This window comes from Ornithorhynchus anatinus, chromosome 8, assembly GCF_004115215.2.
Source record: "Ornithorhynchus anatinus isolate Pmale09 chromosome 8, mOrnAna1.pri.v4, whole genome shotgun sequence".
In the NCBI taxonomy this organism is placed as follows: Eukaryota; Metazoa; Chordata; class Mammalia; order Monotremata; family Ornithorhynchidae; genus Ornithorhynchus; species Ornithorhynchus anatinus.
The window spans coordinates 1093915-1331350 of NC_041735.1; the positions used below are offsets into that span (position 1 = coordinate 1093915).

The 237436-nt window shown below is 55.2% G+C and overlaps 11 protein-coding genes across 19 annotated transcripts; 5 read left to right on the plus strand and 6 right to left on the minus strand.

Moving 5' to 3' along the window:
* The first annotated feature begins 9443 nt into the window (after positions 1-9443).
* Positions 9444-14932, plus strand: LOC100085972 (creatine kinase U-type, mitochondrial). Its single transcript, XM_007660230.3, has 9 exons — positions 9444-9726; positions 11014-11212; positions 11414-11509; positions 12816-13037; positions 13286-13371; positions 13528-13651; positions 14025-14159; positions 14423-14548; positions 14691-14932. The coding sequence occupies exons 1-9, from the start codon at positions 9578-9580 to the stop codon at positions 14808-14810; spliced, it is 1257 nt and encodes a 418-aa protein (XP_007658420.2). The 5' UTR covers positions 9444-9577; the 3' UTR covers positions 14811-14932.
* A 144-nt stretch (positions 14933-15076) lies between these two features.
* STRC (stereocilin) lies at positions 15077-31553 on the minus strand. The gene is given in 29 exon segments (XM_029070609.1): positions 15077-15232; positions 15392-15539; positions 15624-15721; positions 15885-16033; positions 16397-16539; positions 17696-17851; positions 17946-18115; positions 18372-18528; positions 18643-18733; positions 19403-19599; positions 19920-20055; positions 20792-20883; positions 21467-21590; positions 21969-22027; positions 22419-22568; positions 22946-23113; positions 23725-23763; positions 23973-24155; positions 24599-24731; positions 25143-25258; positions 25668-25854; positions 26489-26655; positions 27390-27500; positions 27601-27663; positions 27980-28699; positions 28701-29047; positions 30046-30385; positions 30498-30730; positions 31475-31553. Coding segments are annotated over 29 exon segments (4902 nt in total). The 3' UTR covers positions 15077-15086.
* Positions 31554-34165: 2612 nt separating this feature from the next.
* Positions 34166-53770, minus strand: CATSPER2 (cation channel sperm associated 2). 3 transcript variants are annotated; one of them, XM_029071311.2, is made up of 13 exons: positions 53735-53770; positions 50137-50293; positions 48398-48571; positions 47546-47614; positions 45959-46131; positions 40729-40884; positions 39224-39348; positions 38561-38739; positions 37603-37702; positions 37001-37051; positions 35766-35845; positions 34977-35162; positions 34166-34293 (listed from the first exon to the last, which is right to left on the minus strand). In XM_029071311.2, exons 2-13 carry the CDS (start codon positions 50288-50290, stop codon positions 34262-34264), a joined length of 1479 nt encoding a protein of 492 aa, XP_028927144.1. In that variant the 5' UTR covers positions 50291-50293; positions 53735-53770; the 3' UTR covers positions 34166-34261. The 3 variants fall into 3 exon arrangements, with proteins under 3 accessions (XP_028927144.1, XP_039768872.1, XP_028927142.2); XM_029071309.2 differs by having other exon boundaries at positions 34169-34293; positions 40768-40884; XM_039912938.1 differs by lacking the exons at positions 34977-35162; positions 35766-35845.
* Positions 53771-54007: 237 nt separating this feature from the next.
* PDIA3 (protein disulfide isomerase family A member 3) lies at positions 54008-71044 on the plus strand. The gene is made up of 13 exons (XM_007664310.4): positions 54008-54186; positions 60236-60314; positions 61666-61783; positions 62458-62565; positions 63774-63903; positions 64654-64770; positions 65274-65399; positions 67758-67940; positions 68412-68520; positions 69221-69349; positions 69729-69808; positions 70382-70439; positions 70613-71044. Exons 1-13 carry the CDS (start codon positions 54023-54025, stop codon positions 70727-70729), a joined length of 1518 nt encoding a protein of 505 aa, XP_007662500.3. The 5' UTR covers positions 54008-54022; the 3' UTR covers positions 70730-71044.
* A 355-nt stretch (positions 71045-71399) lies between these two features.
* Positions 71400-75090, minus strand: ELL3 (elongation factor for RNA polymerase II 3). Of its 2 annotated transcripts, none has more exons than XM_029070835.1 (11): positions 74889-75090; positions 74673-74708; positions 73938-74050; positions 73632-73839; positions 73468-73523; positions 73290-73365; positions 73002-73188; positions 72872-72914; positions 72584-72755; positions 72014-72058; positions 71400-71922 (listed from the first exon to the last, which is right to left on the minus strand). In XM_029070835.1, exons 1-11 carry the CDS (start codon positions 75018-75020, stop codon positions 71812-71814), a joined length of 1179 nt encoding a protein of 392 aa, XP_028926668.1. In that variant the 5' UTR covers positions 75021-75090; the 3' UTR covers positions 71400-71811. The 2 variants fall into 2 exon arrangements, with proteins under 2 accessions (XP_028926668.1, XP_028926667.1); XM_029070834.1 differs by having other exon boundaries at positions 73002-73191.
* Positions 75091-79597: 4507 nt separating this feature from the next.
* On the plus strand, positions 79598-82694 carry SERF2 (small EDRK-rich factor 2). The gene is made up of 3 exons (XM_029071428.1): positions 79598-79673; positions 81629-81737; positions 82139-82694. Exons 1-3 carry the CDS (start codon positions 79667-79669, stop codon positions 82200-82202), a joined length of 180 nt encoding a protein of 59 aa, XP_028927261.1. The 5' UTR covers positions 79598-79666; the 3' UTR covers positions 82203-82694.
* A 135-nt stretch (positions 82695-82829) lies between these two features.
* On the minus strand, positions 82830-87583 carry SERINC4 (serine incorporator 4). 2 transcript variants are annotated; one of them, XM_039912961.1, is made up of 12 exons: positions 86938-87583; positions 86098-86262; positions 85818-85996; positions 85599-85678; positions 85376-85469; positions 84804-85015; positions 84536-84631; positions 84318-84444; positions 84137-84209; positions 83928-83979; positions 83689-83842; positions 82830-83487 (listed from the first exon to the last, which is right to left on the minus strand). In XM_039912961.1, the coding sequence occupies exons 1-12, from the start codon at positions 87031-87033 to the stop codon at positions 83283-83285; spliced, it is 1533 nt and encodes a 510-aa protein (XP_039768895.1). In that variant the 5' UTR covers positions 87034-87583; the 3' UTR covers positions 82830-83282. The 2 variants fall into 2 exon arrangements, with proteins under 2 accessions (XP_039768895.1, XP_039768894.1); XM_039912960.1 differs by having other exon boundaries at positions 86098-86301.
* A 1782-nt stretch (positions 87584-89365) lies between these two features.
* HYPK (huntingtin interacting protein K) lies at positions 89366-92007 on the plus strand. 2 transcript variants are annotated; one of them, XM_029071000.1, is made up of 4 exons: positions 89366-89564; positions 89666-89721; positions 91700-91751; positions 91855-92007. In XM_029071000.1, exons 1-4 carry the CDS (start codon positions 89403-89405, stop codon positions 91948-91950), a joined length of 366 nt encoding a protein of 121 aa, XP_028926833.1. In that variant the 5' UTR covers positions 89366-89402; the 3' UTR covers positions 91951-92007. The 2 variants fall into 2 exon arrangements, with proteins under 2 accessions (XP_028926833.1, XP_039768837.1); XM_039912903.1 differs by lacking the exons at positions 89666-89721; positions 91855-92007 and having other exon boundaries at positions 89376-89564; positions 91700-91759.
* A 282-nt stretch (positions 92008-92289) lies between these two features.
* MFAP1 (microfibril associated protein 1) lies at positions 92290-98695 on the minus strand. The gene is made up of 9 exons (XM_029070999.2): positions 98539-98695; positions 95588-95807; positions 95177-95306; positions 94761-94948; positions 94229-94337; positions 93955-94115; positions 93706-93865; positions 93034-93123; positions 92290-92912 (listed from the first exon to the last, which is right to left on the minus strand). Exons 1-9 carry the CDS (start codon positions 98615-98617, stop codon positions 92730-92732), a joined length of 1320 nt encoding a protein of 439 aa, XP_028926832.1. The 5' UTR covers positions 98618-98695; the 3' UTR covers positions 92290-92729.
* Positions 98696-105741: 7046 nt separating this feature from the next.
* On the plus strand, positions 105742-122000 carry WDR76 (WD repeat domain 76). 2 transcript variants are annotated; one of them, XM_029070485.2, is made up of 13 exons: positions 105744-105898; positions 109703-110053; positions 111519-111611; positions 112586-112641; positions 114457-114583; positions 116577-116678; positions 117041-117081; positions 117162-117315; positions 118824-118982; positions 119122-119333; positions 120047-120199; positions 120683-120736; positions 121237-122000. In XM_029070485.2, exons 1-13 carry the CDS (start codon positions 105797-105799, stop codon positions 121490-121492), a joined length of 1860 nt encoding a protein of 619 aa, XP_028926318.1. In that variant the 5' UTR covers positions 105744-105796; the 3' UTR covers positions 121493-122000. The 2 variants fall into 2 exon arrangements, with proteins under 2 accessions (XP_028926319.1, XP_028926318.1); XM_029070486.1 differs by lacking the exon at positions 111519-111611 and having other exon boundaries at positions 105742-105898.
* A 405-nt stretch (positions 122001-122405) lies between these two features.
* Positions 122406-224154, minus strand: FRMD5 (FERM domain containing 5). 3 transcript variants are annotated; one of them, XM_029070490.2, is made up of 15 exons: positions 223968-224154; positions 140071-140175; positions 138575-138617; positions 137990-138068; positions 135549-135646; positions 134835-134958; positions 133580-133667; positions 132379-132467; positions 132010-132073; positions 131369-131460; positions 128991-129065; positions 127723-127791; positions 127042-127148; positions 124437-124765; positions 122406-124257 (listed from the first exon to the last, which is right to left on the minus strand). In XM_029070490.2, the coding sequence occupies exons 1-15, from the start codon at positions 224067-224069 to the stop codon at positions 124210-124212; spliced, it is 1512 nt and encodes a 503-aa protein (XP_028926323.1). In that variant the 5' UTR covers positions 224070-224154; the 3' UTR covers positions 122406-124209. The 3 variants fall into 3 exon arrangements, with proteins under 3 accessions (XP_028926323.1, XP_028926322.1, XP_028926321.1); XM_029070489.2 differs by having other exon boundaries at positions 122406-124765; positions 132025-132073; XM_029070488.2 differs by having other exon boundaries at positions 122406-124765.
* Between the last annotated feature and the right edge of the window lie 13282 nt (positions 224155-237436).

A 237436-nucleotide genomic window follows, 5' to 3' on the forward strand; every position in this document is an offset into this window, starting at 1 on the left:
TGCCTAGGTGCAGAGCACTGTACTAAGCGCTTGGAATGGACAAATCGGTAACAGAGAGAGGCGGTCCCTACCCTAATAATAATGGTGGTATTTGTTCATTCAATAAATACGATACAATACAAGAGTATTTATTGAGCGCTGCCTAGGTGCAGAGCACTGTACTAAGCGCTTGGAATGGACAAATCGGTAACATATAGAGACAGTCCCTACCCTAATAATAATGTTGGTATTTGTTCATTCAATAAATACGATACAATACAAGAGTATTTATTGAGCGCTGCCTAGGTGCAGAGCACTGTACTAAGCGCTTGGAATGGACAAATCGGTAAGAGAGACAGCCCCTACCCTAATAATAACGTTGGTATTTTTTCATTCAATAAATACGATACAATACAAGAGTATTTATTGAGCGCTGCCTAGGTGCAGAGCACTGTACTAAGCGCTTGGAATGGACAAATCGGTAAGAGAGACAGCCCCTACCCTAATAATAACGTTGGTATTTTTTCATTCAATAAATACAATAAATACAATACAAGAGTATTTATTGAGTGCTTCCTCTGTGCAGTGCACTGTACTAAGCGCTTGGAATGGACAAGTCGGTAACAGATGGAGACGGTACCTGCCCTCTGACAGGCTTACAGGCGCTTACTATGTGCCGAGCACTGGTCTAAGCGCTGGGGTAGATACAGGGTCATCAGGTTGTCCCACGTGAGGCTCACCATCTTCATCCCCATTTTACAGATGAGGGGACTGAGGCACAGAGAAGTGAAGTGACTTGCCCACAGTCGCACAGCTGACGAGTGGTGGAGCCGGGATTCAAACCCATGACCTCTGACTCCCAAGCCCGGGATCTTTCCACTGAGCCACGCTGCTTCCCCTAGAGAAGAGGCGGGGGCTTGGGAGGCAGAGGTCATCGGTTTGAATTCATTCATTCATTCAATAGTATTTATTGAGCGCTTACTACAGCACCGGATTGAGCGCTTGGAGTCTACAGTTGGGCACCGGATAGAGACAATCCCTGCCCACTGACGGGCTCACGGTCCAGTCGGGGAAGACAGAAGGACAAAAATAAGACAACTTAAGAGCAATAAATCCCGGCTCAGCCGCTTGCCAGCTGGGTGACTTTGGGCAAGTCGCTTCACTTCTCTGGGCCTCGGTTACCCCATCTGTAAAATGGGGATGAAGACTGTGAGCCCACGTGGGACAACCTGATCACCTTGTCTTCTCCCCAGCGCTTTGCACATAGTAAGTGCTTAACAGATGCCATCATTATTATTCGCTCATTCGGTCATATTAATAATAATAATAATGTTAAGCGCTTACTATGTGCAGAGCACTGTTCTAAGCACTGCGGTAGATTCAGGGTCATCAGGTTGTCCCACGTGAGTCTCACAGTCTTCATCCCCATTTTACAGATGAGGGAACTGAGGCACAGAGAAGTGAAGTAACTTGCCCACAGTCACCCAGCTGACAAGTGGTAGAGCTGGGATTCAAACCCATGACCTTTGACTCCCAAGGCCGGGTTCTTTCCACTGAGCCACGCTGCTTCTATTGATTGAACCAATGTGCCAACTGATTGATTCCTGTGTAAGGAGCCCTGTACTAAGCCCTCGGGAAAGTACAGGGCAGCAGTAAAGAGAGACAGTCCCTCCCCACAATGACCTCACTAGAGTCTAGAGACAGAAATACAGGCATCAAGACGTCGTTACAAGCAAACAGGCTTCAGTATAAATAAATAAAATTACAAACATATAAAATAAGTGCTGTGGGGTGAGGAGATGGAGGAGAAGAGAAGCAGCGTGGCTCAGGGGAAAGAGCTCGGGCTTGGGAGTCAGAGGTCGCGGGGTCTAATCCCGGCTCCGCCACTTGTCAGCTGGGTGACTTTGGGCCGGCCACTTAACTTCTCTGGGTCTCAGTTACCTCAGCTGGAAAATGGGGGTTGAGACTGCGAGCCTCACGCGGGACAGGGACTGTGTCCATCCCGATCTGCTTGTATCCACCCCAGCGCTTAGTACAGTGCCTGGCACATAGTTAAGCACTTAACAAATAACATAATTATTATTATTAAGAGCAAAGGATGTGACCATGACCTGTTCTTCGCTTCCCTGGCACTCCCAGGCTCCCGTTTCAGGATCTAATAATAATAATAATGTTGGTATTTGTTAAGCGCTTACTATGTGCAGAGCACTGTTCTAAGCGCTGGGGGAGATACAGGGTAATCAGGTTGTCCCACATGAGGCTCACAGTTAATCCCCATTTTACAGATGAGGTCACTGAGGCACAGAGAAGTGTAGTGACTTGCCCACAGTCACAGAGCTGACAAGTGGCAGAGCCGGGAGTCGAACTCATGACCTCTGACTCCGAAGCCCAGGCTCTTTCCACTGAGCCACGCATCTCTTCTTTCAAAAGGATCTCTTCCTTCTGAGAAGCAGCGTGGCCTAGGGGGTAGAGGACACACGTGGAGTCAGAGGACTTGGGTTCTAATTCAGATCCACCACTTGCCGGCTGTGTGACCTTGGGCAAGTCACTTCACTTCTCTGCGCCTCCATTCCCTCAGACGTAAGACCATGAGTCCCGTGTGGGTCATGGACTGTGTCCAACCTGATTAGCTAATATTAATAATGGTAACCGAGGCACAGAGAAGTGAAGCGACTTGCCCGAGATCACACAGCAGACAAGTGGCTGAGCTGGTATTAGAACCCGTGACCTTCTGACTCCCAGTCCCGTACTCTATCCATTATACCATCCTGCTTTTCTAGAATCTGCCCCAGTGCTTTGTGTAGTCCCTGTCACGTAGTAAGTTCTTAACAAATACCACAAAAAAAGTTGGCTAGTGTCTCCCAGAAATAAAGGACTCCTCTGTTCTACAGCGCTTCCTTATACCAATGCTGATCGGAGACCTCGGGGCCCGGGAAATCAATCAATCATTGGTATTTGCTGAGAGCTTACTATGTGCAGGGCACTGTACTAAGTGCTTGGGAGAGTACAGTATAACAAACAGACACATTCCCTGCCCACAACAGTATAATATAACAGAGTCGATAGCCACGTTCCCTGTTCGCAATCGAGCTTACGGTCTAGAGGTGGATACGGACGTTAATATGAATAGATAAATTACAGATATGTAAGTAAGTGCGGTGAGGCTGAGGGAGGGGTGAATAAAAGGTGAACATCGAAGTGCGAAGCTGACACAGGACTGACCCGGGGTCAGGCTCTGGGTTTGGCCCTTAGGTAGACCAAGCTTCCATGAGGGTCCTGAGTCAGTGTCTTCAGTCCTGACCAGTCTATAAAATTTATTCCCTCCACCCGTCCCCTCCCCTAATCCTGAGAAACTTCTGCTCTCCCCCAGGAAGCAAGGAGCCTGGGAATGAACCAGGGGCCCCCCAGTCTGGATCCGGGGAAGCTGCAGAGGGGATTAGCAGACTGACGAGAGAAGTCTCAGTAATGTGACTTAAGCAGCGTGGCCGGGTGGAAGGGAGGGCCTGAGAGTCAGGGCACCTGGGTTATAATCCAGGTTCTGCTACTTGCTTGCTTTGTGACCTCGTGAAAGGGTGGCCTAGTGGATAGAGCATGCATTTGGGAGTCAGAAGGATTTGGCTTCTAATCCCGGCTCCACCACTTGTCTGCTGTATGATCTTGGGCAAGTCACTTCTCTGTGCCACAGCTTCCTCATCTGTAAAATGGGGATTAAATACCTCTTTTCCCTTAATAATAATAATGTTGGTATTTGTTAAGCGCTTACTATGTGCAGAGCACTGTTCTAAGCGCTGGGGTAGACACGGGGGAATCAGGTTGTCCCACGTGGGACTCACAGTCTTAATCCCCATTTTACAGATGAGGTAACTGAGGCACAGAGAAGTTAAGTGACTTGCCCACAGTCACACAGCTGACAAGTGGCCGAGCCGGGATTCGAACCCATGACCTCTGAGTCCAAAGCCTGTGCTCTTTCCACTGAGCCACGCTGCTTCCCTTCTCCTTAGACATGGGCTGGTGAAAGATGAATCTACTCCAGTGCTTAGTATTTGGTCTCTAGTGAACACTTGACACCTTCTAATCAGGCTTCAATCCCTTTCGCTCCACACAGACCACCCTCTCAACGGTCACAGACGATTTCCTTCTTGCCGAATCCAATGACCTCTACTCCAATCTAATCCTCCTCGACGCTTCAGTTGCCTTTGACACTGTCGACCAGCCCCTTCTGCTGGAAACATCATCCAATCTCGGCTTCATTGACATTGTCCTATCCTGGTTCTCCTCCTGTCTCTCGGGATGCTCATTTTCAGTCTCTATCTTCGGGCTCCTTCTCTGCCTCCCACCCCCTAACCTTGGTTCAGTTCTGGGCCCCCTTCTATTCTTCACATACACCCACTCCCTTGGAGAATTCATTCACTCCCATGGCTTCTATCTTTGGGCTCCTTCTTTGCCTCCACCCCCTAACCTTGGTTCAGTTCTGAGCCCCCTTCTATTCTTCATATACACCCACTCCCTTGGAGAATTCATTCACTCCCATGGTTTCTATCTTTGGACTCCTTCTTTGCCTCCACCCCCTAACCTTGGTTCAGTTCTGAGCCCCCTTCTTGGAGAACTTATTTGCTCCCATGGCTTCAACAACCACCTCTATGCAGATGATACCCAATCTCCAGCCCCGATCTCGCTCCCTCTCTGCAGTCTCACATTTCCTTCTGTCTTCAAGACATCTGTACTTGGATGTCCTCCTGTCGACTCAAAATTAACATGTCTAAAACGGGACAGCTTCCCACCCAAACCCTGTCCCCCTCCCCCCCGACTCTCCGTCGAGGTAGATGACACCACCATCCTTCCTGTCTCCCAAGCCCGTAACCTTGGTGGTATCCTCAACTCCTCTCTTTCATTCAACCCACTTATTCCGTCCATCACTAAATCCTGTCGATTCGACCTTCACGTGGCTAAAATCTGCCCTTTCCTCTCCTTCCAAACTGCTATCACGTTAATACGATCACTTATCTTATCCCGTCTTGATTACCGTACCGGCCTCCTCACTGACCCCCCAGCCTCCTGTCTCTCCCCGCTCCGGTCCATACTCCACTCTGCTGCCTGGATCATTTTTCTACAGAAGCATTCGGCACATATTTCCCCATTCCTCAAAATCTCCAGCGGTTGGCCATTTATCTCTGCTTCAAACAGAAACGCCTCATCATTGGCTTTAAATCATTCAATCACTTTGCCCCCTCCTACCTCAACTCACTCTTCTCCCACTACAATCCAGCCCACAGACTTCACTCCTCCAGTGCTAACCTTCTCACCGTCCCTCAATTTTGCCTATCTCAGCGCCGACCTCTCGCCCACGTCCTGCCTCTGGCCTGGAATGCCTTCCCTCCTCATATCTTACAGACAGTTATTCTCCTCACTTCGAAGCCTTATTGAAGGCACACGTCGTCCACGAGGCCTTCCCTCCCTAAGACCTCCTCTCCTCTTCTCCCACTCCCTTCCGTATCTCCCTGTCTTGCTTCCTTTATTTATCCTCCTTCCCGGCCCCACCGGACTCATGTACATAGGTGTAATTCATTTATTTGTAGCAATGTCTGTCTCCCCCTCTAATAATAATAATAATTGTGGTATTTGTTAAGCGCTTACTATGTGCAAAGCACTGTTCCAAGCGCTGAGGGTGATACAAGGTGATCAGGTTGTCCCGCGTGGGGCTCACAGTTTTTAATCCCCATTTTACAGATGAGGTCACTGAAGCACGGAGAAGTTAAGTGACTTGCCCAAAGTCACACAGCCGGCAAGCGGCGGATCCGGGATTCGAACCCATGACCTCCGACTCCGAAGCCCGGGCTCTTTCCACTGAGCCACGCTGCAAGCTCACTGTGGGCAGGAAATGTGTCTGTTTATTGTTATATTCTACTCTCTCCAAGCGCTTAGTACACGGTTCTAAACTCAGTAAGTGCTCAGTAAATACGATAGCAAAATTTCATTGTTATTATTATTACTAACACTAATAATAAGGGGAAAAGATTCAGTGCTACCTAGGAAAGGAGGGAAGCTGGGCTTTTTTTAACGGTATTTTTAAAGCGCTTACTATATGCCGGGCACTGAACTGAGCACTGACGTAGATACAAGCTAATCAACTTGGACCCAGTTCATGTACCGCATGGAGTGCACAGTCTTAATCCCCATTTTTCATATGACTCAACTGAGGCACAGAGAAGCGAAGTGACTTGCCCAAGGTCACACCAACAGACAAGTGGTGGAGCGGCAATTAAAACCAAGTTCCTTCTGACTGCCAGGCCAGTGCTCTACCCATTGGGCAACTCGGCTTCTCTCTTTCCTGGGCCAGTAGCCCCCACCCCAGAGATGGGGCAAACACCACAATCGCAGTTCCTTGGCCACAGCTCCCTATAGAGCCCAAGCCTGGAAGTCAGAAGGATCTGGGTGCTAATCCTGATCTGCCACTTGCCGGCTGCGTGACCTTGAGCAGGTCACTTCACTTTTCTGGGCCTCAGTTACCTCATCTGCAAAACGGGGATTAAGACTGTGAGCCCTCTCTAGCTCGTGTCTACCCCAGCACTTAGTACAGTGCCTGGCACATAGTAAGTGCTTAATGAATACCGCAGTTATTATTACTAGCTTGCCCTTCTCCAAGCCCAAGCTCCCTTATCTCAACTCCGAGATTGTTCCAAACGCTCCCAGTGCTATCAATCACCCAACCCTGGCATCCAACTGCCAGTCAGCCCCTGCCCCCATCTGCAGCACCTGCACCACCCGCCCAGAGGGACAAAGGTTGAAACACACCTCGGGCCACACCTCAGCTAGATAAACTCTGGAGCTGCTGATTTCGGACCCAAACAGCCCCTGATTTTTAACTTGGGGGTTGGAGAAAGGGGAGGAGGGGGGCAAAGTTGGGGGGAGATATCAGATTCCCCTGGTGATCACGTCCTTGAGCCGGAGTCACCTTAGAGCCCAGCTTAATCAGATTGAATTCAGGGCAAAAGGAAAGGTTTACCCCTGGGGAAGCGGGAGTGGGGGGGGGGGAGGGGACAGGAGTGGAAGGGGGGTTGAGCTGGGGGTGGCGTCTGGCGCCCGGAGCTCTGAGCCCGCCTGCTCCCCACCTCCCAGCCCTGGGCTCCGTGCCACGAGTGGGATCGGAGAAGCGAAAGCTGCCCACGGGCAGAGGTGCCGAAGCCCCTGACACCAGCAGTGACCAGGTGCGGGGCAGGGAAAGAAGGGGACCGGGCCCCTGGGAAGGAGTGGAAGGGCTGCGGGGAGGAGGGAGACGGCTGGCAGAGGGTGCCAGGGAGGGTGCTGGAGGAGGATATTTGGGAACCTGGAGGCAGAGGGGATGCCCTCCGCGGGGTGCGGCAGACCCAGGCTCTCAGGTGGTGGAAGGTGGGTAGGTGGACCCAACCCAGGCCCCTGGGGAGGAGTGGAAGGGCTGCAGGGAGGAGGGAGACGGCTGGCAGAGGGTGCCAAGGTGGGTGCTGGAGGAGGATATTTGGGAACCTGGAGGAAGAGGGGACGCCCTCCGTGGGCTGCGGCAGACCCAGGCTCTCAGGAGGTGGTGGTGGGTGGATAGGTGGACCCAAACCAGGCCCCTGGGGCAGAGAGGCGGCCTGGGGAGGGAGGAACTTTTAACAGGGAGCTGGATGCCTGGGTCCTTTTCCTGCATCCAAGGAAAAAGATGACCTTGAGTTGCCTGCCTACCTGTTTCCTTTCCTGCCTGTCTCCCTGCCTGGCCGTCTCCCCCACTGCCTGCCTGCTTCTAAACGTCTTCCTGTCTGTGGGTGCATCACAGGAGCTCCCACAATCTTTCTGCGTCTAGTCTCTATCAATCCGCTCAGGTTTCCACGTCTCTTTCCATGTCGCCTTCCCCCCGCCCCTGAGTCCTTGAGTCTCTCCCAAGTCTCCTTCGTCACCTTCCTGTCGCCTCTTAGAGTCTCCTCAAGTTTCATTCCAAATCTCTTCCGTGTCCGTCCCTCGCACCAAGCCCCCACCCCAGATCTCCTCCTTGTCCTCTTCATGCCTTCCCCATGCCTCACCCGGAACCCTCTAGGCTGTAAGCTCGATGTGGACGGGGAATATGTCTGTTTATTGTTATACTGTACTCTCTCAAGCGCTTAGTACAGTGCTTTGCCCACAGTAAGAGCTCAATAAATGCAAGTGAATGAAAAAATAAATGATCCCATCCCTCCCCCTTACCTTTAATAGATTCTCCTTTCTCTCCCCCAGATCCTTGGATTGAGTCTCTGAGCCTTATGTGGGACAGGGACTGGGTCCAACCCAATTTGCTTGTATCCACCCCAGCGCTTAGTACAGTGCCTGACACATAGTAAGCACTTAACAAATACCATCATCATTATTTTTATCTTTTTTTCACCTGTCCCTTCAGTCATTCATTCAATGGTATTTATTGAGCGCTTACTATGTGCAGACCACTGTACTAAGCGCTTGGAATGAACAATTCGGCAACAGATGGAGACGATCCCTGTCCTTCTCGCCCCCTGGGGTTTCTCCCTCTCTCTCTCTCTCCTCCATTCTCCGTCCCTCTCTGGGTCCGGGACCCCCCCCCCCCCTTCTCTTTCTCGTCCCCTCGCTCCTCTACCTGCCACCTCCAGTTTCTTTCCCGGCCTCCGGGTTTAGCCCCCGGAGGCCCGTGGGGGTGGGCGAGGGAGAGGACATGGGGGTCACATAGAGGGAGGGAGGGGTGGCCCGGCTGGACGGAGAAGGCAGGGAGGAGAAGAGAGGACGCCCTCCGCTTGCGCCCCCGGCCCTGAGCCCCTCCGCCGGGCCAAGGGGACCCTAGAGAAGCAGCGTGGCTTAGTGGCAAGAGCCCGGGCTTGGGAGTCAGGGGACGTGGGTTCTAATCCCGACTCCGCCGCTTGTCTGCTGCGTGTGACTTCGGGCGGGCCACTTCACTTCTCTGGGCCTCAGTTCCCTCATCTGTAAGATGGGGGTGAAGACTGGGAGCCCCACGTGGGCCAACCTGCTGATGGCCTTGTATCTCCCCCAGCGCTTAAACAGTGCTTGGCACGTAGTGAGCGCTTAACAAATACCAACATTATTATTATTATTATTATTATTATGGGGATGAAGACTGTGAACGCCACGTGGGACGACCCGATTACCTTGTATCTACCCCAGCGCTTAGAATACTGCTTGGCACAGAGTAAGCGCTTAACAAATACCATCAGGATAATAATAATAATAAGCCCAATAGGCGCTTAACAAGTACCATAATAATAATAATAATAATAAATTAACCCTGGATCCGGGGTCCGGAGTCCGGAGTCCGGGCTGGAGGGCGCTGTCCGCGGGGCTGGTGCTGAACATGGGGGGGGGGAAGCTGGGAAGAGGGGGTCGCCCCCCCAACATCGGCTGCGGGGGGAGGAGGGGGAGGGGAGGCGGGGCCTCCACGATCCCCTCCCCCGCTCCCCCCCCCCCCCGGGACTGCGGCGCCCGCCCCCGCCCCCCCACCCGCTCCTGACTGCACCGCTCCCCGCATCTCCGGCTCCAGCCTCGGATCCTGCTCCGGTCCCGCCCGGTTCCTGTCCTGCCCGGTTCCAGCTCCCCCGGGCTCCCCCAGGTGCAGCCCTCTCCCGCCATGGCCGGTCCCTTCTCTCGCCTGCTCTCCGCCCGCCCGGGGCTCCGGTTCCTCGCCGTGGCCGGCGCCGGCTCCCTGGCCGCGGGCTTCCTGCTCCGCCCCGACCCGCTGCGGGCCGCCGGGGACCGGAGAAGGCTCTACCCGCCCAGGTACGGGGCCCGGGGAGGCCCGGGGTGGCCCGGGGTGGCCCGGGGAGGCCCCGAGGGAGGCCAGGGGGCTGATGACAGAGAGGGGAGATGGCGGGAGGCTGGGCCCGAGAAGCCCCGGACTTGGGAGGCGGAGGGTAATAATAATCATAATGATCATGATGATGGAATTGCTTCACTTTTTTAAGCGCTGAGGTAGATATAAGCTAATCAGGTTAGACGCCGAGACCGTACGAGAGAGATGGAGGGGCAGGGGGCTTCTCGGGGCCGGAGGGATCAAGGAGGAGAGCCCGTCACTGCTCCCCGCGGGCCTCCACAAAGGGCGGGGACATGGGGACCAGACATTCCTGAAGTCCTTTTCGCAGCCTCTCCCTCTCCCTCCCTCTGGGATCCGGACTGGTAGAACCCCGACCTACCGGTCTCCTTCCCCCACCCTCTGACCCATCCTCCGCTCCCTCCAGAAGCCTCTGCCCAGACCTAGGGAGCCCGGGGAACTCCGCCTCCTCCCCCCAGCCCCAGCCTCCCACCTGTTCCCCACCTCCCTCCATTTCCTTGTCTGCTTGTCCTGAACCGAGGGGACCGAAGGAGAAGTTGGGGCGGGGGTGGGGAGGGGGGTCGGCGTCTCTGAGCCAGATGACGGAGGTTGGAGGGCTGAGACGGGATGGCAGACTTGGAGGGAGGGGGCTCTGTCTAAGGCGATTAGTCTGTCACCCATTAATCCCCGGGCAGGGGTGGGGTTAGGGGGAGGAGACCCAGTCCCCGCCCCCAGGAACCCTGCATTCCTTGTGCTCCCTGTTCGGCGCCCCCGTCAGGCCCGGAGCCGCCCCACCCCCCACCCCTCGAGGTTCAGATTGAAACTGGTCCAGCCCACTTCCTGGGATGGGGCAACTGGGTAGTGAAGCCCGCGGGTCTGGAGGAACCTCAGGTGATGCCCAAAAGACAAGTCAGATCTGGACTCCCCTCCCCTCTCCTCCTGGACTGTACTTCCCAGGCTGAGGTGGGAGGGAGAGGTCCCTCTTCAGAGCCACAGTTTAGTTGGCCCTAGACTGGGATGGCCCACCCGCCCAGGGCCACTGCTGATGGGAGCCAGCCCCTCTCCGGAGAACTGGTCTAACCAGACCCAAGCTGAACCCCTGGGGTTAGCCTATGGAGAGCTGAACATATTAGCTCCCTAGGATTCCTGGTAGACTTCCCAAGCTGCCCTGGATCCCTCACAACGTGCCCCCCCCCCACCACATACACACACACTAACACCCACTGCGATCCCCGGCACCTATCCTTCTTCCCCAGTGCCGAGTACCCTGACCTCCGCAAGCACAACAACTGCATGGCCAGCCATCTGACCCCGACCCTTTACGCCCGGCTCTGCGACAAGACCACACCTACTGGCTGGACACTGGACCAGTGTATCCAGACCGGCGTGGACAACCCCGGCCACCCCTTCATCAAGACCGTTGGCATGGTGGCTGGAGATGAAGAGACCTATGAGGTCAGTGTCCTATGAGGCCCTCACCGGGTCCTTCTCCCACACTGACCGCTGCTCCCCTTCCACCCCCGACCTGATTCCCCAAACCAACCTGTCGGCCCCCAGGTCCGGGGCTTGAATGGGCCTGGACTCTGTGGGGCCACGGTTGGGGAACAGAGGAGGGGTCTCCAACTCGGCCCTGCTGACGGTCCCTCATTCCTCCAGGTGTTCGCGGAGCTGTTTGATCCGGTGATCCAGGAGCGCCATAATGGCTACAACCCCCGCTCCATGAGACACATAACCGACCTGGATGCCAGCAAGGTGGATGCCCGGGGCTGCCCTCCCAATCCCTCCCGAGCCTCAACCTAACCACCCCATTAGGAGATCCAGGCAGTTAGGGGCTCGGTAGGAGGGGGAGGGGTTCCCAAATGGGTTCCTTCCCTGGGTTGACTGTGAGCTGAGATGGTGGAGAAAGGGCGAGAAAGAGGAGGTTCGTAGAAAGCCTCCCCCCACCCCGATGATTGGAGGTCAGACTGGGAGACAGAGAAGTTCCCAGATTACGTGGGGAAGGTCAGCAGGATCCTTCAGCCTGGACAGGGGAGGGCTGAGCAAGGAAGTGAGCAAAGTGTATAAGATCATGAAGGGAGCGAGAAGAGGAAACATTCAACTGTTGCTCACCGAAACCCCAACAGGAGGACTACGAGGCCCCACTGCAGTTCGAAGCACACCTGCTCAAAACCGACGAGAATTGGGAAGCACATGGAATTCTTTTTCCCGGGAAGCTGTATAGAGTGAAGCGATCAATAGCTTCAAGAAGGGCTTAGTTCATTTAGTGGATGAGGCCCCTAGAGGGAGATTCAACGTGCAAAGTTGGAGGTGTTGGGAAGTTCATCGGGAGATTAATTGGTTTAATGGCCCAAAGGTCCACGATGAGTTAGTAATTGAAAAAGATGAACCTGGTGATGGACGGCCCCAGGCCGACAGTCGTCCCTCCCACGCAGCTGATGGTTGCCTTCACACAGAACACGGGGCCGACTGGACCCCTGGTCTGACCCAGGGTAATGCTGCTCTTATGTCCTATGGGAAGGCAAGCCTCTGGGGAGAGGGGTCTTCCCGTCAACTCTCAGACCCTTGCACAAACTCAGAATGGGAAGTCTCCGAATGTCTTCCTTGATCAGCCATCTCTTTCTCCCTCTGATCCCTCATGGTCTGCCTGACCTTTCCACGGCCTCACTGATGCCGTGTTCCCTCCGGATCTCAACTGAACCCTCGCGTCCTTTCACTGAGGAGGGCGACCTTCCGACGGGCCTCCTCGCTCTCTGTGTCCCTCCCTCCTGTCCTCCCTAGGTCCCCAAGATCAATCCGTCAGTTGTATTTATTGAGCGCTTACTGTGTGTAGAAATCTGCACTACGTGCTCGGGAAAGAACAACGTAACGGAGTTGGTAGACATGATCCCTGGAAAACACGTTGCCCGGGTCTCTCCTCATTCCTCTCTGTCTCCTCCCTGTCCCCAGCATACCCCACCCACCGGCCCTGGACTCCCTAGGCCTTTCTGAGCCCCAGCGTGACTTCCCGGACTCCCCAGCTACTCCTCGAACCCCACAACCTCTCTGTCCCCCCGCACAGATCCGGTCCGGCCACTTCGACGAGCGGTACGTGTTGTCCTCACGGGTGCGGACAGGCCGCAGCATCCGGGGGCTCAGCCTGCCCCCCGCTTGCACGAGGGCCGAGCGGCGCGAGGTGGAGAGGGTGGTGGTGGACGCGCTGAGTGGCTTGAAAGGAGACCTGGAGGGACGCTACTACCGGCTCAGTGACATGACGGAGGCGGAGCAGCAGCGGCTCATTGATGTGAGGGCTTCAGCGGGGTGGAGAGGGAGGGAGGGACGGAGTTTGGGAGGGGGAAGACGGGCTATGTGAGGACTGGATGTGAAGGGGGAATGGAGTGAGGGAAGACCAAGAGAACCATGCCACAGCCTGGAAAAGATCCAGACGGCACCCCCAGTTGGAGGAAAAAAGCCCAGTGAAGGGTAGGGTGCCAGGGGAGGTGGGGGGAGTGGCAGGGTACCTCTCGCTTATGCTCCCCCTTCACCCCTCAGGATCACTTCCTGTTTGACAAACCCGTGTCCCCCTTGCTGACTGCAGCGGGCATGGCCCGAGACTGGCCCGATGCCCGTGGAATCTGGTATGGAATCCTCCCTCGCCCCCACCCCGGGGACCTTTCCCCGACCTTCCAGTGCCCAGATGCCACCCTGATCTCTCTCCGCTTAGCCCTGTCCCCCGCCCCTAACCTGGCTTTGCCCCCCAGGTCCTCCCATTCTTACTCCTGCCCCCTCCCCAGGCACAATAACGAGAAGAGCTTCCTGATCTGGGTGAATGAAGAGGATCACACTCGGGTCATCTCCATGGAGAAGGGCGGAAACATGAAGAGGGTGTTCGAGAGGTTCTGCAGGGGACTCAAAGAGGTCAGGGGAGACCTGACGAGCCCGGGGAGGTGGGCTTCGGGACCGTGTCGGGGGATCCTGCCCGAAGAATGAGTCTGGGCTGTAGGGGAAGACAACTCAGGGAGAGGAGAGGTCCCTGGGACTAGGGGACGTCTCGTGGGCCCCCCCCCCCATTCCCCATCATTCAAGCTGGGGGGTGATGTTCTATCGTGGAGGCGGGGAGGTGGGGGAGGAGGGAGCCTGACCGTGCCGTGTGTCCCCGGATGTCCCCGGATGAACCCAGCAGGGGTTGGGCTCGGGCCCCTGACTGGCTTAGGCCGGGCAGGCCTGCGTGTCCATGGGCGGGAGCGGGGAAGTGCCGACAATGGGCCTGGGGTTCTGGGGGTGACCTCAGGTGGAGCGGCTGATCCAGGAGCGCGGCTGGGAGTTCATGTGGAACGAGCGACTGGGCTACATCCTGACCTGCCCTTCCAACCTGGGCACCGGACTGCGGGCCGGCGTCCACGTCAAACTGCCCCTGCTGAGCAAGGTGGGGAAGCCTGCAGGAGAGCGATCGAGTCCCCCAGCAAGACTGGAGGCTCCCGGAGGGTTGGGGGCTAGGGCTCCTGCGTGCTCAGTACAGTGGCTCCGTACACGGTGGCGGCTGATGACGATTAGGGCACGGCAGTGCCAGAGGGCTAACAAGGCGATGGCTTTGGGGAAGGCGCCCTGACTGGCAGGACCCGATGTCTGGCTTGGGTCAGGGGTCGGGGGGGATGATCTGCTCTGACCTTGAACCCACGGCCCCCACAGGACAGCCGCTTCCCTAAGATCCTGGAGAACCTGCGCCTGCAGAAACGTGGCACCGGGGGTGTGGATACAGCGGCCACGGGCAGCACGTTTGACATCTCGAACTTGGACCGGCTGGGGAAGTCAGAGGTGAGAACCGGGTGGGCAGGGCCCCTGGGACCCTCAGAGCTGGGCACTGGAGGAGAGCCGGGGCTGGGGAGGGGCTCGGGGCGGGTGTGGAGGGAGGTGGCGGCGGCGGGGCGGGCGGAAGTGAGCCGTGAATGCCTCATAGGTGGAGCTGGTGCAGCTGGTCATCGACGGTGTCAATTACCTGGTAGACTGTGAGCGGCGTCTGGAGAAGGGCCAGGATATCCGCGTGCCGGCTCCCCTCTCCACCACATCCAAGCACTGACCCCCTGACCGACTGACCCCGCCTCCAGCCCCCCACAGGTCCCCCAGCCCCGACCCAGCCCCTCCCAGACCTTGCCCCCGGGACTTGGGCCATGACCCATCCAGTAAAACCCGGTAATGTGACAGGCTCTGCGTGCTGGGTCTGTGCCAGTCTACCCGCTGGAGCGGGGTGGGGTGGGAAGGACTGGTCTAGTGGTTTCAACCGCAGGATACAGGAGAGGGGCTTTCCCCTCAGAGAGCCCAACCCCCAACAACTGGGTGCTTGGCTATTTGACCTTTATTCCCCGTTCCCAGAGCTCCCTCCCCCAGGGCCCCCCAGGACCCCTTCCCCAGTCTCGGCCCCGAAACCAAGCAGACCGATGGTCAGGGCGAGGACCCACGGGGACGGCGACCACGCGGGAGGCATACTGGCTGCACTTCGACCTGTGAAGGGGCGGAAGGGTCAGGGGGCTGCTGCTTCTGAGGGGTGGGGACTCAGCCTCCAAGACTTGAGAGCGGGGTCCCCACCCCCTCAGGCCTACAGGGTATCTGGGGGCAGCGGGAACCAGAGCAGTCCAAGTTCCCCGAGATCAGACATCTCACCCTGTTGCTCAGGCGCTTCCTGGCCTTCCTGCTGGGCTTGAGTAATTGCTCGCCGTTGCTCAGGGGTCAGAGAGGTGGCTTGCTCTGGGGTGACCGCCGCGGCCTGGGCGCTGGTGAGGCCAAACAGCTGGGCTGGGCTGAACACCACCTGGGCGGGCGGGACACAGTCACCGCCCGCTCCCCCGGGGGATGGGAGAGGGGGGTGCCCTTCCCCGGCCCGCCCCGTACTCACAGTTAATTTGGGGGGCGGGATGAGGGCGATGGCCTGGGGGGTGAGGCCCCGGAGTTGCCTTCGCAGCAGCGCTGACAGTGCCAGGTCTGGGAGCCCCGCTGTGGGCAGGGGGGCAGGGGGCAGTGGAGGGATGGAGAGAGAGAAGGAGGGAGGAGAGGAAGAGGGAGGCACAGGTGCAAGTGAAGTCCTGGATCCCTCCCTGGCCCCACCCACAGCCTCCCTCCCCATCCACCCACTCCCCGCACCCAGCCCGGTACCCACCTGCCAGGGTGCCAATCTCAGTGAAGATCTCAGGCTGCCAAGCGCTCACCGGCCCAAACCCCCCAGGCAAGACGAGGAGCTGAGCCAGGGCCTCCAGTTGCTCCTCCGAGCACCGGAGAGGCAGGGAGCCCAGGAAGAACACTGCCTGGCTGTGGGGGAGACGAGCAAGGGGAGTGTGGTCACTGGGAAGTGAGGGGAGACTCAGCTTTTGGCAGCAAATCTGCTCCAGGTATCCTGACCCTGTGCCCCCGCAGGCCCTGCCCCAAGGGGACCCTACTGCAGGAAAATCCACCCCCGAGGCTCTGCCCCAGGGACCCTGCTCCAGGAGACCCCCATCCCCAGTGCCCTCTTCTAAGGGATCCTTCCTCAGGAGACCCCATCCCCAGAGCTCCAGGAGACCCCCGCCCCCCAAAAGCCATACCCCAAGGGATTCTTCCACAGGAAATTCCCACCCCTCGAGGCTCTGTCTCAGGGACCCTGCTCCAAGAGACCCAGCCCGGCTCCTTTGGAACCTGAATTCACGGCTGCGTATGTGCTTTATCTGCTCTGGCTTCAGCCCACAGAGGGCATGACCCAAGGCTGTCAGGTGAGTGAGGTCCAGGCTGCCCAGGGGCCGACCACTCTGTCGCAGGAAGCTGGAAGCCACGGTCCGGAGCTGGAAAGACGGAAGAGGGGTTGGAGTGGGCCGGAGGCCACGAGGGTCACCCCGTGCCCTGGCGGAGGAGGGTTTGAGACAGAGAGACGGAGAGAGAGAGAAAAGAGATAGAGAAAGAGAGAGGGACTGTAAGCTTATTGTAGGAAGGGAATGTGATAATAATAATGTTGGTATTTGTTAAGCGCTTACTATGTGCCAAGCACTGTTCTGAGCAATGGGGTAGATACAGGGTAATCAGGTTGCCCCACGTGAGGCTCACAGTCTTCATCCCCAAGTCTTCATCCCCATTTTACAGGTGAGTTCAATGAGGCACCGAGAAGTTAAAGTCACACAGCTGACAGGTGGCAGAGCTGGGAGTAGAACCCATGACCTCTGATTCTTAAGCCCGTGCTCTTTCCACTGAGCCACGCTGCTTCTCATGTGTCTGTTATATTGTTATACTGTACTCTCCCAAGCACTTAGTATAGTGCTTGGCACACAGTAAGCGCTCAATAAATACAACTGACAGAGAGAGAGAGAGAATGAGCAAGCACAGAGATCCTGAAACTGCTCTTGCAAAGGAGTCATCATTGATGACTCTTTTAATCAATCAGTGGTATTTATTGAGTGCTTATTATGCACAGAGCACTGTCCTAAGCACTTGGGAGACCACAATACAAGAGATGCGGTAAATACAGTCCCTGCCCACATGGAGCTCACGGTATACAAGGGGATGCGGACTTCAAAATGGATAACCGCTTGGGGAAAGTATGGAGTCTAAGGATCTGGATGACTTCTTGCAATACTCGGGTCACCCCCAGCACTGCCATCTCGGGCAAGGGATCACTGCGGGGCCGACGGCTGTTGGTTTTGGACTGTGCATTTACGTGTTCCTACCGCTGGGCACTCAGAGGACAAGCGGTCCCAGCTCTCTCCTGGCCATATCTCCTCCAGACTTTGTCTTCCACCTGGCTCTCTAGGCCAGTGGACTGGAAGCTCCTCAAAAGCTGGTGCGGGGGAGTCATCTTGCCATTCTCAGAACCTTGTATAGTACTCAGCCCCCTGGGGGGGTGCAAAACCTACTGCTGAGGGTTGGGAGGATAGGCATGGGAGAGTGAGCCCGCCTAGGAGACCCCGCGGGCAAGGGGAGGTAGGTGGGGTGGAAAGGGGTGATCACCTGCTTTGGGGTCCAGCCATCCAGCTGCCCCAGGCTGCCCAGGACCCCCCAGTCAGTCAGCACCAGGTCCTGAAGCTCCCGCTCCCCCAGTCCCAGCAGGAGTCGGCCCAGCTGCAGGGTCTGCTCTCGGCGGAGTCCCCGGGGGGGACCCCACACCTGGGAGTGGAGGGAGGGGACCATGAGAAGACACTCCCCCTCCACTAATCTCCCCACAATCCCATCACCCCCCCGGCCCCTCTCCCCAGCCCACCTGCTTGGCCTTGTCCATGGCCACTCGCAGCTGCTCAGGCCGGAGCCCGGGATCCCCGGCAAACAGCGCCAGGCAGTCCTCAAAGTCGGGGGACTCCATCCCCGCAATCTGGGCTGCTGACCAAGCAGCTGGAAAGGTCCCCCGCACATCGGCACAGCTGGGCACGGGCCCTGCCAGGGTGGGCCGGGGATCAACACACACCTGCCATCCCGGCCCCGAGTCCCGGTGACCCCGATTTTTCCAGCTGGGGTTAGAAGAAGGGGTGGGATCTGGAGGCTGGGCAGGAGGGCGGCAGGGTGGCTAGGGCAGCAGAGCAGCAGGGTGGGAGCTCTCTTTCCCAGGTGGGTCACAGACACTTTGGCCTTGGGCTGCGGAAGAGGGGCCGCTGGGGAGTTGGCATCTGGGTGAAACCATGGGGCTTCTTACCTGGAAGGCCCCCAGATCCAGCTTGCACAGTCCCCGCCATCAGGGCGACTTTTCCAGGAGTGACCTCTACCCCCTGGCATAGCTGCCCGGCCCGGCTCTGCTCCCAGGACCGCTGCTGCTCCAAGATCTGTTCCAGAGTCTCAGGGATCAGGGCTTCCTAGGAGAAGCAGGGCAGCTGGGGCTCCTGACCTGAGTCCCCAGATCCACTCCACATCCCCCCAGTCTCACTCCCATTGGCCACATTGGCCAGGCTCCGCAGCCTGCCCTTCACCTTTGGCAGCTGGTGGATGGCTTCAGGGGGCAGCAACAGCACCAGGCGCCCGGCTCGTTCCACCTCCTCTTGGCCCCACAGCTCGGGTCTCCTGGAAGGTGGGAGGGAGGGAGGGAAGGGAGAGAAGAAGGGAGAAAAGAAGGAAGGAAGGGAGGAAGGGAAAGAGGGAGGAAGTGAAGGAGAGAGGAAGGAAGGGAGGAAGGAAAGGAAAGGAAAGGGAAGGGAAGGGAAGGGAAGGGAAGGGAAGGGAAGGGAAGGGAAGGGAAGGGAAGGGAAGGGAAGGGAAGGGAAGGGAAGGGAAGGGAAGGGAAGGGAAGGGAAGGGAAGGGAAGGGAAGGGAAGGGAAGGGAAGGGAAGGGAAGGAAAGGAAAGGGAGATGGTCAGGGAGGAGGAGGGAAGGGGAACAAGAAAGGAGGAGTGAGAAGGGAAGAAAGAGGAGTGTTGGAATCAGTCCCTGGAAGGTGGGTCCTGGACAAACCTGAGATGGGGGAGCTGGGAAAGAAGGAAGTAAGGCAGGAAGATGACATGTCAGAGCTGAAGGTGGCCTGGGGGGTTGGCAGGGCAGCCAGGAGTGGGAGATGGAGCCTAGAGGGGCCTAGGGAGGGAAGAGTTGGGATCCAAGGGTGGGATCATCAGAGGAAGCAGTTGTAGTCCCGGAGAGGAAGGGAAGATCAGGGTCGGGGCCTGGCAGGGGAGCATGGGCACTGGGGCGGGGGTGGGGGGAGGGTCCTGGAAGGCACTGAGGTCCTGGGGTTCTTACCCCAGTGCAGGCTCCTGGAGCAGCAGCTGACCCAGCTTCGTGGTAAAAGCCCCTCCCAGGCAGGAGCGCCGCAGCTGGCCGAGCAGGGGCAGGAGGGCCTGAGGAGGGATGCGGCCAGCACTCTCTGTCCCTAGGAAGCCAGCCAGGGGCCCCAGAGCCCCCAGCACTTCCTCCGAGAGCGGGCCATCCGGCGGGACCTGTAGGAGGTACTGTGGACTAGACGCCATTGGGAAAACCAGACACCCCGGCCCCTCTGGCTCCACGGCGGCCTCTGGTTCCTCTACCTCCGGCTCTCAGAACTTCATTCCGGGGGAAGTGGCAGCAGAGGGAGGAAGGGGTCAGAGGGATGGGGCCCAGCCTAGGGGACAGAGTCAGAGAAGGGACTGGGGGGAGAGAAGGAGAACTGGAACGTGGCAAACAAGAAAGGAGACCGACGGGAGCCCGACCGGCCCAGGACGCTCCCTCCGCCAGTGGCATCCATCGAGGGCAAGGGGGAGCTGGCTAACGGAGTCCTTACCAGGCCGCGCAGTGCCCGCTCTGCCAAAGCCGCCCGGCGGTGGGGAGGCAGGGTCAACGGCCGCTCGGGCTCACGCCGCACCAGCTCCAACACCCGCAGGATGGACTCGTTGGACAGGCTGTCCATCATCCGGGCTCTGTGGAGGCAGAACAACTGGGCCCAGATGGGAAGAGACAGCAGACAGTCCCTTGCCCCCAGACAGAATGTGAAATCACTCAGGACCCTGGGTCTCTGGGCATAAAGTGACATCAGGCAGACCCATATTTCCCTACACCGAAATCAATCAGATCCCCAGTTGGGAAGTGACATCCGTGAGCTGCCCCTTCCTTTGCTAACCAGAGTGATGTCGAGGTGACATCATATCCTGGGTTGATGCAGATGGCTGAGTGACCGAAGCCTTGGGGATGGTGACTGGAGAGGCCTCGGGGTGGGATGGGAACCCTGGGATCTACCACTGGACTGCATCCCCAGCATCCTCAGGTGCGTGGACCAAGGGGGATTGGTCCAGGGGAGGGGCTAAGGGAGGGCAGGGAATGCTAGAAGGGAGAGGCCACAGAGGACACCCTCCCTCCCCCAATTCTCCTCTCCTTCTCTTCCTCCCCGGTCCCTTGAACTAGGACACAGGATTGGGTCTTCCGTCAGTACGATGACTTAAAACTAAACCCTGCTGTGCTGGGCCTGAGGGGTCACCTGCAGAGGGACAGGAAATGACAGCAGATACCCCAAGTCCCCTTCCACAGCGTAGACAGGCAATGATTGACTGCTGCTGGGCCTTGGATCTTCCCCAGGACCCTCCCCTCAGGGCTTCCACCAACCAGAGGGGACCACCCATCTCCCTACTCCGACCTCTGACCCTCGACTCCAGAACCCACGGTAAGTCAAGCAGCATCTCCGGGCTCAGGCTCCCCAGTTCCGGCCCGGGCACATCCAGCCTCCGCTGCAGCTCTTCCCAGACACAGGCCCTCTGCAGGGGGTGGGGGAGGGAGGGGAAGAGAAGGGAAAGAAGGGTGGTTTGGGGCCAACCCCGTGGGGAGATGGGCAAGGAAGGGAAGTTGAAGTCCTACCAACCCTACCTATTGCTGCCAGGATATTTGAAATACCTGGCTGGGGGCGCTCTCTCTGTCCCCAGTCTAAAGTGGAGGAGTTGGAAGGAGCCGGAGAGAGGGACAGGTCTAGGGAGAACATGGAGGACAGATCAGAGAGTAGTGTGGGCCAAGGAACAGCAAACCCCAGGACACTCGTGGCCTGGGACATAGTCCTCGGAACCAATCCGCAGGGTTTAGCGCACAGACCGACGGGCTCCATCGGACCCAATGCTCACTCCCTGCAGTCGTTACTTAATTCTATCCCTAGGACCACCTTATCTGAATTGGGCATTTAATACATCTGCCAGGTGACGCTATCGGGATCTGGAGCCCAGCGGCAGGCCTGGCGGACACACGTCGGCCAAATCCCAAAGAGGCTGTGGATCTGGATACCGTTCTCGCGCGCCGAGAGACAGCCTCCCCCAGGTTCCTTTCCCTCCTGGTGCCCCCGGGCCCCCTCACCAGGCTTCCTCGCACTCGGGTGGGCAGCTGGTAAATGATGCCCATTGCCTCCAGGAAGTCCGTCGTCCAACCCAGCTGCTGCAGGGACTCACAGGACACTCCTCCCGCCAGCGTGCCCAGAGCCCTGCGGACAGGAAGCTGTCAGACTCGATAATGGCTGAGTACCTCCTCTCTGCAGCGCGGCTCTCTGGGACCGAGGGCAAGGCTATGTGGAGCCCCGACGGGTTCGGACAGACTCGGAGCCAGGGGTACTGAACGGTTATATTGTTATACTGCACTCTCCCAATCGCTTAGTACAGTTCTCTGCACGGAGTGAGCACTCGGTATTGTGACTGAATGATTGACTGACTAAATGGTGAGGAGCTTGCTGGGGCTGCAGAAGGCAATGAGGGGATGGAGAAAGGGGTGGTCCCGGGGCTAGGTCATAGGATCAAGGTGCTCGAGGGGGACCTGGGGGGAAGAGGGGTGCCCCAAGAGAGGGGCGGAATGGCCCTTCGCTCACCGCAGGCTCCTGAGGGTCAGATTGGTGGAGGCTGGGATCTTTCTCCAGAGAAACTGGGCCTGTGGGGGCAGGGAGATGGCAGTGTTCAGGACAACATCCCCAAGGCCTGCCCAGTGCTTCTGCTGCTACTGTTGCGGTTGCCCTCTGCTTCCCCTGGGGCAGACCCCTCCCCTCTCCAAGACCCTTCCTCCCTAGGCCGGGGGTGAGGAGAGCTCATGGACGATGAGGGCCTGGGGCCACTCGAGAGCCCCGGGAAAAAGGGTTGGACCTCGGGAGGGCCCCTGCTGGGGTTTGTGACAGACGAGGGGTCTGGGGGAGAGGTTGGGGATGGGGCTGGAGAGAAGGAGAAGCTGGGGTTGGAGGTGGGGAGGAGAAGAGGCAGGGCGGAGGCAGCAGGGAGGGGTTGAATAGAAGCACTGGGGCGGGCGGAGCGGGGAGGGTGAGAATTACCTGCTGCTCGGACCAGAGCAGCCTGCGGGAGCGGCTGCGGTCGGCCAGCAGGGCCGGAGCCTCTCGCTGCAGCAGCTTCAGAGGCAGCAAGGGCATGAGGCAGTCGGGCCAGACGGCGGGACGCGGCCTCTGGAGAGGCGGCAGGGAGGCCTGGCCCGGGCCCACGGGGAGCAGTCGAGGAGAGGAAGGGCCCGGGAGCAGCGTGGGTGGGTGGGCAGCGGGGGGCGGGGGCTGGCACCCGATCCGATGGGCTCAGGCCCTCTTGGACCTCACCTCCCCCTGCCAACCCCGGGAGCCCCAGAACCAGCATCCTTGGGCCTCCCGGACCCTGGTGGGGGGAGCCCCAGGGGTGAGCACCCTTGGCCCTGGAGCACGAGATCCCAGGCACCTCCACTGATCGCTAAGTTGCCCACCCCACACCAGAGGAGAAGACCTAGAGGCAGGGTGGAGCGGGGGCGGGGACAGAGGGTCAGGCTCATCCCAGCCGGTCCCTCGGCCCCCGCCCTCAGCCTCCACCCCGTCCATACCCGGAGGGCCTGCAGCAGCGCCGCCATCTGTGGGGGCGAGAGCTGGGCCAGCGCGGGCATCAGACAGTGACAGGCCCTGGCAAGGAGGGATCCAGGGATGACCCGGAGGGTCTGGGGGCCGAGGCCGTGCAGCAGCGGCCGCAGGGAGCAGAGGTCCTCCTCGGTCACCTGAGCCCACGGGGAAAGACGTGTAGGCAGGGGAGGCGGTGGGGAGAGGGAGGGACGGGTGGGTGGTCAAAGGTCAGAGGCTGCTGCTGTAGCAGAGCCTGCCCAACCCCATCGAGTGTCCCGGAGAGGGTTCCAGAGGAGGTCCCTGGGGGAGATCAGTCATATGACAGAGAAGCACCGTCCAACCCGGCTGATATATAGGTCCTTCTTGGCAGGGGAAATCAATCGGTCAGTCGAACAGCCAATCTGACAGGGCTTCCATAGGATGGACTGAATGCCCGATGGGGGCCGAGCCCGATATTGAGCGCTCTGAGCACTCCGGAAAGAAGGCGGGAGCCCTGCCCTCCAGGGGCTGACCATCGCCCTAGAGCTGGTGTCCAGGGTCCTAGCCTTGGGGGACCGTGAGGGATTCTCCTGGAGTCGGCAGGGGGCTGGGCCAGTGAGCAGGTGGTTTGGGGGCAGGGCCAGGGGCATCAGCTGGCTGGGGCTGGGCCCCAGGGTTTTGGCCCCTCGGACGGAGAAAGGAGCAGGAAGTCTCGGGGAGGTGGTGTGGGTGGCATTCGGGGTGATGTGGGTCTGGGGAGTAAGGGGGAGTGAGGAAGAGCACTCACATTTTCCTCCCGGAGGAGCCGTTCCAACAACAGGGTGGCCTGAGGGAGACAGGGGAGAGACAGCCCAGGCCCCCTGAGCCCCCAGCCCAGCTCCTGGCAACCACCTCCCTCCAAGCCTAGCCCCCAAGCTGGGCCCAGCGTCCCCTCAGCTCTCCGACATCGAGGACGGAGTGAGATGGGATGGAGGAGTTGGGGCCAAGCGTGGAGGGCGGGAGACGAATTTCGTAGGCTGGATGGGGAGGACTCACCTGGGCAGGGGTGAGGCTGGCGTCTCGCAGGGCAGGGAGAATGGCTCGGAGCTGGGGCTCGGCTAGGGCCTGCCAGAAGCTGAGGCGGAGCTGGGGGAGGAGCGGGGCCCAGGCCTGCAACTCTCGGGGGCTCAGGGCCGCCCCGCTGGCGCCGGGCAGCACCCTCAGCAGCTCGTACGCCACCTGAAACCCACCTGGTTACAGTGTGCCCAGGGATCCCGCCCCCCACTTGGGGAGGACCAGATGCTTGGACGGGGCCAAGGAGGCTAAGACGCAGGGCCCTGGGGCCAGGCCGGGAGGAGGGTCCTTGACTTAACCCCCTCAGCACACCCATGCAGCGGGGAGAATCAGTGTGGCCTAGTGGATAGGGCACGGGCCAGGGAGTCAGAAGGACTTGGGATCTATTCCCGGATCCCCCACTTGTCTGCCGTGTGACCCTGGGCAAGTCACTTCACTTCTCTGTGTCTCAGTTACCTCATCTGTAAAATGGGGATTAAGATGGTGGCCCCATGTGGGACATGGCCTGTGTTCAACCTGATCAGTTTGTATCTATCCCGGAGCTTAGAACGGTGTTTATTTTAAGGCAAGTTGTGGGGGGGGGGGGGCGGAGGGAGCAGAATCCTCACACGGCCCTGGGGGCTGAGGGTTCCGTTGGCAGCACACTGGAGGAGGCCCCGCTCCACTGGCCCTGCCGGGTCCCTCAGGGGTGCCAAGCTCTGCAGATCCTCGGGGCTCAGGAAGCAGGCGAGGGGCCCCAGCCTGGGGAAGGCAACGTGTGAGTCCGAGCCGGTCACCAGCAGTATGATCTGGCACCAAGCCCGCCCTCTTCGGAATCTCCACCCACCACCCACCCACCCGTCCACCCACCAATGCCAGCTCAGACCCAAGGTCTGCCATGGGTGCCCTCTTTTCATTTCCAGATCGGGGACAGGTTAGAACAGAGTTTTCAGGGTGGAGGCATAGAATGGAAAATGGTGGTCCAAGAGTGACCATATCAGAAAGATGCCATCTGGGCTCCCTTGCTTCATCTGTAGGTTCCTCAGCGCCTAGTAAGGGGAGCTCAGTCTGTGCTCATGATGCCCCCTCGCTGGCTGCTGCTCCTCCTGACCTCCCCCAGCCCCGTAAGTCCTCCTTCCCCCCCTGTTTCCCTCAGGCCCCACCCCCACTCACCTGCGTACCTGTTCCTCACCATCCGGGCCGCTCTGGTTTACGAGGCTGCGCAGCACATGACGGGCTTGGCCTGGCCCCAGCCCCACCGCGGGCCAACTGTCCCCCAGAGCCTGGATCTGAAGGAGGAGGGTACCAGGGTCCCTGGGGATCCCAGCCAGGCCCAGTCCCTCCTAGTTGGACACTGGGGCACCATCACTGGACCCCAAAGATCATTACGGAGGAGGGGCGGTGGGGAAGCAAAGAACGGTCCCCAATCCAAGGCGGCAGGAGCCAGAGATCTAGTCTGTAAGCTTCTCCTTTAGGTTGTAAGCTCATTGTGGACAGGGAATGTGTCTGTTTATGGTTACGCTGTGCTCTCTCAAACACTCAGTACAGTGCTCTGCACGCAGTAAGTGCTCAATACATACGATTGACTGATTGACAAAGCCAGCTGGGACCCATCGGGGTCCAAGGAAGGGGAGAGGGGCCGGGCCCACCTGCCCTCCCAGCCCCCCCCCGCCTAGAAAACTCCCCGGCCTGTTGTACCTGGGTGGGGCTGAGCTGCAGGAAGTGTTCCAGGGGCAGGTGGGGCAGCAGGGGCAGCACGGACCACAGCAGTTCCCGGGGCCAGGCGGGCACCGCCCCAAACACCTCGGGGTCCAGCAGTCGCCGGGCCAGGGCCTCCTTCTGCTCGGGGCTCAGGCCGGGGCTGTGGGCACGGATGGCAGCCAGGCTGGCCAGGCAGGGGGCGAGACAGAGAGGATCGCACTGATCCGGCCCGGCCTGACCCGGCCCGGCCCGACCCCTGTGAGGCGAGGAGCAGGGAAGGAGAGGAGCCAGCTTGGGTAGCCTAGAGCTTGGTGGGTGGGGATCGACGACTAGGGGAGGAGGGGCCGGGAAGTGGGGAGGGGGTCCAGGACCGCAACAAGACTGGCATGGAATCGGGAAGCTTGGGCTGTGCCGGCCTTGAGGAGGGTGAAGGGGGCCAGGCTTGCCCCGAGAGAGGGGATGTAGAGGGAGCCGGGAGGACGAGGTGGGAGCGGCAAAGGCCTGGCCACCTTTGACCAAGGGCTGGAGCAAGAACAGTAGGACTTGGACCTTGGACTTGGTGGGCCCAGGAGGGGCCTCAGACACAGGGGAGTGGGTGGGAGCCTCGGACATTGGGGAGTAGGGTGGGAACATAGGGGGCAGATGGGGGCCTCGGGCACAGCGGGCTGGCTGTAAGCTCGCTATGGGCAGGGAACGTTTCTGTTATATTGCATTCACCCAATTGCTTAGTACAGTGCTCTGCACACACTGAGCACTCGATAAATGCGACTGACTGACTGACTGATGGGGGGACCGGGACAGAAGCAGAGGGGCCTCACACGCTGCCGTTCACCAGCAGGGCAGGGGGCAAGCGCAGCAGGTCGGTGACAGCCATGAAAGGGACGAAGGGCGACAGGTCGACGAACAGCTGGGGCGTGAGACGGGGCACCCGCTGCAGCAGCAAGGCCGTGAGTCGGCCCAGCGCCCTCTCCTCCTCCGGGGGCACCTGGGACAGACACAGACTCGGGGCCGCCCCCAACGCCCCCTCGATCATTCCCAGAATTGCCCGCAAGCTCCTTGTGGGTTGCTGCACTGTCCTTTCCCAAGGGCTCAGTACAACGCTCTGCACACAGTAAGCGCTCAGTTCATATCACTGATCGATTGCCCTGGGCTCCCACTCCTATCACCTACCCGTCTGTGGGGCTCCACCCCAAACCTCCAGGCGCACCCCGCCCCGAAATCACACCCCAGAGGGTGTGCCGGGATCAGGCTGAGCAGGGTCTAAACCTGCAAAACCTCTTCGGACAGATCCCCGCACAGTGGCACCACCGCTAGCCACCCTCCCCCCCCCCCCCAAACCCACCCCATCATCCCAGCTCAGTTCAGACGGACCCAGGCCCAAGTCTTTGCCAGCCACTCCCTTGATGTCCCTGCGGGCCACTGACCCTTGCGGGAAAGGAGGGAAGGAAGGGAAGGAAGGGGAGGGAGGAGGAGCCCTCCTCCCCCTGCACCCAACAGGTCCATCTCCAGAGAGCAGCTGAGGGTCCGGAGCTGGGAAATGGAAGCAAGGCCCAGCGAGGCCCAGCGGTGCCGCGTGTCTGGAATCCTGCTCCTTAGGACGGGCCGCAGCCGGGACAGTCTCCCCCACTCCAGCGTCCCCCTGCCCTCCCGGGCACTGCCCCCTGTGTGCTCTCCCTGCCGCCCCGCTGGGCCCGGTCACGCGGATCCCCGGGTGCCCACCTGCAGCTGAGGCCAGGCACGGCGCAGGCTGTCCAGAAATCCCCGCACGGCCTCGCTCTCGGCCGAAAGGACCAACCGTTGCAGGCTCTCCGGAGGCATCTGCAGGTACTCCTGGAGGCAGGGGGATGACGCCGTCCAGGCCAGTGGGAATTTGGTCATTCCTCCTCCCCCCGGTCCCCACACCCCACTCCCCGCTCGCTCCGGCTGTTACCTCCACCAGTATCTGTAGGGCCGGGTCGTTCTCGGCTCCCCGGATCAGGTCCCACAGCACCGGCTGCCCGGGGGGAAGGGCACGTAGGGTATCAGGGAAAGCCCCCCCCCTCCCCACCCCCACTGCCGTCCCCCAAACCACCCCCCAAGACTCCACGGCCCACCTGACCGACCTACCCACCTGGCCCCATCACCCTGCCCCAGCCCCTCTGAGTCCCTGGCTGCCCCCAACTGCAGTTCTGCAGTGTCCCCACCTCGGGCCAGGCCTTAGCAGCCCCCTGCCCAGCCTGGAGCGGGTTTGAACGGGAGCAAGCCTACCAACCGGACCCTCCCCGCTGCCCCTTTCAGCCCTCTCCCCTCCGGCCTTCCCAAGCACTGACACTGTAGCAGGCCAGCAGCTCCCTCTTGCCGGGGCCAGGGTGGGAGGTGGGGTCAGAGTTGGGGCCGGGTGGCCTCTTCTCCCGAGTCAAGTATTCCCCGACAGTCCGCAGCACGCTGAGCCCCGCCCCCGGGGGGAAGGAGCCCCAGTAGGAGCGGTTGTCCGGCAGGCCGGACAGCAGCAGGGCCTGGCCCAGGGGCCCCCGGGCCTCCCCGCTCCCCGCCTCGGGGCCCAGGAGAAAGGACAGCAGGCGCAGCAGGTAGTGCAGGCGGGCAGGGCGGGCGGGAGCTGCGGCCTGGCAGCGGGGCAGCCGGGTCAGCAGGCCCAGCAGGAAGGGGACCGGTGCCAGGCAGAGAGGGGAGGGCTCCAGTGGGTGGGAAGGTGGCGGCGGCAGAGGGGGCAGCAGCGGGCCCAGCAGCTCGTGCAGGGGGCATCCCCGGCCGCGGACACGGGCGCTGCCCGCACACTGCCCCTCCAGCCAGGGCCGGCTGGGCAGCAGAGCCTCGTACAGGGTGGCGTTGGCGCAGGCCAGCTCCCGGAAGCCACCCCCGTCCAGGCAGGGCTCCTCAGGGTGCCCGCAGGGCTCGGCCGGAGGCCGGGAGGAGCCTCCGGGGCCCAGAGGGAACCCGGGGCACACGCGGCGCACCCAGGCCCGGCGGTCGGGGGGCACGGCCCGGAGCCCGCCCTCGCCGCAGAGCCGCTCGGCCCACAGGGTGCGGTTCTACCAGGAAGCAACCCCAGAAGGCCCCTGGGGTGAGGGGGGCCGGGGGGAGGCCCGAGGGGCAGCGGGCAGGGGCCGAGCCGCCACAGAGCCAGCCGACCAGGCCGCGGTTGGGCCGGGCAGCGCAGCAGGGAGCGGGTTCCTGCAGACTGTCCGCTCGAAGAGAGCGGATGGTGGTCGTGGCAAGCCACAGCCAGCCTGGGCCCCTCCTCCAAGGAGGCCAGGTAGCTGGCGGCGGCCCGCAGGCGGCCGCCAGGCCGGGGCGGACGGGTGGAACGGTTGGTGGGTTGGCAGTACAGGAGGAAAGTGAAGTGGAGAATCCCGGCGGGGCCGGGAGCGGAGGTTTCGCTGCAGGAGATCTCAGGAGGCGAGGCCGGGGGCCGGGGCCGGGGCCGGGGCCGGGGCCGGGGCCGGGGCCGGGGCCGGGGCCGGGCCGGGCCGGGCCGGGCCGGCCGGTCGCGGGGGTCGTGGCAGAGCGGCGAGCCGCCCTGGGCAGCGGCGGCCCCCCCGTGGTTAGGCAGTTTAGAAAGGCCGGGGGTGGCGGGGGCGCCCCAGAAAGGAAGCCCAGGGCCCGGGCGTCCCAAGAGATGTTGTTCCAGATGCCCCTGGGAGGGAGATCGGAAGGAAGGAGGGAGAGAGAACAGAGGGATGGAAGGAGGGAGAAGCGAGCACAGGGATGGAGAGACGGAAGGAGGGTGGGAGAAAAGAGGGTTGGAGGAAGAGGATAATAATAACGATAGCGATGATGGTATCTGTTAAGCCCTTACTATTTGCCAGGCACCGCACTAAGCGCCGGGGTGGATACAAGCAAATCGGGTTGGGCACAGTCCCTGTCCCGCACGGGGCTCGTCCCCATTTTACAGATGAAGCAACTGAGGCACAGAGAAGTGAAGTGACTTGTCCAAGGCCACCTAGCAGACAAGTGGTGGAGCCGGGATTAGAACCCATGACCTTCTGACTGCCAGGCTCATGCCCTATCCACTAGGCCATGCTGCTTCCCAAGGAACCATGCTGGTTCAGAGAAATCAGTGGGATCGAGGGGCAGAGGGAGGGACGCACGGAGGCGGGGAGTGAGAGGGTTAGCTGGTTTGGAACCTCACGCTCCTCTGCCCCCTCCCACTCACCTTCAGGCCTCCTTCAGATCCCCGGCCTTCCGGCCCCCGGCCGTCCCCTCCCTCACGGCCTGGTCCCGACCCGACGCCGCCCTCCGCTCCCTCGCCCGAGCCCCCTCCCACTCACCACAGGAGCAGCTGCTGCGGGGTACCTGGGTTGGAGGGAAGCATCCTCAGTGTCCCCCCGGCCCGGCTCCCCGCCCCGACCCCGGCCCCGGCTCCAGCCCGACTCACCTCCCGGGCACCGGCCGTCGGCGTTGGGCCGCGGCCTTCCCAGGAGGGCGGACACCTCGTCCCGCAGGGAGGCCGAGAGGCGCAGCAGCCCCCCGCGGACGGCTGACTGGAAGGGGGAGCGCATGGAGCTCAGCAGCCCGGCTAGCAGCCTCCCGTCGGGGCCCGGCCCCCCGAGGACGGGGAGCAGGCGGAGAGACCCGCAGGAGGGCGGGGGGGCGGCTCCTCCCAAGACGGGAGGGAGCCGGCGGGGGGGCCCCCGCAGCAGCTGCAACACCGGGGGAAGCCAGTCGGCCGCTAGGCCGCAGTCGGGGGGTCCGGCTCGGGCGCAAGGGGGTCGGGGCTGGGGGGGGGCCGGGGGCCGCCCCGGGGAGCCAGGTGGTCAGCAGAAACTTCGGCCAGCCCCCCCAGGGTGCCCGCCTGGCGCTCCAGGAAGGCTCGGGGCGTCTGCTCGCCGGCCCCCAGGGCCAGGATATCCGCAGCAGGCCCAGCAGCGGTTCCCAGTCCCGGCTGCCCCCGCAGGACCAGTCAGGAAGTCGTGGGAGCCTCAGCGTGGCGGCCGCCGTGGGGTCGGGGGACCCCGGCGTCCCCTCCGGGGCCCGGGCCTCCGGGTTCTCCAGGATGGAGGAGATGTTGGCCAAGAAGGAAGAGAACTGCCGGCGGGAGAGGAGGCCGGAGGGAGTCGGGCCTAGGGAGGAGAGTAAAGGGTTCCGAGGCCGAGGTTCCTTGGGGCCCGGCGATGACGCCGGGAGGAGCGGAGAGAGCTCTGCCGTTACCCGGCGGCTCTGATGCTAGCCGGGGTGGGGGCTCACCAATTCTCAGTCCCTCTGACCCTCTCCCCCCTCTTTTTTTATGGTATTTGTTACGGGCTTTCTGTGTGCCAGGAAGCTGTAGATACAGGCTAATCAGGTTGAGCACAGTCCATGTCCCACATGGGGCTCTGAGTCCTGAAGCCTTGATAATAATAATAACAATAATGGTGCACGTTAATCACTTACTATGTGCCGAGCGCTGTTCTAACCACTGGGGTGGATACAAGGTAACGATGTTCCCCCATGGTGGGCTCACAGTTTTAAACTCTATTTTACAGATGAGGTAACTGAGGCACAGAGAAGTTAAGCAGCTTGCCCGAGGTCACGCAGCAGACGAGGGGCCGCGCCGGGATTAGAACCCACGTCCTCTGACCCCCGAGCCGTGCTCTTTCCGATAAGCCACGTGGCTTAATCCCCATTTTACAGATGAGGGAACTGAAGTGGCGGGTGCACGGCGAGGATTTAGAACCCAGATCCTTTCGACTCCAGCCTCTTGGTCTATCGACTGAGCCATTTGCTGCCCCCTCCCCTCAGCCCTCCTCCATCCCTCTGCTGTTCCCATCTCTCCTCCTGCGGCCCCTTCACCCGCCAGTCCCTAGTTCAGTCCCTCTTCCCCCAACCTGAACAGGGCAGGAGCGACAGCAGCAGCAGCAGCAGCAGGGGCAGTGGGGGACAGCGAGGCCTGGGTTTCTGAGCCATCCTTTGGAGCGGGTGCCGGGTGCCGGGGCCTGGCTTCCTCCCTCCGGGGCTGGCGAGTCACAGCCGCGGCAGGCGCGCCCGCCCTGGGTCCTGGGCATCCGCACGGGCCGCGGGCCAGCTGGAAATGGGATCCGTCACCTGATAGCAGGACTGTCACTGGAGCCCCGGAGCCGAGAAACACCTGATCCCTCTCCGAGGGGGAGCCGGCCTCGAGGCAGGCAGGTGGGGAGAGGTTGCCCAGGTGGAAGGCCTCTGGAGAGATGGGGAGGCCCCCAGAGCGGGGAGGCAGGGACTGGCGGGTTGGGTTATGACCCTGGGCAAGCCACTCAACTTCTCTGTACCTCAGTGACCTCATCTGTAAAATGGGGGTTAAGACCGAACCCCACCTGGGACCACCTGGTTACCTAGCTTTAGACTGGGAGCCCGTCACTGGGCAGGGATTGTCTCTATCTGTTGCCGAATTGTCCATTCCAAGCGCTTAGTACAGCGCTCTGCCCATAGTAAGTGTTCAATAAATACTATTGAATGAATCTTGCATCTACCTCAGTGCTCAGAACAGTGCTTGGCACAGAATAAGCACTTAACAAATACCGTCATGATTATTTATTATTATGGGGAAGCTGCCAGAGCGGGGAGGCAGGAGGCTGGGGCCTTGGGGAGACTGGGCAGAGAGCCGGGAAGGAAGCTGGAGCAGGGAGGTAGGGGGCTTGGGAGGCGGGGAGGCTGACGGAGAGGGGAGGCAGGGAGTTGGGGGGATGGGAAGACCGCCGAAGTGGGAAGGCAGAAGGCTGGAGAAGTGGGGAAGTAGCTGGAGCAGGGAGGCAGGGGAATAGAGAGATGGGGAGTCAGGAGGCCAGGGACCACCAAGAAAAGGGGAAGGACAGGACAGGGCTGCCAGACATGGCAGGCGCAACAACCTCCCTGGCTTTCCACCGAGCTGGGGACGGGCCTCCGTGGGTACCTCACGCCCCAGAGACCCTCAGGCCCTCCCCTTTGGGGTACTAGGGTCCTCTCCAAACGACGCTCCTCAATTGCAGCTCCAAGCAAAGGGCTGAATGGGGAGGGGCAGATGGGTGGACGGTGGGCCGGGCACAGGGGACGGGATGAAGGTTGGCATCTGTGGCTGGCAGATAGTAGGACCTGTGCCTACCCGCTTTGCACGAATCCACCCCAGAGCTTAGTACACACGCCTGGCACAAAGTAAGCACCTAACAAATACTACTATTATTATTATCATCTGTCTCCATCTCTAGACTATAAGCTCTTCGTGGGCAGGGTACCAACTCCGTGGTATTGTACGCTCCTGAGAGAGTAGTAAAGTGCTCTGCACACAGTAAGCGCTCAATAAATACCGTTGACTGATGGGTCGATTGCTGGAACGGTGCTCGGAGAATTCCCCAATACATGGCAGGGGCTTGGTCTGCCCAGCCCACACCGGTCATTCATCGGCATTTGAGGTGGGGTGCCTGATTAATACTCGCCCAGAATATTCCAGTCAAACATGTACCGTGTTGGGAAGGAGGAAGTCTGGGGAGTCGGTTACGTATTCTGATTTACTCGTATCTACCCCCAGCTCTTAGAACGGTGTTCGGCGCACAGTAAGCGCTTAACAAATACCATTATTATGACCTGGGAGCTGCCCCAACGGGGCACAAGTGCTCTCTCTGTCGTGGTGTCTTCGTTTCGGTGGTGCTGGTCCATGTGAATTAGAAGCTTCCCTCCACACCAACCTCCCCCCAGCCAATGCCTGAAGCTTCACTGGACTCCTGCTCTTGCCCAGTAATTCAACACTGTGGCCCCTGCTCGCCCCCCCCCCCCCGCACCCCATCACTGCATTATTGAAGGGGGGAGGGGGAGATCGCTGCTCCCTGGGGACAAGATGCAAACCAGGAACAGAATCCGGGACTCAGGAGGGGACTTGTGGCCCCTCTCAAAGAGAAGGGGGTGAAACCAGGACAGGTCAGCTCTGGGGGAGAAGTCACGCATTGCTCTGCCTGTCCCTGCCCTCTTCATGCCTCAGGATGGCATAGTGGATGGAGCAAGAGTCCGGGAGTCAGGAGGACCTGCGTTCTTATCCCGGCCCCGCCACGTGTGTGCTGCGTGACCTTGGGCAACTCACTTAACTTCTCTGTGCTTCAGTTACCTCCTCTGTAAAATGGGGATTAAGACTGCGAGCCCCATGTGGGACAGGGACTGTGTCCAACCGGATTATCTTGTACCTACCCCAGTGCTTAGTACAGTGCCTGGCACAGAGAAAGCATTTAAGAAATGCCATATTTTAAAAAAATGAGGGATGGACACGGAAAATGGGGCAGGAATCAGGGAAGAGGATGCCCACGTCCCTCCCGCTGGCTGGTGGCAGCTGCCACTGAGTTCAGTGGGTACTATATTCACTTGAGCGTTTGCCCCTCCGGGAGCTGGGCTCTGGCAAAGGGACTCGGGAGCCGGAGTGGGTGCTGGGACCCTGCTCTCAGGTGGGTTTTGACTCCCATCTCAAACCAGGTTCAAGAGTGGAGCCGTTAGAGGTTAAACCTGGGAGGAGACCTGCTTACCTCCCACCCCCACCGAGTGCCCCTGCTGCGCCCCCGCCGCCATCAGAGAACGGCCACGGGTGGCTTCTGGACACTTTTATTCACCAACTCCCGCCTGCGCCTCTGGCTCCACATCCCCCAGGCCCCGGAAGCCGCCGCCGTCGTCACCGGCGACTTCTACTTGTCATCCAGGTTCATCAGGGCCAGCACTGCAAGGGAATGACCGCCACACTGGAGAGTCCCGGCCTGGAGATGGGGCGGCCGGGGACCGCGCCAGCCGGAAGACCACTGGGCCCCAACATTTTAAGAATTTTTTCAATTGATTTCGGTTGATCACGGGGCCCAACTCTGTGAGGCGATGGAGCCTGGTACCCCAAGCTGGGGTAAGGGAAGTGGGGAAACCATAGCCTTCGGGACGGGACCCCCGGCCTCGCTCGGCCCAGGTCTCCGGTGAAAACTAGGAAATGTCAGGTAGGGTGGGGGCGACTGGAAATGTATTTATTTACTTATTCATATTAATGTCTGTCTCCCCCACTAGACTGTGAGCTCGTTGTGGGTGGGAATGTGTCTGTTGTTATATTGTACTCTCCCGAGCGCTTAGTACATTGTTTTGCACACGGTAAGCGCTCGATAAATGCGAATGAATGAATGAATGAATGAATGGAAAGATTCTCATCTGGTCTGGCTGACTGCCTGACCCTCCCAAATACCCCTCAACCCACCTAAAACCCTGCCCTCCTGGCTCCCTCAGACACCACGCCCCTTTTCCACGCCTGCACTGAGGAGCCGGCCCCTCTGCCTCCCCCTCTGAGAGATTTGGAGGCAGCGAAGGACCGGGTCTCAGTGAGGTGGGAGACCGACCCCCCACCGTGGCCCTCCCCCGGCCCCCCACCTGCATAATCCTGAAGCTTCTTCCGCTCATCTAGGTTGAACTGTAACTTTTCTAGCAGCTCAAAGTAGCGGAAGAGCGAGTCTCGGGGCCAGACAACCCGCTCGTCCTGGTCCATCTCCATCAACCCCGGGAGGTTCTGGTGCACGTGGTTCTCCCAGTCAGCGGGCTCGGAGGACTCCATGCTCCCTGGGGAAGGGATGGCCTCTGATGGGGAGGGGAAGTCCAGAGGACGCCTCGGTCTGGGGGTCGCCGGTGACCATGTGGGGTTTTTTTGCGGGGAGGGAAGACGTTTGGTATTTGTTAAGCACTTTGTGCCAGGCCCCACCGTACTAACCTCTGGCATAGATACACCACGTTGGACACGGTCCGTGTTCCACATGGGGCTCAAAGTCTTAATCTCCCTTTAACAGATGAGGTAACTGAGGCACAGGGAAGTGAAGTAACTTGCCCGAGGTCACTCAGCAGACAAGTGGTAGATCCGGATTAGAACCCAGGTCTTTCTGACTCCCAGGCCCAGGCTCTATCCTCTAGGTCATGCTGCTTCTCAGAATGGATCTGAGTGGGGCTGGGGGAGGGCGGGGTCTGCAGGGCTAAAGGTGAGGAGTGGGGCACTAAATCTTTAAGGTGGGAAGCCGAGGATTACGATTTCCAGGGCCAGGGGGATGGGCGCCCCACCCGCCGACCCCAGAGAGCTTTGGGAAAGAGAGGAGGGCGGAGGTGAAGTGCTCAGGATCTTCTGGGAGGCCTCAGTGGGGCTGTGGGCCCAAGAGGGACTGCCTTGCTCCTTACTGGACAGGTTGAGCGGATTTTCTTGAGAGTCTGAGCTCTCGGAGGTCCCCTGGAGCCAGATTTTCGACTGCAGGTTGGACCTGGGGGAGGCAGGAGGAGAGAGTGAAGGGAGGAGGGAGGGTCGCTGATTAGAGGGCACTGCTGTTTCCGTACCCGCAGGGGTGGATGCGGTCAGCTCAACCTGGCCTCTTCAAAACTCTCCACTGCACCTGCTGACCTGACTCCCGTTTGCCTCTCCCGGCTGCCCCAGCCTGAATCTGTCAGTACCTCCTGGTGGGAGGTTGGCATAGCTACTGCTTGGTGGAATCTGAGTGGCACCCGGGGGCCTGACACCCGGGGTCTAACGGACACAGTGTTCCGGAGCTGCTTCGACAACGACTGAGGACCAGACTCTCTGGGGTGTAACCTGTAATTTACTTATTTCTATTAATGTCCGTCTCCCCTCTAAGACGTAAGCTCGACGTGGGGGACGAATGTATCCGTTTTTTTGTGGTACCGTACCGTCTGGAGCGCTTAATACGGCGCTTTGCACACAGTAAGCGCTCAAGAAATACGACTGAATGAAGGAATGAGAGGTTTTCCGTTGTGTCACCTTTCCTTTCGGGTCTGTTCCCCAGCTGTCCCCACCCCATCCTTAGATTAGGAGCCCCCGAGCCCGGAGACCGTGGCTAAGTTCCCTTGTGTGGACTTCTTTCCAGGACTTTTCCCTCAGTGGGTGTTTATGGGTGAAAGTACTGGTATTTAATAATAATAATAATGAATAATTATATTTAAGTGCTTATTATGTGCCAGGCATAGTAAGCACCATCTAGGCTGTAAACTCATTGTGGGCAGGTAATATGTCTGTTTATTGCTACAGTGAACTCTCCCAAGTTCTTATTACAGTGCTCTGCACACAGTAAGCACTCAGTAAATACGATTGACCGATCCACTGAGTGCAGTACACCATCCTCAGCGCTTAGGAAGCACAACAGAAGCTTAAGACACACTCTCTACCCACAGTGAGCTTAAGCTCAAGATATTATTACTGCTAGTAATTACTGGGGATGAGGCACGGGCCCGGTCCTGCTCTCAAGCCAGGCCCAGCCTCAACGTTTCACCCCCATCTCACCCCGCCGATCCCATTTCCACACTCCCAACCTTGCCCATCCAGGCTCCTTCCCCTGCTCCCACCCCATCCGCCCTGTCCTCCCCTCCCCAGCCTCACTCCCGGTGCACACAACCGCTCTCCTTACCTGCTGGAGAACTTCCTCTCCCTTACCGACTTTGGCCTCTGTGCCTGCCTCCTGCCCAGCGGAGATGGAAAAAGGTCAGCTTCTGGCCACTGCCACCCAAACCCAAGGGAGAGGAGCAAAGAAAGAAGGGACCAACGGAAGAGAAAGGTGCGGGGTGGGACGCTGAGCCGAGAGAGGGGAGAGAGAATGGGGATTGGCAGGATCTCAGGACTGGTCTGGGTCCCTCCTACCCCCAAAGGTGATGGGAGAAGTGGCCCACGGTGCCTCGAGTGGCTCTCTGATGACCAGGAGGGGCCCCAGGACTAATGGTCTCCGTTGAGGCCACGGACCCAGACGTTCACGTGCCGGACTGGACCCCAGGGGTCTGTCCACCCCTCCCGAGGAGCCCGAGTTGAGCCAATCCCAAGATAAAGCTGAAACAGCCCAGAACTCCAGCGGCAGGAGCGGCCAGAGCGTCACCCCGAGGCCCACGTGGTTCCTGCTGCCACCAACCCAGGTGGAAGAACGGAGGGAAAGCGGAGGCCGGGGCCGGGGCCGAGGCCCAGAGAGGGGGAGTGTCTGGACGAGGGTCCTGCGGGGAGTGGAGAGGGCACCCAGCTGACCTCCTAATGATCTGTCGCTTGAACTGATCCGCTTTCTGCTGTACTTCCAGGTGGGTGACCTCCTCATTGAGCTCATTCCTGATGGCCTGGAAGTTAGTGACTGCCCCCACGGGCCCATGGAGAAGCTGGGGAGCCCTGGGGGGGACGGACCGCCTCCCTCTCTGCCCCCTTTCTGACCTCTCCCCATCCTTCGTTTCTTCTTCTCCCACTCCCTTCTGCGTCACCCTTGCCCTTGAATTGCACCCTCTATTCACCCCTCCCTCAGCCCCACAGCACATATGTCCATACACCTAATCTGCGCTGTGAGAAGCAGCGACGGCTAGCAGAAAGAGCCCAGACTCGGAAGTCTGTCACATTCTGCTGTGTGACCTCGGGCAAGTCACTTTACTTTTCAGTGCCTCAGTTACTTCATCTGTAAAATAATGTTGAAATCCTTCTCCCTCCTGACTGTGAACCCCAGGCAGGACAGGGACCGTGTTCAACCTGATTAACTTGTAGAACAGTGCTTGGCACATAGTAAGCGCTTAACAAGTACCACTATTATTATTATTGTTGTCATTAACTATATTTATGTCTGTCTCCCCCTCTAGACCATAAGCTTGTTGTTGTGAGCAGACAACGTGACCACAGACTGTTACATTGTACTCTCCCCATCCCAGCTCCACCACTTGTCTGCTGTGTGACCTTGGGCAAGTCACTTCACTTCTACATGCCTCAGTTGCCTCATCTGTAAAAGGGGGATTAAGACTCCAAGCCCCATGTGGGACATGGACTGTGTCCAACCTGACTAGCTTGTGCTTAATCCAGCCTTGCACAGAGTAAGCACTTAATAAATACTATTATCATTATTATGTGCTTAGTACAGTGCTCTGCACACAGTAAGTGCTTAAAAAATACCACTGATGGACTGATTGCCCCACATCTGCCCCACCCCTTGACTCTGCCCCTTCCTACTCACCCATCATGGCCACGATGATGTTGCGGAAGATGATGGAGCCAAGCAGGAGCCAGAGGATGACATAGAGGCTGCTAAAGGTCCTGTTGATTTCAGGCACTTTCCAGGCATCCAGGAGTATCGCATACCAATGATCCATAGTGAACAGGATAAACACCGTCACAAAGGAGTTGGGCAGGTCCCTGGTTCGAGGAGGAGGAAAGAGAGGAGGACAGGGGAGATGGAGGAGAAAGAAACAACAAGCCAGAGGCGACCAGACCTTCGCATTAAACTTACTTTGTGACAATGGCATTACTTTTCTGAAGGTTGCTGAGATTGAGGCTCACTCTGACCCCCAGTTCTTTTTTTTTTTACCTGTTAAACCTAACATCTTGCATTTACATTTGATTTTCCAAAGTGGGGAACCTCCTACCCTCTGGAATGTGCCTGAGGAAGGTCATCCATTTTTATGGGCCTTTGCACCTTGCCAGACTCTTCCCCGCTGGGCCCCCTCCACCACCCAAACGTGCAGAATTGCAAATGTAATTAAGGAGTTCTCCATTGGCCCCTTCTCCAGTTCAGTAATGATCTGGGACCCTTCCCCAATCTCCATCCCTAGCCTCCCCTTCTCCCTTCCTCCTCCTCCTCCCCACCACCCGTCCTGGGGCCCCTCCCAGCCCCTCCTACATGAAGAACATGTTGTATTCCAGGTCCTTTTGGGAAGAGCGGCTGTAGGCCTCGAAGAAGTAGACCCCAGCCACCGAGAACACATAGAAGAAGAGAAGCACCAGCACCAGGAGGTAGGTCATCGACTAGAAAGCCAGAGGAGATGAGACTGGGCTAGGTCAGTTGTCCAACAGCCACCCAGTCTGGCCCCTAACCTTAACCAATCAATGGTTATTTATTGGGGACTCACTGTGTGCAGAGCACTGTACTAACCACCTGGGAGAGTACGTTAGAGTACAGTAGAGGCAGTAAACGTGATCCCTGATCTCAAGGAACTTAGATTCTGAGCCGCATGTGGGATAGGGACTGCGTCCTATCCGATTATCTTGTATCATCATCATCATAATTGTGGTATTTGTTAAGTGTTTATTATGTGCCAAGCACTGTACTAAAAGCTGGGACAGAGAGAGAAGCAGCGTGGTTTAGTGGATAGAGCACGGGCCCGGGAGTCAGAAGGACCTGGGTTCTAGTCCCGACTCTGCCACTTGTCTGCTCGGTGAATTGGGGCAAGTCACTTCACTTCTCTGTGCATCAGTAAAATGGGGACTGAGACCGTGTTCAACCTGATTTGTCTATATCTACCCCAGCGCTTAGAACGGTGCCTAGCTTAACAAATCCCACAATTAATATTATTATTATTATACAAGATAATTAGGGCCCAAATGGGGCTCACATTTGAGGGCTTAGTATTAGCACTTAATATAGTGTTTGGCACATAGTAATTGTTATTGCTGTTAATATTATTATTATTAAGCTGCAGTCTACTGAATCAGAACACTGTACTGAGTGCTTCATTCATTCAATCGTATTTACCGAGCTGACTATGTGCAGAGCACTGTGCTTGGGAGGGTACAGTAGAGCTAGGAGACAAGACTCCCGCTCTTAAGCAACTCTGTCGACCGTGTGCAAAGCACTGTATTAAATGCTTGGGAGAGGGCGATAGGATAGAGTAAGCAGCGTGGCTTAGTGGAGACAGAGCAGGCCCGGGAGTCAAAAGGACCTGGGTTCTAATCCCAGGTCCGCACATGCCTGTTGTGTGACCTTGGGCAAGTCACATCACTTCTCTGGGTCTCAGGTCCCTCATCTGTAAAATGGGGATTAAGGGTGTGAGACCCGTGTGGGGACAGGGGCTGTGTCCATCCCAATTTGCTTGTAACCATCCTAGTGCTTAGTACAGAGCCCGGCACATAGTAAGTGCTTAATAAGTACCATTATTATTATTATTATTAACAGTAACCCTATCTGCGACCCCCAAGGACAGCCCTCGCCCACCCCCACCACCCAGCCCTCCCTCCGTCTGCCGCTCAGTCACAAGCTCCCTTCCCCCCCCGCCTCTCCGACGCCCCTCTCCCCGGCCCGATCGGCCCACCCGTGCCCCCTCCTGCCCGGCTCCCCGTCCCCCCTCCCAGCCCCTTCTCGGGCCCCCCAACCCCCAGTGTCCCCCCGAGCCGGGTCCCCACGGTCACCTTGAGGGCGCGGACCAGGGCCAGGATGATGACGCGCACCTGGCGGAAGCGAGCGAAGAGCTTGAGGGAACGCAGCACGCGGCTGATCCGCAGGGCCTGCAGCCACATCATGTCGCCCTTTAATCCCATCAACAGCCCGATCTCCGGCACCAGGGACTATGGAAGGCAACGTCGAGGCCCGTGAGCAGGGACCGGCCCCGGCCACCGGCAAGTCGGCAGGCAGTCAGTCAGGCACTCCTATTTACGGAGCGCCTACTGTGTGCAGAGCACTGGACTAAGTGCTTGAGGGAGGATGATATAAGAACAGTGGTCTAGTGGATACAGCGTGAGCCTGGGGGGCAGAAGGATCTGGGTTCTAATTCCAGCTCCGCTACTTGTCAGCTGTGTGACTGTGGGCGAGTCACTTAACTTCTCTGTGCCTCAGTGACCTCATCTGTAAAATGGGGATTAAAACTGTGAGCCTCATGTGGGACAACCTGATGACCCTGTATCTACCCCAGTGCTTAGAACAGTGCTCTGCACATAGTAAGCGCTTAACCAATACCAACATTATTATTATTATCCAGCCTGATTAGCTTGTGTCTACAGCAGTGTTTAGAACAGTGCCTGGCATATAGTAATACCATTTAAAAAACCCCAATAAAAAGACATATTCCCTGCCCACAAGGAGTTTACAGTCTAGAGGGGGAACCGCTCTCTGGGGGAGGGTATCTTCTTCACCAGGACTGGAAGGAGGGACCCCTGCTGGGGCAGATGGCGAGACTAGACACTTGGGAACCATCAGAAGAAGGGCTCTAATTCATTCTAATTCATTCGTTCACTCATTCAGTAGTATTTATTGAGCGCTTACTATGTGCAGAGCACTGTACTAAGCGCTTGGAATGGACAATTCGGCAACGGATAGAGACGATCCCTGCCCGGTGACGGGCTCACAGTCTAAACGGGGGAGAGAGATGGAAAAAACAAGACAACATAATCACGATAATGGGGAAGACAAGCCAAAATAAGCTGATAAATATCCGCGGATTAATAGAACGTGAGGACCGAGAGAAATAGCCCATGGAAGCGCATCAATAACTCAAAAACAAACGGGTGAGGGTTCGGCCAGGTCAGGCAGCGTGGCCTAGTGGATGCGGCACGGGCCCAGGAGTCAGAAGGACCTGGTTTCTAATCCCGGCCTTGCCGCGTATCTCCCGTGTGACCTTGGGCCAAGTCACTTCACTTCTCCGGGCCTCAGTTACCTCATCCGTCAAATGGGGATGAAGACTGTGAGCCCCCTGTGGGAGAGGGACTGTGTCCAGCCTGATTACCTTGTATAATAACAATTATGGTATTCGTTAAGCACTTACTATGTGCCAGGCACTGTACTAAACGCTGGAGTGGATACAGAGTAATCAGGTTGGCCACGGTCCCTGTCTCAAGTGAGGCTCACAGTCTCAATGCCCATTTTACAGATGAGGGAACTGAGGCACCGAGCAGTTAAGTGCCTTGTATCTACTCCGGCGCTCAGAACAGTACATGGCACAGAGTGAGCGCTTAACCAATACCATTCACCGCCCCCCCCGCAAAAACAACATGTTTTCTCCGCTAGGCTGTGCCAGCAGAGGGAGGGAGCGTTCTTCTGACAAGAGGAGCCCGTCTGGAGGAAAAGGATCTGCGTTGCGCTGTGCGGCATCGGACGCCGGGTGAATCCTGCAGTGGGAGGGAGCCTGAGCCGGGGCTCGGCAGCAAGGTCAACGCCGCGCTCCGGGTTGGCTGGGGTTTAAGGTGATTCGTGATTTTGTTAATGAGGTGTCCATCCCCTTGATTCTATTTATCGTGATTACGTTGTCTTGTTTTTGTCCATCTGACTCCCCCGATTAGACTGTGAGCCCGTCACTGGGCAGGGATGGTCTCTATCTGTCGCCAAATTGTCCATTCCAAGCGCTTAGTACAGTGGTCTGCACATAGTAAGCGCTCAATAAATACTATTGAATGAATGAATGAGCGTCCAGCCATCCGCACGACGAGAAGCAGCGTGGCTCAGTGGAAAGAGCCCGGGCTTGGGAGTCGGAGGTCATGGGTTTGAATCCTGGCTCCGCCTCTTGTCTGCTGTGTGACTGTGGACAAGTCACGTAACTTCTCAGTGCCTCAGTTACCTCATCTGTAAAATGGGGATGAAGACTGTGAGCCTCACATGGGACAACCTGATTATTCTGTGTCTACCCCAGCACTTGGAACAGTGCTCTACACATAGTAAGCGCTATTATTATTAGTCTGAGACTATGGGGGTGCGGGGGTGTGAGCACGCATGCAGGTGTGCACGTGTGTGATCGTGTTTTGGGGAGGCAGACCGCCCTCTGTCTCCAAGGCCATAAAGAGATGGATGGCGTCATCCTACTGCCAGCTAAAGGGGGGCCGTGGCCCCCTCTTCGAGCGCCACAGACGATTCATCTTTAAATAGGGCTGCGCTGGAAGCCCGCGTCTCGGCACACACGGGCACCCAGCACAGCCCTGTTTAAAGGGGAATAGTCTGTGACGCTCAAAGCGCGGGCCCTGGCTCCCCGCCTCCTGCCTCCAAATAATACAATCATGAGTACGGTACTACGTTAAAGACCTACTATGGGCTAAGCGCTGTTCTAAGTGCAGGGGCAATGGCGATAATAATAATAATAATAATAATCAGAACAATGATCTCTGTTAAGCACTTATTATGTGCCGACTACCGCTCTAAGCACTGGGGTAGATACAAGTTAATCAGGTTGGCTACAGTCCCTGTCCCACATGGGGCTCACATTCTTGTCCCCATTTTACAGATGACGTAACTGAGGCACAGAGAAGTGAAGTGACTCCATTCAATCGTATTTATTGAGCGCTTACTACAGGGCACAGCCCTGTACTAAGCGCTTGGAATGGACAATTCGGCAACAGATAGAGACCATCCCTGCCCAACGACGGGCTCACGGTCTAAACGGGGGAGACAGACAACAAGCCCAAGGTTGCATGGCAGACATGCAGTGGACCGGGATTAGAACCCAGGTCCTTCTGACTCTCGGGTCTGTGACCAACCCACTAAATCACTGTGCTCTCCCAAGCGCTTAGTACTGTGTTCTGCAAACAGCAAACGTTCAATCAATATGGTTGGTTGATAGATTGGCAGCATGGCTTAGTGGATAGAGCATGGGCCTGGGAGTCAGAAGGACCTGCATTCTAATCCCGGCTTTGCCACTTGTCTGCTGTGTGACCTCGGGCAAGTCACTTCACATCTCTGTGCCTCAGTTGCCTCTTCTGTAAAATGGGGATTGAGACTGGGAGCCCTATGTGGGTCAGGGGTTGGGTACAACCCAATTATCTTGTATCCACCCCAGCGCGTAGTGCAGTGCCTGGCACATAGGAAGTGCTGAATAAATACTACGATTATTATTATTATATAATAAAACCGGTAGGCACATTCCCTGCCCACAATGAGCTTACGGTCTAGAGGGGGAGACAGACATAAATATAAATAAATCACGGATCTGTATTTAAGTGCTGTGGGGCTGAGGGAGGGGCGAATAAAGCGTGCAAAACCAAGAGCGGGGAGCCGCGGAAGGGAGCGGGAGAAGATCCAGCCAGGATCCGGCCCTGGAGTGAGAGCCCTGCGGAGAGAGATCCATTAACTGATGTGGGGGTGTCCAGCAGACCACAGCCCCGGGACCTTCTGCCCAGGGCACAGACTGGTACTGGTTGCCCTGGGGCTAGTGGGGTGCCCCTGGGGAGCCTCCCCCAGGACAGAGGGAGCCCATCTGGAGCCCGACAGAGGCCGGGCCTGAGGCCCAGCCCTAGTGGGAGCAGCTTTTGGGGGTCCCCTCCCCTCCGCCGATTCCTTTCGGTAAGACCAATGAACTTTGTCCATCTAGATCGCGAGCTTGCTTTGGGCAGGGAATGTTCTATGGTACTCTCCCAAGCGCTTAGTACAGTGCTCTGCACACAGTTGACGCTCAAGAAATACCACCAGTTGATCGATTGGCCACGCCTCATCTACGAATTTGAGAGTCGGGGATCGCAGCCCCTGCTCTGAGAGACCTTCGGATGCCGAGGCCGCCCCGGGGTGGGGATTTCTTTAGTCGCGGGAGGCCTCGTGGAGGAAATGCCTTTTTCGAAAGCTTTGTAGTGGGGAGAGTCGCAGACCGCTGGTGAATCGAGGCCGGCGGGGACTTTCCAAAGGAGCAGAGGAGGTGAGGGACAAGTAGGATGAGATCTGCTCACCTGCAGCTTTGGCTTATGCAAAATAATGATGAAAATAATAGTAATAATACTGACATTTGTCCACAGTCCCTCTAGACTGTAAGCCTGTGTGGGTAGGGAATGTGCCTACCAACTCTGTTGTACTATTAATGTTCTGCTTTCCCAAGCACTTAGTACAGTACATTTCTCCAACGTGTTATTGCGTACTCTCCTAAGCCCTTAGTACAGTGATCTGCACACAGTACAGTGCTCGATAAATTCAATTGATTGAATGATTGGGAGTGAGGAGCCTCAAGAGATGGCACAGTTGCAAACCTGTACTACTATTACTAATAATAATAATAACAATCGTGGTCCTTGTTAAAGTATTTACTGTGTACCGAGCACTGTTCTAAGCAGTGGAGGAGATACAAATTAATCAGATTGGACAGAGTTCCTGTCCCTCGGGGGCTCACACTCGAAATCCCCATTTTACAGATGAGGTAACTGAGGCCCAGAGAAGTGAAGTGACTTGCCCAAGGTCACACAGCAGACACGCGGCAGAGCCGGGATTAGAACACGGGTCCTTCTGGCTCCCAGGCTCTAACCACTCATTCATCCAATAGTATTTATTGAGCACTTACTATCCATTCAATAGTATTTATTGAGCGCTTACTATGTGCAGAGCCCTGTACTAAGCACTGGGAATATACAATTCGGCAACAGATAGAGACAATCCCTGCCCAATGACGGGTTTACAGTCTAATCGGGGGAGACAGACGGACAAAAACAAAACATTAGCCCAGACGATAAATAGCATCAAGGGGACGTACACCTCGTTAACAAAATAAATAGGGTAATAAATGTGCAGAGCACTGTACTAGGCGCTTGGGATGTGCTTCTCAGGCTATACTGACCCTATTCACTGACCATTTATCTCCCCGCTCCAGCCTCGGGAGCCTGAGTGCAGGAAGAGAGGGGCAAGCAGCTGAACACCACCCCACACAGTTCCCGGTTCCCTCCCCAGGTTCCTCTCAGTTCTCACCAGCATGGTGACTACAAAATCGAAGATGTTCCAGGCGTTCATCCAGAAGGCGTAGAAGTTGGACATCCACATGAAAGCAAACTCCAGGAGAAAAATAAGCAGGCTGTACCAGGCCAACACCTCCAAAGTCAGCATTACGGTCTCCAGGTTAGGGTCATCCATGTCCGTCAACTCTACACGGGGGGCGAGATGGAGGGAGGGTGAAAGGGAAGCGGCAAAGCGGGAGGAAACGAGGAGGGGAGCTGAGGGGAAGCTGAGGGTCTAGAGAAGAGCGGTGGGTTTGGACTGAACTGAAAGTCTGGGAAGCGGATGGCACCCTTGGGAAGCTGGGAAGAATCGCAGCTCCGAGGAGTCCAACCAGAACTCATGGGAGAGGAGCGCTGTGAGCTCGCTTCCGTCCCGCGCCTTTCTCGACTCCATCTCCAGTCCTCCAAGTTCAATCCTCTGCCGATCCGGGATCTCGGTCTTCCCACCTGCCAGGGGGCCGCTTTGGAGCCAGCCCCTGCTCTCCCACCCTCCCACAGACCTGCCCCACCTCCTCGCCACAGCCCCTGTCGACGGTCTCATTTCCATCATCATCTTTCCCACTTCAACCCATCGCGCAGAAGCACTGAGCTCCGCACCGTGCAAGGCATTTGGGAAAGTGCAGGAAAGTCAGGAGACGTGATCCCCACCCTGAAGGCGCTTATGGTCTAAAATGGGAGACAGACGCTGAAATAAGTTACAGGTAGGAGGAAGGCTCCAAGCCTTGTCCCCAGATCTTCTTTCCCAACTGAAAAAAGGCCAGCTGTTAGCCTGGGGGCTCTAACATTATTATTATTATTATTATTATGGTCTCAGAATTGTTTCCGATTCATAGCGACTCCATGGATATACTTTCTTCAAAACATCCTGTCCTCTGCCATAATCCTCATCCTAATGGTTCTTCCGTTCTCGTTGTTATGGTCTCTATCCATCTAGGGGCTGGTCTGCCTCTTCCACGTTTTCCCTGGACTCTTCCTAGCATTAGTGTCTTCTCCAGAGAATGAGTCCTCCTGATTTGTCCTCCCTCTAACTACTCCACCTTAATCCTCCCCTTCTCAGCTGCTTTTGACACTGTGGACCCCTCCCTTCTCCTGGAGACATTATCCGCAATGCTCTGCACACAATAAGCAGTTAATGAATACTGTTACTGCTGCTCCTACAGAGATTTATAATAATAATAATAATGCTGGTATTTGTTAAGTGCTTACTATGTGCAGAGCACTGTTGTAAGCGCTGGGGTAGATATAGGGTAATCAGTTGTCCCACGTGAGGCTCACAGTCTTAATCCCCATTTTACAGATGAGGTAACTGAGGCCCAGAGAAGTGAAGTGATTGGCCCACAGTCACCCAGCTGATAAGTGGCAGAGCCGGGATTTGAACTCATGACCTCTGACTCCCAAGCCTGGGCTCTTTCCACTGAGCCACGCTGTTTTTATCTTTACCAGTCTCCGAGCCCTGCCCCTGCCCACCACCCCCAGCCCCTTTACCCTTCCCTTTTGAATTACTTGAACGCTTAGTACAGTGCTCTGCACAAGGCAAATACTCCAATACCACTGATCTTACCTGTCTCCGCCATGAGCACGATGGTGTTGAGAATGATGAAGAAGATGATGAAGTTTTGGAAAAGGGAAACAGTTTCCTGGTTGAGGAGAAATGACCAGAGGAGACCTGACCCCAAGCAGTGACGAAGGCATGACGATGAACCGAGAAACGGGGAGGACCAGGCAGGAGGGAGAATGAGGAGGAGGAGTCTGAGGAAGAGAGCACCAGAAGCGTGGCCTAGCGGAAAGACCACGGGCCTGGGAGTTAGAGGACCTGGGTTCTAAACCCGGCTCCCATCATTTGTTTGTCGTGTGATTTTGGGCAAGTCACTTAACTTCTCTCTGCCTCAGTTACCTTCGCTGTAAAATGAGGCTAAAGACCCATGTAGGACGTGGACTGCGTCCAACCTGGTTATCCTCCCCAGTGCATAGTCCAGTGCTTGGCACATAGTAAGCACTTAAATACCGTTTAAAAAAAAATCGATAGAAGCGAGACAACCTGTAGGGCTTGGGACAGGGACGGCCGGAGACCTGGGAGGGTTTGGGAGCTGCGAGAGGTTGGAGCCCGGGCAGGTCGGAAGCAGCGCGGCTTAGTCAGGAGTCGGAAGGACCTAGGTTCTAATCCCCGCTCCGCCTCTTGCCTGCTACCTGACCTCGGGCGAGTCATTTCACTCCTCTGGGCCTCAGTTACCTCATCTGTAAAATGGGGATTAAGACCGTGAGCCCTAAGTGGGACAGGGACTGTGTCCAACCCATTTGGCTCGGATCTACCCCAGGGCTCAGTACAGGGCGTGGCGCAAAGTAAGCGCTTAAGAAGTATCCCCATTATGAATTATTATTATGCTGGGGGCCGGGGCGGAAGCAGAAAGGATACGATTGAGGATCCAGTCGGCCCACAGGGAAAGCGGGGGCCACTTGCTGCATCGCAACTTCAGGCGGCACTGTTGCCGCTTGGCGTTGGTAATGAAGGTGCTGTGCACAGGCTTGATGGTGAAGCGTACCAGCTGGTGATGATCCCCCTGCAGCAGCCTCCTCTGGAGCTGGGGATCTGTCGGGGGTACAGCGTGGGCGTGGGGCGTAGGCTCCCCCACCCTCCCAAGCAGATCCCCTGCGTCCAAGTCCCGGGCCCCGGAGTTCCGGAGAGGGCAGGAGGAAGCGGAGCTTTCACTTGGCGGGACGCGGGCCCGGTGCAGAACGTCAGAGAGCAAAGGGGCAGAGGGAGCTCCTAGCGTTCCTGGGATAGGCGATCCTAGCAACCCTGGTCGGTAGAGAACCAGCATCCCTCGGCCTTCCCGACCCTGAAGCTCAGGGCCTTCGTCACGCTTTCCCGCTGCACGGCGATCCGGCCGCTGCACTCGGCCACCGCCACCGTGGAGAAACTCATGGCGAGGGCCAAAGGGCACTCGCACAGGCAAGGCCCGGGGTCAAACCAACGGTCGGCTCAGCCCCGAGATGGCCGGGGAGTGTGCCGGGCTATCTCAGTCGGCGTTGGCTCCTCCAGAACCTTAGTCAGGCTCTGCATTCCAGGCTTGGGGATTGAGAGGCAGGAGAGGAGGCCGGAGAGGGGGACGCTGGCCAGACAAGTAAATAGTTCCTGCAGCCCTTCCTATGCTGTCCCCTCCCGCCCAGGCACAGTGTTCTGTGTGCTGCCTGCCCGGCCTGAGGCCCCACCCCTCCAGGATGGCCAGTACCAATCACTCTCCCCCTCTTTAAAGTCTTATTGAAGGCACATCTCCTCCAAGAGGCCTTCCCTGATTAAGCCCTCCTTTCCTCTTCCCCCACTCCCTTCTGTGTCACCCTGCCTTGCTCCCTTTATTTAACCCCGCTCCCAGCCCCACAGCACTTATGTACAGATCTGTCATTTATTGCTTACTGTCTGTCTCCCCCCTCTAGACTGTATGCTCACTATGGGCAGGGAATATATCTGCTTACTGTTGTACTGTACTCTCCCAAGTGCTTAGTACTGTGCTCCGCACACAGTAAGCGCTCAATAAATACGATCGAATGAATGAACAAGGCCCAGGCTATTCCCATGACTGGCTTCTCTCCCCATTGTCCAACGCTCAGGGCTTTACTCCAAAGGCCCAGGCTTTCTTGATCCAGTTCCCTAACACAGTCCCTTGGCGTCCTCCTGGCTTCCTCCCTCATCCCACCCCGTTGGCCGTTACTTTAAGACTTCACGCTTCGGCCCTGGTATCCCTGGTTGAGGAAATGGTGGTGAGCTCTCCGCTCCTCCCTTCTCAGAGCCCTGCACTCGGCCTACTCTGGGCCAACTTCTCCCCGCCGCCGCAGCTAGATGCCAGGGTGCCGGTCCGTCCCTGTTTTTCCCTCCCCGTAAGGAGGCTGTAGGCTCCTGCTCTCCAGCTGACTTAATTGCCTCTTCAAACTGGCTAACCCCTGCAGTGGGTTCCTGGACTGAGTGACCTCCAGCTCCTCTCTGTCCCCCAACCCGAAGTCTGTCCTCCCAGAGAGGTCCTCTTCCACCTGGGCAATCGGTCCCCAAAACCTTCGACTCTATCTTTTGCCCTTTTGAGGCGGGGCTTCCGCTGTAGGCTGGGGGCGGCGGGTGGGACCAAGCCCGGTTGAGAAGCAGGTGGGAGGGCGGCTACTGACCGAAAAACTCGTGGAGGTTGTGGCGGGGCACAGCCTGGCTTAGGCCCTGAAGATGCTCGATGAGGGAGAAGGTGTCGATGAGGCAGGAGCGCACGGCGTCTGCCCGCCGCTGCACCTGCGACATGGAGATCAAGGGCTCCTGGAATTTGGCCATATTCTGGAAGACAAATGGGAGGGGGCTGAGGAGGAGAAGCACTGCCTCTGCGCTCTCCCCTCTCCCTGGCAGAACTGCCCAAGGTATGGGAGAGGTCAGGGGGGCTTCGAAGAGGGAGGAATCCATATGGCTATTCCCACTTGCCCTCAGGGTATTGTCCTTAGCCTCTAGCAGCCCCCGTCAATTAATTACTGCAGGAGCACTTACTGTGTCCAGAGCACTGAACTAAGTACTTGGGAGTGTATCGATCAATCAGTCGAGGTATTTATTGAGCACTCATTGTATATACAGCACTATACTCGGTGCTCAGTGAATACCATTACTGAGCACTTGGAAAAATACAGTAGAGCTTGTAGGTATAATTCCTGCCCTCAAGGAGCTGATGATCTAGTGGAGGAGACAGACATTTACATGGATTAGATGAGGGCAGAAACAGAGTGTGAGGATATGTACAGAAGTGCTGTGGAGCTGGGGTGAGCATCAGATGCTTAAGGGCTAAAGACCCAAGTGCACGGCAATGCGGAAGGGTGGGGGAATAGGGTGGGCAATGTCTATCTGTAATCTGTCTGTCTGTCCCCTACTAGATTACAAACTCTTCGTGGGCAGAGATCATAAATAGTGATAATAATAACGGTATTTGTTAAGCACTTTTTAACTGCTAACCCGCTGGGGTTGATGCAAGATAATCAGGTCCCATATGGGGCTCACAGTCTAAATAGGAGGGGGAACAGGTATTGAATCCCCATTTTGAAGATGTGGGAACTGAGACAGAGAGAGGTTGACCAACTTCCCCAAGGTCACAGCAGACAAGTAGCAGAGCCAGGATGAGAACCCAAGTCAGGATGAGAACCCAAGTCCTCTGACTCCCAGACCTGTATTCTTTCCACTAGGATATGCTGCTTCCCTGTTTGCTGCTTTCCTGTCTACCAACTCTGTTGTACTCTCCCAAGCATTTGATACAGTGATCTACACCCAGTAAATGCTCAGTAAACACCTCTGATGGATTGGAAGGCTTCTTGGAGGAGAAGGGAATTAAAGTGTATTTACTGAGTGTTTATTGTGCACAGAGCACTCTACTAAGCACTTGGAAGAGCATAAACAGAGTTGGTTGACAAGATCCTGGCCATAAGGCCCATACAGTAGAGCAGGGGAGACAGACAATCATATAAACAAATAAATAAATAACTGCAGGGTCATATTCCTGCACTTTTCACGGGGTGCCAGATCTGGGCTTCTGTTCCAAGACTGTAGACTATCATCTCATCCCTCTAGACTGTAAACTCGTTGTGGGCAGGGAATGTGTCTGTTATATTTTTATACCGTACGCTTCCCAGCACTTAGTACAGTGCTCTGCACATGGCAAACGCTCGATAAATACGGCTGCCTGACGAATAACAGATGTGCACGTAAGTGCTGTGGGGCTGAGGGAGGGGTGAATATAAAGTGTGTTTAAAGGGTGTGGATCCAATCCAGCCCCTCCCCACCCTTCCCTCACCCCTGCAGCGTGGCTCAGTGGAAAGAGCACGAGTTAAGGAGTCAGAGATCATGGGTTCTAATCCCGGCTCAGCTGTCGGCTCTGTGACTTTGGGCATGCCACTTAACTTCTCTGGGCCTCAGTTACCTCTTCTGTAAAATGGGGATTAAGTCTGTGAGCCTCACGTGGGACCAACTGATTACCCTGTAAATCTACCCCAGTGCTTAGAACAGTGCTCGGCACATAGTAAGCGGTTGATAAATACCAACATTATTATTACTGTTAATAACAGCTCCCTCCCCGCCCTTCCCTCACCCCCTCACTGAAGAACACTGTTGCTGTATTGTACTCTCCCAAGCGCTTAGTACAGTGCTCTGCACACAGTAAGCGTTCAATAAATAGGATGGAATGAACAGCCCCATCCCCCTTCAGCCCTCAGCCCGCCCTTCCCTCACCCCCTCATCGAAGAACATTGTTGCTGTATTGTACTCTCCCAAGCGCTTAGTACAGTGCTCTGCCCACAGTAAGCGTTCAATAAATAGGATGGAATGAACAGCCCCATCCCCCTTCAGCCCTCAGCCCGCCCTTCCCTCACCCCCTCATCGAAGAACATTGTTGCTGTATTGTACTCTCCCAAGCGCTTAGTACAGTGCTCTGCCCACAGTAAGCGTTCAATAAATAGGATGGAATGAACAGCCCCATCCCCCTTCAGCCCTCAGCCCGCCCTTCCCTCACCCCCTCATCGAAGAACATTGTTGCTGAACCGTACTCTCCCAAGCGCTTAGTACAGTGCTCTGCAGACAGCAAGCGCTCACTAAATAGGATGGAATGAACAGCCCCGTCCCCTTTGGGCCTTCAGCCCGCCCTTCCCTCACCGAAGCACAGCCCCCTTCCCGCCCTCCCTTGCCCGAAGGACGGCTCCCTCCGCCTTCAGCCCTCAGCCGCCTCCTGGAAGAACAGCCCCGACCCTCTTCAGCCCTCAGTCAACCCTCACAGTCAGCCCTCACAGTCAGCCCTCACAGTCAGCCCTCAATCAGCCCTCAGCTTCAGCTCTTAGTTGGCTGGCCCTCACAGTCATGCCTCAGCTTCAGCCCTCACAGTCAGCCCTCACAGTCGGCCCTCACAGTCGGCCCTCACAGTCGACCCTCACAGACAGCCGTCAGTCAGCCCTTCAATAGTATTTATTGAGCGCTTACTAGGTGCAGAGCACTGGACTAAGCGCTTGGAATGAACAAGTCGGCAACAGATAGAGACGGTCCCTGCCGTTATGACGGGCGCACGGTCCAATCGGGGGAGACGGACAGACAAGAACAATGGCGATAAATAGAGTCAAGGGGAAGAACATCTCGTAAAAACAATGGCAACTAAATAGAATCGAGGCGACGTACATTTCATTAACAAAATAAATAGGGTAATGAAAATATATACAGTTGAGCCCTCGCAGTCGGCCCTCAGCTTCAGCCCTTAGCCCTCAGTCAGCCCTCAGCTTCAGCCCTTAGTCAGCCCTCACAGTCGGCCCTCAGCTTCAGCCCTTAGTCAGCCCTCACAGTCCTTAGCCCTCACAGTCATTCCTCAGCTACAGCCCTCACAGTCAGCCCTCTCAGTCAGCCCTCCTAGTCAGCCCTCAGCCAGTCCTCACAGGCAGCCCTCAGCTTCAGCCCTCAGTCAGCCCTCACAGTCAGCCCTCACAGTTATTCCTCAGCTTCAGCCCTCACAGTCAGCCCTCACAGTCGGCCCTCACCAGTCAGCCCTCAGCTTCAGCCCTTAGTCGGCCCTCACAGTCAGCCCTCACAGTCGGCCCTCAGCTTCAGTCCTTAGTCAGCCCTCACAGTCAGCCCTCACAAGTCAGCCCTCAGCCAGTCCTCACAGGCAGCCCTCAGCTTCAGCCCTCCCAGTCAGCCCTCCCAGCCAGCCGTCAGTCAGCCCCCTCAGGGCGCCGTCAGTCAGGCGTCGGGTCCCGCCCCCCCCACCTCCAGCGTGGGCGGGTCCGGGCCCCGGACGGTTAGGGGCTGGCTCCGCCCCCTCCGTGACGTGCGCCGCGGCGCAGCCAATGGGGAGCTGCCACACTCCGGCCGGACCCGGGGTGGGGAGAGCCGGGCGCTTCCGGGCCGGGGGGAGAGGGGGCGCTCGCCATCGACGGCGCCACTGCGCGTGCGCGCGGCCTCCCGCTCCGCCCGCTCGGCCTCCCCGCAGCCCCGCCGCCCGGTCCCGCCGGTCCTCCCGCATCCTCCCCCGGTTCCCCTGCCGCCGCCGCCGCCATGCCCCGCCACCTGGCGCTGCTCCCGGGCCTGGCGCTGCTCCTGGCGGCCGCCCGCCCCGCCGCCGCCTCGGACGTGCTGGAGCTGACGGACGACAACTTCGAGAGCCGCGTGGCCGACACGGGCTCCGCCGGCCTCATGCTCGTCGAGTTCTTCGCGCCCTGGTGGGTCGCCGGGGGCGGGCGGAGGGCGGGGAGGGGGCATCGGGGCCGGGGCGGCAGATGGAGGCCACCGTCGGGCCCGGGGGCCGAGGGGGGGTGATCGTTTGGGAGACCGTTACGGAGCCCTCGGGGGTGCGTGAGCCCACCGCCCCAAAGGCCACAGGCCCTGGACCGTTGGCAGCCCACCTCCCCGAAGACCAGAGGCCTTGGGCCCTTGGCAGCCCACCGCCCCAGAGGCTAGAGACCCTGGACCGTTGGCAGCCCACCGCCCCAAAGACCAGAGGCCTTGGGCCCTTGGCAGCCCACCGGTCCGAAGACCAGAGGCCCTGGGTCTTTAGCAGCCCACCGCCCCGAAGGCCAGAGGCCCTGGACCGTTGGCAGCCCACCGCCCTAAAAACCAGAGGCCCTGGGACGTTAGCAGCCCACCGCCCCAAAGGCTGGAGGCCCTGGGACGTTAGCAGCCCACTGCCCCAAAGGCTGGAGGCCCTGGGACGTTAGCAGCCCACCGCCCCAAAGGCTGGAGACCCTGGACCGTTGGCAGCCCACCCCCCCAAAGACCAGAGGCCTTGGGCCATTGGCAGCCCATCGGTCCAAAGACCAGAGGCCCTGGGCCTTTAGCAGCCCACCGCCCCAAAGGCCAGCAGCCCTGGACCTTAGCAGCCCAACGCCCCAAAGACCCGAGGCCCCGGGTCGTTGGCAGCCCACCGCCCCAAAGACCAGAGACCCAGGGCCTTTTGCAGCTCACCGCCCCAAAGACCAGAGGCCCTGGGCCGTTAACAGCTCGCCACCTCCCACGGTGCACCCCGCATGGCCACGCATCTACTGCCTGGCCCGAAAGGGGCTCCCGCCCAAGGTCACTCCCGGCTTCGGGGTGGTCCAGTAGCGCCCGGGCCTGCCGGACCTCGGCCCTGGCTCGCGCCGGGACTTGGCCCGACGGTGCTGGTCACTGCAAAACAAGGCGCTGCCTACGCTTCAGTCAGGGACTGCGCTTCAGACGACTCACTGCCGGGGCCCCCGGCCCCGGTTTGACCCACCCGTGGCCCGTAAGCTGAATGAGGTGTGGGGTTAGCCCAGGATGAGAAAGCGTCGGGAGGAAAAGCACAGAATTGCTTGGCCCCGAGACCAAAGTCATCTTAGTACCGGCCTGGCGAGACGGTCCCCCTAAATGGGATCGCTCTGGTGGGTTGGAATAACTTCCCCCTGGCGAGACTGAAGGCTTCTCTTAAATTCCTAAGGTGGGCCGGCCTGGCTCCAGAAAGGGGCCCCTCCAGTGTCATCAGAAAATCTGCTCAGTTGTTTTGGCTCCTTTTCTCAGCACTTAATAATAGCACCTTTTTTTCCTGAAGAACTTAGCACTTACCATGTGCCAGCCATTGTAACTTAGCACTGGGGTAGGTACATAATCATCAGTGATAGCCCCATGTCCCATGTAGGGCTAATAGTCTTAAACCCCATTTTACAGGTGGGTCAGTTGAGGCACAGAGAAGTAAATTGAACTGGCCCAGAGTCACGCAGCAGACAAGTGGTGGAATCAGGATTGGAACGCCAGGTCCTCTGACTCCCAAGCCTGTGCCCCTTTCCATTATGCTCCTGACAGGGATGACTGAGGCCGCGGAGATATTAAGCGACTTTGGTGAGAACACTCAGGTCCATGGCAGAACTGGGACTAGAACCCAGATCCTCAAGATGCCCAACCTATATACTCCCATTAGGGCTCGCTGCCTGTAACTCCTAAGTGGAACTCGGACGGGGTCTCTCGCTGAGTATTTGGGCCCTTCTCCAGCATTCACCGTGGCCGTTACTTCAGAAACGAGTTAACGTTCTAGGTCTACTTCACTGCTGAGGTTATTCACGCCCTGCTGGGGATTCGTTAGTTAGTTCGCCCTGCTGCGAATATTTCGTTAGTTGGGTTTGGGATGCTTAGTTGTGGCTATTCGGGACACCGACCGACGAGCTGCATTGCTGGTGTATGCAGGTCACAAAAAAGCTGAAAGTTTTTTTATTTTAACAACTGGCAATGATGGTTGCTCAGTCCAGCGCCTGCCTGACCTCCAGGTCCTACCTGCTTTTCAGAAACAACTTTCCCAACTTACCTGGTGTCTATAGCCTTGATTGTTTCTACTTGAAGAACGAAAAGGCAGTTTGCTGTACTGAGCGCTTGGGAGAGTACAGTACAGCAGAATTAGCAGGCACGTTCCCTGCTTGTGACAACCTTGCAGTCTAGAGGAGTTTGGGGAACAGCAGGAAGTGAAATTCGTTGTAGTTTCTGTAATCAATCAATTGTATTTATTGAGTGCTTACCATCCGCACAGCACTGTACTAAGCACTCGGGTGAGTACGATATAACAGTAGCTAGACACGCGTTCCTTGCCTGCAGCAAACTCACGGTGTAGAGGGAGGAAATAGGAAGGACTATAAAGTAAAGATCAGTCCAGGCTCCTGTCCTACCTCTCCCCCTTCTAATTGTCTTTCCACACCTTAATAAATTCCCCAGGTTGAAAAGTCAGCTTTTTAAGAGAAGCCGACCGGTTTTTCCCCAACCCTGGTTTCTGTACAGTTAGCTCTGTGGCTGCTGGTGGGAGTTGTAGTTTTGGCCGGCTGGTATTCTTTCCTAATCAAGCTCAGTGCCGTGACTTCCAAAGGACTACTTATCCCATCATGCATTAAGCCACCAGAAAAACTGGGCGGATTCGTGCTGTGGTGTCTGCTTTTAATTGGCTTAGAAAGTAGCCCTCCTTTAACAAGCCCATCTGAAAAGATCCCGTTTCCTGCATGACGTGGAGTTGCCGAAACGGAGTATGTTATTTAATGCCCAACTGGAACCGAGCTAGGATTCAACCACTGGCCGTTGGTTCGCGTGGGATTTTGGTCCTCGGGTTTCCTGACGGGGCTCATAGTCCAGCCCCTCGTAACAGTCCGCTCTGTTTGATGTGGGCATGGCTTCCCTTCAGGAAGAAGGCCACCAAAAGCAGACCGGTTGTGAGCAAGTGATCAAAACCCGCTGGGTTATTTTGTGGTGAATGCCATATCTCTATTATCAGAAAAACAACAGTTCTTTAGCGTATGCTTGGATGGGTGCCTCTCTGTTCTCCCCCTTGCGGTTTATTTTTATAAGCGAAAAATATCCCGTGCGTGAGCCTTGCCCAGTGCCCCAGGGCCCCAGACCAGGTGTTGCTAAAGAGTGCTCTCTTCAATATTTTCCAGCCTGGGAGATGATGGGAGGGGTAAGAAATAGGTGTAGGAAGATAACTGCCTCTCATGGACGGTAACCTGTTTCTCAGCAGAATAGAGAGGTTCCATTTTGGTAGTCTCTCCTTAAAAAATAATTTTTAGTAACTTAGCCACTCCTCCTCAAATGCTGTTTATAAAATCAATCAATCAATGATATCTTGGGCTCCTGCCTTCCAGGAACATAAAATCAAAACATGACAGAGCGTACACCGAGAGACTGGATAAATCGGCCGATGGATTTAAGATCGCAGAATAGTTGGAATACGGGCTGTGAGTGGGATACGTTGCAGAGCACTCTGAAAGCAAGAGACGGTGCCCAGAGGTGGCCTGACACTGGAGCCAGCTGACCCAAAGAGGTGCCCAGCTGGGCTCGCAAGTCTGGGTCATGCGAGATCCGAGAACAGCAGAAATTGCCCAGACCTCACCCCAACGGACTTTTGGAGGGGCGGTGGTGGCCTTACGGGCCAAGGGGTCCTTGAGGCAACTACCCACTTCGGCAGCACCCCCGGCACCACTGCCGGTGCTGGGTCCCAAATTTCCGGCTTGGGCAAGGTTTGACCTTGGGCTCTGAGTCCATTTAGATTCGGGGCAAGCTTTTTTGAAGGAGTGGGAGGTCAGCGAGGCTGGGAGACCTAGGTGACTAAATGCCCCAGCACCAAGTGGAGGGGCCATTGAGAGTAGGTGGCGACCTCCCAGCTCTGCCGGCTGCTCTGTGGGGGTTATGCTGCCGATTGGGCAGTGGAATCGACCCTGGCTTGGAGCAGGGGAACGTAGAGACTGCATCTTTAGAGGTAACACGGCCTTCCCTCCGCTGGTACTTTCGGGTTAGTTACTGGTGTGGAAACGGTGGACTGTGAAAGAAGCAAACACCCAGTCAGCTCCATAAGACTCCAATGCCACCTTGGATCTGGCCAGTCTCTTCCAGTTCAGGTGGTTCTGCCAGAACACCTCAGTTCCTTCTGCATGGTCGGGAAGTTAGGGAACCTTCCTCCGACGGCGTGGGTCTGTCGAGTGCGGCGCGAGAGAAGAAACGGCGGTGCCGCGTTTGGGAATGTGTCGTTGAGCAGGGTGACCGCTTCTTAATGTGAGGTTCTGGAGTTCTGACCGGTATCCCCGATGCACGCCCTGACCAGTTCTTGAGCTACTTATCCTGCCAAGCATTCCCATACCACCCCTCCCTTAAATGGTTTTGATGGCAATCTTTGGGTTGAGTTTTTGATATCCTCAACCCATCCTCTTAATTGGAGAGTGAACAACCCCCTCCTCCCTACCCTCGCCCCCAATTTAGGCCTGGTTTGCCCTTGTATTGTTTTGAGGATCCAGGACCAGGTGAGGGCTAGATCTCAGTGAGCTCTCTTAAGGCTGTTTGGATTGTTACTGTCTTATGCTGTCGAGTCACGTCCGACCCATAGCGACGCTGTAGACACATCTCTCCCAGGACGCTCCACTTCTATCTGCAATCCTTCTGGTAGTGTATCCGTAGAGTTTTCTTGGTAAAAGTGCATATTCCACGCAGTAAACGAGTCTCTGCCCTCGACTCTCTCCCGTGCTGCTGCTGCCCGGCACAGGTGAGTTTTAAGACAAGTTTTATCGATTTGGGTAGAAGGGGCGCACCCCTTCCCCCAAGCTCTGCAGTCTGCTTGGCACTCAGTAAAATAATCTGCAGCCCAGACCTCTGTATTAATGACACTTCTCCTTACCTCCTCTCCCCGCCTGTCCCCCAGGATGCTTTAAGTGCTCCTGCCGGGCTCTTGGGAAGGAGGAGCAGGTGGTGGCCACAGCCCCTGGGACTATTGAAAGGAGGCTTCTTCTCCAGCAGGCTCCCCCAACCTCCACCAGTAGTACAACATAGATCCAGACGAAACCAGATCTGAAAATCTGAGCAGGGAGCAGTCAGGATTTGAAAGCCAGCCGGAGTAGGGCCTTTTCACAATAAAGTCCCATCATTTGTAGGCGTGACAATCCCCGGGCCTTCATTTTAATGTTGGTATTTGTTAAGCGCTTACTATGTGCCGAGCACTGTTCTAAGCACTGGGGTAAACACAGGGGAATCAGGTTGTCCCACGCGGGGCTCACAGTCTTAATCCCCATTTTACAGATGAGGGAACTGAGGCACAGAGAAGTTAAGTGACTTGCCCACAGTCACACAGCTGACAAGTGGCAGATCCGGATTTCTGTCCTCCCCATTTCTCCTCCTTCACCACCCTCTCCCCTGTTGTCCAGTACCCTCCCAGCTGCCTGTAGAGGGAAAAGCAGAGTAGGGGCAGGGTGACTGACATTCCAAGAGCCTTCGGCCAGTGGGGGGTGGTCCGTTCCCTGTAGTCTCAATCTCCTGTCGGGAGGGCAGGAGGCAGCCGGAGTTCAGTCCTCATCTCCACGGACGCCTTTGTTCTGGGGAAAGATACACTACCCTGACTGGGTGGGAAGGATGGGGTCCTCCATTCCCCCCAGTAAAGAGCAGTTTAGCCCGGACTACCTTCCCAGTTTTCGGGTACGCCGGATTTCCGATTCTCTCGGTCCTATTCCTGTTGCCCTGCAAAAATAGGCTTTTCCCGTGAACTGGCTGCTCCCTTTTCCAAAAACCATGTCACCCATGAACCAGTCCTTCAGAAATCATCCTCGAACTGGTGATGTCCTCACCCTACAGTTGACAGGCTTGGCCTGGGATCAGCGTGTTCCTCTCTAAGCACAATCTAGAACTCCCAAGTGGGAGCAAACAGCGGTCTATCAGTCCGGGGTGATTGGGCACGGTTCCCATGGAGACAGGAATGCCGTAGGTCTGGCCAATTGGACTGAGCCGGTGGCTCTTCTGTTGCTGCAGGTGCGGACACTGCAAGAGGCTTGCCCCTGAATATGAAGCTGCTGCGACCAGACTCAAAGGAATAGTCCCGTTAGCAAAGGTGAGTGCCGGGGGACCCAGTTCGGATTTCTCCCTGAGGAGCGGTGTCATCGGTGGGCAGAATTGTGAACCAGGGTCTAGGCTGGAAGGTTCAGAGCCTCAAGGCCTCCTCGGCTCGTTCCCATAGCTGCCGTTGGGATAAACCATGAGCTAGTCTGTTAATGATGTCCCATGCGAAGCCACAGGATCTAGTAGTTGCTCATTCCAGAACTCCCCTCTGGTTTAAGATGGCACGTGAGGGAAATTGACAAAGCGAAGGCCGAGGGACATCTCCCAAAGAAAATCTCTCTCTTTTTCCCTCTTCATCTCTCTCCATCTCCTCTGTATTGCCCCATCCCCAAAAAGCCCTGGGCTCCAAACTTCAGAGCTAGCAGTGGTGAGCCTTCCTGGAGGCACTCACTTCCACACACGGAGACTTGGTGCGGGCAAATGCCCCTGTAGCCTCTCCCCTCGACTCTATGCTCTCCACTGGAAAGCCCGGGGTGGCTTCTGGCCACTCCTAGTCTGTGACACTGTGCCCTCCTGCCCCCAGCTCCGAGCAGAAGTGCCCAGCTCTGTGGAACAGTCCAGCCCTAGGGCTGTGCCCTGAGTGGAAGTGCTGGAGTGCCATCGTGAGCCTCCAGCAAGTTTTCCCATGCACTCTTGTCCTCCTTTGAATATGGCAGCGGACCACAGAAGCGAAGGCCGGCTTTGCTTCCAGGATAGCTAAAGTCCGGACCCCTTCCGAGGCCAAGCCAACTAGCTTGAGTCCAACTGAAGCTTTCGGTCTGTGCAGGGAATTACTCGGCTCATCCCAGCCCTCCGCTGCAGCAGGCCGAGAGGGTCATTACCCCCGCCAGTGCCCTTCCCATTTCCCACCCTGCAGCTCCCAGAGCGCCGACAGGTGGATGGTGATTAAAGAACCCCTTGGAAGGGTGGCGGTCCCTCCACCTCCCCACCAGCCAAAGGCTCTTCCAGCCAGGTCCAGAGGCTCAAGGCCAGAGACCTCTCTTGGGTTAGCAGCAAGAATACTCTTCAACTCCTAGGAAGGCGGTCATTTGGCTTGTTTAAGCCTTGATCTGGGCCCCCGGCACCCCCGGGAGACAGAGGACACGGCTCCTTCCATCCCCGGTTCTCTAGTTGCCTAGAGCCAAGTGTTCGGGAATAGACTGGCTTCCGTGGGAGGGACTGGACCGTTTTGGCTGCCTCTTTACGGTAGCGGCATTTTCGGAGTGGGTCACGCTACACAACTTTGGTCGAGCAGCCTCCACCGGGTCAACCGGGGCAGATCGGTCACCTCAGACTTCTCAGGAAAGCCGATCTCTGCTGGACGGGACTGCTGACCTGTTGGATTGTTTTGTGGTTGTCCCCAGGTTGATTGCACCGCCAACTCCAACACCTGTAATAAATACGGAGTCAGTGGCTATCCCACTCTGAAGATCTTCAGGAACGGCGAAGAATCGGGTGCCTATGATGGGCCCAGGACAGCAGGTAAATATTCTTCATCTCTGTCTGGGTCTTCCTAGATTAGAAACCAATCAGTCGATCTGTTGGAACCCTTTGCTTTTTAGCGGGGATGCGTATATCTGCCGTCTTCGCCTGGGTTTTGAAATGTCCGGGTAGCCAAGAAACTTTGGATTCTCTTCCCGTGATTGTTTTCTGTTTCTAAAATGCCAACGGGGGGGGGGAGGCTGGCAGTTGTGAGGCCCAGGCACTTAGCCACTTCCCAATCTGGGAAATCCCTCTGCACATCCCCCCAACCCTCCCCAAAATGACGGGCAACTCCTGAGGCCGAGTTCTGGGAACGACTCGTTTCTGAGAACCGCCTGTTGACTATCTCCTGACACTCATGCCTCCTTGAGGACCAGGGACAAATGGAGCTTAGAATCTGAGTGGTCGAAGGGCTCTGGGTTTTTGTGCGTATGAACCACCTGCTGAGGAACTTCCTCAAAGTCAGACCTTAGGCACTGAGAAACTTCCCCAAAGTGGTCCTTACGTGTCTTGGGCCGATCGCCGCCGTGGCAGGATGAGACTGAGGGAGCAGGGGGTTTTTCAGGTGGCCCACTATTGGTTGAACTCCTGGGTTAGTGCCTGGCTCTAGGCTGGGCTGGGTTTGCATTAAAGTAGAGGCACTTACTTGGGGACCGTCTTTCTTCTTCCTCAAGATGGGATTGTCAGCCACTTAAAGAAGCAGGCGGGACCCGCCTCCATTCCCCTCCATTCTGACGATGAGTTTGAGAAGTTCATCAGTGACAAAGATGCTTCTGTGGTAGGTGAGTAACCGACGAACCCTCAGCTTTATTTGCCAGCCCAAGGACGGCCAAAGTGGCCGCCAGTGCCGGGTGCCTGGCTTGCGGCTGGTAGGTACAAAAACAGTTAATCCTTTTAAGGCAAAAATTGCTCTTCACTCAGATTCATATGACTGCTGCAGTAAAACTGCTGTAGAGAAGCAGCGTGGCTCAGTGGAAAGAGCACGGGCTTTGGAGTCAGAGGTCATGAGTTCGAATCCCAGCTCTGCCACTTGTCAGCTGTGTGACTGTGGGCAAGTCACTTAACTTCTCTGTGCCTCAGTTACCTCATCTGTAAAATGGGGATTAAGACTGTGAGCCCCACGTGGGACATCCTGATTCCCCTGTGTCTACCCCAGCGCTTAGAACAGTGCTTGGCACATAGTAAGCGCTTAACAAATACCAACATTATTAAAACCATGTGATCACCAGGTGGGTGGGCTTGAACTTCCCTTTCTGGCGGCAGGGGAAGACTTGGCATTTCGATCCGGCTAAGAACCACTTGCTTGCGGCCAGCTAGATGACTTAGACCGGTCTGCATCAGTGTTTGTTTACGTGTATCACCCCACGGGGCGATTGACCGTAGACTAGCTGAAGGGAAAGCCGCTCTGATGCCTGGGATTTGGGGGTTTCTGACATCAGGCTCCTTGGAAGGTTCCATTCATTCATTTATTCGATAGTATTTATTGAGCGCTTACTATGGGCAGAATATTCTCTTCTGTCCCGCATTTTTCTACTTCCACTGGCCCTTCCCCAACTTACACCCATTCCCTTGCCTGCTGTTCCCACCGTCTCTGGATTCCCCTATGGTCCGGCCCTGCTCTCCCACAGTCTTTCATCCCAGCCCAGCTGAGCCGATCCTAAAGCCTCCATCTCTCCGGAGAAGCTCTCCCGCTGCTGCCCCCACCCCCCGCCCTCACTTCTCCGGTTTCTGTTCGTCAGGGTGCAGTGCCTGCCAGGGCAGAACTCATGCCCATCATTGTGATCCAGTTCGAGGCTACATGGGGTTACCCTCCCAGGCTTTGAGCAAACCATCCGGCTTCCAGCCCATCTCTTTCACTGGGGAGGAACTCGAGTCCGCCGAACACAGAGATCCGTGACTGGGAAGAGGGGAGGGCCTTGAAGGGTGCCTCCACCCCGCCTTGCTCGTTTTTGTCGTTTTCACTGATCTCCTGCCTCTGGATGCACTACAGGCTTCTTCAAAGATCTCTTCAGTGAGGCTCATTCAGAGTTCTTGAAAGCCGCCAGCAATCTGAGGGACAACTATCGTTTTGCACACACTGGTCAGGAGAAGCTTGTGAAGAAGTATGAGCCCGATGGAGAGTAAGTGATTTCCATTTGGAGGTTTGGATGGTCGGCGAGCGGGGGCGGGGGGGGGTCCTGTGGAGGGACTTTGGCAAAATGCCAGCGGCCTGGCGGATTGCGGTTTGAGGAGGCCGTTGTCTTTGGGGACGGATCTGAGGTCCTGCTGCATCACCAAGACCCCTCGATCCCCAGAAGTCCCAGATCTTTTGCCTCCTGAGCGCCAGCCACCCCACACTCCTGGGTGAACTGTTCCATCAGAAGGGGTTCCTGTCGCGCTGCCCAGGCTGAGCTATACTAACCTGCTTTTCCTAACTCTGCCTGCCATCGGGGCTCCTGGACCCTGGGGGAGCCTTCAAGTGTTGGGAGCTGGAGTGCTTTCAGGTGAACCCGGAGAACTCCAAGTTAGCCTTTCCCAGCATGCCGAGAGCCTGTGCGTGCGCTCATATCCGTATGATATGTCGTATTTTTCTTTGGAGAAATGAGTGGTGTCAACTTCCTCCCCCACCACACCCAAAATTCTCCTTTCTCCAGTCCTCTGCCCTCTTTCTGCCCACTGGACCCATTTTTCAAGTGTAGAAATCCGGATGCCCTGCAGGCCATTTTACCTGTGTCCCGCCCTTTCTTCCAACGCACACTGTGTAGAGCGCAGGGGACCGACGGGGCAGCTTGTTCCAGGTGCGTGGCAGGAGGGTGCTAACAGTGCAGCATCCTCCCTCGGGGCAAAGGCTGCTCCCCGCCTCCCGTGACAGGCATCTGCTCTCCTTTTAGAGGGATCACCCTGTTCCGACCCTCACGCCTGGCCAACAAGTTTGAGGACAACACTGTGAGGTACACGGAGGATAAGATAACCAGCGGAAAAATTAAGAAATTCATCCAGGAGAACATGTAAGTGCCTCCAGGTCATTGGTTGATTTGGGCCACCTTTGCTTCCTGCAGCTCTTGTGCCCTGCTCAGTCCGCAGTACGAGCTGCTTTGTTGCATCTGGGCTTCGTGGGATTGGCCTGCCCTGGGCCCGGGCCAGACTGTTGCTTCTTTGGGGTCATGAGCCGTAGCTGTTCTCCCTCCTTCTTTGACTGTGAGCCCCATTTGGGACGGGGATTGGGTCCAACCCAATTAACTTTGCATCTACCCGGTGCTTAGAGCAGTGCCTGGCACATAATAAGCCTTTGGCACATATCATCGTCACTGTAACTAATGGCAGGAGCTCCCCAAAGCCAGAATCTGGGGATCTTTTGGGGACCCCTCATTTGATGCCCACTGAGTTGTTCTTTAACCAGTCCAAGACGTCCAAAAGCACCATGGGGCCGAAAGTTCAGGGGTCCAGCGGATTCCTTAGGGTGGATGGGCCTGTCCACACCACTCATGGTTTGTTCTTTGTTCTGTTTCAGTTTTGGAATCTGCCCTCACATGACAGAAGACAACAAAGATCTGATCCAAGGCAAAGACCTGCTTATAGCCTACTATGATGTGGACTACGAGAAAAATGCTAAGGGTTCCAACTACTGGCGCAACAGGTAACCAGCAGTGGGAGCGCCTTGCCCGGAGAGGGAGGGGACTGGGGCTTCCCTAACGGTACATCGGATTCCAGTCCAGTCAGCATTAGTTGTTCTTTTTGTTGAGGCCGGGATCCTTGGGAGTCCAGCTTCCTTGGCTGGAGTGAGCGCACCCACTGCCTCCCTGCGTGGCTTTAGTCACCTTCCGTCTGTCCGAAAGCGAGTGCGAATACAGAGCTTGGGCCCACGTCCGCTCATGAACTGCCAGCAGGGATTTTGAGGGGATCCCACTGGGAACCCCCATTCCCTTCCAAAAACCCACCCGACTCAAAAGGTACAGCCAGAAGCCCTCAGAAGGTAGGCTGGCATCATGGAGCTGCCTGGATCAGTGGCTGCCTGGATCAGTGGCTCTCCCCGAAGTAAATGACAGTTCTCTTCCTCATCTCCATCTGATATGTAGACAGACCCCTTCGTCTTCCCTCCTCCTAACTTTCCCCTTATGACTGACGAAACCATCACTAGAAACTGTGCTGTCATCTTGGATTCCTCTGGCTCTCACCTCCCAAAGTCAGACTTTTCTCTAAATCCTGCCTGTTTTTCCTCTGCTGTTGCCCAGATATGCCTCTTCCTCTGCTCCCCTACAGCCACGACCCTGATCCAAGCCTCTGCCAGTCCCCGGCTGGGTTACCTCCAGCCTCTCTCCCTTCAGCTTCTCCCATGCTCGACTCCCCACTTGATTTCCAAAAGCATCATTCAAAAAGCATCATTCCCCTCTCCTCCAAGGCACCCTATCTCTCTTCCTCAAACTTTTGACTGTTGGCTCCAAAGCTGTCTTCCTCACGCCTCTTTACCCCTCTTCTCTTGCTCCTTTCCAGCTTGCACTCTTGGCCCTCCCAAGCTCACTCACCTCTTAACTGCCCTTTGCTCTCAATTCTCTTGCTTCTGACCCGTTGTGCACCCACACCCCCCCACTCCTCCCTTCTCATATCTGCTGACTCACATCTCCCCCTACCCCTTCCAAAGCTTCGTCAAAAGCCACCTCCTCTGGGAGGCCTTCCCCGACTAATCCTCCCCTCCCTGGTCATCTCCCCTCCTTGCTTTGGTGCTCAGGTACATCCGTGTCTTCCGTCACCTCTATTTGGGACTGGTTTTGCCATCCTGAGTGAGGTTTTCCACTTGGTGAGATGAATGCGTTCACTGTGTATTTGCCCGTTAGCGTATAAGGTCCTCAAGGGTGGGGAGCAGGTCTTCTGTTTTAATCATGTCCCCCAAAGTATCCAGCGTGGTTCTCGAACCACTTTGGACCCTTCGTTCTAATATGAATGGGGTTGATGGTGGGTGAAGGCAAGTCAGGCTTTACCTGAGGTTATTCCTCTCCGGATTAATCTGTGATTAAAGCCGGGAAAAGACGCTCTGCGCTTTCCAGTGATTTCCTGGCTCCTTGGGTGCTGCTTCTCTGTACAGCCTCCGGTTTCTGCGTCCTCTTCCCCTGCCGTCAAACTGGAACATCTCCTTCCTCCAGCTGGGAGGAGCCCTCATCTTCTCAGCATCAGCTGGAGCTCCGTGACCTCTCAGGGTCTCTTTAACCCGAGGGTTGTGTGGGAGAGATGGCTTGCCTGGGGTCAGGGCCCGCTCCTGTGGCCTGACATTCGGGGCCACGGGAGATGAGGGATGGGCCCTCCTGTCACCTCCTCTTCCACCTGCTGGCAACAGGGGCAAACAAACCAAGTTGGGCTCAGGGCGGGTGAGCTGTACCATAGTCGAACCAAATCTCTTATTTTGAAATGTAGCCAATGTCCTTTCGATTTAGAGAGTGGGGGAACCCCCGAAAGCTGGTCTGAGACAGATGAGTAAGGCCCCTGGGCCTAACACTTTCATGGTAAGAGGGAGGAATGGGGAATTCTCTGTGAAATCTTCTGGTTTCTGATACCGGACCTCAGTCCCTGCCAGCCACTGAAACTTCATTTGTTTTTCATTTCCTTTGCTCCCAGCGGAGCAGTGGGGAACACATGGCCCGGGGTGCCCCAGGTTATTCCCCTATACTCCCCTGGTCTTGCCCAAACAAGTGGGCAGCCACTCAGGAGGACAGGCTCTTCTGCTGAACCCAGGCCCACTGCCACAAGTTAATGGAGCAGCAGGGGCATGTTGGGGGTCTGGGTCCTCCGGCCCAGCCAGCCAGCTTGGCCGGGGAGCGGGTCAGGCACCTCCCAAGGCCAGCGGGCTGGTGTGGATGTGCTCAGTGCCCCTGGCCGGGGCCCCAAAGCTGCTGGACACTTGGTAGTTGACCCGGGGACTAGATTCGTGGCTTTTCCGTCACTGCGCCCATTGATTTCCCCATCAGAGTGGGCACTCAGCCCAAGAATCTCCCGTTCCCCACAGGGTGATGATGGTGGCTCGGAAATTCCTGGACGCCGGGCAGAAACTCAACTTCGCCGTGGCTAGCCGCAAGACATTCGGCCATGAGCTTTCCGAATTTGGCTTGGACAGCACCACTGGAGAGGTTCCCGTTGTGGCTATCAGGACTGCCAAAGGAGAGAAGTTCGTCATGCAGGAGGAGTTCTCGTGAGTCAAGAGTGGTGGTCCCGCCCTAAAAAGCCCTCCTTTCCGGGCTCGTTGTGGCCAGGGGTCCTGGCTCACTGGGCAGCAGGAGTCCAAGGCCCAAAAGAGTGCTGTCTCTGCTCTCTGACTGCTGGGGAGACGGAGAGGTGCCGCTCCTTGTGTTCGGGAGGCGGATGGCCTAGCCCGTTCAGGAAAGGGCGCTTCATTGTGAAGTCGTGGAAGGAAACCCCACTTTAACAGAAACCCCGTACCCAAACTTCCCCTTAATTATAGAAAAGCTGCATGCCCGGCCTCTTGGGGCCACATGGGCTAGAAAGGCCATAAAGACTGATCGGCTGAAGTTTTTCCCGGCTCCCGGCACTGCCAGTTTCCCCCCAACCTCCTGCCGCTGTTTGCCGGCTTGGAGCAGGCTGGGCCTCCCGTGGGCCTCAGCGCTACTTAAAGGATGCTCACACTTGTCTCCCCCACCTCCAGGCGCGACGGAAAAGCTCTGGAGAGGTTCCTGCAGGATTACTTCGATGGCAACCTGAAGAAGTACCTCAAGTCGGAGCCCGTCCCAGAGAACAACGACGGGCCCGTGAAGGTAAGGGTCCACGTCCACCCTGTCTCCTAGCCATTCTCTGTTCTCAGGGGAAGCCCATCCTCTCTGGGACCCTGAGATGGAAGCTGGGATTGTACTGACCAAACCAGAACTCAGCCCATTAGGAGTGATGGCAGCACGGCCCCAGGATCCGAGGGGTGGGGTAGGCTTAAGAGCCTACAAGCTCAAACTCTCAACCGGGCTTGCTCATTCGCCCCTGGATGAGCCCCAGCATCCTAGCTGGCTTGAGCCTCCCTGGGGCAGAAACGGGCAGTTTCAAGGATCAGGGGTGCATCTCTGGGTGCTGCTCGGTGGCTGTCCTGGCCAAACCGAGGAACTGCGGAGTGGGAGCGATGACAGATTGGAGGGACACGGAGGAAAGCAAAGGAGGAGCATCTCCGGAGCTCTCCACTCCACCACTTTTTGCTTTGATTCCAGTAGCGGTGAAGGGTGCAGCTCACAGGTCTCCCCCTTTCGGGAACCGTCCGGGCTCACCAGAGGGACAGCTGCCCGTCTACTTATTTTGTTTTGTTGTCTGTCTTCCCCTTCTACACTGTGAGCCCGTCGTTGGGTAGGGATTGCCTCTCTCTCTTGCCGAATTGTACTTTCCAAGCGCTCAGTACAGTGCTCTGCACACAGTAAGCGCTCAATAAATACGATCGCATGAGCGAACACCGCCCATTTCGTCCTAACCCTTTCCCAGGTGGTGGTAGCTGAGAACTTCGATGAAATCGTGAACGATGAAGACAAGGATGTCCTGATTGAATTTTACGCCCCTTGGTGTGGCCACTGCAAGAACCTGGAGCCCAAGTACAAAGAGCTGGGAGAGAAGGTAAATCCAGGCCGTGCTTCTGCAGTCGTCTGCTGCTCGCTGAGTGGTTTGGATTTTCTCTCGCTCAATGAGTCCCGCTCTTCCTGCCCCTCGGTCTAACCCGAGTCCTCGCAGGAGCGATTGGGCGGAGGCGTGCAGGCATTTCGGTCTGCCCTGGTGCGGGCCGGCAGGCGGCATTCTCCGACGAGGGAGGCGCACGTGCTGGAGAAGCAAATCCCTAACAGGCCGGCCCTGTCAATGAAGGGGAAACCCCTTCCGCTCTGTCACCCCCCAACCTCTCTAGCGGGCTGCAGATTTGCCCCGGAACATCTCGGGGGCCCCACGGAGTCACTCGGGTGGCTCATTACCCCCCTGATCATCTGCCGCTTTTTCCTCACAGCTCAGTAAAGACCCTAACATTGTCATAGCCAAGATGGACGCCACCGCCAATGACGTGCCTTCTCCGTATGAAGTCAGAGGGTGAGTGGAGTCTGCCAGTCAGCCCAGAACTGGGTCTGACAGAGACAGCAGGGCCCCGGGAGGAGCTGTGGGACGGTTGCTCTTTGGGCTGAGGCTCTTCCTGATTGGGGATCAGCTCCCCCAAACCTCCTTACTGTCACCTGTGGCACCCCAGTCCGGTGGAACTCACGTCTGTGAGGTCTGTGAACTCAAACTCTCCCTGTGACCACCTCGCTTTGCAGGCTTTCCTGGAACAAATTCTAGGTGATCATCGCCCACTAATGAAGTGATTTCTTGTGATGCTTCGGACTGCCGTGGGCTCTCCCCTGGCTGGAGCTGTGGGGTTTGGGGAACAACACCATCTGCCCCGCTCACACCCTCCCGGGGTTGTAGGCTTGAGCCCCATTCCCTCTAAAGGGCCCGGCAGACGCCTGTATCAACCCCACCCCGGGCCGGGCCGATCCGCTGCCTGACCACGGATTGGTTGTGCTTCTTCCCATCTTGTCCGAAGGTGTAGGACCTGGTCTGGGAAGGGGCGCCTAGCTGAACAGAGTTAGCGAACCTTCTCTCTGTCTCCCTCCCGCTTTTCTCTAGCTTCCCTACCATCTACTTCTCTCCAGCCAACAAGAAGCAAAGTCCAAAGAAATACGAGGTGCGTACCCCGTTCCCAAGCTCGGCCAGTGTTATGTCAGCTTCCCGGGACGGTGGAAGCGGGTCGGGGCCCCCTCCCTCTGTCGGCGAAGCGTTCCCCCGCCCCGTTCCCGGTTGTGGGGCGTGCCGGGAAATGCTAAGGTTTCAGGATCCGATTGGCCCATCTGCTTCCAGGGGGGCCGTGAGGTGAGCGACTTCCTGAGCTACCTGCAGCGAGAAGCGACAAACCCGCCCGTGATACAAGAGGAAGAGAAGCCCAAGAAGAAGAAGAAGGCACAGGAAGATCTCTAAAGCAGCAGCCAAACACCCTTTTTACAAGGAGCCGAACTTTTCCAGCAGGGACAGACGGCAGCGGGGAGGGCCGGGGCCCCGCTCGGGGGAGTGACCTTGGGCACGCCGTGGATGTAATTAGAATCTGTTTAATTTTCTCTAAGCTGTTTCTTAGCCCGCACTGTCAATGGAAACACCAGGACCAGTTGATGTTTGTGGTTTTGGGGGAGGGGGAGCATTTGTGTTGGGAGAATGTTGGGATGGGGGGAGGCTGGGGGTTATTTTCTAATTTTTTTTGTACATTTGGAGCAGTGAAAATAAATGAGCCCCCTTTAACCTGAGCGGCTTCATGGCGGGGTTCCCTCAGACAGCTGGGCTCTTGCAAAGTCAAGGCCCACGGCTCCCCTCCTCCCCCCGACCCCGTGTCCACTGGGGCTCTGATCCCAGCCAACCCTGCCCAGGCTCCGCTGGGGCCTCAGCCAGGGTATCCAATCCAGCAGTCACTCCACCAGCTCGTGCTGGTGGGGGTACAGAGAACAAGGAGCCCTGAGGATCGGCCTAGGGGGTGGGGTTGTTCCCCCAGAGGGGTGCAGCGGGGCAGCCTCTTGGGGGAGAGAGCTGCTTGGAAGCAGCAGTGGCCCCCCCGGAGCGGGCACCTGCGCCCAGCTCATCAGCGGGCTTCGAGAGGGTGGAGGAAAGAGACGAGCCAAAGAAGCACACGGGACCAGACCTCTGTTTCCCAGCCTTGTTGTAGAGATTCACAATCGTCGTCTGGATGGGGGCAAGCACCTCCCTTGACCCTAGCCCCTTTCCCACTATGGCCTCCAAGTGAGTCTCACCCACTGCCTCTCTGGCCCCGGCCTGGAGGAGGCCCTACTCCCTGCTCCTGAGCTCTGCCTGTGACTGCTGTCAGCAGGAGGGGGGTTTGAGGAGCTAGTAACATCCACCTCCTAGCCCCTGGGGCAGAATGGCAGCCTCCAGCAGGGTGCTAAGTCAACCCCAGGAGCCCGTCCCCACTTTTTCTGAAGGCGAGTATGGCTGCCATCAGCCCGCCCCGGGAGCACCTCCCCTCCCCTCGTCTCTCCGGGCCAGGGCCGGGACCCTCAGCTGGTCCTGTTCTTTTCTTCAAATGCCACGATGAGGCCCTTGATGTGTGACAGCTTCTGGTGCAGATACTCACAGCGCCTCTTCTCCTCCCGGTAGTCCGGGTAGCGCTGCAGAGAGAGCTGGGTCTCAGGAGAGCAGGGCTCCTCCCTCGCCCCCCCCGCCCCACCTCTGCACCACTGTGCCCCTACCTTCCCTTACCTTCTGGAACTTCCTGTACTCGTGGACGATCTTGTCGGCCAGCACCTCAAAGGATTAGGGAAAGGTCAGGATCTGTGGGTTACCCAGCAGCGGCCCCGGCGCTGAGCGGGCCTGGCCGGTCAATGAGAGCTAGTCTGCCCGGCCCCGCGACGATCCACTTGACGTGGTTACACCGTGTTCTCCCTACTTAGGTGAAGCACGGTGGTACCCACCCAGCCACCTGTGTTCCTGGCGCAGGTAACCCCGCTCCGCCAGTTACCGAGATTACGCATCCCCGAAATCTCTGGGGCAAGTTGCCCTGCTCGGGCAGCTCCCTGGACTACATATCCCAGAAAGCCTTCGGGTAGGGAGTCTTTCCAACCACGAGACCCATAAAGCATCGGGGCGCAGGTATCTCCTGCCCCACCTCCATCTCCATTAACCTGCTGGGTGTGACTGGCATCTAGCCAGCCACGGCAGCTGGGTAGTCCTTTAGGTCAAAAGAGGGCCTGCAGTGCCCCACAAATGTTGGGGGTGGAGGGGCCTGTGTGGGTCCAGGCCCAGCTGGGGCTCCCCGCCCACGCTCCTCACCTTGTGTTGTGGGCTCCCACGCTGCACCCGCTTCATCTCAGCCCCGAGCTGGGTGAACCTGCGGCTGACGGCCCCGACCCGGGCATGCAGGGCCCTGTACTCGGCATAGTCAGCCCCGAAGGCCTGTGCGTAGGCCTGGCGCTGCTCGGCGTCGCGGATGGTCCCGAACTGCCTGTGTGGCCAGACGAGCGGCGTCACGCCCGACCCTCCCCCGAGCTTTCCCGTTGGGGGCCCAAAGGGACGGGAGCGGAGGTCTGGGCCTGGGGTGGGGGGAGATACAGGACTCACAGGAAGTAGTCAGGCGTTTCCTCTGGCTGGGGTGGCTCAGGGCCTTGGAGAGGAAGCAAAACGGTGAACGAGGGCCGGTGGTTTATATGCCATTAATCCCCCGGCCACAGTTCCCCAACCCAACTCTCACCTGTCTGTGCCGGAGGGCTGTGATCTAAGTGCAGAGCCATTTCCTCCTCTTCCTCTTCCTTTTCCTCTTCCCCCTCCTCCTCTTCTTTCCTTTCCTCACCTTGTCCCGGATCGCGGCTGGGCAGCCCCTCTGTGGAATATCCCTCCTGCGGGACCGGGCCGTCCGGAGAGGCCTGCGGCTGCCGCAGCTGCTGAGGAAGGGGGAAGCCAGGCCACGGGTTTTCAGCAGGGCGGGAATAACTCCTCCTTGATCCCCTCGGCCGGCTCTCTCCCTCCCCTCAGCACTCACCAAGGCCTGGGACCTCTGGCCGGAGGGGCCCGGCTGCCTCGGTTCTGGCTCCCTCGCAGGACACGGAGTCTGGTCCCTGGAGGGGAGGAAGGAAGGAGGGTGAGGAGGCAGGCCTGTAGGGGAAGGAGAAGGGAAAAGCAACATCTCTTCCCCGCTTATCCCCTCCAGTCCTCATTACCTCAATAGCCGCTGAGCCAGCTGGTCCCTCGAGATTCCTCCCGGGGCCTCTCGTGCCTATAGGGAGAGGTGGCGCAAGATACAGTGGCGGAGACTATGTGAGGGAGGGTCCCCTTCCGTCCCTCCCCCGCCCTCCATTCCGTCCCCATCTCCCCCCTGCCTCACTTGGTCCAGGCCTGTCCGCGACCGTCTCCCTGGGTCCACCCCAGGCCGGTCTCCGCCGGCCGGCCGGCTCGATGACTCTCTGGCGGGCTGGGCAGAGCAGTGGGCAGGGGCCCGGGCCGGGGCCCGAGCAGGAGCCGGAGCCTCGGCCGCCCAGACGGTGATGCGTTCCCGGAGAGGCCCCAGGCAGCGGAGCGGGCCGGGCCCGGACCTGGAAGAAAGATGAGGGAGGCGGGCGGCTCGGGTCCGGCCCCGTCCCTCCCCGCCCGCCGCACCCCGTGCCCGGCACCCCCTCACCTCCGCCCTCACCTGCCCTGGCGGCGGCGCACGAGGTCCAGGCCTCCCCGGGACCCGTCCTGGACGCAGGCGGACACAGAGAAGGAGAAGAGGCGGGAGCCGCTGGGGCCCGGGAGCCGCAGGTACTGGGGGCGGAGGGACGAGGTGAGGGGTGAGGTGAAAGACGAGGTGAGGGGCGAGGTGAGGGGCGAAGTGAGAGGCGAGGAGAGGGGCGAGGAGAGGGACGAGGAGAGGGACGAGGAGAGGGACGAGGAGAGGGACGAAGTGAGGGGTGAGGGACAAGGTGAGGGGTTGAGATGAGGGGTGAAGAGAGGGATGAGGATAGGGGTGAAGAGAGGGGTGAAGAAGGGGCGAGGTGAGGGGGGAGGTGAAGGGCGAAGAGAGAGGCGAGGTTTAGGGTTAGGTGAGGGGTGAGGGACAAGGAGAGGGGCGAAGAGAGGGACGAGATGAGGGGTGAAGAGAGGGACGAGGTGAGGGGCGAGGAAAAGGGCTTAGTGAGGGGTGAGGGGCGAGGGGAGGCGGCGTGTCCGGGCCGCCTTCCTCCCCGCCCACAGGCTCCCGGGAGCGGGGAAGGCCCCCGCCGGGGCTCGTTAGCGTCGAGGCGCAGCTGGGCCCGAGGCTCGGCCTCCGCCATCTCCCCGCCGCCCTCCCGCCCGTCCCCAGGGTGGCCCTTCGGGCGCCCTCCCCATCGGGGACCTTCCCCTTCACCTCTGCCCCCCGGGCCCCCGACCCCCGGTCCGCACTCACCCCTCCGCCGTCCTGGAAGGCGATCCCGGGCCGCCCCTGCGGGGACAGACAACCGGAGACGGGGCTGAGGGGGCCCCGGACCGGCCGAGGGATCCCCTTCCCCCGGGTCCCCGGAGTTACGGAGCGGACGGGGGAGCGGGGACCCGGAGGGTCCCGGGGCTGGGAGCGGGGCGTCGGGAGTGGGGGAGTTGGGGTCCCGGGCCGGGCGAGCCGCACCTGTAGCCGGTGGCAGTCCCGGAGCGCCCGCAGCGCCGCGTCGCTGAGCCGGAGGAGCAGGAGGCTGGTCCGGGGCCCCGACGGGGACGACAGCCGGAGCCGCCCGCTCAGCTCCTCCCGGGGCCCCGACATGGCGACGGGACGAGCCTGGAAGTCGGGGACCTCGGAGGGAAGAGCCGCCGCCGACACCCAAAGCTTCCCCCGCTCGGCAGCTGCTCCCACGCCCGCTCCCGGGCCCGCCCCCCGCCTCCGGGACCCGCCCCCCGTCCTTCCAGGTCACGCCCCCGGACCCCTCCAGGAAACGCCCCCCTGGCTCCGATTCCCGCCCCCAGACCCTCCGGCTCCCGGGCCCGGGCCCCCGGAGCCCCCCGCTGCCCCCTCCGTGGGCCGGAAAGCCCCACCGGCCTGGGGGCGGTGGAAACTCAGCCCCGCCCAACCGATCGAGGTCGACGCCGGGGGATGGAGGCCGGGGAGGGGCCCTAAACGGCTCAGGACGTTAATGCCATTAGCACGGGCCTGGGATCCGAGCACCCGCTGGCCTGGCACCGGGGATCCCCGGCTCGGGGGGCACGAGCTGGAGTGGCTCCTGGACCCGGGAATGCCCAAACTGGGGTGGTCGTTCAGGCCTTCTCATCCGCCACGGTTTGAGTCAACTTCACCCGTGTGGAGGAGCTGCGGAGATCTGGGATGAAAATCCGGGGCAGCGGTTGGGGGAAAACCCAGAGGGCCGAGGGGAAGGGGCGCCAGGGTCCAGCCGAGGTCTTGCCGCTGACCGGGCTTCTCCGGGTGCCCCGGGGCCAGGGGGTGTCAGGCCCAGCTCGTCCCCACAGGCGATGAGCTGATGCAGGAGGGGGAGGCCCCTCATGGTGACCTGACCCACAGGTGATGAAACTCCTGGGACTCCTGGAAAACACAAGCCCGGCATCAAGGGGCCTGGTGTCTAGGGATGGGGCTGGACCAGGTGGAAGTCATGGTGGGGGAGAGCGGGGGGCCGGAGGGGAAAGAGCGCAGGATCAGAGAGGTCTGCTGGAGTCCACGTGTGGAGTAGTGGGGGTGAATCATCTCAGTACTTCCTGATGCCAGCTCTAAGGCTCCATAGCCGAGGACTAGGGGTGCTTGGCCTGGAAGACCTGGGACAGGGAGAGGAGGATCCTTGTTCCCGACTGGGATGACTAGAAGTCAAACCTGACTTCCTCAAACAGCTGCAGGTGAGGGTGGGAGAGAGCTCTGGAACGGAGACCTGCTTCCTTCATGCCTCCATTCCCGGGGCCTAGTCTCCTGCAGGCCATCCTGAGGATCCTCTGTGTCGTCATCCCCTTCCCTTCCGCTGTTCTGCGGGCCCAAGCCCCCAGGACCGTGGGCCCAGCGCCTGAGCCCGAGGCAGTGGCAGCGGGAGCAGATCAACAGTAGGGAGTGCCCACCCTCCCGGCCCCCATCCAGCCCCTCCCTGCTCTCAGCGCCGCAGCTCCCGCCCGCCGAACCCCGGGAAGGGGACTCGGGTGGAGGCGGGAACTGACACGGCTGAAGCTATGGGGGGGCAGGTAGAGTTGGCTGAGCTCCCGACCACCTGCCCACTTCCAGCACCAGGGGGAGGAGGGTGACCATGGCAGCGACAGGGGAATGGCTAGTGGAGAGCCCAAAGGCTGGGGCGGTGGCACCGCCCAAGCCCAAGCTGGAGGATGAGGATCAAGGAGACCTGAGAGGAAGCACATAGCTGGGACGTCTGCAACTTATGGGCATTGTGCAGGAAGAGCAAGGTACACAGGGGTGGGGACCTGGCACTGTGGACAGAGAGCAGCGGGGGAACCCTGACACTAGCCCCACAGTTCCTGCTAATCCGGCCCCCTTTTCCTCAGAACCCTCTCCACGCCCCATTCAATTCTCCTGCTCTTCACTACCTGGCGTGGACATTGCTGCTGCTGGTGGGCCCGTGGTGGGGGCCGGTGTCCGACTCCCAGGCTGTGAAGCCGCCATCTGGCCCATCCCTGAACCTTAGGGCCCAGGGGGTCAGGGGTCGATTCCCCCGAAAGACAAATTCCAACTCCACTTGGAGCCTGTGCTTGTCTGGGGAGACGACGGGGTGGGGAGGGGGCACAGCTGTGGGCTCTCACTGGGCTGACTCTGTGGTCCAGGGAGCAGGGGGTTGGGTTAGTGTAGGGGTCTGGAGGGAATTCAGGGCTTGGGAGGGAGCAACGGACGAGTGAAGATACAGGGGGATCGTCTCTCCTACCTCACCTCACCCAACTCCTACAGCCCAGCCCACACATTTTGCTCCTCTTATGCCAGTTTTATTCACTGTGGCCCCATTTCATCTCTCTCGCTGCTGACCCCTTTCCCATATCCTCCCCATAGCCTGGAACTCCTTCCCTGTCCATAAATGCCAGACCGCCACACTCTCCACCTTCTAAGAATTATTAAAGTCACATCTCCTCCAAGAGGCCTTCCCCACTTAAGCCCTCTTTTCCCCGGCTCCCTTTCTCTTCTGCGTCATCTCTGCACTTGGACCTGTGACCTTTGAGCATTTGATGCTTGCCCCACCTTCAACCCCACAGCCCTTATGTACATATCTTTAAATTATATACTATAAATGACTTATTTATGTTAATATTTGTCTCCCCCTCTAGGCTGTAAGCACGTTCATTCGTTCATTCAATTTTACTTATTGGACGCTTACTGTGTTCAGAGCACTGTACTAAGCGCTTGGAAAGTACAGTGCAGCAATAAAGAGAGACATTCCCTGCCCACAACAAGCTTACGGTCTGGGGGCTGGGGGTGACAGTCATCGAAACAAGTAAACGAGCATCAGTGGGAATGTGTCTGCCGATTCTACCGTATCCTACTCCCCCAAAGTGCTTAGTAAAAGTGTTCTGCACAAAGTAAGTGCTCAATAAATACCACTGATCGACCTATTGTCAACTCTGTTGTATTGTACTCTCCCAAGGTCTTGTTACCTCATCTGTAAAATGGGGATGAAGCCTGTGAGCCCCATGAGGGATAACCTGATCTCCTTGTATCTCCCCAGCGCTTAGAACAGTGCTTTGCACATAGTAAGCGCTTAACAAATACCAACGTTCTTATTATTAAGCTCCCTGTGGGCAGGGAATGTGCCTGCTATATTGTTATACTGTACCCTTCCAATTGCTCTGCACACATTCAAAAGCAGCGTGGCCCAGTAGAAAGAGCACGGGCTGAGGAGTCAGAGGTCATGGGTTCTAATCCCGGCTCCGCCACATGTCAGCTGGGTGACTTTGGGCCAGTCGCTTCCTTTCTCCATGCCTCAGTCACCTCATCTGTAAAATGGAGAATAAGACTATGAGCCTCACGTGGGACAACGTGATTACCCTGTATCTCCCCCAGCGCTTAGAATGGTGCTCGTCACATAGGAAGCGCTTAACAAATACCAACATTATTACTTCACTTCTCGGTGCTTCAGTTACCTCATCTGTCAAATGGGGATGAAGACCGTGAGCCCCACAGGGGACAACCTGATGAGCTTCTCTCTCCCCAAGTGCTTAGAACGGTGCTCGGCACATAGAAAGTGCTTAACAAATACCAACGTGATCATTATTATTATTGAAAGCAGGGTGGCTCAGTGGAAAGAGCCCGGACTTGGGAGTTAGAGGTAATGGGTTCAAATCCCCGCTCAGCCGCTTGTCAGCTGGGTGACTTTGGGCAAATCACTTCACTTCTTGGGGCCTCAGTGACCTCATCTGTCAAATGGGGATGAAGACCGTGAGCCCCATGGGGAACAACCTGATGACCCTGTCTCTCCCCCAGCGCTCAGAACGGTGCTCAGCACATAGTGAGCGCTTAACGCAGCGTGGCTCAGTGGAAAGAGCCTGGGCTTTGGAGTCAGAAGTCATGGGTTTGGATCCCTGCTCTGCCTCTTGTCAGCTGTGTGACTGTGGGCAAGTCACTTAACTTCTCTGTGCCTCAGTTACCTCACCTGTAAAATGGGGATTAACTGTGAACCTCATGTGGGGCAACCTGATTACTCTGTATCTACCCCAGCGCTTAGAACAGTGCTCTGCACATAGTAAGCGCTTAACAAATACTAGAGAAGCAGCGTGGCTTAGTGGAAAGAGCCCGGGCTTTGGAGTCAGAGGTCTTGGGTTCGAATCCCAGCTCTGCCACTTGTCAGCTGTGTGACTGTGGGCAAGTCACTTCACTTCTTGGTGCCACAGTTACCTCCTCTGTAAAATGGGGCTTAACCGTGAGCCTCAGGCGGGACAACCAGATGACCCTGTATCTACCCCAGTGCTTAGAACAGTGCTCTTCACATAGTAAGCGCTTAACAAATACCAACGGCATTATTATTATTATTAACAAATACCAACATTATCACTTCAGTGCGCCTCAGTGACCTCCTCCCATATGGGATCGTGAGCCCTACGGGGCAGCGCCTGATGGCCTCGCCTCTCTCCCAGTGCTTAGAACGGTGCTGGGGCCCTGGTGGGTGCTTAACAGATACCGACATGATGCTGATTATTGTCATTCTGCTAAGGATGATGATTATTGATAGGAGTGAGGGAGTGAGTGGGCACGGGGTAAAGGAGGCTTGGTGGTGAGGGCGGTGGGCCGGTCCCTCAGGCCTCCCCTCAGCCTGCCCTGAGTGTGGCCTCCCCTCGGCCCTCCCTCCCTTCATCCCCCGCGGCCCGGAGGCCCCACGTGGCGCCAACGGACCAATGAGAGGGCGCGGCCGGGGGGGAGGTGGGGGCCGCACGGCGCGAGGAAGGGGCGGGGCCCAGCGACGACCAGAGGAAGGAGCCGACGCCGCCATGACCCGTGAGCCCCATCCCCACCCCCCCATCCATCACCCTCCGGGGATTAACCCTCAGGACCCCCCCCCTTTCCATCCCCCCCACCCATCATCCTCCGGGGATTAACCCTCAGGACCCCCCTCCTCTTATTGCATGGAGACCCCCCCCCATAAACCCACACCCCATAACCTCCCTTTACCCGTAAATAGCCCCCCTCCCCACTAATAATAATAATGCTGATATTGGTTAAGCGCTTCCTAGGTGCCGAGCATTGGGGGAGAGAGAAGGTCAGCGGGTTGTCCCCCCCGTAGGGCCCACGGGCTTCATCCTCCTTTGGCAGATGAAGGGACTGGGGCTCGGGGAAGGGAAGTGACTCGCCCAAGGTCACTCAGCTGACAGGCGGCGGAGCCGGGATTCGAACGCGTGACCTCTGACTCCCAAGCCCGGGCTCTTGCCACTGAGCCGCGCTGCTTCGCTAATGCAAAGATGCCCCCCCGTGCCCTCCATATATGTTGGGTCCCTCCATGCACCCCAAGATCCCATCCTCTTGTGCCCCGGGCCCCTCCGATGTCCTCCGTTGCATGCCAAGACGCCCCCCCAACCCTGCATGATAATAATAATGTTGTTGGTATTTGTTCAGCGCTTTCTGTGTGCCAAGCACTGTTCTAAACGCTGGGGGAGATGTAAGATCCCACGTAGGGCTCACAGGCTTCATCTCCATTTGACAGCTGAGGAAAGTGAAGTGACTTGCCCAAGGTCACTCAGCTGACAGGCGGTAGAGCCGGGATTAGAACCCATGACCTCTGACTCCCAAGCCCGGGCTCTATCCACTAAGCCACGCTGCTTCACTAATGCAAAGATGCCCCCCTCCCCCACTGCCCAGGTGCATTGAGAACCCCCTCCAAAGCTTTCAATACATGCTGAGACCCCCCCCTACACCATGTTTGCACCAAGAAATGCCCCCCCCCCCGTGCCCTCCATATATGCCGGGACCCCCCCCCCCATGCACCCCAAAATCCCGGTGTCTTGTGCATCGGCACCCTTTGATGTCCCCTGGTGCATGCCAAGACACTCCCCCCTCCCATGCATTATTATAATAATGACGGTGGTATTTGTTCAGCACTTACTCTGTGCCAAGCACTGTTCTAAATGCCGGGGTAAATATGAGGTAATCAAATGGTCCCCCGTGGGGCTCACGGTCTCAATCCCCATTTTACAGATGAGGGTACTGAGGCACAGAGAAGTTAAAGTGACTTGCTCAAGGTCACACAGCGGATGAGCGGCGGATCCGGGATTAGAACCCATGACCTTCCGACTACCAGGGCCCGGGCCGTAGTCCCTACGCCGTGCTGTTGCACCGCATGCCGAGACCCCCTCCAATGGCCCCCTCTGCATGTCGAGGCCCACCTCCCCGTGCATGTCGAAACCGTTCCAATACCCCTCAGTGCCCACTGAGACCCCCAACCGGAGTTCCAAATACACACTGACAACCTCCCCCCCCCGCCCAGTATGCCGATATCCCCCCCATCCAGTCCCCTCAGTACACACTGAGGCTCGCCCACAGTGCTCCCAGTACGGACCGAGACCCCATCCGATGCCTCCGGTACACCCTCCGCTCACATAGGGACCCCAAGACCCCCCTGACCTCACATAATGCTTAAACTTCCTGAACATCAAAACCCCAAGCCCCGGCTTCTGCCTCACACCAGGCTTCCCTCGGTAAATCCAGACTCCTCCGCTCCCTGGTGTTTAAGGGTCCGAGGTCTCTTCTCCAAATGACCCCTCAAAACAGACCACCCCCAGGACCCCGCCCTCCTGAGAACCACAGCCCCTCCCCGTCTGCAATCCCCGTTCTGGGCCCGGCTGGCCCGGGCATGGTCCCTGGTGGTCCGGGTCAGAGTGGGGCTCCCAGTGGGAGCACGTGGTCCCCGGGGCTCCGGCGGAGGGGTCACCCCCGCTCACCCCTTCTCCGACCCTCAGGCGGTAACCAACGCGAGCTCGCCCGCCAGAAGAACATGAAGAAGCAGAGCGACTCGGGCAAGGGCAAACGCCGGGACGACGGGCTCTCGGCCGCCGCCCGCAAGCAGAGGTCCGTCTGGAGGCGGGGAACGGGGTCGGGGGGCAGACCGAGGGTGTGGAGGGGACGGGCTCATTGTCCGCCCGTCGGGCTTGTGGTCACTGGACCCTTTGGGACTCTTCCCTCTTAGGCGGGGTGGGGCCGGGCGCGATTCTGGGGGGTTCTCTGGAGTGAGGAGATGGGAGCTGCCCGTCTGCCCCTTGGGAGTGCCTGCTTCCAGGGTGAAGGGCAGACCCCCGAGCATGTGATGACATCCCTAGGGAGCAGCCAGTGAGGGCCTAAGGTACCCTCTGCCTCCCCCCCCCAACCCCCTGCCTCCCCAACCAGTGCTCTGACTCCTCTGCCCTAGCGCCCTCCCGAACTCCACCCTCCCAGCCCTGCCCCTACCCATGTGCTGTCTTCTCTGCCCTCAGGGACTCGGAGATCATGCAGCAGAAGCAGAAAAAAGCCAACGAGAAGAAGGAGGAGCCCAAATAGTGGCTTGGCCTGGCGCCTAGCCTTCCCCTAACCCCCCGCTCGCCTACCTGCCGCCCGAGTGCCCGGAGCTGGTCGGCCTTGCCCTGCTCACGCCTCCTCCTGTAGTGCTCACAGGCCCCAGCACTGATGGCAGCGCCCCCACCCTCCACGTGCCCACCACGGACCCACCACGGACCCCCCCTCCCCTTGGTCCTCCCAAGCCTGGGCCACCATTCTCCCTTCTCCCCCGTGCTCACCACAGGCCCCTGCCCCCTGCCCCTCCTTTGCCCGGGCAACCACTTCCCCCTCATCCCACCTGTGCCCACCCCGGGCCCCCCAACCCTCCCCAGGCTGAGCAGCAGGACCGCCTACCCTTGTGCCCACAGCACCCCCGAACCCACTGTAGGCTCCCCAGTCTGGACAACTACCCTTCTGCCCCATCGGGGCCCCCCTGCCCTGTGTTTTTTATTGCTAGGGGCCCCCCCAGAGTATTAAAAGTAGCTTTTTAATTCCTCTGCTGCCTGACTGGCTGGGGAGCTGGGGGGGATTCTGCCTGGGGGACCTCCACCTAGTACCCTGGAGCTCATTCCTGGGGGTTCTGCCCTTCACACTGGGGTTGGGACCACAGGTCAGGGAGCTGAGAGGGAGAAGGGGGTCAGAAGCTGCTTTTATTTAGAGTGGGACATGATCCGGGGACCCGCCTCCGGCCAGATCACAGAGCCGGTCTGGTTTCTCGCTGCCCCAGATGCCAGGCCTCTCTCTGAGTGGTCACAGGGCTACCCCGGCTCCCTTCTGCCATAAGCAGCCAGGGAAAGCTGAGCCCCTGCCCCACTCCCCCATCCCTTCTCTTCCCCTCCTCCACGCGCTAGACCGGGGAGGGGAGTCGGGGTAGACAGGCAGCCCTGAACAGGGGCAGTAAGGGCACAGAGCCTCTGCCGGTGCTCTGATCTTTCGGGAAGCCGGGGGAGGGGTTGGAGCTGGGGGGGTCAGAGTGACAGAGGGGCTGAGATAGGAGACCCTGCAAGGGGGCTGGGCCTCCCAGACCCCCTTCCCTGACCCCTGGCACCACCTCTCCCTGGGGCGGAAGGCGGCGGTTAGAGGTTAGGCAGAAACCGGGTGAAGGCGACGGTGGCGGAGACGGCGGAGACGGCGGCGGGGACGCGGGGGTCGGGCCAGTGGCCTGCAGAGCGGAACCAGCAGCAGGCCCAGGTAGAGCAGGATGCAGGCCCAGCATGAGGCCACCTTGACCCAGAACGTGGCCCAGCTGCCCTTCACAAAGGTGGAGCCCATTTCTGCCCCCTCGTAACTGTGGGGAGGAGGGGGGCAGTTTTGCAGGGGTGTGTGCCCCGGTACGGGGAGTGGAGGGGGCTCGTTTGGGTCCCCCAGCCGGCTCCCCACTGAAAGTCAAACCAGAAGCCCGGGCAAGCGATTCACGGCCGACGAATCTGCGGGCTTGGGTCGGGGGCTCGACTCTGGGACCCGTCCGCCGCCCCCTCCGCTGACTGACCTGAACCAGTCGGTGAGAGAGACCATGACGTAGAGAGAGGCCAGGAAGAAGACGAAGTGGAAGGCCGAGTAGCTGTAAGGAAGTCGCTGGGCCTTGTCGGGAGGCCCCTGTGGAGCTGCGGGAGGCACCGGTCCCTCCTCTCCCCCAGGCGGCCCTGTGGACAGGAGACGGAGGAGCTACCGACCTGCCTCCCGTGCCAAGGCCCCGTCTGCCCCTCGCCGCCCCCTGGGCCGCCTCACCTCCCTCCTTCAGGTTCACCCGGTCAGGGCAGCAGAAGCATAGCGATGGTTTCTGTGGAGCAAGAGGTGGCAGGAGCGGGGAGCACGGGAGGGAGGGTGCCTCGGGGGTTGTGGGAGTAAAGATGGAGAGGGAAGAGGATGCCCTCCCCTCAACCCCTGCCCAACAGGGCCGGGGAGCCCAGGAACCAGGCTGTGAGTGGGGTTCCCACCTGGAGTTCGTAGCTGTAAACTTTGACCATCCACAGGGGCCCGAACACCTCTGCCAGGTAGGAGGCCTCGTTACTGGAGGAGAGGAGGGAGGGGAGAGTCAGTTCTGCAAAGCTGCCCTGAATGTCCGAGTCTCCCGCTTCCTTCCTTCCGTCTCCCGACCCCCCGCCATTCCGCACCCACCAGGCGATGAGCACGCAGGTGTACATGATGCCAGCGCTCAGCACGGCCAGAGAGGTGCCTGGCGCTTGTTGTCCCGGGGAGTCCAGGCTGGGCAGGCACATGGTCCGGTTCTGCCCCCCGAGCAGGACTGTGGGGAGAAGGATGTCACGGCGTTGGGGAGGGGCTAGGGGGCCGAGGAGAGGGTGGTGGACCTCCCAGGACTCCGCTTGCCCCCTCACCCTGCTCCGGGGGTCGGCTGGACAGGGCCGAGAAGGTCAGGTACATGATGTAGCAGCTGATGATGGAGGTCTGCAGAGGGCTAGAGCGAGGCTGCCCTGGGAAGAGACCACAGACGTCACCGCGAAGGTCATTGCTTTGTAGGCCAAAGTTCTCGCCCCTTTTCCCCGGGGGGATCCAGATGAGGGATTGAAGGGAAGGGGGTCCCCGCTCCGCCCCTCCCCACCCGGAGGGCCCGTGGGGGGGGGGGGGGAGGGCTGGAGCACGCACTGCGCCGGACGAAGGGGGCCAGTGAGAGGCAGGAGAGCAGGCCGCAGAGGCCGAGGTGCAGGCCCAGCAGGGCTTTGTTGAGCAGGCAGCCGGCCGGGCGGGTGTAGTGCCGGAAAAGCAGCCCGGCACCCACCACCGCCACGCAGTAGAATGCCAGTGTGGCCAGCAGCACCGCCAGCAGCCAGCGTCCGTCCTGGGCCGCCCCTGTCATCCTGCAGGGACCCAGAAGACCCGTCAACAGAGGGCTGGGGCCCTCCACCTCCAACCCCGGATTGTTGCCCAGGCCAAGAGAACTAGCCCTGCCCCCGGATGCCAGGCCAGGAGGACTAGCCCCACCTCCAGCTGCCGGGCCAGGAGGACTAGTCCCACCCCCAGCTGCCGGGCCTGGAGGGCTAGCCCTGCCCCTCACTGCCAGGCCTGGAGGACTAGTTGCCCCACCTCCAGCTGCCGGGCCTGGAGGGCTAGCCCTGCCCCTCACTGCCAGGCCAGGAGGACTACCCCACCTCCGGCCGCCAGGCCAGGAGGGCTTGCCGGCCCCGTGCTGCCCCTTCCTCACGGACTGGGGCTCTTACCAATTACGGTCCCAGCTGTGGGCGAAAGCGGTGATGAGCACCAGTTGCAGCAGAATAAAGGCGAAGCCACCTCCGATGCCCACATAGTGCCAGGCTATGGAGACAGCCCCTGGGATCAGTCACCTCACTGCCCCTTCTGTGGTTTGCCGGATCAAGCCCTTTCCCTCAACAGCCCCCTCCCCACCTCTCGCCAGGCTACGTCCCCCCAGTCCACGTCCATCACCTGGGAAAAGGTGTTCATCCGGGATCCAGAAAGCTGCCACGCAGAGGCCCAGCAGGAGCAGGAACTTCAGGAACCAGAACCTGGCGGGCAGGGGAGGGAGCAGCAGAGGGGCAGAAGGGGGATGGGGGGCAGCAGATGCGGTGATGCAGCCAGACCCGCCCCTGCCTCCACCTCCCTGGCTCTTCCCGGTGCCCACCTGCCCGCCTCCCCGGCCCATACCCGTGGTGCAGGCGGGCGCGGGTGCTGTACGGGGAGCGCACGTGGAGGAGCAGGGTGGCCTGCAGCAGGTAGAAGGTGGCGGTCCCCGCACACACGCGGTACACGGCCCCCGGGCCGCGCAGGGCCGCACAGTCCCGGTGGCTGGACAGGCGCGCACACAGGCCCCAGGGCAGGGGCACCTGGAGGGGCACAGGCAGACAGCCACACTCTGCCGGGGCTCGGGCTCCCACGGCCCCTCGCCACCCACCGGCCGACCTCCAGTGCCCTCCGGCGCCCTCACCTTCTCGGCCAGAGCGTCCAGCGAGGGGCTGGACAGCAGGAGGCAACAGGCGGCCGAAGCTCCGACGTGCAGCAGGGTGTAGAGCAGGCGGCTGCTGGCAGGCTCCCCGAGCTGCGGCCAGTGAGGCGGGCAGGAGCCAGGCCAGGAGCCACAGCAGCTGGACGCCTGGGCCAGGGAGCGGGGGCAGAGCCTGGACTGGGGGTCCTCGGGAAAGTGGAGAAGCTACCCTGTCTTGCAGCCCTCTCCAATTCGTCGTCTGGATTGACCTCCAAACCTACGGCCCAGACCCCACCCAGCCTGAGACCACAGTGGTGGGTAGGGTGGGGTCTGGGTCCTTCGTGGGGAGGGAAGGGGTTGGGTACATTCATTCATTCAATTGTATTTATTGAGCACTTACTGTGTGCAGATCCCTGTACTAAGTGCTTGGGAGAGTACAGTATAGAGAGTACAGTATAAGAACAAATACACATTCCCTGCCCATCACGAGCTTACCGTCTGGCAGGGGAGGCAGACACCAATATAAATAAGTAAATGACAGAGATGGGCATGAGTGCTGTGGGGCTGGGAGGACGGGGGCGCAAGTCAGGGAGACGCAGAAAGAAGTGGGAGACGAGGAAAGGGGGGATTAGTCAGGGAAGGCCTCCATCCTTGTCCTCATTGCCCGCCCCAATCAATCGATCATATTTACTGAGTGCTCACTGTGTTCGGGGCACTGTACTAAACCCTGAGAGAGTACAACGCAACCATCTAACAGACACATTCCCTGCCCCCAAAGAGCTTAAAGTCTAGAGGGAACCTACGGTCTCAAGGGACTCCACCCTCCCATCCTGTTCCCCTCACCTGATGGGCCTCGGCGTCGGCCAGGACTTGGTTGGGCCAGTTGTGCCGTGGGGCCGAGTCCAGGGGTCCTCTGTCCTTCTCCTCACCTCCCACCATTCCAGGACACTGCAGGGAGGTCGGATTCAGGGGCCAGGGGTCGCAGTTGTGGCACTAAAGGAATCGAACATGACCTGACTAGGGCTGACACTGGTCAGATGGGCCAGCTGGGCGGGGCCCGGCTCCCTTTCCTGTCTGACCAGCTGAACTTATGGCCCAGGCATGGTCAAGCCAACCTCCTTCACCCCCAGCCCCCAACTTCTCCATCTTCTCCTGCCAGGGCTGTTAAGGGGATTGGCAGCTCAGCCTCCCGCCATCTGGCCCTGTGCAGGGAGGGGGATGGGGAAACTTCTGAGATTGTGTGTGTGTTAGGGAATTCCTGTGCACACGAGTATGAAGGGACTCAGTGTGTGTGTGTGTGTATTGGGGTGATCTTTTTTTATGCCATTCATTAAGCACTTACTCTGTGCCGGGCACTGTGCTAAGGGCTGGGGTAGATACAAGAAACAGGGTTAGACGTCGTCCATGACCCTCGTGAGTTTCACAGTCTTAATCCCCATTTTACAGATGAGGTACCCGAGACCCAGAGAACTCAAACGACTTGCCCAAGGTCTCATAGCAGGCAAGTAGAGTAGCCGCATTAGAACCCAGGTCCTTCTGACTCGCAGGACGCTGCTCTTTTCACTAGGTCACACTGCTTGATCATGGAGAACTCACTGGCTCCCGTGGCTTCAACTTCCACCTCTATGTGAATGATACCCAAATCTGCATCTCCAGCCCTGATCTCTCTCCCTCTGTGCAGCCTCGCATTTCCTTTTGTCTTCAAGACATCTCTACTTGGATGTCTGCCGGTCACCTCAAGCTTAACACGTCCAAAACAGAACTCCTTATCTTCCCACCCAAACCCTGTCCTCCCTCTGACTTTTCCATCCCTGTAGACGGCACTGCCATCTTTCCCATCGCACGAGCCCGTAACCTTGGCATTATCCTTGACTCCTCTCTCTTATTCAACTCACATATTCAATCCATCACTAAATCCTGTGGGTCCCACCTTCACAACATAGCTAAAATTCGCCCTTTTCTCTCCATTCAAACTGCCAACACGTTAATACAATCGCTCACCCTCTCCCACCTGGATTACTGCCTCAGCCTCTTTGCTGAGCCCCCGGCCTCCTGCCTCTCCTCACTCCCGTCCATTCTTTGCTCCGCTGCCCAGATCATTTTTCGACAAAAATGTTCAGGACCCCACTCCTCAAAAAACTCCAGTGGTTGCCCATCCACCTCCACATCAAACAAAAGCTCCTCACCTTTGGCTTTAAAGCCCTCCATCCTGCTTTAAAGCCCTCCATTCCCTTGCCTCCTCCTACCTCACCTCACTACTCTCCTACTACAAGCAGCCGGCACACTTTGCTCCTCTAACGCCAAACATCTCACTGTGCCTCGATCTCCTTTATCTCGCCGCCGACCCCTGGCCCACATCCTGCCTCTGGCCTGGAACGCCCTCCCTCCTCATATCCGACAATCAGCGTGGCTCAGTGGAAAGAGCCCGGGCTGGGGAGTCAGAGGTCATGAGTTCTAATCCCGGCTCTGCTCCTTGTCAGCTGTGTGACTTTGGGCGAGTCACTTCACTTCTCTGTGCCTCAGTTCCCTCCTCTGTAAAATGGGGATGAAGATTGTGAACCCCACGTGGGACAACCTGATCACCTTGCATCCTCCCCAGCGCTTACAACAGTGCTTTACACCTAGTAAGCGTTTAATATATAATAATGATAATAATAATAATGTTGGTATTGGTTAAGCGCTTACTAGGTGCAGAGCACTGTTCTAAGCGCTGGGGGAGATACAGGGTCATCAGGTTGTCCCACGTGAGGCTCCCAGTCTGCATCCCCATTTTACAGATGAGGTCACTGAGGCCCAGAGGAGTGAAGCGACTTGCCCACCGTCACCCAGCTGACACGTGGCCGAGCCGGGATTCGAACCCATGACCTCTGACTCCCCAGCCCGGGCTCTTTCCACCGAGACACGCTGCTTCTAGTCTAACAAAAGCCATTATTACGAGGATTACTATTATTATTATCACTTCTTCCTCTCCGGATTAGGCTCCCCCCCCCCCAGCCCCCCGCTCAGGCTCTGAGCCCGCTCGGGAAACGGTCGGCCGGCGCGGCGGGGCTCGGTGGGGTTCGGCGGGACTCGGCGGGACTCGGCGGGACTCGGCAGGGCTCGGCTGGGTTCATCAGGGCTCGGCAAGGTTCGGCCCGGCTCGGCTGAGCTCGTCCGGGCTCGGCGGCGGGGCGAGCGGAGAAGCCCAACGGCCGGGGGAGGCCTCCGTCCAGCAGGGGCGCTGGCGGGCAGCGGCGGGGGGCGCGCGTGCGCGGGGAGGGAGGGGGGGGGGGGGGAAGGGCGGCGGGCCGGGCGGTGGAGGAGCCGCCATGGCCGCCGAGGGGGACGTGGAGCTGGAGCTGGAGACGGAGCCCAGCGGCCCCGAGCGGCCGCCCGAGAAGCCGCGGAAGCACGACAGCGGCGCGGCCGACCTGGAGCGCGTCACCGACTATGCGGAGGAGAAGGAGATCCAGAGCTCCAACCTGGAGACGGTGCGGGGCCGGGGGGCGGAGGCAGGACCGGCCGGGGGGGGGCGGCGGGTCCCCTCGCGTCCCCTCGGGCCCCGGCCTCAGCCCGCTCTGTGTCCCCGCAGGCCATGTCGGTCATCGGAGACCGCCGCTCCCGGGAGCAGAAGGCCAAGCAGGAGCGGTAAGGAGCCGCTCCCCCGGCCCGGGGGGAACCCACCCTCTTCATCCCCGTTTTCCAGATGAGGTCGCTGAGGCCCGGAGAAGCGCAGGGACTTGCCCACGGTCACCCCCGCTGAGCCGGGCTGGTGATGAGGGCATTTCTTAAGCGCTTACTATGTGCCGGGCGCTGGGGCGGGGGGGGAGGATACAGGGTCATCGGGTTGTCCCACGTGGGGCCCGCGGCCTTCATCCCCCTTTTACAGATGAAGGAACTGAGGCACTGAGAAGAAGAAGAAGAATGATGGTATTTGTTAAGCGCTTATTATGTGCCGAGCGCTGTTCTAAGCGCTGGGGGGGGGAGGATAATAATAATAATGTTGGTATTTGTTAAGCGCTTACTATGTGCCAAGCACTGTTCTAAGCGCTGGGGTAGACACAGGGGAATCAGGATGTCCCACGTGGGGCTCACAATCTTCATCCCCATTTTACAGATGAGGGAACTGAGGCCCAGAGAAGTGAAGTGACTTGCCCACAGTCACACAGCTGACAAGTGGCAGAGCTGGGATTCGAACTCATGAGCCCTGACTCCAAAGCCCGTGCTCTTTCCACTGAGCCACGCTGCTTCTCCAAGGCGATCAGGTTGTCCCACGTGGGGCCCACAGCCTTCATCCCCCTTTTACAGATGAGGGAACTGAGGCACTGAGAAGAAGAAGAATGATGGTATTTGTTAAGCGCTTATTATGTGCCAAGCGCTGTTCTAAGCGCTGGGGGGATACACAGGGTCATCGGGTTGTCCCACGTGGGGCCCACAGCCTTCATCCCCCTTTTACAGATGAAGGAACTGAGGCACTGAGAAGAATGATGGTATTTGTTAAGCACTTATTATGTGCCGAGGACTGTTCTAAGCGCTGGGGTGGGGGGGGATACAAGGCCATCAGGTTGTCCCACGTGGGGCCCACAGCCTTCACCCCCCTTTTACAGATGAGGGAACTGCGGCACTGAGAATAATACTACTATAAATACTAATACTATAATAACACAATACTATTGAATGAATGAATAATAATAATGATGGTATATGTTAAGCGCTTATTATGTGCCAAACACTGTTCTAAGCACTGGGGGGTGATACAAGGCCATCAGGTTGACCCAGTCTTCATCGCCGTTTTAGGGATGAGAGAACTGAGGCCCAGTGAAGTGACTTGCTCAGAGCTGACAAGCGGCGGAGCCGGGATTAGAACCCACGACCTCCGATTCCCAAGCCCGGGCTCTTGATACTGAGCCCCTCTTCCCATCCGTGAGGTTGAGGGCTCGGAACCCCCCCGACCAGACCCTGATCTCCCCCCTCGCCCGGGTGCCCTTGTCGGGGGCGGACTGGGATCGATGCGCCACAGGGATCACCGACCTTGGGACGTGTTGCTTACAAATGTCCCCCACAAAGTCCCCCCCCAACCCCACTCCCTTGCAATTGGTCTGTGGGAGGCTGTCGGCGTGGTTTGGGGGGAAGCAGCACGGCCTAGTGAAAAGAGCGTGGGCCTAGGAGTCAGAGGACCGAGGACCTAATCGCGGCGCCCCCGCTTACCTGTTGCGTGATTCTGGCAGATGGTTCAACTTCTCCGTGCTTCAGGTACCTCACCTGCAAAATGCGGATTCAATGCCCCTTCTCCAGCCTACTTAGACCTCGTCCCGTGAAGAACCTGATTATCTTGTATCGACCCCAGTGCTTGATACATAGCAAACGCTTGAGGAATATCGCAATTATTATGGTCTCCTCTGTTAGACTGAGGCCTCTGAGGTCAGGACCCATCGTCTGTGCCTGGAGGAGCAGTTTTCTCCCATGTTCTGGCATCTGATGCCCCTCTCCCGGCCTCGGGGCCAGCTGGGAGCCGGGGACTCCTGGCTTATCCCTCCTTCCCGTGGCCCCGGGTGGATTCTGCTGGGGGCCTTGAAGGCCTCGGGGAGGGGGGCAGAGGGAACTGGGAAGACTTGTCTGTCTGCAGGGAGAAGGAGCTGGCGAAAGTCACCATCAAGAAGGAGGATCTGGAGCTGATAGTGAGTGAAGCCCTTGCTTCGGCCTCCGGAGGGGTAGGGGGGAGTGCGGGGTTGGGGAGAGGAGGCGGGGGGCGGGCCGTGCCACAGAGGTTTCTCCTCACAGATGACAGAGATGGAGATCTCGCGTGCGGCCGCCGAGAGGAGCCTGCGGGAACACATGGGCAACGTGGTGGAGGCCCTCATCACCCTCACCAACTGATTCCCCGTGGCCCCTTGCTGGGACTTGTTGAAGTAAAGGCGTGCCCTTCGCCACCTCCGCAGTGTTGTGTCTCTATCATCTCCGCGTCGGGGGCGGGCAGGAGGGGCAGAAGCTGCTGCCTGTCCAGGTGAGGATGGGGAATTGAGTCCTGCTCTGGGGCCTGCTCCTCTCTCCACCCTCAGCTGCTGAACTGTTGGGGCCCCCTTTTTCTCCTTAGGGAGCAGCATGGTGTTTTAGACCTTGTTCCCCCCAGGCACCCGAGGGGTCAATCTAAGTCCACAAAGACCATACTCTTCTCAGTGAACTGGTGGTGCCCCGGCTCATAGACTGCAGCCAAGGAGTTGTACAAACGCCGTTTAATAGGATAGGGGTTCCTGGGGGCCATCGGCCCCGGGGCACTGTACAAACAAAGCTTAATAAGTTTAGGTTTCCTGGCCGGGGTGGGGTCTGGGCCCCAAAAGCCGTGGCTCTCCCGCGGCTCCGGCCCCAAGCGGGGGGAGCAGGAACCAGGAAGAGGCCGCAACGGCCCCAGAGCCCCGGAAGGCCCTGACCTGGCATCCCCTCCGGGAAGAGTGGCGGGGCGTGGGGGTGCCAGGGTCCGCTGACCCACGTAATCACCGGGGGACCCCAGCTGGGCCCAGTCCACGCCAGGTGCCTGCCTGTACCACGCAGCGGGGCTGGAGACAGGGCAGACCGGCTGCAGCGGTGTGGGGGTGGTGATGGGTCGGCGCGGGCCGGGGCCCGCCTGTGTGTCCAGAATCGGGGCGGGGGGCCGGGCTCTAGGTGGCTTTCCTCTTCTTGGCCGACGGCCGCTCGAAGACGTCCCGCACCCCGGCTGCCTTCTGCTTGAAGAACTTGGTGTTCTGGGCGCTCTCCTGGCCCCAGGCCGAGTCGAAGGAGGTGGTGTCCTGGTCCACCAGATGGGTGTACTTGGTGCGGCCCGAACGCCCGAAGTTCTTGACCTGGGCCGGGGGGGCAGAACAGCATGAGTCTCGGCGCCTGCCACCGAGGGCCCGGTCCCGCTTCCAGCCCAGACCCACCCCCGCTCCCTGCCCCCTACCCCCGTTTCCAGCCCGCCCGGACCTGCATGACTTTTGGCAGGATGGTCTTGTTGAAGTGGTCCTCCAGGGTGGGCGCGCTGAAGTCCCTCTTGTAGACCTCCTCGTCCTCATCCTGCAAGGGAGCAGAGAGCCGTCGGCCCAGCCTCGCATAAGCGATCGCGCCGGGCACTGGCCCTCGGCGAGCCCGGTGACCCCACCGGGCAGCCTGACAGAGCCTGAAGTCCGTCCTCATTCAACGCCCCCGCCATCCCACACGAAGGAGCCCGGCCCCTGGGAAGCAGGAGTGGCCACCCTGCGCCCGGCAGCTGTCGGTCACTGCCGCTTGCTGAGCTTGCACCGGGGACGGGGCACTGGGCCGAAGCTGCCCCAGGGTCGTGGGGGAAGTGGGTCTGGGGGCCCCGGGGCTGCCTCAGGGGCGACTAGCCACGGGAATGTCCCATCAGGGCATCTGCTGAGACAAGGCGCTGTACGCTCTGCAATAGGGAAAGGACGACAGCAAGACACACATCCTCTGCCTACCGGGGAGACGGCCGGCCGGGCGGGCGGAGGGATGCGAAAAGCAGGGAGCGGTGAAAACGGCAGGGTCCGACAGGCCCCACGCTTGCGGTGGCGGGGCAAGTCGGAGCGGCCGCGGCGCCACCGGGCCGGCCGGGACAAAGCCCGAGGGGGCGCGGGGGAGGAGCGGGGCCCTTACCATGAAGAACGCCCCGCGGTGGTAGTACTTCTGCAGGAACTTGTATTTGCCCTTGACGGCCTTGTTGGTGATGACTTTGCCGTTGGCCCGCAGTTCGGCCCGCCGCTCCTCCTCCGTCAGGTTGCGCATGCGCTCGATCTCAGCCTTCTCCTTCTCGTTCCTGCCCAGGGCCAGAGAGGCATCAGTGGGGGGTGGGCATCCCGCCCTCCGGAGCCCCTCACCCGCCCTCCGCGTTCCCCCGAAACTCACGCCTCCCGGTCCTCTCGGTCCCGCTTGATGCGTTTCAGCTCCCGCACTTTCCAGGCCTCGTACTCCTCCTCGTCGTTCTCGTCGTCAGTGTTGAGGGCGTCCAGTGCCGCCAAAGACCGCTTGTTCTCCTCCAGCTCCTTCTTGGTCTCCTCCTCCACGATCTGGCCGGGACGGGGCTGCCTCAGGCCCGGCTCCGGCCCCCCGGTTCCTCTCTCCGCGCCCTCCCAACCCCTCCCGAGAGAACCCTGGGCCCGTGTCCCCCTCCCACCCCCACCTTCAGCGTGTACTTGCGCCGCTCCTCCGCCAGCCGCTTGGCCTCCTGCTCCAGCTCCTTCTGCTTCAGCGCCTCGGCCTCCCGCTCTTGTACGGTCACCCGGTCTTTCCTGTAGCCACAGCGTCCGTCTGACCCCTTACCAGCCTTGCTCGAGTGCCCCACTCCCTCAGCACCCCCTGCCCTCCAGAAGTTCTGCCCAAAGGAAGCCCGGGCTCGGCAGGCCTCAGCCAGCGCGACCTGAGCAGCCCCGACAGGGCGTCGAGAATCGGCTCGTCGATTCCCATTCGATCTCAGACCTGTGAGCGTAAATTCCTCTAAGGCGGAGATCGGTACTCTCCCACGTGCTTGGTTAGCACAGGACTCGGCACACAGTGGGCGCTGAATAAAGGCCACGGATTGAAAACGGCAGGGGCCCGACCCCCGGGGGAGCTGCACCCCTCCGCGATAGCCCCGGGCTCAGGACAGGTGTGGGGGTCCCTGAGTGCGAGGCCCCGCGGGAGCAGGGCCCAGCTGGGCACGGGCTTGCACTCACTTGCGGATGAAGACGGGCTTGAGGCGGGGCTCCATCTCGTCCTCGCTGTCCGTGTACTCTTCGTACTCAGACTCGGACTCAGACTCCTCACCGGACCGCCCCTCGTCCTCCACCTCCATCACCTCCAGCTCCTCGTTCTTCCTCTCCTGGGCTCGCTGGCGCATCATCCCCCGCCGCCGCTCGATCTCCTGCCGGGGTGACCCCAACGCCGGGTCAGCGGGGCCGGGCCGGGGGGCCCCTGCTCTGGCCTGCCCGGTGGCCTCTGGCCACGGCACGAGAAAGGATCTCCCAGTCCCTGCGCCCCCCGTGGGAGAAAAGCTGGCTTTCGGCTGGGGTAGAGGCTCTGTGGGTGCGCCCAGCCCCCTCCCTATCGCCGATCCCAGCTCGAAACCGCCGGCCCCTCCTCCTTCACGTACCTCGTCGTCAATCTCCTCTTCTTCCTCCTCACTGCTGTCTTCCCGCTCCATGCGCCAGGCGTCTCCCTCCACTTCGGAGTCGCTCTCTCCAACCACCTCCGGCTCCACGATCTTCCGGTGCCGGGCCAACCTGTGCCGGGGCAGATCCCGCCCGTCACTCCGAGGCACCCCTCCACCCCCGGGGGGAACCCCACTCCCTCAGAGTTGGCGATGTGGGGCCGGGGGAATCCTAAGAGATTGATGGGATGAGACCCCCGAGGGTGGCCCCATGGAGAGGAGAGTCCCAGGAAACGCTGAGGCTCCGATGCCGGGGAGCGGGAGGAGGGCGGACCCGCGGACGGACACTACGCCAACCTGGGTGGAGTTGGCTCCCTAAGTCCTACCGCCCCGCCTGGCCTCGTCCCTCGTCACCTCTCTTCCACATCCTCGCTGATCCGGTTCTGCAGGCGCCGCAGACGGGGGTCGCTGGACGAATCCTCCTCCTGTTCCTCGGGTTCGATCTCCTGCTCTTTGGCCTTCTTGATGAACTGGAACTCCTCATCCTCCTCGTCCGAGGACTCCATGGGCGCGTAGTCCGGCCTCTTACCCGACACATACCTCTTCACCTTCACCTTCTCCATGGAAATTTCACCTGGGGGCGGGGGGACAACCCTTCAGGCCCCTGCCCCCTCTTCCCCACCTCCTCCCCGCCCCCCAGCCCCCTGGCAAACAGATGGGGCAGCAGGGGACGGGTGAGGGAGGTGGAGGGAATGGGGATGTGAGAGGTGGGAGAGGGCTGTATGTGGAAAGAACACGGGACGGGGAAGCAGCAGACCCGGGTTCTAATCCCAGCCCTGTCCCCGGGTTGCTCTGGTGACTTCAGGCAAGTCCCTTTGCCCTCTCTGTGCCTCGGTACCCTCATCTGTAAAATGGGGACAAAACACCTACTCTTTCACCTCTTGGGCCGAGCGGCCCAGGTGGAGCGAGGAGGGGACTATGTCGTAGCTGTCCCTGGGCTGGTTGGCCCGGGGTGGGCGCTTAGGAAATAACGAGGGGGATCCCCCAGCCCTCGCGCAGTGTGGCTCAGTGGAAAGAGCCTAGGCTTGGGAGTCACAGGTCATGGGTTCTAATCCCAGCTCCGTCACTTGTCAGCTGTGTGACCTTGGGCAAGCCACTTAATAATAACAAATGATGGCATTTGTTAAGCACTTACTATGTGCCAAGCACTCTTCTAAGCAATAGGGGGATACAAGATCATCAGGTTGTCCCATGTGGGGCTCACAGTCTTCATCCCCATTTTACAGATGAGCTCACAGTCTTCATCCCCATTTTACAGATGAAGTCACCGAGGCACCGAGAAGTTAAGTGTCTTGCCCAAAGTCACACAGCTGATAGGCGGTGGAGCCAGGTTTGGAACTCATGGCTTCTGGCTCCCAGGCCCGGGCTCTTCCCACTAAGCCATGCTGCTTCTCATGACTTGACAAATACCATCATTATTATTATTTGCCCAACTCTCTTCCCCTCTTCAAATCCATACTGAAAGCTCCCCTCCTCCAGGAGGCCTTCCCAGACTGAGCCCCCCCCCCTTCCCTCTGCTCCTCCTCCCCTCCCCATTCCCCCTACTCCTGCCTTCTGCCCTTCCCCTCCCCACAGCACTGTGTGTACTTGCACATATTATTGATTACCCTATTTATTTTGTCAATGAGGTGTCTACCTCTATGATATCTATGCCAGACTACTTGTTTCCTTTTATTCTGTCCTGCTTTTCGTCTCCCCCGTTTAGACTGTGAGCCCGTCCCTGGGCAGGGATTGTCTCTATCTGTTGCCGAATTGTGCATTCCAAGCGCTTAGTACAGTGCTCTGCACACAGTAAGCGCTCAATGAATATGATTTCCCCTCTGCTCCTCCCCCTTCCCCTCCCCTCAGCTGAGCCCCCTTTCCCTCTGCTCCTCCTTCCCCTCCCCTCAGCACTGTGTTCATTTGTATATATTGTTTATTACCCTATTTATTTTGTTCCTGAGGTGTACATCCCCTTCATTCTATTTATCGTGATAATGTGATCTTGTTTTTGTTTTGTTCTGTTTTGCTCTGCTGTCTGTCTCCCCCGATTAGACTGTGACCCCATCATTGGGCAGAGATTGTCTCTATCTGTTGCCCAATTGTCCATTCCAAGAGCTTAGTACAGTGCTCTGCACATAGTAAGCGCTCAGTACTAATGAATGAATGAATTCAATAGTATTTATTGAGCACTTACTATGTGCAGAGCACTGTACTAAGCGCTTGAATAATGCTGGTATTTGTTGAGTGCTTACTATGGGCCAAACACTGTTCTAAGCGCTGGGATAGATACAAGGTTAGGAGGTTGTCCCACTTGGGGCTCACAGTCTTCATCCCCGTTTTACAGATGAGGTCACTGAGGCTCAGAGAAGGGAAGTGACTGGCCCAAAATCACCCAGCTGACAGGTGGCGGAGGCGGGATTAATAATAATGATAATAATGTTGGTATTTATTAAGCGCTTACTATGTGCCACACACTGTTCTAAGCACTGGGGAAGATACAAGGTTATTAGACTGTCCCGCTTGGGGCTCACGGTCTTCATCCCCATTTTACAGATGAGGTCACTGAGGCCCAGAGAAGGGAAGTGACTGGCCCAAAATCACCCAGCTGACAGGTGGCCCCAAAATCACCCAGCTGACAGGTGGCAGAGGCGGGATTAATAATAATAATAATAATGTTGGTATTTATTAAGCGCTTACTATGTGCCAAGCACTGTTCTAAGCACTGGGGGAGATACAAGGTTATGAGGTTGTCCCACTTGGGGCTCACAGTCTTCATCCCCGTTTTACAGATGAGGTCACTGAGGCCCAGAGAAGGGAAGTGACTGGCCCAAAATCACCCAGCTGACAGGTGGTGGAGGCGGGATTAATAATAATAATAATAATGTTGGTATTTATTAAGCGCTTACTATGTGCCAAGCACTGTTCTAAGCGCTGGGGGGGGACACAGGGTCATCAAGTTGTCCCACGTGAGGCTCACAATCTTCATCCCCATTTGCCAGATGAGGTGACTGAGGCCCAGAGTAGTGACTTGCCCACAGTCACCCAGCTGGCGGGGGGGGGGGGGGGCGGGATTCGAACCCACGACCTCTGACTCCCCAGCCCGGGCTCTTCCCCGAGCCACGAATGCCTCAGTGAGCCCATCTGTCCAATGGGGATGAAGACCGTGAGCCCCACCTGGGACGGGCTGAGGTCCTCGCCTCTCCCCCAGCGCTTAGAGCAGGGCTTGACATAGAGGAAGCGCTTAAGCAATCCCACCATGCTGCTGCTGCTGCTGCTGCTGCTGCTGCAGCTGCTGCTGCTGCAGCTGCATTATTCTTAATTACCTTTCTCATTGCGGACCGGGACGGCTCCGGCCGTGGACTGGATGGGCGGCTGCTTCATCAGGGCGCTGGGGACCGACATCTTGGCGAGCTCCGACTCCGGCCGGGACCCCGCAGCCAGTCCCAACCGTCCACTCCGGCACCGGAAGCCGGCCGACGTCACTTCCGCCCCATCCGGGGGCCACAGTTCCGCCCTACTTCCGGCCGGGGCTTCTGGGAAGGTGGCGGATCGGCCCGGCCTCGCACTGCGCATGGGCCTGGGAGGGGGGACTTCCGGTTTTCCCCTCGGCTCCGCTGATTGGCTGAGAGCGGGCGGGAGCCGTCGGCGGGAGGATCTGGGTTCCAATCCCGCCCCCGCCCTTTGTCTCCTGGGCGGCCCCGGATAAGTCTTTTCGCTTCCTCTGTTGCCTCAGTTATACCTAATCTCTAAATTCCAGAGAAGCAGCGTGGCTCAGTGGCGGGAGCCCGGGCTTGGGAGTCACAGGTCATGGGTTCGAATCCCGCTCTGCCCCCTGTCAGCTGGGTGACTGTGGGCGCGTCACTTCACTTCTCTGGGCCTCAGTTCCCTCATCTGGAAAATGGGGATTAAGACTGTGAGCCCCACGTGGGACAACCTGCTTCCCTTGTGTCTACCCCAGCGCTTAGAACAGTGCTCTACACAGAGGAAGCGCTTAACAAATACCATCATTATTATTCTCTGGGCCTCAGTGACCTCATCTGTAAAATGGGGATGAAGACTGGGAGCCTCACGTGTGATGACCCTGTATCTCCCCCAGCGCTTAGAACAGTGCTCTGCACAGAGTAAGCACTTGACAAATACCAACATTATTATTAATAAATAATAATAGTAATAATAATATTTGGGAAGCAGCATGGCTCAGTGGAAAGAGCCTGGGCTTGGGAGTCAGAGGTCATGGGTTCGAATGCTGATCTGCTACTTGTCAGCGGACTGTGGGCCAGCCACTTCTCTGGGCCTCAGTTCCCTCATCTGTAAAATGGGGATGAAGACTGGGAGCCTAACGTGTGATGACCCTTTATCTCCCCCAGCGTTTAGAACAGTGCTCTGCACATAATAAGCACTTAACAAATACCAACATTATTATTAACAAATAATAATGAATAATTATATTTGGGAAGGAGCGTGGCTCAGTGGAAAGAGCCTGGGCTTCAAAGTTCAATTCCCAGCTCTGCCACTTATAATAATAATAATGTTGGTATTTGTTAAGCGCTTACTATGTGCCGAGCACTGTTCTAAGCGCTGGGGTAGACACGGGGGAATCAGGTTGTCCCACGTGGGGCTCACAGTCTTCATCCCCATTTTACAGATGAGGTAACAGGCACAGAGAAGTTAAGTGACTCGCCCACAGCCACACAGCTGACAAGTGGCCGAGCCGGGATTCGAACCCATGATCTCTGACTCCAAAGCCCGTGCTCTTTCCACTGAGCCACGCCTACTTGTTAGCTGTGTGACTGTGGGCGAGTCACTTCACTTCTCTGGGCCTCAGTTACCTTTCTGTAAAATGGGGATTAACTGTGAGCCTCACGTGGGACGATCTGATTACCCTGTATCTCCCTCAGTGCTTAGAACAGTGCTCTGCACATAGTAAGCGCTTAACAAATACCAACATTATTATTATTATTAAAAGGGGGGGTAAGGCCTGTGAGCCCCGTGGGAAACGTGGACGGTGCCCAACCTGATTAGCTTGCATCAGCCCCAGCGTTTAGTGCAGTGCCTGGCACAGAGGAAATGCTGAACTCATGCCACAAAAAAGCAGGAGGGGGTGCTTCAAGAGTCCTAGTAATAGTGGTATTTGTACAGTGTTTACTAGGTGCCGAGGACTGTAAAAAGAAACAAAAATAAATAAATGTTGGTATTTGTTAAGCGCTTACTATGTGCCAAGCACCATTCTAACCACTGGGGGAGAGACAAGGTCATCAGGTTGTCCCACGTGGGGCTCCCAGTCTTCATCCCCATTTTCCCGATGAGGTCACTGAGTCCCAGAGAAGTGAAGTGACTTGCCCACAGTCACGCAGCTGACAAGTGGCGGAGCCGGGATTAGAACCCACAACCTCTGACTCCTATGCCTCTGCTCTTTCCACTGAGCCACGCTGCTTCTCTTTACTAAGCTTCTCTGCTTCTTTGTACTAAGTCAGAGGTCGTGGGTTCTAATCCCGGCTCCGCCATCTGTCAGCTGTGTGACCTTGGGCAAGTCACTTTGCTTCTCTGCACCTCAGTTACCTCATCTGTAAAATGGGGGTGAAGACTGTGAGCCCCACTTGGGACAACCTGATTGCTTTGTATCCACCAGTGCTTAGAACAGTGCTTGGCACATAGTAAGCGCTTACAAATACCAACATTACTATTATTATTATTATTATTATTCCCAGCATTTAGAAGAGAGCTTGGCACAAGAGAAGCAGCGTGGCTCAGTGGAAAGAGCCTGGGCTTGGGAGTCAGAGGACATGGGTTCGAATCCCGGCTCTGTCACTTGTCAGCTGTGTGACTGTGGGCCAGTCACTTAACTTCTCTGTGCCTCAATTACCTCATCTGTAAAATGGGGATTAACTGTGAGCCTCCCGTGGGACAACCTTATTACCCTGTATCTACCCCAGTGCTTAGAACAGTGCTCTGCACATAGTAAGCGCTTAACAAACACCAACATTATTATTATAATAAGCACTAAACAAATTCCATTGTTATTACAATATTATTATTATTATATTACATTATCAATATTATTATTATCCCACATGGGGCTGACAATCCAAGTAGGAGGGTGAACAAGTTTTGAATTCCCAGTTTGCAGGTGAGGGACCTGAGACACAGAGAAGTTAAGTGACGTTTCCAAGGTCCTGGCAGACAAGTGGCAGAGTCAGGATTGGAATCCAGGCCCTCTGACGTCTGGACCCATGCTCTTTCATCTGGGCCGAAGTACATTTTTGCAACAATTTCTGTATTGTATTTTCCAAGCATTTAGTGCAGTGCTCTGCACACAGTAAGCGCTCATAAATACGATTGAAAGAATGAATAAATGAACATTTCTTTTTCCCCCTCTTTCCCTAGCTTCTTCCTCCCATCCCCACATGATGATGATGGTATTATTAAGACTGTGAGCCCCATGTGGGACAACCCGATTACCTTGTATCTGCCCCAGTGCTTAGTGTTTGGCACATAGTAAGCGCTTAGCAAATATCATCATTATTAAGTGCTTACTATATGCCAAGCACTGTTCTAAGCGCTGGGGGAGATACAAGGTAATCAGGTTGTCCGACGTGAGGCTCCCTGTCAGCGTGGCTCAGTGGAAAGAGCCCGGGCTTGGGAGTCAGAGGTCATGGGTTCTAATTCCGGCTCCGCCGCTTGCCAGCTGTGTGACTTTGGGCAAGTCACTTCACTTCTCTGGGCCTCAGTGACCTCATCTGTAAAATGGGGATGAAAACTAGTGAGCCCCACGTGGGACAACCTGATCAGCTTTATCCCCCCAGCGCTTAGAACAGTGCTTTGCACATAGTAAGTGCTTAACAAATACCACCATTATTATTATTATTTAATCCCCATTTTACAGGTGAGGTAATTGAGGCACAGAGAAGTTAAGTGGCTTGCTCAAGGTCACACAGCAGAGAAGTGGCAGAGGTGGGATTCATCCCAACCCCCAAAGCCTACTCAATTATTTATAGTTCCACCTCTCCAGCAGCACAAGAGTCCTTAATCCCGGAGATGGTTTGCGTTTTAATTCCCTGATTAATTCACTGATTATCTTCGCCGTCACAATCCGGCCTTCCTGTGCCTGTGGGAAGCAGCCTGGCCTGGGCCTGGGAGTCAGAAGGACCTAGGTTCTAATCCTGACTCTGCCAGAAGTCTGCTAGGTGACCCAAGTCACTTACCTTCTCTGAGCCTCAGTTTCCTCATCTGTAAAATGGGGATTAAGGCTGTGAATGCCAAATGCGATAAACGATATGATAAAAACTCTCGAAATGCAAGGAATCATTCCTCTTCGCCCTGACGCCCAACGAAATAAGAAGCAGGTAACCAATACGCTTCCCTGCCTCTCCCAACTCCAATCCTCAGATCACTCTGCTGCCCAGATCATTTCGCTAAACTCGTTGTGGGCAGGGAATGTGTATGATGCTATATCGGACTCGTCCAAACGCTTAGTACAGGGCTTTGCACATAGTAAGCGCTCAAGAAATACGATTAATAAATAAGGCGAATGGATGCCACGTCTCTCCACTCCTCCAGAACCTCCAGTGGTTGTCCATCCTCATTCATTCATTCAATAATAATGTTGGCATTTGTTGGTATTTGTTAAGCGCTTACTCTGTGCAGAGCACTGTTCTAAGCGCTGGGGGAGACACAGGGTCATCGGGTCGTCCCACGTGAGGCTCACAGTTAATCCCCATTTTACAGATGAGGGAACTGAGGCACAGAGAAGTTAAGTGACTTGCCCACAGTCACACAGATGACAAGTGGCAGAGCTGGGATTCAAACTCATGACCTCTGACTCCCAAGCCCAGGCTCTTTCCACTAAGCCACGCTGCTTCTCTGTAAATAGTATTTATATATATATATATATATAATATATAGTATTTATAGAGTGCTTACTATGTGCAGAGGACTGTACTAAGCGCTTGGAATGGACAATTCGGCAACAGATAGAGATAACCCCTGCCCATCCTCCTCCGCATCAGAGGGGAGCGCCTCACCATCTGGGCCGAAGCACAATCTCGTAACAATTGTTATATTTTCCAAGCATTTAGTGCAGTGCTCTGCACACAGTAAGCGCTCATAAATACGGTTGAAAGAATGAATAAATGAACATTTCTTTTTTCCCCTCTTTCCCTAGCTTCTCCCTCCCATCTCCACATGATGATGATGGTATTTGTTAAGACTGTGAGCCCTACGTGGGACAACCTGATATCTTGTATCTCCCCCAGCGCTTAGTGCTTGGCATATAGTAAGCGCTTAAAAATGATGATATTTGTTAAGGGCCTTAAAGCCCTCAATCAGCTCAACGGCCCCAAGACTGTGAGCTCTTGGGGGCAAGGAAGGTGTCTTTTTGTTCTACCGTCCTTTCCCAAGCGCTCAGTACAGTGCTCAATAAATACGACCGTACGAAGTGTGCTCATCTCAGCGTGGCTCAGTGGAAAGAGCCCAGGCTTCGGAGTCAGAAGTCAAGGGTTCGACTCCCGGCTCTGCCACTTGTCAGCTGTGTGACTCTGGGCAGGTCACTTAACTTCTCTGTGCCTCAGTCACTTCATCTGTAAAATGGGGATTAACTGTGAGCCTCATGTGGGACGACCTGATGACCCTGTATCTCCCCCAGCGCTTAGAACAGTGCTCTGCACAGAGTTAGCGCTTAACAAAATACGAATATTATTATTTCTTAGAATCAGTGGAAAGAGCCCCGGCTGGGGAGTCAGAGGTCATGGGTTCTAATCCCCCATTCCTGGGCAGGGATGGTCTCTGTTGCTGAATTGTACATTCCAAGCGCTTAGTACAGTGTTCTGCACCTAGTAAGCGCCCAATAAATACTAGTGAATGAATGAATCCCGACTCCGCCGCTTGTCTGCTGCGTGACCTTGGGCAAGTCGCTTAATATCTCTGGGCCTCAGTTCCCTCCTCTGTCAAATGGGGATGAAGATTGTGAGCCTCACGTGGGACAACCTGATGACCTCGTATCCCCCCCTCCCAGTGCTTAGAACAGTGTTTGGCACGTAGTAAGTGCTTAATAAATACCCTATTATTATTATTATTATTTTTATGACAACCCAGGAACCAGGCTTCATGGCCGCCACCCCCTTGCCCACACTGCCCCTTTGGGTTGGCACCCCCTGCCCCGTTTCGCTTCGGCCCTGCCCTCTAAGCTGTGGCCAATAATAATGTTAGTATTTGTTACATTATTACATTCCATTACACCAACATTATTATTATTATTATTATTATTAAGCGCTGACTATGTGCCAAGCCCTGTTCTAAGCGCTGGGGGAGATACAAGGTCATCAGGTTGTCCCACGTGGGGCTCACAGTCTTCATCCCCCTTTTACAGATAATAATAATAATGTTGTTATTTGTTGAGCGCTTACTATGTGTCGAGCACTGTTCTAAGCGCTGGGGTGGTAATGAGGTTGTCCCAGGTGGGTTTGCTCAGTGCTTACTCTGTGCAGGGCACTGTTCTAAGCGCTGGGGGGGGGGGATACAAGGTGATCAGGTTGTCCCCCGTGGGGCTCCCAGTCTTCATCCCCATTTGACAGATGAGGTCACTGAGGCCCGGAGAAGTGAAGTGACTTACTCCAGGTCACCCAGCTGACAGGTGGCGGCATTCGAACCCATGACCTCGGCCTCCCCAGCTCGGGCTCTTGCCACTGAGCCCCGCTGCTTCTCTGCCCCGCCCCTCAATCATGGCCCCGCCCCCGCCCCTCGCTCCGCCAATCAGCCGTGGCCCCTCGCCTCGCGTCCCGCCCAGCAGCCTTGGCCCCGCCCCTCGCTCCGCCAATCAGCCGTGGCCCCTCGCCTCGCGCGCCGACAATCAGCCGAGGCCCCGCCCCTCGCCTCGTGCCCCGCCCAGCAGCCTTGGCCCCGCCCCTCGCCTCGCGCCCCGCCCAGCAGCCTTGGCCCCGCCCCTCGCTCCGCCAATCAGCCGTGGCCCCTCGCCTCGCGCGCCGACAATCAGCCGAGGCCCCGCCCCTCGCCTCGTGCCCCGCCCAGCAGCCTTGGCCCCGCCCCTCCGCTCGTGCCCCGCCAATCAGCCTTGGCCTCGCCAATCAGCCGTGACCCCGCCCCTCGCGCCCGGCCCACTCAGTCTTGGCCCCGCCCCTTTCCTCGTGCCCCGCCGAGCACCCTCGCCCCCGCCCCTTTCCTCGTGCCCCGCCGAGCACCCTTGGCCCCGCCCCTCGCGTCCCGCCAATCCGCCTCGCCCCCTTTCCTCGTGCCCCGCCGAGCAGCCTGGCCCCCGCCCCTCGTGCCCCGCCAATCACCCTCGGCCCCGCCCCCCCCCCCCACTCCTGCCCCGCCAATCAGACGTGACCCCCGCCCCTCGCGCCCGGCCCGCTCCGCCTTGGCCCCGCCCCTCGCCTCGTGCCCCGCCGAGCGGCCTCGGCCCCGCCCCTCCCGCACGCCCCGCCAATCAGACCCGGCCCCGCCCCTCGGGTCCGCCAATCAGCCTTGACCCCTCGCCTGGTGCCCCTCCCCTGTCCCCGTGGCCCCGCCCCCCGGGCCCGTCCGGTCCCGGCTCCCCGGTTTGGGTCTGGGCGGGAAGGCGCCAAGATGTCGTCGGTGCCGGCCGAGGCGCGGGCCGGGCCGGAGGGGGCCGAGGGCGCGGCGGGAGGCGGCGGCGGCGGCGGCGGCGTCGGGGGGCCGCAGCTACTGGTGAGAGCGGGGCTCGTCCTTGCGTGCGGCGGCGGGAGCGGGCCGGGGAGGGCGGGGGTTTTTCCCCTCAGCGCCCCGCGCCACACACCACACGCTCCTCCTCATCCTGTCGGTGTCGGTTCGGCGCTCACTCTGTGCCCGGCGCTCCGCCGAGCGCGGGGGGGACAGACGGGATCGTCGGGCGACCCCATTTTCCAGAGGCGATCACTGAGGCCCCGACGAGTGGAGTGACCCGCCCCAGCCCACCCAAAGCTGACAGGCGGCGATAATAATAATAATAATAATTAATAATAATGTTGGTATCTGTTAAGCGCTTACTCTGTGCCGAGCACTGTTCTCAGCGCTGGGGGAGACCCAGGGGAATCAGGTGGCCCCCCCCGTGGGGGCTCCCAGTCTTCACCCCCATTTTACAGATGAGGCCACTGAGGCCCAGAGAAGTGACTTGCCCCACGGTCACCCAGCTGACAAGTGGCAGAGGCGGGATTCGAACCCATGACCTCTGACTCTGCAGCCCGGGCTCTTTCCACTGAGACATTCGAACCCACGACCTCCGCCTCTCCAGCCCGGGCTTAATAATAATACTAATGTTGGCATTTGTTAAGCGCTTCCTAGGTGCCGAGCACTGTTCTAAGCGCTGGGGGAGATCCAGGGTCATCAGGTGGTCCCACGGGAGGCTCACAGTTAATCCCCATTTTACAGATGAGGTCACTGAGGCCCAGAGAAGTGACCTGTCCACAGTCACACAGCTGACTAGTGGCAGAGCGGGGATTCGAACTCATGACCTCTGACTCCCAAGACTGTGCTCTTTCCACTGAGCCACGCTGCTTCTCCAGGACACTCACACTCAGGGGGAGAACAACCACTCACCCTCACCTTCCCCCACAATAATAATGTTGGCATTTCTTAAGCCCTTACTCTGTGCTAAGCGCTCTTCTAAGGGCTGGGGGAGACGCAGGGTGATGAGGTTGTATGAGGGGCTCCCACTCTCCCTCCCCCTTTCCCGGGGGAGGGCGACGAGAGAAGTGCAGTGACCTGCCCAAGGTCACCCAGCAGACACGAGGGGCGGAGCGGGATTTGAACCCACGACCCCAGCCCGGGTTGCTGCAGAGGTCGGGGCCGGGCCAAGGCTTTCTGGCCAGCAGGACTTCACAGTTGTCTCTGTCCCCGAATTGTCTATTTTAAGCGCTTAGCACAGTGCTCTGCACAGAGTGAGCGCTCAATAAATACTATGAAATAAATTCCGTCTCTCTTCCTCCCCGCTCTCTCTTCTTCTTCCTCTCTCTCCCTCCCCCCTCTTCCTCCCTCTCGCTCTCTTGCTTTCTTCCGGATTGTGGTATTTGTTAACCGCTCACCATAATAATGGTATTGGTGAAGCGCTTACTCTGTGCAGAGCACTGTCCTAAGCGCAGGGGGGATACAAGATGATCAGGTTGTCCCACGCGGGGCTCCCAGTCTTCATCCCCATTTTCCAGAGGAGGGAACTGAGGCCCAGAGGAGTGAAGTGACTGGCCCAAAGTCCCACAGCTGGCCAGCGGCAGAGCTGGGATTCGAACCCATGACCTCTGACTCTTTCCACTGAGCCACGCTGCTTCCCTATGTGGCTGCTGAAGACGAGAAGCAGCGAGGCTCAGTGGACAGAGCCCGGGCTTGGGAGTCAGAGGTCATGGGTTCGAATCCCCGCCCCGCCACTTGTCAGCTGGGTGACCTTGGGCAAGTCACTTCACTTCTCTGGGCCTCAGTTCCCTCATCTGCAAAATGGGGATGAAGTCTGTGAGCCCTACATGGGACAACCTGATGACCTTGTATCTACCCCAGCGCTTAGAACAGTGCTCGGCACATAGTGAGCGCTTAACAAATACCAACATTATTATGCTGCTTACTATGTGCCAGGCACTGTACTAAGCGCTGGGGTAGATGCAACCGCTGTCCTGCAATGCCCGCCCTCCTCCCATCCACCAAACCCACTCTCTTCCCCTCTTCAAAGCCCTCCTGAGAGCTCACCTCCTCCAGGAGGCCTTCCCAGACTCAGCCCCCCTTTCCCTGCGCTCCCCCTCCCCCCCCCACCCTCTGCTCTTCCCCTTTCCCCTCCCCTCAGCACTGTGCTCATGTGTATATATTATTTATTACCCTATTTATTTTGTTCATGAGATATATAAAAGCAGCGTGGCTCAGTGGAAAGAGCACGGGCTTGGGAGTCAGAGGTCATGGGTTCGAATCCCGGCTCTGCCACTTGTCCGCTGTGTGACTGGGGGCAAGTCACTTCACTTCTCTGTGCCTCAGTTCCCTCATCTGTAAAATGGGCATCAACTGTGAGCCTCACGTGGGACAACCTGATGACCCTGTATCTACCCCAGCGCTTAGAACAGTGCTCGGCACATAGTAAGCGCTTAACAAATACCAACGTTATTATTATCTCCATCATTCTATTTATCTTGATGTTATCTTGTTTTGTTCTGTTTTGCTCTGCCGTCTGTCTCCCCCGATTAGACTGTGAGCCCGTCACTGGGCAGGGATGGTCTCTATCTGGTGCCGAATTGTCCATTCCAAGCGCTTAGTCCAGTGCTCTGCACATAGTAAGCGCTCATTAAATACTAATGAATGAATGAAAACAAGCAGATCAGGTTGGACGCAGTCCCTGTCCCACCTGGGGCTCACGGTCATACCCCCCATTTGAGGTAACGGAGGCCCAGAGAAGTGAAGTGACTTGCCCAGGGTCACACAGCCGAGAAGCAGCATGGCATAGGGGATAGAGCGTGGACCTGGGAGTCGGGAGGTCATGGGTTCAATTCCTGGCTCTGCCACTTGTCTGCTGTGTGACCTTGGGCTAGTCACTTCACTTCTCTGGGCCTCAGTGTAAAATAATGGTGGTATTTGTTAAGCGTTTACTATGTGCAAAGCACTGTTCTAAACACTGGGGTAGATACAAGGTGATCAGGTTGTCCCATGTGGGGCTCACAGTCTTAATCCCCATTTTACAGAGGAGGTAACTGAGGCACAGAGAAGTTAAATGACTTGCCCAAAGTAACATAGCTGGCAAGCAGCGGAGCTGGGATTCGAACCCATGACCTCTGACTCCCGAGCCCGGGCTCTTTCCACTGAGCCACGATGGGGATTGAGACCGTGAGCCCCTCGTGGGACAGGGACTGCGTTCGCTCTGATCTGCTTGTATCCATCCCGGCGCTTAGTACGATGCCTGGCACATAGTTAAGCGCATAATAGATACCAAGATTGTTAGATAAGTGGTGGAGGCAGGATTAGAACCCAGGTCGCTGTGACTGACAGCCCTATTGTGCTCTATCCCCTAGGCCACGCTGCTTCTCTTCCTCTCCCTCTCTTTTTCCTCATTTCTTCTCACTCCGTCAGTCCTTCCTTTGTCTGCTTCCCTGGCTCCTTTTCCTTGAGAAGCAGCGTGGCTGAGTGGAAAGAACCCGGGCTTGGGAGTCAGAGGTCATGGGTTCGAATCCTGGCTCTGCCACTTGTCAGCTGTGTGACTGTGGGGGAGTCACTTCACTTCTCTGTGCCTCAGTTACCTCATCTGTAAAATGGGGATTAACTGTGAGCCTCACGTGGGACAACCTGATTACCCTGTATCTACCCCAGCGCTTAGAACAGTGCACTGCATATAGCACTTAACAAATACCAACGTTATTATTATTATTTCCCCCCAACTCCTTCCTTATCTCCCTCTTCCTCTCCCTACCTCCCGCCCTCCCTGCCTCCCTCCGGAGCTCCTCGGGAAGGACAGGGATGGTACCGAGTGTGAAACACAGCCTGCCCGTCCCTTCCCTTCATGAATTTCCCCAGGAGAACACGCCTAAAGAAAACCCAAGCAAACCCAACTTTTCCCCGAGCCCGGCCTGGACTGCAGTACTGACGAAGCAAGCTCGGATCCTCCTCACCCCCCTCTCCTTCAAAAAGGGCTCAGGACGTCAAGGGTTCCTCCCCAGGCGGATCCTGGAGCCGAAGCAGTGCGGCCCCGGAGAGAATTCAGCCGAGGACCCTGGACCCCGGACAGGCCCCGCGGGGTCCCAAGCCCTCAGTGTCTACTCCAAGAGAAGCAGAGAGGCCCCCCGGCTCTCCCCCGAGACGGCCGCTGCGGCCGCTGACAGCCCTCAGGATGAAGAAGACAGTGACGGTGATGAGAGAGAGTGCCAGGTGAGCTCCTTGTGGATGCAGAACATCTCTACCAAATCCGTTTTTTTTTTAAAAACGGTATTCCTCCGTGCCAGGGTACCAGGCCCTGTACCGAACGCCGGGGTAGATACAAGTTAATCAGCTCGGACCTAATCCCTGTCCCAAATAGGGCTCCCCGTCTTAATCCCCGCCTTACAGATGAGGTAACTGAGGCCCAGAGAAGCCAAGTGACTTGCCCAAGGTCAAACAGCAGATGGGTGGCGGAAGCGGGATTATAACCCAGGTCCTCTGACTCCCAGGCCTGAGCTGCATCCACTTGACCACAACGCTTCTCTCTGTTATATTGTGCTTTCTCGGTGCTCTGCATTCGGTTAGTGCTTAAAAAATTCCTTTGATTGATACAGCGACAGTCCCTCGTGCGTAAGACTAACATTAACTAGTTTCTTGGGGTTAGCATTTTCCTGTTGTGGTGTTTTCAGTAAGAATAGTAATTGTGATGTTTATTAAGTGCTTACTAGGTGCCAAACACTGTACTGAGCGCTGGGGTTGATCAAGTAAACAGTTGGGAAGTGGGCAGGGGAGGCGGCTGCCAGAGGGTGGACGGGGGTCTGCCTGGAAAGGGGGCACGGGTCAGTTGGGCTTGCACTTATCTTTTTGGGGGCCGGGGTGGGGAATGGACATAAGGCCCGGGGGTGGGAGTTTGAGAGAGAAATGAGAGGGAAAGGTCTTCCGCAGCATTCTGGGCTATTGATGTTGATATCATTCTTCTTATTTTAAGTACCTACTCTGGGTGAATCACGGTTCTTAGCCCTGGGGTAGATACAAGTCCATCAGATTGGAGACCGTCCCTGTCCCCGTGTCACAGTCTAAGTAGGAGGGAAACAGCAGTGTTGCTTAGTGGATAGAGTCAGAAGAACCCAGGTTCTCATCCCGGCTCCGCCACGTCTCTGCTGTATGACCTTGCACAAGTCACTTAACTGTGCCTCAGTTACCTCACCTGTAAAATGGCGATTGAGAATGTTATCCCTATGTGGGACAGGGACTATGTCCAACCTGTTTAGCTTATATGTATACAGTGCCTGGCACATAATAAGTGCTTAAATACCTTATTTTTTTTAAAAAAAAAAAAGAAGTCCTCATCTTACAGATGAGGAAATTGAGGTCCAGGGAAGTTAAGTGGCTTACCCAAGATCATGCAGCAAGCAGCTGGTGAGCTGGGATGTCTTCTGACTACTTCCAGGCCCGTGCTTTTTCCACCAGGCCACACTGCGCCTCTGTGTCTTTACTTTTGGGCCATTTTAGCTGAAAAGGCTCAGCTAGGGGCTGGTTGTAGGGATCTGGAGTTTGGACAATCGAGACTCCTGTTTCCCGCCTCCGGGCCATCCCCGGTGGAATGCTGCCGGCTGCTCCGGGGAATGGATGTGGCTGAAAAGCGCCTGCCGGGAACCTAAAGGCCCCTGGGCTGGGCATCACCGTCTTCTTTCAGGGTAGTTCTTCTGGCTTGTCTGCCTATGAAAGGAAGAGGCTAAAGAACATAAAGGAAAATGCCAAATTCTTCGCTTCTCTTCAGCTGCTGGAGGTGAGTGGGGCTTTCTCCCGGTTGAAGGGAAATGTTGCACATGCCTTCCTTGCTGAGGGGACTGCAGGGTGATGGCTGGAAGTGGCGGAGGATTTCTCAGGAGACGGGCTCTCACCTAGTAATAACAATAGTAATAATAATAATAATTGTGGAATTTGTTAAACACTATGTGCCAAGGATTGTCCTACACGCTGGGGGAGATACACAGTAATCATGTCTCACATAGGGCTCACAGTCTAATGAGGAGGGAGAAGAGGTTTTGAATCCCCATTCTGCAGATGAGGCAACCGAGGCACAGAGAAGTGAAGTGATTTGCCCAAGGTCATCACGTAGCTGGCCAATGGACAGGGCTGGGATTAGGATCCAGGTCCTCCTACTCCCAGGTCCGTACTCTTTCCGTTAGGTCGTGCTGCTTCCTGCGGGGGAAGGGGGAGGCTCTGGGCCTTGGTCTGGGGTTTAAGCGGCCCAGAGCCCCCAGTACTTCTCACCCCCTTTCCATTCAGGAGCCTGTGGCTTCTGATGCGAAAATAGAGTGTCCCCTTTGGTCCATGAGAGAGATCATTCTGGCAGAACAACTCCCAGTCACTGAGAGTTCATCGCTGCCAGAAATCTAAATTGATCTTGCCCAATTTGCAGCACTTTTTACCGCTTGGTAAGTGTTCTAATTAAAGCACAAAACATTAGTGTAGGAAAGGTGCGAAAACAAATTCTCCAATCTCACACCCCGCCGTTTGAGGGTAGAAAACCATCACCCTGGTTTTCTAGCTCCTGGTGAAGTGAGGAATCCTGGACGTAGAAACCTTGGAACGCCTCCCAGGGCGACCTACGAGTGGCCCTGGAGCCCCCGGGGCCACTCAGGTGTCCCGTACCCCAATGTTGCTGCATCTTGACGAGCGTATCTTTAGTGGTGAACCCCCCCCCCCAAGCGGAAGGCTTGACTGCTGCTGGAAAGTTTTTCTGTGTTTTTTTCCCAGGCGGCAGCCACGCTGAAAAAAATGACATCCCGGAAGCCACCCTGTGGAGTCAAGAGGTAAAGTGACTGTGGGGTGAGCAGCCTCCACGCGTGCTCTGCTGTTCTCATGCAGGCTCTGGGAGGGGTGGGGCCGGAACTGTGAGTCTCCGGGTCTGCCCGGCCCTGGCCAGGAAAAGGGCTCAATCTGGCTAGCCGCTGAGCCTTCCTCACAAGCCAAGGGGAAAGGCCCGTCTGGAGTCCGGATGACAACTGGACCCTGGAAACCGAGTGTCCAACTTCTTGACTCTCAGCCTGCCCCCTCTGCTTGTCTCCGAGCACCGCCCCCCACCTTGGCCCCGACTGCCCCCATCTCCCCATTCCTTCCTTGAGGGGTCCCATATTAACGTCTGTCTCCCTCTAGTCTGTAAGCTCGTTGAGGGCCGGGAATGTGTCAGTTATATGTTATAGTGTACTCTCCCAAGTGCTTAGTACAGTGCTCTGCACACAGTAAATGCTCAATAAATGACTGACTCAGACATCCCCCTTTCCCCTCTGAAGGGCTCCCTTCTCCTCTTCCACTTGCAATGCCCATTGGCATTGGACGTTGAGGAAAGGCCCAGGAATGCCAAAAACAAGAGGGTAGCTCAGAGAGTGGGGGTGGAGCGGGGGCCATCCCGTAGCCCAACAGCAAGCAGAGTGGAGGATGGGAAGCAAGAGTCACCGATTGAGACAGATGGAAGCCTGCAGCCCAGCCCAGTGCCCCTTCAAGGACCGGTCACAAGTCAAGGGCGGGTGGGGTTGGCAGTAGGGCAGGCCGCTCTGTCCTCCCACCCCCCTACCCTGCCACGCAAAGCCTGGTCCCCCTCCCTGCCTGCCTGTTCCACCTTTGGGCATTTGGGCTACTCACTAAGCCTCTTCTTGCTGCCCAAGGGAGATGTTTACACCAGGCCTCTAACTTCTCTGTGCTCTCCTGAGCGCTTAGTACAGTATTCTGCTTACAGGCAGCACTCAGGACTGATTGATGGACTGCTGGGAGTGAGGCATGGTTATTTTGCAGGCAATGATTTGTCCCGCGTTTGTCCATTTCGGACAGAGCAGCGCCGGCTCACTCTTAGAGTAGTCTTCCCTCTAATGCTTGGATCGAAGGGTCAGTGATGATTTTTTTCCGAGCAGAACTCCCTTGTAATGACAAGCACCTTTTTTCATCCTTTCTAACGTAAAACCGTTGGGCAGAATGTCAGTCCGTCAGTCAGGCGTGTTCATTGAACGCTTACTGTGTGCAGACCACTGTAGTAAGCTTTTGGGAGAGTAAAATATAAAAGTAAAATAAGCAGACACATTTCCTGCCCACAGTGAGCTGTCTGAAAGGTGGTGGGTGTGTGAAGGGCAGGAATCTCTTCAGTCACAGCTGCAAACCAGCAGTGCTCTGCTCCCACTGGGGGAAGGAGGAGGAGGCTAGAGAGAGGCATATTCCCCCAGGGTAGGAGTCCTAAAATAGGTGGGTCTTTGGTCAATGTTCAAGAGCCCTGGGAGGGGTGGGAGAAGAAAAGAGGGGAGAGGGAGGGAGGGAGAGAGTCAATTGATAAGGAAAAGCAGTGGGAGAATAGTTCGGCGAGAATGGACAAAAGAACTTGATGGGCCAGTTAGCAAGAGCCCAGGAAGAAGGATGTACAAACCAGGCAGCCTGAGCTGTGTTGGAGATGAGCGCCTGGAGATTTGGCTGTGAGATTGGGGCAGTTGGGGGGGAGGAGACCAGGACAGCTCCTTCCCCCAGCCGGCCCTCCCCCCCACCCTCCCTCCCCTGTCCGATGAGTTCCGCTCCAGGAATGGGGGTGGCGGGGAGGGTCCCTCCCCACTAGCAGGCCTCACCCCCATCCCGTGCGGTTCCTGCAGAAAGAAGCTCAAGGAGGCGGCGGACGAGACGACACCTCGAAGATCGATGCGATTGCTGAAAGCAGATCCGTCAGAAGTGCCGGTACCCCAGGTGCCCGCCCAGCCAGAAGTAGCAGCGGATGAAAGAGTAAGTGGGAATCCCACTAGAAACCCTTGGGAAAATGAGCGCCATGGGAGATGCCGGGGCTGGGGAGCTGCTGCCATTTGGCTTGGATGTAGCTCCCGCAGTCCCAAAGCGGGACGGAGAGCTGGGCAGAGCGTGGCGATGTCTTTCGGAGGGCGGCTTCTGGCTGGCCTCGTTTTGCTCTTCCGACGCTCCCTGCTCAGCCGGAGTCCTGCTGCACCTGGTGGTCCTGTCGGACGAAACCAAGTCAGAATTTTATTAGGGTTCCCGGGGCTGATTCTGGGTGCTCCTGGGGGCCGGGTCGCTCCCCGCCAGCTTTGGCTCAGCCCCCGGAGAGCGAGTGTCCCTGCATAGGACCAGGTCGGAGAGGAATTTTCACGAGGAAAAACTACTTCCGAAGCACTTCTCCTTGGCAGAAAGAATTCCTCATGGAAGCCGTATGGCCTAGTGGATGGAACCCAGGACTGCAGGATTTAGTTCCCGTACCCCCTCCCTGCTCCTCTTGGGCACTTCTCTAGACCTCACTTTTCTCATCTGTAAAATGGGGATTCAATCCCCATGCTCCTTCCCTCTAGCTTGTGAGCCCTGGTTGGAATGGGGGATGGTGGATAGTAAACGTTTAACAAATAGCACAGTGATTATTATTGTTACTAACAGGAGAGGGAGAACATCGACAAAGCGGGGGGTGGGAGTGAGGGGGCGAGAAAGCAGGGGAAAGAGGAGGGAGGAGGAAAAGGAGGAGCCGGGCAGGAGCGCGGTGCCTGAGAACCAGCAGGCTTCCAGTGTGGCTCTGCTGTCACGACGGGGAGTAAAGATGAGCCAGTCACTCAAACGCCACGGGTCCCACGGTGTCCTGGGGCCCCTTTTGACACCCATATTTCTCTCTCCTACCCCTCACCACCCCATTCTTCTTTCTGCCTTTTCCTTTTTGGACAAGTTCCTTTCCTAAACGAATGGGCCGTTACCTCCCAAAAGCGGTCCTTTTGGGCTGTGGGGTCAGTGGCTGACTGAGGGTCACCTGGGCCTTACGCAGAGGGATTCTGGAAGACGCATGGTACTCAGGCGGCTTCATCTTGTGGGCGGGTCTGCCTCCCTAGAATGAGTTTTCATTAATTGATTATGATTGTGGTATTTGTTAAGCCCTTACTACTTACTAAGTGCTGTACTAAGCGCTGGGGTGGATACAAGCAAATCGGGTTGGACACAGTCCCAGTCCCACGTCGGGGGCACGGTCTCAATCCCCATTTAACCGAGGTAACTGAGGCACAGAGGAATGAAGCTACTTCCCCAAGGTCATACAGCAGACAAGTGGTGGGGGCAGGATTAGAACCCCTGACCTTCCAACTCCCAGGCCTGTGCTCTGTCCACTATGACGTGTTTTCAATATTCTTTCTGCTGCTGGCTCTCTGTATCTTCCCTCCCAACTCTTTGTGGTGCTGGGGTGAAAGCAATGAGCCGGAGTGGGGTTGGGGGACGTATTGGTGTGAGTCAAACCCTGGGAATGAAGTACTTGCTCCCTCCCTACCTCCTGGAGGGCCAGTGAAGGACTTCGGGGGTCCTGGGCTCTCCACAGCCCCGCCCTGACTAGCGTAAGGCCTGTGGGGATTGGTTCTGCCCCTCCCGGGGGTGAGAGCCATCCCCATAGCCCACCAGAGGTCAGACCCATCGCCTCCATAAATCTCTGCCAACTGGGGATTCCAAGTGGGCAGAGAACAAGAGGAAGGGTGAAAGACTGCATGAGCCTGGTGGAAGGAAAGAGCCCATGGCTGGGAGTCCAGACCCGGCTCGGCCCCGTGACCTCAGACAAGTCACTTCACCTCTCTGGGCCTCCGTCCCCACACCAGTAAAACGGGGAACACAATCCCCGCCTCTCCCTACCTCATGAGGCTGTGGTGAGGATGAAATGAGGTAACTGATGGGAAAGTACTTTGGGAAAATAAAAACCAAAGTAGTATCATGATCATCATCATCATTCAGACGTCTGTTTCGCTGACAGCCGGCACCACCGCCTGGGCCCTTGGAAATGGTGCCTTCAAACCAGACGGCGAAGGATGAGGTCTTTGGGGAGTTTCTGCAGACGTGGACGGAGATGAGCCAGGTACCTTGCAACAGAGCGACGGGCTTTGCTGGGGGTGGGAGGTTGGTTTTAGCGAGAGCTAAGCGCACCTGGGCGTGAGGGCCTTCAGGCCCCAGAGCCGCACCCCCCGACCTCTGGAGTCTGAGCCGCCGCTGGGCCGTGGCTGACGCCGGAGGCTCGGTGGGACTGGCCCCATCCCAGAGGGTTTGGGCTGGGGCGGGGGACCCACTCCTCGCCCTCCCTCTTCTCCAACGCATCTGGCTTGGGAGGCGGTTGGTCCGGGCCCCGGACCCGCAGCGCGCCAGTGGTCTTTGCCGAGATTGAGGAAAGCTCATCTCTCATTGGGCCATGACACGCTGCTCTGTCGTCTCTCCCATACGCAGCTGAGCGGGAACATCATCCAGCAGCCCTCTAGTCTGGAAAGGTAATTTCTGAAAACTCCCTTGCCCCTCGGCTTTGGCTCTCAGAAGGCATTTCTTCTGACCGTCTCCAATGTCCCCCCAGTTACCAAGCCAGCCTGAGCGGAATGGCCATCAGCAAAGAGACGGTCTGCAAGGTGACCAAAGATCGAATCTTCTCCCTGGCCGTCCACCCCTCGGAGAGTCGACTCCTGGTGGCCGCCGGGGACAGGCAGGGCCAGGTCGGGCTGTGGGATCTGGTAAGCTGCTCGTCTTCGGGGTTGGGAGAGGGTGAAGCCCACCTTCACTCCATCCGCTGAATCTGGGGGAGAGTGATGCCCAGGAACCTGGGCGGAGAAAGCCTTCGTGGTGAAGCTCAGGCTTAGGATTTGGGCAACGGCTCGAAGCCTCCCTGAGCCCACCACGGCCTCGGCCTTATTGAGGGGGAATCTGTTCTGGTGCTTGTTGACATCGTGCCGGCTCTAACTTGAACTTCAGGAGCTCCGGCAGGAGTCTCAGGGCCCCTTCCCCTCCTGGGGTGGGGGAAGCGGGGGACTGGCCCATGGTGGGATCAGAGCCCAGTGCGGGTCCGCCTCTTAGCCCCAACCCTGGCCACGCTTCCTGACCCCCCCCACCCCAGGCCGGGGGCCGATGAGTTAGGGGCACTTCCAGATCTAGTCCAAACCGCTGCCGCTGGCTGGATTTGGCCGGGGCCCCGAGATATAGCGGTGTCTTGTTTTGGGGGAAGTTTGGGATGGTTGGATGTGAGTGGGGAAAGGGAAGGAGACACAGCCAACCCAGAACAACCCCCATGGACTAATTGACATTTATAGGGAGACGCAGGAATTGTGCTTTCATTACACAAGTGTTTTGGGACCAACTAATTGGGTAATTTCTCCTGAAAACCATGCTAATGGCCAGGCCCCAAAATCGACTTGGAAAGTCCCAGGAGCGAACGAGCGATGCAGCACAAAAAAGCTCGGGTTGCCTGTGGCTTTCCGCTGTCTGCTCCGAAGCCAGTGGTTCACGGCTAGATAAATCAATCAGTCAGAGGGAGGATCTGGGTTCCAATCTCAGCTCCACCACTTGTCTGTTGTGTGACCTTGGGCAAGTCACTTCACTCCTCCCTGCCTCGGTGACCTCATCTGTAAAATGGAGGTTAAGATTGTGAGCCCCATGTGGGACGGGGACTGAGTCCAAGCTGATTAACTCGTGTCTACCCAGTGCTTCGTACAGCGCCTGGCACGTAGAAAGAGTTTAACAAATACCATTAAAAAGAAAATCAGTCAGTTGGATATCCTAAGCACCTACTGCCTGCACAGAACCGAACTGGGCTCTTGGGAGGGGCAGTAGATCATCAGTAGACACAATTCCGAATCCCAGCTTTCAGTCTAATGGGGAAATCCATTAGTCAATCATCAATATTTACTAGGTGCCTACTGTGGGCAGCGCTAAGCACTTGGGAGAGTACGCTAGAAGACGACGACTTGATCTTACGGGAGCTTCTAGTCTTGAGAAAGTGGGAGGGAGATTAGAGGGTTCTCTGTGGCTGGCTGTGATGGGTTTGACTGCTGCTGCCCGTGGTGGTGCCCGTTGGCAGAGGCCCAGAGGCTGTACTGAATTGCCTGGTCTGTGGGGCAGCTGGGAAAATGGCACTTGGACCTGCCTGGTTGTGGGGGCCTGGGAATGGCGATGGGCAGTGGTAACTGTTTCTCTCTGTGTCTCTACCGCTTTCCTTGGTCTCCCCCGCCCTCCCAATCTCCTCCAGGATCAGGGTCCAGCAGGGGCGGGGGTGTACACTTTCGCCCCCCACATCCAGGCCGTTAGCTGCCTGTACTTCTCTCCCGCGAACCCCGCCCACCTGCTGTCGCTGAGCTACGATGGGACCGTGCGGTGCGCAGACTTCTCCAGGGCCGTGTTCGAAGAGGTCAGTGTGGCGGCCACAGGTGTAGTGGGCCCTCGGTCAGATGGGAAAGAGCCCCTCCCCGCCCGCACTCGGTCGGTCCCGGGCCACCCCCCCGTCGGGGGCTGGTCTCTCTAACAGGCCCCCGCCTCTGCCTCCCTAGGTGTACAGGAACGAAGATCTGTCCCTTTCCTCCTTCACCTTCCTGTCGGACGATGCCTCGTCCCTGCTCGTGGGGCACTGGAACGGCGGTGTGGCTGTGGTGGACAGGCGGGCCCCGGCCCCCGTGCAGTGGGCAGACCTAGGGCCCAGCTTGGTGAGGACCATCCACGGCCACCCGCTGCACAGGCAATATTTTGTGGCCGCGGGCGCGAGGTGAGTCCAGCTGGGGGCCGGGGGAGAGGCCGAGCGGGTGGGACTCCGGGAGAGGCCGGTGTTGGTTCGGCGGGGGCGGGAACGGGCAAGGTAACCGGCCACGCTGGCTTTCTTGGGCAGCATTTTTTTCACACGTGGCTTAATTGGTCAGAAAAACTACTTGGTGATACTGGGACAAGCGCCAACTAGGCCAGGGAAATCATGGGGGCATACAGACTTCTCAGCCTGGCCAGTAAGCTTGTAGACAAGGAGCCTTGTCTTTGGGATGAGATTGAAAATTCCAGAACAGTGTCACTGGGAGTACCTGGCTTTGTATTGTCTGTGGGCATTGCTGGAAGACTGCAGAAACTTTGTCGAGCCCTTTGGGCTCTGTACTAAGCACTAAGTACAACAGAGTGGGTAGTCACCTTCCTCCCCTCGGGGGGACCCCTGCTGGCCCCCCTGCTAGGAACTCCCTGAATCCACCCGTCGGCCCTCGCCCTGCCCTCCCTCACAGCCCTCCTGAAGAGCTGGCTCCGCCAGCCCAAAGCCACCTGCTTCCCTGGTACGAAAGGGTTGGCACTGCCTTGTGCCGATGACATTTTCTGGCCCGTCCGGATCACCGTTTGCCCTTTAAACGGTGAAGGCTAGGACGTTCTGTGCCCATCGCAGCGACGGGAAGGGGATGCTTCTCGTGGGAGCTCCCCCGAAACCTGCAAAACCCATTGTCGCAGGAACGTTGCGATCTTTGACGTGCGCTGCCTCAAGCCCCGACGCAACCAGCCCCTGCTCTCTCTCCCGGGGCACACCAAGAGCCTCGCTTCGGCCTATTTCTCCCCCGCCACCGGCTGCAGGGTCGTGACCACGTGTGCCGACGACACTTTGCGGTGAGTCCACGTGTGTGCGGGGGGCGGGGCGGCGCTGGGCTCCCGCCGGGGCCCTCTGGCCCGCTCCAATGCAGCCTGGCGGCCATTGTGCCGGATCGGTGTGAGCTCGGGCTCACCTGTTGCCCTTGCAGGAGTTGGGGGAGGTTAGGATCCTGCCCTGCCAGCCTCTGAGCATAGTGGGCAGAGTTTTTGGTGGCTGCTCGGGAGCGGTGAGGCCAGAGGAGGCTTTGGGTACTTCTGAGTTGACTCAGCCAAGGCTCGGGCCCTGGACAGATGCCCTCCACCTCCTCTGGAGGAACGGGATGACTGGTAGGGTTGACCCTGTCTGCGGGGGTTTACCTGGACAGAGGCATCGCCCCTGCCTCCTTGCCCCAGCAGAAGGGAGTCGGAGCAACGCCTTCCCGGGCTGGGCTTTGCCAAGTGCCACGATGGACTCTCCGGGGAGGAGCTTCTGGTTGATGTGGGTTTGGGTTTTCTCCCCAGGGTCTTTGACACGAGCTGCGTGGGATCCAAGGCCCCTCTACTCACCACGGTCAGGTACGCTGGGGGCGGCGGGGGAAGGGGATCGGCACCCACGTCCCTCATGGCTGGGGTCCCTCGGCCTCCCCCGACAGGGTGGGGTGCAAAACATCAGGTCCCTGGCAGGGCTGTATCCCCTCACCGTTTTCCCCCGGGTCGTTTCATCAGTACCCTGCCCTGGCCAGGTCAGGCCCTGGGGGCTGCCGAGAGCTCCTGGCCCTGAGGGCAGGAGCATGGTCTAGGCCAGAAGGGCAGGAGGGATGTGGCGTTCCCTTTTTTCTGTGTTCAAACCTTCCTGCCGGGATCCGGTCGAAGGGTCGCTGGAAGCTCCTGGCTGGGGATGTCAGGGAGGCGGAGCAGCAGGGTCAGCCGGGGGCTGGGGGGTCAGATGGGTGGCACCGGGGAGGTGTCGGTTAGGACCTCGGGCGGTCAGCGAGGTGGGTCCCGGGCACGACCGGTCCCCCCTACTCCACCCCCCGCCCTCTGCCCCGAGGTGTGACCGAGGCACCTCCCCACAGGCACAATAACAACACGGGGCGCTGGCTGAGCCGCTTCCAGGCCATCTGGGACCCCAAGCAGGAAGACTGCTTCGTGGTGGGCAGCATGAGCCGGCCGAGGCGCATCGAGGTGTTCCACGCGACCGGCCGGCTGCTGCACTCCTTTGCCCACGAGGACTGGCTGGGCTCCGTCTGCTCCATCAACGCGCTGCACCCCTCGTGCCCGGTCCTGGCCGGGGGCAACTCGAGCGGGAAGGTCCACGTCTTCAAAGCCTGAGGCGCCGAGACCTAAATTCCAGCTCCTTTATTGGGCCCGTCGACTGTCCCCTTCCCCCCGTCCCCTTCCTCCCCTTCTCCCCTCCACTGTTCTGGGGGCCGGAGTCTGCGCGAGGGAGAAGGCTGCTATAGATTGGGGGTCGTGGCTGTGGGAGGGAAGTGGCTTTTCCCCGGGAAGGGCGGGCCTAAAGCCTATCGCTCTGGGCCCAGGCAACGGAGAGGGCACGGGGGTGGGGGGGAGCGTGGGGACGGGACCGAGGTCAGAGTGTGCAGTGATCAATATTAAAGCCTATCTTCCTATCTTGATTTAAGGTGATGACTACTTGTTGAAAAGCAGGCCCAGAGCCCGGCCAGGGCCGAACCCCACGATGTCGGATGGGGTCCGCCAATTGGGGAAATGGACTTGTTTCTCCACCACCCCCTGCCGTCTCGCCCTGCATTGGCATGACCACAGAACTGGGCGGGCACAGGGACGTGGCCGGCGGGCGGCTTGTCGGGGACCTGGCCAAGGTCCCGGGGTCGCTGTCGGCCCACCGGGGGCTGAGCTTTTCCGAGAAGCCCGAGTGTCCCCACCCGGTGCTCAACCACTCTTGTCCACCCCCGGCGCCCTCTCCCCAGCAGAGAGGGATGCCAGCGGCTGCAGGCCCGAGGAAGCCACGGCTCTAAAAATCCCTTCAGTTTGGAGTCCCGCCCTCATCCCTGACCCACGCCTTCGGCAGCACCGGAGGACAGGGCAGGGCAGCAGCCAGTCAGCGTGGCCACCGGAGGCCTGGCCTGTCCCTCCCCACTCCCTCCCCTTGCTCCGGTGCCACCTCTCATCCCTCACTGGTCGGGGGAGGCCCGGCCAGGGCTCCCCGGGGCCGGTCCCCTCGGCCAAGTCGCCCGGGGGACAGGCTCTAAAGAAGGCTCGCTGCTCCGGGTATCGTTCAGATGTATTTCAGTTTAAAAATAGTCTTCATGGCACCAATGATTTTATGTTAACTACATACTGCATATGTAGAAAAAGGTACATTGCTTTGAAGGGAAATGTAACTTACGGTATTTGGCACATGAAAGGTTAAGTTCTATTTTTATGAAACTAAGAAATTCACATTTGCAGGTAGTTTAACCTCTACTGCTTAAAGACGCGGCCGGCGGGGGCGGCGCTCGAGCGGTTTCCGCGGCTAGGCGGAGGAAGGGCGGAAACCGCCGCTTCTCTTCTAATGACACGGACGGACGAGGGAGGCGGGAGACGCCGAGGAACAGACAGCGACACGGACACCGTCACAAGCGTCAGCCCCGCGGCCCCCGAGAGGCCGGGTTGGTGGGGGAGCGGGGGGAGAGAGAGAGGGTGGCGGGGGCCGGGGAGGGCGCCTGTACCCACCACGGACCGGCTCCTCCCGAAGCGAGCCCAGGGAGCGCCACCCTGGGCCGGGGTTTCAGGGCTGAATGAGGCCGGGCGATCCGTCCCCCTCTTTCCCCGCCTGCTTCTGGCTCGGAAGGGAGAGGGATGGGACGGCGGGCGCTCGCTGCGCGGGACACGGGGACTCCAGACTGAGGTAGGAACACGACATCAAGTGAACCGTTGGTTGCATATGACCGAGATCGGCCCGTGTGGACAGCGGCCCCGCGGCTCCTGGCCGAGGGCCCGGGTCCGGGGCCTCCCTCCCGGCGGGGGATGCACGCTGACGCGGGGTGGGGAAAGGTGGCCCCCGGCGCGGTTGGAGACGGCTGCCGCTGACTCGGGGAAGCCTCCTCTCCCCCTCCTCGCCGTATCGGCCGGCAGAGGTCTGGGGTATCCCTTGGTGGTTTCTGGGGGCTGTCAAAGACCACCCCCCCCGGAAGCCGGGCTACCCTGGCTGCGACCCCCCTCGCTTCTGGGGTGGGGGTGGGTGAACGGTGGGAGCGGGTTTCAAGGGCAAGTGGCTGCCTGTGCCTCTGCTCTCCTCCGTCCTCCCCCTAGTAGTGACCTGGCCTCAGGGGCAGCCTGGGGAGGGTCGCTCACAGGTGGGGAGTTGGGGCCGGGAAGGGGAGGCGGCTGGTGTGCTGGGACAGGGGTGCTCTTGTGGTGGTCACCCCGGTGACAGCTTGGGGCCCTGCGTTTCATTCTGAAATGTGAAGCAGTAGGGCCGGGGGCTTCCGCTCCAGGACCTTTCGATCCCAGAACCTTTGGAGCGTCTGGACTTGGCTGCTCACTGCAAAAGGTTTAAAACCCCGAGTCGCCGAACCCCGTTCTGTAGCCAGCCGCTCGCCCTCGTGGGGGCGGCCGGACCATCGCGCAGGTAGGGGAGAGGTTAAAAAGAACGAGAACCGGGTCCAGGTAGAAGGTCCGGGGTGGGAGTGTGCCATCGTCCCCCGCCCCCAACTCCCACTGTGACCTCAAACGTGACCCTTGCGTGGGCAGCCAAGGGAGCGGGTCCAGCCGACTAGACTCGCCACCCCCGGCACAAGAGCTCGTAGCCCGAGGCCGGGGCGCCCGGACGCAGCCTCCCGGTGGGCCCGGGAGCGGCACGCCCCACGGTGGGCCCCGCGCCGCCCGCCGCGAACCAACCGGAGGTCCGGCGGCGGGCCCGCGGCGACGGGAGAAGGGCGGGGACGGACCGGCGGCGGGGAACGAGGTGCCGGGGAGCGGCCCCCGCGGCGACCCGAGTCCCGCCCGGGCGCCGCGGGACCGGCGGCGGCACCGGGGCCGGCTCCTCGGCCCGGCCGGTCAGCGGGAGCCGCCCGTCGTCTCAGGTGTCAATGAGCGGGCCGACCACCGAGCGGATTTTGCAGGCCAACCATCGCCTGAGGGGACAAAAGTATTGGTGATGGAACTGCTCGAACTCGGGGGTCTGGCGGATGTCCCGGAAAAAGGCCACGTCGAGGTCGGACTCGGTAAGGACGATCAGGAGGAGCAGCAGCACGACCAGGAGCCCCACGGTCCCGAGGACTAACCGGAGGACGCTTAAAACCAGCTCATTCACCTGGTCCGCCGCCGCGGCCGGCCCGCCGGGCCCCGGGCACAGAGCCCTGGGGCCCCCCGTCGGGGTCCCGGCCTCCGACTCCTTCTCCTCCTCGATGCTGCAGGGGGTGCCGTTGACCTGCCGGGCGAGCAGCATGAGCTCCAGGCTGTGCTCGGCCGTCACGGGGGTGGGCAGCACGCTGTCCGCGGGGCTGTAGGCCTCGTCGGCGATGACCGCCACCCGCTCGCTGCTGTCGGCGCGCCCGCTGCGCCCGGGGGCCGGGAAGGCGTCGCCGTGCGAGGTGGAGCGCACGGGAGTCGAGTGGGCGCTGTCCCGCAGGGACTCCAGTCCTGTGGACGAGAGGCGCCCGGCTCAGTCGGGGGGAGGGGGCGCCCGCGGCCGTTCGAGCGTGGGCGCCGGGTGATGCCGCCCCCGCCCACCCTACAGGTTTTCGACGGGGGAGGTGGGGATGGCCAGAGGAGCGTGGACCTTTGGACCGACAGGAACGCCCCCGCCCCCGCCGGGCCTGGACCCCACTAGGGCTGCAGGAGCTGATGCTCAGGAGTCGTCGAGTTGGGTGGTGTCGGGCTCCACCCCCACGAGCTACCCAGGCACTTCACTGCCGCTGGGCCCCAACACGGAGGCCGGGGCCACTCCTTGCCCCCCGGGGCCTGCTGTGGACAGCGGGTGCCCAAAAAGGTATGAGGAGGGGGCTGCTGCCCCTCCCCGAGCTCAGCAGCCGCCCACCTCAGAAACAAAGCCTGAGACGTGAGGCCTTGTTTCCTGATGGTCAGCGATAAGACGTGCTGATCCGCGGGGGGCAGGATGCTGCCTAAAGCGCTTCCTCCCCCAGGGGCCCTGGGTCTCCAAGCGGGGAAAGAGACCCCCTCCCTTCTCCCTCACCGGCTGAGGCCGTGGCAGAGCTCGGCCCGATCGAGCCCCCCACGGGCCGCCGCCCAGCGGGATGGGGCAGTCGCGGGATCTGGGGAGCGGCCCCTTCGGCCCCTCCCCGAGCCTGGCGTGGGCTCGACCCCGGAGGCAAGCTGGGAGGGAGTCAGGAGTCCTGGTGCCTGGCCTGGCACGGCAGCTGGGCCGTCTCCACACCCCGCAGCGTCAGCCCCTGCGGCTCCTGGTTTCTGGGGGCTACCCCGGGTGGGAGGATCACGCCTACCTCGCGTCCTGATGTACCCTGCCTCCAGGCCACAGCACTCCGGCCCGGGCAAGGCGGGTTCTGTTGCCTCTTTCCGTTGTCCTTGAGCCCCCGTCCTTCTAACTCCCCCCTCCCTCAGCCAGTCTGAACGTCCCTTGACCTCCCCTCTGCCCCTTCTGGTGGCGACCCAAGAGCAGAAGGGGCTAAGGGTAGGGGCTATTGGGGCTACCCTTCCTGACCTCGAGAGGTCACCGCGGCCCCAGTGCCCTCTCCTCTCTCAGGAATACGCCCCAGCCGCGCCCTCGGGGAGGAGCTGGGTTCGGTCCACCGGCTCCCTTCATCCCCGGTGACCCCTCCAAGTCCCTCAGTCCAGCCCTCTGCGCCCTCCGCCCTCGGCCGGCTGCCGCCGGCACCAGCCGTCCGGAGCCCGGTGGTGCCGCCCTCCTCCCGGCGGCCCAGGGAGATGTGGCGGCGGGGAGGCCCCGGGCCCAGCAGACTCTTCCAGAGAGACGGTGGCGCCCGTTACCTGGCTGCAGCTGGCGGCCGGGCTCCCCGGGCCGGCGGCGGCGGGTCTCTGGCGGTGGCGGTGGGGGAGGGGCGGCGCCCGGGACCCGGCCCCGCACCCGGGGCCCCAGGCGCAGCACCCGCACGCGCACGGCCCGCCGGCAGTGGTTGACCAGCCGGAGCTGCACGTGCACTCTGGTGTGGATCCTGACCAGGCTTTTCTCCATGGTGCGGCCCGGAGGGCCCGCAGGCGGCCACCACGGCTACTCCTGCGACTGGCCCGGCGGGACCCGGGGTCTGTGGCGACCCCCTCCGCCACGGCCCGGTCGGGGCTCTGCGGCATTCCCGCCGGCTCCCATTGGTCGAGCAGTGGCGCGGGGGACGGGCTGAGCTGTCAGCACCGGGCGGAGGGGCGGGGGGGGGCCCGTCAGTAGCACGGAGCCGTCCCGGGCTCCGCTCGCCCAGCTCGGCCCGGGCTCAGCCCCAGCGGGAGGGACAGGAGGGGAGGGAGGTGCATTTGCTCCTGCTCAGGGGCCTGGCAGCGCGTGACGACCCCGAAGCCGCGCCCCGACCCCACGGGAGTCCGGGCCCCAAACGAGTCCCCGTGGGGACTCGGGCTCGGCCCCAGCTCCGGGGTCCCCGGGAGCCGCCAATCCCTCTCCCGCACCTCCGGCTTTCCAACCCCCTTTCCGTCCTCTGCAAGGTCGTGTCCCCGCCTTCCCGGGAGATGAGGGAGAGGATCATCCTTGCGGTTTACAGCTTGGGAAACTGAAGCCCAAAAAGGGGAACCAGTGGAGGAGAGGCCTGAACTCTGCTGAGGGAGCGGTGGTCGTGTGCCACCCGAGTCTCCCGGCTCCCACAAGAAGACCGCGTCACCCAGCTGCCGCCCATCCCGCCCCTGCCTCCTGCTGGAGAGCCGGAGGTGCCTCCCCGGGAGCACGGCCTCCCCACCGCCGACGGCCCGGGCCCTACCTTCCATGATGGAGATGTGGACGGCTCTCCGGCGGGTCCTGGGGACGCTGCTGAGCCGTGGACCGTGGGTGATGGACGGGCAGCTCCTGCTGGGCACCAGCCCGGCCCTGCCATCCGGGAGAGGCGCCGGCCGGTCAGGGCCACAGAGGCCGGAGGGCCGGCCCGGAGCCGCCCTGGCTGAGGCGGTGGGGACGGGGGAGCCGGGCCGGGGTGACTCTGGAGGGCGGCCTCTCCCCTCAGCCTCAACCCCAGCTCCCCCGGGGTGAGGATACCCCGCTCTCATTCCTCCCCGCGGGGGTTGGGGGGCGGGCCACGTGGACACTGCTGATTCCCCACCCTCACTCCGGGCTGGGAACCTCTGGCCGCCAGAGGCTGCCCAGGGGGCCAGAGGGTCCCCCGGCGCACACGGTCTGGACCAGACAGCAGAATGGCAGCTGGGGGAGAGCTCTGCCCTGCTCGGCCTGACTCTTTTAGGCCTTTCTGGGACCAGAGGGACATGGAGAATGTGACGGGGCCCAGTCCAGGGCAGGCCCAGAGCCCCTCCCTTCCCTGACCTGACCGGGCCAGGCCCAGGACAACGGGCTCTCTCCCCTCCCCTCCCTGGGACAACGGGCTCCACCCCCTCAGAAGGAGGCGTGCACAGCCCGCTCCCTGCGCAGGGTGGGCGGTGGACCTCCGTACCTGTGGATTTCCGGGGGCTCTCTCTTGATCTTGGCGCTGGACTCCATCACTTCCTTGGCCACTCGGCCGCTGGCCGCACGTCGAGAAGAAATAAAAGGCACAAGAACTGAGAAAACCTTTCAGGGAGCTATGGGAGGAGGGGAAGGGTCAGGGGTTGGGGTCTCTGAGAGCCAGCAGCCCAGAGGGGCAGTTAAACAGGAACTAAGGGTGGGAAGGTGAGTGCAGAGGGCCGGGGTGGGGGGCAGAGAGGGGTAGCATCTCTCTCCCCGGAGACTCAGCCTGCACCCATCTCCCACTTCTGTCTTAGAGGGCTCAGGCCCACAGAGACATAGACCGAGAGCCCCTTGTGGGACGGGGACCGTGTCTGACTTGAAGATCTCATATCGCCCCCAGCTCTTAGTACAGTGCTTGACACATTGGAGACACTTAACCAAAACCATAAAAAATACATAGGACAGGGAAGTCTGAAGCTCAGATTCTCCAGGCTCTCCTATCAAGGCAGAAAAGGAGAGTCGGGGGCCTTTCGGGGGCCTTTCGGGGGCTCCAGGTGGTTATATCCTTGAGTCAGTCAGGATTGAGAGCTATGTGCAGAGCACTGTACTAAGCGCTGGGGAGAATACAGTAAAAACAATAGAACGGCCACATTCCCGGCCCACAACAATAGGGGGAGACCAGTCCACAGGGAGGGAGTTGCCTGAAGCCCGCAAAGGGCCTATCAGTGGTCACTCCCCTGCTGCCTTCTATCCCTGCTTCCCGACTCTACGACGGCCTCGCTGGACGGCTCTGAGAAATTCAAGTCCTCTGCCTGATACGGGGTAGACTTCAAACCCCTCCCTACGGCACACGAGTAGAAAACTGTCCGTAAAAAGGCTACGAGCCAAACCCCCAAAGCCAGGGAGGGGAGGGGAAAGAGATTGGTGTTTTGTCGTGCGACCGGGATTTCTGACAGCAAATGGGTTGTGAGCCCTATCCAATTAGAGGAGGAGGAGATATAATAATAACGATGGTATTTGGTAAGTGCTTACTACGTGCGAGGCATTGTTCTAACCTAATCAGGTTGGACCCAGCCCCGGGTCCCACATGGGGCTCACGGTCTTAATCCCCATTGTACAGATGAGGTAACTGAGGTACAGCATGCCTTGCCCAAGGTCACGCTGTAGACAGTTGGTGGAGCCGGGATTAGAACCCGAGTCCTTCTGACTCCCAGGCTCGCGTGCTGTGCATGAGGCCACGCTGCGTCCCATCCCGGGGTTACTGAGGCTCTTTACCTGTACCGGAAGCGACTGCCCTTGAAGAACAGATTGCTGCTGGACACCGTGCGCACCTGACTGGACTTCTCCAACCTGCGGTGAGAGACACGGCCTGGTGGGAGGGGCTCCACACTGGTGGCTCCAGGGGTCCCAGTGTATTTATTTATTAGTATATTGCACTCTCCCAAGTACTTAGCCCAGTGCACGGTATGCAGTAGGCGCTCAATAAATACAACTGAATGAATGAACGAGTGATTGAATTTATTCGGTGGCATCTGTTACGGGTTTACTATGGGCAGGGAACATGTCTACCAACTCTGATGCACTGTACTCTGCCAAGAGTTTGGTACAGTGCTCGGCACTCAGTAAGTGCTCAAACGATACCAATCATTTGTATTTAATGAGTGCTTACTGTGTGCAAGGCACTGTTCTAAGCACTTGGGGGAGTACAACACAACAAGACGACAGGCACATTCCCTGCCTAAAACGACTTATGGAGAAATGTACCTAGCACTGCGCTAACTTCTGGGGTAGACAATACAACTGGATCATACACAGTCTCTGCTGCCCACATGGGGGCTTCCAGGCTAGGGGCAGGGAGAGCGGGGATTTAATCCCCGAATGCTTGGAGCCCCCTCTCCACCACCCCCAAGCTTGGGCAGGATCCCAGGAGCCTCCTGGCCCCGGGCTGGAGCCAGGCAGGCCGGGAAGAGGTTCAAAATATGAATATTCATATTAATGTCTGCCTCCCCCTCTAGACTGTAAGCTCATTACGGGAACATATCTGTTAATTCTTTTGCAATATACTCTCCCAAGCACTTGGTACAGTGTTCGGTCTAATCCTCCCCCGATTAGACTATAAGCCTGTCAAAGGGCAGGGACTGTCTCTATCTGGTACCCATTTGTACATTCCAAGTGCTTAGTACAGTGCTCTGCACATAGTTAAGTGCTCAATAAATACTACTGAATGAATGTTCAGTCCATAGTAAGCCCTCAATAAATACCATTGATCGATTGATTTCCCCTCCAGGCCCCGCGATGCCCCAGAGGCAGGACTCGGGGAGGGAGGGGAGGACAGGAGAGAGGGGAGAAGGATGGGGAAGGATGGGGGAGAAGGGAGAAGGCTGGTGAAGGAGACGAAGGAAGGGGGAAAAGGGAATGGAAGGAGGAAGGGGGTCTGCAGTCAGCACCCAGGGTAGGGCTCAATGTTGGAGGGAGGGAGGGAGGGAGGGAGGATGAGCCTGGAGAGGAAGGACCGCTCCCTGGACGCTCTCCTGGAAGGTGTCATAGCCACCTGAACCTGGGACGGCTCAACGAGATTAGTGAGTTCCCCACTCACTGCCTTCCTGCCCCAAGTCCCCAACAGCCCTGCTGCCTCAGCAGCTCCCGAGGGCTCTCACTCACACCCTCCCTCTTCATGTCCGACAGCCCAGCACTCTCTTCGCCTTCAAAACCCTCCTAAAATCACACCCCGTCCAGGAGGCCATTCCCCAAATAAACCCTCATCTCCTCTCCTCCCTCTCCCTTCTGTGATGCCCCCCTGCTTGGATCTGTACCCTTCAAACACTTGATATTCACCCCACCCTCAGTCCCAAAGCACTTCTATACATATTCATCATTTATCATAATTCATTCATTCAATTCAATAGTATTTACTGAGCGCTTACTATGTGCAGAGCACTGTACTAAGCGCTTGGAATGAACAAGTCGGCAACAGATAGAGACAGTCCCTGCCGTTTGACGGGCTTACAGTCATAATATCTGTCTCTCCCTCTAGACTATAAGCTCCTGATGGGCAGGGAACGGGTCTACCACTTCTGTGGTACTGTACTCTTCCAAGCGCTTAGCACAGTGCTCTGCCTACAGAAAGTGCTCAATTATAATGATGATGATGTTTGTTAAGCGCTTACTATGTGCCAAGCACTGTTCTAAGCTTGGGGCACCCAGTTTTCATCCCCATTTTACAGATGAGGTCACTGAAGCACAGAGAAGTAAGTGACTTGCCCAAAGTCACCCAGCTGACAGGTGGCAGAGGAGTCGGGATTAGAACCTGCGATCTCTGACTCCCAAGCCCGGGTTCTTTCCACTAAGCCATGCTGCTTCAGTGATTGAGCAGGAGGAGAAAGAACCTGGAAAATATCTCCTCCTCCCACCTCTTCCCCCTCCTTCCTCTCGCAGGGCCAAACTGAGACCCCGTTCCTACCCACCCCCCTCTCCTCACCACATGCACTCGGGGGGAGCACAGCCCAGTAGCCCCCCATTGCCTCCAGCCCCCCCCCCACTTATTTGGGGGTCACTCAGATGCTTCCCTGGCCGTGGCACAGAGCACTGACCTCCCCCCACCAGGTCCCATCCTCCCCCGCCCGCCCCGCCTTGCGTTCCTTGGTGACACTCACTTGTAGAAAGCCTGGTTTTCGATTCCACACTTCCACAGGTGCTTGCAGGCTTCTGGGGTTGGAGCAAAGTAGGTGAGAACGATTTTCTTTTCCTAAAAATCCCACCGGGAAACAACTGAGCAGGGCAGGGACTCCATGCTCGGTCCGTGGCTTGGCCCAGGTCACGGGGCCGGAGGGCCGTGGCCCAAAGCCTCCCCTAGGCCACCCGGGGCAGGCGGGTGTTTCGGAGCCGCACGGGCAGAGGCACGGTGACCGGGGGCCTTCTGGGCACCTGTCCTCCGGCTCTCCACGAACCCTCCCCGGGCCGGGCTGGCCACCCTCCCTCCAAGGGCCGTGGCTGCGGTAGGGACCACGCAAGGGCGCTGGGGATGGGAGAGGGGGATCCGGGCTGCGAGAAGGAACAGGTTCCTCCGGGCATCGGGGCACCGGGTGGTCACCTCCCACTCGGCTTCCCCCACCCTTAGGGGAAGTCTCTGAGGGGAAGAGGGAGCCGGTGGGGGGAGAAGGGAGAAGAGGAAGGTTGGTGGGGAGGGCCCGAGCTAGAGGGAGTGAAGAGAGGAAGGAATGGGGAGAGGAAGGGAAAGAGCAGAGGGGGGAATGGGAAGCGGGAGGGAGTGAAAGAGGGAGGGGTGGCCACTCACCTCTTTTTGACTTACATATAAGTAGAAAGTCTTTCCTTCAAATTTCAGCTTGGTCACCTCATTCCTAAAACGCGGAGAGGAAGAGCGAGCTGGTCACGAGCAGGGAGAGCCGAGGACCCACGCCACCCACCCACCAGGGAGAAGGAGGGGTCCGAGGCGGGGGGTGGCTGCTCTGACAGCCCAGTTGGGGACAGTTTCAATCCACCACTCCCGCTCAACATGGTGTTTCGGGGAAGGAGCGGCTTCAGGCGGGCCAGCAGTGGCCACCCCCCAGCTGCGGGCACCCCCGCCCCCCGGCCGGAGCCCAGGACATCCCTCCCTGCCGCCGGCCGACTCCGGCCCCAGAGGAGGCGGAAGGCCAGAACTCACCACTTGATGAAGTGGACGCGCTTGTTTCCCTGCAGGACCACAAAGCCGAAGGGAGTGAAGGCTAGGAAGGCGGCGTTCCCCGACACGTCCTGCAAAGGACGAGACCCTGCAGCCCGCGCTGCCGGCACCGCCACAGCGGACCCTCGCCCCTGGACCGGGGGCGGGCCGGGCTGACACGAGGGGACCCCTGGTCCCAGGCTCCCCCCCAGCCTCCCCGACCAGCTGGCGCATGTGTGGACCCAGCCTGAGCGATGCAGAGCCGAGCCAGAACAGCAGCCGGGCCTGCAGCCTATGATTCTTGCTGTTAAATTCAAGCGCTTAGTACAGTGCTCTGGACACAGTACACACTCGAAAAATAGGACTGAATGAAGTTACCAGCTCTTGTGCCCACCTGCCTGCCCAGAAGACCGTAAGCTCCCCGAGGGCAGGCAAATACTCAATACTGAAGGCAGTATTTGGACTGCACTAGTCTAAGCACTGGCTTCAGGACTCTGCCTCCAGCAGGTGCTCAGCCTGGGGTTCCCACTGACTGATGGATAAAGGCAGCAGCAGGTCCAGGGAGGAGATGACTTTCTGACTCTGAAATTCAGAGCCGGACCCTGCCCCTGCGAGGGGGGATCACTTTGGGGACTCTGGCTACCTCCTCCTGTATTCTGAGAAGCAGCGTGGCTCAGTGGAAAAAGCACGGGCTTGGGAGTCAGAGGTCATGAGTTCGAATCCCGGCTATGCCACTTGTCAGCTGTGTGACTGTGGGCGAGTCACTTAACTTCTCTGTGCCTCAGTTACCTCATCAGTAAAATGGGGATTAACTGTGAGCCTCACGTGGGACAAACTGATGACCCTGTATCTACCCCAGCGCTTAGAACAGTGCTCGGCACATAGTAAGTGCTTAACAAATACCAACATTATTATTATTATTATTATTCTGCCCGTGGCACCCGGAAAGTGCTCAATAAACACCACTGATTGGAACCTGAAAGCGGCCCAGGGTGGCCATCCCGCGCTCCATCGCCTCCCTGCCCTGCAAGAAGAAGCGTGTTCGGGTGTGGGGTGATAGTGGTGGGGGCGGTCAGGGCCAGTGGCCCACTGGACAGGGCTGCGCTGTGAGCCCGGAGGGGTGGGAGGGGGGCATCTGGCCTCAGTGGCGGAGGACAGACAGGCAGGAGAGGGAAGGAGGGCGGGAAGACGGTCGGGCCCCTACCTTACATGGATGCGGGTCCACGCCGTACGTCTCCAGCGTCTGAGCTTTTCTCAGAAAGTTTAACTCGGATGTGGCAGGTGACTGACCGCTGTGAAAACCAACACAACGGTCCCGACCAATGAGAACAGGGAGCAGTAGACTGACCGGTGTGTGTGTGGGGAGGGGGCGGGGGTCCCCGTTTTTGGCCCTAGGAAAGCTTGAGTGTCCCCTGGGGGTCCCGGGAGTTGGGTAAGCCTGGGGATGCAGCCCAGGGAAGCCAGGAGACCGAGCCCGGGGAAACCGGGGGACAAAGCCTCAGGCAGGGGAAATCTGGGCTCTCCTGGTCAAGCCAGTTTGGACTCACTGCCGGTCTGGGCGAGCAAAGGCCCCACTTTAGGGGTCGGCTGGAATAAGGCCACAGCCTACTGCGATCGGTCACCTAAGGGGCTGGAAGAGGGTTCAAGAGACCACTACAGGCCCCAGGGGGCCTCCTCGGTGGGGAAAGAGAGCGAGTGAGGGCTCAGGAGGTGCGTCCTGCTGCTCCTCCATGGCCGCTGTCCGCACCTGCGGCAGGGCGTCCGTCCACCAAGGGGCGCCAGGACACCGGCCCCGGAGCCAGCTCTTACAGAGGGCTCATCTCAGCGGTCATCCCCCAGCCTCCGGGCTCCCCGGGGCCCAGGCTCCCTGGGGCGGGCGGGGCCCGGCATCCGGCTCAGATTGGTTTCTGCGACTACCCTGCCACTACTGTGCTCTCGAGCTCCTCCTCCAGCCCAGAGGCCCAGATCCCGGGCTGTTACAGCGGGGCCTTACCGGAGTGTGGCTAAGGTCTCTGAGAGGCCACTCCGTGAGCCCTTCCCGCCTCCATCTCCCAGCCCGGGTGTCTGGGGGAGCGGCTACCGTCCCTGCGGCCCACCAGCCAGTCCGCCCACCCAACGTACCTATCGACTTTCAAAAGACCCGAGGAGTCAGGGGTCCCCTGACCAGACTGGGGCCAGATGGAAGGGTGAAAGAGAGAAGCTCCCCCACCGTACTAAGCTATGCCACTGCCAGCAGGAATTGTCTCCGGTGGCCAGCAAGGCCGCCTCCATCCCCTGTAGGCTAAGAGCAGCTCTCTGCCACCCGGAGATCAGCCGGCCACCCCGGCCACTGTCATTAGGTCGGGGAAGGCGGCCAAGCCTCCGGCACCCCCAGAACGGACCTTCTCCCGGCCGGCCTGGGAGCCCCAGGACCGTCACTGCCCTTGGGTCGGAGGGAAGGGTTGGCCAGCACCGCGCACCTGAGGTCCGTCTTGTGCAGTTCCGCGATCTTCTTCTCCAGCTTCTCCGAGTGCTTGGGGAAAAACTGGAACTTGGAGCTGTAGCCTTCCGGGTGCTTCCCGGGGTCGTAGTCCCCGATCTCGGCTACGAGCCACGAGGAGGGAGAGAGGAGGGGAGAGGCAGAAGCACGGATTCGAGGGGTCAAACAGGGAAAGTCTGACGGGCAGCCCCGAGTCTAACAAAACAGACGGAGATGCGGAACGGTCCGACACGGAGCGAGATTTCCTGGCCCAGCCCAGCCCCAATCCCAGCCCCGAGGTGCCTGGGTTGGGCACAGTCTGCTCTCCCTACCCCAGTGCCCAGGACTTGCAGAGTCTTTGGAGCCCACAGCGAGTCCACAGACAAGAGCCCAGAGCTGGGAGCCCTGAGTCACGAGCCCAGGATCCGGAGCCCAGAACCCAGAATTGCAAGCCCACAGCCCAGAGCTGTGAGCCCAGAGCTGTGAACCCAGAGCTGCAAGTCCAGAAGCTGGAGCTGCAGGCCCAAAGCCCAGAGGAGAAACTCAGCCGGTGCCCCTTTTCGGGTGCTCTCGAAACCTGGCCGGGTAGAGCGGCCGAGCCTAGCTCGTTTGGGGTCGATGCTCTTCCCATTTGAGAGGCAGCGATCTTTGTAACTGAAATGATGAAATTAGGGCGTAGCATGGAAAACAAATTTATCCTGTCGAAACGCATTACCTTGAAGGATATAGGCTGCGAGCAGGGCTGCGTCGGACGTCTTACAGAGGAGGCGGCCGTGGTAGAGATCTCTTTTGATCTGCAGGAAGACTAAATACCTACAGAGAAAGCAGGGGGCTCTGGAAGGGATTGCTTTGATTGCTTTAAAGACCTAAAATGTGTAATTCAAACCAATCAAATCCCCGTCAGTACATTTTCACTGCATGTTTCATCTCCAAACAGTGCCTAGAGAAATCTCCCATCTCTCGCAGAGTCTCCTTTATATACAGAGCCCTGATATGATTAGGGTTCAGTTCACCATACTTTACCAGTTCTCTTCTCTGACCCGGGGTTTCCCCTGGGCCATGCCCCCAGCCTGCCCTCAGCCAATCGTATTTACTGAGTGCTTACTGTGTGTATAGCACTGTACTAAGCGCTTGGGAGAGCACAATATAGCAGACACATTCCCTGTCCACAACAGGTTTACAGTCTAGAAGAGGATAGAGCACTGGCCTAGGAGTCAGAAGTTCATGCATTCTATTCTTGGCTCTGCCACTTGTCTGCTTTTTGGCCTTGGCCAAGTCACTTCTCTTCTCTGGGCCTCAGTTTCCTAATTTGTAAAATGGGGATTGAAACTGTGAGCCCCACATGGGACAGGGACTGTATTCAACCCGTTTGCTCATATCCACCCCAGAGCTTAGTTCAGTGTCTGGCACACAGTAAGCGCTTAACAAATACCACAATTATTATTATTATTATTATTATCCTCTGGGTCCAAAGGGATCCCCAAATGATTGTAGGTGGATCCTCTATGAGCAGCCTTAAGTAGCCGAATACCAGGGTCTTCTCTTCGGCTTTTCCTGTTCCCCCGTCACCCAACCCTCCATCTACAAAGTAGAGTCTCCCTCAAGCTCCGGAGGCTCTGGGGCAGCCCAATTAATAGTTGTGCCCCAGGCAAAGGGCAATTAATGTCTGAATTTAGGTTGTGGGATTCACAATTTATGCAGAATCATGTCGACAGGGGAGTGACTAGCAGCCCTCCCCGGCCCCCCGCAGAAGCTTCGGCGGTTGGGCCCTGGACTGGGTCTGGTAGGGCTGGGCCTCGGCTGAATAATTACTGCTGGGTTCGTTGCTCTCCCTGGAGGGAACAGCCCTTCTCGCTAACCCCAAGGCAGGGGAGCAAGGGAGCAGGAAGAACCCCCCTCATAATAGGATCTGACAAACCAACCCACTCCCAACCCAGGAAATACGGCAGGGGAGAAAAAATGCCTGTCAAGTATCCCTTGGCTCCTTAATGTTAATAAGAACAATATTAATAACAACCATTATCATAATGTTACCCTCGGCCCCACAGCACTTATGTACATATCTAAAGGAGAAGACAGACATTAACATAAACTATAATATACCCCACGGCTTGGGGGATAGAGCACGGGCCTGGGAATCAGATGGACCTGATCTCATTCCAGCTCTGCCACTTCTCTGCTGTGTGACCTTGGGCAAGTCACTTGACTTCTCTGTGCCCCAGTTACCTCATCTGGAAAATGGGGATTAAGACTATGAGCCTCATGTTCGACAGGGACTGTGTCCAACCTGATTAGCTTGTATCTACCCCAGTGTTTAGAATGGTGCTTGACACATAGTAAGTGCTTAACAAATACCAACATTAATTTCTGTCTCTCCCTTTGGATTCTAAGCTCGCAGTGGGCAGAGAACGTGTCTACCAATTCTGTTGTATAGTACTCACCCAAACATTTCTTTTTAATGGTATTTGTTAGGTGCTTACTATGTGTCAGGCACTGTACTAAGTGCTGGGGTAAATACAGCTAGGTGTCTGGCCCACATAGGGCTCATGGTCTTCACCCCCATTTTACAGATGAGATAATTGAGGAACAGAGAAGTGAAGTGACTTGCTCAGGCCACACAGCACACCAGTGGCAGAGCTGGCATTTGAACCCAGGTCCTTCTCTCAGGCCCACGCTCTATCCACTAAGCCATTCTGTTTCCCAAGTGCTCTGCATACAGTAAGTGCTCAAGAAATACCATTGATTTCAATCAATAGGTTGATTATTACCATGGCATTAAAATGCTACCTATCTACCAAGCAGTAGGCTAAGCGCTGGGGTAGATATGAGTTAATCAGACTGGACAGAGACCTTTTCCCACAAGCAGGGCTCAGATTTTATGAGGGAGGGAGAGCAGGTATCGTAACCCCACTTCATAACTGAGGAAACCGAAGTCTGGAGACATCATGTGTCCTGCCAGAGGGCACAGAGCAGGCTGGACTAGAACCTGGGTCTCCCGCTTCCCAGCCCCCGGCTCTTTCCACTGGGATGCACTGCCTCCTTAGTTCCCCAGAATGCCCGCCCCTGGGACTGGTCTGCCCCTGCCTCCCCAGAGCCACCTGCTATCTTCTGCTGCACAACTTCCTACGGGGGCTGGCCGGGACCATTCAGACTCACCTGGTGATTTCCTCTTTGAGAGCCGCAGGGTCTGCGGGGTAAAACTTCACCCGGAAACACATGGTGAATGGCGGCTGGGCTGCGGGCGGCAAAAGGTGGGCGGGGAAGAGGATAGAGTCAGGGGCCGAAGCCGGGGAGGAGAGGGGCGTCCCTCTCCATGCTGTAAGGGACATCAAAATGCAGACTTCGAGGGTTGCGCATGCCTGCACAGATACGTGCATGCCTTCCTCTGGAGTTCCTCCCTGTGAGCCCTCCGGTCACCTTTCCTGCTGGCAGCCCTCTCCAATGTCCCCCTGCCCCCAGGGGGGCCTGCCTGGTCGAACCCAGGGCCCAGGCACAAGGGCCGCGACACCACCAGCCTCCCTTGCAGGGTTCTGCCTGACAATTACTGCTTGTGTCACCCCCACCCAGGACCAACAGGAAACAGCACGACTCCGTCCGTCTCCCCCGACCCTGGGACCGGCCTCCTGGGCTGCTGGCACTTCGGAAGCCCAAGGGCAGGGGCTTAGTCCTCTGGGGAGAGGCCCGGGGAGGCCACACCACTGCCCAGCTGGGGGTAGGGGCGGGACCCGGGGCCATACTTACAGCGGATCTGCTTCACCACGGACTTGGTGAACTCCAGCCAGTGCTGAAATGGAGAGGGCACAACAAAGACGACAACCGTGAGGAATGGCCAGCGGCGGCAGGTGGCAAGGCCATGACAGTTGAGGCCAAGGCCATTCGTTCAGCCCCGCTCGCTCAGACCAGAACGATGCGCTGGTTGGCCGGGCCGGGCAAGAGGCTCCTTTAGGCTCCTGGACGCCCTTATAAATGGACAAACGTTTGTTTCCAGCCAAAGGCTGGACAGGAGGGGAGGAGGCAGACTGAGCACCCTCACCCTGGGAGGATGATGCCCCCGACACTAGGGACCAGGACCACCACGGGGCACACCTGGCTACATATCGGGCCCTCTGCCCACCCAAAGGGAGATCTTTCTGGCGGGACAGAGGAGCTCCGTCCTGGGCCGGGCTGGCCCTGGCAACCGGCATGTACCCTGGGCCGTCCTGCCCACTGCCGGGGGCCGAGGGATCAGCACCGGCACCCACTGTTCTTTTCCCAGCCTGGAATCTTCAAAGGAAAAGAGCGAGGTGTGGGCGGCCCTTCCCCTGGCTCAGCCACCATCACTGGGCCCATCTTCCTGGCACCTGCAGCCTGCAGGGGGGTGGAGGGACGCTGCCCGTGGAGGCCTGCGGCCTCTGGCCTGCCCTGAATATCAGTGGCCAGCCGGCAGGGAGACAAGACACTCGCCATGCACCTCCCTGGCTTTTCTCCCTCCCCCCTGCCCCTCGTCCTCCTGTGGGTCAGAAACAGTGGCCAATTCCTGTGGGTAGGACTGCCACACCCCTCCTGGAGAGGAAAGCTGGAGGGGCTGTATTTTTTTGTGTGCTCGGAGAATGACTGCGGTGAGGGAATTGGAACCAGGAGAACCTGGCACAGGTGCCAAGGTTGAGCAGCACTGATTTCTCCTGGAAACAGTCCCCGGCTGGGGGCGCAGAGTGGGGGGATCTAGAGAGGGCGAGAGGTGAAGGGGGACCTCTGTGGGCTGCTAAATCCCCAGAAAGGAAACTTTCAGATCCTAATCCAACCTTTGGCAGAAGCCGGCTAACTCAGGACTGCGGTTGATGCTGGGCCTTGGGCTGGGGGGTTGGGTCCTGCACATCTGTTCCTCCCCTCACTCCCCCAGGCCTCCCCTTCTCACCAGAGAGAGACTGGTAGAGACAGACAGAAAGAGAACGAGAGAGAGGGAGAGACAGAGAGACAAAGAGAGGGTGAGAAGACAAAGAGAGGGTGAGACAGAGAGAGTGAGAGACAGAACGCTTGAGAGAGTGTAAGAGAGCGAGTGAGATAGGGAGAGACAAAAACAATAGTGAGACAGAGTGAGCGAGACCGAGTGAGAGAGTGAGATAGAGTGAGAGAAAAAATGAGAGAGAGCGAGACAGAGAGGAACAGGGTGAGACAAAGGGACAGAGGGAGAGGGAGAGGGAGAAGGAGGGAGAGAGAGAGAGCGCGAGAGAGAGAGAGAGCGCGCAGCTGCTGCTCACCCGCTGCTTGTCCGGATCCACAAAGCGAATTCCAAAATAGTCTTTCTCCAACAGGTTCAGGTGGTGACAGAGAAGGTCAAACAGGTACTGGCCCTTGGCATCTCTCTGCAAAGCAAGGACCAGTCCCTGAGCCTCGGGCGGGTGGGTGGGCAGGAGGGTGAGCAGGTAGATAGGTCCACCACTTCGTGGCAGGACATCAGTCAGTCCTGGCCGAGCCACGGGGGCCACCGACCCCACAGGGTGAGTGACCTTGGGGCAGCCCCAGCTGTTGCCACGGTAACTAAACTCATGCCAGAAAGGACGATGCCTGCGGAGAACAGACCCCAGGGTCTTTGGGAGGCGACACTGTGCCAGGGCTCCCGATGGGGATAGGAGCCTGCGGGGAAGGCATTGTTACACCATAGCCCCCAGCGCCCCGGGTCTCTGGAGGCCAGACCCCGCTCACTACCCACAGCCGGGTTCCCAGGATGGCCTCGCCTCTACCTCCTGCCCCATTTTAGGCTACAGCCACCGCCGTCCCACAACTGGCCGCCCCCTCGGTCCTAGGACCACCCAGGCCGGCCGGGTCCCGAGCAGCTCCCAGCACCCAGGGTGGGCAACTCGGTCCCCTGTGAGAGTCCAATACCCCTGCAGATTACACGGTCCTGACCTGCTGCGCGGACATTAATGTGAGGCCAGGGGCTGTCAGCTGGCCTCTCTTCCTGATCCATGGAGCCGTCTGACCGTGCCACCACGGGGAAGGGATCGTGCTGGGCCTGGGGCCGCTCTATAAGGTGAATGTTTATTGCCTTTGGCCACCGGGAGAGACTCGATTAATCCAACAAGATCCAGGGCCTCAGTGGAAAGAGAACGGGAAATGACAATCACCAGACCCAGTCCCCACAGGTCCAGGGGGTCAATCGGCCGGCCTCCGGTGCTCGGGCCATTAAGGCAAAGTGATTATCAGTCAAAGAGACTTCGCATTGGACACTCCACTCCTAGAGATGGAAAAGTCCGATTAGGCCCCACAGCCCTGGTGTCCCCTGTGTCCCCAGCGAGGACAGACCTGTGTCCCAGCTGACAATCCTGCAGCTACCTCACTTTAGCCCAACACCTTGGTCCACGGGAGGTGCTCAGCTAAATAATCAATCAATAATATTTACTGAGCACTTTCTGTGTGCAGGGCCGAACCAGTGTCCCCCTATGAGATGACCCCCAACCCCACCGAACGACAGCCTCTGCCACTGTTTCCCCCCCTCCACCTTCATGGGTCGAGAGGCAGGGTTAGGGTGTGCAAAGAAGTTGGTCCATCAGGGAGACTCTTTCTATTGTTCCCTCGAAGGGCTCTGGGAAAGCGAGCAGCAGCTAATCCTAGGGCATTCTCGGCTTCTGGAAGGGAGAACGGAGAAGCGGCTTGGCCTAGTGGATGAAGCACGGGCCCGGGAGTCAGAAAAATCCTGGCTTAATCCCGGCTCCGCCACTAGTCTGCTGCGTGACCTCGGGCAAGTCACTTAACTTCTCTGTGCCGTGGCACCTCATTTGGAAAAATTGGGGATACAGACTGCAAGCCTCTGTGTGGGACATGGACTGTCTCCAGTGTGACTACCTTGTATCTGTCCCAGCGCTTAGGACGGTGCCTGAAACATGGCATAAAAAAAAGGAGCTGGGAGTCCCTGGTGCCTCCTTGGACTCCTCAGACGGGTGGGCAGCAGGGCCAGGAACTAGAAACTTGCCATCCTGCTTCACATTGTAAGCTTCTCGAAGGCAAGGCCGGTGATCACCCTTGGGCTCTTTCCAAGAGCTCAGATGAGTCCAGGCTGATCAGTCCCCAGGCCGGCGCTGTTAAGGATGAGGCCAATAATGGACCTGGGAGCTCTGGGCCACTGCGGGCTGGAGAATCCGGCCCCCAGAGGTTTGTACTGCTTGTCTCCGCTCTGCTTTTAATTTTTAATGATCTGGCTTGTTTATCTCACACTTCATCTTCAAAGAACTTGACAAACACGAACTAATTACTCCTCATGACCCCTCTGGGAGGCAGGTAAAGTGCTTTCAAGCCTCACCTCTGCACTAAATGGTTTTCGGAAGGACTCTGGCTGTGAGAATCAGCGTGAGGAACAGAGGCAGGGTGGAGGTCATCTGACCCGGCCCCCAGCCAATGGAGTGGCAAGTGACCGGCCCACCCGGCCAGTGGGGTCTTGCCTGGAAATCTCTCCATGGGGATAGGCCAGGGCCTTAAAGAAAATCGCTGACTATTAAAATCAAATCCCTCTTGAGCCTCTCCCCTCTCCAGCCCATACTTCACTCTGCTGCCCGGATCTTTTTTCTGATTCATTTTTCTGCCACGTCTCCCCACTCCTCAGAAATCTCCAGTGGCTGCCCATCCATCTTTGTATTAAGCAGAAACTCCTCATCGGCAACAAGATGCTCAATCGGCTTTCTCCCTACTTATCCTCGCTCTTCTCTCACTCTGACCCAGCCTGCATGCTTTGTTCCTCTAATACCACTCTACTCATTATGCCTCACCCTTGTCTCCCTCGCCACTGACCCCTTGCTCGCAACCTCCCTCCTGTCCAGACTTTCCTCCCCTTTCATATCTGACAGACCCCATTCTCCCCGTCTTCAAAGCGCTACTAAAACCACATCTACTCCAGGAAGTCTTCCCTGATTAATCTCTCAACTCCCCAACTTATTTCCCTTCCTAGTGTGTCACCCTTGTTAAGTCTTTACCCCCCTAAACATTTAGGTGCTCACTGCCATAGCACTTCAGTAGATCTCACAAGAAACAACTTGGCCTAGTGAAGAGAGCCCGGGCCTGCAAGTCAGAGGACCTGGGTTCCAATTTTGGCTCTGCCATGGACCTGCTGAGTGCCCTTGGGCAAGTCACTTCACTTCTCTGTACCTCAATTCCCTCAACTGCAAATGGGGATTCCATACCTGCCCTCCCTCCTACTTAGACCGTGAGCCCCATGTGGGACCCGATTATCTTGTATCTACCCCAGCGCTTGGTACAATGCTTGGCACATAATAAGAGTGTAACAAATACCATAATTACTGTATCTTTACACTAGGTTCCTTCCCCCTACCTGCAATTTAACGTTCATCTTCTTGGCTAAACTGTAAGCTCCTCAAAGGCAGGAATCGTGTCTGCTTTCTCTAGTGCACGCTCCCTAGCGCTTAGAACAATGCCCTGTGCACAGTAAGGGCTCAATAAATACCACTGGTTGATCAACACTCCACTTGTGTCTCTGGCACTTAGAACAGTTGGCTGCTGCCTTGGGACCGCACGCCCCGTCACCTCTTAAAAACACTTGCTCCCACCCACCCTCATCGCCTCTCTTACTACACACTTCCACCCTCACTCTCCCCCTAAAGTCATTTCAAAGGTCTGGAAAAGAAAAGCTCTGAGCTGGACATCACTATTTCCCCTCCTGCCCAACAGGCATGTGGTACTCTATATTGAGCGACTGCTGGTGAACGATCCACTGTTCTGAGCCCTTGGAAAGTGCTTTAGAAACCCTGGACACGTTCCCTGCCTGTGAGGAGTTTGCACTCTAAGGGGAAAGAGAGGCAGATTCTACTCCAAGGGCAGCGTCTGGGTGAGGGAGTTTTACCCAGCTCAGTTCCGTTGGGCCGCTTTAACCACAGTAGCTGGGTCCCCACTTCACCGTCCAAACCGTTTAGCAATGCCAACCCCGTCCTGGACCCTGGGCGGTCCACCAGACCCCACAGAGAGGTCTGATTTTTCCACACCCGATGTGCCAGTTCTCTCTGCCCAAAGGACCCGATATTGGCCGAACGCTTCCGCTCAAAATCACAGACACCCGCAACCCTCTTCCTAACCCGGTGCCGTGGTTTGACGTCAGTGCCAGGAAAGGATCTCTTCTTCGATCTTTCCGAGCTGAATTAAACATTTTAAGTCCTTTGCCGCAATCTGTCATTGGGGATTGCTCTGGGGTCTGGACATTTCTCAGTTCCGGGGACATATTAATTGAAGGATTCAGCGTGGCCCAGAGAAGGCAGAGAGTGCAAGATGGAGAACGCAGAGGGCAGGGGCAAGAGTTTCCACAGCCACACAAAGAGGCCACCCTTCTTCCCACTCTCTGTGCTGTTAGATCTCAGTCTCCCCAATGAGCATCCCCCTTTATTTTTCCTGTGGTTAAGCACTTACTATGTGCCAAGAACTGTACTGTGCACTGCGGTAGATACAAAATAATCAGGTTGGATACAGTCCCTGTTCCACATGGGGCTCACAGTCTAAGGAGGAGGAGGAGGAGGATTTAATCTCCATTTTACAGATGAGGAAACAGAGGTATAGAGCTGGAAAGTGGCCTGCCCAAGGTCAATCAGCAGGTAAATGGTGCAGCCTGGATGACAGCCCAAGTCCTCTGACTCCCAGGCCCAGGCTCTTTCCACTAGACCGCACTACTTTTCAATGCAGAGCACTCTACTGAGCTCTGGGGGAAGAATACACATTCATTCAATCATATTTATTGAGGATTTACTGTGTACAGAGCACTTGGAAAGTACAGTTCGGCAACAGAGACGATCCCTTCCCAACAACGGGCTCACAGTCTAGAAAAGGGCTCACAGTCTAGCATATGAAATCATTCAGGGTCACTACTTAAGCTGTTCAGCCTCATCTTCACCCACTGGTAAATCCACCAATCAATCAGTATTCTTTCCTGAGTGCTTACTGTGGAATCATCTTGGAATATGAAGGCCAAGCATCACATCCGCCCTGATCCGAGAAACCCCCTGGAGTCAGAGGACCCTTGAAAAACCTTCCCGTGGTCAAGTAGATCAAGCATAGAATGAGGGGTCGGATGACCAAGTCTGAACTCCAGCTCTGCCGCTGACTTGCTGTGTGATTTCTGTTGGGACACCTAACCTCTCTGGGCCCAGGTTTCTCCTTCTAAACATGAAGACAATCAACTCAGGCTCTACCTGCAACTAAGACATGATGTGCCACTCTAGGAGAAATGTTTAGATTTAAAAATAATACATATGAGGAGATTTTACTCTGGACATGAAAGTGGTTTTGGGTCCTGAAGAGGCAAACAGCGATGCCGTCCCCACAAACACACAATCACACAATCAGTTAGTCAACCGTATTAATTGAGCATGTACCATGTACCATGTGCAGAGTGCTGTACTAAGTGCTTGGGAGAGTAGAACATAGACACATTCTCTGCCCACAATCAGAAGAAGAGCGTGGCTCTTCTCAGAGAAGCAGAAGAATCAGAGAAGCAGCGTGGCTCAGTGGAAAGAGCACGGGCTTTGGAGTCAGGCCTCATGAGTTCGAATCCCAGCTCTGCCACTTGTCGGCCGTGTGACTGTGGGCAAGTCACTTAACTTCTCTGTGCCTCAGTTCCCTCATCTGTAAAATGGGGATTAAGACTGTGAGCCCCACGTGGGACAACCTGATTCCCCTATGTCTACCCCAGCGCTTAGAACAGTGCTCGGCACATAGTAAGCGCTTAACAAATACCAACATTATTATTATTATTATCACAATCAGTTTACAATCTAGAGGACTATAAGCCTGTCTACGGTCTGACACAAATGATGATGAACTGGGGGCGGTATGGATCCAAACCTGCCCAGCGCTTAAGCATAGTGCCTGGCACATAGTAAGCATTTAAATACCATTATTATTAAACCAATCAATCAGAAAAAGGGGTGGCTGGGAGGGGAGAATCCCTCTGTGATCACAAGCTCTCCTAATACCTTAAACACAAGCCAGTCAGAGCCCCCCTGCAAAGATCCACTTCCAAACTAAGGCTTGGCTTTCTCTCCTTCTGCTCATTCTTTATTGATGCGCTAATCTAGAAGGAGGGTCGATGACTTCTCCATAACATTATAAACCTTTGAGAAAGGCAATTACTCATGAAAAATAACAAGATGTTTCAAGTGACTCTTGGATCCTTAATCTGGGAATTAGAGTTTCTAATTTTAAAATTTCAATCCAGGCCTCAGGTTTTAGAGTTCTCTCATGGGGTGAGGTGGAAAACCCGGCCTGGCAGCTGGCTCGCCAGAGAGAGTTCTCGTTCTCGGGGCCTTTCCAAGCTAGCTTCGTTTGGAGCAAGAGCGGCTGGAGCCAGGGTGGGGTGTGAAGTAGAAGGGTGAAACCAAAACCATTCTGCTCCAATTTCTCCAGAATCATAGCTGATGACCTTCCCCTCTGATTTCTCTAGAATTGGAGCTGACCACTTTCCGCTCCAATGTCTCTAGAATTAGGGCTGCTTTCTGCTCTAACGTCTCCAGAATCAGAGTGGCTTTCTGTTCCAACTTCTCTAGAATCAGAGCTGACCACTCTCTGCTCCATCTCCAGAATCAGAGGTGACTGCTTTCTGCTCCAGCTTGTCTAGAATCAGAGCTGCCCAACCGTCTTCCACTCCAACTTCTCCATAATCAGAGCTGACCCACCGCTTTCTGCTCCAACTTTTCCCATCATTCTAGTTTAGAACCAGAAAGTTCTTCTCAGGAGCCTTCCTTGGGACACAAGAAAATGGCCTCAACTTTCCCACAGGCTTATAACGACCTACCAATTTGACACTCAATCTCCATGTGATTTAGTACCCTGCTCCATCCCAGCTGGGACCCCGAATGGCAAAGTCCCCAGCGGCCAGGTCTTGGCTCACCCAGAACAAGGATCCATCTTTCTTCCCTCTGTGCAGTGGAGGGGGCTGGAGGCAGAGAGCAGAGATCCAGATTCTGTCTTCAACAGCCCTCTCCCCTCCCCTCTTGCTCAAAGCATCCGCCCCCAAGATGTCCACAACCCACTGCGGATGTGGTGAGTTGGGGATCTGGGGAGGGGTTCGGAGGCAGGTACCACATCACCCCACATCCCGCCTTCCAGACCCACAGCACTTATGTACATATTTGTCATTTATTTATTCATATTAACGTCTGTCTCCCCCTCTAGACTCTAAGCTCGTTGTGGGCAGGGAAGCTGTTTATTGTTCTGTTGCACTCTCCCAAGTGCTTAGTACAGTGCTCTTCCACAGTAAGCACTCAATAAATACGATTGAATGAACTGTGACTCTCCCCTCCTTCAAAGCCTTACAGAAGGCACATTTCCTCCAAGGGGGCTTCCCTGACTAAGCTCTCCTTTCCTCTTCTCCGACTCCCTTCTGCATCTCCTTGACTTGCTCTCTTTATTCACCCTCCCTCCCAGACCCATAGCCCTTATGTTCATACCTGTAATTTTATTTATTTATATTAACCTCTGTCTCCCCCTGTAGTCTGTAAGCTCATTTGGGGCAGGGTATGTGTCTGTTATACTGTACTCTCCTAAGTGCTTAGTACAGTGCTCTGCACAAAGTACGCACTCAATAGGAACAGCGTGGCCTGGTGGATACAGCACAGGTCTGGGAGTCAGAAGGACCTGGGTTCTAGTTCTGACTCCCCTTGTCTGTTGTGTGACCTTGGGCAAATCACTTGCCTTCTCTGTGCCTCAGTGACAACTATAAAATGGGGATTAAGACTGTGAGCCTTATGTAGGGCAAGGACTGTGTCCAACCTAATTACCTTGTATTTTGCCCAGCGCTTAGAACAGTGCCTGGCACATAGTAAGCACTTAAATACCATAAAAATAAATAGATAGAATTGTTTGAAAGCTCTCTAGACTGTAATCTTGTTGTGGGCAGGGAATGTGTCTATTTTTGCATTATACTCTGCCAAGAGCTCGGTACAGTGTTCTGCCCACAGTAAGCACTCAATAAATATGATTGAATGAATGACTCCAAGGGCCCCCCCAGGGCCCCTGGTTTCCTGCGATCCAGGTGCCTGCAGGGGCCTCCCGGCGTACATTTAGAGCTCTGGGTGCTCCCGTGCCCGGCCCCGGCTCATGGCACCGAGCCACCTGGCTCCCGGCGTGCCACAGCCCAACATCCTCCGATGAGTCACAGCCAGCGGTGAGGGCCGTGCTGGGCCTGCCAGAATGATGAATTTCATGGCCTCCAATATTCATAATGGGCTAAATAAGGCGCTCTTTAGGGTTTGAAATAAGACAAAAGAAATTTGATCTTATGAATCAGACAGAATCCCGGGTGGGTCCAACCCGGGTCCATGGAAAGCAGGGAAATCAAGGTAGAACAACGGTGGTGGCCAAGGTATCGGATGCAATAATAATAATACTCATCACTGGGATATTTGTTAAGTGCTTACTATGTGCCAGGCACTGCACTAAGCGCTGGGGTGGATACAAGCAAATCGAGTTGGACCCAGTCCCTGTCCCACGTGGGGATTGTAGTCTCAATCCCCATTTTTACAGATGAGGTAACTGAGAAGGGAAGTGACTAATCCAAGGTCACACAGCAGACAAGTGGGGGAACCGGGATTAGAACACTTGACCTTCTGATTTCCAGGCCCATGCTCTACCCATTAAGCCATGCTGCTTAGGTGTGGCAGAGTGGCTGGAGGACTGCCGTCTGTCTGCCCGGGAGATGACCCTATGGTACCTGAAACTTCTAGGTTCAGCTTCTCACCCGTGCTGGACTTCTGGGGGCTGGGCGGGTGGCAGGGGGACCCCAGGAGCCCCCACCTCCTCTCTGAAGGAGCCACTCCTCTGCCAGTGAGAGCGATGCTGATGACGTCCGCCTGGCTGGTTTTTCGGCTCTGCCTCCGGGGGCGGGAGTGGGCACGGGCGGAGCGCCCGACAGTCAGTCAATAGCATGTATCGAGCGCTCACTTTGTGCAGAGCGCTGTACTAAGCACTTGGGAGGCTACACTCAAGGGGATAGACACGATTCCTGCCCTCAACGAGTTTACAAGCTAGCTGGGGGAGACAGACCTTCAGTTACAGGTCTAGGGGCAGCAACAGAGTATAAACGTATCGACATAAGTGCAGGGGTTGGGGGATGACAACGACAGGATCCAAGAGCTCAGGTGACACTAAAGTCCTGAAGTGTCAGGTGTACGGAAATAGGTTGACAGGAAGAGAGATTAATTAGTGAAGCCTCCTGGAGGAGATGAGATTTGAAGATGGGAAGCCTTTTGCATCCCTCACCACAAGGGAAGGGGCTGGGGCAGCCACCACCCAGCTGTGTGGAGAGCCATTTCCGCTCTTCGGTGGGCCCACCGAAGCCCTCTCTGCTCTCCTGTGGACTCCCCTTCTACCACATGAAAATGCCCGTTTTTAGAAACCAATCAGAGGTTTGGAAAACAACTTGAAGTTGCCGCAAAGCAATTTCTCCCCTGAAATTTTCAGTTCCCTTTTACTTAAGGCTTCATTTGCCCGGATTCAAGTGATTTTCTTCCTTAACCACTTTCCTGCCTTTATAGAGAGCGCCGTGCCCGATTCCTCAGGCATCTTCTGTCCCTTACCACTGCCTCATATCCAAAGACAATTAGGCCCCCCTCTTCGTAGCCTTATGGAAGGCACAGCTCCTCCAAAGGGCCTTCTCTGACTAAGCCCTCATTTCTTCTTTTCCCAGTCCCTTCTGGGTCACCCTGACTTGCTCCCTTTATTGATCCTCCTCCCAGCCCCACAGGACTTTTATCTGCAATCTATTTATTTATATTAATGCCTGTTGCATCCTCTAGAATGTAGGCTGTTCTGGGCAGGGAATATTTCTTTTAAACAGTTATACTATACTCTCCTAAGTACCTAGTAACGTGCTCTGTACACAGTAAGGGCTCAATAAATTCGATTGACTACCTCTCCCCTGCACCTTTCCCTTGAGAGCCATTCCCTAAAGCCTTGGACTGAAGCACCTGGAGGGGGTGGGAAGGAGGAGAAGAGGAGGAAGAAGTTGGGGGTGGGGTTTGTGCCCTGTCACCCATCATAATTGGTTCATTTCCCTGGTATACTACGAGAACCCAGAGCAGAGGAATGGTGACTGGGCTGCTCTGGGCACAGGCCTGGTTCTACCTCTGGGGCCAGGCTTCTGGGATCCCAGAAGGACGGCCCAGCTCTGCCTCCACTCCCAAGATTGCACCTTGCCCGGCCCCACGCTTGCTGCAAAGGTTCTCCGAGCTGGGCTCTCCACAGAAATCCACTTCCTTGCTTGCCCCACATCCATGCCCATGTGGTTTCAGCTCCGGGATGTGAAGACGAGTCCAGAATTTGGACCCCACCAAATCTTGTCGGAGAAAGCCGAATCTTGGTCCCGATCCATCCCGTGATGGGGTGGGGAGCAGGGGGGCCAAGGTGCCACGTTCCAGATGTCTCAGCTGACTCCTGATAGGCAGTTACCCTCCCCTCTCCACCGACCTCTGGGGGAGTCCCAGTCTTGCCGACCCCGTGGCTGGCCCCTCAGGCGGGATCACACTGACAAATGCCCGCCCCTAGGTCAACACCTCCTCCCTAATCCCAACCCCGTACCCACACTCCTCCTGATTGTCCTCAAGGGAGACAGAGAAAGGCATCGAACGACTGAATGGAAAACTGGTAGCAGGAAGCCATCTTAGACAACCATGAAGGCAGAGCCTCCAAGATGGTGCTCTGACCACTGAATCATTCACATTAAATGAGTGCTAACTGTGGGCAGAGCACCGTGCTAGACACTTGGAAGAGCACAATACAGAGAGTTGGTAGACACAATCTCTTCCCAGAGCGAATTTACTGTCTATATGGGGAGATGGACATTAATGTAAATAAATTAAGACTATGTATATGAGTGCTAAGGGGCTGAGGGAGGGGCGAATAAAGGGTGCAAATCCCAGTGCAAGGGCGACGCAGAGGAAATTGGAGAGGAGGAAATGAATTTGCTCTGATTCGGACTCACATTTTCTTCTAAGGAAGAACTCCAGTGGCTGGCTCTGGCCTTCTCTAGAGTGTCATCTTGGTGTGAGCAGGGAATGTGTCTGTTATATTATACTCTCCCAAGCAGTTAGTACAGTGCTCTGTACTAAGTGCTCTGCACATGGTAAGCACTCAATAATTATGATTGGTTGATTCTCCACACCTCACCCTTGGAGAATCGTGGGTATCGGGCTATAATCAATCAATCACTGGTATTTACTGCCCGCCTACCGTGCGCGGTAGAAACCGGATCCCTCAAAATCCTCTCTCCAGGCACTCCAGCTGGAGCCCAGGAAACCTCCCTGCCCACAAACTTCGCTTCTTCTCCAAAAGCAGCCTATTCCTTGGTCCTCCATCTCGCCTCTCTTGCCGTCGACCGTTCGCTCACACCCATCCCCTCACTCAGGACTCCTCTTTTCATATTCATTCAGTCGTATTTATGGAGCGCTTTACTGTGCGCAGAGCGCTGAGAAGCAGCGTGGCTCAGTGGAAAGAGCCTGGGCTTCGGAGTCAGAGGTCATGAGTTCGACTCCCGGCTCTGCCACTTGTCAGCTGTGTGACTGTGGGCAACTCACTTAACTTCTCTGTGCCTCAGTTCCCTCATCTGTAAAATAGGGATTAAAAGTGTGTGAGCCCCACGTGGGACAACCTGATTACCCTGTATCTCCCCCAGCGCTTAGAACAGTGCTCGGCACCTAGTAAGCGCTTACAAATACCAACATTATTACTAAGCACTTGGAAAGTACAATTCAGAAACAGAGGCAATTCCTGCCAACACTGGACTTACAGTCTAGAAGAGGGGAGACAGTCTTTGAAAGAAGTAAACAGGCTGGGATGGAGAAGGAGAGAAGGGAGGTGAGGTAGGAGGGGGCAAGGGGATGGACGGCTTTAAAGTCAGTGGTGAGGAGATTTTGTTGATAGGCAACCACTGGAGATTTTTGAGGAGGTAGGTGACACGCCCAATACCTTGCTGTAGAAAGATAATCCGGGTAGTAGAGTGAAGTATGGAGTGAAGTGAGTAGAATATCCGACAGACCACTGTTCTCCACATCTTCAAAGCCATACTAGACTCCAGTCTCCTCCAGGAAGCCTTCTCTGAGTCACCTCTCATCTCCCCACCCTATTCTCCCTTCCTCTGTGTCGCCTGGGCCCTTGAGTCTGTATCCCCTAGTATACTCTCCCAAGGGCTGAGTACAGGACAGTATGCGCTTGACAGATACCACTGATTGTCTCTTCTAGGGGAGGAAACAAGAGAGCTGGCCATGAAGTATAGGCACGGGCAGTGTATTGTCCATCCTCCCCACTGGGCTGGCCCCATTCATTTGGGAGGGAGAAGGAAACAGACCAGAAAAACGACAGCTGAAGGGACAGAAAGCAGGCAGCCAACTGAGAGCTAATTCCATGCCCAGCTACCACCCAAGGAAAGGCCCACCTCCTCCTCTTCCTCAATCAACAGCGCAGGCAGGGTGCCTATTGTGGCTAAAAATACACATATGTGCGTGTACGTGAGTCTGGTGGGTTCAAATATATACCATTTGGAGGGATAGTGTGCTCTTTTTAAATGTCTAGATTTAAAAATCTGATTAAAACGTGGTTTTTTGGAGATGTCCTTTTCGGTTTGATGTTAGTGATTCCCAGACAGCAGCCCTAGCGTGGTGAGCGTCTCGGAGGAGGCCGGTCCCTTCTGCGGGGCCGACGGCTGCGGCTGGGCTAAGTGCAGCCCTGGAGAGACCCCAGGCCCCTCGCCGAGGGGCTCTGGGTGGGGAATTGGGGTGGGCTGGGGGCTTAGCTTAGCAGTGGTCCCCCGTGCCCCGCCACAGCTGGGATTTCCCCACCTCGGCCAACCGGGCTGGGGCATGCGGTCTGACCGCCCCCCGCCAACCCAGGCGCCACGACACTGAGCCAGCAGCTCGAAAGCCATCATCATCTGGGGCTGCGGGTTACGGAGGGGGTGAGGGTGGGGAGGGACGACTTCCGCCCAACTTCGAAATGTGACGATTGGCTTCAAGGCTACCTCGAGTTACCTTTGATTCTCCTAGTGAGCAGGGGGCAGGGCCTTGGGGAGCCTCCTGAGGCAGGCGGCCGGCCATGGGGTCGGACTTTACAGGACAACCTCAGGTAGGGGGCCGATACCTGGGTTTTACACTCCAGAAGATCGGTTACCCATCCCCATACTAGAACGGTGGGCATCATTCCTGTCTCTGCCTCACTGGAGGCCGAACAAACGGGCCTCTCCGGCTGGCTCTCTTTCCTGCCTGCTCAGTGACTTCATTTGTTAATAATTATGGTACTTGTTATGCGCTTACTCTGTGCCAAGCACTATTCTAAGCACCGGGATAGATACAAGCTAATCAGGTTGGACACAGTCCCTGTCTCACATGGGACTCACACTCAATCTCCATTTTACAGATGCGGTAACTGAGGTCCAGTGAAGTGACTTGCCCAAGATCATACAGCAGACAAGTGGTAGAGCTGGGATTAGAACCCATGACCTTCTGACTCCCAGGCCTATGCTCTATCCACTACATCATGCTGCTTGTTGTCTGTTGAGGCCACGTCTTACGTATTTTTAGTCACACATACACACACACATGTTCTCTCCCTTGGGGTCATAATAATAATAATAACTGTGGTATTTTTTAAGCGCTTACTTTGTGTCGAGCACTGTCCTAAGTGCTGGGGTAGATACAAGTTAATCACAGGACACAGTCCTTGTCCCACATAGGACTCCCAGGCTTAATCCCCATTTTACAGATGAGGGAATTGAGGAAGAGAGAAGTTGAGTGACTTGCCCAAGGTCACACCGCAGACAAGTGGGGAGAGGCGGCATTAGAACCCAGGTCCTTCTGACTTCCAAGATTGTGCTCCAACCACTAGGCCATGAAATCTCGCACCCCACCTCCTTACCCTTCTCCTTATTTTCTGCCCAAGAGGAGTAACAAAGGGTAGGGAGAGGATATGCCGGACCCATATCAGAGCAGCACCGATCACATCTACGCAGGGGAATCTTTGACGCTTTCCTCGGGGTATAAAGGAGTTCGTCTTGGCGCTTTCCTCGGGGTATAAAAGAGTTCGTCTTGGCGGATGTGGACTTCAAAGCAGAGAATCAGCATGGCCTAGTGATTAGAGCACAGGCCTGAGAGTCAGAAGGACCAGGGATCTAATCCCAGCTTCACCCCTCATTCTTTCAGTTGTATTTATTGAGCGCTTACTGTGTGCAAAGCACTGTACTAAGTGCTTGGGGGAGTACAACATAATAAACAGACACATTCCTGCCCACAAGCTTGCAGTCTAGAGGGGGAGACAGATATTAAATAAATAAATTACAGATATATACATTAGTGCTGTGTGACCTTGTGATCTTGTCTACTGTGTGACCTCCCGCAAGTAATTTCACTTATCTGGGCCTCAGTTCCTTCAACTGTAAAATGGGGATTAAGGCTGGGAGAGCCCTATGTGGGACATGGATTCTATTCAACCTGATTATCTATTTTACCCCAGTGCTTAATACAGCGCCTGGCACATAGTAAGTGCTAAACAAATACCATGGGAAAAAAAAAAGATGTCTTGACTCCGGTGGCCCCGGCCCAAACTGAGAGCCCCCTAACAACCCCTCCAACCAGCAGAGGTGGAGACCCTGAATGGGTCTCGTCGAGGGGCTGGGAGGTTGCTGGGCGGGAAAGCATTTTGCTTTACTGCAGGCCACAGAGCAGATTGTGGCAGCAAGTACGAGACAACGGTCAGCAACTGCGTTCGGTTAAAGGAAAAAACCCAACATTTTGTGACCTACTTTTCCAAAACAGGCGACTGACTCCCAGTATGCCCATGCAGGAGAAGAGAATCCTGGAACTTCTTAGGGGAAAAAGCAAAACAAAACATTGGCTTCCTCTACTAGCATCTGTCTTGGTAAAAACCAAAAGTCCATCGGCATGGTGGGGAAATAGCCCTGGCGACCTGCTACTTGTTCAATCAATCAGTGGTCTTTAGCCAGGGCTTATTGTGTGCAGAGCACTGTTCCCTAAGTGCTTGGAAGAATACAATATAACAATAAACAGACACATTCCCTGCCCACAACGGGCTTAAAGTCTAGAGAAATTATGGTATTTGTAAAGCACTTATTTTGTGCCAAGCATTGTCCTAAGTGCTGGGGTAGATACAAGCTAATCAAGTTGGACACAGTCCCTGTGCCATATGGGGCTCACACTCTCAATCCCCATTTTATAGATGAAATAATTGAGGCCCAGAGAAGTGAAGTGACTTGCCTAAGGTCACACAGCAGACACGGGGTGGAACCAGGATTAGAACCCAGGTCCTTGTGACTCCCAGGTCCATGCTCTATCCACTAAGCTATGCTACTTCTCATGCAGCTTACCGTATGCAGAGCACTCTAATACAACTGAGTTGGTAGACACATTCCCTGCCCACAGTGAGCTTCCCATCTCGAGTCTAGATGGCCTTTCTGAGGGGGTTTGACCCGCCGGGGGCCTGACCGAGCCCCCCCATCCAGCCCGGTCCGGACTTCTCTTCCCCTGGCTAGCTGGGAACAGATGACCTGGCTTCCCGTCCGGCAGCTGGCAGCACTGTATCCAACAGAACTGCCCCCAACCTCGCCCCAAAGGTGGGCATGCGGGGAAGCGAGATCGTCCCTTCTCATTCATTCAATCATATTTATTAAGCGCTTACTGTGTGCAGAGAACTGTACTAAGCACTTGGAAAGTACAGTAGGGCAAAGGGGGGCCTGGGCGGCAAAAGAAGCAGTGGGGCCTAGTGGATAGAGCACCGGGCTGGAAGTCAGAAGGACCTGGATTCTAATCCCAGCTCCGCCACCTGTCTGCTGTGTGACTGTGGGTAAGTCGCTTCACTCCTCTGTGCCTCAGTGACCTCATCTGTAAAATGGGGATGAAGACTGAGCCCCCCCATGTGGAATATGGGCTGTGTCCAACCTGATTACATCATGACTTTGTACTTATCTATAATTTTATTTATTTGCATTGATGTCTATCTCCCCCACTCTAGACTGTGAACTCATTGTGGGCAGGGAATGTCACTGTTTACTGTTGAATTGTACTTACCCAAGCACTTAGTGCTTTAAATAATAATAATAATAATAATGTTGGTATTCGTTAAGCACTTACTATGTGCTAAGCACTGTTCTAAGCGCCGGGGTAGATACAAGGTCATCAGGTTGTCTCAAATAGGGCTCACAGTCTTCATCCCCATTTTACAGAGGTGGTAACTGAGGCACAGAGAAGTTAAGTGACTTGCCTAAGGTCACCCAGCTGACAAGCGGTAGAGCCTGGATTAGAACCCATGCCCTCTGACTCCCAAGCCCGGGCTCTTTCCACTGAGCCACGCTGCTTTGCTTACAGTAAGTGCTCAATAAATATGCTTGAATGAATGATTAATTTGTACCTACCCCAGCACTTAGAACAGTGCCTGGAACATAGTAAATGCTTAACAAATACCATAAAAAAAAAAAATCCAGCCCGGCCAAACCACAGAGACATCACTCCAGCCCTCACGGCCTAAAAGGCAATAATTCTCCTGACACAGACGTGCCTGCATCTGGTCTGACAACGCCTGTCTGAACACCCAGGCGCAGGGTCGGGTTGTGGGAGAAGGGCCGGGAGGAGTCAATCCCCTTCCAGCCTGACGAAGGCCCCCGGAGTCAACTGGGGAATTGGGAGCCTCATCCCGGTATTTCCAGATCAACCCCGCTGCTGACACCTCCTCACAACTCTGTGACTGTAATTATTCCTTAAATAATAGAGCCGTCTCCCAAACAACTCATTAGGAGAATTAGGAGAACATACATGTCTGCCCAGGGCTAGGGCTGCCGGCGTGGTTTAGTGGGTAGAGCCCAGGGCTGGGAGTTAGAAGGATCTGGGTTCTAATCCCTGCTCTGCCACAAGTCTGCTGTGTGACCTAGGGCAAGTCACTTCCCTTCTCTGGGCCTCATCTCTAAAATGGGGATAAGAGTGCAAGCCCCATGTGAGACATGGACTGTGTCCAACCTGATTAACTTGAATAATAAAAATAATGTTGGTATTTGTTAAGCGCTTACTGTGGGCAGAGCACTGTTCTAAGTGCTGGGGAGATACAGGGTAATCAGGTTGTCCCACGTGAGGCTCACAGTTAATCCCCATTTTACAGATGAGGGAACTGAGACACAGAGAAGTTAAGTGACTTGCCCACAGTCACACAGCTGACAAGTGGCAGAGTTGAAATTCGAACCCATGACCTCCGACTCCCAAGCCTGGGCTCCTACTGAGCCACGCTGCTTCTCTGATCTACCCCAGCTCTTAGAATAGTGCTTGGCCCATAGTAAGCGCTTAAGTATTATACTCCTGAATACGGGATGAGCTGTGAGGCTTAACGTCCCCATCACCAGACCGGCCTGCGGGCAGCCCCAGTCCCGGGCACTGACCTGCCCCGTGAGCCGGAACAGCACGTAGTGACCACTGACTGGGTGCCAGGCTCGCTCGTGGGAGTAGAAGATGGTCAAGGGGCCAAGGAGGTTAGCCAGATGCCAACTCCGCTGTCCTCGGGCTGGCCAGGATCCTCGGTGCCAGCCTTCCAAGTCCCTGGCCGCCAACTTTCAGAGTGGCGAAGGCACTGGGCCTCATCGGGGGCCATGATGGAATAATGCTGGCTAATGAGGGAAGCACTGTGACAGTGAAAAGAGCATGGGTCGGGGCGTCGGGAGCCTGATTCTAATCCCGCCTCTGCCAATTGCTTGCTGTGGGACCTCAGGCAAGGCACTTCACTTCTCTGGGCCTCAGTTTCCTCAACTGCTAAATGGGGAATCAATACCTGCTTCTCCCTCCTACTTAGAGTGTGAGTCCCATGTGGGACAGGGACTGTGTCCAACCTGATAAACTTGTTTCTACCCCAGCGCTTTGAACAGTGCTTGACTCATAGTAAGGGCTTAACAGATATCATAAAATAACCACTGTGGTATTCGATAAAAGCTTACTATGTGCGAAGCTCTGCCTGAAACGTTGGCGTCGATGTGAGAAACCAGGTTGGTTACTGTCCCCGTCCCACAGGGGGCTCACCATCTTAATCCTCATTTTACAGATGAGGTAACTGAGACACAGGAAAGTTGAGGGACTGCCCAAGGTCAGACAAGCGGTGGAGCTGGGATTAGAACTCAGGTCCTTCTGATTCCTAGACCCGTGCTCTATCCACTAGTCCACTGAACTCTGGAGGAAGCCGCCAGATCGAGAGGGGGGGCGGCAGACCAAACCAGAGGAGGAAGAGTAATAGTATTTATTAAGTGCTCACTGTGTGCCTAGCACTGTACTAAGCGCTGGGAAATCGTAACAAATTGAGAATTGGACGTGGACCCTGTCCCTCGAGGGCTCATAGTCTAGGAGCAAAGAGCTGTAGCACCATTCAGTCTGCCCGACTCCAGGCACCATATCTGATGCTTCGACAGGTTCCATCAGCATCAGCTTCAGATTTGTATTGGTTTTTAATGGCATTTGTTAAATTCTTATTATGTGCCAGGCACTGTACTAAGCCCTGGGGTAGATACCAGCTAATCAGGTTGGACACAGTCCATGTCCCTCGTGGGGCTCACAGTCTTAATCCCCATTTTACAAGTGAGGGAACTGAAGTCCAGAGGAGTGAAGTGACTAGTCCAAGGTCACACAGCAGATAAGCAGCAGAGTCGGGATTAAAACTGACTCCCAGGTCCATACTCTATCCACTGGGCCATACGGCTTCTCAAACCACGCTGCTTCTGTGAGCAGGAAACTTCTCTACCAGCTCTGTTGTTTTTGGACTCTCTAAGCGCTTAGGACAGTGCTCTGCACACAGTAAGTACTCAATAAATACCACTGGTTGATTGATAATGCCAACCAGGGCAGGGGTTGAAAAAGACCACCGGATGGCATCAGCCACACCTGGACCTCAAGGGGACACAGCAGGGATCAGATAAATGCAACCGGGCAGCCTTCCTAGAGATTTATGTGCACCCAGAACCCAGGCAGTGTCTGGACTCACCCTTTGTAAATATTACTATTAATAATAATGTTGGTATTTGTTAAGTGCTTACTATGTACAGAGCACTGTTCTAAGCGCTGGGGTAGACATAGGGGAATCAGGTTGTCCCATGTTGGGCTCACAGTCTTAATCCCCATTTTACAGATGAGGTAACTGAGGCCCAGAGAAGTTAAGTGACTTGCCCACAGTCACACAGCTGACAAGTGGCAGAGCTGGGATTCAAACTCATGACCTCTGACTCCAAAGCCCGTGCTCTTTCCACAAACACTTACTATATGCCAAACACTGTTATAAACACTGGGGTAGGTACAAGTTGATCAGGTTGGACACAGACCCTATCCCACATACGGCTCACACTCAATCCCAGTTTTACAGATGAGGTAACTGAGGCACAGAGAAGTGAAGTGACTTACCCAAGGTCACACAACAGACGTGGCAGAGCCGGCATTAGAACCCAGGTCCTTCTAACTCCCGGACCTGTGCTCTATCCGCTAAATCATGCACTTCTTCAGTGACCTCCAAGCGGGCCACAGACCTTCCATCTTGATCTGACAACGTGGTTAGATGCTGTTTGCAACTCCGCTTCACCAGGTGCCCACAACCCTAGTTGCGATCCAGGCAGATTCTGAATATAAACTATGCTTGCTTTGGAAAGAAGGCAGGGGGAGGGGAGAGTGAGAATTCTGCCCACGTCCACATCATTACCCAAATACGTGTTCAATTACATTAAGCGGCGGGAAGGGACCTCTGATCTCACTATCTGTAAATATTTTGATGGCCAACGTTCAAGTGGAAGCTCCCTGTGGGCAGGGGACGGCTCTCCCGCCTCTCGTCTCAACTGAAACAGCCGCCCATGGATCTCTGGCCGTCTCCCACGGAGGGCTGCGGCGAGGGTTAACAGGAAGAGTTTGCAGTTCCTTGGAAGGGTGCGATGCTATTTTCATACAACACACTGTCATCTGTTCTCTTCCTTGGAATAAGTCCTTAGCTCAACATTTTTAAATTTCAGCCTTCAGAATAGACGGTTCATTTCCATGTTTCACAGCAAAGCCTACCCTGCCCCCCGTTGCTTCCCCACCCCAATCTCCTCCGAGTGGCCAAAACAGAAGCCTTGATCTCGGCCAGCTGACTGGCCGGCACGACCGAGAGCATCGGCTAAGGGGGCCTTGGAAAATTAATAAAATCGCCGCTTCTCCCTGGGACATTAGGAGGGGCCAAAATTTGAAGCAGCAAGGTCTAGTGGAAAGAGTACGGAACTGGGAGTCGGAGGACCGGGGTTCTAATCCTCACTCCGCCACTTGCCTGCTGCGTGGCGCTGGGTAAGTCTCTTAAAATCTCTGTTCCTCAGTTTCCTCAGTTGTAAAATGGGGATTGAATACCCGTTCTTCTTCCTTAGACAGTGAGCCCCAGGTGGGACAGGGACAGTGTCTGACCTGATGAACTTGTACCTCCCCCAGTGCTTAGAACAGTGCGTGACATACAGTAAGTGCTTAACAAATGCCTTTAAAAAACAAATTGGATTTGCTCATTAACATAAGGACGACAGGAGGTTATTGCAAGATCCCAGCTGCTGCCTGGGGTAGTGAAGTGGAGAGGCAGTAATCGGGGAGGGAGGAAAGCCCAGGTGGATGAGGTGCTGGCCAGAATGCAATGCAGATGTCACGTCCGCTTAACATCCATCAGCTGGACTTTCTGCTGCCACTGCTTTGGTTCCAAACCAAGTTTCACTCCAAGCCAATCTCCCCTGGGGAGCTCTGACCAGGCCCAGGGAGTCAGGGGCCCCACACCCCGCCCCAAGAAGACTAGAGTGATAATAATGATGGCATTTGTTAAGCGCTTACTACGTGCCAAGCACTGTTCTAAAGTGCACTGTCCTCTGTCAGTGACAGGCCAGTCGATCAATGGGGTTTATTGAGCACTTACTGTGTGCATGGCACTGTATTGAGAGTTTGGGACAGTACAATAAAACAATGTAACAGACACAGTCCCTGCCCACAATGATCTTACAGTCTGTCTGGTCTCCCCTCTCCCCGTCCTACTGGCCTCTCCCCATCCCAACTCCACCAGGGTGGAATGATGTAGCTCGGTCGAGAGTTCAAGCTCGCCTCCACGCTTCTCCAACTTGCCCGAGTTCAATGTCTGCAGACGTTTCCGTGTCTTTCTCCCTCATTAGAAGGCAAGCTCCTTGTGGTCAGGGAATGTTTCCCTTCTCTACGTCAGGGAATGTTGCCCTTCTCTACTGTGCTCTTCCCAAGCGATTTAGTAAACCGCACCACATCCAGTGGGTGCTCGGTAAATGCCGTGACGACTACTATGATAGCTACTGGGTGATGACCATGACTACTAAGTACTCAGGTCAGGGACTGTGGAGGGGACACCTCCCACTGACACCTAGTAGAAGCCCACGAGTACTCAAGTAGCAATTCACCGGTTAAAGACACGATATCATCAGTGTGGTACGGAGGCGGCAGCAGATAGCCGAGAGGCTCCAGTGCTGATCGAACCCTTCGGGGGACAGACTAGCCAAAATCCAGATCATCCGAAATAAAACTGGGTGACCAGCCACCCCACAAAGTATAAGGCACCTGTACCTACGAGCCCAGGTGCCAACTGGGGATACCAGCAAGCCAGAGGCTACCACTGCAACCATTTCGCAAAATGCCAAGAATTTTACTCACCCAGCTCCCCGCACTATCCCAGAGAAGCTAACACATTTCCCAAGTCTGTCTTTTTTGATTTCCAAAGAGTTCATCCGAGGCATTTTATCTTGGACTGAATTTACTCTCTCTGTGAGATGCTGGCTATAGGTGTGCCTTAATTATACATCGCCCTTGGCATGACAAAACTACAGTATATTGGATTTGCCCTTCCCCACATTTCTCCTGTCCTGCCTCACTAATAACAAAATTGTGGGATTTGTCAAGCGCTTACTATGCACCAGGCACTTATTAAGTGCTGGGGTAGATACAAATTTGCCAGGTTGGACACAGTCCCTGTCCTGCATGGGGTTCACAGTCTTCATCTCCATTTTACAGATGAGGTAACTGAAGACCAGAGAAGTGAAGTGACTTGCCCAAGGTCACAAAGCAGATAAGTGGAGGAGCCAGGATTAGAACTGAGGTCCCTCTGACTCCCAGGCCCATGCCCTATCCACTAGGCCACACCGCTTTGCTGCACGCTAACCCTTTTTGAGTTTAATATGGGAAGGCTTCGGTGACTCCAGAAGGCCGATCCTGCCCTGGGGGATTACTGTAAAGCGGGCCATCGTGAGGCGCTCTCTTCCCCCAAGCTCCCACCGTGACATCACTCCTAGTCTGCAGACCCAGGTGAACGCAGCCATCCCGAACGGGAGGCTGAGCCTGCAACTGGCGGCGGGCCCCGTTCCCTGAACCCATTTCACGCTCCCACTGGCCAAGGCGCTCTCCTCTCAACTGCAAACGGCAGGCGGCTCGGCACATGCCAGCAAAAACCAGATGCCTCAGCAGAAAAATGTCAACACACTAAATCCGGAGAAACCCAAAACGCTTCCCAAAGGAAAAAGAACCGGAGCATCTCATCCCAGCCGCAGAGCTGGGCCTCCCATGGTCTTCTGTGACCCCAAAGCTCTGACCCATGGCCGGTGGAAGGGGAGGGGGAATCTCCTGCCCCCCACCTCACCTGAAGAGGGGCAGGGAGAGGGAGTGACCTCAGTCCCAGAGCAAAAATCCACCCACGAGCCCCTAGACGCAGGCCCCGGGTTGACTGCTCCTTCTCGGGGCCAGGGACCGGAGCTCTCACCTGGTGCTGGCCCAGAGCTGCCGAATGGGCCGCCGCTGCCTGGAAAGAGTCACTTGCAGATCTCAGGGAGCGCGATCTCCGGCATCCCAGGAGACACTGCGGAGCAACATTACAGGACACGGCAGGTAGAGCCTTCTCCAGCACCCACTGTGGGGGTAACGGGGAGGCAGAAGGCACTGCCCTGGAGCACCAATCTCCAGCAGGAGAGGAGAGGGGAAGGGGAGGAGGGGGAGGTAGAGGGGAGGAGGAGAAAGAGAGAGAGACAGAGGAGATGGGGAGAGAAAAAGGAAAGGGGAGAGAGGAAGAGAGGGAAGGGGGAGAGAGAGAAAGGTGAAGGGAGAAAGGCGAGGTGAGAAAGGAGAGGGGAGAAGGGAGAGAGAGAGGAGAAAGGAGAGGGAGAAGGGAGAGAAACAGGAGAAAGGAGAGGGAGAAGGGAGAGAGAGAGGAGAAAGGAGAGCGGAGAGAAGATGGAATGGAGGGGAAAAGAAGGGAAGGCAGGTGGAGTCCAACCCTCCTACCAAACTGAGGAAGGCAGAGGCAGCCGGGCCCCCATTCAGTCACATTCATTTTCAGAGCAGGGATGGCAGGGTGTAATGTGCTGATCGAGGGGCCTGGAACAAAGGAAGCAGGAGGCAGCTTCGTGGGCAGACAGATGACAGCTTGACTCCAGAATGGGGTGATGCAGGGGTCCCTACTGCACCGTTCCTGGTCACGGCAGCACTTTCCCTCACAGGTTTTCAGAAGGGACTACGAGCAGGTGGTGGGAGAGCCGCCCTCGCATGGCAGGACCAGGAGGTTGGGGGTCTGCCCGGGCTCTTCCCCCAGACTCACGGGATGCTCCAACCTCCAGTCCCCGGCAGTGGCGGGGGAGGAGGGGGAGCACTCCGGACTGGGAGGTATCGCAATGACGAGAGAAACCCAACTGGGGCCCCTGGGGGCTCGTTGGGGGTTCTGGGTTCGGAGCCCACCTGGATCCCACTCCCGGGGGGCAGGTCCTCTGCAGTCTGGACCGCTGGGCAATTCCCGGAGTGGGCGGGGAATATGCCGCATTAGATGCCAGGAGCAGCAGGAGCGAGGAGCCGGGAGCCAAATCTCATCCCACCATCTCAACACCAATCTCTGAGGCTGCTTCACGGGCCTCCCCACCCCCGACCCTCCTCGCCTCCCTCCTCATCCTTGTGGCCCCACAGACCAGGTGGCCCTGGGGCTGTCTGAGCCGGGGAAGAGTCTGGCTGCCCCTTCCCCGCTGCCTCAAAATCTCTTCTGATTCTTTTCATTTACCCAGTGAGGCAACAGGGGTGAGGAAAAGCGCCAAGCACCCGGTGCAACTCAGACACAGCCCTCTGCGCAGTCGGGACCAGGCCAGGCAGGGAGCCCATGAGCACACTGACACTGTACTAATCACCAGAGAAGCGGCATGGCCTAGTGGATAGAGCACGGGCCTGGGAGTCAGAAAGACCTGGGTCCTAATCACGGCTCTGCCACGTGACTGCTGGGTGACCTTGGGCAAATCACTTCACTTCTCCGGGCCTGAGTTCCCTCATCTGTAAAATGGGGATGAAGACTGAGTCAGTGGGACAGGAATGTGTGGAACCTGATTTGCTCGTATCCACCCCACTGCTCAGTACAGTGCCTGGCACATTGTAAGCGCTTAAATACCAACACCATCACTAGACATGCTGTCCGAGGCCAGGCGGAGATGTCACTCCCCTTCTTTGGAAACAGCAGAGCCCAAGTTCACCACTGCTGCTTCTCTCTCCGCTGGTCAGCCATGGGTCTGGTTGGCTCAGGAGCCTGTCTGCCCAACTGCCTGGGGCTGGAGGCCAGCAGCCAAACTAACCCCAAACCCCATCTGGAGCCCCAACTACCTTGCCGACGGCAACACTGACATGTCTGTCAGCCCCCTCCCTGACGGGCATGAAGGCAGACCCCAGTTTCCGGTGGCTTGGGCTCGATTCCCAGCAGACAGGCCGATCACCTGGCTCGCTCGATTCACCCCCATCTGCTTTTAGATTGGGTTTTCGCCAAAGTCAAACTATTTCTCCCCAATCTTTCCTTTCCCAACCGATGTGAATCCCGAATCCTTCCTGAAGCTTGAGTGGAAGTTCCCGGTGGGCAGGGAATGGGCCACACCTCTGTTTTGTGTTTCCCAAGCACTTAGTATAATGAATTGCATCTCGGGGGTGTTCAATAAATGCCAACCCTACTGCAAGAGAAAACCACCTTCTCTCCAAACCGATGGATTTTTCCCTGCCACATCACTGGTTGGTTGGAAAACCCTCGGGTCCCAGGAAAAACGCTTTCCAACTCTTGACTAGGATCAAGCTGGGGACGGTCAGAGGAATGTGGCATGGCCAAGTGCTTAGTACAGTGTTTTGCATACAGTAAGCATTCAATAAATACAACTGAATGAATGAAATACGATTATTACCGTTATTATTAAGTTATCATTAATGTTATAATGAATATGATATAATAATTAAATACTATTATTACTATTCTAGCCCTTTGCTTCATAGTAATACTAATTATTATGTTTGTTAAGCACTCTGGGTCAAGCATTTTTCTAAGAGCTGGGATAGACACAAGTTAATCAAGTTGGACACAATCCTCGTCCCATATGAGACTCTCCGTCTATGCAGGAAGGAGAACAGATACCCCCATTTTTCAGTGAGGAAACAGAGAAGAGTTAATAATAATAATAATTATGATATTTGATAAGTGCTTACTATGTGCCAAGCACTGTTCTAAGCGCTGGGGTAGATACAAGGTAATCAGGTTGTCCCACGTGGGGCTCACCGTCTCCATCCCCATTTTATAGATGAGGGAACTGAGGCCCAGAGAAGTGAAGTGACTTGCCCATGGGCACACGCAGGAAGCGGCGGAGGTGGGATTAGAACCCAGGTCTTCTAACTCCCAGGCCCGAGCTCTTTCCACTAGGCCATGCTGCTTCATCTCAGGTTTGACCCCTTCCAGCAAGAAGAGACTGTTTGGCAACTGCTCCAACCCGGGAAAGGAGTCCAAAATGCTCCCCACAACAGCCCGCTCACCACCTCTGAGAAAGCCCACACGACCAGACAGAATCCAGCCAAGACCTCCAAACCACAGCAGCCTGCGAGGACCTGGCTAAATTTCCTTGAAGAGAGTTTGAGAGATGCCCTTTGCAGGACCTGGTCCTACCTCAGTGGGCGACTGTGGGGCACGGGGCGGACATCTTCCTCCAAGGAAGACCTCCCTCCAAACCAGCCACTCCATGTAGTGGGTAGAGTCTGCCTGTGGCCGCTTTCCGTCCATTCCCCGAGACTGTCCTCTGGAGTCCCGGGAACGCCGTTGAGGACAAAGACCTTCTTTCCTGCCACAGGCCTCCTCTGCACTCCAGAAATGGCTAATAGGCCATGACACTTTCCCTTTCCCCTCGGATGCATCTTGAATGGCTGGATCCACTTCAGATGATTCATTCGTCCAAAGGCCACATAACCCACAGCAGCTGTCGTTAGCTCGATTAAAAGATGTCAATAAGATGAGAGAAAAAAAGGAAAAAAAAGCGAAGAGAACTGCCATGGGGCTCTCGAACATGTCCTTGTGTGCTCTTCCCGGGAGATTGGGTGGTGTGCGGTTAGACCGCAAGGAAACTAAAACAAACGCATATTGTGGACAGGTGGGAGGACTGGCTCTCTTGGGACTAGTGTGGGCAGCGGGATAATTCCCAAGGGCCGAGGGTATTCCCAAGCCGCAATGGGAATATAAGTGACCTGTGTGGTTTGTCCTGGGGCTGATGGGGAGAGACCACACAGTCAATGGGCTTACGCTCGGCCCAAGCAACCCCATTTCTCCGGGCACTTTGCCGCAGCGGCTCCCCTGTCAGCCTGGGCACCTGTCCCCCAGGGACCACCGGATTCCCACCCGCCTGTTTACTCCCAGCACGTAGTACAGTGCTCTGCACATGGTTTGCACTTCCTAAATATTACCACCAATTCTACCGTTCCTCCTCCTCCTCCTCGTGGACGACGGGGCCTGAGGCTGTAACACGGATCCAGGGAGCAGCTATCCCCCAGGGACCACCGGACAACCACTCAGCTCAAATGGACTCCCCCCCACCCCGGCAAGGCGATTACATTTCCACTTTTTATATTATTTTATGGCATTTGTTAAGCATTTACTATGTGCCAGGCACTGTTTTAAGTGCTGTGGTAGATATAACAATGATTGGCACATAGTAAGCACTTAAATACCATCATTATTATATAAGGTGATCAGGTTCAACAGTCCCTGTCCCACATGGGGCTCACAGTCTTAATCTCCATTTTACAGATGAGGTAACTGAGGCACAGATAAGTGACTTACCCAGCAGGGTCCCACAGCAGACAAGTGGAGGAGCCAGGATCAGAACCCAGATCCTTCTGACTCCCATGCCCGTGCTCTAGCCACTAGGCTTCGCTGCTTCTCACTTACCACCCATAGGGAGATCAGTCGGTCAATCATACTCATGGTGCGCTTACCGTGGGCAGAGCACTGTACTAAGCACTTAGGAGAGTACAATATAACAATCAACAATAAATTGCCGTATCAGTCTTGTGTCCAGCTCTGACTCTTTAGGTGGCACTGTTTTGGGCCTTCAGAGTCTGTTTTTGGTGAACTGTCTCCTGATGAAGGACACTAGGACGGCTGTCAGAGGAAACACAGGAGACCCAGCCGCAGAGACGCCCAGGAAAGGGCATCTACACATAGCAAATGCTCGAGAAATTCCACTGTTGGATTGAAAAGGGACCTGGGGAAAGGGTCTGGAATCCACAGTTCAGCAAACACTCAGTTGCCCACGGTGATGAGGAATGGCGAACGCACGACGAGCCAAGATCCTCTAGACTGTAAGCTCCTTATGAGCAGGGAACGTGTCTGCTATTTCTATTGTACTGTACTCTCCCAAGCGCTTCGTACAGTGCTCTGCACATAGTAAGTGCTCAATGATACCACTGATTGAGCTGAAATCCACATAGAGGTTGAATCTTAGTTCTAACCACTAGCCTTTTTACCTTTATTATGGTATTTGTTAAGCACTTACTATGTGCCAGGCACCATACTAAGCGCTGAGGTAGATGCAAGGTAATCGGGTTGGACACAGCCCCTGTTCCACATGGGGCTCACCGTCTTAATCCCCAAATGAGGTAACTGAGGCACAGAGAAGCAAAGTGACTTGCCTAAGGTCACACAGCAGACAAGTGGCAAAGCTGGAATTAGAACCCAGGTCCTCTGACTCCCAAGCTCAACCTCTTTCCACTTCTCTGCCGGCAAATCTTTTTCTCGAGTGGCTCCATGGAGTACAGAAGATGGATGTGATGCCTCTGAGCGCCTCACCTTTTCGGGGAGGGAGGAATAGGGGAGGAAATGTCCCACAGCTGAGGAGCAGGAGGAGGGAGGGGGAAAGCTGGAAAATCACAACCCAAAAAAGGCAAGACTTGCTCCATCAATCCAAGGCACTGTACTAAGCGCTTGGAAGAGCACAACAGGAACAGGACAGATGTCCCTGGGCCTCCAGGGGCTTGGGGATTAATAGGGCCAGCAGATCCTTACACATTCACAGCATAGGAAGGTCGAGGGTGAGGAATGGTGGCAAATGCAGCCAATTTTACCTTAAATTAATAATGGTGGATGGAAGATCCAAGCAGATTCGATCTGTAAGAACTGGATCAGTCCAGAATCAACAGAAGCAAGTAACTGGCCTTATCCCCAACTCCAATTAAGCAGCATTTGCTGAATTGTACTTTCCAAGTGCTTAGTCCAGTGCTTTGTACACAGTAAGCGCTCAATAAATACGACTGAATGAAAGAGCAGAACAAGTTCGCTTCAACACAAACAGCATTGTTCTCAACACTGTGAAACACAAAAATCAACCCGGAGCCAGGGGAATTGGGATCTGAAGCAATGTGGCCTAGTGGGTCCTGGGAGCCAGAAGACCTGGGTTCTAATCCTGGATCTGCCACTTGTCTTCTGCATGACCTGGGGCAAGTTATTTCACTTCCTCGGTGCCTCAGTTCCCTCATAAAATGAGGATTCAATACCTGTTCTCCCCCCTTCAACTGTGAGCCCCATATGTCCGACCTGATTAGCTTTTACCTACCCTAGTGTTTAGAACAGTGCTTGATACAAAGAAAGTGCTTAATAAATGCCTTATTGTTATTATTTATTAGGGAATAATAAATTGAGAAGCAGCAGTGGATAGAGCATGGGCCTGGGAGTCAGAAGGACTTAGGTTCTAAATCCCAGCTCCACCACTTGTCTGCTGTGTGACCTTGGACAAGTCACCTCACTCCTCTGTGCCTCAGTTATGTCATCTGGAAGATGAGTATTAACACTGTGAGCCCCATGTGGGATAGGAAATGTGCCCAACTCGATCTGCTTATATCCACACCAGCGTTTAGTACAGTGCTTGGTACATAGTAAGAGCTTAACAAAAACCATTATTACTCCTGGTGCCTCAGTTACCTGATCTGGAAAATGGGGATTAAGACTGTGAATCCCATGTCGGACAAGTGATTAGCTTGATTCTACCCCAGTGCTTAGTAGACTGCCTGGCATGTACTAAGCACTTAAATTTAAAAAACAATCCACAAATTGCATGCAGAGAAGCTCAAAGTCCTGAATGAACATCAGCTACGCTGAGGCAAGCGACACTGTTCTTGCTTCCATCTTACTACTCTCCCAATTTACCAATACCCCCATCAAGATGACAAAATGACAGCTATAGAATAGTTCAGATCTAACTGAGCTGGTCGGATGACGGAGGCAGCACGTGTTATTAGACTGTGTCTGTGTACTTCCTCTGCTCTCACGAGGCAAAGAGTAGCTGGACTCCACACACCAGCCTTTCACACCTTATATCTCCACTCCTGGAGAAGAACAGTCCTGGGCCTTTCTTCAGGCCATAGTTCTCTGCCCCTCAAGAGAGAGGCAGTGTGGGCTAGTGGATGGATCCCGGGCCTGGGAGTCAGAAGAACCTGGGTGCTAATCCTAGCTCTGCCACTTTGGGCAAGTAACGTCATGTCTCTGTGCCTCAGACACCTCATCTGTAAAATGGGGATTAAGACAATGAGCCTCATGTGGGACATGGACTGTGTCCAACCTGATTAGTGGGTAACCATCCCAGCGCTTAGTGCAGTGCCTGGCAGAAAGTAAGCACTTGAATACCAGAATTATTACTATTATTATTGTTATTAAGTATCGTGAAAAAAAGAGAGTGATGACTGAGTCATCGGCTCCCTGGATGGCTCTCAGATCTCGGCAGGACCAGGTGGGTTTGGGGTCCTCCCAACATCCCGGAATGGCCTGTGAAGGTTTCCCCCTGGGTTGGGAGGGGCTACTCTGAGTGTTAGTGTCCAGTCTGGCGGTCATCATGGGGTCCATCTTCAGCCCATCTTCCCCTTTCCTGGACAGACCCTGGGCAATGCGTGCCCACACACAACATATGCACAAAGACCCACTCACACATCCATCCTCCATGGGACTGGGAGTGAATCAAATCAATTAGACTTCAAGTGAGTTCCAGGTCCTTATGCAAAAATCAATCCTCTCCTTTGACAGGTAAAGGTGACCTCATAGCCACTGTACCCACAAACTCCAACGTGCAGAGTTCTGAGAGATGAGAGAAGAAAGGAAATGGCGGAAGGGGGTGGCAAGAGAGAAGGGTAGTGGGTGGGGAGTCTGCTTTCCTGACAATTTGTGGAAATAGCGCAGGTAAGATGGCTGTTGCTGCAGTTCCAAACTGCAATTTGGAAGAGGGAGGGAGGGTCTGAGTGACTGGTGAGCTCAAGACAATTTCCCAAGGGCAAACTAGCGGTGAATGGGCACCGAGAAGAGCCAGGAAGAGAAGAAGCTGGGTTTGGAACCTACCAACTGGGTCTGTTCTCTTAGAGACTCTAAAGCCATCCTCTGACACCGTGCTGTCCTAAACCAATACCATGACCGTGGGGTGCTGAGGGGCAACTGCCCACAAGATCAGCTGGAAAAGGATCCTTTCTTCACTCTTTGAGCCCGCTAGCTCCCTCTTGTACCCCCATCAGGCTACCAGTGCAGATGACTCCCATTTGGTGGGGGCAGAGGTAGGGGTCCCATCTGACCACTTGTGGAGGCCCAAGGTGGCAGTCTCCTTCAGGTTCCTCCCTTCCTCCTCCTCAGCTCTCCTGCAGGGGCAGAGACTGCCAACCGTGGGGGTCTACTGCCTCTCCCACCTGTTAGGGGAGGCTTTGAACTCATCTCATATCCCCGGGTTTCCCGGGTCCAACCGAGTCAACATTATTAACTGCACAAGACAGCCCGGAGACGGCCCCCCAGGGGCCGCAGAGCCAGAGCCCAGCAGGTGGCCGGCACAGCCAACGGGCGGCAGAGCCGGGGGCAGCAGCTTGGCTCGACTCCCCCTGCAAAGGGCCACATCTCTCGATGGACAGTGACGGGCTATTTTTGGACTATTCCGACCTCATACTCTGCCGCATCCTGGTGAGCCAGGTTATGACAATGTCTTCCACCGGGCGGGCTTCCCGCCAGAAGATGGGCATCCATCTGCACCCCAGATGGGATCAACACCAGATATGAGAAGCCAGGTCAAGCTGGGGCTCTAAAGTCCAAGGGAGCCATTCTAGGAAGAGCTGTAGAGGTGCCCAGTACTGCACTATCCCTTCCAGAGAGAGCAGTTCTGCAGCTGGAATCATCGACAGCAAGTTCCGGCCTACCAGCTGGACCCGTTCATCTCGTCTCTCCGCTGACACCTTCCCAAGCCAGGAACAGCAGCCAGTCAGTCCGGGACATGGAGGGGCACTGTGAGGTGGGGGTTCCACAGGGCTCCCTTGGGCGGTACATCTCAGGAATCAGTCAATCAATGATATTTTTTGATTGCTCACAGGGAGTAGAGTACTGTACTAGAAACAGCGTGGCGCAGTGGAAAGAGCACGGGCTTTGGAGTCAGGGCTCATGAGTTCGAATCCCAGCTCTGCCACTTGTCAGCTGTGTGACTGTGGGCAAGTCACTTAACTTCTCTGTGCCTCAGTTCCCTCATCTGTAAAATGGGGATTAAGACTGTGAGCCCCACGTGGGACAACCTGATTCCCCTGTGTTTACCCCAGTGCTTAGAACAGTGCTCTGCACATAGTAAGCGCTTAACAAATACCAACATTATTAGATGTTTGGGAGAGTATAATACAACACAGCTGATAGACACATTCCCTGCCCACAGCAAGCTTACAGTCTGGAGGGGGAGACATATTAAAACATATACATAATTTATAGATACGTACGTAAGTGCTCCGGGGCTGAGGGTGGGGTGAAAATCAAGTGCTGGAAAGATACGGATCCAAGTTTGGGGTCTCAGACGGTTATTTGCTATTTCACAGAATAATCCTTCAGATTTGCTCGGTTCTTTCATTTCTCCAAAGCCCCCAAATCTCATTTTATTCCCAAGACATCCCACCGATTGACAGTGGGTATTGTTGTTGCCCATTTAAGAGATGAGGAAACTGAAGGGAATAGACTTGCCCAGTGTCTCCTATTCCCTTCTTTGTTGCCTTTGCACCCTATATTCACCCCTCCCTCAGGCCCACAGCACTTATGTACATATTCGTAATTTATTTATTTACATTAATTTCTCTATCCCTCTCGAGACTGTAAGCTCAATGTGAACGTGGCACATGTCTACCAAGTCTATTATACTGTACTCTGCACACAGTAAGCGCTCAATAAATACGATTGATTGAGGTCATACAGCAGGCCAGGGGGCAGGGCTGGGGCTAGAACCCAGGACTACCGAGTGCACACTAGGAACTCAAATTTTTGTTTGTTTTTTATGGTATTTATTAAGCATTTACAATGTTCCAGGCACTGTTCTCAGTGGCGGGATGGACACAAGCTAATCAGGTTGGACACAATCCATGTCCCACATGGGGCTCACAGTCTTAATCCCCATTTTACAGGTGAAGGAACTGAGGCGCACAGAAGTGAAGTGACTTGTCCAAGTCACACAACAGACAAGTGGCAGAGCTGGGATTAGAATCCAGGTCCTTCGGACTCCCAGGACGTTTGCAGGTTGAAGGTCATGTGATATCTGTAACTCTACGGCTGCTGGTCGGCCTCCCGCCCTGGCCGTTGGGTGGCTGGTGTGACCCAGCACTGGCTGATTGATTCACAGAGAGGTTCTGGGAAAGTTTGGAGCTTATGCCAGTGTCAGTCAGTGCTGCATCACAGCTAAAAACTGGGAGCCCATGGCTGAGAACAGACCTGCGTGGCACACTGCCAACAAGCAGAGAGTCGCTCTCTTTCAGCAAAAGCTTTGCTTGGAAAGAGAGGTAAGGAAGACAAAGAGAAAACAGCGCCAGGCACCACAAACATGCACAACAACCCAATAAGAGACAACCTTTTTGTGAGCCTAAATGGGGCTGGGACCATGGATCCCACACTGGCATTTTCAGCCACATACACACTCACAGGAGAGCATTACCAACAGTGGGGTGGTCTGAACAAAAAGGAAGGAGGAGGGGCAGGGAAGAGAGATGGAAAAAAAAGAAAGATAGAAACGGGGTGGGGAGGGGGGAGAGAGAAAGTGTGTATGTGAGTAAAGAGAGAGAAAGATATCCCGGGATAGGCTTCCAGGTATGAGAGCATCTTTGGCTAGCTCCCTGTGCTTCCCACATCCTGTTGCCACTGCCAAAGACAAGGCTAGATGGATCTCTTGGCTGACCCAATAATGTCCCAGCCCAGTCTTAACCTCCCTTGAGGTCAAGGAAGTTGGTGGTTTCTCAGTTTCCACAGCTTCCCCAGCTGGCACAGGCTTCTGCCCCAGGACAGAAACAATCTCTAAGCAGTCGCAGAATGTAACTTATGCCATCAGAGCCGCCCTCTCTGACAAAGGACAGCGATCCCAGGCAGTTCCACGAAAGCCAGGCAAACCTGAAAACAACGGAACCTGTTTCCTCTCCCCAGCTCTCCAACTCTGTATCAGTTTCGGGGCCATCCAAACTCAGAGATCAGATTCTCTGCCTGTGTCCTGGCAAATTCCATTAGGGTTACCCTGGCTGAAAATACACCCCGAGGCTACCCTAGGGGCAGAGCTCCAGGGCAGGCACCTGAGCATGAAGCAGCCCCACCTGGACCAAAAGCCTCTCCTTGCTCTGCCCGGCCCTTCCCTCACATCCTGGTTAATTCGGTTTCCCGTGTCTCCCCGCAGGCTCCTCTCGTGGCACTCGCTGTGGCTCTTTTCCTCCCCGGGGCGCTTACGTTGACTAGTTGTCGACTCGATTGGAAAGCAGAAAGCAGCTGCCCCAGTGACTCCTGGGAGTCCAGGGTGTGCCTGTCCCTGGGGCTGGCGATCAGGGGAAGCTGTTGGCGACGTCTCTGTGCCCGTGGAGAACCCAGATGTGGCTGAGCTCAGCTTCCGGGCCAGGGAACAGAGGTCTCCGCAAGCTGGGCGCCGACGGCAATGCCAGCGGCCCGGCCGAGGCCGGCCTCACACCAGCACCGATTGTTTGAGCATCGACAGGCCACAGTCCAATAACACCAGTCAGTCAGAGAAGCGGCGTGGCTTAGTGGAAAGAGCACGGGTTTGGGAGTCAGAGGTTGTGGGTTCTAATCCCCGCTCCACCACTTGTCTGCTGTGTGACCTTGGGCAACTCACTTTGCTTCTTTGTGACTCAGCTACCTCATCTGTAAAATGAGAATTGAGATTGTGAGCCCCATGTGGGACAGGGACTGAGTCCAACCTGATTATCTTGTGTCCCCCACACCCAGCCCTTAGTACAATGCCTGGTACACAGTAAGCACTTAACAAGTACCATTTAAAAAAAAATACAAAGGTGAAGTTTGAAGGGGGGTGTGGAATTGCCGTGTTACAGCCAGGGGTCACGGGGTGTGGAGAAGACAACTTCCCGACTGCCAGATCTCCAGGTAGCCCCGCCCCGGGTTACTTGAGGGTCTCCTTGGCGGCTGCTCACCCCACCTCAGTCGTATTTATTGAGTGCTTACTGTGAGCAGAGCACTGTACTAAGCGATGGGGGAGAGTACAGTATAACAAATTCCCCGCCCACAGCGAGCTTACGGTCTAGAGGAGCTTACTGCGGGACGGCTTCCAGGAGCAGGAGCTCGGCAGTCGCCTCGGCCCCTTTCTCATGCTCCACCCAAGGGAGGCCCAAGACAATGGTTCCCACACCCCACCAAAGTCTGCCCTCACAGTGACCGGCCCTGGATTCTTTCTACACCCACCCAGTCTCCCCTGGGAGTCGGGTCCAGCTTAGGGGTTTCCGTGGGGAGGAGGTGGCCCAGGACTCGGGGCTACAGCAATATGATGGGCACACGTCTCATTCCTCTGTCATGGAGCACCCGGTAAACTGGGGATTTTGGAAGTGGCCTCAGGCCAACTCTACATGTTCCTAAGCCATCAAAGCTCCTTGAGCCCAGACAGACAAGAAAAGAAGGGAATACACACCTATATAATCTCCCAGGGTCAGGACCGTCAGCCTTCAGACTGGTCAGAAAAGAAGTTGAATATACGAGCCCATGATTTCCCACAACTTCAATGTTCCAGGGCCCTGTGGGCCAGCACAGGGAAGCAACAATTCAGGGGCTCTGAGCTGAGCGAGCGCTCTGCCTGGCGTATGTTGGGTGTTGCGTACCTAGCCTGTCAAGGATTGACAGATAGGTTCCCGGGACCACGGTCCTCTCAACAAAGAGAACCAACTCTTCTCATCAGAGTCACCCCTCTCCGGGTTCGGTTCCCGGGCCCAAGACGGCGTACAAATGCTGCGCTGTGCCATCGCTCCAATCCATCAGGCTGACTCTCTGTGGGAGCCCACGGCCAGCAGGGAACACCGTACAACAAGGAGGTGGCGGAACTCTGCGTAGGCATGAAAACCACAAATGACAATGATAGATCAGCTCCCCGCGTCCTCAGAGCCACAGAGCTGAAAGAAACCTCACAGGACCAGCTGATCCAGTCCCCTGCCTCCAAGCACTAAATTTTTCCTCATTTTTTTTTTTAAGGGCATTTAAGTGCTTACTATGTTGTCAGACACTGTTCTAGGCACTGGAGTAGGTACAAGCTAATCACATTGGACAAAGTTCCTGTCCCACACAGGGCTCCCAGCCTTAGTTCCCATTTTACAGATGAGGGAACTGAGGCCCAGAGAAATGAAGCGACTTGCCCGAGGTCACACAGCAGACAAGCGTCAGAGCCGGGATTAGAACCCAGGTCCTCCTGACTCCCAGGCCCGTGGCTCTATCCACTAGGCCATACAGTCTGGCCTGGAGCTAGGCCCCTCTCAATCGATCAATGGCACGTATTGGACGTTTACTGTATGCACGTCATTGTACTAAGCACTTGGGAAAGTACAAGTCAGGGAATGTGTCAGTTTACTGTTGCATTGTACTCTTCCAAGGGCTTAGGACAGTGCTCCGCACACAGTGAGCACTCAATAAATACGAATGAATGAATGGAGTTGGTAAAGTTCCTTGGGTTTACCAACTCTGTTCATTCATTCATTCGTATTTATTTTATTTAGTTTACCGCTCGAGACAACTTGTTCTCAACTCCCTTGTCCCAGGCTACCTGGGTGTACACGTGACAGGGGACCAGTCCCAGGGCTGAACCTGTAGGACTCCACTCAATACATCTCCCTGGTTACTCTTTGGCGATTCGTCTCCAGGTAGGACCCTCAAGCCGACTGTGTCCCCATCAGTAGGCATTAAATTGTTATTAGCAATATTTGTTAAGAATTTATGCTCTAAGCACTGGTATAGAAAGAATACAAATAGATTGGACATAGTCCCTGTTTCTCATAGAGCTCACTGTCTAAGTAGGAGGGACAACAGGTATTGAATCCCCATGTATGGATGAGGAAACTGAGGCACTGAGAAATTAAGACTTACCCTTACTATTATTATTATTGGGCATTTGTTAAGTGCTTACTATGTGCCAAGCACTATTTTAAGTGCTGGGGTAGATACAAGGTAATCAGGTTGTCCCATGTGGGGCTCACAGTCTTAATCCCCATTTTACAGATGAGGGGACCGAGGCATGGAGAAGTTATGTGACTCGCCCAAAGTCACACAACTGATAAATGGCAGAGCCGGGAATAGAACCCACGACCTCTGAATCCCAAGCCTGGGCTCTTTCCACTAAGCCACGCTGCTGTCCAAGGCAACACAGCAGGCAAGTGATGGTGCTGGGGTTAGAACAGGTCCTCTGACTCTAGGTGGTCAATGCTTTACTCCCTCCCCAACTGCCCCTGCCCCCCTGCTGCCTTAAAGATAACCCCAACTCTGAGAAAGATGCTGCTCTTGCTTCCCTCTATGGCCCGTCATTCTTCCCCAGAAGGCAGCTACAACTGCCTGGCACGATTCGCTCTTTGCTGAGCCATCTGGGTTGTTTCCTTGTGTCTTGTGCTTTTTGAGAGGATGGCAAATTGATCATTTGTCAAATGGCAAGACAAAGAAACCGAAACACCCAACTGAGAAGTCCAGCATTGAGGTGGTTCCTAAGGAAAAATCCAGAATATCCGGGGAAGGGGCCTGTCACAGACAAATAGGATAATGGGGATTTCATCTGTTTGATCACGGGGAGGACACACCCAGAGAAGACTTTATTTTTTGGAGGGGGGGAGTGCTGGTAAACTGTGGGACTGAGTCCATTCTAAAGATCTTTTATCTCCCCATAAAAGTTGGGGGCCTAGGGCCCCCTTGGGGCCAGCAGCCTCAGGGAATGATGGGAGGGTCTGGTCTGGGCATGCTAAGGTTTGTCCATGAACGCGACCACAGAGAAAAACAACCATCTGGAGCTCACAGAGATTCCTATTTCATCACTCAAGGGCAGATATTTTGGCGCAAGATCTTTAAGGCCGCACCGGGAAACCGAGGAGGCCACACCCCAGGCAGCGGTTCGGCGATCGTGTAATAAAATTTTTACAACGGATTCCCAAGGGTGTGGAGGGGGCACTAGCCACCAACTGGATTCGATGCAGGATGGCGGGGAAAAGATTCCCGTTAGGCCCGAAAACGCAAACTCATCCCACTGTCGATAAGCAAGCCCTCGGCCTGCCGGGACGCCCCCGATGCCAGGTGGGCCGCCCACCAGCCTCCGCCCGGATGCCAGTGAACGGTACCAGTGCAAGCGGGTCCCAGGTTCAGGAGAGAGCCCCTCTTTATCACACACATTAAATAAGAGACTTCTCTGGTACCGCCCGACGTGACCAGCTCCTGACAGAATTAGGGCCACTACTATGGCACGGGGGAAGGGCGTGCGAGTGGAACCCAAGCGGGTGGTCCCCGGCCTGTTGAGGGTTTCCGGTCCCAGAGAGCCCCTGGGCATTTCAAGGTCTTTCTGTCATCTTCCAAGCTCCAGTGAAAATTGAGAGGGATGACCACCAGGGCAACTGCCAATCCAGACAAACACTGCATTTCCGGGAGCTGGAAAGTACAAGTCGCGATTCACGTGAGGGAATGGATGCAGACTAGCCAACCCCACAAGGTTGTCATCTTGGCTCATAGCCACGGGCCCACCAAGGCAGGCCAGGACAATAGCCACAGGAGCCTCAGAGCGGCTCTCCCTGCTGCCCGTGGGGGCTGGAGCAGTGCATACTGGGCCACCAGGCAGTGAGTTGGCATCAGATGCCTTGTTTCCTGCCCCCACCCAATAATAACAACGGGCCTGACTGAGCACAAACAATGTGCCTAGCACTGTGCCAAGTGCTGGGGTGGATCCTTGGCCCATCCCAGGCTCACACCCAAAGAAGGAGGAAGAATGGGTATACGATCCCCATTTTACAGATGAGGAAACTGCCGCCAAGATAGTGACTTTACCAAGGTCATGCAGCAGGCAAGTGGCCGAGGCGGGGCTGGATCTTGAGGTCCTTGTTCTTTCCATGAGGCCATGCAGCCCGATGCCCCTGCCTGCCCAACTGGTGACCCGTCTATTGACAGCAGGACCAAAGGACTAGGTATCTGGGAATTGATCTGGTCTACCTCTGACTCCAAGATACAGGAGTCTTAGGGAGGGGAGGGGCCAGCTTAAGAAGAGACAGAGACAGAAAGAGAGACAGAAATAGAGAACCCACTCACGAAAGTGATGTCTCGACAATCAGTCAATTGTATTTCTTGAGTGCTTACTGTAATGCACTGTACTAAGTGCTTGAGGGAATGCAATATAAAAGACACATTCCCTGTCCACAGTGAGTTTACAGTCTAGAGGGAGGGGCTTATAGTCTACAGTCTTGGAACAGAATCCCAGCTTTGCCACTCCAAGAAAAGGGCAGAAGGACAATTTCAGCTCCATTGGATAGAGGAGATGGTGCTTTTTTTTGGAGGGGGAGTCTGTCCTCACATTATCCCGGGAAGAAGTCATCACTAGGACAGGAGGACAGGCTCCCTTCACCCGTCAAACAAAGGATCCTCTGTGCTGGCACACTGGGGCCAATGTATCCACCCAACGTATCCTGACGTAAGGACTGGTGGGCACAAAGCCAAGGTCAAGGCCACTGTGCTCGGCGGCTGCCCCAAGGCTGGTCTCCCTAGCATTTCTGACTTTGGGGTCAATTCAAAACCTCTTGGGGGACTGGCCAATGAACTTGACGATGTTTACGCTAATAGGGAGAGAGAGAAGGAAAGAGATGGAGAAGGAGGGGGGAAAGAAGGGAGGGGGGAAAAGGAAGGGGAAAGGGGGGAAAAGGAGGGGTGAAGAGAGTGAGGGGGAATAGAAGGGAGGAAGGGAGGGAATGGCGGGGGGAGGAAGGAGAGGAAAGGAAAGAGTGTGCAAAATCTCATTTGTTTATAATGCATCTGCCTCAGAGCTTAGCGGAGTGTTTGGCATTCATTCAATTGTATTTATTCAACACTTACTGTGTGCAGAGCACTGTACTAAGTACCTGGGAGAGTACAATATAATAATAGACACATTTCCTGCCCACGACAAGCTTGCAATCGGTGGGGGGGGCGGGGGGAGGGAGAAAGACAGACAATATAAATTACGGATTTGTACGTAAGTGCTGTATGGCTGGGAAGGAGGAGGGGGTTGATAAAAGGGAGTGAGTCAGTGTGACGCAGAAGGGAGTGGGAGAAGAGGAAAGTGGGGGCTTAGTCAGGGAAGACCTCTTGGAGGAGATGTGCCCTCAATACGGTTTTGAAGGCAGAGAGAGTAATTGTCAGATTTGAGGAGGGAGGGCTTTCCAGGCCAGAGGCAGGACTTGGGCAAGGGGTCAGCGGCAAGATGAGATCGAGGCACGGTGAGAAGTTTAGCATTTGAAGAGTGAACTGTGTGGGCTGGGCACATAATAAGTGCCTAACAAATATCACAATTATAATTATAAGAAATGGGTTCAGTTGTTGGAGAGGGTTGTGACCTAGGAGGAAGAGCAAGGGACTGGGAGTTAGAAAACCTGGGTTCTAAACCAGGCTCCTCCACTTGCTTGTTTTGTGACCTTCAGGCAAGTCATTTAATGTCTCTGGGGATTACAATGAGCCCCACAGAGACTGAATCTGATCTGATTACTTCATATCCACCCAGTTCTTAGCAGAGTGCTTGGCACGTAGCAAATGCTTAAGTCATACCTTCACCATCACTTTCCACCCAGCAGGTTCAAAACATGTAATTCTGTGGGCGGAAAATGTTGGTAGGTGCAGGAGAGATTTGGATAAAGTCACTGCTGAACAGTCCATAACAGGGTGGCCGAGGAGGGCTCAGGATGTGGAGGAGAAAGGAGGGGGTGCTTCCTAACGGGCCCATTCCTAAATGATAGGTGGAGGGTCAAGAGAGGCAACCAGCACACCATTCGGGCAAGCACCCAATAGTCGCTGCTGGAAGCAGGGATCTGGGTGGAGTGGACCACCGGACTGATCCAGTGGTGGTGTTGCTGATGTTCTTATCATTATTATAGAAGTTAAGCACTTATGTGCCACGCACTATACTAAACTCCGGGGTGGGTACAGGACACAGTCCCACATGGGGCTCACAGTCTTCATCCCCATTTTACAGATGAGGCAACTGAGGCCCAGAGAACTAAAGTGACTTACCCAAGGTCACACAACAGACAAGTGGCAGAGCCGGGATTAGAAGCCAGAAGTCTTTCTGACTCCCAGGCCCGTGCTCTATTTACTACGCCACGCTGCTTCTCACATGACTTCATTTTACCGTACTCTCCCAAACGCTTAGGACAGTGTTCTGCACGCAGTCGGTGCTCAATAAATACCACTGATTGGTTGATCACTTCCTCGGGGAGCCTCAGGACAATGGAAGGGTGGAACCGAACTCGCACTTGGCCCCCACAAAATCACCCCCACCCCCCACCGGGTGGAACCGTTAAGTATCACTTCAGGATTGCCACAGGGGCATTCAAGCTTGAACGAGCAGCGGAGCATCGGGGTAGTCTATAGCTGTGTGCTTTTCTTAAGCAAATGGATTCTTGTCAAGCAGAAAATAGCTGAACAAAGTGTAATCGGAGCAAAACTTCACCAGAAAAACTAGACCATTTTCCTCCTCCCCCTGGAGATGGGGAGACTCAAACTGAACTCATTTATGGCTGATCATCACTAGGCCTGCTTAGGGGGAGGGAAAGGGAGTGATACTGGCAGGGCGGGGGGGGGGGGGGGGCAGTGAGTGGGGGCCTTGGGGTCAGGATTGAATTAAGCACAGTAAGCGCTCAATAAACACCACTGATTGATTGGCTGATTAAGCCCTGGGGTAGGTGTAAGATAATCAGGTAGATCCCTGTTCCACATGGGTTTGCAGTCTAAGTAGGAAGGAGAACAGATATTAAATCTCCATTTTACAGTGGAGGAAACTGAGGCCCAGAGAAGTTGTGACTTGCCTAAGATCACAGAGCAGCAGGCAAGTGGCAGAGCTTGAGAGAAGGGAAGGAGGGAGGGAATGAAGAAGGGAGGGCAGGAAGAAGGGAGGGAGAGAAGAGAAAGGAGCGAGAGAAGACGGGAGGTCAAACCCAAAGTCAAGTCCGAGTTTCACAGGACGTTGAGCATGGTGTCGGTCGCCCCAACTCCCTCTCTCTGCTCTACCCCCCTCCCCGTCCCACAGCACTTGTGGATATATGTACGTATTATTCTATTTATTTTATTAATGTGTATCTATAATTTATATTTATATTGACGTTATTGATGCCTGTTCACTTGTTTTGTTTTGTTGTCTCCCCCCTTCTAGACTGTGAGCCCACTGTTGGGTAGGGATTGTCTCTGTTGCTGAATTGTACTTTCCAAGCACTTAGTACAGTGCTCTGCACACAATAAGTGCTCAATAAATACAACTGAATGAATGAATGAAATGGGACACATTGAGGGTCACCCCCACCCCCACGGTCAGACACATGGCCCCAGATTACTGTACAAGGCAAAGGGGATGAGTGGGGATCCCTGGGGCCGGAGAACCACGGTGACCGCTCAGCTCGGGTCTGTGACTCGCGGTGACAGTGATTTCTCTTCTTATTGTGCCGCCCCCCTCCTGCCTGTCCTTCAAGGCCCTGTGCTATTTAATGTAAACAGAAAGCAAAAGCTGTCCTCAGGCCCTGCCCACACCTCCTAAACCATCACAGCCCAGTTGCCACTTCAAAAGGCCTGCCCTTTCTGGGCACAGAAAGCAGGTTCGAAAGGGCACCTTGTAGATGTGACCCACCAGGCCATCTGATATCTTTGCCATCTTATTCCACCTCCTGTTCTCTCATTCTTCACCACGGAGGTGAGGACACAGGGGCTCCCGACTGAAGGAACAGCTTCTTTCTCCATTCTGATGGCCAAAGAACCCTTCTGGCTGAGGTGGCATGGGGAGGGACGTGGTCTGGCTGAGTGCTCAATGCTCTTACAGCCTAGTTTTGACCCCACCCCCACCCCTAGGCACTCAACCAACTCTCTTCCCCTCAATCAATAGTACTTACTGAGCACCTACTCTGTGCAGATCACTGTACCAAGCGCTTCAGACAGTACGATATAACAATATTACAGACACAGTCCCTGCCCACAGTGAGCTTACTGTCTAGAGGACTATAGGCTGATTTCCTACAGCGTGGCTCAGTGGAAAAACCATGGGCTTGGGAGTCAGAGGTCATGGGTTAGAATTCCACTATGCCACTTGTCAGCTGTGTGACTGTGGGCAAGTCACTTCATTTCTCTGTGCCTCAATTACCTCATCTGTAAAATGGGGATTAAGACTGGGAGCCCCATGTGGGGCAACCTGATTATGCTATATTTACCCCAACGCTTAGAACAGTGCTCTGCACATAGTAAGCACTTAACAAATACCAACATTATTATTATTATTACCTGACCCCGCTTCTCTCCCCCTCAATCAGTGGTATATATTGAGCACTAACTGTGTGCAGACCACTGTACTAAGTGCTTGGGAGAGTACCATATAACATGCTCCCTTCCCACCACTATGTCTACCTGACCACACTCATTCATTCAATCGTATTTATTGAGCCCTTATTGTGTGCAGAGCACTGTACTAATCACTTGGAAAGTACAATTCAGAAATAAAGAGAGGCAATCCCTGCCCACAGCGGGCTCCTCTCCCACTGCCACTGAGCCTGCACTTTCTTTTTTTATGGTATTGATAAGTCCTTACTATGCGCCAGGCACTGTACTAAACTCCAGGATAGATAGAAGTTAATCAGGTTGGACACAGTCCATGTCCCACATAGGGCTCACAGCCTCAATCCTCATTTTGCAGATGAGGTAACTGAGGCACAGAGAAGTGAAATGCCTTGCCCCAGGTTACAGGACAGACAAGTGGCAGAGGCAGGGTTAGAACTTGGGTCCTTCTGACTCCCAGGCCCGTGTTTACCCAACTAGGCAATGCTGCTTCTCCAGCGCCAACCTACTCTCAGTACTTTGATCTCATCTCTCTCCCTAACAACCCCTGGCTCACATCGTCCCTTCCGCTTTATATCCGTTGGATAACCTCTCCCTATCTTCACAGCACTACTTAGACACGTCTCCACCAAGAAGCCTTCCCTAACTCCTTGTTTTCCTACCCTATTCGCCTTTCCTTCTATGTCATCTGTGCACTTAGATCTGTAACCCTGAAGGACTTTTACATGGAGAAGCAGCATGGCTCAGTGGAAAGAACCTGGGCTTTGGAGTCAGAGGTCATGGGTTTGAATCCCGGCTCTGCCACTTGTCAGCTGTGTGACTGTGGGCAAGTCACTTCACTTCTCTGTGCCTCAGTTGCCTCATCTGTAAAATGGGGATTAAGACTGTGAGCCCCACGTGGGACAACCAGATTCCCCTGTGTCTACCCCAGCGCTTAGAACAGTGCTCTGCACATAGCGCTTAACAAATACCAACATTATTATTAAATTATTATTTTTCACCTCGGCCCCAGAGCATTTATGTACATCTCCTTATACTCTGCCACTTCCCCAAAATGTACTTTAATGTCTGCCTTCCCACCCCCCCACGGCCCTCCGCAGAATGTCAGCTCCTTGAGGGCAGGGATAGTTTCTACCAACTCCATTGTACTTTACTCACCCAAGTGCTTAATGCAAGTGCTCAGCACACAGTAAGAACTCAATAAATACCACTGATTAACTGATTGACATGAGGACAGGGATCATATTTTCTAACTCCATCATACCCCCACAAGGGTAATCGTACCCTAAGCGTACAACTGCTTAGTACAGTGCTCTGTGCCCCAAAGGTGCTCAGTACAGGCTATTGGCTGAAGAGTCCCAATCAGCTCACTCCAGGGAGGTTCTCCAGCCGGGGCTTGCTGAGTTGAGTGCTTCAGGAGACATCAGCTGATGTAGTCACCCCAGAGAGGTGTTTTGTGGACCTCTCAGGCCAGTGTGGCCTCAGGCTTCCTTAAGGCAACAGGAAATGAAATCTTGGGACAACCGATCAATCAATCAATGGAATCCGAATGCCTACTGTGTGCAGAGGACTTGGTAAAACTTCATCAAGGTAAAAGCAGCTTGGCCCAGTGGAAAGAGCACTGGTCTGGGCATGAGAGGGCCTGGGTTCTGATCTTGGGTCCGCCACATGTCTGCTATGTGACACTGGACGAGTCAGTTCACTTCTCTTTGCCTCAGTCACCTCATCTGTAAAATGGGGATTAAGACGAACCCACTAGGGACATGAACGGTGTCCGACTTCTATGTCGTCTAACTCACCACCGATCTCTTGCCCATAACCCGCCTCTGACCTAGAACACCCTCCATTTACATATCCGACAGACAATTACTTTCCCCACCTTCGAAGCCTTCTGGAAGGCTCATTTCCTCCAATAGGCCTTCCCTAAGCCCTCATTTCCTCTTTTCCCACTCCTTCTTGTGTCACCCCAACTTGCTCCTTTTATTCACCACTCCTGCCCCACAGCACATATACCCATATCCATAATTTGTTTATTTATATTAATATCTGCCTCCCCTTTTAGACTGTAAGCTCACTGTTGGCTGGGAATATGTTTGCTATATTGTGTTGTACTCTCCCAAACGCCTAGTACAGTGTCCTGCACACAGTAAGCACTCAAAAAATATGATTGATTGATTGACCCGATTAGCTTGTATCTAACCCAGCACCCAGTACAGTGTCTGGCACAAAGCGCTTAACAAATACCATTAAAAGACACCATCAGCTGATGGTGTTTACCGAGCGCCTACCGTTTGCAAAACCCTGGGCAAAGCGCTTAGAAGAGCGGAGTCAGCTGACAGAATCTCCCACAGAAGCCCCCAAACGTAAGTGGGGTTGGGGAGGGAGATCTGGGTGGGAATGTGGGTTCAGAAGGGCTCCTTCCCATGAGGCGAAAAGAATATGTTACAATCACAAATGAAGCTGCAAAGCAAAAAAAACCCTGGAGATTTCATTCCGAAGACTACCTAGAGTTAATATTTACCCTTATTGTACAAAGCCAAGGAAAGAGCTTTCTCTCCCCTGGCAGAAGGCCGCTAGCTGATCGCCATAAAACACAAAGGCTCAGAGGGAAGCGGGTGAAGAAGTTTTATCTTCAAGGCGGATGGCATTTTCTTCTCTGCCTATATTAATTTATCACCCTTCTTCTCCAGCACAGCTTTTCATCTCTCTCAAGCTGTAGAGAAACTGCACCACATCTTCCCGAGTTTCCTCCGGCCACAAGTCGGGCCCAGATGCCTTTTCTCTCACCTCTGCTGAGCGCCACAGCCTCACCTGGGATGACCGGGGATGGGGGATCAGGGATGGGGGGGGAGGGAGGTCCCGGAAAAAAGGTGGACCGGAGGGAGGGCAGAGCCCAGAAGTAAGGAAGAGTGATGCCCCGAGGTGCACTGTGGAGCCCACCTGGCTTGCGGAGCATGTGAAGCACTAAGGTCCCCCTCCACAATCGGGGAGTGAGTTCGAGAAAGAGTCTCCAATTTGGGAGGGAGAGGGGCCTGATCTCTGGGCCTACCCACACCACCCATAGTTCTGCCTGACACTTCCTGTAGACTTAAGCCTGCCCAACTCCCAACAGTCTCTCTGACATCTGTCCCCCGACTTACCTGATGATACCAGGGCACCCCTGGGTCTTGGGGGAAGAGAGAACTGAGAAGCAGTGTGGCCTAGTGGAAGGAGCATGGGTCTGGGAGTCAGAAGGATTTGGGTTCTAATCCTGGGTCTGCCACTCGACTGATGTGCTACATTGAGCAAATCACTTCACTTCTCTATGCCTTGGTTGCCTCATCTTTTGCAAAATGGGTTTTAAGACTGTGAGCCCCACGTGGGACATTGCGCGGCTCAATGGAAAGAGCCCGGGCTTGGGAGCCAGAGGTCATGCGCTCAAATCTCGGCTCTGCCACTTGTCAGCTGTGTTACTGTGGGCAAGTTGCTTCACTTCTCTGTGCCTCAGTTACCTCATCTGTAAAATGGGGATTAAGACTGTGAGCCTCATGTGGGACAACCTGATTACCCTGTATCTCCCCCAGCGCTTAGAACAGTGCTCTGCACATAGTAAGCTCTTAAATACCAACATTATTATTATTATTACTTTGTCCAACATAATTATCATGTATCTACAGTGCCTGGCTCTCAGCAAGTACTTAAAAACCCTAAAGAAAAAACAACTGACTTTTACTCAGGACCTGGGGCAGGCTTTGCACCCCGATGATAGCCTTCAGACAGAGAAAACCACGCAGGGCCCAGCAGTCAGTCAGTCAATCATATTTATTGACCACTTAATGTGTGCAGAGCATTCATTCACTCATTCATTCAATCGTATTTCCTGAGCGCTTACTGTATTAAGTGCTTGGGAGAATACAATATAACAAACACATTCCACGTTCACGACGAGCTTACAGTTTAGATGATACGCACATGCTTATACACATGTGCGCACACACGCCACAAACACACACACAAAAGCTGAAAATGTTAGGGAGTAAACCCTGCAATGGGTCTAAAATCTCTGAGGCCCAGAGCCAAATGCTATAACCAAGTTGTTTCTTAAGTAGCTTCCTGGCAGACGTTTCACTGAAAGACAAGATCCGTTACAACTCATTCAGAAAAGCCACTTTCTCCCGGGCAGTGAGTGGTGACTCCCTTCGGTCTGCAGGCTGGGCCTTTGGGCCAAGGCAGGGAACACAGTGAGCCCGCTGGGGTCAGTGGAGTTTGGGTCTCTTGCCCACTCCCGACCCCACTAGCTAAGGAGAGGAGGAGAACTGGCTAAGAGTCACAGCCGCTTCCCTTTGGCTCAATGACTCATATGAGAGACCCCTTGAAGCCCAGAAAGGACCCCCCCAAGCAAGACCCTCTCACTCTTTGGGAGGGAATCTATATGAACCAGATTTCCAAGGCAGACACCCCAATCATATTTATGTAGCACTTACTGGATGTAGAGCACTGTACTAAGTGCTTGGGAGAGTACAACCCAACAGTATCACAGGCACATTCCCTGCCCACAAGCAGCTTACAGTCTAGAGGGGGAGACAGACATTAAGAGAAATAAATTACAGATATGGACATCAGTGCTATGGGATGAATAAAGGGGGCAAGTCAGAGCATTGCAGAAGGGAGTGGGAAAAAAGGAAAGGGGGGCTTAATCAGCGAAGGCCTCTTGGAGGAGATGGGCCTTCAATAAGGCTTTGAAGATGGGGAGAGTCACTGTCTGCCAGATTTGAGGAGAGAGGGTGTTCCAGGCCAGAGGCAGGACGTGGGTGAGGGGTCGGTGGCGAGATAGAAGAGATCGAGATACAGTGAAAAGGTTAGCATTAGAGGAGTGAAGTGTATGATGTGGGTTGTTGTAGTATTTATTGAACACCTACTATGTACCAGTACTGTACTAAGTGCTTGAGAGAGTCCAATACAAGACTGATTTTCACCTTTAGCAGGAAATTTGCCCTTTAGGGGGTAACTAGACTCATGCTTTGATTTTACCAGTTATCTAGACATTCTTAGCCACAGCTGCTTTCAGCCTGTTGGTCCAGGCAGGTGCAGTTCAGATTCCAGCAGAGTCTACTGCAATGGTGGAGGGCTCTTTCCAGATGGAATGACATGGTCAGAGGAGCCTGAGGCAAGCCATTTCCAATAAGGGAAGAAGGAGGATGGCAGAACAGAAGCTGGGACGGAGGGAGGGAAGGAGAGGAGAGCATGAGTGTGAGTGAGCGAGCACACTGGAGAGAGGGAGGGAAGAAGGGAGGGAGAGACAGAAAGTGCATGCACACAGTCAAGGATTGAGGTCCTACGTTCTGGTTCCCAATTTGGCTCCTCTGTCCCAGTCCAGTCAACCAGGTCAGCCCCCTGCAGTCTGGCCATCTTAGGATCTCAGAAAACGAGAGAGATGCACTCAGGAGGCTCCCAATCAGGACCAAAAATCACTACTGCTTCGCTGCTCCTTCCTCCTGGAAGCCCTTTGGGGACCAGCCCCTCTCCCTTCAGCTGAACAGAACAGGCCTAAGGTTCATTTTGGGCAGGGAATGTTTCTGTTTATTATTGTATAGTACCCTCCCAAGCGCTGAGTAGAGTGTTCTGCACAAAATAAGTGCTCAATAAACACTGTAAGCCCATCAATGGGCAGGGATTGTCTCTATCTGTTGCCGAACTGTACAATCCAAGCGCTTAGTACAGTGTTCTGCACATAGTAAGTGCTCAATAAATACTATTGAAACACCCTCTGCCCCACAGCTTGGCAGTGAGCAGGCCACTGGACCCCCAGCATGCTGGACCAGCAATCGCATGGGCATGGGCACGGGCATTGGCCTTGTTCTCCTCAGGCTCAACTGCCCCCCACCCCCCATAGGTCCAGGTGGGTGGACACATGGGAAAGCGAGCTGCTGGCCTCTCATCGACCACAAGCATCTTCTACACAGGGAACAACCAATCACAGAAACAAAAGGCTCAGCGACTCCAGCATCAGAGACCCCAACGTCCTCTCTCAGGCTGAGGAGACCCTCACTACAACTCCTGGATCCCTCCCTCCCTGCCAGATGTTTTTCATTGACACTCCGGCCCAATGTCGACCCCAAATCCATTTCCTGGGGTTTGGAGTTCCCAGGGTCAGGCCTACCGCTCTTCCAAGCCGAACAACTTTAAGTCATGGCCAACCGCCCCCCACCCCATCCCCGGAAAGTCTCCCGTGGAGCCCAGGCCCGGAGTACCGCCCAGAGCCCGGCAGCCGGGACCGGGCCCCGGACGATTCTGCGGCCATGTCGGAGCTGCAGTGCCGGTGCTGCGGGGCTCCCTCCTGTCTTCGGGCCTTCCGACAGCCTTGAAATGCCAGAGGGTCCTTGGGCACCGACAGAAGAGTCGTCAGAGCTCTCCACGGCTCTCCACATCGTTCTGGCTGCTGTCTTTTGCCAGTGCCCCGCAGGCTGCGATACACAATTGCGGTCTCTCCAAGAGCATTTTTCCCTGAATCATTGCAAACTTGAAACAAATAAGTCAGCAAAACGACCTTATCTGCAGGGTTGAGGAAACAGAGAGGGCTCAGCGAGGTCAGGCTGCCCAGCCCCCGGCCAGATAGTCCCCTGGGGTGGCTCTCAAGGTCACTGGGTTTGGGGAAAGGACACGACTTCACCAAAATGACCGGTCTGCTCTGTGGATGAATTAGGGCCTGTGCCTCGGCCATGGGGAAGGAGGGGGGAAAGCCCTGTGCACCTGTGTACCCACAAACACCCACAGCTCCTATGCACAGTTTACAAGCCTTATTACTAAAGGACTAACTCACTTATTGACCCTCCTTTCTCCTACTCGGAAGTGATTTTTGGCATCCGACTCCCCTGCCAGATGGTGAGCTCAATGAGGGCAGGGGCCATGTGTACTCAGTTTCAGTCTCCCAAGAACTCGGCAGAGCTCTGCACTCAGAAGGCATTTGGTGGTACTGGGCTAGGATTGGCTGTTTCTCCAGAGCCCCCGGGATTCCCACAGCTTTCACCATGTTGGAGCAGAGAACCCGGCCCGAAAGGTTCATAGCCCCTTGCAATGCCCCTTATCTCATCTATCTCACCACCAACCTCTCATCTACATCCTGCCTCTGCCCTGGAATGCCCTCCCTCCTCATCTCCAACAGATAATTACTTTCTCCCACTTCGGAAACTTACTGAAGGCACATCTCCTCCAAGGGGCCTTCCCTGACTAAACCCTCCTTTCCTCTTCTCCCACTCCCTTCTATGTCGCCCTGATTGCTCCCTTTATTCTTCCGCCCTCCCAGCTCCACAGCACTTATATACATTATCTGAAATTTATTCATTTATATTAAGGTCTGTTTCCTCCCCTCTAGACTGTAAGCTCATTGGGGGCAAGAAATGGGTCTGTTTATTGTTGTACTGTACTCTCCTAAGTGCTTAGTATAGTGCTCGGCAAATAGTAAGAAATCAATACAACTGACTGACTGATTTATGGCACAGGGGAGTCTGGACTACCTGGAAGGGACGTGGGTCTCACTGCCTGCCGCCTGCCAACCCTGTGGGCCTTCCCTCGGGCTGCCAGCATCTCAGACCTCAGCAGTCCGCACAAGGACCCCTGGAAGCGCATCCCATTGCACTTCCCTCTGTGCTTGGACCATCCTGACCCCCATATCCTGCGCCCCAGAGACCTTGCCTGGGTGGGGCTCGAGTTTGGGGTGGGCTGGACTCCCAGAGGACGCAGCGTGGACTAGTGGAAAGAACACAGACCTGGGAGTCAGAGGACCTGGGTTCTAATCCCAGCTCCTCCCCCGTCTGCTATATGACCTTGGGCAAATCATTTTATTTCTCTGTGACCTCATCTGTAAAATGGGGATTAGGAAGGTGAGCCCCATATGGGACAAGGACACTGTCCAACCTGATTAGCCTGTATTTATCCCAGTGCTTAATAAAGTGTCTGGCATACAGTAAGCGTTTAACAAATATATTAATCATCTGTCTCCCCTCTAGACTGTAAGCTCGCTGGCGGAAAGGAATGTGTCTGTTATTTTTTCTATTGTACTCTCCCAAATTCTTAGTACAGTGCTCTCTGCACAAAATGCTCGATAAATACGACTGAATGAATGAAATACGATTTAATGAAATACTATTAAAAAAAGCAGCTCTATACAAAAATGTCACCCGGGTACCCGCGTGTTTGTGTGTCAGTCTGCGTGCATGTGGGCAGGTACACACGTGTGTATATCATGGAACGGAAGGCCTGACATTTGGGATGATTACTCCGAGTCCTGAGCCGGCCACTCACACCACCCGGCTGCCGGGCGGCTGCTTCTCTGCGGAAATGTGGGGGGGGAACCAACTATCGCCAAGTCGTTTCTGTCTAAAATTGTAACCCCAAACTGCTACAAGCCCTGCCATCTGCAAACGCGCAATCTAGTTTCATTTGCATCCCTTCTCGCTTCCTTTCACCAGACTCCACAAGAAAAAGGGGTACGACTCGAAAGCTGATGGGGGGGAGCCCCCCTGCAGCCCCCCTTAAACCGTCCAATCAGATATGCGTGGCTCAGAGTGCGTCAACTGCACATTTCTGATTTCAAGCCGTTATACAGAAACCTCAAGGACCCTTCAAGCTGGGCTCGAGTCATCTGCCTGATTAGGCGATTGACTCATCGTACAGCCCGCACGGCTCTCTCGGCGCCCGGATTCTGAGCTCCTTCGGCTCACGGACGCAGATGGGTTTGATTCGGCTTAACTGGGGGTGGGGAGAGGGGGATGGGGCCTTTTCTAGCCGACCAGCCGGGGAGGTTGGGGGTCAAGTGGGCTTTGTCTCGGGGTTATCCCTCCCAGGACTTAAAGTAAAATCCAGTAAAATGAAGAGCTGGCTAAGGTCCAAGCTCAGGACTCATTCCCCCTCTAGGAATGTCAAGACCTGGATTTCGGAGCTCAAGGCTGCTCTTATACTGGGGGGGGGGGGGAGACATGCCCAAACTGCCAATTTTATGGGGAAAGAGAGGGGAAGAGGGGAAAATGGGGGAGGGAGAGAAAAGGGGAGGAAGACAAGATAGAGAGGGAGAAGAGAGTGATGGGGTTGGCGGTGGGACTCTTTTTTGGCTTGTTCCCATTCCCTGAGGGGACATTGAAGGGAAGGGTAAAGGAGACCTTTGAGCTGTTGAACCCTGCGCTCTTGTGCCTCAGTGACCCCACCTGTAAAATAGAGACTCAATACCTGTTCTTCCCTCCTACTTAGATGGTGAGCCTTGTGTGGGACAGGGACTGTGCCTGACCTGATCATTTTGTATACTCATTCATTCATTCATTAGTATTTATTGAGCGCTTACTATGTGCAGGACACTGTACTAAGCGCTTGGAATGAACAAGTCGGCAACAGATAGAGACAGTCCCTGCTGTTTGACGGGCTTACAGTCTAATCGGGGGAGACGGACAGACAAGAACAATGGCAATAAATAGAGTCAAGGGGAAGAACATCTCGTAAAAACCGATGGCAACTAAATAGAATCAGGGCAATGTACAATTCATTAACAAAATAAATAGGGTAATGGAAATATATACAGTTGAGCGGACGAGTACAGTGCTGAGGGGATGGGAAGGGAGAGGGGGAGGAGCAGAGGGAAAACTCCCCAGCACTTGAGAGTACTTGAAACAACACAGTAAGAGCTTAACAAAAACTAATATTATTATTATTGTTATTATTACGCTAACACCCAAGGCCGGCCTTCGGCCTTGCTGATTTGTCCAGTGAGGCAGAACTGTATGGGCAATCAGACTGCCCTCCCTCCATTTTTTTTTAATGGTACTTGTTAAGCACTTACTATGTGACAGGCATTGTTCTAAGCGCTGGGGGAGATACATGTTAATCAGGTTGGACACAGTCCACAAGGGGCTCACAGTCTTAATCTCCATTTTACAAGTGAGGTAACAGGCACCGAAAAGTGAAGTGACTTGCTCAGGTCACCCAGCAAGTGACATAGCCCGAATTAGAACCCAGGTCCTTCTGACTTCCAGGCCCGAGCTCTATCCACTAGGTCACGTTGCTTCTTAATGTTCTTCTCTCTGACTGCTCCATCGGCCAGCTCATCACAAGAGGGCCCTGCTAGGAGATTGGGCCCAAAAAACCCAAAATGCGGCATGCTGCAGTCAGTCCGTCAGTCGGTCAGTCAACTGTATTTTTTGAGAGCTTACTGGGTGCAGAGCACTGTACTAAGCACATGGGAGAGTACAATATACCAAGAGACACATTCCCTGTCCACAACAAGCTTACAGTCTAGAGCTGCAGCTCGCTAGGGCTGACCGGTCAGAGCTTTCCACCTTATGCCAGTGACCTGTCTGGCCTCCTGACTGACAACTGCAGCCTGGGGGTGCTGGCAGCTCTGCTCGCCCCTCCCTGGCCCATGGCAACCAGTCCCCGGCTAGTTGGCCTCTGGGGCCTGGGGCGGTAACAGCAGGAGAGGTGACATCGGGCCCCTGGGTCGGTGCTGAGGCTCCAAAACCATCCCACTTAGGGGGCCGTCCCCTGCTCAAGTTACCTCAGTGCCAACATTACGGTTTTCCTGAGCAGACTGGAGGCCACAAATGGAATTTTCCACCAAGAGACAATTTGGAATCCATCTCCCACTTCTGCACAGAGCCATGTTCCCAGACGGGGTCACGACTCATCTCCCAGCCAGGCGGATTGATGGTTTGGGCCCGCTCCCCTGGGCCCCCACATTCACTAGCCAGGACCCCCGCCCTCCCGGCCGTCCCTACCCGCCTTTTGTACTGTTCACAGCCCACATCACCTGGGTGAACGGATACAAGCTCGTGCCTGCAAAGCTTCAGAGCTCCCATGCACAAGCCCAATTTCCAAGAAAACCCCCAGAAAAGACATGAGGAGAGGCCAGTGTACTAGGTGTCTTTTAGGCCTCCTGTCTGGTTTGCTGTGGGCAAAGCCATGCTAGTCTCGTGCCAAAATCCCCTCCCTGCCCGCCGCCTTTTTCTTTTTAAAATGCTATTTGTTAAGCGCTGGGGTAGATACAAGCTAAGTGGGTAGGACACAGTCCATGTCCCATATAAGGCTCACAGTCTCAATTCCCATTTTACATGAGATCACTGAGGCACAGAGAAGCCAAGTGACTTGCCCAAGGTCACCCAGCAGACAAGTGGTGGAGCCAGGATTAGAACCCAGGTTCTTCTGACTCCCAGGTCTATGCTCCATCCACTAGGCCACACTGCTTCCCTTCCAGGGTCGATGAGATACTGCAGGTGGAGAGGATGAAAACCCTCTTTACTTTTTTATTCCCGGGATTCTTACTGAGTACTTACTGTGGGCTGAGGATCAGCGCCGGGAATAGGTACAATAAACCATATCGGACAAAGTTCCTGTCCCACTGGGGCTCACGGTGTAGTGGCGGGGGCGGGGGGGGGGCAGGATCCTCAATTGCCATTTAATAATAATAATGTCGGTATTTATTAGGCACTTACTATATGCCATGCACAGTACTAAGCACTGGAGTGGATACAAGAAAAGCAAGTTGGTTACAGTCCCTACCCCATGGGGGGCTCACAGTCTCAATGCCCATTTTATGGAAGAGGTCACTGAAGCACAGAGGAGTGAAGTGACTTGTCCATGGTCAAAGAGCAGACAAGTGGTGGAGTCGGAATTAGAACCCATGACCCTCTGACTCCCAGGACTATGCTCTGTCCACTGCATCACACCGTTTCTATTAAGAAGCCATTTTACAGACCAGGAAACCAAGGTCCAGGATGATTGAGCCATTTGCCCCAGGTCACCCGACAGGCCAGTGGCAGCACTCAGACTGGAACTCAGAATAGGAGATTCCGGCCCACGGGGACGGGGGGCGGTTTGGGCTGTGTCCAACCAACGGAGCCAGCTCTGCCCCAGAGGTGCAGCCCTCAGAGTGGGCAGCTGGGACTGCCGCTTAGGAGGGAACCGACTGTGCCCAACGAGTGTGAAGGGAGGTCCTTCAGCCAACAGGAAGCAATACTGACATCGTGACCACTTTTTTTCTTTTAATGGTATTTGTTGAGCACTTACTATGTGCCAGGCACTGTACTAAGCACTGGTCTGGATACAAACAAATCGATTGGACACTGCCCCTGCCCCACATGGGGCTCACAGTCTTATATCCTACTTTACAGACTAGGTAACTGAGGCCCAGAGAAGTGAAATGACTTGCCCCAGGTCACATAGGAGACAAGCGGCAGAGCTGGGATTAGAACTCAGGTCCTTCTGACTCCGAAGCCTGTGCTCTACCATTAGGCCACACTGCTTCTCAACCAATGCCTCCCTTTTGGGGAACTGAACCCCAATCTCCTGTGTAACAGGCGGGGACTGAACGACAGCACGACATGCAAAACAAAATGGGCACAGGAAGGGTTCCCGTAAGACACACACCTTGGCCACAGACCATGGGAGGCCCCAGCAGGGTCCCGGCCTTTCTGGCACGCAGCTGTATCGGAGGCTCTGGGAAGAGAGTGGAAGAGGAGGCAGAATAGAAGACAGCGTTAGGCACCGCAGAGAGCATATGCTGCAGAACAGAAGACGTCGTCTTGACTTGGCTCTGTGGGAGAGTGGGCCCAAGGCCAGTCAACCCAGCCAGCCAGCTGGGACCACGCAATGCGGGGGCCCCAAGGTCAGACAGACTGACCATCGGGAGAGCAGCCAATAGGAGGCTGGCTGATGAAACCTGGTGGGTCTACGACTCTCTGGTCCACAAGTGAGACACTCTCAGAGCGCTGAACGCTTTCAGTTTATTAGGCTTGAAATACATTTTCTAAAACTCAGGTGAGCTGACTCTCCCTGAACTGCTCAACAGTTTTTAAGGAGGGCCCTGTACTAAGAAATTCAACCTCTACCCTCAAGTTTACATTCTAGTGGAGGACACCAGCTGACAAATTAATGAAAAAATAGTGGAAAAGTGCAGATATAAACAACACACACACAGATAAATCACCGCTAGCAAATAAACACAGCACTCCACAGGAGTGCCAAGGGGATGCATTAATTCATTCAATCATATTTATTGAGTCAAAGGGATGAAATGACCATGAAGGTACAGAAGATAATCAGGGAATGCCTCCTAAAGGAGGTGACTTTTTCTCAGAAGGACCATGGTCTAGAAGCCAGAAAACTAGGGCTCTAATCCCGGCTCCTCTGCTTACCTGCACTTTACTTCTCTGTGCCTCAGTTCCCTCATTTGCAAAATGGGGATTCAATACCTGTTCTCCCTCCTATTTAGATTGTGAGCCCCACACGGGACCTAATTATCTTGTACCTACCCCAGTGCTTGGTATACGCTAAGTCCTTAACTTAGCCCATGAGAAGCAGCGTGGCTCAGTGGAAAGAACATGGGCTTTGGAGTCAGGGCTCATGAGTTCGAATCCCAGCTCTGCCACTTGTCGGCTGTGTGACTGTGGGCAAGTCACTTAACTTCTCTGTGCCTCAGTTCCCTCATCTGTAAAATGGGGATTAAGACTGTGAGCCCTATGTGGGACAACCTGATTCCCCTATGTCTACCCCAGCGCTTAGAACAGTGCTCGGCACATAGTAAGCGCTTAACAAATACCAACATTATTATTATTATTATTAACAAATACCATAATTTTATTATTATCTTTAAGGTCCCCAATTCATTTTCCCACTTGCCAAGCTGCCCACCGCTGGATCATCTACCACAGAACTGAGCAGATCAGTTAGCGGCAAAAAGACCACCACCAGAAGAGCAGCAGAGCACAGAAATCTAGACCTACGAGAGAAGGAGTGTGGCCTAGTGGATAAATCACAGGCCTGGGAATCAGAAGGATATTGGTCCTAAGCCCGGCTCTTCCACTTGTCTGCTGAGTGACCCTGGGTAAGTCACTTCACTGTGCTTCAGTTCCCTCATCTGTAAAATGGGGATTAAGACTGTGAGCCCCATGTGGGATATGGACTGTGTCCCACCTGATTAGTTTGTATCTACCCCAGTGCTTAGTACAGTGCTGGGCATATAGCCAGTGTTAAACAATAAAAAAAAGTGTGCAGATAAAAGCCAGGGCCCAGTCCACTGCCCCTCTGCCCTGACCAGAACCTTACTCATCCCTTCCCTCCCAGCCTTGGGCCTTGGACCTAGCTGGGAGCTATGGTTAGTATAAGGATTAGGGCTATTGTTAGGTTTAGGGTTAAGGTATGGGTTAGGTTTAGAGTTATGATTAGGCTTAAGGTTAAAGTTAGGGTTAGGGTAAGGATTAGGTCTATTTTTACAGTTAGGGTTAGGTTTAGGGTTAAGGGAAGTTAAAGGTTTAGGGAGAAAAGCCAAATCAGAGGGGGATGGCAGGATGGAGATGTAGAGGGGAGGGAAGGGGGGAGTAGCAGGCTCTGAGGGTGGACGGCAGGAAATGGATTCCTGTCACTGTGCTGAGCATCCCGGATTCCATGGTTGGTACTGGTGCTGTAGGGACCCCTGGGATGGAAGGTCTGGTGGGGGTGCGAGGTCAGGGAGGGGCTAGGATCTTCTGGATCACTGGGGACTGACCCTCATCCCTTCCCCCACTGTCCACTCCCCCTGCAGCCCCAGGACAGAGAAGGGACACAGAGCGGAAGCCGTGTTGGGCCAGTGGAGAGGGAGAAGAGCACCTCTCTCACCTTTCACTCCTCCATCTTTTTTTTTTTTAATGGTATTTGTTATGCACTTACTATGTTCCAGTCACTGTACCAAGCACTGGGGTAGATACGTATCAACAGGTTGGAAAGATTCCACCTCCTCCATGGTCAATCTCCATTTTACAGATGAGGAAACTGAGGCATAGAGAAGTGACTTGCTCAGTGTCACACAGCAAGCAAGTGGCAGAGGCAGGAGTAGAACCCAGGTCCTAGGACTCCCAGGCCCATGTTCCTTCTACTAGGTCATGATGTTTCTTGGCCAAATCCTGGGTAACCCTCTCTCCCCACCCCACCACACACACACAACCAACCACCCCCTCCCCCCACATCCTTGTGTTCCACCACTGCAAGCTGCAAAAACAGATGGGACATCTGGGGAGAACACTGATTATGTCTCTTCTTCCCTTTCTCCAACTTTCTTCCAACAGTCGGAACAGTTGTGTTGACGTGTCTGCAGCGCTGATGGCTCTTTTCGTTCTGGCTCAGACTCGCAAACCTCAAAGCTCGGTTGAGTGAGGAACTGCCACCTCCGGATCAGGATTGTGATCACGGAGCAGTGGATTAGTATGAATGATAAGGGGACCTGATCAGGAAAGAGAGAGACAGAGAGAACCCAGTATCGGTCGTCTCTCTCAGTAACTGGGCGTCAAGAACTGGGACTGGAACCGTGGTAGACACAACGAAAGACCTCTGGGTTCTCCTTAGCACGCCGGCCCTCTCCCAGATTTTTCCCCGTTTCCCAAGCAGGAGGTTAAGTCTGTTTCCTCTCCCTCGCAACCCTGTTCCCTTCTCCTCAGCTTCAATCATTCGTATTTACTGGGCACTTGGCGTGTGTAGAGCACAGTACTAATCGCTTGAGAGAGTACAATATAACACTATAACAGACATATTCCCTCTCCACAACGAACTTAGAGTTACAGCTTCCTGCCCAAACCCACTCTAGAAATGATGCTTTTTTTCCAACAGAGCTCCAGGTCTTTGCCCCTTCTTCATCACTTTTAATCTCTGGCAAGGGTGCAGATCAGAGGCGAAATAACTAATTTCAAAACATATCTTCAGTCCTTCATCACCCAAGGTGATCCGATTTGGAGCTCAACTGTGAATTCAGGATGGGCAATTTCAGTTTAAAAAACTGCTGCAGGGGTTGGGTGTAAATAAGAAGCGTGGAAGCAGCGTGGCTTAGCGGAAAGAGCACGGGCCTGGGGGCCAGAGGACGTGGGTTCTAATCTCGGCTCTGCCACTTGTCTGCTGTGTGACCTTGGTCAAGTCACTTCTTTCTGCCTGAATTATCTCATCTATAAAATGGGGGTGAAGACTGTGAGGCCCATGTGGGATAGGTGCTGTGTCTATTCTGATTATCTTGTATCTACCCCAGTGCTTAGTACAGTACCTGGTACATAAGTGCTTAACAACATAGTAAGCGCTCAATAAATATGACAATGAATAAATTACAAATATCATATAAAAAAATAAAGCAGGGACATGGATACTTGAGTCTGGCTCAACCTGGGCCCAGCGCAAACAAGCAAATATCTCTGCAGCACACAAGATGCCCGATCACCCATTACCAGAACACCTCAGCGACAACCTGCAAAAGTCTTGGGAAGGTGGGTCCTGGGGGATGGCGAAAGTGGCAGAACAGAGATCTCTACAGGCTCCCTTCCCCAGCACTATCTGACAAAAGACAGGTTGTTGCCAAAAATAAACCACTCAGCCCCGCAAGGTAAGCTTGTCGTGTTTTAACAGCAGAAGACTGGGGTTTTGCGTCTCTCTTGGAGGAAGATGATGGGGAAGAAAACCCAAAAAAGCAAACAAGCAAGACTACAGGAGGCCCTGAGGCCTAGGCCCCCAAGGCGGTGCCCTGAGCCAGGGTGCCCCAAGGAGACTCTCTACAGGGCTTCGGGATGTCTGAGGAGGTTCTTGGTATGTCTGGGTGTCCTCGACCTGTCTGCCCCATCCTCCTTATCATATAATGCCAACTGCCACACGGTATGTCAAGGGCCCCCAGTTCCCCAGCTGCCCAATAAGCAATCATATTTAGTGAGTGCTGAGTGCTGTATTCAGTGCTTGAGAAAGTGATCTTGTTGTGGACAGCGAAAATGTTTATTGTGATAATGTACTCTCCCAAGATCTTAGTCCAGTGCTTTGCACACAGTAAGTGCTCGATAAATACAATTAAATGACTATAACGGGGTTGAGAGACACGTTCCCTGCCCACAGTAATAACAATAGCTGTGATGTGAAGTGTCTACTAGGTGTCAAGCACTGTACTACTAATAACAATAGCTGCGGTGTTAGGCGTTTACTAGGTGTCAAGCATTGTACTAAGCACCGGGGTGGATATAAGATAACCAGGTGAGACCAAACCTGGGGCCTAAGCAATAGTTCAGGTTCACACCCAGAAGCAGTGAAGCAGTGTGGCTCACTGGAAAGAGCATGGGCTTTGGAGTCAGAGGTCATGAGTTTGAATCCCAGCTCTGCCACTTGTCAGCTGTGTGACTGTGGGCAAGTCACTTAACTTCTCGGTGCCTCAGTTCCCTCAACTGTAAAATGGGGATTAAGACTGTGAGCCCCACGTGGGACAACCTGATTCCCCTGTGTCTACCCCAGCGCTTAGAACAGTGCTCTGCACATAGTAAGTGCTTAACAAATACCAAAATTATTATTATTATTATTATTAAGCAGTGATTGAGAGGGAGGGTAGGCTTGAGCCCTCACATCAATCAATCAACGGGATTTACTGAGCACTTACTGTGTGCAGAGCACAGCAATAAAGCTGAAAAACATTCCCCTCCATCCTGATCCAATTGGACTGTAAGCTCCGTGAGGACAAGGATGGTGTCAATCAACTCTTATACAGTAGTCACCCAAGAACTCAGTACCGTGCTTTGCCCACATTAAGAGTTCAACAAAGACCACCATTTGATTGATCGGAGTGGGCCAACAGGAGATGGAGTCACTTGCCATATAGGTCTCAACAATCCTAGGATGCGGCAGGCCTGGTGGGAACACTCCCGGCTGGGTGGGGAGAAGGTCATCCCAGCTGGAATCTCACGGACCATGGAGATGACGGGGGGGCATCACACAGAGAGTGGGGGTGAGGACGTTCCCAAACCATTCTGTGACTCCCCCAGTACTTAGAACAGTGCTTGACACAGTGGCTAGAGCCCAGGCCTGGGAGTCAAAAGGACCTGGGTTCTAATTCCAGCCCCACCTCCTGTCTGCTGGATGAACTTGGGCAAGTCACTTTACTTCTCTATGCCTCAGTTACCTCATCTGTCAAATGGGGATTAAGACTGTGAGCCCCAAGTGGGACAGTGATTGTGTCCGACCTGATCAACTTGTATCTACCCCAGTGCTTAAAATGGTGCTTGGCACATAGTAAGCGCTCTACAAGTGCCATAATTATTATTAGCAGATACCAAAAACAAAAAACAAAGAGGAAGGGCTCTGTTGGCCAATGCCTGCCACCCTAAGTGGATGGAAACAGACCAACTGGCTCTTGAAAATCCCAGTAATGCTAGGCCAGCTCCTCTGTGGCCATGCTTCTCGAGGTCTTGGCCCGTCCAAGTAGAACATTCAATCTGCTTTCCTAATTAGGTGCGAGCAGTGATAGACAATTGAAAACTAAGAATCCAAGAACTCCCAGGTTCACGTTTTCTACTTCTGATTCCTCCGTCAGCCATCTCTTCCCAACCACCCCTCAGCAGCATCATCGATGATATTTACTGAGTGTTTACTGTGTGCAGAGCACTATACTAAGTGCTTGAGGACTCAGCAACACCTGCAGCCTTTTTGTGCTTTTCGATTTATGGTCTCTGTTTTTAAACATTTATCTAGTCACCCATCCACCTTTCCATCTTCTCCTCATCATCTTCATCTAGCCCAGTGCTCAGTAAAGGGCTTGGCACATAACAAGCTTTTAACAAATGCCACAGTCACTATAATTAGTAGTAGTGTCCAATCCTGTGTCTCACTCCCCATTGACTGTAGACTCCATGAAGTCAGGAATTGCATCTTTTACTCTCCAGCATCCACTGTATGCTCCCAAGCGTTTCATAATAATTAATGAATACTAACAATCATGCCAAGAACTGTTCTAAGCACTGGGGGTGGCACAAGTTGATCAGGGTGGGAGACAGTCCCTTTCCCACTTGGGGCTCAGAGGGAGAAGGATTTAATCCCCATTTTACAGATCTCTGTCCCACTTGGGGCTCAGAGGGAGAAGGATTTAATCCCCATTTTACAGATATGGTAACTGAGGCATAGCAACGTTAAGTGACTTGCCCAAGGTCACACAGCAGGCAGGAAGAAGAGCCTGGATTAGAACCCAGGTCCTTCTGACTCCCAGGCCTGTGCTCTTTTCACTAGGCCACCCTGCTGCTCTTCACACAGTGCTCTACACGTAACAGGCACTCAATCAGCACTAGGGATGGATTTGAGTTCCCAACATTTTCCTCCTTTCCCTCTTGTTCCCTGATCAATACCATTCAGCTCTTTCTAGATTCCTCCTCCCCGCCACCTCTCAGCAGTTTGGATCATGCTGACTAACTACCGGCTCCCTCAGAGTGCTCGTGTGTACAGCTCTGGGGCTGGAAGTGGAGGAGAAGGCACAGTTGCCAGTTAAGTCCAGTCTAGTTTCAATCAATAGAGGCAGGTAGCTCTAATACTTGTGCACTTAATAATCCAATTACTCTCCTAGCTCTTGGGCCTCACTTGATTTGCTCTCTCAATTACAGCATCTTCATTTCAGCTGCTCTCCCTCTCTCTCCACTCTTCCCCAGCTTCCTGGATTGATTCAAATCACCTTTTACTTCCTCGTTGCCACCTGAGCCTCCTTCAGTCCCTCTTTAGGCAAATTTCATTCAGTCCCTGAATCCTTCCCCGTGTAGCAAGGACTCCTGCTTCTCAACTGGCCAATGAAGCTTTCTCTGAGCAAATCGTATGGGGAAATAGTTTAGGCTGATGGAAAGAGCATGGGATAGGGATTCACAAGACCCGGATGCACTCTGCCCTTGGCCTGCTGTGTGATCTTGGACAAGTCACTTCACTCTCCTGGACTTCAGTTTCCCCAACAATACATCTGTTCTCTCTCCTTCCCTCAAACTGGGAGCCCCTTACAGGACAGGAACCACGTTACATCTCACTGTTTTGTTTAGACCCCAGTGCCTGGCACAAAGTAATGTCAAAATTTCGATGATCAATTCAGCCTGACCTTATTCCTTTAGGGCAGTAGGATCCAATATTTACCTGGCAGATACCTGGTTGTGGCTATGTCTGTATGTCTGTATATCCAACCTGATTAACTAGTATTTACTCCATTGCTTAGAACAGTGCTTGGCACATATTAAGTACTTAAATACTATGATGATGATAATCAATGGTATTTATTAAGCACTTACTGTGTGCAGAGCACTGAACTATGCATTTGGAAAGTACAATTCGGCAACAGACAGAGACAATCCCTACCCAACAAATGGGCTCACAGTCTAGAAGGGAGGAGACAGACAACAGAACGAAACAAATAGACATCAATAGCATCAAAACAAATGGAATTATATATATATATGTACATATATACACATCATTAATAAAATAAATAGAATAATAAATATGTACCTAGATAAACAAGTGCTTTGCTTGGCGGCGGGGGCTGCTGGGGAGGGGCTCAGGAAGAGCCAGTTTTGTGAGAAGGACAAAGGAGGAAGAAGGTTGACCCTCGGTGGTAGAAGATGTCCGAGACAGTTGGCCGAAAGGGATCCTGGGAGTTATAGGATTGGGCTCCCTTTATTCATCCCCCGATCCAGCCCCACAGCACTTATGTCCATATCTTTAATTGATTTATTTCTATTAATATCTGCCTCCACCTCTAGACTGTAAGCCCGTTATGGGCAGGGAATGTGTCCCTTTATTGCTGTATTGTACTCTCCCAAGCACTTAGTACAGTGCTTTGCACATAGTAAATACTCAATAAATATGACTGACTGGGGAAAGGGTTTGGGAAGGAAAGACAGAGAAAGGCTGGCAGGGAGTGTAAGGGTCACTCCATTCATTCTGGGGGCTGACATTTTCTTACTGCTTAATAGTATTCCATTTGTTAAGTGCTTACTACATGTCAAGCACTGTTCTAAGTGCTGAGGTAGATCCAAGTCAATCAGGTTGGACACAGTCCCTGCCCCATGTGGGGCTCATAGATTAAGTAGGAGGGAGAAGGATTTAATCTCCATTTTACAGTTGAAGGAAACAAAGAGAGAGAGGTTAAGTGACTTGCCCAAGGTCCCACAGCAAACAATTGGACAGCCAGAATGAGAACTGAGGTCCTCTGACTCCAGGCCTGTGCTCTTTCTATTAGGCCATGGTGCTCCTCTCCCTTAGACCATGCTGCTTCTTCTTTTAAGAAAGAGTGAAGGGCTTCTCTCTGGGAGACGCAGGCCAGGCCAACACTCACGGTGGCCTCCCGGTCCGTCCAGATTCAGCTCCAGACCTGCCAGCCTCCTCGGCTCTTCCCTTCAAGTCAGTGGGTGGGCTCAAGCTGGTCTCCTCTTAGCAGTGGCCAGCTCTCTCTCTGCCCAGACCCCCCAGGAGAACAACCATGCCACACTAAGGTACCTAAGTTCCCTTCTCAGATACTTCCTCGCCCTTTTTTTTAACGGTATTTGTTAAGCACTTACTGCGTGGCAGACCCTGTTCTCAGCGTTGGGGTAGAGATGAAGAAATGAGGTTGGACAGTCCATATCCCACTCGGAGCTCACAGTCTTAATCCCCATTTTACAGACAAGGTAACTAAGGCCCAGGAGAGTTAAGAGACTTACCCAAGGTCACACAGCAGACAAGTGGAGGAGGCAGGTCCTTCTGACTCCCAGGCCCAAGCTCTATCCACTAGGCCGAGTTCTTCTCGATTGCCTTGACAATCAATCGATACTACTTATTGAAAAACTAATGTGTACAGCTTGCTGTACTAAATTCTTGGAGAAGTACAGAAGAATTAGTACACATGATCCCTTTCCCTGGGAAGCTTATAATTAAGCGGGGGTACACTGACACGAAGTGAATTACAGATAAGTAGGGTGGGGAGATTATAAATTAATTAGGGAAGGCCTCCTGGAGGAGATGTGGTTTTCAGAATGGCTTTGAATCATTCAATGGCATATACTGAGCACTGACTGTGTGCAGAGCACTGTACTAAGTGCTTGGGAAGAGTACAATACAACGAAGTTGGTGAAACGTTCCCTGCCCATAATGAGCTTGCAGGCTAGAGAAGCAGCATGGCATAATAATAATAGTATTTATTAAGCGCTTACTATGTGCCAAACAGTGTTCTAAGCACTGGGGTAGATACAAGGTAATCGGGTTGTCCCGCAGTCTTAATCCCCATTTTACAGATGAGGTAACTGAGGTACAGAGAATTTAAGTGTCCCTCCCAAGGTCACAAAACAGACAAGTGATGGAGCCAGGATTAGAATCCAAGTCCTCTGCATTCCAAGCCCAGGCTCTTTTCCACTAAGCCACGCTGCTTAGGGGATAAAATAAAGGCCTGTGAATCACTTAACTTCTCTGGGCCTCAGTTACCTCATCTGTAAAATGGGAATTAAGAGTGTGCACCCCATGTGGGACAGGGACTGTGTCCAACCTGATTTACTTGTATCTATCCCAGCACTTAGAATAGTGCTTGGCTCACAGTAAGCACTTAACAAGTACCATAATAATAATTAATAATAGGGGGAAACAGGCATTAATATAAATAGAGAAATTACAGATATAAACATAAATGCTGTGAGGCTGAGGATGAGGTAAATACCAAGAGCCCAAAGGGGACAGATCCAAGTGCGCGGATGATGTAGAAGGAAGAAGGGGATTGCTTAGACCGTGAGCTCGTTATTACTGTATTTTATTTTCCCAAGTGCTTACTTCACACAGTAAGCGCTCAATAAATACAATTGAATGAATGAATGCTGTGCTCTGCAGGATGTGAAGCGGGAAGGAGTTCCAGGCAGAAGGGAGAACGTGATAAGCAAGAGGTCGGTGGCGGGATAGATCAAACGGAGGCAGAGAGAGTAGGTTGGCTTGGGAGGCATGAGGCAGGCACAGTGAGTAGGCTGGTTTGGGAGGAACGAAGCGCGGGAGAAGAAAGAGGAGGAGAAAGAAAGCTGATTGAGCCCCTTAAAGCTGATGGGCAGGAGTTCCTGCTTGTTGAGGAGAAGAATGGGCAACAATTGGAGGTTTGGGAAGAGTAGGGAGCCGTGAGGAGAACAATGATTTTTGAAAAACATCTAAAAACATCTGGCAGCTGCTGCTTCCAATGATGTCAGAACCACATGTCCACATTGAATTGTACAAGAGGCACACGCTGTATCCGCAGAAGGCTCGTACACACACACACACACAGTAGGACACAGAAATGATTCCAGATCAGCCTCTTTTTCAACCCCAAGATAACAGCTCACAACTTGTCAAAATTAAGACTATGATTTCAGACAACCTAAGTCCCCGAAAAAAACAGGAAATGTGGGCTATATGTGCCACTATAACTAAACCTACTTAATGACATTTTCACAAAATCATTCTATTTCCAGCTAAAAGCAGCGGTCAAACTGTGTCACCCCAAATGAACTGGCTTTCGATCTCTCCAGCCTCCTGATCTTGGTTCGAAATGGCACTGACGTGATGGCCAGGACGGAACTGGTGAGCTGGCTTTTCAACTGGACACTGTGCTAACAAGGGGAAGCAGCATGGCCTAGTGGAAAGAGCCCTGGCCTGGGAGTCAGAGGACCTGGGTTCTAATACTGACTCCACCAATCGCCTGCTGCGTGAACTTGGGCAAGTCTCTTCCTTCTCTGTGCCTCACGTACCTCATCTGCAAAATGGGGATTCAATATCTGTTCTCCCTCCTACTTAAGACTGTGAACCTCATGTGGGGCCTGATTATCTTCTATCTACCCCAGTGCTCAGTACGGTGCTTGGCATATAGCAAATGCTTAACAAATACCACAATTATTATTTTATTATTAATAATAATGATAGTTATTATTATTACAGACAAGTCTTGTGATGGAAACCCAGCATATTGTTCCTGCAGTATTTCTGGGGAAAAAAAGGGGGGTATACCCAGGCTGGAGGCCAAGTTATTTCCTCCTAGATATGATGGACTAGAGAAGATGCCAGCCCCTGAGTTTCCAGGGGTGCCCAGTCAGTGCTGAGCTCCTCCTCGGACAGACAGCTTTCTCCTTCCTCTCCTTTCAGGAAGGAAAAACAGACTGCCCAATGCTTCCACTGAATTGTTCCAAGAGCACCCCAGCGAGCTTCGGGAGGCACATCCCTAAGGAAAACGCAAGCCTGATTCAAAACGAAAGACAAGCACCGTGCCCAGCGGTCCAGAGCGGCATTGGCCTCATTTGTAAAAGATTCTGGGCAGTGGCACGGTTCATTAATTCAATTTTTTAACAGCTAAAACTTGAAGCAGCGAGGCCTACTGGAAAGAGCACAGGCCTGAGAGTCAGAAGACCTAGGTTCTAATTCCTGTTCTGGCCTGTTTTATGACCTCAAGCAAGTCACAACCTCAGTTTCTTCATCTGTTTTATTATTAATGATTATTATCGTTATTGTATTTGTTAAATGCTTACTATGTGTCAAGCCCAGTTCTAAGCGCTGGAGTAGATATGAGTTAATCAAGTTGGACACGGTCCGTGTCCTCACAGTCTAAGTAGAAGGGAGGAGGATTTAACCCCCATTTTACAAGTGGGGCGACTGAGGTCCAGAGAAGTTAAGTGATTTGCCCAAGGTCACACAGCAAGCAACTGGCAGAGTTGGGATTAGAACATAGGTCCTCTGACTCCCAGGCCCATACGCTTTCCACTAGATCACACCGCTTCTCTTTCCCCTCCCACTCAATCAATTGATATGTATTGGGCGCTTTCTGGGTGCTGCTTTAAGCGCTCATCCTTAGGAGACCAGGAAGACCGAGCCTCTCACAAAAATCGGAGAAAAACACAACCCTACCACTTCTCCCTGGATTGTGACTGGATTGTGGATTGGAAGGAGGCTTTTGAGGGCCGGGGGCTAATTGGGAACTGTCCCCTTCCCCAAGCTGTGATTTGTGTTGGCTCTTGAGCATCTCCAGCCTCCTCCATCTAGCCCCCCGGCCCCTTCGCCCCCCAGCTGGCTGAACCAACTGGGGGGTGTGGGGTTCTTTTCAAAAGTCAGCGGCCACTGCTTCGCATTTTTGGCCTCATTTGAGCAAAAAAAAAAAGAAAAAAAATCCCGAATGCCTTTATTCTGCCCTTTCCGTTCGAAGCCTCCTGAACTCATTTAACATAAAAATGAGCGAAGCGGCTTGCAACAATTAACCCACTTCTTTGTTCTCGGGCACATTTGCATTTTCATTTCTGCCGCAGGTTTGAACAAAGGCTTCACCGGTCGATCCCAAGCCCCCAACCCGGCTTTCCCTCCCAGGGCAGGGGGAGACCAGTCCTGCTCCCAGGCTGAGGGGGTGGGGAGGGGCCGGGGGTCGCGGCAGGGTCAACCCCGGGCAGACCTAGCCTGGCATCACCTTCCTGGCCTATTCCCGCTACAAACGGTCATTGATGGATCAATCAATCAATCGACGGTATTTACTGAGCGCGTACTACGTGCAGAGCACAGCACGAAGCCCTTGGGAGAGTATAATACAACATAACAGGCACATTCCCTGCCCACAAAGAGCTGATCTGGAAGGGAAGACAGACATGAATATAAATAAATTAGGGATATGGACATAACGAGCTGTGGGGATTGAGAGAGGGGTGAATAAAGGATGCAAATCCAAGTTCAAGGGCGAGACAGAAGACACCCTTTCCTTCCTTCCTGGCTTGCTTCTGGGGAAGATGCGGAGAACGTGTCTAGAAATTCTGTTGGACTGTACTCTCCAGAGTGCTTCTCTGGGCCTCAGTTCCTTCATCTGCGACCAGCAGCGTGGCTTGGTGGAAAGAGCATGGGTTTGGGAGTCGGAGGACATGGGTTCTAATTCCACCTCCATCACCTGTCTGCTGTGTGACCTTGGGCAAGTATTTTGCTTCTCTGTGCCTCAGTTACCTCATCTGTAAAATGGGGATTAAGTGTGAGCCCCATGTGGGACAACCTGTATCTACCCCAGCGTTTAGATCAGTGCTTAACACATAAGCGCTTAACAAATACCATTATTATCATACCTGTTCTCCACACATACTTAGATTGTGAGCCCCATGTGGGACCTGATCATCTTGTATTTGCCCCATTGCTTAGTACAGTGCTTGGCACAGTCAATTGGATTTATTGAGCGCTTACTGTGTGCAGAGCACAGTACTAAGCACTTGGGACAGTGCAATATAACAATAAACAGACACATTCCCTGCTCACAGTGAGTATTTAAATACAATTATTATTTTTATTGCATTCTATCTATAATATCTTTATTCATATTAATGTCTGACTCTCCTCTAGACTGTAAGCTCACTGTGGGCAGGGAATGTGTCTACCAATTCTGCTCTATTGTATTCTCCCACGCGCTTAGTACAGTGCTCTGCACACAGAAAGCACTCAAGAAATCCCATTGATTAATTGATGGATCCTTGTCTTTCCCTGCTACATTATATGCATCTTGAAGGCAGACAGCCCAAACACCTTCAATTTCTACAGTTGGCATCTGGCACAGTGCTCTGCACACAGCTGCTAGGCTCCTCAAATCCCTCCCATGCCCCCAGCCTCCAGTTTCTCACTACTAACTCTCCCCTCGACCTCCTGGCAACCTGTATTTCTCCTCGACAATCTAGATTTCTCCCTCTATTAAAATACATTCCCCGAGACCTCTAAAGACTTCTTTTCTAGCCAAATGCAGAGCTGCCTTTTCTGTTCTAATCCTTCTTGAGCTGGTTCTATTCTCTCTGAAACTCTCTCACGGGTCAATCCCAGACTCACAAGACCATCTTGGAGTTCTTGCCCTACCTCTATGACTATCCCTTTTTGCATCTGCTTAGCTGGCAGCTCTTCTCCTCCTCATCCTTTGCTCACATACTCCCTCCGTTGTCAAGGTTTCAACTCTCACCTCCACAAAGACTCTGAACTCAATAGCTCAGGCCCCGACAGCTCTACTTTTCTCTAGTTTTGAATTTTCTCTTGTCTCTGGAACAGCTCACTGTAGCCCCCTCTGCCGCCTCAAGCTCTGAGTCAAAATCTCTTTATCTCTTAACAGCTCTGTACCCAGTGATTGCTCAGTAAAAACCCTCTCTCTGCTTCCTGTCTTCCCCGTCATGCTCTTTGGTACAATTACCCTCCCTTTACTTCAGGCTCATTGACTTGGGTCACCTCTTACGAGGTTTTCCCCAGTCGAGCCCTTTTTCCCCAGCTCCCTCTGTCTATGCACTTGGATCTGCCCCCTTTGGGCATTTGGTATTCACCTCACCCTCAGTCCCAGGCACCTGTGTATAAATCTACAAATTATTTATAATAATGTCGGTCTCCCCCTCTCGATTGTAAGCTTGTTGGGGGCAGGAGATGTGTTTACCAACTCTGCTTTACTGTACGCTTCCAAGCGCTTAGCACAGTGATCTGTGCAGGGTAAATGCTTAATAAATACCACTGATTAATTGATTGGGTCAGTTGTTGCAAGGAACACTAAATCCCGGCAATTCTTCCCCAGAAACATTTCACAGATGTGTCCCTTCCTCTCTTCATTCACTGCCACGCCGGGTAGGTGGACCCACTCCCACCTCTCGAGAGCAGGAATCCCGCTCCAGGGAGCGACAACTAGAGCCACAGACTTCTGCCCCATTTCTTCCCTTCGCCTTGGCCACCAGGTAGGGAGTGTGGGGAGGCGAAACATCAAAAAAGGCCCACAGTTAACACAACACCATAACAATCAATTCATTGAGTGGTTACTCAATGAATTAAGCATTTGGGAGAGTACAATAAAACAGAGTTGGTAGTCCCGTTCCCTGCCCACAATAAGCTTACAGCCTAGAGGGGAAGACAGACATTAATATATATAAATTTTAGATTTGTACATGAGCAATGAATAGAAGCCTCCACATAGCCCAGAGAGGCCACAACCATCTCTTCCAGAGAAGACCATTTCCTCTTCGGGTTTCCCTGCCGAGAAGGGGACACGACAACCGCCTGGCCCCTCCCCAAATCTTACCATCCCAAGTGGTGAAAAGGCCAGGGTCTCCGGCCCAGCCCATAGCAGAGGGGACCACAGTCCATCCTCCCCTCATGTGGTGGCAGGAAGAGGGAGTGTCCAAGTGCAGCAAGTGCTACGCCCTCCCCTCTGCCGGAGGGTTTTTGGACCAGCTCGTATCTACCCATCTCCCCTACTAAACTGTAAGCTCCTCACTCCATTGTACTCTCCTATGCACTCAGTAATAATTCCTAATTATGGTATTTGTTAAGCACTTACTATGTGCCAGGCACTCTGCATCATCATCATCAATGGTATTTGCTGAGTGCTTACAGTGTGCAAAGCACTGTAGCAAATACCAAAACAAAAATAATAATAATAATGACGGTATTTTTTAAGCACATACTATGTGCCAAGCACTGTACTAAGCCCTAGGGTACATACAAGAAAATCACATCCCACACGGGGCTCACAGCCTAAATAAGAGGGAGAACAGGTATCGAATCCCCATTTTGCAGATGAGGGAACTGAGGCTTAGAAAAGTTAAGTGACTTGTGCAAGGTCACAGAGCAGGTAGGTGGCAGAGTCAGGATTAGAACCCAAGTCCTCTGACTACATCAAATGCAGTGATGAATGTGCCAAGACAACACAAGAACATAAGGGGCAGAAACCAACATATGGCACTAAAGAGGACCGGGGTGAGCGGGGCCCAGATTTCCAAGGCGCAGTGCCGGGATTTCAAGGGGGCGACCGCCAAAAAGCGTCCGCTAGAAACACGGCACATTTTACAATCACTGTCCGCCCGAGGCAGAATATGTATTTTCTAAAGCACCAAGTTTGGTTTAAGAGCTCAATAAAAAATGATTCATTAGAAGGAAATGCTCCACATCCCACAGTCTCTTCCAGATTAAAGCCGGGAAAATAATCGGTGCCGAAAGCCACCCATTGCTCTTTAATGGGCCACGTACTGATATTTTTAGGCCGCTCCTTCTCGCACGTAACTCCTCCAGCACCGTGCCACCACCCAAAGGGGCCGGGCCCAAGACGGCTCCCAGCCCGGGAAGCTTCCAGAGAGATTTGAGCCTAAATAGCCGCATTCATCTCCAGCCTATTTAAAGCCTTCAGCTTCACCACAGTGGGAAGGAACAGACCGAATGGGTAGGAAGCTCAGGGGGCAGAGGGAAAATTCCAAGAGCCTCCTGCCAACTGAGGGGCAATTCAGTAATAATAATAATAAATAATGGCATTTATTAAGCCCTTACTGTGGGCTCTGGCTGGGGAAGAGGTACAAGATGATCCAATCCAACACGGTCACAGTCCTCTGCAGTCATTCAATCGTATTTACTGTACTAAACGCTTGGGAGAGAACAATATAACACTGTAAGCCCGTTATTAGGCAGGGATTGTCTCTATCTGTTGCCGAACTGTATATTCCAAGCGCTTAGTACAGTGCTCTGCACATAGTAAGTGCTCAATAAATACTATTGAATGACTATAACAGACACATTCCCTGCGCACAGAGAGTTTACCGTCTACAGTTCACAGGGCTCAGGGTCTGAGGCAGGGTGAACCGGTGTCTTACACACAGATCACAGAGGTCCAGCGACTTGCCCAAGGCCACGCAGTGGGTGAGTGGCAGAGCTTTGAACCTGCACTTGAATTTCTTCCAACATCCAGACCCCGGGTGCTCTCTTCGCTAGGTGACACTCTCTCCCCCCGACCTCGATCCCTGGCAGGGCACAAAGGTCCCGGTGGGTCCCACTGAGAAATGCCCCTCTTCCCTCGTCTACCCCAGGAGCCGAATGAAGCCGTGCTCCCCTGAGCACACCCTGCCCGTTCACCAATCCTTCCAGATACCCTACAGTTGCCAACATGAAACCGCTCTCAGATTCTGATCATCTCGGAGAGACGCTCCCAGGTCCTTTTTACTGCCAAGAGGTCTCCATTTGGAACCACTCAGGAGCGAGCCTCCGACCACGATGATCACTGGGGGAGAAAGACCCCCCCAGCCCCACCCAATTCAATTCAATTTTGTTCTCTTTGCATTCGCCAGCTGGCCCACACCAGAGCGCTATTGCCAATCGTGCCCAACCGATACCGGGTAAGACAGCAGCGTGAAAACAGCACGGTCTAGTGGATAGAGCACGGGCCTGGGAGTCAGAAGCCCTGGGTTCTAATCTCAGATCCACCACTTGTCTGTGTGACCTTGGGCACGTCACTTCATTTCTTTGCACCTCAGTTCCCTCATCTACAAAATGGGGATTCAATACCTGTTCTCCCTCCTACTTAATTATTTTGTATTTACCCCAGCACTTAATACTCCACTTGGCACATAGTAAGCATCTAATGCCACAATTATCATTATTATTTTGACAGACTGTCCATCCTTTCTCAGGGTGTCATTTACTCATATCTACTACCTCATTCATACTCTCCCAAGGGCTTAGCACAGTGCTGTGCACAGAGGAGGCACTCAATCAATACCACTGATCGATCGGCTATAAATAAGTGTCGGATGGACCAAAGATGCACCCAACCGGACTATCAAAGATTCTCTTTCAGAATTCTATTTTCCATGCAGGAAAGGAAGGGTCGGAGCCTCGACAGAAAAGAGCTGACATAAAGCTGCTGCTCACCAAAGCCAAGCCTTTTTCCACTTCCCAAGTTTTCTACCTCCGACAAGTACAGAAGAGAAGTCCGTTAAATTGAGACTTTTTTTTGAGAGCAAATACAATCTAGAACCTTGGGCCTGCAAGGGGCGGCCACGAAGGCTTACAAAGCAGAGAGCAGTCTCTAAGATCACAAAGCCAGGAACAAGACCGGTACTGGATCGGTCCGATGGTTCAGCTGGTCCACCATTCCTTCCAAACAAGTAATAGTATGTACCAAGTCCCGACTTCATGCACAGCTCTGAACAAGTACTTAGGGGAACTCAGGAGAGCTGGTAGACACAATCCCTGCCCCTAAGGACTTAAAATCTAACAGGGGGGAACAGACAATAAGATGATTACAGATAGGTGGGTGAAGGAGATATATATACATATATGCATATATATACACACACATACACAAGCTAGTGCTTAAGTAACTGGGTAGGAAAAATACATACAGAAGTGGTATGGGTAATAACTGTAATGTCTGTTAAGCCCTTACTATGTGCCAGGCACTGTACTAAGCGCTGGGTAGATACAAGTCATGAGTACACAGTGCATAATTGGCCCCAGGGTCACCAAAATCAAGTGTTCCAAAGACCTCAATCTATCAATTGTATGTCCTGAGCCCTTACTCTGTGCAGAGCACTGTACTAAGAGCTTGGGAGAGGACAACGCAACAGAGTCGGTGGATACGTTCCCTGCCCACAACAAGCTTACCCATTCCCCCTCGAGTTTCCCTCTAAGTCTCATAAGCCAAGCCCACCATGACACCCAATTTGATCTCCCTGCACATCACCACCATCCCAAAGCAGTGGGACGGTACCAGACACCTCTATGTCTGGGGGCTTTATTTGTACTACCTGGTCCCCTCTGCCACTCTGTCCCATGGCTCATGGTGGGGGGGTAGGGAGGGGTCTCCCAGGCTACATTGCTCAGCGGCAGAATCCGTCCTGCTGATTCCCACCTGGAACTTCTCGGGTGTGAACTTAGAACACCCTTTCATCAGATTACCCCGGTTTATATAACATCCGCACGGAGACAGTCAGCCAAGAAGCGTCAGCATTCTTGGGTTCCAGCAGCGCCAACCGGCGGCAGCTCCGCTCCCCCGCCTGGTTCCTCCAAACCCCTTCTTGATCTGGGCTCTTCAGCTCTTTTGCGCCCCGCCCATACTGTGCCCAGCACCCACTCCCCGCAGCCATGATCCTACTCAATGCCACCACCTTTCCATCCTCCCCTTGCGGTTCTCTGCATTTCCCCGGCCCACTCAAAACCCTCAATCACCTCTCCCCCTACCTCACCTCGCTACTCTCCTACTACGACCCAGCCCCCACACTTCACTCCTCTAGTGCCAACCTTCTCACTGTTCCTCCATCCAACCTCTCGCTCACGTCCTGCCTCTGGCCTGGAACACCCTCCCTCCTCATATCCAACGAACAATGACCCGCTCCACCTTCAAAGCCTTGTGGAAGGCACATCCCAAGAGGTCTTTCCTAAGCTCTCCTCTCCTTCTCCCACTCCCTTCTGCGTCATCCTGATTTGTTCCTTCTATTCATCCCCACTCCCAGCCCTGCAGCACTTATGTACACATCTGTAATTTTATTTATATTAATATGTCTCCCCTCTAGACTAAGCTCTTAGTACAATGCTCGGCACCCAGTAAGCGCTCAATAAATATGACTGACTGAGGCAGAGCCCTGACCACTGGGGTAAACCGATGGTTCTAAGGCAGCCTCCCGAAAAGTCAGCATTAACTACGTCTAGATTTCCAACAAGTTCATTGGTTGCTTTGGTGACGGTTCTTGGATCTACCCCAGCATTTAGTACAGTACCTGATATACATAGTAAGTATTTAACAGATACCACTGGCTGGTGGAGGCGTGGCAAACCCCCTGGGCTCATGTGAGAACCACTAATCTGCCCAGCTCAAACGGCCAACATCAAACTGGCATCTGGCAGTGTGGAAACACGCTTACGTCCCATGGACACGTTCCCAGGCAGTCATTAATCCTGACGGTGTCATCTTACTCCAACACACTCTCCCGAGCACACAACAGGCACTCAGCTCACCTGATCGACTGATTGCGGGAAGACGCACAGGCCTGCGATCCGGAGGAAGTCATTTGTCACTGCCTCACGGGCCTGATTTTTACACTGAGGGATCCGAGCCGGATGATCTTGAGAGAAACATCGGCAACTGGGGAGAATTCAACTGAGGACATCAAGACTGTCAAAGCTGCCACGACCAGGAACTAATTTCTTCACTTTTGCTCAACCCAGACAAATTTTCCATATCAGAATAAAAACAGAGATGAATCCCAAGCCTTGCTCTGCTATCGGCCCCATCCTATGTCCCATGAGCATATACTACTCACCCCACCCTCAGCCCCAGTCCACTTAAGCAGTCATCCCTATACTCTGTAATTTATTTTAGCAGCTGTCTCCCACTCTAGACTGTAAGCTTCTTGAGGACAGGTATCATTTCTGCCACTCACTCTTCTGCAGTGCACTCTCCCAAGCGCTTAGTACAGTGTTCTGCACAGAATAAACACACAGCGCTTAAAACACAGGACCGTGCCTGGCACAGAGTAAGCGCTTAACAAATACCATAATTATTATAAGCACTCAAATACCATGGATTGATTGAATGTCTTTTCAGGAAGACAGAAAAAGCAGCAGCGTGGCATAGTGGATAGAGCATGGGCCTGGGAGACAGAAGGTCATGGGTTCTAATTTCGCTCCGCCACTTGGAGCCACTCGAAGTGACTCCGCCACTGGGTGGCCTTGGACAAGTTGCCTCACTTCTCTGTGCCTCAGTTACCTCATCTGTCAAGTGGGGATTGAGACTGAGTCCCACATGGGACAGGGGCTGTGTCCAACCTGATTTGCTGGTCTCCTCCCCAGCGCTTAGTACAGTGCCTGGCACAGAGTAAGCGCTTAAGTACCAGAATCATTATTATTATTCTAACAGGCAGCGGTCATTCGACTCAATCAACAGTGTCCTGAGCACTGGCCTAAGCACCTGAGAGAGCACAATAGAAAAGGAGCTTTCTATCAAGTGGGGGCTTATTCGCCACCAGGGTCATCTGCAAGCCAGATCACTGAGAGTTTACTGACTACTGCCTGACACCAAACTAAATATTCCTTTCTGCTCCCTGTCTTACCAAAATCCAGATTCTTGGAACTGGTCAACAGCCTTTCACTCCCAAGGACCTCGAAATCAGTCACTCTATAAGTTTTACTTATTAAGCACTTATGTGCAGAGCATTTTATTAAGGGCTTGGGAGACTAAGGTATAACAGACACATTCCCTGCCTACCATGAGCTTACAGTCTAGAGGGGGAGCTTACAGTCTAGAGGGGGCTCAAAATCTTTATATAAATCGAAAAGGTCTGTATTGGATGAGAACAATGAACCAAAGAAAGTCAGATCAATGCCCAGCTTCCCTTGGTGGGATTGGGGCAAGGGGCCTCGCATGAGTTTCTGGATGAGGCTTGCAACCTTATCTTTGGGGTGACCCCCACATTTCCTGCAAGGAGGTGTCCTCCAAAGAGCTGAACCTGACTAGGTTGGGCCCAAGAGAGCTCTGCGGAAAATGATGCAGGAGGAATCAATCCCGATGAATCTAACCCAGAGGAGTTGGTCCACTTTAACAGTGGACACACACAGATGTCTGTGGATTAGAGGCAAGTTTGAATGGCGACCTGTCAATTACAGTTCCTAACAAAACGATGACAGGGTGGGCAGCGGAGAGACCAAATGCCAACCTAGTTTTGCCCATGATGTAGTACTGTCTTCCATCTTGTCTATCTCACCATCAACCTCTCACCCATGTCCTGCCTCTGGCCTGAAAGCCCTCTCTCTTCATATCTGACAGTCAATTACCCTCCCTTCTTTCCAAGCCTTACTGAAGGCCCATCTCCTCCAAGAGGCCTTCCCTAACTAAGCCCTCCTTTCCTTTTCTCCCACTCCCTTCTGTGTCACCCCTGAGCTTGAATTTCTCCCTTTACTCACCCCCGCTCAGCTCCATAGCACTTATGTCTGCATTTGTAATTTATGATTCATTCAGTAGTATTTATTGAGTGCTAACTATGTGCAGAGCACTGTACTAAGCGCTTGGAATGTACAATTCGGCAACAGATAGAGACAATCCCTGCCCAATGATGGGCTTACAGTCTAATCGGCTAATGTCTGCCTCCCGCTCTAGGCTGTAGGCTCATTTTGGGCAAGGAACATGCCTACCAACTCTGTTATAGTGTACACTCCCAAAAAGCAGGGAGAGTTTATTATCATTAATGATAATTATAATAATAGTGGTATTTGTTAAGCACTCACTTTGTGCCAGGCACTGAACTAAGCACTGAATTAGATACATGAGCATCAAGGAGGACCCAGTCCCTGACCCTAGCGGGGTCACAGTCTGAGTAGGAAGGAGATCAGGACGTAAATTCCATACATTTTACAGATGAGGAAACTGAGGCCAGGAGAAGTGAAGTGACTTGCCCATGGTCACACAGCAGAGAAGTGGCAGGGTTAGGATTCCAACCCAGGTCATCTGACTACCATGATCCATGTGGTTTTAGAGAAGCAGCGTGGCTCAGTGGAAAGAGCACGGGCTTTGGAGTCAGAGGTCATGGGTTCGAATCCCGGCTCTGCCACTTGTCAGCTGTGTGACTTTGGGCAAGTCACTTAACTTCTCGGTGCCTCAGTTACCTCATCTGTAAAATGGGGATTAAGACTGTGAACCCCACGTGGGACAACTTGATTCCCCTGTGTCTACCCCAGCGCTTAGAACAGTGCTCGGCACATAGTAAGCGCTTAAATACCAACATTATTATTATTATTTCCACTAGACCACGCTGCTTCCCAGCTTGTAATGTACCCTTCTTTTAGTTTACAAGGTAACAGAATGTAAATCCTCACAAGAAACCTTATCTATCATTTATTTTAGTGCCTGCCTTCACCACCGAAGCTCCTGGAGGGAAGGGATCATGCCTTCTAATTCTATTGTACATTCCCAAAGGTTAAGCACAGTACTCTGTAAACACAAGGTGATCAATACATTCCACTGATAGATGCACTGATCTGACCGCTTTTTGCATCCTTCTCATAGAATTAAACCAACCCCAGCTGCTTCGATTAACAGGGATCCTCAGAAGGCAAATATCTCCTTTGAAACAATTTTTTCAGAGCAATATTCAGGAAGATACTACAGCTTCTCTTTGTGTACAAAAGCCACAATGATGCTCTGACATTGCTTTTGCGATCAGTAGCACAAGGAAGCTGCTTTTACAGAACCGTAGACAGACAGAGGGAGCCCGAGGGAAAGACAGTGCTCAGCAAAGGGGGCAGCGAGACCCCCCGAGGGGCGAGGGGCACGTGTGGGAAAACAAGCTGCCTCTTCTACTCATCTACGCGTGCTTGTAAAGCTGCAAACTGCAGGCAAGTCTGACAGAGGAATGTACAGGGACTCAAAAGGGAGCCTGGGAGTGAAAGATGTCACAGTCCCATTTGGTGAGTGTGGTTGTTTTTTTAAAAGAGATAAATAATTTACACCACGTAGACAGAACACTGGTTACGAGATGTTCCTCTCTGAGTAATACCGTGGGCTAATTGAGCTTAGATGTTTAATCGGTTTCATTATTTAATAGGTGTTTCCTACGAAATCAGGTCAGTTTCACCTTCCTCATGATTTGAGGATTTCTGGTTGCAACTCCTACTTCGGCACCTCCCTCCAGCAGAAAGCATTCAAAGCGTTCCCCGCCTGGGGAAAGCATCGGTTGAGCTCTTCCCAACGTTTCTCCAGATTTCCAGCTTCGCAGTCCAAGGGCGGCGGATGAGCGGCCTGCTACCGTTAACCCTTTCCACTATCCCTGTGCTCCCCCCTCTCCCCCCAGCCCTCCCCAGCACTGCATCAATGGCTCCCTCCAGCCGCTCCTCGCTGGGGATCCAATTGTCCTTCCCCTCAAAGGGCACAGACGACTGCGGGATGGGGCGATTCACAGATGAGAGAGGTGGTGGAAAGACGTGGGCTACCGCAGCAGTCCTGGGCCAATGACCTTCACAACTCGGCCTGCGTCGGCTGGCCGCGAGCAATTTGAAAACCCATCCGAGCCGGCTCCTTTTTCGGGGAGGGTGGATCAGCGATGGAAAAATCGGGAAGCGTGGATCGGCGAGCTCGTATTTGCAAACACCTGCGCTGTCGGGGCAGTACGGAGTTTGGGGCTACCTTAACAATCGCCGGCTAATTGCCTGCTCAGAATTACTGCTGCAATGGGCTCGGTAGTGGGGGTTTTTTTTAATAGGCGGGTTATATAAATCGATGGCATTTATTGAGCACCTATTGGGTGCAGAGCACTGTACTAGGCACCTGGGAGCGCAGCAGAGTTAGTAGGCAAGAAAAGAGAGTCTGCTCTGACTGTAAGCTTAGTAATCCACAACAAGATAAATGCTAGTTCAGTGTCAAATTCTGGTCGGGGTAGTAGCTCCAAGGACCATATGCCCTTTTCATAGTAAACCCGTGCGAGTATCCTGTCTAATCCCTACGAAAGGATGAAAAACAGCTCCCTTTTTTCATCCTGGTACCGGGTACCACATGCAGGTTGAAGATTCCGGCTTCCTTCAAATATAATTAGATATTCCTGGCACGTGGAAACCCACAAAAGTGGGGGAGAAAGAGGGGGGTGGCAGAGGGGAAAAAACTCCTAGGCACACACTCACGAGGAATCATTTACACCAAGCCCAGTCATTTCAAATGAGGGGATGTCTTGGCCTTTCCTCTTTTAAGTCTTTTATACCATGGGAAAAAAAAAAAATCAAAAGTGCCTCAGGATTGATGGCCAAGAGCCAAATCCTTTATTTCCACAACTACTTTGGGAATTTTTGCTTACCTCCCTGCCCACCGCCCCTTCCCCAACCTCACCTCCCGACCCCAAATATTAATAGTGGGATTTGTTAAGCGCTTACTGCGTGCCAAGCGCTGTCCTGAGCACAGGGGTAGATACAAGATCATCAGGTCCCACATGGAGCTCACCATGTAAGGGGGAGGGAGAACGGGTGTTGAATCTCCATTTTTCAGACGAGGTAACCAAGGCACAGAGAAGTGAAGTGACTTGCTCAAGGTCGCACGGCAGACAAATGGCAGAGCCGGGACTAGAACCCAGGTCCTCTGATTCCCAGGCCCAGGCTCTCTCCGCTGGGTCACGCTGCTTCCTTACTACCAAAGTGCCTCATTTATTTGTAGGTTTGGAAGATGGACAGTCACTATTTCTGTGTTGTACCACATTTGCCAAAAGTTGGCTTGCGCTTTCCACGATTTATATTGGACTACTGCCACTCAAGATTCCTGGGAAATAGACGGAGGAGACATCCTGGTTCTGTTTTTTGCCATATCTCTAGAAACCATTTCTAAAGCAACATTTAATCTCCAAGTCCCGTCACCCTGCCAAGTGGAAGTTTCCTCTGTTGTTCCTCTAATGCGAAGTCACCCAACCAACCGTCTCTGTCAATATTACCCCGGTTAGGGCTGGCGGTGGCTAGTTCAGGGGTTACGTTCCCCTGGCACGGTCTCTGTAGTCCCAGCCTTCTAGAGGGCGGCTAACGTTAACAGCGCATCGCTGGATTTAAGGCCAAACTTCAATACCATTTTTCCCCCACTCCATATGAAATGCACCAAAGAGTCACAACAGATTCCCCAAAGACACACTGAGGTTTCATACGGCCTCACCAGGCCCGTCAAAGCCCGTCGAGATCCATTGCGGTTAACTTTCGGCTTGAAACCCAACCGATGGACTTCTTGCTACGGTAACTAAAGCTGCCAGACCTCCTCAATAACGCCGTGTGCATCTAGAGAACCGCCGGGTTCTTACTCCTCTCCAAAGAAGCATGGAAAAAAGGGTTTTATTGCACTTCCACCCTTCCAGGCAGGAAACCACCAAGCGAGCATTACTCGAAACATTTTTCGGTAAAAATAAACTCCAGGCTGGACCCAGATCCCCACGGAGCAAATCTAATGATGCTAAGCCCAACCTAATCCTAGTGGACATGACCCTGGCTAGTAAAGTTACCGGCCACTGACCCTGTACCACAACTCTGGCTGGTAGAAAGCACAACAGCTTTTTTCCAAATGCCCCAAGTCGCTGTCGTCGTCTCCCGGCCCCCTCCACTGAGTGGCCTCGGGGCAGGCCCCAGAAGGACACTGAGCAGCACCTGGCAATTTACAGGCCAAGTAGTAGTCGTAATAATAGTATTTATTAAGTGCTTACAATGTGCAGGGCACTGTACTGAGCCCTGGGAAAGACTACACGGGTGGGAATTAGACATGGAATTAGACATGGTCCCTGTCCCCGAGGGGGGGGTTAACGCTCACACAACAGGAAACCGTAATAACCCGAACCGGCTATCCTCTTTCAACCCTCCACCGTACAACGGCCAATTAAATACCAGTAGCCAAATCACTGCCCTCGGTTGCCCAAGGAGTCGGGGACCGTTAGCGGCCCGGCCGGGCGGATCGGTTGAACTTTATTCAGCCTCCCAGCGGGTTTGCCCCGTGCTGTCGCATGCTCGGGGGAACACATCAGTTTCCCAGCCAAGAGACGGGTTCTTTTCCATCATCGCAATCAAATAAGTCCTTGATTTGATGGCCGGCTCCAGGGGAGGAGCCCGGTGGTCTCCCCGGCTCTCTCGGACAGACAGAGAGGTGGGGAGAAGACCGGGGGAAGGGGGTGCCCCTTTGCCCCCCCAGCCCACCGAGGAGAGGGTCGTGCCCCGGGGGGCAAGGGGTGGCCAGCAGCATTGCGTAGTGGATAGAGCCCCGGGCCTGGAAGCCATGAAGGTCACAGGTTCTACTCCCGGCTCTGCCACAGCAGACTAAGGTCTGCTGTGTGACCTTAGGCGAGTCATTTCCCTTCCTCTGTGCCTCAGTTCCCTCCTCTGTAAAACAGCGTGGCTCGGTGGAAAGAGCCCGGGCTTGGGTGTCAGATCATGGGTTCGAATCTCGGCTCCGCCGCCTGTCAGCTGTGTGACCTTGGGCAAGGCACTTCACTTCTCTGGGCCTCAGTTACCTCATCTGGATAATGGGGGTGAAGACCGTGAGCCCACGTGGGACAACCTGATGACCTTGTATCTTGGCACACAGTAAGCGCTGAACAAATACCAACACTCATTATTATTATGGGGACTGCGCCTCTGAGCCCTACGTGGGACAAACTGATGACCTTGTATCTCCCCCAGCGCTTAGAACAGGGCTTGGCACATAGTAAGCGCTTAACAGATACCAACCTCATCATTATTATCACTATGGGGATTGAGACTGTGAGCCCTATGCGGGACGGGGACCTTGTCCGACCCGATTTGTTCCTAGCCGCCCCGATGCTTAGTACAGTGCCCTGGCACATAGCGAATGCTTAACAGATACCAACCTCATTATTATCACTTCGGGGATTGAGCCCTATGCGGGACAGGGACCGTGTCTGACCCGATTTGCTCGTAGCCACCGCGGCGCTTAGCACAGTGCCCTGGCACATTGTGAGCACTTAACGATACCAACCTCATCGTTATTATAGCCGATTCGCTCCTAGCCACCGCGGCACTTAGTACAGTGCCCTGGCACCTAGTGAGCGCTTAACCGATACCAATCTCATCATTATCATCATTATGGAGATTGAGCCCTACGTGGAACGGGGACAGTGTCCAACTCGCTTTGGTCCCAGCCACCGTGGCGCTAAGTACAGTGCCCTGGCACATAGTGAGCGCTTAACAGATACCAACCTCATCATTATCATTATGGAGATTGAGCCCCTATGCGGAACGGGGATCATATCCGACCTGATTTGCTCCTAGCCACCGCGGCGCTTAGTACAGTGCCCTGGCACCTAGTGAGCGCTTAACAGATACCAACCTCATCATTATCATCGTTATGGAGATTGAGCCCTATGCAGAACGGGGACAGTGTCCGACTCGCTTTGGTCCCTGCCACCGCGGCGATTAGTACAGTGCCCTGGCACCTAGTGAGCGCTTAACAGATACCAACCTCACCATTATTATTATTATTATGGGGATTGAGCCCTATGCGGGATCAGGGACCGTGTCCGCCCCGCTTTGCTCCTCGCCACCGCGGCGCTTAGTACAGTGCCCTGGCACCTAGTGAGCGCTTAACCGATACCAACCTCATCATTATCATCATTATGGAGATTGAGCCCTATGCGGAACGGGGACCGTATCCGACCCGATTTGCTCCCCGCCACCGCGGCGCTTAGTACAGTGCCCTGGCACCTAGTGAGCGCTTAACCGATACCAACCTCATCGCTATCACCATTACGGGGACTGAGCGCTATGCGGGATCGGGGACCGTGTCCGCCCCGCTTGGCTCCTCGCCACGGCGGCGCTCAGTACAGTGCCCTGGCACCTAGTGAGCGCTTAACACCTCCCGCAGTTCTCGGGGAAGTCGGGACGGGGGCATCCCCAAGTCCGGAGGGGAGGGAGAGGGGCGACAAAGGAGGAGGAGGGGCCGGGGTGGCCTCTGCACATAGTGAGCGCTCACTCAATGCCAGCGGACGGATGGATATTCCGGGGAGCCACGGGGGAGCAGGAGCAGCCCGGCCGAGGGACTTGTTGGCGGGCGGGCGGGCGGGGCGGGGGCGCTGACCTGGATGGTGCAGGTGTACTCGCTGTCGTCCAGCAGGCGCACGGTGCAGCTGTACTCGCGCTCCAGGCTCCTGCTGCTGCCGCTCATCAGGCGGCTGAGCATCTTGCCTTCGGCCGGCCGGGCCCCCGCAGCATCACCGCCCCATGGCGCGGGCGGGAGGCCGGGCGGACGAGCGTGCGGGCCGGCGGGCGAGCCCGCACTGGCGGCGGCGGCGGAGCGGCCGCCCGGCCCAGCCCGGCGCGCGGGGGCGGGGCCGCGGCCCTCCGCGCTCGGCCAATGGGGACCCGCGCCGCCCCCGACGGGCGGGGCGGCCGGCCAATGGCCGCGGGGACGGGCGCGGCGTCCGGCCAATGGCGACGGCCGGCCGCCGGGACCAATGGCAGCGCGCCGCTCGGAAGAGGCCCCGCCCCCTCGGCCGCGGCCGCCCCGCAGCACCCCCTCCCGGCCGGGGACGGCGTGGCAGGCGGCGGCCGGCCCGGGAGCCGGGAGGTCACGCCTTCTCATAATATTTCAAAAGTATTTATTGAGCGCTTACTATGTGCACAGCACCGTACTAAGCGCTGGGAATGAACAAGTCGGCAATAGATAGAGACAGTCCCTGCTGTTTGACGGGCTGACAGTCAGTGTTGGTATTTGTGAAGCGCTTACTATGTGCGGTCTAAGCGCTGGGGGAGAGACAGGGTCATCAGGTTGTCCCACGTGAGGCTCACGGTTAATCCCCATTTTACAGATGAGGTCACTGAGGCACCGAGAAGTGAAGTGAGTTACCTAAGTCACACAGCTGACAAGTGGCAGAGCCGGAATTCGAACCCACGACCTCTGTCTCCCCAGCCCGGGCTCTTTCCCCTGAGCCACACTGCTTCTTCTCATCCTCATCATGATCATCATTATAATAATGTCACGCCTTCTCATCATCAGCATCAGCATCCTCTCATCATAATGTCGGTGTTTCTTAAGCGCTTACTAGAGGGCTCAGTGCAAAGAGCCCAGGCTGGGGAGTCAGAGGTCGTGGGTTCTCATCCCGCCTCTGCTCGTTGTAATAATAATAATGACGGTGGAATTTGTTAAGCGCTTACGAGGTGCCAGCACTGTTCTAAGCGATGGGGGAGATACAAGGTCATCAGGTGGTCCCACGTAGGGCTCACAGGCTTCAACCCCATTTGACAGATGAGGGAACTGACCGTACCGTACTTATTATTATTATCTCCTAGCTCAGAGGATGGCGAGGGGGGATTGTGGGGGAGGGGGAGGATTCCAGGGATGCAGTACACCTTCCCCACAGGCGCACACTCCCAGACAGGGCACAACATCGAGGCCATGCCGATGGTGAAAAAGTGCCCAGAAAAGACCCTGATCTGAAATGACCAGTCGACGATGACTGAGTATTCTAAGCCTCTACCCATTAAATCAGACCGTCTCCCGCTGTTGCATGCCTCGACCCCAGGGGAAGATCAATGGTAATGTCTAGGCACTGAGAAGGAACGAAAATCATCTCAAGGACGCAAGCACAGCTACCAGGCTGGATTGTCAGCCGTGAAGTCTTAGAGAACATCACCGAGCTCAGATCCCGAAGCCACCCTGAGCTATAGTTGAGGTTTTCGGGGTGGCTGGTGGGAAGACATTGAAAGATGACTAGGTAACTAGAATCAATGGTATTTATTGAGCCCCTACTGTGTGCCCACCAATGAACCAAGCTCTTGCGAGGGAAAAAGAGAGGCAAAATTTACTATCCCCGCCCTAGAAGAGCTTGCAGTTCTATTACTACTAATAATTATGGCATTTGTTAAGCACTTACTACGTGCCAAAAATGTACTAAGGACTGGGGCAGGCCCACGATATTCAGGTCCCACTTGGGGCTCATGGTCTTAAGAAGGAAGGAGAATAGGTATTGAATCCCCATTTTGCAGATGAGGGAAATGAGGCACAGAAAAGTTGCCTGGCCCAGGTCACATGGCAGGTAAGTGGCAGAGCCAGGATTAGAAGTCAAGTCCTCTGACTCCCAAACCTCTGCTCGTTCCACTAGGTCATGCTGCATCTCAATGGGTGAGGCTGATGAAATGATGAATAGATAGAAGGAAAAAGACTAGAAGTGGAAAGAGCGGAGAATAGGAGTCAGAAGAACTGGGCTGGGGTCCCAGCTCCACCGCTTGGACTGTGTCCCACCAGATGATTTTGGGTCTGCCCCAGTGTTTACAGTGCTTGACACATAATAAGCAGTAGTAAATACCATCATCATCACTGCTTGCCTGCTGGATGACTTTAGGGAAGTCACAGTCTCTCTGCCTCACTTTTCTCACCTGTAAAATGAGGATAAGATATCTAATCCACCTCTCTCTTAGACGTGGGACAGGAACTATGTCCGATCTGATGATCTTGCAACTCCCCCAGCACTTGACACTAAATATGTATTTCATAAATATTATTATTATTACACACCTACTAATGACAAGCACTAAAAGTAAACGCAAGATATTCAGCCTATACACAGTCTCTGTTCCATAAAGGACTGCCAGTCTAAAAGGAAGGGAGATCAGACACAATCCCCATTTTAAAAAAGAAGAAACAGGCCCAGAGTGGTTAAGTGAGTTGCCCAGGGTCACAGGGCAGAGCAGCTACAGGTCTCTGGTCTCTCGGGTCCTTGCTGACTCCCGCTAACCCTGTCACCTCAAACTTCAACATGTCCAAACTTTATCTTCCCACCCAAACCCCTTTCTCCCTCATCACTGTAGACAGCCCCATCACCCTTCCTGCCTCACAAGCCCATAACCTTGGTGTTATCCTTGACTCCTCTCTCCCATTCAAGCCGCATAGTCAATCCGTCACCAAATCCTGTCGGTTCAACCTTCACAACATCGCTACAATCTGTCCTTTCCTCTCCATCCAAACTGTTAATGCGTCAATCCAATGACTTATCCTATCCCTCCTTGATTACTCTATCAGCCTCTTTGGTGACCTCCCAGCCTCCTGTCTTCCCCACTCCAATCCATACTTCACTCGGCTGCCCGGATCACCTTTCTACAAAACCATTGAGGACACATTTCACTACTCCTCAAGAACCACCAATGGTTGCCCATCCACCTCCACATCAAACAGAAACTCCTCACCATCGGCTTTAAAGCCCTCCATCGCCTTGCCCCCTCCTACCTCACCTTGCTGCTCTCTTACTACAACCCAGTCTGTACCCTTCGCTCCTCTAATGCCAACCTACTCTACCTTGATCTCGTCTATCTCTCTGCCGACCTCTCGCCCGCATCCTGCCTCTGGCCTGGAATGTCCTCCCTTTTCATATTCCGACAAGCAATGACTCTCCCCATCTTCAAAGTCTTATTGAAGGCACATCTCCTCCAAGAGGCCTTCCCTGACTAGACCGTCATTTCCTCTTTTCCCACTCCTTTCTGTATCACCCTGACTTGTTCCCTTTATTCACTGTCTCCAGACCCACAGCACTTCGTGGTTTAGTGGAAAGAGCACGGGCTTGAGAGTCAGAGGTTATGGGTTCTAATCCCGGCTCCGCCACTTGTCTGCTGTGTGACCCTGGGCAAGTCACTTCACTTCTCTGTGCCTCACTTCCCTCATCTGGAAAATGGGGATTAAAAGAACGAGCCCTATGCGGGACAACCTCATTACCCTATATCTACCCCAGCGCTTAGAATAGTGGTTGGCACATAGCAAGCGCTTAACAAATACCAATATTATTATTACTTTGGGGCTGGGGGCCGGGGTGATGAATAAAGGGATCAAGTTTAGAGGTCTAAACCGTCCCTTATCAGGGATGAGTTAATCCATGGCCCGCTGCTCCGGGCTCCATCAGGTCTGGCGGTAGACTGAAAGAGCTCAAGGGAACAGACGAAACTTCAGGCCCCTGAGCCAATCTTTGAGCTGGTGTCAGAGATTCTTTTCAATTCCCTGTATACCGTAAGCTCACTGTGGGCCGGGAACGTGTCTACCAACACTGTTAAAATGTACTCTCCCAAGCACTTAATACAGTGCTCTATACACTGTAAGTGCTCAATAAATGCGATTGATTGATTGGTTGATTGATTTCCTGTCCAAGTCAGACTCAGAGTGAGCTAGTTGTGTCCCGAGTCAGAATCTTCACTCTCTGCCTCCCCCACTAGAATGTAAACTCCTCGAAGGCATGCCTACTAATCCTACTGAACTCTTCCAAGCCCTTGGTTCAGTGGTCTATCAATCCATCGATTGTATTTATTGCAGAGCACGGTACTAAGTGCTTGGGAGAGTTACCCAATCAATTTGCCCACAGTAGATCTCTACAAATCCCACTGATTGATTGGGGACCCCTGAGTCAGGGGGCAGAACGGGCTGAAGCTAGCTCACGGAGGCAAGTGGCGGGGGGTTGTCTCTCGCCCCCCCCCTCCCACAAGAGAACCCCAGTCTGACTGTGGGTGAACATCCAGAGGGAAGGATCCAGGATGAGGAGCGTGGTCAGAGGGGGATCCTGGGGTTCTCCTTTCACCTTGGACCTTCCAAGATGCTCCTGGCAGCTCCTCATACAACCAAAAGCCATGGCAGGATACATTGGCTAATGGAAAAAGAAACACAGCAATTACTGGCCAAGAGTGCCTGGGATTTATTCAATCAACACCACTCTCCTGGAAGGAGTTATTCAATCAACACCACTCCATGCCGTCAGAAGGTTTGTGCCGATGTCCAGAAACGAATACAGCTGTTTCTCCGCCACTCGGTGATTTGACTTGAACGTTTACCACCGGCCCATTCCGATTTTTAATTCTAGAAAAGGGAGAGGCGCTATCCTGCTCAGCATGTTCTGTACTGGTTCCATTTAGATGACAAAGCAGACCCATGGAGCCTCAAGACAGTGGATTTCTATAAAGAGGGTCAGGGACCTAGAGTCACTGCTAAAAGGGGGCAGAACATTAGATGAAGAGAAGCAGTGTAGCCCAGTGGATAGAGTATTGGCCTGGGAGTCAGAAGGACCTGGGTTCTAATTCTGGCTCCTCCGCTTCTCTGCTGCTTGACCTTGGGCAAGTCACTTTACTTTTCTGGGTCACAGTTACCTCATCTGTAAAATGGGGATAAAGACTGTCAACCCCATGTGGAACTGTGTCCAACTTGATTAGCTTGTATCTATCCCAGCACTTAGTACAGTGCCTGGAACAGAGTAAACACTTAAATACAAAAACAAAACAAAAAAGCTTCACTTCTCTGTGCCTCAGTGGCTTCATCTGTAAAATGGAGATTAAGACTATGAGCCTTATGTGAGACAGGGACCGTGTCCACCCCAATTACCATGTATCTACCCCAGTGCTTAATACAGTGCCTGGCACATAGTAAGCACTTAACAGAACGGCAAAGTGGATAGAGCATGGGCCTGGGAGTCAGAAGGTCATGAGTTCTAATCCCGACTCCACCGTCTGTCTGCTGTGTGGCCTTAGGCATCACTCAACTTCTCTGAGCCTCAGTTACCTCGTCTGTAAAATGGGGATTTAAGACTGTGAACCCCAAGAGGGCCAGGGACTGTGTCCAATCTGATTTGCTGGTATCCACCCCAGCACTTAGTACAGGGCTTGGCACATAGTAAGCGCTTAACAAATACCTCTATTATTATTATTATTGTTATTATTGTTAACAAATACCACAGTTATTTTATTACCTCTGACTGACTGGGTTGACTTCTGGGCCACAGGGAGAGCCCTTCCTCTTGGGGATGAAGACTGTGAGCCCCACGTGGGACAACCTGATTACCTTATATCTACCCCAACGCTTAGAACAGTGCTTGGCACATAGTGAGCGCTTAACAAATACCATCATCACTTCCCAAACTCTGTGAATAAGTCCGAAGCTGGGAGACAGCACTGTGGTTCAGTCCTTCTCCCTGAATGACCCGTGAATGGGTGGTGAGCAAAGTCAGAGGGAAGACAGGGTATAATCAGGGGCCAAAAAATAGGAAAAAACATTTGGCCAGGGAAAAGAGGAGATGGGGTAGAACAGGAGATCACTAGAGAGCAGCAAGGGGAGGAGGGAAAATCAAAATGGAGATACGACAAAGAAAGGAGGAAAGAGCAGCAGCAGAAGGTACCGGGCGGGCTGGAGCCACAGTCTAGGGATGGAGAGCCTGGGATCCGTGAAAGGAGAAAGACAACGTCAGCAGGGGTGAGGAAGGGAGACCTCACAGAAGGAGGCGAGAGAAAAGAGGAAGATTGGACGGGAGAGAGAGCATGGGTTAATAAGGGAGATGGGGACTATCTGTTGCCAAATTGGACTTTTCAAGCACTTAGTACAGTGCTCTGCACATTGTAAGCACTCAAATACGATTGAATGAATGAATGGGGGCAGGGAGTGTGAAAAAGGGGGTAGAGGAGGGATAGAGAGATGGAAGCAGTGTGGCCTGATGGAAAGGAGAACTGGAGATCGGGAGACTCGAGTTCTAATCCCAGCTCTGCCACTGACCTGCTGCACGATTTTGGACAACGCACTTAACCCCTCTGGGCCTCGGATTCCTCATCTGTAAAGTGAGAGTAAGATAACGGCTCTCTTCACCTTTTAGGCCATGGGCCGGGGACTGTCCGATAGGATGATCTGTATCTATTGCATAAGAAGTGCTTAATAAATACTATAATTATGGAAATTATTATAATAATTATTAGTGCTAAGGGGACAAAGGGAGAGGAAGACTGGGTGGGGGAGACAATGATACTCACCACCGACTCAGATACACAAACACTGTACGTGCACACATCCAAACACCAACAGTCTGTCATCAGGGGAAACAGCGTGGTCTAGTGGATAGAAAATGGGCCCTGAAGCCACAAGAATCTGGCTTCTAATCCCGGCTCCACCACTTTGCTGTGTGACCTTGGACAGGTAACTTTGCTTCTCTCTGCCTCTGTTACCTTATCAGTAAAATGGGGATTAAGATAGAGAGCCCCCCATGGGTCAGGGACTGTGTCCAAACTGAATCTTGTATCTACCCTAGTGCTTAGTCCAGTGCCTGGCACACAGTATGAGCTTTACAAATGCCATAATAAAAAAACTTGGAGTGGTGCAGTCATTGCAAATGTAAACACAAATTTACAGTCAAACACAAATTACAGTCACTGACACTGCCAGTGGACAGGGGCTAAAGATGAGTATAGGGCAGAGGCTGGGTTGGTATGGAGGAGCAAGAATGTCAGGATCGATCCATCGATTAGCTCCCTGTAGCTCTGGGGGTGGGGGCCGTGAGCTTACCTCCTTCACCCTCGAGACCTCCTGCTACGAAGAGAAATGTCACAAGTCCTCTTGCAGCTGCCCCCCTGGTGTCAAGCTAAGGTGCCATGGTGGCCCCCTGGCAGGTTCAGGCCGCTCCTTGTCATCACAACTGGGCAGGCAGACGGGGCAGGATCAGGTGCCGTAGGACTGGGGTGGACGGGGGTGGCTGCCGAGCACAAGTGGGGACATTTGTTCAATTAACACATCCTAATAAAAACCTTGGAAGTGGAAATGGAACTGCCTCATTAAAATGCAGAGGTGTCTGTCACTGCCAATCCCGAGAAACATTTGCCAGGGGTGAGTCCGTGAGGGCCTAGCCATGTGACTCAACGGAGGGGGAAGAAGCCATGAAATGGCTCTGGCTGGCCATTTGCCCGATCCATCAATCGTATTTATTGAGCTCTTACTGTGTGCAGAGCACTGTTCTGAGCACTTGGGAGAGTACAATAGAACAGAGTTGGTAGATGTGTTCCCAGCCCACAACAGTGACTCTCCCAAAGCCTTATTGAAGGCACGCCTCCTCCAAGAGGCCTCCCCTGACTGAGCCCTCGTTTCCTCTTCTCCCCCTCCTTTCTGCATCTCCCTGACTCGCTCCCTTTATTCATCCCCCCTTCCAGCCCCAAAGCACTTATGTCCATATCTGTCATTTATTTATTTCTATTAATGTCTGTCTCCCCCTCTGGACTGTAAGTGGGAAAGTGTCTGTTTATTGTTCTATTGTACTCTCCCAAGCACTTAGTAGAGTGGTCTGTACCCAGGAAATGCTCAATAAATACCATTGAATGAGGAAATGGACTGACAATCCAGAGCGGAGACAGACATTAATACGAATAAATAAATTATGGATTTGTACATGAGTGCTGTGGAGCTGAGGGAGGAATGAATAAGGGCTGCAAATCTAAGTGAAGAGGCAATGCAGAAGGGAGGGGGAGAAGAGGAAATGAGGGTTTAGTCAGGGAAGGCCTCTTGGAGGAGGTGTGCTTTGAATAAAGCCATGATGGTCACTGGCAGCCCAGAGGGGTCCTGGGTCTCCCTGGGCCTGGTACCTCGCTCCCCACCAGCTTTGCCTTAGAGAAGCAGTGTGGCTCAGTGGAAAGAGCCCGGGCTTGGGAGTCAGCAGTCATGGGTTCAAATCCCGGCTCTGCCACTTACCAGCTGTGTGACTGTGGGCAAGTCACTTCACTTCTCTGGGCCTCATTGACCTCATCTGTAAAATGGGGATTAACGGTGAGCCTCATGTGGGACAACCTGATTACCCTGTATCTACCCCAGCGCTTTGCACATAGTAAGCGCTTAACAAATACCAACATTATTATTATTATCCCTGAGCTCTCCAATGTGCTGCGGCTCCTTGGGGGGAGCCACGTGCCAGAAACTGGGGCTGCAGGAGCTCCCGCCGCGTGACTTCCCTTGTCACCTCAGCACAGGACTGCTTCCGAACAACATCGGGAGCATGGGCTGCTGTCCACAGGCCCCTGAATGACCACTGCATTTTTCTCCACCTCCAAGCCATGTTTTGTGCATCCTGAAAAAGAGAAAGAGTTGGGCAGGCCAGTGGCAGATGGACACCCTTTTCAAACCCCGCTACCGGTCCCTGCTGCTGGCCGGCCCGGCCCGGCCTGCGTTTGGCCTCTCCCCACCTGGACTGGCTTGGCCTACCCTGGACTGTTGCCGGAGCAAAAACAGAGAAGTCAGAGGAGGTAAAAATAATAGTAATAGTAGTAATTATGGTATTTGTTAAGCGCTCATTCTGTGCCAGGCATCGTACTAAGTGTTGGGTGGATACAAACAAATCCGGTTGGACACAGTCCCTGTCCCATGTAGGGCTCACAGTCTCAATCCCCATTTTACAAATGAGGTAACTGAGGACCAGAGAAGTGAGGTGACTTGTCCAAGGTCAGAGAGCACACACAAGTGGGGGAGGTGGAATTAGAACCCATAACCTTCTGAATCTCAGGCCCGTGCTCTAGCTTGGTTCACCTCTGGCTGGGGCAGCTCCGGGCCTGGCCCCGGGCTCTTCTGGACACTGCTGTCCTCGCTCCCCTCAGCTGTCACCCTTCCACTGCCAGCCTGTCCACCAGGAGTTAAAGCTGAGTGCAGGGCAAGGGCTGGGTCGGCGAGCAGGAGTGAGGATGCCAGGATTGACCCAAAGATTAGCTCCCTGTTGTTGGGGTCGGGGGGGACTCTGAACCCACCTCCTTCACCCCTGAGCCCTCCTGCTGTGAAAAGAAATGTCACAGGTCAGGGGAGCTGGGTTCTAATCCCTGCTCCTCCTGCTGGGTGACCTTGGGCAAATCACTTCACCTCTCTGTGCCTCAGTTCCCTCATCTGCAAAATGGGGATGAAATATCTGTTCTCCCTCCTCCTTAGATGGTGAGCCCCATGTGGGACATGATTAGCTTGTATCTACCCCTGCGCTTACCCCAGGTGAAGACAGGGCCTTGTTTCCCTCCTCCCCCCAGTCTTAATCCCCATTTTACAGATGAGGGAACTGAGGCACGGAGAAGCCGCCCCCCGCACCCTGATCTGGGTTGTTCCCTACAAGATTAATGCTTAATCCCCGTTTGCTCTGCCTTCTTCTCTCAGCTCCTCTTCCCGCCACAAATCTTTGCTCATAGTTAAGCACTCGATAAATACTATTGATTGATTGATACAGATTGATTGATAGTTGAAGCAGCACAGCCTAGAGGATAGAGTATGGTCCCAGAAGTCAGAGAACCTGAGTTCTACTTCAGTCATTAGATCGTACTGAGCACTTACTGTGTGCAAAGTACTGTACTAAGCTCCTGGGAGAGTATAATATAGCAATAAACAGAAACATTCCCTGCCCACATTCTAATCCCAGCTCTGCCATTTGTCTGCTCTGTGACCTTGGGCAAGTCACTCTCTTCCCCTCTTCAAAACCCTACTTAAAACTCACCTCCTCCAAGAGGCCTTCCCAGACTGAGCTCCTCTTCTCCCTCTACTCCCTCTACCACCCCCCCTTCACCTCTCCGCAGCTTCACCTCTCCGCAGCTCCTCCCCCTCTCCCTTCCCATCCCCTCAGCACCGTACTCATCCGCTCAACTGTATATATTTCCATTACCCTATTTATTTTGTTAATGAAATGTACATCGCCTTGATTCTATTTAGTTGCCATCGGTTTTTACGAGATGTTCTTCCCCTTGACTCTATTTATTGCCATCGTTCTCGTCTGTCCGTCTCCCCCGATTAGACTGTGCACCCGTCAAACGGCAGAGACTGTCTCTATCTGTTGCTGACTTGTTCATTCCAAGCGCTTAGTACAGTGCTCTGCACATAGTAAGCGCTTAATAAATACTATTGAATGAATGAATTCCCTCATCTGAAAAATGAGGATTTAATACCTGTTTCTCCCTCCAATTTGACTATGAGTCCCGTGTGGTACCTGATTATCTTGTATCTACCTCAGAGCTTAGGACAGTGCTTGGCACATAGTAAGCACTTAATAAATCATCTCCTCCTCCTCCTCCTCCTTCTTCTCCTCCTTCTTCTCTTCCTTCTTCTCCTCCTCCTCCTTCTTCTCCTCCTTCTTCTCCTCCTCCTCCTTCTTCTCCTCCTCCTCCTCGTCCTTCTTCTCCTCCTCCTCCTTCTTCTCCTCCTCCTCCTCCTTTTTCTCCTCCTCCTCCTCTTCCTCCACATTCTTCTTCTTCTTCTCCTCCTCCTCCTCCTTCTTCTCCTCCTTCTTCTCCTCCTCCTCCTTCTTCTGCTCCTCCTTCTTCTTCTCCTCCTCCTCCTTCTTCCCCTCCTTCTCTCCTCCTTCTCCTCCTCTTTCTTCTCCTTCTCTTCCTCCTCCTTCTATTCCTTCTTCTCCTCCTCCTTCTACTCCTTCTCCTCCTTCTTCTCCTTCTCCTTCTTCTCCTCCTCCTCCTCCTTCTTCTCCTTCTCCTCCTTCTTCTTCTCCTCCTCCTTCTCCTTCTCTTCCTTCTTCTCCTTCTCCTCCTTCTTCTTCTCCTCCTCCTCCTTCTATCATCATCATCATGGCTGTTATTCCTGTTTAGTAGTATTGTGACTAGCTCACCGCCCTCCCATACCGGTCCTTCAGGCCTAGCTGTGCTGCGGGCTTTCCTGTTGCCCAGAGGGGTGGATGGAGCCATATGGAGCAGTCTGCCGTTCTGCCCCCGCGGATCTGCATTCTTTTCCCGCCTCCCTGCGGAGGGCAGCCCGAGGGCCAGCTGGTGCCCTGCTGCTCCGCTCCCCACCTGGCTGGCCCCACTGGGGAGTGGGGCAGCCGTCCCTGCCTCCAACCCTTTTCCCTAATGCAAATAGCATTTTCCCCGTCCCCGTCGGTGGGGAGCTTGACGGAAGCAGCAGGCCCAAAGCGGCAAAGGAAGCAGCGTGGCTCAGTGGGAAGAGCACAGGCCCAGGAGTCAGGGGACCGGGCTTCTCGTTTCGCTCTGCCAGCTGCTTCACCTTGGGCAAGTCACTTCACTTCTCTGTGCCTCAGTGCCCTCATCTGAAAAATGGGGATGAAATACCTGTTCTTCTTCCTACTTAGACTAACAGCCCCTTGTGGGACGTGATTAGTTAATATAATAATAATAATGGTATTTGTTCAGCGTTTACTATGCGCCAAGCACTGGACTAAGCACTGGGGTAGATACAAGCTAATCAGGCGGGACACAGTCCATGTCATTCATGCATTCGATCTTATTTATCGAGCGCTTAGCGGTGTGCCAAGCACTGTACTAAGCGCTTGGGAGAGTACAAAAAGCAGTGTGTCTCAGTGGAAAGAGCCCGGGCTTGGGAGTTAGAGGTCTTGGGCTCTAATCCTGCCTCCGCCACTTGTCATCTAGGTGACTTTGGGCAAGTCACTTCACTTCTCTGGGCCTCAGAGACCTCATCTGTAAAATGAGGATTACGACTGTGAGCCCCACGTGAGACAACCTGATTACCTTGTATTTACCCTAGTACTTAGAACAGCGCTTGGCCCATAGTAAGCACTTAACAAATACTGTAATTATTATTATAACGAACAGACACATTCCTGCCCACAAAGAGCTCACAGTTTAGAGGGGGAAACAGATATTTACCTAAATAAATACATAAATTACAGATATATACATATGTGCTGTGGGGATGGGAGGGAGGATGAAGGAAAGAGCAAGTCAGAGTGGTGAAGAAGGGAGTGGGAGAAGAGGAGAGGAGGGTTTAGTCAGGGAAGGCTTCTTGGAGGAGATGTACCTTCAATAAGGCTTTCAAGTGGAGGAGAGCAACTTTCTGTCTGTTGAAGAGGGAAGACATTCCAGGCCAGAGGTAGGATGATCACCTTGTATCCCCCCCCAGCCCTTAGAATAGTGCTTTGCACATAGTAAGCCCTTAATAAATACCATTATTAAATTTAAATGTGGGCAAGAGGTCAGCGGTGAGATAGACGAGATCGAGGTCTGGTGAGAAGATTAGCATTCTAGGAGAGAAGCGGGCAGGCTGCCTTGTAGAAGAAGAGTAGCAAGGTGAGGTAGAAGGGGCAAGGTGACTTAATCCCCATTTTACAGATGAGGGAGGTGAGGCCCAGAGAAGTCAAGTGACTTGCCCAAGGTCACCCAGCAGACTAATGGGGGAACCAGGATTAAAACCCATTCTGACCCCCAGGCCCGTGCTGTATCAAATAGGCCGTGATGCTTCTCATTATATTGCCGGTGCCTGGCTTCTGACCCAGCTTTGTAGGGCATCGTCATCGTCATGCTCGGTTGGCTGGAGGCCCCATCTCGTTGGAACGGGCAGAGCCTCCTACTCGGAGCTGGGCCCGGGCCAGACAGACACCCCCTGCACAGCTGAGCCTGGCAGCAGGGACCAGGGCTGGGCCAGTATCCTGGATCCATTTCCCGGGAAGGGTGGGCTCCTCCCATCTTCCTCCTCACCCCTTTTCCTGTCTGCCTGCTCTCCCCACTGGGCCCTGCCTCGCTCTGCCTGTGCCTTGCCTGAAACCATTTTGTTTCTTCACCGAAGGGTGACCACTCCTGAGCTTTGCTTCAGAGCCAGGAGGGCCAGCGTCATTCAGCACAGAATCAGCATGGCCTAGTGGATAGAACACGGGCCTGGGAGTCAGAAGGACCTGGGTTTTAATCCCATCTCCATCACTGTTTTCTGTGTGAACGCAGGAAGTCACTTCAGTTCTCTGGGCCTCAGTTCCCTCATTTATAAAAGGGGATTAAGACTGTGAGGCCCATGTGGGACAAGGACTAGGTCCAACCTGATCAACTTGTATCTACCTCAGC

Coding starts and splice junctions, on each gene's coding strand:
- MFAP1 (XM_029070999.2), bottom strand. CDS start 98,617: ATGTCGGTCCCCAGCGCCCTGATGAAGCAGCCGCCCATCCAGTCCACG. Junction 94,338..94,760: donor AAGCCCGTCTTCATCCGCAA/GTGAGTGCAAGC, acceptor CTGTGGCTACAG/GAAAGACCGGGTGACCGTAC. Junction 93,124..93,705: donor ACCGCGGGGCGTTCTTCATG/GTAAGGGCCCCG, acceptor GCTCCCTTGCAG/GATGAGGACGAGGAGGTCTA.
- FRMD5 (XM_029070488.2), bottom strand. CDS start 224,069: ATGCTCAGCCGCCTGATGAGCGGCAGCAGCAGGAGCCTGGAGCGCGAG. Junction 132,074..132,378: donor CGCGTCCACTTCATCAAGTG/GTGAGTTCTGGC, acceptor TCCGCGTTTTAG/GAATGAGGTGACCAAGCTGA. Junction 129,066..131,368: donor GAAAACCAGGCTTTCTACAA/GTGAGTGTCACC, acceptor CTCTCACCGCAG/GTTGGAGAAGTCCAGTCAGG.
- CATSPER2 (XM_029071311.2), bottom strand. CDS start 50,290: ATGGCCAAATTCCAGGAGCCCTTGATCTCCATGTCGCAGGTGCAGCGG. Junction 47,615..48,397: donor GGCCGACTGGATCCTCAATC/GTATCCTTTCTG, acceptor ACCAGGAAACTG/TTTCCCTTTTCCAAAACTTC. Junction 35,846..37,000: donor GAGAGGAAGTTCTCCAGCAG/GTAAGGAGAGCG, acceptor TGCCTCCCCCAG/GTCCAACCTGCAGTCGAAAA.
- SERF2 (XM_029071428.1), top strand. Junction 81,738..82,138: donor GCCGCCGCCCGCAAGCAGAG/GTCCGTCTGGAG, acceptor CTCTGCCCTCAG/GGACTCGGAGATCATGCAGC.
- WDR76 (XM_029070485.2), top strand. CDS start 105,797: ATGTCGTCGGTGCCGGCCGAGGCGCGGGCCGGGCCGGAGGGGGCCGAG. Junction 105,899..109,702: donor TCGGGGGGCCGCAGCTACTG/GTGAGAGCGGGG, acceptor GAATTTCCCCAG/GAGAACACGCCTAAAGAAAA. Junction 119,334..120,046: donor TTTGTGGCCGCGGGCGCGAG/GTGAGTCCAGCT, acceptor CCATTGTCGCAG/GAACGTTGCGATCTTTGACG.
- ELL3 (XM_029070834.1), bottom strand. CDS start 75,020: ATGTCGGGGCCCCGGGAGGAGCTGAGCGGGCGGCTCCGGCTGTCGTCC. Junction 74,709..74,888: donor GGGACTGCCACCGGCTACAG/GTGCGGCTCGCC, acceptor CTGTCCCCGCAG/GGGCGGCCCGGGATCGCCTT. Junction 72,756..72,871: donor GAAACGCCTGACTACTTCCT/GTGAGTCCTGTA, acceptor CTGGCCACACAG/GCAGTTCGGGACCATCCGCG.
- PDIA3 (XM_007664310.4), top strand. CDS start 54,023: ATGCCCCGCCACCTGGCGCTGCTCCCGGGCCTGGCGCTGCTCCTGGCG. Junction 68,521..69,220: donor ACAACGACGGGCCCGTGAAG/GTAAGGGTCCAC, acceptor ACCCTTTCCCAG/GTGGTGGTAGCTGAGAACTT. Junction 69,350..69,728: donor ACAAAGAGCTGGGAGAGAAG/GTAAATCCAGGC, acceptor TTTTCCTCACAG/CTCAGTAAAGACCCTAACAT.
- SERINC4 (XM_039912960.1), bottom strand. CDS start 87,033: ATGGTGGGAGGTGAGGAGAAGGACAGAGGACCCCTGGACTCGGCCCCA. Junction 84,445..84,535: donor CAGCCGACCCCCGGAGCAGG/GTGAGGGGGCAA, acceptor TTCTCCCCACAG/TCCTGCTCGGGGGGCAGAAC. Junction 83,488..83,688: donor TCTCTCACCGACTGGTTCAG/GTCAGTCAGCGG, acceptor TCCTCCCCACAG/TTACGAGGGGGCAGAAATGG.
- LOC100085972 (XM_007660230.3), top strand. CDS start 9,578: ATGGCCGGTCCCTTCTCTCGCCTGCTCTCCGCCCGCCCGGGGCTCCGG. Junction 11,213..11,413: donor GAGATGAAGAGACCTATGAG/GTCAGTGTCCTA, acceptor TCATTCCTCCAG/GTGTTCGCGGAGCTGTTTGA. Junction 14,160..14,422: donor AACTGCCCCTGCTGAGCAAG/GTGGGGAAGCCT, acceptor CGGCCCCCACAG/GACAGCCGCTTCCCTAAGAT.
- HYPK (XM_029071000.1), top strand. CDS start 89,403: ATGGCCGCCGAGGGGGACGTGGAGCTGGAGCTGGAGACGGAGCCCAGC. Junction 89,565..89,665: donor AGAGCTCCAACCTGGAGACG/GTGCGGGGCCGG, acceptor GTGTCCCCGCAG/GCCATGTCGGTCATCGGAGA. Junction 91,752..91,854: donor AGGAGGATCTGGAGCTGATA/GTGAGTGAAGCC, acceptor TTCTCCTCACAG/ATGACAGAGATGGAGATCTC.